This window comes from Onychomys torridus, chromosome 18, assembly GCF_903995425.1.
Source record: "Onychomys torridus chromosome 18, mOncTor1.1, whole genome shotgun sequence".
In the NCBI taxonomy this organism is placed as follows: domain Eukaryota; kingdom Metazoa; phylum Chordata; class Mammalia; order Rodentia; family Cricetidae; genus Onychomys; species Onychomys torridus.
This window is the reverse complement of record NC_050460.1, coordinates 7859202-8113303: the sequence shown is the minus strand read 5'-3', so window position 1 is coordinate 8113303 and position 254102 is coordinate 7859202. Positions and strand designations below refer to the sequence as shown.

At 47.6% G+C, this 254102-nt stretch overlaps 12 protein-coding genes, 1 non-coding gene and 3 pseudogenes across 31 annotated transcripts; 7 read left to right on the top strand and 9 right to left on the bottom strand.

Annotated features, from left to right (window-relative positions):
- Positions 1–10554: 10554 nt before the first annotated feature.
- Positions 10555–20993, top strand: Mrps18a (mitochondrial ribosomal protein S18A; the record flags this gene model as incomplete). Its single annotated transcript, XM_036168076.1, has 5 exons — positions 10555–10605; positions 14308–14415; positions 17513–17636; positions 17837–17906; positions 20594–20993. Coding segments are annotated over 5 exons (498 nt in total), but the record flags the coding sequence as incomplete, so codon positions are not given.
- Positions 20994–21311: 318 nt separating this feature from the next.
- On the bottom strand, positions 21312–38205 carry Rsph9 (radial spoke head component 9). Of its 3 annotated transcripts, none has more exons than XM_036167319.1 (5): positions 37916–38205; positions 33104–33269; positions 28254–28383; positions 26446–26592; positions 21312–21525 (listed from the first exon to the last, which is right to left on the bottom strand). In XM_036167319.1, the coding sequence occupies exons 1-5, from the start codon at positions 38140–38142 to the stop codon at positions 21365–21367; spliced, it is 831 nt and encodes a 276-aa protein (XP_036023212.1). In that variant the 5' UTR covers positions 38143–38205; the 3' UTR covers positions 21312–21364. The 3 variants fall into 3 exon arrangements, with proteins under 3 accessions (XP_036023212.1, XP_036023215.1, XP_036023214.1); XM_036167322.1 differs by lacking the exon at positions 21312–21525 and adding an exon at positions 25625–25924; XM_036167321.1 differs by lacking the exon at positions 21312–21525 and adding an exon at positions 26112–26357.
- Positions 38206–42917: 4712 nt separating this feature from the next.
- Positions 42918–47628, bottom strand: LOC118569499 (MAD2L1 binding protein). Its single transcript, XM_036167318.1, has 3 exons — positions 47380–47628; positions 46703–46968; positions 42918–43801 (listed from the first exon to the last, which is right to left on the bottom strand). The coding sequence occupies exons 1-3, from the start codon at positions 47432–47434 to the stop codon at positions 43289–43291; spliced, it is 834 nt and encodes a 277-aa protein (XP_036023211.1). The 5' UTR covers positions 47435–47628; the 3' UTR covers positions 42918–43288.
- Positions 47629–54659: 7031 nt separating this feature from the next.
- Positions 54660–62466, top strand: Gtpbp2 (GTP binding protein 2). Of its 5 annotated transcripts, none has more exons than XM_036168170.1 (12): positions 54660–54946; positions 56764–56790; positions 57255–57439; positions 57775–57883; positions 58054–58251; positions 58516–58690; positions 58839–59058; positions 59358–59493; positions 59631–59689; positions 60247–60418; positions 60839–61003; positions 61233–62466. In XM_036168170.1, the coding sequence occupies exons 1-12, from the start codon at positions 54761–54763 to the stop codon at positions 61407–61409; spliced, it is 1809 nt and encodes a 602-aa protein (XP_036024063.1). In that variant the 5' UTR covers positions 54660–54760; the 3' UTR covers positions 61410–62466. The 5 variants fall into 5 exon arrangements, with proteins under 5 accessions (XP_036024063.1, XP_036024062.1, XP_036024065.1 ...); XM_036168169.1 differs by having other exon boundaries at positions 54738–54946; positions 60839–61132; positions 61233–61479; XM_036168172.1 differs by lacking the exon at positions 60839–61003 and adding an exon at positions 61038–61132 and having other exon boundaries at positions 54738–54946; positions 61233–61298.
- Positions 62467–64502: 2036 nt separating this feature from the next.
- Polh (DNA polymerase eta) lies at positions 64503–98132 on the bottom strand. Of its 4 annotated transcripts, none has more exons than XM_036167354.1 (11): positions 98061–98132; positions 94305–94447; positions 93473–93607; positions 90443–90657; positions 85744–85913; positions 78280–78383; positions 75672–75791; positions 73860–73983; positions 72762–72827; positions 69301–69470; positions 64503–66221 (listed from the first exon to the last, which is right to left on the bottom strand). In XM_036167354.1, exons 2-11 carry the CDS (start codon positions 94439–94441, stop codon positions 65375–65377), a joined length of 2088 nt encoding a protein of 695 aa, XP_036023247.1. In that variant the 5' UTR covers positions 94442–94447; positions 98061–98132; the 3' UTR covers positions 64503–65374. The 4 variants fall into 4 exon arrangements, with proteins under 4 accessions (XP_036023247.1, XP_036023246.1, XP_036023248.1 ...); XM_036167353.1 differs by lacking the exon at positions 98061–98132 and adding an exon at positions 97340–97547; XM_036167355.1 differs by lacking the exon at positions 98061–98132 and adding an exon at positions 96814–96855.
- LOC118569772 lies at positions 78679–81397 on the bottom strand (annotated as a pseudogene).
- LOC118569522 lies at positions 87002–88329 on the bottom strand (annotated as a pseudogene).
- Positions 92542–92931, top strand: LOC118569770 (annotated as a pseudogene).
- Xpo5 (exportin 5) lies at positions 97624–140749 on the top strand. Its single transcript, XM_036167352.1, has 32 exons — positions 97624–97904; positions 99485–99606; positions 100929–101001; positions 103732–103869; positions 104504–104686; positions 108629–108655; positions 108970–109155; positions 109734–109810; positions 112425–112524; positions 113356–113439; positions 114082–114207; positions 115372–115462; positions 116170–116298; positions 117590–117720; positions 120101–120256; positions 121575–121616; positions 122055–122144; positions 122867–123066; positions 124605–124704; positions 125481–125662; positions 132972–133072; positions 134266–134362; positions 134852–134988; positions 135853–135950; positions 137158–137204; positions 137582–137679; positions 138221–138283; positions 138801–138883; positions 139152–139259; positions 139903–140040; positions 140249–140413; positions 140585–140749. Exons 1-32 carry the CDS (start codon positions 97800–97802, stop codon positions 140720–140722), a joined length of 3615 nt encoding a protein of 1204 aa, XP_036023245.1. The 5' UTR covers positions 97624–97799; the 3' UTR covers positions 140723–140749.
- A 1586-nt stretch (positions 140750–142335) lies between these two features.
- Polr1c (RNA polymerase I and III subunit C) lies at positions 142336–146889 on the bottom strand. Of its 2 annotated transcripts, XM_036167359.1 has the most exons (9): positions 146751–146887; positions 146571–146642; positions 144369–144476; positions 143985–144117; positions 143390–143509; positions 143154–143306; positions 142881–143030; positions 142679–142795; positions 142336–142594 (listed from the first exon to the last, which is right to left on the bottom strand). In XM_036167359.1, the coding sequence occupies exons 1-9, from the start codon at positions 146859–146861 to the stop codon at positions 142476–142478; spliced, it is 1083 nt and encodes a 360-aa protein (XP_036023252.1). In that variant the 5' UTR covers positions 146862–146887; the 3' UTR covers positions 142336–142475. The 2 variants fall into 2 exon arrangements, with proteins under 2 accessions (XP_036023252.1, XP_036023250.1); XM_036167357.1 differs by having other exon boundaries at positions 142881–143306; positions 146751–146889.
- Positions 146890–146960: 71 nt separating this feature from the next.
- On the top strand, positions 146961–150924 carry Yipf3 (Yip1 domain family member 3). The gene is made up of 9 exons (XM_036167360.1): positions 146961–147206; positions 147725–147922; positions 148056–148162; positions 149254–149299; positions 149434–149526; positions 149683–149814; positions 149987–150100; positions 150216–150339; positions 150434–150924. The coding sequence occupies exons 1-9, from the start codon at positions 147126–147128 to the stop codon at positions 150580–150582; spliced, it is 1044 nt and encodes a 347-aa protein (XP_036023253.1). The 5' UTR covers positions 146961–147125; the 3' UTR covers positions 150583–150924.
- A 1879-nt stretch (positions 150925–152803) lies between these two features.
- Lrrc73 (leucine rich repeat containing 73) lies at positions 152804–156311 on the top strand. 2 transcript variants are annotated; one of them, XM_036167789.1, is made up of 7 exons: positions 153427–153493; positions 153643–153714; positions 154094–154254; positions 154553–154675; positions 155000–155100; positions 155637–155859; positions 156006–156311. In XM_036167789.1, the coding sequence occupies exons 2-7, from the start codon at positions 153698–153700 to the stop codon at positions 156074–156076; spliced, it is 696 nt and encodes a 231-aa protein (XP_036023682.1). In that variant the 5' UTR covers positions 153427–153493; positions 153643–153697; the 3' UTR covers positions 156077–156311. The 2 variants fall into 2 exon arrangements, with proteins under 2 accessions (XP_036023680.1, XP_036023682.1); XM_036167787.1 differs by lacking the exon at positions 153643–153714 and having other exon boundaries at positions 152804–153493.
- A 404-nt stretch (positions 156312–156715) lies between these two features.
- Positions 156716–184948, bottom strand: Tjap1 (tight junction associated protein 1). Of its 5 annotated transcripts, none has more exons than XM_036167642.1 (12): positions 184868–184948; positions 184297–184388; positions 171881–172010; positions 164859–164956; positions 163087–163209; positions 161389–161417; positions 160423–160584; positions 160178–160244; positions 159926–159955; positions 159178–159285; positions 159018–159101; positions 156716–158390 (listed from the first exon to the last, which is right to left on the bottom strand). In XM_036167642.1, the coding sequence occupies exons 5-12, from the start codon at positions 163183–163185 to the stop codon at positions 157305–157307; spliced, it is 1665 nt and encodes a 554-aa protein (XP_036023535.1). In that variant the 5' UTR covers positions 163186–163209; positions 164859–164956; positions 171881–172010; positions 184297–184388; positions 184868–184948; the 3' UTR covers positions 156716–157304. The 5 variants fall into 5 exon arrangements, with proteins under 5 accessions (XP_036023535.1, XP_036023536.1, XP_036023538.1 ...); XM_036167643.1 differs by having other exon boundaries at positions 184849–184946; XM_036167645.1 differs by having other exon boundaries at positions 184297–184385; positions 184868–184936.
- A 6410-nt stretch (positions 184949–191358) lies between these two features.
- On the bottom strand, positions 191359–191465 carry LOC118570134. The gene has a single exon (XR_004943132.1). It is a non-coding gene; the product is annotated as a U6 spliceosomal RNA (small nuclear RNA).
- Positions 191466–204584: 13119 nt separating this feature from the next.
- Positions 204585–209950, top strand: Dlk2 (delta like non-canonical Notch ligand 2). Of its 4 annotated transcripts, none has more exons than XM_036167326.1 (6): positions 204585–204870; positions 205922–206052; positions 206313–206376; positions 207586–207716; positions 208174–208318; positions 209038–209950. In XM_036167326.1, the coding sequence occupies exons 1-6, from the start codon at positions 204821–204823 to the stop codon at positions 209768–209770; spliced, it is 1254 nt and encodes a 417-aa protein (XP_036023219.1). In that variant the 5' UTR covers positions 204585–204820; the 3' UTR covers positions 209771–209950. The 4 variants fall into 4 exon arrangements, with proteins under 4 accessions (XP_036023219.1, XP_036023222.1, XP_036023220.1 ...); XM_036167329.1 differs by lacking the exon at positions 204585–204870 and adding an exon at positions 205149–205422; XM_036167327.1 differs by lacking the exon at positions 204585–204870 and adding an exon at positions 205358–205422 and having other exon boundaries at positions 205735–206052.
- On the bottom strand, positions 209914–228404 carry Abcc10 (ATP binding cassette subfamily C member 10). The gene is made up of 21 exons (XM_036167325.1): positions 228161–228404; positions 225155–226376; positions 224817–225044; positions 223067–223223; positions 222500–222609; positions 220976–221055; positions 219801–219972; positions 218562–218660; positions 218008–218197; positions 217331–217408; positions 216690–216887; positions 215539–215695; positions 215203–215383; positions 213542–213885; positions 213141–213310; positions 212582–212742; positions 212068–212330; positions 211072–211217; positions 210896–210993; positions 210678–210790; positions 209914–210343 (listed from the first exon to the last, which is right to left on the bottom strand). The coding sequence occupies exons 1-21, from the start codon at positions 228319–228321 to the stop codon at positions 210178–210180; spliced, it is 4494 nt and encodes a 1497-aa protein (XP_036023218.1). The 5' UTR covers positions 228322–228404; the 3' UTR covers positions 209914–210177.
- Positions 228405–254102: the final 25698 nt, after the last annotated feature.

Sequence of the window (254102 nt, the reverse complement as noted above, 5' to 3'; positions counted from 1 at the left end):
TCCATACTTCAGAGTGCTTGCTGTCCATCACAGTGGGAAGGCATGGGAGCAGGTACAGCTGTGACGGTGATGCAGAAGTGGATGGTGGCTGGTCACACGGCAGCATCCACAGTCAGGAAGCAGAGAGCAAGCTGAATGCCTGTACTTAGTTCTCTTCAGTTCAGAACCCCAGCCCAAGGGACAGGGCCCTCACCTCCAGTGTGTGGTCATCTCAGTTAAAATTTCTCTAGAAATGCCCTCACAGACACGCCCAGGGATGTGTCTCCGAGGTGATTTTAGATCTGGTTGAATTGACAATGAAGATTAGCCATCACAGGGACACTCAAACATCCCTAACCCTTTGGGGAAAGTCAGGCTGGAGGAAGAAGCCCTAAGCAGAACTGCCTGCCCAAGCGAAGGAGGTCTGTAGTGGCCTTTGGGTACTCTCTCAAGAAGGGCCAGAATCGAAGCCAAGTGAGAAGTTTATCCTGTGGTTGGGGACAGTGAGGACAGCTCAGCTCAGTTCCCTTGAAGTCTAAACAAGTCTGTTCTGGGCACTTCTGCAGACCTCTGGATGCTCTTTCTGAAAAGGCCACATCCCTTTCGGGCTGGCGACTCACCAAACTCTTCTCTCTTATTGTCCAAATGCTCTTTGAAAAAGATTTGTGAGGATATATGTGCATGTGTGGTGTCAGAAGAGGCTTCGGATGCCCTGGAGCTGGAGGTACAGGTGGCTGTGAGCCGCCTGACATGCGTGCTGGGAACTGAACCCGGCTACTCTAGAGAGCTCTTACATGCTGGGCCTCTCTCCAGCCCCTGAGGCACCTTTGCCCTAACTCATGCAGTTCTTTCAAGAGTTATTTAATTTATTTTTGATTTATGTTATCTTATGTATATGAATATTTTGCTTGCATGTATATACATGTCTGGTCAGAAGAGTGGATTGGATCTTCTGAAACTGGAGTTACCGATGATTGTGAGCCACGTTGTGGGTGCTGGGAATAGAACCTGGATCCTCTGGAAGAGCAACAAGTAAGAGCTCTAAATGACGGAGCCATCTCTCCATCCCCATACCCTATGTAGTTCTTGTATAAGGAAAAAGGTTCTAGCCTTTGACAGCATTTTAGAATTACTGCATTTTTTCTGAATCAGGACAGTGTGGCTCACTAGGGAGATTCTGCCCCTTGTATGCACAAGGGAAAATACAGAAAAGCCAAAGAAAAGAGCTGACCTAATCAACTGGCAAGGAAAGCCAGGTCTGCATGTCCTCTGGGCCTGTTCCTCGGCTGTAAAGAGCCCCATCTGGTTCTAGCCAGATTGTACTACAGCTTCATGTCTTTGTAATCTGGGGTGACAGGATGAGCATATCCCACTTGCAGGAGTTAGACAGTGATGCTTAGCTTCCAGACCCGCAGGGGCTGACTTTGTATTGGACAAGCACACAGAACTGGCAGATCTGAGAGCTCTGGGGTCGCCCCTGACCAGCTGGACCAGTCTAGGCATGTCCGTTTACCTTGCAGCACCACAGTTTCTGTCCCACAAGAAACGCCATCTGGGGAGCTGCCTGGTAGGGTGGACGTGGGTGAGCCCTCCAAGTGAGGTTCTGTGAGAGGCCTGGTCTGACCTCAAGGGGGTCATCATGCCCTCTCATAATTTCCCAGCTTGCTTGGGGCAGAAGGGTACTGTGGGTCTCATCAGAAAGCTTGGAGCTGCCCAGGGGTAGAGGTCAGGAGCCGCCGAGGCCATGTCAGAAGCCTGCTGGCGAAGGCTGCTGTTTGGGATGGTTTGCCTCAGGCTCTTTGAAGGCCTGACAGGAGACAGAAGGCACAGAGTGCTGGCAAGAGGGAGAAGGAGACTGTTGAGGAAGCCTGGGGAGTTGTGCTGCTGAGGCAAGATAAGCTCTCCATACTTCTCCATCATAACTCTGCCTCTGACCGTGGGACCTGGGGCTTCACCTTGACACACCATAGATCCTGTGACCTCATCTTCAGAGAACAATGCTGGGTACCGGTTGTCTCTAATTTTATGGTTCTGTCATCAGTGAACCAAAGTATGATGTACTTCTTCTGTGCTTTCCTCACTGTGTGGGGACAGAGAGGACAGATGGACAGAGAGAGGATGGACTAGGATCTGGGGAGCCCTGCCCTCCTCACCCTGCTCCTGAAGTTACTGCAGAGGCCTCTGTAACCCTAGGGAGATGGATCTTGGTGGGGAGTGGCAGGGGAGTGGGTGCAGGTAGTGTGGAGCTGTAAAAGACCACAGGCCAGGGCCAGACACAACCCTGCTTCAGGGCTGTCCTTCTTGTATGTGGAAATGGACGAGGCCACGACTCTGACAGATTCACAGCAATTTAGTAAAGGTCAAGGTATTAATATTTTTAAATTTGTTTTTATTTGTATGTATATGTGTGAAGCTTCATGAGTATCTGTATACTATGTGTATGCAGTGCCCTTTGGGGCCAGAAGAGGGTGTGGGATCCCTGCAACTAGTTACAGGCAGTTGTTAGGCACCCTGTGGGTGTTGGGAGCTGAACTCCAGTCAGCAAGGGCTCTGATGAGCCATCTCCCCAGCTTCCAAGGGCATTAACAATAAATAAAACCAGGTTTTGTCTGGAATGTGGTGTGTGGGTGTGTGTGTGTGTGTGTGTGTGTGTGTGTGTGTGTGTACGAGAGAGAGAGAGAGAGAGAGAGAGAGAGAGAGAGAGAGAGAGAGAGAGAGAAGGCTGAGAAAGCTGTCATAAGTCTGTATTTGGAAGGATGCCACCTTTCCCCTTTGCTGTGACCCCAGGAAGATTTTGGGTTTTTGTTTTTCAAGACAAGTTTTCTCTGTGTGGCCCAGACTGTCCTGGCGCTCTGTAGATCAGGCTAGCCTGGAACTCAGAGATCCACTTGCCTCTGCTTCTTTGAGTGCTGGGATTAAAGGCGTGCACCATCACCACCACAGGCTTGACTCCAGGAAGATTGTCTGAGGTACTCACTACTAAGAGCTGATGATAGCCATGGATATGGGAACCCAGGGAAGGAAGCGAACCCTGCCTCTTGCTCACTCCTCTTGGGGCATTGGAAAACAGCTGGCCAGGATGAAGGAGAAGGTGGTTACTTCTTGTCCCCCTTGGAGTCCAACTGACTTCTGAGAAACTGTACATGGGTTTGCGTAGAGGTAGACAGGATGACGCTTAGTGGGGACATTTGACTCACTGCTTCCAGGCCGTGTGGGATCCTGGATCTCCAAGGAGATTTGGGCACAGGGATATGTTGAACACCTCTCTGCTGCTTCATCACTGAAGGTCTGTGTATGCCATCTGCCTGAGGCTTCTAACTCTCTGACAGCTGAGGACCCCTGGTAGAAGGACACCTTCTCACAGCAGCCTGGGTAACAGGAGAGGGCAAGCAGAGAGGTGCCTCTTTCTGAGATGGCACCCACTCTCAATTCCACAGAGGAAAAATGACTTTGCCTAAAAAGACCCAGAAAGTGAGCTAGGGATGTCATTTAGCTGGTCGCATGCTTGCCTAGCTTGCACAAAACCATGGGTTCAATCCCTAGCACCAGATTAAAAGCAACACAGAACAAAAACAGGCACAGTGGCACATGCTTGTCCTCCCAGCACTTAGGAACGTGGAGGCAGGAAACAGAAGTTCAAGGCCATCCCCTGCAGTGTAATGAAGAGGCTGGCATTGGGTACAGGAGACCCTGTCCAAACACCAATAACCTGGAAAGTTCTAGACAGACTTCTGGTCATAAGTGGCCTGGTTTCTAGTAACGGGGAGGTTGAACTTGCTCTTGGGTTGGGAAGTGGGTGCTGAATTCTGGGTCCACAGCAGAGCAGCTTCTGGAACCAGGACTCCTGGGTGTCTTACCCGTGGTCACTTGCTGGGATGGACAGAGGAAGGCCATCTCTGCCCCACAGGCCCAGGGAGCTCCCGTGGGAAAAGAGAAGGGCCAAGATGGGAAATCAGAAAGGGAGGGAAGGGCTGGGGAGAGAGGGAGCTAGAAGGGAACACAGTTCTGGAAAAAACTGTTTCCCTCTCTCTCCAGCCCCTGGACAGCCTGGCCTGCTGGACAGTTATTTAGAGTAACGAGTCAGAATTTGATTATGACTCTTTTCCAGCCTCTCGGAGTAAACAAGGCTTTCCCTTCCTGGGATGGCCCAGGCTTCTGGGGCACGCTTTCCCGGGCCTGCTCAGGAGTCCCCTCCCTAGCTGCCGCTCTGCTCTGCTAAAAGGCCTTTCAGACCCTGGCGCTGCTGCTTCACTTCCCGTTCTTAGTGTCTTCCGGAAGTTAAGGAGGATTGAGAGAAAGTCATTTAGAGATCGAAGACAAGTATCTCAGAGTTCAGAAAAGCTAGAAAGGGCTGAATGCTAATTCTCTCGTATTTTCCGAATCGCCCTCACCTTGATTAAAGCATGCCCCAAAGCGTCTCTTTTCATTCTCTCTTCTGAAAATGTGATTAGGTGGTGGCTCTGTTTGTTTGTTTGTTTGTTTTGGTCTAGGCTACTCATCTGAGAGGCAGCCAAGGTGCAAAGGCAGCCGAACAACTAAGAAGCAAGTGGTTAATGTTAGTTCTGCATTTCACTAATATTAAATCTAGAAAGGTAACCCGATTCTAGCACCAACTGAAAGGTTACTGAAGGCCAAATGCTGTGAGCCAAGCTGCGAAAGGGTTGTAGAAGGAGAAAGCACAGCCTCTCTGTGAAGCTTGGATTCTGATGAGATATGTCTCCATCCCCCAATCAATGAAAGTCGTCCATCTGCGTGAGAAAGTACAGGGAGATTCTGTTGCCAGAAATAACAAAGGCAGTTGGAAATTCACATAAAGAAGATGCTTCTTGAGCAGGCTCCTAAAGGGACATAGTCTGCAGTGTTCTGTGGGAAGCAGGAATGGATGAGTGATGTGCTAGAGAAATGACGGAATAAGGGGCTTGTTTTTAAAATTCTTGCACAGTGTTGGCCAACCAGTGAATATCAGTCAAAGTTGACAAATAACCAACGGGAAAGAGTATTCAGTTTGTTGGAGGGAAAAGAAAAATAAATAAACAAAAGAGCCACAGAATGAAAGAAGAGGTCTCAGCCTCCACAGTTATGTGATTAACAGGCATAAACCGTTATATACAACTTAGAAGAGGTCTCTTTAGTTTCAAACAGTAATTTCATTAAGAGTGGCAGATAAGGGCCTGGTGGTGGTATCACAAACCTTAATCCCAGCACTTGGGAGGCAGAAGCAGGCAGATCTCTGAGTTCAAGGTCAGCTTGGTCTACAGAGAGAGTTCCTGGACAGCCAGAGCTACACAGAGAAACCCTCTGTCTCAGAAAAAACAAGAAACAAAAAAACAAAACAAAAAAAAACCAACTTTTTTTTTGAGACAGAGTCTCACTGTATTGCCTTAGCTGACCTGGAACTTGGTGTGGAGCAGGCTGCCCTTAAACTCATGGAAATCCACCTGCCTCTGTCTCCTGACTGTGGACTTGGAGGCGTGTGCCACCATACAGTTCTTTACTGTGTGTGTGGTTTTTTGTTTGTTTGTTTTTTTACACTACAGTTGTATAGTTTTATCTTTGAAAAGATAAAAAGAAATCAAGAGGGTGTCTTGTATGATTTTTTTTTTGATAGGTAGTTTCTTGTATGATTAGTTTTAAAACAGAAATATTTGAGATTTCACATAAGAAACTTGTTTCTGACAAAGTTTTGCTAATTAGCCTTGGGTGGCCTTTAACTTTCTAGGTAGACCATGCTGGCCTTGAACATCTGGCAGTCTCCCTGCCTCTGCCTTCCAAGGACTAGCATTACAGTCATGTACCACCACACCTAGCGAGAACTGTTTTCAACTGGAGAATCTGTGCATGATGAATTAAATAATCAATGTTTGGTCCTTTCTACAAATACTTGGTTGGAAACTCTCCTGTCTGTTTGCCACTGTTTAGACAGCCTGCTGTCTAGGCTAAATATTAAATTGAATTAATGTGCTTCTATGTGAAAGGCCTGTCGTGTTTTATATTCTTTGGAATCACCCATCTCTAAACCTTTAAGTGAACCTGTGATATTCTGCCTTTTGGTACAGCATTTACAGCTGATTTTCATTGGTCTAGCTAGTATACTTGATGCGCAAATATCATTGTACATGTAAAATTTAAAGTTGTGGCAAACAAGCTGATTCTCTTGCTGAAAATATTCAAGCATATTGCTTTTCAAAGATAAAGCTACATAACTGTAGCAAGAATTCATGAGGCCTGGAATCAAGAAGACAAGGGACTCCTGAGGATCGAGCACCAGTGTCATTGCTATAAACTTTCAGTCTAAGCCTTTATTTCCTCAGTGTGGTCATCCGTTCCCTTTCTCCCACCCCTAAAACCTTGGTAATGTCTGGAAACCTTTTTGGTTGTCTTGACTGGTACCAGCTTCTGGTGAGTGGCTCAGAATACCTTTAAATGTCCTACAACACACATGGCAGCTCCTCAACAAAGACCCAGCTAGCCCAAAATGTCAGTAGTGCTGATGCTGAGACAGCCTGGTCTAAAGTTTGGGGGGGAGGGGCACAAGCAGAGGCAAGGGGGTCTAAGTGCTTTCTTCCAGGAATATGCTACATTTTCCATAAAACGTCTCCCAGTCTTCCCTAAAGGCAGATATTTCAATGGCTGGGGGAATCCAGTTCTAAAGATTCAGTAGCTGACCTGACATCAGCCGGTAAGTCATAGAGTTGAAAGCAGAGGCAGTCTCTTCTGTCTCCAGTGTCACAGCCCTGGCACTCCATGGCAGGTCCCCTCTCTTGTCCTCTCCCTTCCTGAAAGCTCTTACCAGTTAACTTGCCAGAGAACATCCAGTGATTTCATCAATGACACTTTCAGATTTAGCAAGGATTGTGTCAGAAACTTCCTGCCTGACCACCCTTGTGAAGGAGATGCCTTCGTGACGAGAAGCCTCTGAGCACGTGAATTAACAGCCATGACCTTGAGGCAGAACGTATTGAAATGCTACAAGGCCAGAGGGAATTTGTCTCTTTCAGGAAGCTAAGAGAGGCTGTCTGATACTTGAGCAATTCTGTGGCAGAGAGCTTTGAGAGGAAGCTGGGATTTTTCAAGATTTAGTGCCCTGCTAGTGGAGAAAGTTGGTAAGCACCAGTGAGCTCTGAAGCCCAGGACAGCGGGACATTCCATCCGGAATTCCAGGGAAGAGAACCAGGAGGCAGCTGGAGACCCGGAACCTTGAACAGTAAACCGTGAACTGAAGGCGATGGTGCCTGAGACGCGGGCAGTGACCGGAAGCACAAGTACTCGGCCGTGCCTGCTGGGGCAGAAGGCTATCTTCCGGTCATCCCTCATACTCTGCCTTATCTTAGTTTGCAGGGCTCTGAGAGGCCTTGGCTTCGGGCTGCTCACTGCTGCAGTGCCCTGCAGCCCTGCAGCCTCCACCTCCCCTCACCGCCTCCTTTACTAAACGGCTGAGTCTGTCAGCTCCAGTGCGTGTCTGCCTGGGTTCATGTGTCCACCAGGGCTTCTGCGCCCATTACAGTTTCATCACATGGCTGCTTGCTCCAGGCTGTTATAATTCAGTTATCTTGGACTCTGTCCTAGGAGTATTTCCTGAAGTACTCAGAGGTCCTCTTTATGAGACATGGGCTTTATTACAGTGAAGTTCCCATACTTGCAGAGACTGTGCCTTCCTCTTCTGCTGTTGCTCTGCCCAGGAGGGAGAGCGGGGCTGCTACCCCCTTCCTGATTCTCAGTGCGCATGCTGCCCCACTTGAGAAGACCATTCCATGTGTGAGGGTACCTGTCTTGAGAGGTTGCAGTCTTAGCTCTTAGAAAGCGATGTCATGTCTGGTGGCTTTCTTTATGCTGACCTATCTCAGGATGCAGGGGTGGTTGTTGTTTTTTTTCCTAAGTAAGTTTTCTGTTGGTGCCTGAACCTTTGTCCAGCTCTTCTTACCCACCTCTTCTCTTGAATGGAGAGGGGGCCTGAGACAAATGGAGCTCAGGTTTTGTTTGGGTTTGCCATGTTTTTCTATGCACACTGAAAGTCAATACTACTTTTGATTCCTATCTCCTCTTTCCAAAGGCTTAAATCTGCTGAGGGACTCTCCGGGCCGCAGCAGACCTTCTTCCCCTACACTGATCAGTCTGTGTCTCCTGTGAGTTCCTTGGGTCATTCCTCTGGTTTGACAGATTGTCTCTCTTAGATAAGCATCTGCCTATTGTTTTACCCACCAGCTTCTAGAAAGACACTGGCTCGAGATTGCTGTGGGAGAGCTTGTGAACAGTGGGGCTTGCCATGGGCTTTGATCTCTTTTCCAGGGGCCAGTGGGATGACTTCAGGGTTTGGGGCTTTGCCGAGAGTGATGTGTGTTTTGTTAGACTTGTTTACCTCATGGTTAGGGCCCAAGAGCCTGGACCAAGAAGGAAACCACATGTTTATGCTCTTTGTGTTTCAGGCCATTGTCCTGGTACTGACTCTGTGGTAGAGAATGTGTCTCTGCTTTTGTTTCCTGCAACTTCTCAGAAACTGACCCCCCCCACCTGTTGCTGCCCCCACTTGGCTACCCTCTGGCCCTCCCCCAATTTGTTTTGTGTAGTAGCAGAATTTCTAGGGTAGCTGGGGTCTCCTGGGCTAGAGATCTTCCCTCCTGCTCTCCTTGGTCCCCCTGTGTGGGCCATTCTGCAGTGGACATCATGGTGACCCTCCCTCTGCAGCTGTGCTGGTTTCTAGGCTGACAACCAGGTTGAGTCTCACCCACATCCCGTTCATGGGTTGGTCTCCGTTCTGGACAAGTAGAACCGTGTGTGAGGTGACGCAGTTTCTTCTCCACGAGGAACCTAGCTTGCTCTGATTAGTGGCTGCAGTGTTCTCTGAAGAAAGCCTCTGGGTGTTTCTGGTCATTGCCTCACTGTGTATGTCTGGAGTTGGACAGAGAGGACTCTCAGCTTGGTTGTTTTGGAGTAATGATTCTTTATGAATGGTTTGTCCAGAAAACAAGTGAGGAATCATTCCAGGCAGCCTGTGTTCAATTAGGTGTCGGTCACAGAGCTCAGTGGTCACAGATGCTGACATGGGCTCTGGTTGGGTTAGCTTTGCCTTTTTTCCTAAGGCCCTTCCCTTTTTATTGTTTATATTATGTTTTTGCAAAAGCAGTATATGTTTATTTTAGAAAATATGGTACACACAAAAAAAAAAAAAGAAGAAGAAGAAAGAAAGAAAAGAAACACAAGTACACCCCCTTCAACCTCTGAGGAATAGCCAGGTCTCTAACACATACCCTACAGCTGACTGTGAGCCTCCTGAAACCCATGACCAATTGTGTGTTTGCAGGTAGATATTTCTCTTAGGGAGAGATCTTTAGCTCCCACTGAATTCTCAAAGTCAGGGACCTTAGGTGCTTTTCTAATCTACATTACTTTTTGTGTTAGCCAGAGCTAAGTAAAACTAAACTGTGTGGTAGCCAAACTGTTTCAATGGGCTTTTGGTATCTGGAGAGACAGTTTGCAGACTCTGTGGGCTCAAGCTCCTTATTGTAGCACAGGAGACACTGATGATCATCTCACTCCTTAAACATAGCATTACTGAGCATTTGCTGGGTACCAGTTCCTTGCTAGCAGCTGCGACTCTCTCTAAACGAATCAGGAGCATGGGAGGCTCTCCAAGACCAGTTGCTGTGTGTGAGCTGGCAGCAGCTTCAGTTACCATTGGCCTTGTTATTCAGTGTCCTGGTTAGGTGAGATGGGAAATGTGTGTAGCCTGACAGATGTGTGCAGCTCATGGGCTTGCCTCCACTTCTCTCCTGTCCATCTCAAGCGTCCTGGGCTGTCCTCAGTGTAGACTAACAGTGTTCCCTAAAGCCCTGCTGAACCTGATGTCTTCAGGCTCCTGATGCTACCGCTTCCGTCCCTTTCCCCAGTGTGATCACCGAACATAAGCCTTCAGGGGCATGAAGAGGATGGAGCAGAGACTTTCCCTCACGGCCAGTTCCATGCAGCCTTGACACAGGATTCTCAGGATACGTTTGGGGATTGGATTTGTCTCATTGAAAAGCCACCACCAGAACACAGACAGTGCTGTGTTTTAGATTACAAACCCTTGGCAGTCAGAAACCACTGTGGTCTGAGTCAGTCTGTGAAGGGACATGTGTAAGGGTACCTCTGATCCCTTTAGGCCTGCTGCTCCAAAAGCTTTTGGTTATTTTTGCCACATAGACAGGATCTGGTCCCTCTTTGCTTAAAGTCTTTGAAAGAGAGTCTTACTTTGTATTGTAGCCCAGGCTGGCCTCACACACATAGCAGTTTTCCTGCCACAGCTATTCAGTTTGCCAGTTCCTCTGAACAGAATCAAGATGTGTCTCAGCTTCAAATGGCAAAAATCCAGCATGGAGCCCCTTCATCCCAGAGAGATGCTGCAGCCTGAGCACCTCTGGCTAGCCCACAGCCAGCCTCAAGGGCATACAGACTTGGCCTTCGGGGGTGACCCTTGACCGCTTTCTGTCCCAGGCAGGGGCCGTGAGAGAGTGCAGACTGAAGGCTCCTCTCCTCTGCCTCGGTAGAACTTGAGCTGTTATTTGAAACTCCCTGTTCCTTATTAACTGGCTGACCTGATTTCTCCCTTTATCTCTAGTGGTGGAGATCCGAGAGGGGAAGACGACTACAGTGAGTATTGTCGCCGTGGCGCTGGCCACTCACGACCTCCTCAACGCTTGGAGCCGCCCGCTGCTCCTCGGAGGGAGGGAGAGAGAGGAGGCCCTATCTGGACTCCTGGCTCCGGGATCTGCTCCCTCTGAGACCATAAATCCTCAAGTCTGCTATTCTTTGGGCTGTGTGCTGGAGTGTGGTTAATCAAGAACAGTCACTGTGCCTCTACTGAGGTATCTGTTACTTGATTAAAGTGACCTTTTGTATGACAAAGTCCCAGAGGCCTTTGCTAATATGTTCTCTGGCAGATGATAAATCAGTTTCCCAAAGGGGAAACTAAGGCAGCCTTGCAGACCTACAGAACCAGAGTTAGTTGTCTCAGAGCCAGGGCCTGGACATCTAATCCTTACTTTCTGTCTGTAAAGTGTACACTTAAGTGATGCATTAAGAGATGATAGTCCCTAGGCCCTAACCACACTAGCTGGCACCCTGGCTTGTCTCTTGGTAAGAAAACTGGAACGATTTCTTCCACCCATGCCCCCCTTCCCCTCACTGGGCCCATCTTGCCTCCCTTGGGGAGTTAGTCATGGGGCCTAGATTATCCCATAATCCTTAAAAGACAACCTTGTTTTCACATGGTCTTCTGTGCCTCCAAGGAATTCTCAGCCACCTCGAAGAGCTCCCAGAAGGCTCAGGAACTTCCATGTCAACCAGGGGCTTAACCTCTTTGGCAGTCAGCCAAGCATAGGCCTCCCCAAGACAGTCTTATCCCCAGGAGAAATCCAATCATTCTTCTCCCAGAATACCGCCTTGTCCTTTCCACTGGTTAGCTTCTACCTAATTCTTAACTTTTTTTAGGGTACTCCATCCCCTTTGGGCATCTCTCCAGTTTTCTGGTTAAAACCTAAAACAATCTGGGCATGATTGTGCATATCTGTAATCCCAGTACTTGAAGAATCAGGAGTTCAAGGCCATCCTCAGCTAAAGGCAAGCCTGGGCTACACGAGACCCTGTCTCAAATGATAAAAAGCATTCACCCTATAAACCCTGTGCTGGAGAAAAGGGTGACATCAAACTTTTTTGTTTTTGTTTTAAATTTTATTTATTTATGTATTTTTTAGGTATGAGTGCTTTGTCTACATACATGCCAGAGCGAGCTTCAGATCCCATTACAGATGGTTGTGAGGCGCCATGTTGGGAGAGCAACCAGTGCTCTTCTGAGGCATCTCCCTAGCCCCTTGGTTTTGTTTTTTGTTTTTTGTTTGTTTTTTTTTTGAGACAAGGTTTCTCTGTGTAGCCCTGGCTGACCTGAAACTCCCTTTATAGACCAGGCTGGCCGTCAAACTCACAGAGATCTGCCTGCCTCTGCCTCCCGAGTGCTAGAAGGCATACACCACACCCAGCCTGACATCATACTTTTGAAGTGGCATCTTGCTTCCGCTTTTCTGGGTACAGAGTGCTCAGTGCTGAAGAGAGTCCCCCACCCACTGCATCTCCTGTTAATGCCGCTGTTGTCCTGGGTCCAGCCTTTTTTCTAGCTTATCAGAGTGCCCATTATTTTTCTGTTGGCTGTTTCCACTTCCCTTGAAGACCGGCAGAGCATGCCTCGCTGTCATCTGCCGCTTCAGACTTCAGAACCAGCTAGTTCACCACCAATAGCAGCATCTCTAAGAGAAGCTAATGTGTTAGATATTCAGAATCACAGGCTTGCTTCCCAGCTGATGATGCTGTCACAGCTGACTTTTAAGTGTAAAGAGGGTTTTTCATGTGAGGCGTGGATCTGCTGTTTATAGAGGGAACATGGAGACACTGCAGCTCTGTCGGGTGCTGCTGTGACTGACTGTGGGCGTATGTTCTCCAAAATCAGATCTGACGCCTGCCGCACTAAGTTGTGGGAGTTAGATGAACTGGTACGTGTGAACCATTCTTAGCAAAGAACCAGCCAAATGACAGTGAGCCAATGAATGTTGGTTCTCTCCTGGGGCCCTGGAGGCCTCCCATGCACCTGCAGGTTTTCCCTGGCCCTCAGCTTCTCTCTGACGTGTTTGGGGTTGCCATGGTAGAAGTGGGGGTGGGTAATGGAGCCTGACATAACTGAGCAGAACTTCTAGCCTTTCCCAGTGCAGGCGTCGGGGTTGCTTTTGTTCCTGTGCCTCTCAAATCCAACCCAGCCATGCTCTTAGGCTCAGCCTCAGTGAGGCCTGCTAAGCTCCCTCTGCAATTGGAGCTGACTCCAAGGTCATTGCTTTAGTACACATATCCATTCCAAGGCTGGGTCACAGGGTACAGCCATGATGGGAAGGTCATGTCACACATGGCCTCTGCAGGGTATTTGAAAGGTGTTACTCAAAATGATAGAAGGAAAGCAAGCTGTAATCCCAGAACTCAGGCAGCAAGGCAAGAGGTTCCCTGCAAACGTGAGGCAGCCTGGTCTCTAGAACACTGTCCAAGCCAGCTAAGTCTACCTCGTGGGACCCTGGTTTATTTTAGAGGAGGGTGTGTATTGTGTTCATCTGCCCATGTTTTCTGTGTGTTTGCAGAGGAGCAGCAGACACCCGCTTGTCTGGCTAGTCCCAGGGTTTCTCAGCTGCACTGCCTGGAGCTCTTCGTTGTGAGGGCTCCCTGTGCATCCTTGCTAGATGCCCACCATACCTCTGCCCCAGACATGGCCAGATGGGAGAAAACACCCCCTCTTGTTGGAACCTGTTAGCATAGATACGGCTCTGTTCTATAAAGCTGGAAAGAGTGCTGTCTGCAGATAATGTATACAGCTCTATTCTATAAAGCTGGAAAGAGTGCTGTCTGCAGATAACATATAGAATGGGTGGAAGCTGTGAATAGCACATCTCTATGCCATTTGGAACTTCTTTACATGTGTGTGTCTAGTTGTCTGAATGTGTGCATATGCATGCAGGTACCCTTGGAAGCCAGGAGAGGGCATCAGATTTCCCTGGAAACCAAAGCCCAGTCCTCTGCAAGAGCAGACAGTACTCTTAGCTGCTGGGCCATCTCTCCAGCCCCATTTGGAACTTTTAACATGCGCACATGTCACCTTTTCCAGAGTCAGGGAGGAAGCCTAGGGTTCAGGAACTTTATTGTGGTTTGCCGAGTCAATATGGCAAACCCCTCTAGTTCAGCAGTTCTCAAACTGTGGGTCACAATCCCCAAAGACCATGGGAAATGCATATTTACATTACAATTCATAGCAGTAGCAAAATTAGTTATGAAGTAACCACGAAAATCATTTTATGGTTGGGGGTCACCACAACATGAAGAACTGTATTAAAGGGTCGCAGTGTTAGGAAGGTTGAGAACTACTACTCTAGTTACCAGTTTGTATGTTTGTCTAATGTCATCATTGCTGTTTGTCTAGTTTTTGAGGCAAGAGTCTTACCATATAACCCCTGCTGGCCTAGAACTTAATACTGCATAGCCCAGGCTAGCCTTGAACAGAATTCTGGTTATCCTGCCTCTGCCACCCACTGTTGGGATTACAGGATGCAGCAGCACTGGTCTGGTTGCCAAACTACGTGCCTGTGGCCAATGCCCAGCACATAGCAGCTATAGAAAATCTCCTTTATACAAGCAGACCTGTGAGTTGCTGGCGTGAGATCCCCAAAAGTAAGCTTTGGCTAGCGTTCCTGCAGGGTATGGTCAGAGTTAAAGACCTGCATGCCTGACCCAGGCTCTCACACTGGCTTTTTTTTCCCTCCCCCTTAGATTGAAGGCCGAATCACAGAAACTCCCAAGGCAACTCCAGACCCCCCTAACCCCTCAGGCCAGTGCCCCATCTGCCGTTGGAATCTGAAGCACAGGTATAACTACGAGGTGAGTGTGAGTGCTGAGACCACCACCCTGTGTCCACTGGGGCCAGAGTCCTCTCACCTGGAGCACTGTCCTCCTCATGTGCTGACAGCTGCATTTCACATGGCCACCAAAGACAATGGAGCCTTGTCCAGTGCCTGTCAACCCTGACTGTGTGGTAAATGCTAAGGAGCTTTGAGCAGACTGGGCTGAGGGTCGGAGAAAAAGCTCAGTGGTTAAGAGCACTGGCTGCTCTTCTAGAGGGGTTCAGCTCCCAGCACCCATATGGTGGGTAAAAGCTGTTCAAGTTCTAGAGGATCCAACACCCTCTTCTGGCCTTCACAGGCACTGCATGCACATGGTTTATGTGCATACATGCAGCCAAAATACCTATATGCATAAAATAATCTCAAAAAACAAGAATTTAAAGAAAAAAATAGTATGGGACTGGAGCGACAGCTCAGCAGTTAAGAGCAGTTGCTGTTCTTACATCGGACCTTAGTTCAGCTCCTAGCACCTACATGGTAGTTCACAACCACCCATAACTCCAAGGATACTGAGCAAGCATGCAGTACATATACATACATGCAGGCAAACCACTTATGCACATCAATTTTTTTTTTTTTTTAAGGTAAATCATTGCTCCTACAACTCAGCCTCAAACAGACCCACTCAGCTTGGGCATTTTTAAAGTTCGTACAGACTGTGGAGCAGGAAGCCACTGAGTTCATGGCCTGGTACAGAAGGGCAGGGGTAGTTCTCACAGGCTGGAATCAGGTCTGGATTTGGCTCTCCCCTAGGTGATGAGGTGGTTCACAGTGGGATCTGCAGACACATCGTAGTCTCCACAGTGCAGCTCCAGACCACCCAGTTGCTGTACCTTTCCCAGAGCAGCTGTTTCTGGGAAAGGAGACAATCATGAACATAGCCAGCAGCAGTCGGCATGAATGGGGCCTGCTCCAGGAGGCCGTGTCCTGAGCAGTCACAGGCTTTTTTTTTTAACTCACTTTGTTTGTTTGTTTGGTTTTTCAAGACAGGGTTTCTCTGTGTAGCCCTGGCTGTCCTGGAACTCACTCTGTAGACCAGGATGGCCTTGAGATCCTCTTACTTCTGCCTCCTGAATGCTGGGATTAAAGGTGTGCGCCGCCGCCACCACCACTGCCTGGCATCACTTAGTCTTTTTTTTCTTCTTCTTTTTTGAGCAATGTGTGTATATGTGAAGGAGCAGATACCACAGCATACACATGGAGGTCAGCTTTCTCCTTCCTGCATGTGGATCCTGGGGCTCAATCTCAGATAGTCAGGCATAGCAAATACCTTTACTGGTGGAACCATCTTACTGGCCCTTAGATTTCTAACTAACCCCATGAAGTAGGGACTTTATCCTTGCTTTGCAGTAAGGGAATCTTGGGCATGGAGAAGTTAATAATCTTGCCGCCGCAATCCTCCCACACTAAGTATCAGCCAGGATCCAGATCCGAGAAGCCAGGCAGAGCCCATGTGCTACCTACTACCCTGCAGAGAAGACAGGACCCAGCCTGGCTACCACACTTGTTCTTCAGAGCGCTCACTGTGACAGGAGCACTCTGGGGGTTTCAGGCAATTCGGGCTCTAGGCCAGTTTGACCTGTATGTTGTCCCAGTTCCCCTCTGAGGCACAGGTTGGCTAAGAGATCCTGGTCAGATGATAAGTGCAGGAAGATCTGAACAGAGTGACCCAACTAATCTCCTGGGCTGGGAACCTTGGCTTTAGTCCACCCCCAGGCATGGGGGCAGGGCAGGGCTCTCAGCCTGCCCTGGGTCCTCTGAAAATAAGTGCTCAAGAATACAGCAGAAGGCTGAGTCCAGAGCTTCCTGTCTCGTGGATGTCAGTGAATAGACAGGCATGCTCGTAATTCCAGCTGCAGAGAGGGAGGCAAACCCCACACCTGCCCATGCACTCAGGGCAGTGTTCTGCTGGCCATTTCCAGGAAATTGATTTGGCTGTTTTTCCAGGAGAAGAAATCTAATCCTCTCCAAGGTAAAGGCTAAAGTTGTTTTTCCTTTTTCCTCTTTCCATGTGGAGCACTGTTGGCCCAAGCTGTGTGTTGCTGTCCCTTGCTTGGCAGCCTGCAGTGAAGGGTGCTGAGGATACAAGCCAGCATCTTACCTATGGATTAGTCCAAATCTGTTACCTGCTTCTGTAGAGTGCTGAGCTGGGAGTTTGGGGCCTGGGGTGCCCAGGAGCTGTCCAGTGACTAAAACAGAATTTGCAGTCACACAGCAAGGTAGCAGTTTAGTGAGCGGACAAAGGCTGGCATTGGGCCTGGTAGGGACAAGTGTTACTTAACCCTTGAGCCATTTATTGTGGGGGAGAGGATTCCCTACCAGTTTGTCCTTTTTGCTAGACTTAATCCCACATAGCTTGTTAGGTGTGCGACAGAAGGCCCAAGGACCCATTCCCATCTGGGGTTATGAAATATGGACTGAACTTCACAGTCCGGTGCCTTCCTTTCAGCTTGGTGCCTGCCTAGCACCTGAGCAGAACAGCAGGCGGAGCAGCTGTCTGTGTGAACTTGACCTGGGCCACCGGGTCTGCGGCTGAGGTGGAACAGGCATTGCCTCTCATGGAAATGCTTTACATGTCCTATCCCAGCAGATGGGAAGGACCAGTAACCACTGGATACATTTTTTTTTTTTTTTTTTGGTTGCTTGGTTGTTGTTGTTTTTTATTTTTTGTTTGTGTTTTTGTTTTGTTTTGTTTTTGAGACAGGGTTTCTCTATGTAAGGTTTCTCTGGCTATTCTAGTACTCGTTCTATAGACCAGGCTGGCCTCGAACTCAAAGATCCACCTGCCTCTGCCTCCCAAGTGCTGGGATTAAAGATGTGCACCGCAACTCCCTGGCAGACTACCAAACATTTTACTACTAAGAAAGACTGATGGTAAAATGCTTCCTAGAGCACTTCTGGTCTCACCTAATGTGTCAGAAAGTTTTGGGGAGCTTTTGGGGGCCCTTTTGGCAATGAGAAATAGAAAAGTCCTAATGAGTTGTCCTGCTGGGACCCCTGTAGAGCCTACAGTCTGGTTCCCAGCATACAAGGAAACCCAGCTGACCTGTATTCCAATTTTTGCTTTTCACTAGGATGTGCTGCTGCTCAGTCAGTTCATCCGGCCTCATGGAGGCATGCTGCCCCGGAGTGTCACAGGCTTGTGCAAGGAAGAACACCGAAAGATCGAGGAGTGTGTAAAGATGGCTCACCGAGCAGGTCAGAGTCCACAGGGCTAAGGGGTGGCAGGACTGCAGGCTCCGCACCCCAGCCAGCTGTCACAGCTGGAGAGAGTCGATAAGCAGGATATTGTCTGCCCCCACCCCCACCCGTGTCCCCCTGCTCCCCACTGCCATGGTCTTTACCCCTGGCCCTTTCAGAACTGTGGAGACAGACTGACTATATGTTCTTCCACTCAGGTCTGTTCCCAGATCACAGGCCACGGCTTCCAGAAGGGACATTACCAAAGAATAAACCCAAGCTCAACCGGTAAGGAGACATGGGCACAATTGACCCAAGTACTCAAGGCCCGTGGATCTCACTGCATCCCAGAGCACTTGGCCCATGGCTGTCACACAGCCCAGGAGAGCTCCATTCCCAGCTGGCCCAAGTCCATCTTTCCTACCGTGGCTGTACTGTGTGCTATCTGCCACCCACCTCCCTGGCCCACATCTCTTTTCTGTCCTAGAGGGCCTTGACACAGTTGGGCATTAGAATATGTTCGTCCCTGTTGATGACATCACACCACATTGCTGTGGGGATGTTGGGGCACTGCTACAGACTTGCTGTATCCCAGCTCTCTCCAGCACTGGGGTATTACAGGGCAGAGCAAGCCTTCACCGTGGGGGCTGTCTGAGATAGGACCACTGTACACAGCGTTGCATCAAGGCAGCCTGCACAGAGGCTCCATCACCACCACTGCTCCCTGGAGTCCTACGCTTAACGGCCTTCACTTCTTGGCGTCCTGAGCTCTCCTGGGGTCTTAGGAGGAAGAGACGCAAGGCAGCCCTCCAGCAGCAGCAGGGTAGGCAGGCCCTCTGGAGTGAGAGCAGAGTCTCGCCTAACATTCAGACGGCTCTCCTGTTGCAGGCTCCCTCTCCATGACGTCACCCTCACAGGCAATTAGATCTGTAGTACCCCCTTGCTGAGAGAAGAGTGTGCAGTTCTCAGGCCCCCCAGTGGCTCCTCCCTCCTCCAGTGTGTCAGACTACCTCTCCTGATAGTGAGAACAGCATACTCTGCAGGGTGACTGAGGCAGAGCCAGACTCCAAAGCCCCCACAGGTCTTTGCAGAGATCCTACCATATCCCAGGTGCATGCTGGAAGGCCAGGTTGCTAGGTGGAGGGTGTGAGGTGGGTAACTAGGCTTGCTTCTTTGTGCCTTGCCTCCCCATTCCTAATGCTAAGCAGAGCTGGACTGGGCTCTCTGCCAGCAGCCCCAAGGAGCAGGGCATGCTCTGGTCTGTTTGGGGGTTGAGCCCACCCCCACCCTGGCTCTTCAGAGACAGCAACAAGCCTGAGGACACAATCCATCCTGCCCTCGGGCCTTTGAAGCTAGGCCAGGCTCCCTCCCTTACATCCGGTGTCCTTTAGCGTGACACAGGATTGATGATGTGTGGGGGCTCTTGAGTTGCAAAAGGCCATCCCTGGGGGAGGGAAGTCCCGGCTCCGGAGGTGCTGATCCCTGTACAAGGGATGCTGAGATTGCACCCAAGGCTCCCTGGTCTGCACTCAGGGGCTTAGGCCCTGCTCACTCCCTTGTGTCCTCAGCACCCGGGTGCAACAGTGTCTTCACCAGCAGAGGGGATGGTCTCCCCTTCCCTGCTCTTCTGTGCATGGGGATACAGGCCAGTCCTCCTTGCCCAGAAGAGGTAGAAGGGGAATGATTTAGGAAACCTGAGTTCTAACTAGAGCTGAGGGGTTCACAGAGGGCTGACTGGATGCCAGCCAGCCTACCTGTCAGCTGGCTGCTCCATATGGCACAGGCGTCAGGCCCCAAGCTAGCTGAAGGACAGCTGAGGAGGGCAGCTCTTGAGAGTCTGGATAGCTGGGGTCTTCTGAAGTCCTTGAGTCCTGGTGAACACCCTGTTTCATGGGTCTGTACCCAGGCCCCCTTCCCCACCCTCTCAGGACTTGGAAAAGCCAATATAAGGGCCAGCTGGTGGTGAGGGAGCCTTTGTTGGACCAACCTGTTGTCCTAGAACCACTGACTATAGAGACAGCAGTATCCCAGCCAACTGGGGACACCTTGTCTTCCACCTCCTGAGCCCTGCACACACCAGGGCTGGACCTCCGGGAGCTTCCCCTCCACATAAGGCTATCAGCCAAAGACCAAGGTCCAGAGGAGTGTGGAGGAAAGGCATGCGTGAGTCAGCAACCCTTTTTTCAGCCAAAGATTTCAGCCAAAAAATAGATTTTAATTTCTGCCAGGAATACTAGTTTTTAAATTAAGAAGCTTTTACTTGAGGGTCTCTGGAGGCGGCCAGAGCAGGCCTCAACCTTATAGAACACGGGAGGACCCCTGGCCTTTGTGGCTGAACTTTGAGGGTAAAGGATGGGCCTTTCTGGTCAGGAGCCAGGTTTCATTATGAAGAGAGCAAACCCCGGTCTCAGTGCTGTCAGCCACTTTTCCAGGAACAATCTGGGCTCAGGCTATCCCCAAAGGAGGCCAGAGGACCATGGGTGGCCGCCATCTTTTCCTCTCCCACTTACAGGAACCTGCTGGACTGCACCCACTGTGTTTAGCCCTTGCTTCCCATCGGGTTGGGTGAGGGGCAGGGTCCTGCACCAGTGCGGTCCCCTGAGGAGTTTCCTGGAGGCGAGAGTGGATAAAGCAGCCCAGTGGGAAGAGTGCCGGGTTCCCCCACCTTTATCCTTCCCTGGGTCAGGCTGGAGAGCTGCTGTCCAAGTGCCCTCTTTCCCGGCCTTCTCCCTGAGTGCGGATGACACTGGCATCTTAGAAAGGTCAAGGGAACGGCCTGGGCTGCCTGACCCTGACCACACACTTGTAACAGCAAGAGTTCATCCATCCGTTTCCAGAAGAGCGGTTTCTCCCAGGAAAATTCTTTGCCCTTCGAGAGGAAAACTGGTGGACAAGATGATGCAGCCACTACGGCCTGGCCCCCGGGACAGTGCCTTACTGTCCTGCATGCCAACCTTCTTGTGTTCCCTCTACAGCTACCTGACTCGCTGGGCTCCCAGCTCTGTCAAGCCCATCTACAAAAAAGGCCACCGTTGGGACAAGGTGGGTATGGCCGTGGGGTCACCACTCCTGAAAGATAATGTCTGCTACTCCAAAAGGCCTTGGAAGCTGTTTCATTAGTGGGAGCCGTGCTGTTGAAGATCTGACTAGAACCTTCCAGATGATACGCTTGCCCCCCCCACCCCCACCAGAAGAACCCACTGCCCTCCGCACACAGCATGGGGACTTCGGGACTAACTTCTGTTCCCTGGATCTCCCCGGCCACAGTGTTAGGAGCAGGGCAGGCAGGAGCTGGATCTCCTGCCCTGTGGTCTTCTGTTTGGCTTGGGCAGGAGTCTGACCCAAAGAAATGTAATAAAGTGGGCTCCAGGCTTCCCTGTGTGGTCACTGCTTGGAAGTGCTCATCTCTGAGTGGGCCCTGTCTGACTGGAGTGGGTCCGTGAGCCACACGACAGGCTCACACTCTTATCTAGTTGGGGACCTAGCCCACAAGTGGCTTTCAGTTGAGTCCCAGAATTTGAGCAGGCCCCTGACCCTCCCTCCCCACCCATTTCCACCTGGTGGAGATACTTGGTGTCTCCTTCATTAGCACATCCCTGGTCTCTGCCTTTTGGTTGAGAATTAGGTTTCCTGGCTCAGTGGACCTTTCAGAGCCATGTCACTAGATGGGGACAAAGACGAAGAGGCCAGAGGTGAGCTTTGTGAAAACAGTGTTTGGACTCCACATAGACATCCAGACCGCCCTCCTACAGCATGAAGGGCAGGTCCATGTTCTTCTCACCCGTGCCCACGTAAATGTAGCCATAGTTCTTGGTGCGGGGAGCATGGTAGAAGGTGAGGCCTGGCCAGAGCAGGCTGCGGAGCACCACCAGCGCGTTGCCTCTCTCCATCTGGATGCTCCAAGACCCTGGAGGGACAGACGGGGCTGCCTGGGCTGAGGTGCCACTGTGAAAGCTGCCATGCTCAGGGCCATTTTGTGGCTCCTCATGACCGGGAAGATAATGGAGAAGGGACCCTCCAAGTTAGGGCTTGGGGTGGGGCAGACAGAGTGGCTCCTTCCCCTTACACTAGAGTAAATCACCGTGACCTTGAGCCTCTGTGCTGAGGTGGATGGGACGACCGGAGCCCAAGCTGAAGCTGGCCACTTCAGGCCTCCCTCCTCAGTGTCTTCCCAACTGCTGGGAGGTGGAGCCATGCTTGGTGGGAGGGGACATGGGCTGCTGAGTCTGCCCTGTGCTACTCTAGACACAGCAGCGCAGACCAGGCCGAGCTGTGCAGCCAGGACTTGGCTGGAAGGGCCTGATCCAGCTCCAAGGGAGGGAGCCACTGTGTGGGAGGAAGGAGCCTGGGAAAATCGCCTCTGGATGTAGATCTGGGGTTTCTATTCCCCTGCGCACCAAGGCCTCTCCCCCAGACCAGCCACAGCCCTGCTCAGGGCCCTGCCAGGAAGGCAAATACTTTTAAAGGTTTTGGTGTGGGACCAACCATTTATGCTCTAAGGGCTGTTCTAGGGCCTTCATCAGCTGCCAACTCAGCCCCGTTGCTGGCTCCCGCCTCTTGAGCTTCCCGCAGCCTACCTCCAACCATGGCCCACCCTGGTCACTCCACACCCAACAGCCTCACAACTCAATCCCCACCCTCTGGGGGCCACCCTGCATCCAAAAAGCTGGCCCCTGTGTAGCTAGCTGTCTGCCCTGGTCAAAACCAGAGCTTTCTGGAAGCATGGAGGTCTGCTGCTCCGGGTCCTGACTCAGCCATGAATGGGACAATGAGGTGGAGGCTACACCATGGTTTGTCATTGCCCCATGGTCAGGAAGGAATCAGAACATGTGTAACAGACCCTGACTGGAGCAGCACCCGGCCAACAGCTGTCCTCTGGGGACCTGAGACCCTTGGTGGCTTTCTTGGTCACAGTCTCTAGAAAACAGTGTTTGGTGGGAGAAGAGGATTATCAACGAAGTGTTCAGGTCCACTGTGCCTGGTCCTTGACAACAGGCCCAGGAGTATACTATTCTCTAGCCTTAGTCACCCTACCAGGGCCCAGAGCATCCGCAGAGACCAGGTCCCTCCTTGCCCTTGGAGCCCACAGCTCCACAGCCTCCTTGAGATAAGCAGGACCAGACTCTGATTGCCCTGCCCACCCAGGGAGGCTGGCCTGCAGTTTCCCTTGCTCCAGTGCTAGGCTAGCCTGGAGAAAACAGCCCAGGGCCCACCCCACCCCCACTGCAGCCAGATAGCCAACAGCATGGTGGCATGGGGCCCCTCACACCAGCATGTCTGGTCACCTCTGGCTTCCAGTAGATGGGGAACAGAGGCTGGGGTGAGTGGCCCAGGCCCAGTGAGTGATACAGGAAAACTGAGGAGGACAGGGCCAAGCAGGCCGAAGGGTGCCAGCCGAGCTGCAGCATGCCAGGGGCCAGTCAAGCTGCCTTGCCTACATTCCTGTCATCCTTTCTGGCTCAGCTCATCATCCAGATCTCTCTGTCTGTCTGTCTGTCTGTCTGTCTCTCATGTGTGTGCATGTGTTGACAGACACATAGCATGTATCTGAGGAGCCAGGCACTCACTATCACTTTCACCACTGTCTCAAGTGCAAACATGGAAAAACTAGGCCCAGCTAGCTACAGTTGCCCTTTGAAGGTAGGAAGTAGCCTGGTGGGACAATTCACAGCCCCAGCTCACTCCCAAGTCTCCTCAGACCTGGCTTCCTGCCTTCAGGTGGCTCTCCAAAACACCTGTGCTCTGAAGCTGGGAAGAGGATCGACACTCAAACTCAGCAGCGAGCCCTGTACACTTGGCAGGAAGTCCCCTGGGTTTCCTGATCCCGGGGGCTAACCCACCTCCCCAGGGTGGAGCCCCAGGCTAAGGTAGACGGACCTTTACATTCTCCTGCTACCCAGGAAGAAAGGGTGACATAAGGGAGTGTGAGGGCCAGCCTCCGATCAAGCTGCCCAGGGCAGCAGATGGCCTAAACCTCAAAAACTTCATCACACTAAGAAATGGCCAGGAAGGACTGGAGAGGTGGCTCAACAGCTAAGAGCCCTGCTACTCTTACAGAGGACCTGGGTCCGATTCCCAGAACTCACATGATGGCTTACAACCATCTGTAACTCTAGTTTTAAGGAATCCGGTGCCCACTTCTGGCTTCGATGGACACCGGGCATGCATGTGGTACATACATGCAAGCAAAATACCCATACACACAAAATGAAATAAAAAATGACCACGGGCTCCTGATGGGAGAAGCCACCACACCTTACCACAATGTAGAGTCAACCCTCCTAGAGGCTGGAGGACAGAGGAAAAAGGTGCCCCTGGTGTCAGCCACCAATGTAAGTAAGCAGTGGGTAGTAGGGCCCCTGGTCAGCCAAGCTTATAAAAGACTTAGGCAGGCAGAGCCATCTGCACACTCACCTGTAAGACTGCTACCACGTTACCCATTCTCTTCACACTTCCTGTCTCACCCTGTACCGTAGAGTCCCACCCTAATCACCATCTCTACCCCAGTATTTAAAGGCCACTGTCCAGGCTACAGGACTCTTGCTGCCCCCTGCTGTCCAAACTGGGCATTGCCACTGAGTGTTCACTATTGGGACTTCAACCTGTATTTCGCCCTTCCTGCCAGCTCTGCACCTCCACTCCCTGACACCTGCTGCCCCTTCTGCCCACTCCTCTGTGCTCCTGACACCTTCCAGCCCGTCTCAGTCACTCTCCTCAAACCTTCCTGACACAGGAGAGCTGTCTTTCTCATTCCAAGGGCACCAGAGGACTTGGCAGCTGCTCCATGCTCCGCTGACAGAGTGGAAGGTTAATGGGTATTGAATGGCAGAATACCAGTGAGGAATCTGGCTGCCTGACCCACTGCCCCGCCTGCCTTCCTATGCAAGCCAAGGTTAGAGAAGTCCTAGCCAGTGCCCTGCACCCATCAGGAAGATGAGCCTGTCAGAAATCTATCCCCCCAAAAATGTCCATCCCAGGGCATTACATGGCAGCTCATTGCCAAGATATTGGCCTCAGGCAACATCCCTCCCCTTATCTCTCCCGAGGCTGGTCCAGAGAGAAGCTGTGAGCTCCAGGCCTGTCTCTGGGCACAGAGGGCAGGAGGCCCCAGGACAAGGCCCACTTCAACCACACCTGCTCCGAGGTGGCAGGCTTTCCTGAATGCTTGCTTCAGACTCAGAAAACAGTTCTCCTCCCTAGGCAGAAAGAGCTAAGGAGCTACAAGCCCCACTCCTTTAGCCAGACATGGTGCTCCAGGGAATCCTCCAAGGATTCTTTTCCCCACTCTGCAGCCCAGGGCATCACTATTGCCATCTGCCAGGCAGGAGAGCCACCCAGCAGTTCATTCAGCTAGAGAGAGTCTGGGAGGAAGCCAGAGTTGTGTCCGATAAGTGAGATCCATCCTGCCCTGTTCACTTTCCTGCTGGTCCCAGAAGCCACCTACCCTTTGCTCTAAGCCCTCACACAAGGCGACTTGGCTCTGGTGCCCCCACGTGGCGGAATCCAGCTGCTCAGGGCCATCATCGGCCGCTGGCACTGTGCTGAGACAACCTGAGGGCTCTCTTGCCCCTTCTCTGTCCTCCTGTGCACATTGCCTTATTATGTGCATAAGATGTGCGTATGATGTGCACACGGACCTATCTTCAAGCCTCCACTGCTTCTCCCACCAAAGCTTCCCAGGAACTCCTGGGCCTGCCTCAAATCATTTCTATGGCTTTTTTTTTTTTTTTTTTTTTTTTTTTAACCACTAGAAATACTTTTTTTAATTGTGGTTTTTGGCTGAGTGTGGTGGCACATGCCTTTAATCTCAGTACTCAGGAGGCAGATGTAGGCAGATTTCTGTGAGTTTGAGGGCAACCTGGTCTATAGAATGAGTTCCAGAACTACACAGAGGAAACCCTATCTTGAAAAAATAATAAGATAAAATCAGGGTTTCATGTAGCTCTGGCTGGCCTAGAATTTACTATGTAGCCAAGGATTACAATGAACTTCTGATCCTCCTACTACATAATGACACCTTGTCTCAAAGAAGAAGAGAAGGAGGAGAATGGTTGTTACCAGAGGTGGGTTGGCTAAAAGAAAGTATGGGGTTAGGTCTTCAAAGGACACAGGAAGTAGAATGATGGTAGATAGGAAAAATAAATTTAAAAGGTCTGTTGTAAAACATGGTAACTATAGTTAATAACGAACATATATGGATGAAGATATACATCGAGACAGATATATAAATACAGATACATTTGAGATAGGGCTGTGCATTGAAGTCCAGATGTCTGTACCACCACAGCTGGCTTTATATTATACTCCTAGGAAACACAATGATAGCAGACATGTGTGCTCCTTGCAAACAACAAAAACTATCTGGCCGGGTGTGATGGTGCATGCGTTTGATCCCAGCACTCAGAAGGCATAGGCAGGAGGATTTCTGTTTGACGCCAGTGAGGTTTACAGAGAGAGTTCCAGGACAGCCAGGCTATACAGGGAAACCCTGTCTCAAAAAAAAACCAAAACCAACCAAACAAAAACCCAAGACACATTAAAAATTGGTTGGAGTAAAGTTTAGAAGTACATTAGAAATAACAACAAATCTGCTCAAATACTCAAGACCCTGAGCCACTTTACTTCCTACCTCCCCGCTGGATAACACAAGTGGAATGTCTCAGACCAGACTCTGGAGAAGCCCCACTCTCAAGAGGTCACAGTGAGCCACCAATGCCCGCCCAGGTTCTCAGTCCCAGCCTTGAAGAAAGGGGAAAGGTAGAGAGGGGTTGGCCTACTGCTCTGACCTGAAGGCCAGTCCCACATCCTGAAGATAATGGCCTCTTACCTTTGGGGATGTCATACTCCAGGGAGTCCATGAAATCCAGAGAGGGGTCCAAGTCTGCCTTCTCAAGCAAGGTCTTGTTCTTCAGATCAACAGCCTCCCTGAAGTGGAAGTACGAGCTGAGCTTCCTGATCTCAGACAAGGGCAGGCCTGGGAGGAGGAGGAGGTGGGCAGGAGAACAGTTAACCCAAAGCCCGGGCTCCTTTCTCCTGGTGCTGCCACCAAGGGGGATGGCCACCACCAAGGGGGATGGCTGCACAGGCCTCTGCCCACTAGACAGATAACCCAAGCCAGAAAATGGAACTCATCCCCTCTGCCCATGCTTGACCCTGACCACTCCCCACCAAAAAAAAAAAAAAAAGGAGCAAGGAGGGCCAGTGGCAAGAAGCAGGTAACTCTGACCCAGGAAAACCCAGGTCACCATACACACTTCTACATCTCAGGGTCCAATGACCGAGAACCCATTTCAACTGTACTGGCTAGTTCTAACTGCCAACTTGGCACAACTTAGAATCACCTGGAGAAAGAGTGTGGTTTTTTTTTAATTAATTACATATATATATATATAGATAACACGATTTTTTTTTAAAGATTTATTTATTCTGTATACAGTGTTCTGTCTGCATGCATGTATCCCTGCAGGCCAGAAGAGGGCACCAGATCTCATTAAGGATGGTTGTGAGCTACCATGTGGTTGCTGGGAATTGAACTCAGGACCTCTGGAAAAGCAGTAGGTGCTCTTAACCTCTGAGCCATCTCTCCAGCCCCTAGCCCCCATTTTTTTAAATATTTTTGAGACAAAGTATTATTATGTAGCTCTGGCTGGCTTTGAACTCACAAAGAGTTCCTCTTATTTTCTGTTTTTGTGTCTTCTCTGAGCCAAAGTATGTAGTCACTAAGAAAAAATACATGTTTTTGTCTCTAGTCCTAGAAAAAAAAAATGTAAAAATTGTCTCTGCCTCTGCCTTCAGAGTGCTGGGATTAAAGGTGTGTGCCAACACCACCCAGCTCTGGGAAAGTCTTAATGAAGAATTATCTAAAGAAGTGGTTCTCACCAGGTGGTGGTGGTGGTGGTGCATGCCTTTAATTCCAGCACTTGGGAGGCAGAGGTTCGAGGCCAGCCTGGGCTACAGAGTGAGATCTAGGAAAAGGCACCAAAGCTACATAGAGAAACCCTGTCTCGGGGGAAAAAAAAAAAAAAGAGGTTCTCAACCTGTGGGTTGACCGTCAAATGACCCTTTCACAGAGGTCACATATCAGATATTTACATTATGATTCACAGCAAAATTACAGTCACGAAGTAGCAACAAAAATAATTTTTTGTTGGGGATCACACAACATGAGGATTGTATTAAAGGGTCGCAGCATCAGGAAGGTTGAGAACCACTGATCTAGATCAAGTTGGCCAATGGGCTTGTCTGGGGGATTATCTTCCTTGTTAATTGATGTGAACAGACTCAGCCCACTGTGGCAGTACTGCCCCCTAGGCAGGGAGCCCTGGACTGCGTAAGAATACAGCAAGCTAGCCGAGCTTAAGCAAGCAAGCAGGTGTGCTCGTATGTGCTCATTTCTCTCTGCTTTTAACCGCGATGTGAGCAGCTGTTTCAAGCTCCTGCTGAGATGGACTGTACCCCTCCTTCATGACGCTGCTTTCTGTCAGGGTACTGTTGACAGCAGCAGACCAGGAGACCCATCCTCCCAGGCGCTGGGACACAGCCACTCTCCTCCAAGGAGGGCAGATGCCCTGGTCCCCCAGACATGTTCAACAGAACCCTAGCATCTCCTGCTCTGAGAGGACCCACAGAACTCACCTTCAAAGGTCCGATTGACGTGGGTGACTCCAAAAGGAGTCTTGAAGAGGGCACCTCGGGGGATGACAGCTACAGCTTTGTCAATCTGGTCAATAATAGACACCAACCGGGTCTCTTCCTTGATTTGGACCTGAGAAGACAGGAGAGAGCACCCTGCCAGGGTATTGTGCCTGCTCACTTCAGATGCGAGGACAGAGCTCTGCATGGTCAATTCTTTCCCTACCAGTTGGGCCTGAGACCTGGGTAATGCTGAGTAAGCATTTGTGTGTGTGTGTGTGTGTGTGTGTGTGTGTGTGTGTGTGTATATGTGTGTCCCCGTCCTTCTCCTTTCCTTTCCTGAGTTGGTACTACATATAGGTAATAAAATATTCAAACCACAAGAAATTCCAGTCCCCAAGTAGCTACCATGATGAGTTTGTATATCCCCTTCCAGAGACAGGCCATTAAGTCATCATGCTTAAAGGCTTTTTATTCTGCCGTTGAAAACATGGAACAATAAAAACAAAAAAGAGCCAGGCAGTGGTGCACATACCTTTAATCCCAGCACTCAGGAGGCAAAGGCAGGCATGTCTCTGAATTCCAGGCCAGCCTGGTCTATACAGAGTGAGTTCCAGGGTAGCCAGGGCTACACAGAGAAATCCTGCCTATAAATAAATAAATAAATAGATAGATAGATAGATAAATAAATAAATAATGAAAGCAAGCCCAAGGATATAATTCAGTTTGTAGAGTTCTTGCTTATTGTGTGCAATGCTCTGGGTTCAAATAAACCAGATGTGTTGGCATATACCTGTAACCCTAGCACAGGGTTAGTGGAGGCAGAAGGACCAGGAGTTCAAGGCCATCCTTAACTACATAAAGAGTTTCAGGCCACTGTGGACTACATGAGATCCTATCTTAAAAAAAAAAAAAAAAAAACGTTAAGAAATCAGGGGCTGGGTTGGGGATTTAGCTCAGTGGTAGAGTGCTTGCCTAGCAAGCACAAGGCCCTGGGTTCGATCCTCAGCTCAAAAAAAAAGAAATCAGGGGCTGGACTTAGTGCAGTTAGAAAGACACTTGATGCTAGCCTAACTTCTACAAGGCCTAGGAACCAATCCCCCATACCCCTTAAACCAGGCACTATACTTGGGAAGTAAAGGCAGGAGGACCGGAAGTTCAAAGTCATCCTTAGTTACATAAGCAAATTGGAGGCCAGCTTAAGATACACAAGACTGCTCCCAAGTTGTGTGTGTGTGTGTGTGTGTGTGTGTGTGTGTGTGTGTGTGTAGAAATGGCTCAGTGAAGCATTTGCAAGCCTGATTATCTGAGCCTGGAACACATTAAAAAGCTGGACACTTGGATACAGTGGCGCACATCTGTAACCCCAGCATTCCTATGGTGAGAAGGGAGGCAAATAAAACTGCCCAGAGGCTCACAGGACAGCTAGTCTAGTGTAAACAATACAGCAACAGAAACTATAGAGACTTCGCCTAAAAGAAGAAAAAAAAAAAGTGGAAAGGTGCTGGAGAGGTTACTCGGAGGTTGAGAGCACTGGCTGCTCTTCTGGAAGATCTGGGTTCAGTTCCCAGCACCCACATGTCCACTCACGACCGTGTGTAACTTCAGTCCCAGGGAGTCTACAGCCTGCTCACAGAGTACACAGACCTTACATTGAGGCAAAGCACTCGTACACATAAAAAAAATATATTTTCTTTTTTAAAGTGCAAAGAGAGAGCTGACTCCTCAAAGTTGTCCTCTGACCTCCATACTTACACCACGGCTCATACTTGCCCAAACACACACACACAGACACACAGACACACATACACACCAACAGAGGCACACACACACACACACTGACACAGACACACACACATACACCAACACAGACACACACACACCAACACAGACAAACACACACACACACACACCAACACAGACAAACACACACACACACACCAACACAGACACACACACACACCAACACAGACACACACACACCAACACAGACACATACACACCAACACACACCAATACAGCACACACACACTGACAGAGACACACATGCACACACACACACAGGCACACTAATAATAATAATAATATTTTTATATATATGAAAAATTATGCTCACTGTACATTATTTGGATAATCTAGAAAAGCATATCGCCGGGCGGTGGTGGTGCACGCCTTTAATCCCAGCACTCAGGAGGCAGAGGCAGGTGGATTTCTGTGAGTTCGAGGCCAGCCTGGTCTACAGAGTGAGATCCAGGACAGGCACCAAAACTACAGAGAAACCTTGTCTCGAAAAACTAAAAAAAAAAAAAAGAAAAGAAAAGGAAAGGAAAGCATATCAAAGGGGATTAAAACTACTCATTATCTTTCCTCCCAATCATTAACACACTGACTGATACACTTCCTTCTATTATTTATGCAAATTTATGCATATTTTATGCATCTACTTAAGTACGATTGGGATCACAGTTCAGGTAACATCCTTCTTCAGGCTTGCCTTCACCAAGCGTTTCCCTATAGGTTACTAAACCTTACACAGAGGATAGTCCACTGCAGTTCACATCAGGGCCAGCAGGAAGGAAAAGGAGCAAGCTGTGCTCAACACAGAAGCCTGCGGACAGAGGCAACGGAACTCACAGAGCCACCGATTATGGGGCAACAAGGGAAGGCAGAAACTAACATTCAGAACATCCTGGCCCAGTGGCTGTGAACATCACCTGAGTGATGGAACAAGCTTGCAAGAGCAAATACAGTCAGCCTAGCTGACAAAGAGAACCTGAGGTCAGGAAAGCGCTTTTATCAGCTGAGAGGTGTGGCTGCCACTGCCGATCAGCCTACCACAGACTTATCACGTCACCCAAAAGGTAAGGCTGGGTTCTGAGTCCGGGTTTGGTTTAGCCAAATGTGGGCTCCCTACTTGTCGACCCAGTGGCATTTCTAGGAACTGGCCCTTTAGATAAAGTGCAAACGTTGGACATGACGTCGGTCCAAGGCCACTTGGCATGACATGCTTGTCAGAGCTGAAACCTGGAAGCTACTTTCCATTAATCAGACTCTGTTTAAACACGGGTCCTTTCACAGGCTGGCACAAAAAGCAGGGTGGCTGGTTGGGGTGCTGATGGTCTCTGAAAAACATGGCTTCATGAAAAGAGCATTGTACAGGGCTGTGGACACACCACACAGCTATTCTATGTTTCCAATTTACTCTGTTTTATTACTTTGCACATACGAACGTTTTGCCTGCATATATGTCTGTACATCATGTGCATGTCTGGTATCCACAGAAGTCAGAAGAGTGTGTCTCGTCGGATCCTCTGGAATTAGAACTAGAGCAGTTATGAGCCACCATGTGGGCCTGTGAAGCAGGTCATCTGCAAGAGCAGCAGGTGCTTTTACCAATGGAGCAACTCTCCAGCCCCACACTGCCACCTTTTAATTTTATTAAGGAAAAAAAAAACGAACAAACACATGGAGAGCAAGGGTTTCCTTGGCACTGGTGTCTGGAGTCAGACCCCCGAGGATCATGGGAAAATGCAGGTTTGGGATGCTGAGCCTTGGATTGTACGCTTTGAGCTCCTGGAGGGCAGTGAGGCTGCTGATGAGGGAGAAGGGTCTGGACTGGACAGGGACACACATGCTAAACAGTTACATAATGTCCTCTAGAAAAAGGGTTTCCCTGCCCAGCAGGCAGGAATCAAAGGAAACTTTATTACATTCCTTTTAGTGCCTATGACTCAGGAACCATGTGCTGTATTATCTAGTAAAATTAAGATTAGTTCAAAGGGCTGGCCAGATGGCTTGGGTAATGTTCTTGCCATCAAGCCTAATGCTCTAAGTTCAGACTTTAGAACTTCTATGGAGAAGGAGGGAATTGACTCCCACAAGTTGTCCTCTGACCTCCATGGGAGAGCCCAACCCCACACACAAAATAAACAAATGTACTTCAATGGCAGAGTGGTTGCCCGGAATGCATAAGACCAAGTTTTGATTCCTAGCACTGTAAAATAATAATAATAATAACAACAACAATACTCGGTGGGGCAGTGTTAAAACTCGCCTTTACTCTGCACTTGGGAGGCAGAGGCAGGTACAGTCTACTGAGTGAGTTCCAGGAGAGCCAAGGCTACACAAAGAAACCCTGTCTCAAAAAGACAAAATAATAATAATAATAAAACAAAATCTGCATGTATACACACACATTCCTGATCCTCAAGATGCAGCACAGACCCCTCTCCCCCGTCCTCATGTGGAGCCAGGCTTTACAAGAGCTGCCTATCCACTCTGCTTGCACTGCCCTGCAGGTCTTAGCTCCCGAGTCCTTTTCTCCACCTCCTGCATGGTAATGAACCACTTTTGCAGCGCTGGCAGAATTGGCAGTAGCAAAGCCCCTACTGCCCCCAGGGACTCAGTGCACACCCAGGCAGTAGTGACGGTGGTGACAACAAATCACAGTGGGACTTGTTCTTTCTACCAGGCCGGGATCTGTTAGCTTCTTATGTGTATGAATGTCTTGCCTGCATGTATGTCTGTCTGTACACCACTTGTGCACCTTGTGCCCATAGAGGTCAGAAGAAGGCATTGCATCCCCTGGAACTGGAGTTACAGTTGTAAACTTCCATATGGGTGCTGGGAATGGAACCCAGATCCTCGGGAAGAGCAGCCAGTGCTCTTAGCCACTGAGCATCTCTCCAGCCCTGGCCCGCTGTTCTTGTATTGAGTTAGTTGGGTGTGGCTTGTGAGGCTGGGAATGCTAGGGCTTTGCCTGTGGCGCTCACACATTCGCCCATTGTGCTGACCCTCAGACTTGATGAGCATTTGCTCAGACCCTTCCAGCACCCCCACACCCGTGCACTTACCACCACTTCTTCATCGAAGACCTTCTCACCCTCATTCACCTTCTGGAGCTCAGTGTGTTCATACTCGTGTGAGGGGTCCCCCATGAAGCGGCCACTCACCACAGCTGTCTGCGTTGCCATCTCCTCCGTGGCAGGGGGCAAGAGGCTCCACTCTGTGCAGTTCAGGCTGCCAACAACATCCACATCACCTTGGACTCCGATTCTCCTCACTCCCCCACTTTCCCTTACCGCGGGCTCAGGCAGCCAAAAGCTTTGCCAACACCTTCATCCCAGAACCTTTCAAAGCGATTGTGTACAGTCCACCCTTACATTTGATGCACATTTCCTTTTGTGTACTTTTCACTTGCTTTAAAATATTTATTTGGGAGGCTGCAGATATGGCAGTTAGACACACTTGCTGCTCTTCCAGAGGACCCAGCACCCAAATGGTGGCTGTTCATTCACTGTTCATTCACTGTTTATCCTTGAAGGAAGTCAGGAAGGAACTCAAACAGGGCAGGAACCTGGAGGCAGGAGCTGACACAGAGGCCACGGAGACTGTGGAGGGGTGCTGCTCATCCACGGCTTGCTCAGCTTGTTTTTTGTTTGTTTTTAAGATTTATTTATTTTATGTATGAATGCTCTATCTGCATGTACACCTTTATGCCAGAAGAGGGCATCAGATCCCACAATAGATGGTTGTGAGCCACCATGTGGTTGCCAGGAATTGAACTCTGAAAGAGCAGCCATAACCACTGAGCAATCTCTCCAGCCCACTCAGCTTTCTTATAGAACCCAGAACCACCATCCAAAGGATGGTGCCACCCACAATGTGCTGGGCCCTTCCCATCAATCACTAATTAAGAAAATGCCCTACAGGTTTGCCTATAGCCTGATTTTATGGAGGCATTTTCTTTTCTTTCTTTTTTTAGAGCTGAGGATCGAACCCAGGGCCTTGTGCTTGCTAGGCAAGCGCTCTACCACTGAGCTAAATCCCCACCCCCACATTTTGTTTTTTTTTATTTATTATTTTTAATAACTTTTTCCATTTATTTTATATACTGACCATAATTTCCTCTCCCTCTCCTCCCAGTCCCTCTACTTCCCATCTACCCACTCCCCTTCCACTCCTTCTCTTCCTCCTCCATTCAGAAAGGGGCAGGCTTCCCATGGGTTTGAACAAAGCATGGCACATCAAGTTGAGGTAGGACTGAGCTCCTCCCCTTGCATCAAGACTGGGCCAGGTAATCCAGCATTGGGAACAGGCTCTCAAAAGCCAGCTAAGCATCAGGGACAGCTCCTGACCCCACCGCTAGGAGCCTTACAAAGAGACCAAGCTGCACAACTGTCACACACATACAGAGGGCCTAGGTCAGTCCCATGGAGGCTCCCCAACTGTTGGTCCAGAGTCCATGAGCTTCCATAAGCCCAGGTCAGCTATCTCTTTGGGTTCTGCAGTCATGACCCCCTGGTTTGTATAATCCCTCCTCCCTTTCTTCAGCAGGACTCCAGGAGCTCAGAGCAGTGCTTGGCTGTGGGTCTCTGCATCTGCTTCCATCAGTTACAGGGTAGAGTATCACCAATCTGGAGGCCAGTTCAGGCATGCTCTGCACTATTGCTGAGAGTCTTAGCTGGGGTCTTCCTTGTGGGTTCCCTGCACCAGCTTCTCCCTAACCCCAAAATGCTGCCCCCATCAAAAAACGCTTCTTTCATTGCTCTGCCTGTCCCACCTCCAACCCACCTCCTGCACACCGCCCACACAACCTGCTCCCTCAAGTTCCCATGCCTCCATGCCCCCTCCTCAAAGTGGATATTAGGAGTAAAGTATAGGATAGCCAACCTACAACCCACCGCCCCAGAGAGGCTAGATAATGAGGAGGGCCCAAAGAGGGATGCGTGGATTTTCCTGGGAGGCACTTTCTTAATTGAGGTTCCCTCCTCTTAGATGACTCCGTTTATGTCAGCACTCGGGAGGCAGAGGCAGGTGGATCTATGTGAGTTCAAGGCCAGCCTGGTCTACAAATCGAGTTCAAGGACAGCCAGAGCTACACAAAGAAACCCTGTCTGGAAACAAACAAACAAACAAACAAACAAACAAACAAACAAAAATCTAACCAGCTACCCAGCACAGTAAGTTTAAAGTGTTCCTAAGTCTAAAATGTGTTAAATGCCCCTGAGCTGGCTAACACCACAGCTTAGAGACATAGCCAGGAACTACTGCTTGCTAACACGGCTCAGGATTGTATGAGGAATTAAATCACACATCACTAGCCCTGGGCAAGATCCAGGGACAGGTACGAGGCATGCTGAACACTGCTGTAAAGCCATCGCTCTGTAAGTGGAGCCAGTCCGGATCCTGGCTGTGTGGATGCTGACATTGAAGACATCTGGACTGTGACATCCAGAAGAGTCTCTTGAAGCTGAATTTTGTTCAATTATGGGTTTGTTCCCCATTCCCCCCCCACACACAAACAGTAACAACCAAACAAAAAACAGTGTTTTGTTGTTGTTTGTTTTTGCTTGTTTGTTTCTATAACACACTTGTGATCCCAAGCATTTGGGAAGCAAAAAATGGAGAATCTGAAGTTCAAGGTCATCCTTGACTATGTACTAAGTTCAAGGCCACCCTAAGCTACATGAGCCCCTGTGCTCACAGTGAATGTATGGGGGGGTACGCAGGGGTGGGGCGGATGTTTCTTTTCTCACTACACCATGATTTCTGCTCCCATCACTCAGGAACCTTCAGGGAGCTGAGCAGTGGTAGCTCACACCTTTAATCCCAGCACTCGGGAGGCAGAGGTAGGTGAGTTCCAGGACAACAAAAGCTACATAATAGAGAGACTGGGTCTCAAACAAACAAAAATAAAGACAGGTGGTGGTGGCTCACACTTTTAATCCCAGCACTCGGGAGGCAAAGGCAGATGGATTTCTGAATTCGAGGCCAGCTTGATCAACAGAGCAATTTCCAGATCAGCCAGGGCTATACGGAGAAACCCTGTCTTGAAAAAACAAGAAAATAAAAATAAGAGAAAATGCTGCTCCACCCTGTCTCCCTTTGTACCTGGCACCCGTCCATCACGCAGCCTATGTGGTGTTTAGTCTGACCCTGTCATGTGGCTCCTAAGTAGACACTGTAACAGAAGCTCCATAAGACAAAGAGTTTGTGTTACCTACTTCCCCAGGCAGACTGACTTCCTGGTGCCGAAATCAATACATAGCATATGGTAGGGAAGGAGCTCAACAGAGGCTTGTACTATGGCCAAATGAGCCTCACTCCTCTTTATCTTTAGCTCAAATGTGGATTCCCAATCTGTATTGAATGTGCCTTTTCACGCTTTGCTCCCCAACACCCCGTACCACTCTGCCCTCCCACTGACTTTTGTTAGGTTTGGTTTGTTTGCTTGTGGGGGGTTGTTATTTAAGGTAGGGTCTCTCACTGTAGCCCAGGCTGGCCTTGAACTTCTTCTGCCTCAGTTTCCGGAGTGCTGGGATTACAGACCTGAGCCTGATCCTGATCCCTGGATTTTCAATAGTAAGCAGGGCTGACACTTAGCTGTATCCATGGGATGGGCCAACAGTGAACTCTCCACCTTCATCCAAGCCACAGTCTCCCTCTTTAATTGTTTCGACTGCCTCCATCCCTCAACTATTTTCCCTTTAAATCCTCACCTCTAGGCACTGCAAAGATCCATAAATGCTCATGCCCCCACACTTCCAGACAACTGCCCACTTGGCTCTGAGCAGGCTCTTCTAGCTTATAGCCCCTTTGGTGTCCCTTGGTGGCTTGACTTGTCCAAACTCGCTACCTCTGTCAAGTTCACTCCCTGTCTCTCCCCCAGACACTCAAAGCCTTCTCTACTCACAGTGCAGGAGGATTATGGGTTTAGAGCTGGTGCTCCCTGATCAAGCTTATTTAGCTGTTCTCCAGAAGCTCAGGATTCCTGGTATCTCTATATATACACCTCAATTCTAGCTTTTCTTTTTGAGACAAGGTCTTTAAACTTCTTTAAAATTACTTTGTGTGTATGAGTGATTTGCCTGCATGTCTGTACATGCACCTCATGTGTGCAGTATCCCCAGAGGCCAGAAGAGGGTGTTAGGTCCCCTGAGACTGGAGGTATAGATGGTTCTAGGGATTGAACCCCAGGTGTTTAGAAGAGTAACCAGTGCTCTTAAGTTCTGCACTGTCTCTCCAGCCCCAACACAGGGTCTTATGTAGCCCAGACTGGCTTCAAACTCTGAACCTCTGAATCTCCTTCAGTGTTGGTTTGAGGCATGAGTAGGTAAATGAAGGCCCCAGATAACTGCAGCTTGGATGCTTTATACAGTGGTAGGCTCCCTCACTGTCCTGGGTAACGCAGGAAAGGAATCTCCCCCAGAGCTTTCCCCATCCCACGAGTCTTCCAAGAGCACCTCCCGCTGCAGAGCCCACACCCCATGGGAAACGCTTCTACACAGCTCCAGCACAATTGCCAGAGCATCTGACTTCGCCAAACCAAATCCGGTCCACAGCTGGAACCTGAATTCTACACTGAGTGCCTTCTCCAGGAACTCTCCCTCTACTACGAATCCATCTACACCAGTTTCTCTTATTCCTGACAATCCTCGAACTTCCCCACCCCCCAGCCACTTTCCAACCCCATCAGGGTCCACAAGACCCTCACAGTCCCCAAGCTCTTCAAATGTCCTTTTCCTCCGGCCCCGCCCATAGGCCACTTACTTTTCAGTGCTTCTAGGGAAGGCAGTCCTGCCCACCCATCTCTCCCAGCCATAGCAGCACCCACCACCCTACGGTGTTGTCCTGCAGCCTCGCCTGCCACAGGGTTGCCTCACCTGTACAGCGTCTTGCGTGGTGCGAGCTGGTCCTCACTCAGGCCCTGTGCGATGTAATAATCCGCAACAAGACCGAGGATGCGGCCCCAGAAAAGGACCCGAGCAAAGCGGTAATCGCGCTTAACCAGCAGAAGGGATGTGAGCAGGGAGGCGCGACGATCTGGGCTGAGGCCTTGCCCACTGCCAGACGCCAGCTCCAGCGACAACAAGAGGCTGTCCGCATCCATCAGGCTAGCAGTTCCCCTCCACGTTAGTCCGACGGGTAGAAGCCGTCTCCATGGAGACCCTGAGCCCCGCCCCTCTCAGTCTAGCAGGAAACAAAATCCCACCCACCGGACCGCCCATCTCTCCAAACCCGCCCTTTCCAGGAGCCGGGGAACACTCCAGCCCTTCCCTCTTCTGCTGCGCGGTCCAGATGGCTTTCTGGCGCCTCGGCTTCGCCATAGGAAGTGCCAGACCAGCTCCATACACATTCTCCACATTAAGTCCTATGCTCCACCTATGCCCGACAGCGATTTGGGAAGAAAATCAATACAAAGCCCCGCCAAGGGCATTAGTTGTATTATTCAGCCCGGGCATATCACTTCTTGGCCTGAGAATTTTATGAAGAAATCTGACACCTCTTTGCTCTAGAAGCAGGAGTTTCTGACACCCTCTAAGCTCACCCAAAGCCAGGTTTCACCAAGTATGCTCTATCCACTCTGTCCTTTCCAGTTTTCACCTGAGAGCTTTTATTCCCTGGACTAGAGTAAAAAACAAACAAACAAACAAACAAAAAAAAACCAAAAACCAAAAACCAAAAAACCAACTAGACAATGAAGTAAGATATAGGACCACTCCTTGGAAAAGGATGGTGTGTAAAGGATGGAAAGGTGACATTTTCCAGGGGTGGTAGCCCACACTTTTAGTTCCAGCACTCAGGAAGCAGAGACAGGCAGATCTACCTAACAAGTTCAGAGACAGCCGTGGCTCATAGTGAGATGCTGTCTCAAAAGAAGCCGCTACGCGTGTATATCATCTACAGCCTACATGTACATGACCTTGGGCCCCACGACTGTTTAGACTCAGATGGAAAGCAAGTACCCCACTATTGGTGGAGCTCTGTGTTCCCCAGGCTAACCCACTGCTGTTTAACTTCCACTCTGGAGTCCCCAGGCAAAATCAACAGGTTCCTCCGAAAGCTTGTTTCAGGGAAGTTAGACTTGGTTTGTAGCGACTGAGCTTTTTATTTCTGGATTCCTTTGGGGAAGACTCATGAAGTCAAAATGCCTCCACGCCAAGCCCATGGAGAAGCATGTCTAAATCACTCAGCTAATTGCTTGGTTTTGATTGCCTGAGCATTGCTCACCATGGCATTTTAAATGAGCACTTGCGGACAGCTGACCTGGCTGGTAGGTCTTTCATTTCAAAACAATTTATGGCCCCCATTCTCCATGTCCCCACTCTCTGCCCCCCATTCACAACTTCCCTGCTCTCTGCCCCCCCCATTCACAACTTCCCTGCTCTCTCCCCCCCCATTCACAACTTCCCTGCTCTCTCCCCCCCATTCACAACTTCCCTGCTCTCTGGCCCCCCCATTCACAACTTCCCTGCTCTCTCCCCCCCCATTCACAACTTCCCTGCTCTCTGGCCCCCCCATTCACAACTTCCCTGCTCTCTCCCCCCCATTCACAACTTCCCTGCTCTCTCCCCCCCCATTCACAACTTCCCAACTTCCCTGCTCTCTGCCCCCCCATTCACAACTTCCCTGCTCTCTGCCCCCCCATTCACAACTTCCCTGCTCTCTCCCCCCCCATTCACAACTTCCCTGCTCTCTGGCCCCCCCATTCACAACTTCCCTGCTCTCTGCCCCCCTATTCACAACTTCCCTGCTCTCTGCCCCCCCATTCACAACTTCCCTGCTCTCTGCCAGCCCATTCACAACTTCCCTGCTCTCTGGCCCCCCCATTCACAACTTCCCTGCTCTCTGCCCCCCCATTCACAACTTCCCTGCTCTCTGCCCCCATTCACAACATCCCTGCTCTCTGCCTCACCCCCCATTTACAACTTCCCTGCTCTCTGGCCCCCATTCCCAGCCCTACTTTGGCAATATAGCCCTATTCTTCTGTAAAGAAATACTATCAAAAAAAACCATAACCAACAGTCTGACTGCTGGGATACACATCAGGTGATTTCAACATAGAATACAGCTCAAACACTTTGTTTTCACCGGTTCTGGATTTACCCCAGAAACCCGAATTGGAAGGAAGGAGGAGTCTCAAAGCTTTGTAATGTGCTCATTTGGAGAAAGAATAAACCATGGCTGTTCAGGAGAAAAAGCACACTAACGTCACACACGGGAAGCAGCTGGCCGCGGTGAACAGGTTTGAATCCATGCTTCACCCTGTAGGCGGACTCACTTCCCCAAACTTCATCCATAATGGAGCAGTTGTGAGACAGAAACAGAAACAATCCACTTTGCAAGTGTGAGACCGAAACAGGAAAAGAGACCTTCCAGGTTAAGCTTTCTGTTTGCAGTTAAAGACATTCAAGAAGTTTGCTTGTCCTGGGTTAAAGCCTTGCAAGTTAAGGTTTCTATTTCTAATAAAGAATAAGTTCCTGTTTGTCCTGGGTTAAATATTTGCAAAGTAAAATTTCTACTTGTAATTAAGTTCCTGTTTCTTAGATCTGATGTAAACTGCAAACCGTGGTTTTTTATCTACACTAAGATTGTGACCCCTGCACACAATGTATGTCCTTACCCTTGTTCCTCCCCTTTCTAACAATGGATAAGAGCTGACTCACTCACCCTGCTGAACACTCTCTCCTAGAAAAGGGCCTTCAAGAGGCCCACAGGGGCTGCTCTCTGAAATCCTGACCTAGGGAAAGGCAGCCAGACTGGCCAGTCCCGGCAAACCCCAAAATACAGCTTGCTTTAACCAGATCCCCCTGGACTTGGTTTTCTCCTCACAGTTCTCAGGTTTAACATAGTAACATATACATGTAAGTTAACATTAAATAATGTGTATAAGTACCTTTTTTCCTTTTTGGTTTTTTGAGACAGGTTTCCTTTATATAGTCCTGGCTATCCTGGAACTTATTTTGTGGGCCAGGCAGGCCTTGAACTCACAGAGATCTGCCTGTCTCTGCCTCTCAAGTACTGGGATTAAAGGCGTGCACCACCCCACCCAGCCTTGTGTGTAAGTGCTTAACATAGTATATAAACAGACACAAGGAACACGGGGCGGGTGTACGAACAAGATCGTGGGAATGGCCCCCACTGTGGGCATTGCAGAGGGGCATACCGAAGTATGTAGAATTGAAATGCCATCATGCCTGCATGTGGAATTCACATACTTAGGACATGAAGGTGGGAGTGGTCATGTTGAGTGGATGGGGAAAACAGAAGGGTGAGTTTGGGATGAATATGTTCAAAAAGTGGGGTGGGGGGCCTTGCCACAGGTTCCCCAAGACTGTACTTTCAGCTTCCAAAACATTTGAAAAGAAACAAAGTAAAAACTTGGCCTGGTAGCCGATAACCCTAGTAGACAGAGGCAGGAGGGTCAGAAGCTCAAGTTCTCTGCTACATATCAAGTTCAAGTAACATGAAACTGTTTCAAAAACAATTTTTTTTTTAAAAGAAACAAAAATAAAGCTTAGTATATGTGTTACTGTGTCTCAAGCACTTTACCCACATCACCCTAACAACTTGGCACATGCACCTCCCTCAGCAGGGTGGATTTCCGTCCTGACTTGATGCCGGGAGTGAGGAAAGGGCCATTTTGCCCAGAGCAATGGCAGCAGCTGTCAGGCAGTAGAGACAGGCTGGACAGAAGCTCCAGAAGGACAGGGACACAGGGAGAAAACCCCTCAGAATTCTGGCGCAATCTGGGGAGCATGAGCCCACAGTTCCATCTGGCTCTGGGGAGAGTCTCTTGGCTTTCTGTTTTCAGCCTATTCTCTTTGTCCCTTCCTCTGAATTGTTTCTCAGATCTGAAAAGCAGAATTGACCTGGCTACCCGGAACCACTGAGACTTCAGAACAGCTGGAGAGAGGTTGCAGGACCTCACCCCACTCAACTCCCGGTGCTGGGCACATGACACACACTAAGCTAATCAACAGGTGACTTCATTAGCCTGAATACTACTACTACAATACCCTCTGCTCCCAACTGACCACCACCACAAGCTGACACTTAGCTCCAGGGACCAGTTTTTTTAATAGGACTGTGGTTCCTGCTCTCTGAGCTGGAACCATCTTTGTGGGGGTCCTCTGCACACTCCTGCAGCACATCTGTTTAGAGTCCACCACAGACCAGGCCCAGGCCAGACTGTTCCCTATGTCCTTGGGCTCTCAGTGAGTGGCCTGCCAAGCCAAGTTCCTTACCAGGATTTTGCCTCTAGTAAAAGGGACCTTTGCTTTGAGCATAAAGAATTTAAGGGTCAAAGATCAGTTAGTATGTGCCAAGAAAGAACGTTGGTTAGAAGTTAATGGATGAGAACTCTAGGCCAAGCTCTGTTATCAACTCCCTCCTAGAACCTTAACCAAGTCACTTAAACTCCACAGACCAGGACTATTAAAGAGGAAAATGTCACAGGTAAAAATCTTGGATCCTGAAGTAGAAAAGCCCAGGCCAAAACAAACGCTTGCAATTGCAGAGATGCACACCAGCAAGCAAATTCTGAAGAGGATGAAGATCACAAGTATGAGGGTAACCTGGGCTATGCTAACCTGGGCTATGCTAACCTGGGCTCCTCCTTGAGTGCCAGGAGTGCAGCTCAGTTGACAGCATCTGCCTACCCTGCATTCCAACCCCAGCACCAAGTAAACCTGGTATGGTATGGCAGCATATGTCCAGGATCCCAACATTAGGAGGTAGAGGAAGGAGAATTAGACAGTCATGGTCATCCTCTCCTACACTCAGCACATTCACAGCCCACCTAGGAACATAAGACTTTCTCAAAAACAAAAAGCAAAACAACAACAAACCCCCTGAGCCTCAAAGCCAAAAAGTCTAAGTCAAAAGTGTTGGGAAATTTAATACAACTCTATTCATTTTGTATTTAAATTCATGAGTCACACCCACATTATGACCCTGGTAACAGTTCTGAAGTCACACACAAAACAGAGAAGGGCCATCTCCATGCTTTCTAATCTCAAACAGAACTACCGGGCCCAGAGGCCTCTGGGAGTCAATCGTTGATTCGGGGACTTTGCTTGATGATGATTATCACAGTCTTGGTCACATAACATCAGTCACCAGGCAGTCTGGGGAGAGGAAGCATACTGCCAGGAAAGAGCCTTCCTCCCTTCACCAGGAAGCAGCTTCAACTCCAAACAAAAGATGGGTGCCTTGGCAGCACAGGAGAGAATTCCGCCACTGTCCTCATTCAGTCACTCATGGAAACCTTTAAGTGTCACGGGTGCCTGGAACCAAATGTAATCCTCGGAAGCCAGGGCTGGGATGGAAGGTCTGCCACAGGACAGCGTCACAGTGAGTTTGTGGCCCCGGCTGGGCACTCGGTAGTTGAGCTTGGGTCGAAACCAATCTTCTCCACAGTCACGGTGCCCCTGTACCATGACAATGGTACCCATGAGTGGAGGAGCCTGCAGCTCACTAAAGGCATCAGCCATGAAGATGGCTCGGAAGAGACGACGCAGGCAAGCGGCTGTGCTCAGGCTCTGCTCCACACTAAAGGGGGCCAGCCGGGACAAGTCAAGTTCATAGAACTCTTTGGGGCTGTGGGCATTGCCTCCAAGAAGGATCAACACCCGTGGTACTAGCGTTCGAGCAAAGAAGTCCTCTAGGTGACTGAGGACACTCTCCAGTTCTGCCAGGGCCTGTTGACATTTCCTGCTGCTCACCTCAGTGGTGATCCGAGGTCTCTTCCTTGTGGTGTCCTCTGACTGTAGACAATGACAGGAGTTAAGGACATGGTAGAATGAAGGGAATGGCCTTTGGAGGAACCCATGGAGCTGGTAGACAAACAGGGTTTCTGATGCTGGGTTCTATCAGAAAGCATTACATTAAGGAAAATGCATACACTGTACCAACTACAATTCTCTGCCTTGAATAGGTAAGGTGGTATTGAAAGCCGGAGGGCATCACAATATAAGCAAGGAAATAGTTGTGGGGGAGTGAGATGGCTCAGCAACTAAAGGGGCTTGCCACACAAGCCTGGCAGCCTGAGTTCAATCCCCAGAACGCAAGTAAAGACAGGAAAGAATGACTCCCTTTGACCTCCACTGTGGTACACACACACAATAAAAAATTTAGAAAAAAAAATAGTAAAAGATGCCAGGCGGTGGTGGCGCACGCCTGTAATCCCAGTACTTGGGAAGCAGAGGCAGGTGGATCTCTGTGAGTTCGAGGCCAGCCTGGTCTACAGAGCTAGTCCAGGACAGGCTCAAAAAAAAAAAAAAAAAAAAAAAAAGAGTAAAAGACTTTGTGGCTTAGATGAGGGTAGCAACTTTTTGTCACACAGGAGTGCAGGAATGAAGGAGGGTTACTGGTTAGTCAAGACAATTCTAGAGTAGGCCTTCCGACTAAGCACATGGTTACTGAGGCCAGAGAGATGGTTCAGTGTGTAAATCACCTGTTCTGCAAGCATGAGGGTCTGAGTTCAGATCCTTAAGACCCAGGTAAAAAGCAGCATCCAGCTTTGCGTGGCAGAGACAAGAAAGTCCTGAGACTTTGTTGGTCAGCCAGGCAGCTAGGCTAAATGTTCATCTTATGTCTTAAGGCAGTAAGGCAGGGTGCAACACACGCGCGCGCACACACACACACACACGCGCGCGCACACACACACACACACACACACACACACACACACACACGCACACACACACACAGCTATTAATACATGCTTCCCCCTAAAATACAGAGTAAATAAATTCAGCAAGGGAAGGAGAAAAAAGAGTGAGTTAGAAAGAACTCCCTGTAGAGAAAGAACTAAAGAATATACAACATTGGCCAAAGGCAAGAAGCTTCAGAAGATAAAAGTGTTGGATTAAGAATTAAGAGGAAAAAAAGAAGAAGAAAAAGAGTCAGGAGACCTGATTATAAACCGCGATCATCAACCGCTAGTAAAGGGGACAAGAAGTAGACCCACATTACAGGGCCAGACAGGACAGGCACGGCAGAAGGCATGGCAGTGCAGCTGGACACAGACCTGTCTCTGGGGAGAATTTGTAATTCTATAGTTTGTCTTTTTTCTTTGCTTTTTTTTTTTCTTTTTTTGTTTTTTATCATTTTTTAAGACAGGCTTGGGCTGGAGAGATGGCTCAGCGGTTAAGAGCACCGACTGCTCTTCCAGGGGTCCTGAGTTCAATTCTCAGCAACCATATGATGGCTCACAGCCATCTGTAATGAGATCTGGTGCCCTCTTCTGGCCTGCAGGGACACATGCAGGCAGAACACTGTATATATGATAAATAAATAAATCTTTAAAAACGAACAAAAACAACTAAGAGAATCATAAGGTCCTAAAGGACATGGTGGCTACAATCCCAGGGGTCCTGAAGGACATGGTGGCTATAATCCCAGGGGTCCTGAAGGACATGGTGGCTATAATCCCAGGGGTCCTGAAGGACATGGTGGCTATAATCCCAGGGGTCCTGAAGGACATGGTGGCTATAATCCCAGGGGTCCTGAAGGACATGGTGGCTATAATCCCAGGGGTCCTGAAGGACATGGTGGCTATAATCCCAGGGGTCCTGAAGGACATGGTGACTATAATCCCAGGGGTCCTGAAAGACATGGTGGCTATAATCCCAGGGGTCCTGAAGGTCATGGTGGCTATAATCCCAGGGCCCACACTGAAGTGGGAGCAGCATTGAAACTCATAAGCTCGGGGCTGGAGAGATGGCTCAGCGGTTAAGAGCACCGACTGCTCTTCCAGAGGTCCTGAGTTCAATTCCCAGCAACCACATGGTGGCTCACAGCCATCTATAATGAGATCTGGTGCCAACTGTATACATAATAAATCTAAAGAGAAAGGAAGGAAGGAAGGAATTCACAAGGTCATTGGCCCTGGCTGCCAAGCCTGACCGAGGTGGCCCCTGGGACCCACATGGCAGAAGAGAACTGACCCCCCGCAGGCTGTCCTCTGCCCTCCGTGTCTGCACGGTGATGCTTGCCCACCCCACACTAAATAAACGAAGAACACTTAAAGTTCACACATCCAAACCACACTGGACAACATAGCAAGACTGTTCAAAATAAAAATAAAAAAACACCACCAACTGCCCCCCCAAAAAAGCCCCAACTGACAAGAATAAAAAAATGTTAGACTCTAACATCTAGAAATTCTTCCAAGAAAATAAAACAAGACCAGAAACAGAGGTGCAAATGTGGTGGGAAGAAGAAATTCAAATGTAAACAGCCAGTTCAGGTTGGGATATAGTCTAGTAATACGGCACTTGTCTTGCATGGGAGAGGCCTTGGGTTCCCAAGAGGGGAGGGGAGAGGGAGGGGAGGAGAGGGAAAGAGAGAGACCATTAAGGAAAGGCAGGCAGTTCTCTGGCCTGAACTACATAGTGAAATACTGTTTCCCAAAAAATAAAAAATTTAGAGAACAAATTCACGATGTCCTCATACAACACATAATAGGTAGAGTCTCAGAAACAGAACAAGAGAAAAGGAGAGACCACCAAGACCCAAGTGGGGAGGAAACGAGGAAAGGGCGCCTTTGCAAAGGCCTAGGCTTCCACAGAAGCTGAGGATGTCTTAGCTCACTTTGCTACTTGGCCACCATCTATGAACCACGAAGCCTTCCCACCAATTTTCTTCCAAAGCCCGTTGCCCACCTGGGGAGAAGATTTCCGGTAGAAGTACTTAAGCTGTTCATAGGGTAGTGGGAGCTGTTGGCGTTGGTACATGACATGCTTTAGAAGTTCACAAGTAAACTGACAGCAGCCTTCCTGGCTCACAGGCCCAGGGAACACCACCGGTACCAAGTCTCTTGGGCAAAAGGGCTCCGAAGAATTGGAAGGTTCCTGGGCTGACGTGATGACGATCTCAGGATCTACCTGGGGAGCGTGAGTTTCTCCCGACTTCTCATACCAATCCAAATCTAGTCCGTGAATGAAAAAGTAAAGGGAGAGGGGGCATCAAAATCAACATCAGTCTCCTAGTTCCCAGGGTTCCCATCAGCAGACACCCCCATAAACCCTGGGCAGTGACAGGAGACTTGATGCTGGCTGGGGGCGACCTAAGTGAGATCGGGACGGGCGGAGGCTTCCGGAGGCAGAGACTAAGGCTTCACTATGAAGTGTGGAGTGAGGGCCAGCACACCCAAAAGGACACGACAGGAGAAGCAACTCCACCCAAAGCGAGGAAGCGACCCACAGAGCCTGCTCGGCCGGGACTCAGGGAACCGAGGAGACAGGGAGGACTGGCGGAGAAAGCGCCAGCCGCTAAAGGCCTCCGGGGAGGTAGCAGCAGGAAGGAAACAGGCCCCCGAGTTCCGGACCCCGCGCCTTACCGGGGGCGGCCGCAGGAGACAGCTTGGAGAGAACCTCTGGCCCGGGCGCAGCCATAGTTCCTGCCCGCTTAGTCGCCCTGCGGTTAAAATAGACGCCGCGCGGAGCATCAAGGGAAGTTTAAGCTCCACTTCCGGCTCCTACGGGCCGGAAGGGACTCTGCGCGGCCTCTGGGTGGCGGAGGTTGCAGTTGGCTCAGTTGAACCACACCCTGGGAAGGGCACGCTTGGCCCTCCCACCCTGGCGACCCCCGGGTCCTCTGGGGCGGGCTTCCGGAGGGCGCCCCCTCTCACGCCCGTTCACTGCGCACCTCCCCGCGCGCGCCTGCGTCGTGCCAGGCCCTGTCCTAGGTGCTGGAGGCGCAGCCGCGGTCAAGGCCATCTCCGGCCCTGTTGGACAGTGGCCGTGTGCAAGGGCGGTGAAGAACAGGGACACCCGCCCCAGAGCCAGTTGGGGCAGGGTTAGGGTGGTCCCGGAATGTATGCCCTGTGACCTGTAGGTAAAGTTAGCTAGGTAAAAAGGATGAGCCTATTGTTTGGGGGCTTGAGAGACAATGTTTTCTGTTCAAGGACTAGAAGAAATTCATATTACGGAGTTAAGGTTTTGCCCGGCGGTGGCAGCACACGCCTTTAATCCTAGCACTCAGGAGGCAGAGGTAGGAGCGAGTTCCAGGACTGCCAAGGCTAACAGGGAAACTGTTTCAAAAACAGCAACAAAGACAAAAGAAAAAAAAGTTAAGGTTGGTTTTTTGTTTGTTTGTTTGTTTGTTTTTTGGAGGTGAGTTTGGTTTTCTGAGACAGGGTTTCTCTGTATAATGGCCCTAGCTGTCCTGGAACCCACTAAGTAGACCAGGCTGGCCTCAAACTCACAAAGCTCAGCCTGCCTCTGAGTGCTGGGATTAAAGGCGTGCGCCACCACTACCAACCTAAGAGTTAAGGTTTTAAGGCTGTAGATAAACAGTAGCCAGACCATGGCAAGACTCCTCAAGTGATGCTGAAGTTTGAACTTGATCTCCTGTAGGGTGATGGGTAAAGTTTTTCTGGTTAGGACTGTGAGGAACCCTGGGAAGTTTGCCACCAAGCTCGATGACCTCAGTTCAAACAGGACCCACAGGTGAAAAGAAAGAAGGGATTCCCTCCACACCACTCTGTGGCAGGCTCACACACAGACACAAAGCACAGGAGCGCCTGTCTTGGGGCCTGCAAGCAAGATGGTAAAGGCACTTGCAGCCAGAACTGATGACCTGAATACCATCCTCCTGACACACACACATAATGGGAGAAGAGAATAGACTCTCAAAAGTTGTCCTCTCCTCTCCACACCAGCAACACACACACACACACACACACACACACACACACACACACAATCATTTTAATTTACACTTTGTAAACACAACTTTTACACTTACTACAGTGTAGAAACTGACTTTCAGGGAAGATGAGGCAGGCTTATCAGTTAGAGGGGGTGACTACAGTGGTCCAGGGCTTGGTAAAAGAGGCTGGAACTAGGGAAATTTTGTTTGTTTGATACAAAGTCTCACTATGTAGCTATGACTGGCCTGGAACTCACAGAGATCTGCCTGCCTCAGCCTTCCAAGTGCTGGGATTGCACCCTACATCCATCCCACCTAATATTTATTTGACATTGGGTAGATAGCTAGAAAAAAAAAATGAGCATACAGCTGGGAAGTGGTGGCACACACCTTTAATCCCAGCAGGCAGATCTCTTGAGTTCAAAATATAGAGAAATCCTGTCTTGAAAAAACAAAACAAGAAACCCAACAAAAAATGGGCATACAAATCAAACATTTGATGATAATAAATCAAAGAAGTTTGTTTTAAACTTGGCTGGGGATATGGTTCAATTTGTAGAATGCATAAACCCTGGGTTTGATTCCCAGAACTACAAAAGATGCCACCCATCCCAACCTAAGTGGCTAAGAAACATGTAAATAGATTCCTAGAACAGTTCTTTGGTATACATATAATTTTACGATTTATTAGAGACAAAAGAAAATTTGCATACTAATAAAACAGACGTTCTTGTTCCTCTAATACAAAGATAAACTGAGGAAGTCGGATTTTTCTTTGGATCGCCAGCTCACAAATAGCGACACAAAGGCTTATTATTAATTATGAAATCTCAGCCTTAGCTTGGGCTTGTCCCACTAGCTCTTATAACTTAAATTAATCCATTTATTTTAACCTATGTTCTGTCCCATGGCTCATTACCTGGTTGAGGCCAGCCTGGTCTACAGAACTAGTTCCAGGACAGCCAGGTTGACACAAAGAATCTGTCTTGTTGTGGAATATTAATTTAAGATGGGTTACATTTGTTTATGCTGTGGGACATTTGTTTAATGATGCAAAGATGTGTTGCATTCTTTTATGTTGCATTTGTTTAACTCTGTGAAGCTGTGTTACTTTGCCTGTCTAAATCACCTGATGGTCTAATAAAGAGCTGAATGGCCAATAGTGAGGCAGGAGAAAGGGTAGGCGGGGCTGGCGGGCAGAGAATGAATAGAAGGAGGAGGAAAGAGTGAGAGGAGGAGGAGGACTCCAGGGCCAGCCACCCAGCTACACAGCAAGCCACAGAGTAAGAAGTAAAGAAAGAGATACAGAAATAGAGAAAGGTAAAATCCCAGAGGCGAAAGGTAGGTGGGATAATTTAAGAAAAGCTGGCAAGAAACAAGCCAAGCTAAGGCCAGGCATTTATAAGAAATAATAAGACTCCATGTGATTTATTTGGGAGCTGGGTGGCAGTCTCCCTAAAAAAGTAAAGAGCCAAAAGAGTAAGAGTAAAAAATATCCAACAACACTGTCTCATGAATATAATTTAATGCAATGTTGGTTTGAAGAAGAGAAGAACCAGAAAGTCACCCTCAGGAAGGCAAGCGCAGCCTCGCAGTGGCTAGCACCTGAGATCTCAGCACTTAGAGGCAGAAACAGTAGGGTGGAGACTTTGAGGCAAGCCTGGAATACATAGACTCTGTCTTATGTGGGTCCCAGGAATGGAATTCTGGTCACTAGACTTGAACAGGAAGTGCTTTACCCACTGAATCTTCTCAGTGCCCCTCAAGACCCTTGATTAAAAAAAAAAAATGAAAAAGAAAAAGACCAGCAGGTTTCTGACTTTAGCATCCATAGGACCAGCTGTATAATGAATGACAAAATATGAGATGTAGGTATATTAGAAAGGAAGGAGAAAAGATAAGCTGAGCTTCTCATAGGGAGAGTTCAATCTCTCTTGGATACAGTAGGAGTATATTTAGAATATACTCTATTTAGAATATTAGCAGGTATGAGGGAGTCCTCGATATGAACTCAGATTTTATGACCCAGAGAAGATATACAAAACAGAGGGTAAACTGGGTCCTGAAGACATTAGTGTTTATAGGATCATGAGAGAGAAAAGAACCAGTGGAAGGCACTGAGGAATGCTGAGAAAATTTGAAGAGACAAGAGCAAGGTCACAGAAATCAAAACTAGAGTTTGTTTCAGGCAGTAGGGACCAGAGGTCAAAATATACTGTAATAGCACAATGATTAATATATTGTAGTGGGGCTGGAGAGATGGATCAGTGGTTAAGAGTACATACTGCGCTTGCAAAGGGCTCAGGTTCCATTCCCATCAACCACTCAAAGTGGGTCACAAGCAGCCTCAGGAGATTGGACACCCTCTGATAGTGTCTAAGGGCATCTCACTCATTTGAACTAACCAACTCACACACTTACAACAACAAAAAATACTGTGAAGTTGGGCATAGTGGTGTGCATCATTAATTCTAGCAGTTGGGAGGCAGAGGCAGCTGGACTTCTGAGTTTGAGGCAAGCTTGTTCTACAGAGTGAATTCTAAGACAACCAGACTACACAGAGAAACCCAATCTCTTAAAAAAGGAAGAAAGAAAGAAAGAAAAGAAAAGAAAAAAACAGTGTGGTGTTGAGCTGGAGGTGTAGCTTAGTGGTAGAATGGCTGCATAGCACACGAGACTCTTGGCGCAGGCACTGTGTAGAAAATTGATAATAGAATAAAAGAAATTGGGGTTGAGGATTTAGCTCAGTGGTAGAGTGCTTGCCTAGGCGCAGGCCCTAGCTGTGGTCCTCAGCTCAAAAAAAAAAAAAGAAATTAAATGTTAGGAACCCAAATCAGATAGGTGTATATGTAGATCTTAGTATACAATGGTGGCAACTTTTTCTTTTTTGGTTTTTTGAGACAGGGTTTCTCTGTAGCTTTTGAGCCTGTCCTGGACTAGCTCTGTAGACTAGGCTGGCCACCTGCCTCTGCCTCCCGAGTGCTAGGATTACAGGCGTGCGCCACCACCGCCCGGCACAACTTTTTCAAGTAAAGAACACAAGACAAAGCCAGGTCTAGTGCTGAAGGCCTGTAATCCCAGCTAGTGAGGCAGGTGGGTCACAAGTTCAAGGCTAGCCTGGATAACTTAGCAGGACTCTTTCTCAAAATAAAAAGTAAAAAATAGGGTTGGGGATATAGGTGTACAGTAGAATGCTTGAGAAATAGGAATGGGAGAGATCCATTAAAAAATAAAATTAGGCCAGGCAGTGGTGGTGTACGCCTTTAATCCCAGGGAGGCAGAGGCAGGTGGATTTCTGTGAGTTAGAGGCCAGCCTGGTCTACAGAGTGAGTTCCAGGACAGCCAGGGCTACACAGAGAAACTCTTGTCCCAGAACACACACACACACACACACACACACCCCAAAAACAAAAAATACCTGAAAATCACTGCAGGAAGCTAGCAGAATAGCACAGTGGAACAGTCTGTGCCTATCAAGCCCTGAGGCTCTGGGTTCAGTTGTTAGTATAAATAAAAAACAAGCAAGATGGCTTAGTGGGTAAAGCCACTTGCTGCCAAGTCTGAATTCAAGTCCCAGAACTCATTGGATAGGGCAGGAGATTCCTGCAAGTTGTCCTCTGATCTCCACACATACATCATCATGTACACACATGCACTAAGTAGAATTTAATACATTTAAGTTTTAGCTATGTGTATGTCTGTAATTGGGATTGTAAGTGTGGTGTTCTTGGAGGGCAGAAGTGGGTGCCAGGTCCACTGGAGTTGGAGTTAAAGGCAGTGCTAAGTCACCTAACATTGGTGATGGGAACTGAACTCTGGGCCTCTGGAAGAGCAGCAAGAGCTCTTAACCACCAATCCATCTCTCCAGCCCCAAGTGTAAACAAATTTTAAATCTCCTCAAAGATATATTGGGTAATAATTTATAATGTAAGAGGCTGACTTAAGAATGACTGGAAACCAAGAAAGCAGAGAAAAAGGGTTGCTGTAAGTCAGAACATACAAAGGTGCCATTCACAAAATGCATATGCATACAAAGGTACTACATATAAAAGCAAATGACTCATTACCAGCCAGGAAAAATATTTGCATGTGATGTGTATATAACCACAGTATGTATATATATAAACACGCATCCTATAGCCAACCACCTCATAAGCAACCCATGCAGGAAACTTATCTCTTATATTCCCTCCATTCCCTAGGACCCTGATCTCCTTCTCGTAGACATCCTGTTGGCCTGCTCCTCTGTCAGCCTTCACTTCTGTGGGTAGGTCAGTGGTTCAAGAATGAGTTATCCTCTAACACCTCTTAAAAGGTCTCCACTAAGGGGATATGGGAATTGGAGTGGATGGAATGAAATTGTGTGTTAAAAGTGGACTGCTGGAAGAGCCATGGATCTTTAAAAACAACATTATCCATTCAGTGCAGCAGGTTCCGGCCCAGGACTGCTAGTAGTGATAAGGTGTGGCTGTGGGTGGGGTATATCTCTACGTTTCAATTCCCATCCTTTGAGATCTCTTGAGTTCTTTAGTCTCAGTCTCTAAAAACAGCTTTCCTGATCTTCCTGGGCTCCCCATACAGGATAGCATACAGAGAAGACACCTGCTTTCGTCCCTGAAGACCCATGCAATTGGCTAGACCTGCAAGGCCTTTTTTCAGATTTTGGTTCTTCTGCTCTAGCAGGTGTGGAAGTTATCTTATGTGGACAGCAACTGCATGCTCAATAGACCCATCTTCTTCCATGTGGACCCATGAAGACACACACTCGACTGGGTCTGAACTCCTGCAGAGCGGACCAGAGGTAAGACTCTGTTTCTATTCCTAGTTTACTGAGGAAACTTCAGAATTCTGGAGGCAAAAGCTGTTTAATTTCTTGGCTATGTATGAACACCTGGTTGTTTGTGCAGAGAGGTGACTGGACACACTGAGTCATGAGATAACTACGGAGCTAGGATTTGAACCCTGGCGTCCTGACTCTTGGCCATGCAATTCTGTTTCTCCTTCTGCCCCTTTGGTGCCTTTTGTACACTGGTTTATGTCGCTTCCAGAGTTCTAAAGGACAGGAGAGACGACTTGGCTAGAAAGGCAAGTCAACAATTCCCTGGGGCCCTCGGACAAGTTTCTATTCTTGGCCACTTCCCCCGCCCCCTGGCGGTTGACGTGTCTGGAACCCCAGCCCCGCCCTTCAAGTAGGGGCCAGGCCCCTCCTCCTGACCAGTTTTAAACTAAACTCGGTTTTCCCGGATTGGTTCAACATCAAAACAAAGGGGAGGAGAGATACTTGCTGTAGGCGTCCTCAAACCCCTAAAGCAGCAGGCTGGTTTATGGGTTCTGGACACGTGTCTGGCCACCGCGCTGCCTGGGGCTGTTAAAACCATCCCCCGGACTGTGCCAGCCAAGCAATAAAGCAGTGACTACGGTGTAAGGGTGGCATAATCATCGTCACAATAACAGCTCTAATTATGCTATAACTACCATCTGCCTCCGCCCTGGCTTTTGCCCTGACTCACTCGACAGCACGCCAGCTGTCGGGGAAGAAACTGAGGCAGAAGTGGAGCCAGCAGCCTGTCAGGTCCAACTGTCCTGAATTTTAACTTGTTGTCTGGAAACCGCGCTGAGCAGTCAAACCCAGCTCGATTCTGATATGAGCCTTTGCCTCCGGTGACTGTCTTCAATATCAGGCCGCAGGACTTTCCTATTGCCTCCAGAAAGCAGGCCAGGGAATGGGATGCGGACTACAACTCCCTTAGGCTTTTGCGCTCAAGGCGCGCTTGCTACCCACGCCCCCAAAACCACCTGCGGCCCTCGTGTAGTGATGCTTCCTGGGAATTGTAGTTCGAGCAGTTCGAGCTCACATTCTTTAGTACGAAATCTCAGGCCCGCGGACTCGGTATCCCTTGATGCTCTGCGACTTTTTCTGACGCGACTGGGAGGCCAGGGAGGCAGGGGCGTGGCCTGCGCTGGGCCACACCCCGCTCTCCTCCGGCTGGCCCGACGCGGCGGCGGCAGTAGGGGCGGCGGCAGTGGCGGGGGGGAGGGGTCGGGCGGGGGGCTGGCGGCAGCGGCGGATGGACTCGCGGGTATCGGAGCTGTTCGGCGGCTGCTGCCGGCCCGGAGGAGGCCCGGCCATGGGCGGGAACCTCAAAGCTCGGGGGGCCGGTGGTAGCAGCAGTTGCGGGGGCCCAAAGGGGAAGAAGAAGAACGGAAGGAACAGAGGAGGTAAAGCCAACAACCCTCCGTACCTGCCCCCAGAGGTGAGCACCTGAAAAGTGGCGGGGCAGTAGGAAACTACTCCTTCCGGTCCCGAGACTCCAGGGAGGTGGGACAGAGATAATTAATCCCCCTTTCCGGTGTCAAGACCCCTGGGAGGAAGGACTGGGGAGGAGAACCCCTCCTCCTGTCTCAGGACCCTTTAGAAAAAGGTGCGTCAAGACTAGACGATCCTCTTCTGTGTCAGGACCTCGGGAAGGGGACTGCCCTTTCACTAATGTAACCTTTGGAGAGGTGGGGACGGGAATCCTATCCCCTTGAGAAGAGCAGAGGGTATCTGATCCCCTACCTAAACCAGGAGTGGGGCAGGAACTCTGTACTGGCATAAGAAGGCAGGCAGAGTAACCACCGCTGTTCTAAACTTGGTCCACAGGGAGAAGGGAGTAGCCAGGACGAGAGCAATGTATTCTCTCTCTACCTCTCGGTACTCACACACACAAAACCAGAGAACAGTTAGACATAGCCCTCTGCCTTTCCCTTGTCCTGTTGGGGGGTGGAGACAGAGAAGAGCCCCCATATACCCACTCCATGAGTCCTTAAGGCAGAGAAGATTACCTTCCTTCCTCTTTAGATAGGAGAACCCAGCTGATCAGTGGTGGCTCACACCTTTAATCTCAGCACTCAAGAGGCAGAGGCAGGAGGATCTCTCTGAGTTCCATGCTATCCTGGTCTACACAGAGAAACCTTGTTTTGAAAACAAAACAAACAAAAGATAGGAGAACCCAAGGTGGGAAGGGTTACCAGACTTTTAAGTATATACCAGAGTTAACCAGATTGCAGTTCTGGTCATAGAATTTCTGATCCTCTTGGTAAGCAACAGCCCAGTGAATTTGGCATTTCTTACAAGCTAATGATGTTGGTCTCAGAACCACACTCTGAGAACTATTGGCATAGATTATCTTTATTTCATCTGTAAAGTCAACTATCCTAATTGTTAATCTTTAGCAGAAGAGTAAAAAGTTTCTTTGTTGCTGGGAAAAGAGCTTCTGCACACTCTATGGGGTTAGATTATGGGTAAAGACTCCTCCAGGGACTGTAAAGATGGCATAACAGAAAGGGAACCAGAAAATGAAATGGCCAGAGAGGAGGAATGCAGAAATGCAGAAGTTCAATATGAGCAGATCTCATAACCTTTTGTACAGGGGGTGGAGGGTGGGGGGAGGCAGGTGTGTGCAGCACACAGCCCAAAAGGTGGCTGCTGTGAGAGCTTGTGATATGGGTTCAGAGTTTCACCTCAACTGAGGTAAAAGGTACAGTCAGTTCAGTTTATGGGGTCTGTCCCTTTAATACATTTCTTGTTTCTTTTGTCTATCTATGTAAGTCCCAACTTTGGAGTTCTGCTCCTCTCTTCGGGCCTCCTATCTCAGTGAGTCTGTAGTGACTGACCCATGCTGAGCTCACACTTGGGCTCTGGTCCAGAGTCACTTGTAGCCTCTTACACTGGATGGCATCAGCTGAGAGGATGGGCAAGAAGGAAGTGGTGTCAGTCAACAACCTGAACACAGAAAGAAACCAAAACCAAAACAGCCAGAGGGAACAGCAGTGTTAGACTGTGGAGGGTAGGGGAGGGAGAGGTGATCTTACATCTAGAACGAACATGCTGAGGATCTGGGATTCTGTCCTTGCATAAATGGGTGCTTTGCAGTGCCCTTAGAGGCCACATTAGAGCTTGGCAGATTCAAGCATGGGCAGGTGCCACTGTGGCTTGCTTCCTGCCTTAGATGCCCGAGGTCACCAGGAATTGAGGAAGTAGGGACTGGGTCTGAACGGGGTGTGCTAACTTCTTCCTGTTTCTTTTCAGGCTGAAGATGGAAACATCGAATATAAAGTGAGTCTTAGGTTGGGGAGGAGAAGGGAGGGAATGCCGTAGATACCCTTGTCAGTGTGAGGTGATTTCTTTGATATCCCTCCAACTTCATGCTGCATGGTATCATGCTGAGCTCTGAACCACACTGTGTTGGGAGAGACACGCTCACTGCTAGTGTGGTCAGGGGTAAGGGTTTTTGGTTTTTGGTTTTTGAAAGATTCTTAACTGGTGTGTGTGTGTGTGTGTGTGTGTGTGTGTGTGTGTGTGTGTATAACGTACATGCTTCTGAGAACGAGTATCTCAGGGGCCGGAATAAGGTGTCATTTCAGTCATTTGTCAGCCCCCTGACCTGAGTATTCTGAACCACTGACGCATGTCTCCACCCCTGGGGGCAAGGGTTTTAAGTGGAAAGGAAAGGTGCTGGTTGTTGTAGGACGAGAAGGACCACCTTTGGAATCTTCTCACGACTCCACATCTGTCCCCAGCTGAAGCTGGTGAACCCATCCCAGTACCGCTTTGAGCATCTGGTGACGCAGATGAAGTGGCGGCTGCAGGAGGGACGTGGTGAGGCCGTCTACCAGATTGGGGTGGAGGACAATGGGCTGCTGGTGGGGCTGGCTGAGGAGGAGATGCGGGCTTCCCTCAAGACCCTGCACCGGATGGCAGAGAAGTATGCTTCCTCCTCCCTCTCTCCCCCAACTTTTGGGAGGACCTATTCGTACCCAGCCAGCCAGGTCCAGAGGGGCTGGGGTCAGGCCGGGCCCTCCTGGAACAGTCTCCTGACAGAAGGTCAGAGGGAGACAAGGTGGTGCTCTCACTTCCTCCCTGTGCCCGGCTCCCCATTCCTTCCCATTTAAGATGCTTGTTTCAAAAGAGGTGTCCGGGGATGGATTGTAAGGTGGCAGGAAGTACAGTGAGGTGGTATCAGGAGCTCTGTGGTCCAGAGCCTGGCTGGATTAGGGGGGATACATGTGAAATATGGCAGCTGTGGCTTTTCTGTGACAGGGTTGGGGCAGACATCACTGTTCTTCGGGAGCGAGAAGTGGATTATGATAGTGACATGCCCCGGAAGATCACGGAGGTGCTGGTACGGAAGGTTCCTGACAACCAACAGGTGAGCACATGCGAAGTCCCATGTTCTCCCTCCCAGTGAAGGCTCTGTGGTGTTAGGCTTTTTTTCACTGGCTTAGGATCCTGAGGGTGTGCTCCAGAGACCATCAGCACCTTTAACCTTCAGTGTGAGGTGAAGGATTGGAGAATTTACCTCTGCCAATTTCTTCACAGTTCCTAGATCTCCGCGTGGCAGTCCTAGGGAACGTGGACTCGGGGAAGTCAACCTTGCTTGGAGTCCTGACCCAAGGAGAGCTGGACAATGGGCGGGGCCGGGCCCGGCTCAACCTTTTCCGCCACCTGCATGAGATTCAGTCTGGCCGAACCTCCAGCATCAGCTTTGAGATCCTGGGCTTTAACAGCAAGGGAGAGGTGCATGGGATCAGCGGGACCCAGTGGGGCCAGACTCTGAGGATGGGCTGGTAGAGGTGAAGGACAGAGGCTGGGGGCAGGGTGTGGAGACCTTTTGGAGAAGTCTGAGGGCACTGTGAACAGCTCTCTCCCTCTTAAAAACCAAGTGAGAATCCACGGAATGAAATAGAAAATGGGCTCAAGGTTATGAGACAGGGCTACCTAGGGACTGCTGAAGGGTTGGGGAGGCGCACAGGGACACTGAGAGCCCTGGCCCCGGGCTAGGTGGTGAATTACAGTGACTCACGGACCGCAGAAGAGATCTGTGAAAGCAGCTCCAAGATGATCACCTTCATTGACCTGGCGGGCCACCACAAATACCTGCACACCACCATCTTCGGCCTCACCTCCTACTGCCCCGACTGTGCCCTGCTCCTCGTCAGTGCCAACACTGGAATCGGTACGAGACAGTGAGCAAAGGGGCAGGGCAAAGGGAGGAGCTGACTCTCTTCTGCCCTGAGCCCCCCAGAGCTGGGAGCAACACCAACTCTTCTTTTCCTTCCTCCCAAATTCTCTCTCCTGCCACCTGCCTCCTTTCTGTGAGGTAGCCGGCACCACACGGGAACATCTGGGGCTGGCCTTGGCCCTGAAAGTGCCCTTCTTCATCGTGGTCAGTAAAGTGGACCTGTGTGCTAAGTCCACGGTGGAGAGGACAGTACGCCAGCTGGAGCGGGTCCTCAAGCAGCCTGGCTGCCACAAGGTCCCCATGCTGGTCACCTCTGAGGATGATGCTGTCACTGCTGCCCAGCAGTTTGCCCAGTCACCCAAGTGAGCCTGCCTCTCACCCTAAAGCCTTGACGGACAGGGAAGGCTGCCACAGGGTCCAGGAGCATGGTGTCCCACCTCTAGGGCCAGATCCATTCTAGTTCATTTCTTCAGCTTTTTCAGTTTGGGATTATGGGAGGGAGTTAACCTGGAGCTTTGCTGATGCCAGGGACCTTGACATTAACTGTCCATATTCCCTGGCTTGCTGAGTCAGAAAGGGGCTGTCTGCTCACTTTTTAACGGGGGGCCTCTGGCCACTGCTCCTGTTAGGACAGTTCTTACGTAGGCATTTGTCTCCACAGTGTCACCCCCATATTCACACTGTCCAGTGTGTCTGGAGAGAGTCTGGACCTTCTCAAAGTCTTCCTGAATATCCTGCCTCCACTCACCAACAGCAAAGAACAGGAAGAGCTCATGCAGCAGCTGACAGAATTCCAGGTGGTTGGCCTATCAAACAGAAGGCGGGGGATGGAGGCAGGGCAGGCCCAGTTCTGACAGAGCCTGAGCGTGTTTACGAAGGTTGAGCCTACAGGCCCTGGTGGCAGGACACTGACTTGAGTTTTCTTTGACTCTAGGTGGATGAAATCTACACAGTCCCAGAGGTGGGGACTGTGGTTGGAGGAACACTTTCCAGGTGACTGTCTTGTAGCTACTCAGCTTGCTCAGCCCTGTGCACCCCTGTACTTGACTTCTGGCCTGGAGGAGGCCCTGGTTGAGCTGAGCTCGTGGGCAGGGCATGCTCGTTTGCAGACTAGCTTTCACTCACAGACCTAGAGGAAGCTTAGACCTCTTGGCTTATGCGAGAGAAATGGCATGGCTACTTTAGGGAACTCTCCAGGCCCTAGAGCATGCTATGGGCTCCAGGAAGAAATGGTGCATCCACCTAACATCCCAGAGCAGGGAAACCAGGATGAGACTCTTAATGAAGCACAGCATGAAACCGAAGGATGTAACTTGTTCTTTAGTGAGCTGGTGCTAGCCAAGCCACAGGTGTGCCTCTGCCAGCCATTACTGTTGGCCTTCAGACTCTGAATGCTAAGCTGGACAAGGCAGTCATCTCTCTACTTCCAGGCTGGAATATAGGGTTCTTTGGCCCCAATTCAAGGGCAAGGGTATTCTGAGTGACCCTAACAGAAGCATCAGAGGGACGGACCTATGCTGATACTGTACTCCCTGCTGTCTGGGCCACAGTGGGATCTGCCGTGAGGGAGACCAGCTGGTGGTAGGCCCCACAGACGATGGCTGCTTCCTGGAGCTGAGAGTATGTAGCATCCAGCGCAACCGCTCTGCCTGCCGTGTGCTGCGAGCTGGTCAGGCTGCTACGCTCGCCCTCGGAGACTTTGACCGTGCATTGCTTCGCAAGGTGAGGTGGACAAGTGGGTTGGAGAGGGAATGCAAGTGTCCGGAAGACTGGATGCTGAATGAGAAGCATGTGGAGAAACCCGAGGAAACATGGCCTCTAACTCAGGAGTGCAGGCCTGGTTATATAGACTTCTCTCTCTCTCTCTCTCTCTCTCTCTCCTCTCTCTCTCTCTCTCTCTCTCTCTCTCTCTCTCTCTCTCTATATATATATATATATATATATATATATATATATATATATATATATATATATATATAAAGGGTTGGGATACTCAAAACACAGGTCCCTAAATTTAGGTACCATGGTCTTTTGAGGCCTTTCTTTGGAGGTATATAGAAGAAAAGGGGATTCAGGAGTTCTGAAGGGTAATAGTCTAATGCCAGACCTGCCCTTCTTGGGTCTGGGGCTATGCCTCCTCAGGGCATGGTGATGGTGAGCCCCGAGATGAATCCCACCATCTGCTCAGTGTTTGAAGCAGAGATAGTCCTACTGTTCCATGCCACCACCTTCCGGCGGGGATTCCAGGTGACGGTACATGTGGGCAACGTACGGCAGACAGCAGTGGTGGAAAAGATCCATGCGAAGGTGAGAGGACCCAGCCATGTCTCCATTTCTACAGGGAAGTCGGTATCTGCCTCCATACAGGAGGGAGCCCTACCATCACACTTGCTTGAGAGTTACCTGAGCCCGGAAAGGGAGCAAAGCCCCTACAGGGTGGGTAGCAGCCCACCTAGGGGCCTTTGGGTGGAGCCAAGGCTAACAGAGAACAGAATGGGAGGTACTGGCCAGGGCTGTGACCACTTTTCTCCTGAAGGACAAGCTGCGGACAGGGGAGAAGGCAGTGGTACGTTTCCGTTTCCTGAAACATCCAGAATACCTGAAGGTGGGCGCCAAACTGCTGTTCCGAGAGGGTGTTACCAAGGGCATCGGTCATGTCACGGATGTGCAAGCCATCACAGCAGGAGAAGCCCAGGCCAGCATGGGCTTCTGAGTCCTCAAAACAGCTCTGCTGCTGCTGTCCCTACAATACATAAGGTGACTTCCAGCCACGCTGCCCACCGTTGGCGGCTCTGTGTGTTAATAGGCTAGACAGAGTGTCTGCTGCCACTTGCTTTGTGCCACCTTTCTGGAGAGGTGACAAACTTGGTGTGGCCAGGGAGAGGCAGTCCTGAGGGAGAAGACAATTCAGGGCAGTTCTCAGCTGTGCCCCCTGGTTGGCTCATTAACCCTGGCAGCTTCACGGTTTTGTCTACTGGAGGGAGTGGTGCATAGCCATCTTGGGGCCACTGTCAGGACTGGGCATGCCCCACTGCACTTCAGGAATTGTCATAACTGGGGTGGCCCTTGAAAGCACCTCTTTTTTATACTTCCTCTCAAGGCCACGTAAGTTGCCCATCTCTACCTGACTGTGGATAAAAGACAGTGCTCCTGGCCATCTAGGGGACCCAGGGACTGAAGAAATGGCACAGAGACCGTGAAAGACTGTGTTCCTACCCTGTGTTGAGTCCTGCTGCATATCCCTGGCTTTATTTTGTCCTCCTTAAGGGCCATTTCCCCAGATCTTCCTGTTAGAGGCCCCACTTGGTGCTATTTGTGGTGCTGGCCCAGGTGTGGGGCTGCCAAGCTAAGGCTTGGCACACCAAAGGCCAGCTGCATGTCAATCAGTTTCTTTTTCTCTGCGGGTCATCTGTTGGTTTTCATGCTAGATCAAATAGTATGCTTTCCTTTCCCAACCCGGGAGCTGCAGAACCTGACCCACAGTTGTGCATCCTGGCATCCTCATCCCCATTCCTGCTCCCACATAAATTTTCTCTGGTTTTAGTAATTTGTAGTGACCACCCCCTTCCCTCTGTTGCCGGGAACCAGGAGGAAAGGGAAAGATATCATTCTAGGCATGGACAACCTCCTTTCCCTTTGCTAGCATCCTGGGTTCCCATGAACTCAGGGATTTGTTGGTTGAAGATTCTCTCTGCACATGTGTATATATATATATGTACATATATTTAAATACACATATATATTGTACAGAATAAAAATGTTTTATTGGATACTCTGTGCTTCTGCTTAAGACCCAGGTTCAGCCTCCAAAACTAGATTCATCTCTAGGATTAGAGACAAGTGATACCCCGCCATGGTTGAACTGTAAATTGGGAAAGAAGCCATCTTATCTCTGGCCATTCTTTCCTTCTCCCCCACAGATCAGCATTGTGTGTTCTGGCTTGTTTGCTTCATTCAAGTGAGCAGAGTATAAAGTGGAAAGGCCTTTTCAGCCCAAATAGCTAGCTCCATTGTAGTTAAGTTGTATACCTGTCAGTGGTCACAAAGGGAGGAGCCCTCTCCTGAGAGCACCAGCCCTTTAGGGATGAAGACTTAGAGATGGTTATGCACTCCTCACACTTCACTTTAGGCTGTATTCTTGGAATGTTGAGGGCACGTAAGCTAAACCTCAGTCCTTCCTGTTTCTGTGTTCCATGCTAACCAGATATACCACTGAGCTCTATTCCCAGCCTTCCTGACTACCCCATGTTAAGTAGGGTCTAAGGCAAAGGCAGGAGCTCTTGGATACTAACCCTGGGAAAGCAAATGACACATGTGCTCCAAAGCCTTGCGCAGCGTTCTGCCTCTAGAGGTTCATTTTTTCAGTCTCTAGCCCAGGCTGGCCTTGAACTATGTAATTGAGGGTGATCTTTTGACCCTTCTACCTCTCAACTGCTGGGGTTACAGGCATGGCTCATGACTGCTTTTATCCCATGCTAAGGTTCAAATCTAGGTCTTCCTGAATTTTAGGCACCAACTGAGCTGTATCTACTTCTACTGTTTTAGACAGGCTCTTGGTTATGTGGCCTTAATGCACAGTGGTTCTACTCCAGCCTTCTCCCTCAACTAGGATTATGTGCTACCACATCTGACAGGGTCTTAAAAAATGCCACTTGGGAGGCAGACACAGGCAGATCTTCTGTGAGTTTGAGGAAAGCCTGATCTACAAAGCGAGTTCCAGGACAGCCTGGGCTACACAGAGAAACCCTGTCTGGAAAAACAAAAAACAAAAAATGCCATTGGCTTAACATACTACTAAGAAGCCCCCTGTATTAGAAGCTGCGAGCAGCAAGGAAGGCAAGGTCATCTTGCAGCACAATGGTACTTTCCCAACACTGACAAAGACGTGCCTGTCTGCTCTCCTATAGACTATGTAAGGTAGGGCAGGGCTGCCCAAGAAAACAAGGTATACTGCTGGCTTGGCCTGCCATTGGTCCACTCACCACCCTCCACATGACTCAACTTATCTCTAGAAATTCAAGTGACACCTAAGTTTCTTCTAGGTGTCTCTTCGGAGACAAGGTCTCATTGAATTATCCAAGCTGGCCTGGAACTTAACTCCAGGTCCTCCTGCCTCCACCTCCAGAATTCTAGGATTACCATATTGTCACATCTATCTTGTTACTTCTCTTTTAAAAAGTCATGCTAGGCAAGTACTCTACTCTACCACACTAGGTTACATCCCAATTCCCCTTTTTTACTCCCCCCCCCCCTTAAAAATAAAGGTTTAAGATTTATTTTATGTATATGGTGTTCTATCTGCATGTATACCTGCATACCAGAAGAGGGCATCAGATCCCATTACAGATGGTTGTGAACCACCATGTGGTTGCTGGGAATTGAACTCAGGACCTCTGGAAGAGCTGCCAATACTCTTAACTGCTGAGTTATCTTTCTAGCCCCCCAACCCCCTACCCTTTTCATGTAGCCCAGGTTGCCTCAGACTTGTTATCTAGCCAGGGATGATTTTAACTCCAGATTGATTCTCCTTCCTCTGCCCTCTATAAAGTGTTGAGATTATAAGCATGTAAAAAAACACTTGGCCACACATGACTTTTCTCTACAACTCCTCCTTCCCAGTCACCCCAACTTTCAGAACCAAAAAGAGGTGATAGTTGCTAGGCATGCTGGTGTACACCTATGATCCTAGCCACAGAAAATGGAAGTAGGATCACAGTTGTGAGGACAGTCTAACCGAGCCTACCCACTCCAATGTCAAAATCACCAGTAACTGAACATTTAGAGGAATAAAAGCATGCCGGGCAGGTCCTCAAAGAGTACATTTTTATTGTCCTAGTTTGGGCAATCAGATGTAAAATTTTTTACTACACACATTCAACCAATCAATCTGAAGAACATACTGTGTGCAAGGCACTGCAAGAATTCTTGCCTTCCTTTAAGAAGCTACTAACTGAGCTAGGGAAAAGGCAGAGTAAATTCAAAGGAAGGGTCATTTCTCGCTAAACACAGTGAATTTCAAATCTTCCCGTGAAGGAAAATACAAAGGCCCAATTTATAAGTAAAATGAAGTTGCATTTATGTATGGAAAGAGAGATGTGTACGCTGTCTTCCTACTCATTGAAGCTACTTCCTGGTTTCATATATAATTCAAGGTCATATCAGAAAAGCCTAAACGATTTAATCCCAACATTTAGGTGGCTGAAGAAGACTACATGTCTCACTGAGAAAATTACTTATTAATCCATTACTTTAGCCCGTGTTTACAGTGCTGTTGTGTGTGTTTATCCTCTCCAGGACGGGGAATCAACTGTTCTCCCAGGCCAGCACTCCACCCATTCCCCCTCTTCTGTTCCAGTTTAAAGTTAGGACTTCATTTTTTCTTTTTTGAGGAGCTGTATCTCTTTAGTTACATCTCTAAATATATCAAACTATATATAAAATGGTCTTCAATTTTATAGATAACGAAGTGAGATAGCTTAAAGCTGAAGGAGTTTGCTAAGGCTCCTTACACCTTTTATGACAGTGTCTCCCTAAAGCTTAAAAACATTTTGACCAGCAACAGGATCAGAATCCCATTGGAAGAGAGAAACTTAGCCTAATTTTGTATTAAAAATTTCATAGATTCCCTTGAGAAATCAACATGATTCCATCTCAAGTTACAAATAAGATAGTAAAGCATTAATGTGTTAATGGCTTAAAAAATGATTCCAGTGTCTGCATGCCATGGGGCCTAAGGCGTTTACTACTGGAAGCCAAAGGACTCTTGGGATTTCTTTTGCCTTGAGGAGACACGACAGGAACAGCCTGGGGTTTTGAAGTACAAGGCTGTAAAAAAGACTTCTGCAGCTCTAATGCAAAATGGTAGTCAATGTGTTCTGGCATGTCCCACACTGGAACTAGGGAGTCACACTTCTCACAGATCACTTGGTCCTCAGTTGCCCTTTGGGCCACCTCCTCAGAGTTGTAAACTGAAGAATCAAGCATGATTGGACTGTTCCCAGCCACATTCATTTCTGTAGAAATTGCTTTAGAGGATACTGGCTTCAACACTCTTTCACAAAGAGGACCACCATCTGCACACTCTGTTGGAAAACAGCTTGATGCCCCTTCAGAGTCCTTGTGTGGAAGGTAAGGAGCTGAAGAACTCTTCAGCTGTGGCTGCTGTGACAGCAGCCTTTCCGGCTTAAAGAAGGGCTCAATTCCTGCAGTCTGGCTGGTCTGGAATGGTAGCGAGGACTTGGCTGGTGACTTGTCTGTGGGTGTGTTAAGAGGTACAAGGGAAGTCTCTTTCATTTTCTGCTTTTCGGCAGCCTTTTGAAAAAAAGACACCAGAGATGTGGCTGCCTTTTTAGAGGTGGGCAAAGCTGGACCAGTGCCCTGGGCCTTAGTTCCAGAGCTGGCGGTTGGCGACTTTGGTGGACAACTCGAGTCGCTGCTCAAGAAGGCGGTGATGTCTGTGCAAGCTGAAGGGGCCGAGGCCGAGAATTTGGTAGCACAGAGGAAGAGCATTGTGAGGGGAGGGGACCTGTGTACAAAGTAATGGAACAAAGAAGTTACCAAGTCACTGTTTTAAGAGCCCAGATTCAATTAATAAATGACTAGTTCTGGTTCTCTCACAAAAGGAAATCATTCTCTCTCTCTCTTTTTTTTTTCCCAGTTTTTTTTGAGACAGGGTTTCTCTGTGTAACCACTCTGTCTGTCCTGAAACTCTCTCTGTAGACCAGGCTGGCCTTGAACTCAGAGATCAGCCTGCCTCTGCCTCCTGAGTGCTGGTGTGCACCACAACAGGTGGCTTGGGGCTACACAAATTTTATTCAAGGCAACAACAGGAAAAGTAAGCACATCAGAGCTCAGGGTCATCCCAGCTCCAAAAAAAAGCTCGATAGCCAGTTGGCTCAGTGGGTAAAGGCACTTGCCACCAAGCTGGATGGCCTGAGTTTAGTTTGTAGAACCAACTCAGAGAATCACAGAGAGTACCATGAATTATGCCACACATACACTCAAAATAAGTGGTGAACAAATTACAACTCTAATCCATAACTCTAGAATTTTTCAAGATGAAATTCTCTATCAAGCTTTTGGTTTCTAATGTCAGTCTCAGCCTAGTCTACAAAGCAAGTTCCAGGACAGCCAGACCAGTTACACAGAGAAACACTGTCTTGAAAAATAAAGCCCGCCCCACCCCGGAAAAAAAGGGAAACATTTCAAGAAATTTGCTGTAAAATACCTTATTATATTCTCATAAAGCTCTTCATTATGAAAAATCTGAAGGTGAAGCTCAGTATCAGAGTACTAGCATGTTCAAGGACCTAGTATAATCTTCAGGATCCAAACTATCGCCAGGCAGGGGTGGCCCACACTTTTAATTCCAGTACTTAGGAGGCAGATGGCGGCATACCTCAAGTTTCAAGACAGTTAAGGCTACATAGAGAAACCTTGTCTTGGAAAAAAAAAAAAAAGTTCTTCATATGTCTAGTTGCCCAAATATATTTTCTTTTTCTTTTCTTTCTTTCTTTCTTTCTTTTTTTTTTTTTTTTTTAAAGTTTTATTATGTATACAGTGTTTTGCCTGCAGGTATGCCTGCATGCCAGGAGAGGGCACCAGATCTAATTGTAGATGGTTGTGAGCCACCATGTGGTTGCTGGGAATTGAACTCAGGACCTCTGGGAGAGCAGTCAGTGCTTTTAAACTCTGAGCCATCTCTCCTACCCCTAAATATATTTTCATATGACTGAGTTTCAGAATATAAAACATGCTTTTACATACTGGCTAGCAATTCAATCAGCTAAAGAGCAAATGCTGTTTTTAAGTTACTGTGACTTAAATATGGTAACACATGCCTGAAATCCAGTACTAAGTCAAGGTAGAGAAAAATGATGAGTTCAAGGACAGCCTAAACTCCACAGCAAGACACTGTCTCAAAGAGCAAAATAAATGTGACACTATTCTCAAGTTTTATACTTTGGGACCATATTATAATCAGGGAATGTTAGTGGTTCTGTAATGGTTTCCAAATAAGGCTTCCACAGTTATCATTTGGTTCTGTGTAACTTTAATATTTGTGGATAAGCAATTATACCAGAAAGTAAAAGTTACAGTTTTGTGCACATATCAATATATTTAGATAAGCAGTACCTTAGGTGAACTTTTATATTTTATAATCTTCAAAGATGAATTTATATTTCTTTTTTTGTTTGTTTGTTTGTTTTTAAGATTTATTTATTTATTATGTATACAGCATGTATGACTGCAGGCCAGAAGAGGGCACCAGATCTCATTACAGATGGTTGTGAGCCAACATGTGGTTGCTGGGAATTGAACTCAGGACCTCTGGAAGAGCAGTCAGTGTTCTTAACCTCTGAGCCATCTCTCCAGCCCGAATTTATATTTCTGCCATAATGAATTTGGAATATCTTTTTTTTTTTTTTTTTGGTTTTCTGAGACAAAATCTTACTATGTAGCCAAGGATGACCCTTAAGTACTGAGATTATAAGCATGTGCCATTAAGACTGGCTGGAAAATGCCTTGTTTTTCTTAGGGACAGAGGCTGGAAGATGAGGGTGAGGAACTGGAGATAGAACTCAGGACCTTGTCTCAGGGATGAGGCTGTAACTCAGTTGAGGTGGAGTGCTTTGCCCCTATGCTGAAGCTTTGGGTTCCCTCTCAAACACCTCACCAGCCAGGCCTGTGATAGTCCCAGCCTGTCATCTCAGCTCTTGGGAGATGGAGGCAAGATCAGGAGTACAAAGTCCAGTTGGGCGTGTTGGCACACTTCTTTATCCCCAGCACTTGGGGAAGGGACAGAGGCAGGTGGATCTCTCTGAGTTCGAGGCCAGCCTGGTCTAGAGTGAGTTCTAGGAAAGCCAGGGCTACACAGGGAAACCCTATCTCTAAAACAAAACAAACAAAGAAAAAAGTACAAAGTCATCTTAAGTCATCTCTGACTACATTGCCTGGAATACAGGAGTCCCTATCTTAAAATTCCTGATAATCAATCTCAGGACAGAAAAATAAACATGGTTCAAACAATGGTTTTATGTCTTTGCTACATTTATGCACAATAGAGGTGAAATTTACTAATGAACACGACATTATAACACCAGAAGAACTTATATAACAGGTCACTTTTGAAGAGCTGGAGCTCAGTGGTAGACTGCTTGCCTATGCACAAGAGACCCTGGGTTCCGTCAGGAGGGGAGGGAGAAATCATGAAAGATGTTTTAAAGATACAGTCAAGTAGTTGAGCAACAAGTTCCCAAGTATATTAACAGGTTAGACCCCAGGTGCAGGCAGTCATTTCCCTGATGGTATGCCGGGACAGGCAGGAATGGTACTGGTTTACGTTATCTTCTAGCTACCAATATACCCCTGGGGACCAGAAGGGACCAAATGTAGGAAAAACAAACAAAACCCTACAACTGAACGTACTCATTTTTATCACCTTCCTTAGACCTTGATCACCTCTCTAAGAGGTGTTGTTAGTCTGAGTCACAAAGAAACTACCCCACATCAAAGTTCAGATGCTCACTCATTTTATAGCTATACCACAAAATGGCTTTTTTCTTTTCTTTCTTAAGAAGATAAACTGAGAAAAGGAGACTCACCACTCTGTCTGGACTCCCGAAGTATTACAGTTCCTGATGGCAGCAAAAGCATCCTGGCTCATCTTATGAGCGTCGTATCGAGTGAGGGTGCAGCAACGGCGCAGGCTGCTGAGACGTCTGTCTCCTTGTAGGCGAATACTGACAGCCAACTGAGTGGCCACCCTGTCATTCTGTGGATGGGAAAGGATTGAGACCAGAAACAGTTACTGGGAGCATCTGTAGGGTAATAGAAAGACTTGGAAATTCAATTTAAAAGTCAAGAATAGGGCTGAGCATGGTGTTGTACTCCTTTAATCCCAGAATTGGGGAGGCAGAGGCAGATGGATCTCTGCGAGTTCAAAGTCATCCTGGTCTACATAGCAAATTCCAGGTAAGCCAATATTTACTGCATAGTAAGATCTTTTCTTTAAAAAAAAAATTTTTTTTTTTTTTTTTTTTAGTAAGCAAAAAAGAGGCTATTCTAGTACCTATTTATATAAAATATAAATGCATACCAAATACCTACTAAGCATATAGGTCCAGTACTAGACTATGGTAACATTTCTGAATAAAAATCTGACTACAGGATTTCACAAGAAAATTCTGTGCTATTTTTAGACATAAGAAGCATATACCAGGGGCTGGAGAGATGGCTCAGTGGTTGAGAGCACTGGCTGCTCTTCCAGAGGACCCGAGTTCATTCCCAGCACCTACATGGCAGTTCACAACTTGTGGGCTGCAGAAATATGAAGTAGGAATTCAGCTGACTATGTCAAAGCTTTACCTGCAAGAAGCTAAGGGCATTTCCATAGGATAAAGGATAAAGGATATTTGCTTTTGAACATTAGCCATTTCCTATGATTTCTTGTGTGGTGTTTGACCATCTATTGGGTACAATTTCCCCTATACAATTAAAGTATTTGGATCTACATCTCCCAACTGTGCTAAAAGCAGTCACACAGTCAGACCCCTAATTTCAGGCCTTTCTGTAATTATTTGTCATTGGCAATGCCCGGCTAGGGCCATCTCTGGACAAAAGCATTTTATTTGAGATATTTCTCAGTTTCAAGGACAGACTGAAGACAAACATTCCAGACCACCTGCTAGTCTCCTGAAATAAGGCAACTATCCATATGCCAGGAGGATGTTAGGTACAAGGTTTTGTTTCTTGTACAAATTAAGCTTAACCCTTTCTCTCATAGCCTTATTGTTATCTCCAGACATCCCCCTTTAACAATTAACTCGGAACAAAAGGGCTTTCACAAACCAGGTGCATCAAGCTATGATGTAGGCTTCCTAGCTACCCAGCAGACTTGCCCTGCCTGAGCAGAAAGTGGGGGGAGCCAGAGATTTGCAGTTTGTGTGTGGATTTAAACTGGACTGGGGAGAGAGGAGGGGATGAAGACGGAAGGAACTTAGAACAATGAGAGAACAGTAGAAGAAGGGACAGAGAGAAGCTAAGTGTGAGAACAGAATTGAAGCTGTGTATAGAGAGAACTGACTCCGAAGAATGAAGTGAACAGACTAAAGAGTTCCGTATATATAGATTTATCAAGAATCCCTCCAACTAATTGATCACCACTGGTAGTGTCTCTTCTGGAACTCTGGGAGAATACTATAGAGGGGCTGGACCCCAATAGTCTTCGTAAATAACTAACTTCCAGTTCCAGGGGATCTGAAACCCTCACACCAATGTACATTAAATAAATAAATTATATAAAGCCTTGAGTTAGAAGGTATAAGCCAGGCATGGTGGTACATGGGGAGAAGAAGCTGAGGTTCAGTCATCAGCTATATATATAAGTGAGTTCAGGCTAGCCAGAGATACTCTCTTACTCTTCTGCCCAGATGTTCTTACCCAGCAGACTTGTCCCTAGCACTTCCTTCTCACTGCCGTATGTAGAAAACAACACAGAATACCTCTAGAGACAACAAGCATTGCCTCTTCAGTCAAGTGTGAGCATCTGAATGCTACACTCAGCAAGCAGAAATAAAGATCACTATGTAGAGTATGTAATGAAAAGTTTATGTAAGGCTCCTTTTCAAAGTTAAAAGATGCTAGTGAGAATATCCAAAAACTCCATGAGTTAAGAGCACAATTTGGGAGGTGGTTTATAAAACACATTTATAGAAATTTGCATCTTGAAAGAATATAAATTACAAAGGAATTTTGGTTGAGAAAAGTTCTGTAATTACAACTGGATGTAATATACATATACCTAAAGATACAAGAGAAAACTGAAGTTCAGAACCTCGTGGTCTTCTTTTTTTAAAGGTGTGTGTGTGTGTGGGGGGGGGGGGGGTTGGGGATTTAGCTCAGTGGTAGAACGCTTGCCTAGCAAGCACAAGGCCCTGGGTTTGATCCTCAGCTCCAAAAAAAAGGTGTATGTGTGTGCTGTGTAGAAGTGTCTATGCATAGGTATGGACTCACGTGGCTGCCAGAGGAGGACATAAGTGTCTTCCCCTATGCTCTCAGCCTCACTCCCTATGGCAGGGTCTCTCACTGAACTGCAGCTCACTGTTTATCTTTCTAACCTGGCAGCTTCCAAGCTTCAGTGATCTTTCAGTCTCTGCCACTCACAGTACTAGGGTTATAAGGGCAAAACCTAACATTTCTCTAAGGAAGATGTACAAATGGCCAATACACCACATGAAAATAGCTGGGCAGTGGTGGTGCATGCCTTTAGTCCCAGCACTCAGGAGATGGAGGCAGACAGATCTCTCTGTCAGTTCAAGGACAGCCTAGTCTATATAATGTTACATTCAGGCCAACCAGGTATATACAGGGAGAGCCTGTCTCAAAAATTATATATATATATATATATATAAATTTTATATATATAAAACTGTTCACAGTTACCCAGGGTCAAACTCAGAAATTTAAGCATAATAAGCAAACACTCTACCAACTAAGTTGTATCCTCAGCCCCAGGATGTTCTGTTTTATGGGCCTGTATTAGAAGAGGATAAAAAAAATTCTCGGCCAAGTTTGGCAACTCATGTCTCTCTCTCTATATATATATATAGAAATTGGGAGCCTGGAGCTAGGAGGACTGGCAAGTTAAAGGCTAAGCCTGTACTACTATCCCCACCCCCCACCCCCCAGACAGGGTTTCTCTATGCAGCCCTGGCTGTCCTGGATTTCACTCTGTAGACCAGACTAGCCTCGAACTCACAGAGATCCACCTCCCTCTGTTTCCCTACCTGGACTGCTATTTTAACAAACTTTTTTTTCTTGGAAATGGTCTTTCTATGTAGCTTTGGATTCCTGGAACTCATTTTGTACATCAGGCTGTCCTCTAACATAGAGATCCATCTGCCTCTGCCTCCCTAGTGCTGGGATTAAAAGCATGCACTACCATGTCTGGCCAAACAAACTTCCTTAAACTTCTCTAGGCTGATGCTATTTTCTCTGTGTTCCTTCTCCAGAAGGAGCATGTAGCATTTAAACCCCAAAGACTAATAGAAAAAGAAAGTCTTACATCATTTCGGTCTTTGGTCAGTCTCTCCTCAAGTTCCAGGGCTAACTGTAAGAGCCACCATTGTACCTAAAAGAACAAACAAACAAACAGCAAAACCTCTGAAATTCATCTTCCATTTAAGTAGACATATAGAACCAGACAGTGATTTGTCCACTGTTGGAGCTCTATAACTAGATATGAAGCTCTCAGAACTCTGTCTTCCTCTAGTTGTAGATTTTCAGTCAGGCACAGTGTACTCCCAGACTCTAGAGGCTGAGGCAGAAGGATCATGAGTTCAAGGCTGGGCTATATAGCAAAAACCTATCTAAACAACAAGAATATTGTTAATTCAAATTATTGGGAAAGGGAAATGATTCAGTAGGTAAGAGCACTTGCTATGCAAGAATAAGATGATAACATGAATTCTCAGCACCCACACACAGTACAAAGTTGGGGATAGCTGCATATGGACCTAACAACCCAAGTCTAGTGGGACAGAGACAAAGTCACTAGGATTGGCTAGCTGCCAGCATAGTTTCAGGTTCAACAAGAGAATAAGGCAGGGTGATAGAGCAGGACATCTGATAGCGTCCTCTGGTGTCTACACATGCATATAAAGGCACATACACCCACTCACATGTGCAGCACACAATTTGTTTAGTCGGGATATTACAGCCCAGGTTGGCCTCCAATCTCAGCGTAGCTGATTCAGCTTCCTGTGTGCTAGGATCACAGGTGTGCTCTACTATGCTCAGGCTCCAGGCCTTTCTCCTCACTCCTCTTCTGGTGCCATGGGGTAAATTCTATCACGGTCCAATTCTAAGGAAGAACTCAAACTGAGTGAGGCACAATGTTTTAGGTTTTTCAAGTTCCTACCTACAAAATAGACAAGAAACTCCATTTCTATTTCAGCCAGTTCCATTTTATACCTTTTTAGATTGGGGGAGGGGGCAAATAAACAACAAACTAAACTAGTTATTTCAACATAAAAAAGCAGTTCCTGTTCCTTTTGATATCATAAAGTAAAGGCAGTCATCTAACCCAGTAAACTTCGCACAGCTATCAAGACCCACTATCTCCTTTAAGAGAGGCAATGTTCTGTTGAGAAGGCCTGCTTACCTGCTCCCGAGTAGCCAGAGCTGTTTTCCCGGGGAAGTTCTTGCTACAGCCAATAGTTTTAGGTAACTGCCTGGGTTTAACTGGATCATGTTCAACCCCTCGGCACATGGCATATAGCCAAGATCTATAAAGCCAGCAAAAAACACAAAGATGAAAGCATGGTTATTCTCCTTGTTGTTTTTTGTGTGCTTCCTAGAGGGGATCTCACTGTCTGGTCAACTGGCCTCCAATTGTGATCCTGCTGGGTTATAGCTCAGAGCCACTATGCCTGCTTTCTTTCCTATTTATAAACAGCATTTAACTATGCAACCCAGGCTGGCCTCCAGCTCATTATCCTCCTGCCCTGGCTTCCTGGTTAAAACGTCTTTTATCCTCTTCATGGAAACGGCTGAGGCTGGGGAATGGTAAACCACGTATCTAGCATGTACAAGGCCCTAGGTTCAATCCCCAGCACTAGGAACAAAAAGAGAAAATGAATATCTAGGTGTGTCCCAGCACCTATGAGGTGGAGGTAAAAGGACCAAGGAGTTCAAGGCCTGTGTCACTTGAGACCCTGTCTCAAATAAAATAAATAAGAAAGAAGCAACTATATCTAAAGTGAAGCATTCCTAAGTCTGACAGAGCTCCTGCCCTTCTTTAAACAGTTCTAACATAACACATTGGTAAAGGAGAACTAATCCTACTTACTTTAAAAAAAAAAAAAAAAAAACAGGCTTTATTCCCAAGTAATAAGGTTAGTTCATTTTTATTTATTTATTTTTACGATTTTATTTATTTATTATGTATACAGAAGAGTGTGCAGGATCTCATTACAGATGGCTATGAGCCACCATGTGGTTGCTGGGAATCAAACTCAGGACCTCTGGAAGAGCAGTCGGTGCTCTTAACCTCTGAGCCATCTCTCCAGGCCCTAATTCTACTTTCTAAAGCTAAGTCACTGTTTATATTTCTGCAAAGTACCAACAAGCAAGCCACCAATTCATCTTTTTGTGCTTACTAGGGCCGACACACAAGGATTTGCATGTAACACCAGCAAAAGAGCATAACATAATTTAATAGGATTAGCCTGGTTGTGTAGTTCTCATATTCATGGGACTTGAGCATCTGAGGCAGAAGAATTACATGTTCGAATACTGCCTGGACAACTTAGTAAGACTTGAATAAAAAGTAAAGGAAAAAAAGCTGGTAATCTATCTTTATAGTAGAGAGCTTGTCTAGCATGTGCAAGGGCTTGGGCTCAATTCCCAGTACTGCAAAAATAAACATGGTAAGAGTACATATTCGGGGGCTGGAGAGATGGCTCAGAGGTTGAGAGCATTGGCTGAGAGCACTAGCTGCTCTTCCAGAGGTCCAGAGTTCAGTTCCCAGCACCCACATGGCAGCTCAAGACTTTCTGTAACTCCAGTTCCAGGGGTTCTGGTACCCTCTCACAGACATACATACAGCCAAGACACCTACACACATGGAAAAAAAAATCAAAAAATCAAAAAAATAAAGAAAGAAAAATAATATAAACCACTTACAGGCAAGCGTGGTAGCACATGCCTTTAATCCCAGCACTTGGGAGGCAGATGCAGGTGATCTCTGAGTTCTAGGACAGGCAGGGCTGCACAGAGAAATCCTGTCTTGAAAAACCAAAACAATTAAAAAAAAAAAAAAAAAAAAACAGCCGGGCAGTGGCAGTGCACGCCTTTAATCCCAGCACTCGGGAGGCAGAGCCAGGCGGATCTCTGTGAGTTGGAGGCCAGCCTGGTCTACAAAGCGAGAAACCTTGTCTCAAAAAAAGAAAGAAAAATATTATAAACTACTTACCCATTCTTCTCTCCAAAATGATTCTGTAGCTGGGATTCAGTGAACTGGGTCAGTTCGCCCATGTATTCTACACCAAGGATTTCAATGACAGAAGCTCCGAGCTTTCCTCCAAGACTGCGGCTAAACAAAGGAGAGAAGGAATTTATAGTTTACATTTAAATATACAGTTAACCAAAACAAAAATTCTGCTGCTCCAAGTAGCTCTCCCAAAGATTCAGAGAAAAGCAGAGAATGTTCTAGTCCTGCAAACTCTGAACTGTCCTGCACAAAGCTGAGGGGGGGCTTCAGAGCTCAGCAAGTAAAGGTGCTGGTGGTTAAAGTCTGCCCCTGGAGCCCTCTGAAAGGGTTCATGAGTGCACTGCACACTCATACACATGTACACACTCTGCCTCTGGAGCCCTCTGAAAGAGTTCATGAGTGCACTGCATACTCATACACATGTACACAGTCTGCCCCTGGAGCCCTCTGAAAGGGTTCATGAGTGCACTGCACACTCATACACATGCACACAGAAAAACAAAGAAAACTAGCTGACTCTTCCAGCGGGGAGCTGGGAAGATTAACAGGAACATAAATAAAATATTCATCATTGATTTGTTATCAAGTCAATTGTATGTAAAAACTTCATTTTTCATGTTCTTGTATATTAAATTTGCAGTGTTGTAAAAACCTACTGTCCCATTTGCAGATTAAAATTTCAAAACCAGCCAGGTGTGGTGGCACACACCTTTAATCCCAGCACTTGGGAGGCAGAGACAGGTGGGTCTCTGTGAGTTTTTGTGAGTTTGAGGTCAGCCTGGGCTAAAGAATGAGACCCTGTCTTGAAACTCTCAAAGCAAACAAACAAGCCAGGAAGAAGTGGGGCACGCCTTAATCCCAGCATTGGTCCAGGACAGCCAGGGCCACACAGAGAGACCTCGCCTTGAAAAACAACAAAAAACAAACACCCCATAAACCTTTTCATGGCCAGTATTCCTCAGCTGGTTTTGAAGTGATCTGCAGTATGTCCTTACTCTACCTCAGTGTCTCTGTCTCAGCGTCTCCATCTCCATGGACTATCTCACATCTCCCTAGGTTCAGAGAGTGTCTTCTACTTTCCCTTCTTTCTGCTGAACATCTCTGTGCCGTTTTGTCCTTGGCAGCCTCTCTACCACCTCCAGTCCATAAAACTTTCTCAGATCAGCTTTGCTTCCATGCCTCACTGGGGAGCAATTTAGCAGATCTGAAAACTTTTTGACTGAGCCAGGTATGGTGGCTTCCATCTGTAATCACACGCATTCAGTGAGCTGAAACGGGATTAGTTTCAAGTGATCCTGGGTAGCACAATGAATTCCAAGTTCACTTGGACTATAGAGACCCTGTCTCAATAGCAAACAAACAAAACCCCTTGATTTAATAGTAAAGAAAAGGAAAATTCCAGATATAGTTGCTTGTACCCACAATCCTAGCATTTAGGAGGCTGAGGCATAAGGAACACCCCCAGTATGAGGCCAGCCTAGAATGTTTAGTGAGACCTTGTCTCAATACCCTCCCAAGAGAAGTAAAATTTTAGTTGTTACTTATTTAATAGACTTGAATTAAAAAGTAAGAAAGGGCCGGGCAGTGGTGGCACACATCTTTAATCCCAGCACTCGGGAGGCAGAGCAAGGAGGATCTCTGTGAGTTCGAGGCCAGCCTGGGCTACCAAGTGAGTTCCAGGAAAGGCACAAAGCTACACAGAGAAACCCTGTCTCAAAAAACCAAAACCAAAAAAAAACAAAACAAAACAAAAAGCCAGAAGGAAGTTAGGTACAGAGCTAAAACTCAGGTGTATGTTTGGTATATGTGGTGTATGTGACATGTGCAGGCTTCAGGATGTTAGGTGTTCTATCATTCTCAGAATTATTTCCTTGAGGCAGGGTTTTTCACTGTACTTGGAGCTGGGTGCAGCCATCGAAGTCCTGGGAATCCCCATCTCTATCCCCCACAGTTTAGGGGCTATAGGGCACTCTCCTCCCTCCATAGTACTGAGGTTACAGGGAAGTACACAAGCAACCACATCTGGCTTTTTAGGGGTACTGGGGATTTTGAACTCTGGTCCTCATACTTGGGCAACAAGTGCTCTTACCCAGTGAGCTATCTTCCCAGCAGCCCTGGGTGAGCAGGCATTCATTACAAGGCCTTAAGTTCATGAGTGCTGCTGCTCCTGTCCCTTTCTCCGCCTCTCCAGTGCTGGGATTACAGGCATCGATCACCATGCCACTTTTAGTTCTTCTGTTGTTGGAGACAGGGTCTGGGGACACAGCCCTGGCTGTTCTGGAACTTGATATGTAAACCAGGCTGATCTCAAACCCAGAGATGCTCCTGCATCTGCCTCTTAGGTGCTAGGATTGAAGGTATGCACCTGGCAGTTTTGTTTTGTTTTTTAATTAAGGATTAGGTCTATACCACAGATTACACTGAATTGAAAATTCATTTAGAAAAAAAAAAGCCGAAATGTAGTTTGTAAGTTTTTCTGACTGGTACCTATTTTCTCTGAGTCTAAACCTTTATGAGGCACAAAAGACACTATAAGCAAAGACCATTCACATGGACCTGATGAAACTGCAGGCCCTCCCTGAATCCTTACATTTTACGAATCGGCATCTGGCTGAAGAGCTGTGGGACTGACCCATGGGAGACCAGAGTTTGGCGGTTGGGCTTGTTTAGTCCACAGGCAAGTTTTGCCAGGACCTGGAAGCACAGAGACCGATAAAATCATTAATATTAGTAAGGTAACTATGTACAATTGGTAAATACTAAAGCATGCATACACATATACAGAGGCACAGCTTAATGGCTATCCTAATAATTTCCACATGAAAATCAAAATATAACCAAAACTCAAAACCTCTGTGTTCCACAGAGTCCTTCGGTAAACATTCCTCATTGTTCTCCTACACTCTTCTCTTCTGTTTTCCTAAAGTCATTTTTCCTTTACCATCTATTTGAGATTCTTCTCACAATAGGTTTAAAAAACAGAAGAAACTCAAGTATGATTCACTTCTTATTCATGTAAAAGTGAAAATAGGCCAAGAATGATGGTGCAATCCTGTAATCCCAACATTTGGAAGTAAATGTGGGAAGACCACCTACACACAGACATACATATACATGTAATTGAAAGCTAAAAAATAAATGGCTATCTACCTCCACAGAAATACATAAACATACATTTATAGATAATCATTTCTTAATTTCACTAGTAAGATTCTTTTTTCTTTTTTCCTTTGAGATATGGTCTATGAGGGCTGATGTTGGTTGTCAACTTGACTGTATCTGGATTAACTAAAACTTAAGTGGCTGGATATACCTGTGAAGAATTTTTTTTTTTTTTTTTGTATGTGGAGCTGAGGATCGAACCCAGGGCCTTGCACTTGCTAGGCAAGCGCTCTACCACTGAGCTAAATCCCCAACTCTGAAATTTTTTTTTTTTTTTTACTTAATTAAATCATTTGAAGTGTTTTTCTTTTCTTTTCTTTTTTCTCACATAAAAAGGCTTTATTTTCAGGGGAGCAGGAATTTAATCCTATGTCATCATCTGACTCCTCGGCCTCCTCCTTTTCCTTTGCTGCAGCAGGGGCAGAACCAGCAGCAGGAGCTGCAGAGCCAGGGGCAGCAGAAACAGCCACGGCCCCACCAGCAGGCACACTGGCAAGTTTGCCAACACCCTGGGCGATGACATCCTCAATGTTTTTTCCCTTCAGCTCACGGATGGCCTTGCTGAGCCAGTCATCGCCACCTTGATGCCCATGCTGTCTAGTATCTTCTTAATATCTTTGGCACTAGGAGAGGAGTTGCCCCCGAAGGCGGCAAGCAAATAAGAGGCAACACAGCACGTGTTGGCTGATGCAGACAGGCCTCACGTGTGCGACCTCAGCAGCATCAGGCAGCGAAAGCCCCCCTCCCCTTTTCTAAGACAGGGTTTCTCTGTGCAATCCTGGCAGCCCTGAAACTAGTTCTGTAGACCAGGCTGGCCTTGAACTCACAGAGATCCACCTGCCTCTACCTCCTGAATGCTGGGATTAAAGGCATGCGACACTACCACCTAGCGAGACCAACTTGTAATCAGTTGAGGTGGGAAGAGCCACCTTTCCTCTGGGACACACCTTTTGCCTGTGGCCTATACAAAGGACATGGAAGGAAGCTTCCTAGTCTATATTTGCCCACTTGCTGTTGCTGGCAACTCCACTCCTTCACTGGCATTAGAGCCTACTTCTTTGGGATTCTAGTATATACTGAAGAACAGCTGAGAGAGACATCCAGCCTCATAGACTGAACAACTACTGGATTCTTGGACCTTTCATTGGTAGACAGCTATTGTTGGACAAGCTGGTCCACAGCCCGTAAGCCATTAATAAATCTAATAAATATATATATATTCATTCTATAAGTTCTGTTCCTCTAGAGCAGTGATTCTCAACCTTCCTTTCAATGACGTAACCATTTAATAATACAGTTCCTCATGTTGTGGTGACTCCCCCATAAAATTATTTCCACTGCTACTTCATAACTAATTTTGCTAGTTATGAGTCATTATGTAAATATTTGATATGTAGGATATCTAATTTTCGACCCCTGTGAAAAGATCTTTCACCCTAAGGGGTTGATACACACAGATTCAGAACCACTGCTCTAGAGAAACCTGACTAATATGCAGTCTCTTTATTATGAGGCTCTGGCTGTCCTGGAACTCACTAGACTGGCTGGCCTAGAATGCACCTAGAGGCACCTGCCTCTGTCTCCTAAATGGAAAAAAAAAAAAAAGCAAACTAAAAAATTAAAATTAAAAGCATACACCAGCTGGGGACCACTCCTCCATTGCTGGTGAGAGTGCAAACTTGTACAGGCACTGTGGAAGTCAGTGTGGCGGTTCCTCAGAAAACTGGGAGCCAACCTATCTCAAGACCCAGCTATCCCGCTCTTGGACGTATACCCAAAGGATGTTCCATCATACCACAAGGACACCTGCTCAACTATGTTCATAGCACCTTTATTTGTAATAGCCACTGAAAACCACCTAGATGTCTCTCAACCGAGGACTGGATAAAGAAAATGTGGTTCACTTACAAAATGGAGTATTACTCAGTTGTTAAAAACAAGGACCCCAGGAATTTTGAAAGCAAATGGATAGAACTAGAAAAAACCATCCTGAGTGAGGGAACCCAGACTGAGAAAGACAAACATGGTGTGTCCTCACTCACAGTGGACAGTAGCTGTAAAGTAAAGGATGACTGTGCTAGCCACAGACCTAGAGAGACTAGGTAACAAGGAGGGTCATGAAGGGACACTCAGATCTCCCTGGGAAGGGGAAATAGTAGAGATTTTGTGAGTGGACTGAGAGCAGGTGAGGATGGGAACATGAGTGATCAGGTTAGGGGAATGCTGTGGATGATTGATGGATAAATAAAACACTGATTGGCCAGTAGCCAGGCAGGAAGTAGAGGCAGGACTAACAGAGAGGAGAATTGAGAGAACAGGAAGGCTGAGAGACACTGCCAGCCGCCACCATGACAAGTGAGATGATAGATATTGGTAAGCCACAAGCCCTGTGGCAATTTATAGATTACTAGAAATGGGTTGATTTAAGAATATAAGTCTGTGTGTTTACTTGGTTGGGTCAGAGCTGCTGCAGGACCAGGAAACTCTAGCATCGGGAAGGCATGGAGAGGGAGAGCACTGAAAAGAACTGCTGGGGGAGTGGGCATTTCGGGGGTTGGGGGGAGCCTGGCATAGGGGCATCTCCCAGGAGTCTATGGGGGAGGATCCCAATTTAGACTTCTAGCAACAGTGGTTAAGTAGCCTGAACTGGCCATCTCCTGTGACCAGATTGGCGCCTGGCCCAATTGTCATAGAGAGGTACGATCTAGTAACTGATGAAGGTAGCTGCAGAGACCCACAGTCAAACATGAGGCATAGTTTGGGAATCCTGAAGAGGGTGAGGAGGACATGGAGGGTGAGAAGGGGGGAGGAGGAGTGGAAACAGGAGGGGAGGGAGAGGAAGAGGGAGGGAAGGACGGGGAGAGGGGGAAGGAGTGTAGGAGCCCGAAGGGTTAAGGACACCACAGGAAGGCTCACACAATCAACTAATCTGGGCTCATAGGGGCTCACAGGGACTGAATGGACAACCAGGGAGCCTGCATGGGGCTGACCTAGGCCTCTGCATATTTATTACAGTTGTGTAGATTGGTCCTCCTGTGAAACTTCTGAAAATGGGAACAAGGACTGTCTCCCACTCTTGCTGACTCTTGGGACCCTATTCCTACTAGGTCGCCTTGCCTAGCCTTAACACATGCAAGGCTGCTTAGCCTTACTGCAAAGTGACATGCCATGTTTTATTGATACCCATGGGAGACCTGCTCTGTCCTGGAGAGAGATGGAAGAGGAGGGGGTGGGAGGTGGAGGGGGTGGGAGGTGGGTGAGAAGGGACTAGGAGGTGGGGGCAGGCTTCGGCTGGGATGTAAAATAAATAGATAAATTAAAACAACACCACAGACACACACACAGACATACACACACAAAATGTGCACCACCATGACCAGCTATTGGTAAAATTTTTTAGTAACTTTAGGCAATACTTAGCATGATCTATATTACATTACATTAGGAATAGTTTCATTTCCTTTCATATAGTCAAAAAACCCCAAAATTCTTCTGGATGGCTTAGCAACTTTCCTTCTGTTAGAGCAGAAGCAGGTGGCAGCGACCTGGTCAGCTCCTGCTCATTACTGAGCCTTGGTTAGAGTTGATGAAGTCTTTTTTGTTGTTTTTTGTTTGTTTGTTTGTTTGTTTGTTTTTTGAAACAGGGTTTCTCTGTGTAACAGTCTGGCCTTGAACGTATAGAGATCCACCTGTCTGCCTCCTGATTGCTGGGGTTAAAGGTTTGTACAACCATCACCTGGTTCTTATATTTTCACTGTACTTTATTCACAGTGAGTTAGCAAAGCAGTTATTCTGCTTTTGTACTATTGAGAATTGTCTGTGCTCCCCATTTTAAAAATAGTGGTCCAAATTAAAAAAATTTTTTTTCTGATTTTTTTTTTTTCCCAGAAGCTGAGAATCGAACCCAGGGCCTTGCGCTTGCTAGGCAAGCGCTCTACCACTGAGCTAAATCCCCAAACCAGTCCAAATTAAAGTTTTACTGCAGCAGCCACCTTTCTCTCATTGCCCCAATGCTCAGGCCTGAGGACTGGAGTTTGAATGCCAGCATCTGTGAAACAAGCTGTGAATAACCCTGCACACACTGGCAAGCCCAGCACTGGAGCAGAAGAGACAGGAAGACCTCTGGGACTTGTTGGCTGCTACGATAGCCCACTCTCCTCCAAAGAAATACTAGTTCTAGGTTCAGAGAGACCCTGCCTAAAAGGAGTACAGTAGAGGAGGGACGGATTATGACACACATACGCACACGTCACAAACATGCAAAACTCACATCTGTATATATATACACGCACAAGGAATAGGCAAAAACATAAAATATCCAGGCAATTCCATATAAGGAAACAATAAAACTAAGTGTAGTAGCAGATGCCTGTAATCCCAGGACTTTGGAGGTAGAGAAAGGAAGATCAGGTTGTCTTTGGTACACAGGCTAGCCTGAGCTACATGAGAACTTGCCTCAAAAAGCCAAAACATATAAGACAAAACAACAAAAATATACAGCAAGTGACAATAAATGAAATAGGCTAATTTATAAAAGTTCAAAGCCCCAGCTTTTTTTTTTTTTCCCCCGAGACAGTTTTTCTGTGTAACAGTTTTTGACTGTCCTGGAATTCACTTTGTAGACCAGACTGGCCTTGAACTCAAAGAGATCCACCAGCCTGACCTTTTAAAATTTTTAATAATAAAACTTTTGCTGGGCGGTGGTGGCGCACGCCTTTAATCCCAGTACTTGGGAGGCAGAGGCAGGTGGATCTCTGTGAGTTTGAGGCCAGCCTGGTCTCCAAAGCGAGTTCCAGGAAAGACTCAAATCTATACAGAGTAACCCTATCTCAAAAAACAAAAAACAAAAAACAAAAAACAAAACAAAACAAAAAAACTTCAATTAAGAAATGGGCTATAGAACTAAACAGAGAATTCTCAACAGAGGAAGCTCAAATGGCTGAAAGACATTTAAGGAATTGCTCAACATCCCTAATTATCCAGGAAATGCAAATCAAAACAACTCTGAGATACCACCTTACACCTGTCAGAATGGCTAAGATCAAAAACACAGAAGACAGCTTATGCTGGAGAGGATGTGGAGCAAGGGGAACTATCCTCCACTGCTGGTGGGAATGCAAGCTTGTACAGCCACTTTGGAAATCAATATGGCACTTCCTTAGAAAATTGGGAATCCATCTCCCCCAAGACCCAGCTGTAGCACTCTTGGGCATATACCCATGGAATGCTCAATCATACCACAAGGGCATTTGCTCAGCTATGTTCATATCAGATTGTTTGTAATAGCCAGAACCTGGAAACAACCTAGATGCCCTTCAACTGAAGAATGGATAAAGAATATGTGGTACATATACACAATGGAGTGCAACTCAGCAGAGAAAAACAATGACATCATAAGCTTTGCAGGCAAATGGATGGATCTAGAAAAAAAATCATTCTGAGTGAGGTAACCCAGACTCAGAAAGACAAACATGGTACGTACTCACTCATAGTAGGATACTAGATGTAAAACAAAGATGACTAGACTGCTACACAACTCCAGGGAGGCTACCTAGAAAACGGGACCCTAGGAAAGACACAGGGATCGCCCAATGACAGAGAAATGGATGAGATCTACATGAACAACCTGGACGACAGTGGGAGTAATGAAGGGCAAGTTTGAGGGAAAGAGAGCTTAGGGGAGCAAGAGATCCCAGCTGGATCAAGAACAGAAAGGGAGAATAAGGAATAATAGACCATGATAAATGAAGACCACTTGAGAACAGGAAGAAGCAAAGATTTATTTTTATGTGCACTGGACCTGCCATGTGTGTCTGTGTGAGGGTTGTTGGCTCAATTAGAACTGAAGGTACAGATAGTTGTGAGCTGCCATGTGGGTCCTCTGGGAGAATAGCCGGTGCTCTTTACTGCTGACCCATCTTTGCAGCTCCAGGCTTCAGCTTTTCTATACAGATGGTTCAATCATTAAAAAAAAAAAATATATATATATATAATTTGTGCCAGCTTTCAGGCTGCTCCTTAGGAAAGTTACTTATGCATGTTAAATAATGTTATTACTTAAGCTTTTATTTGAGTCTCAATATGAATTTTATTTTAGCTAAGTTTTTTTTTGTTGTTGTTGTTTTGTTTTTTTCGAGACAGGGTTTCTCTGTGTAATTTTGGTGCCTGTCCTGGATCTCACTCACTCTGTAGCCTAGGCTGGCTTCAAACTCACAGAGATCCGCCTGCCTCTGCCTCCCGAGTGCTGGGATTAAAGGTGTGTGCCACCATTGCCCGGCTAGCTACGTTTTTTAAAAAATGACATTTATGGGGGGCATTGCACATATGGAGGTCAAAGGACAATTTGGTTCTCTACTTCCATCATTAGGGTTCTAGGTAGAACTCAGGTCATTAAGCTTGGTGGCAAGTGCCTTTACCCACTGAATCATCTCACCAGCCCCAAAATGTTAAACAATTAAAAAACATGATTTTATGTGTATGAGTGTTTTACCAGCATTTATGTCTGTATAGTATGTGCATGCAATGCCCTCAGAGACCAGAAGTGTTGGGTCCCCTGGAACTGTATTTACAGACAGTTGAGAGCTACCATGTGGGTGGTGGGAATTGAGCCCAGGTCTTCTGGAAGAATAGCCAGTGCTTTTAACTGATGAGTCCCCTCTCCAGTCCCCCTACTCCCCCCCCTCCATTTTTTTTTTTAAAGTTTTTTGAGACAAGGTCTCATATAGAGTAAACTGGCCTGGAATTCTAGAACTCTCAAGTGGTGGAAGTACAGACACGCACTACCACACCAGGCTCTCAACATGAACTTTAAATATCCACTAACATCCATCCGTCCCTGCTGTACTTACTAAAGTACCAATGCTTCTCTCTGAAGTCTACAGTAAGCCTTCACCTTATTGTGTGAGATTCCAGCTGAACACTGAAAACCAGTCTTCCTCTCTATGGCTGCTCTCATCTCTTCCACAATCACTGCCCCCACAGTCAACCGTAGGTCTGCAGAGGTGGGCTCATCAATCTGAAGAGAACCAAGCCACTGAAGCAAGCCTTCTTTTCGAATTTCCTCTGAAAAAAGTTGAGAAGATCACACTTAGACATTTTTTTTTCAGTCTTTTGAGACAGAGTTTCTCTGTGTAGCTTTGTGCCTTTCCTGGAACTCACTTGGTAGCACAGGCTGGCCTCAAACTCACAGAGATCCGCCTGCCTCTGCCTCCTGAGTGCTGGGATTAAAGGCGTGCGCCACCACCGCCAGACTTACTTAGACATTTTTTTAAATTAGTTATTTTCAGTCATGAATCACATTAATATTTGCTCAAGGGTAGACTACATACATGATGGTATTAGAACTTAATGTATAGTAGGCTATATGATCTAGCTTTCTCTAAATCCATGATATTTGCACAGTGATAAAATCACCCAGTGACACATTTCCTAGAGCATATGCCTGACATTAAGCAGCACAGGACTATATTTACCATTCAGTGCAGAAATGGTTTGATTTCAGATGTTTTAGACACATAGGTTTACTTTAAACTTTCTTTTTATTTATGTGTGTGTCTGTGTATATGGCATGTGTGTAGGTACCCCTGGGGGCCAGAGAGGGTTTTGGATCCTTTGGAGCTGGAGTTGAAGGTGGTCTCACAATGTCAATGCTGGGAACCAAATTTGGGTCCTCTAGAGGAACAGCAAGTGCTTTTAACCACTAAGCCATCTCTCCTGCCCCATTTTATTTACAATTACATTTTATTTGCTTTGTCTGCATGGGCATATGCACATGTGGGTCAAAGGGATCAAACCTGGTCATTAGGTTTGGTGGCAGGCCCTTTTACCTGCTGAGACATCTCACCAGCCCTAGATACATAGGTTTAGAAAACCAATCACATTTGAATATACCAATTCCAGAAGCCTTAGTTTCAGCTTAGGTTAAAACTTATAGTGATAATGTATAAAAAATTTTTATGTTAACAATCATTCATGAATAATGATCTATTGATTTTTGCAGTACTGAACCCATGGTTCAAACATACTATCATTGATCTCTACTCCCAGCACAGGAGCAATGTTTTTTGGGTTTTCTTTTGTGTTTTTTTTTATTCAAATAAATTTTAATAATTTCAATTCAATATAACTGAAAATTTAGTGTCGTTAAATAACATTTTCTGCTATATTTGAGAGTACACATTTGGAGGCCATTTCTAGGCAGAAGTAGCACATCCTAAGCATTCAGCTTATTAAGTAAGATGACAGCAGTGTCATGGCAGGACAATGATGAGCTCATAGAATTTGGCTAAGACAGGAGAAAACCAAAAACCAATGCAACTAACAAAATAGCTACAGATATTAGTAAAGTAAAACCACAACCCCATGTCCGTGTCTTAAATGACTAGAAAAATACAGGTAAAGTCACAGCAAATAAAGTCTTCACAGAGCTGAGTAACTTTATTTGCATTTCATAGTGAATTGTTAAGGCCTATATCCAATGAAACCATGTAAAAAGCTCTATGAGGAATGGAAGTTTATGTGTTGATGACACTTTCTTTAAAAAAGCTTAGATTTCTGAATGAGCAAGATTCACCTTGGTGTGCAGAGGCCCTGCTTCCTCATGATCTTCAGTTTGAGACCTAACAACCACAAGAGAAGAAGCTGGGTATCTGCTCAGCTTTTGCTCATTCATAAACTCCAAGTCACCATAGATGCTCAGCCTCTCAGGAGGAACGTACTGCTCCACAGCTGCTAGCAACAGCTGCACAGCAGATCCAGAGCAGCAACATCACCGAGAGGACCAGCGTCACCGAGAGGACCAGCATCGTGGTTAAGATCCACCCAGAGTTAAGAGATAGGCATCTTGTGAGTTTCTCATTTGCAGATAGGACATTTTGCTTAAAGATGATTCTCTCAAGTTTGTAGGCTCTTGCTCCAATTGCGGTGCATACTGAATTTCTGGTTTAGACAGGAAGATAACTATTTTTCCATCATCAACTTGAAGATAAAAAGTCCATAAGAGATTACGAAGCTTTGTGCAGAGTCCATCATGTCACTCCAGAACGACCTCACCAGAGTTAGAGGGAAAAGGAGAAGCATTCTTGGCACTGGGGACATGAGTTGTTCTTGTCTCAATTTAGCAAATGGCAACTGATCCTGACAGCCAAGATGGCAAGCATATTGCTCATCAGGTTGGTAATATACTTCTGTGCACACAGATTCACAATTTGGTCCAATTTAAATCAATTCCATCATCCACAAACTGGCAAATTGAAAACAGCCTGCAACCTCTCTGACATGCATTCCTTGGGGTAGGTGTGCAAGGGGTAGGTCAGCTGACAGGCCCGGTGACAGGATGCCATGTCCCCCAGGACCGAGTCAAATGCTTCAGCCACTGCAGTCCCGAGCCTCCGGCCAGCGCCATGGTCAACAGCAGCAGTGGCGTCGGGAGCCCGAGCTGGGCCTGGGCCCAAAGCTTCTTCCCCTTTGGCGCCGCCATCTTGTTCCCTCTGTCACAGCGGCTCGGCTTGTTGCTCTTTTCTTTCAGGAGCAATGGTTTAAAAATGTGTTCCCTCAAATTTTCTTCTTTACATTTCTTCAGTGTTTAGAGACAGGGTTTCTCTGTGTATCCCTGGCAGTCCTAGAACTCACTCTGTAGAAAAGGCTGACCTTGAACTCAGAGGTCTACCTACCTGGATTAAAAGCATGCTGGGCTACCCTCTGTTCTCAATAAAAACTCAGAATTGAAATAACATTAGCTGCCCCACCCCATTTCCCACTGTGTAGCCAGTCAACAGAGCACACTTCAAAATCATTTCTGTATCACTAAACTCATCCTGCTTCACTCACCTTTTCTTTCTTTCTTTTTTTTCTTTTTTTGGTTTATTTCTTAAACTACCTTAACTCTTTAAAAAAAAGTATTTGTTTTAAATTATGTGTATACTTATGTGTCTGTGTACAAGACTGTGCATGTGAGTGCAGGTGTTCTCAAGAGGCCAGAAGAGAGTGTCAAATTCCTTGGAGCTATTGTTACAGGTGGTAGTAAGCTGCCTCATGTGGGTGTTGGAAGCCAAATGTGGCTCTTTTGCAAGAACAGTGTGTGCTCCTCACTACTGAGCCATCTCTCTAGTACCCTTTCAATTTAAAAACAAATTGAGATGTATTTATTTTATAGGTTGAGGAAAGGAGTATGCACCAAAACACATGTGGAGATCAAAGAACAACTTCCAGGGGTCAGTTCTTCCCTTTCCCAATGCAGGTCCTGGGACTGAACTCAGTCATCAGCCAGTAAATGTCTTCACTTGCTGTGGTGGTTTGAAGATTAGGAGGTATAGCCTTGTTGGAAGAGGTGTGTCCCCTGGGGTAGGCTTTGTTTCAAAGGTCCATGACATTCCTCGTTAGCTCTCTCTCTGCCTTGTGGTTGTTGTCTAACATGTGAGCTCTCAGCTACTGCTCCAGCACCAGGTCTGCTCGACTGCTGCCATGCTCCCATGACAGTCAAGGACTCAACCACTGAAACTATAAGCCCAATAAACTCTTCTATAAGCTGCCTTGATCATACATCTGCACAGCAATGGAGAGGTAAGACACCTGTAGAACAAGAACAGTATCACAGGCCCAACCACCTCACCTCTTCCCACTTGGTTTGAGGGTCCACTCAGAGGACAAGCACTTGCTAGTACAATGGAGACCCAGGGTTTGTCTTCAGTGCAAAACAAAAGGCTCAAACCCAAAACTCACTGTATACCCCTACAATTCAAATACTCTTAACTACTAGTATACCAATCCATCAACCTTATCTTCCTGTTCAAAACTGCTATTGCTGCTCACAAAACTTGCAACTTACAGGGCATGTGTAAGAACTAAAGTACATAAATATATATCTATGACTGCTTGTGGTAGCACATGCCTGTAATCCTAGTAACTCCAACAGCTGGGGTGGGGGAAGGGTAGAGAACCACCTGAAGCCAGCCTGGGCTACACAGAAAGACCCTTTCTCTTGAGGAAAAATTTTAAATTATTTAACTCCTACACCTTGGGTCTCCATTTAAAAAACTCATTCTGGTGCTGGAGAGATGGCTCAGCAGTTAAGAGCACTGACTGCTCTTCAGAGGACCTGGGTTCAATTCCTAGCACCCACATAGCAGCTCACAATTGTCTGTAACTCCAGCCCTAGGAGATCTAATACCCTCTTCTGGCCTCCTCAGGCATTGCACACATGTGGTATGAAGACATACATGCAGGCAAAACACAAAAAAATAAGTAAAAAGTAAAAAGCTCATTCTGTTTGCTATTGAATAAATCAAGAAACTAAATGACAATAATCTGAATTAATCGACAAATGAAGGGAGCAGTCAGCCTTCTACCTTCCCTTGCTAACACTAAGCTGAAGTGGTTACATATCTAAAGAGATATTTACTTTTATACAAATTTCACAGCTTCTCATCATGGATATACCCAGAAAGATAACGAGAATTTGTATATCCTTTCATGTGAGTTTCTATGATACATGCAGGCGATAATTTAAGTATCATTCTAAAAAGAATCAGTGTAACAAAGCAAAGCAGGTTCCAAAAGCAGGAAGCAGAAGTAATGTTATGCTATACAAGTACCTTTCTGAATAGTCTCTTCTGTTGTAGGGCCTCGGGGCAGCCCTTCAATGTAAGTGCTTGGTAACAAGTCTGCTGAGATGGGGTGACCTTCTAACCTTTGAAGTCTGTCCTGCACAGCACTGGTCAGATCTATATAAGCCTCATCGATGCTGGCACGTTCAATCACAGCAAACTGAGACATTATCTCCATGACTTCAACACTAGCTTCCCGGTACCTGAGTATAAGGATCATACAAGTAGGCCATAAATGGACACAACCTTGAGACTGTCAGCCCCATGTTGTTCTTCCTATAATGAACAAGAATATCCATAAGTGCCGGGCCATGGTGGTGCACACCTTTAATCCCAGCACGCAGGAGGCAGAGGCAGGCAGATCTCTGTAAGTTCAAGGCCAGCCTGGTCTATAGAGCTAGTTCCAGGACAGCCAGGGCTACATAGAAAAATCCTGTCTCAAAAAACAACAAAGAAAATCCATAAGCAAGTGACAAGTGGCTTAATAAAGACGTAATAATTACCCAACTGAAGGGAACAATGGATAGGTAGATAAACAATAGAAAAAGGAAAAGAAAGAATCCTAGGAAAGCCTTTTCATGCAGTGCTAGCATTATACCAAGTTAAAAGGCATACAGACCCTGAGTATACCTATGTGACAAGGATGTCTCTAAAAAGAAAAGAAATGCCTAGCACAATGAAATATTCCACTACGTTCACTTATCCCTTTGCTATGTACATACAACTAAGAAACCTTTTGCTTCAGAGTCTATCTTCAAACAAGACACAACTTAGGGAGAACATGACACTCAGCAGAACAGATTTTTCTTATGACAGCAACTCTTACTACGAATCAATAAACTGACCATGGACTTCAATTTCAGTCAATGGTGTTTGGCTAGTGCAAGCCAATTGCTCTGGACATACTGTCATTCAAATTATGAAGGCAAATGCCTAGGATTTAGGGATACATTTGGGCAGGTAGGCTATCTTTTTTAGGGGAATATCATCTCATCATAGATCTATTTATGACTTGGGACAGTCTTTTGTCAACTTGACACAAGCTAGGGTCATCTGGGAAAAGAAACCTCAATTGAGAAAATGCCCCATCAGATAGGCCTGTAGGCAAGTCTGGGAGGCATTTTCTTGATTAATGATTGCTGTGGAAAGGCCCAGTTCACCAAGGGCAGTGGTCCTCCTGGGCAAGTATCTTAGTCTGTATACAAACTGTATACAGACTGAGTATATCCATACATGTATGGATACATGAATATATGTATGTAACAACAATTAAAGAAAAAGAGGTCATGAATTTGAAAGTGGGTGTGTATGTACAAGGGAGATTTGGAGGGAGAAAAAGAAGGGGAAATGATGTAATTATAATCTCAAAAACTTACTTAAAAAAACAAGTAAATTGAGTGAGTCATGGGGAGCAAGTCATGGTCTTGCATTCTTCCATGGTCTCTACTTCAATTCCTGCCTTCAGGTTCCTGCTCTGACTTTCATCTCTGTGATGGACTGTGACCTGAGATATAAGTTAAACAAACCCTCTCCTCCCCAAGTTACTTTTGGTCAGTGCTTTATCACAGTAATAGAAAGCAAACTAAGATAAACCATAAATGGTTCTTCTAGCCAAATAGCTAGTTTTCTACAATCTGGATGTTTTCTTTACTTTGGTTTGGATTTGCTATATAATTTAAAGTTATTTGATCTTGTTATATTTTCCATAAAATGGAAACATTTGCATGTCTTCACTAAGATGCCCCAAAAAACTATTATGATTACTATTCCAAAATGTCATTAAATGAGAATTACAGATTATTTGACTTTTCTCTTACAACCTTTATTTGCACTAGGAAAACACCTCAAAGGACAAAAACCAAACTAATGTCAGTTAAGAGCACCTGCTGCTCTCCAGAAGACCCAGGGTCAATTCCCACAACCCACACGGCAGCTCACAACTGTCTGTAACTCCAGCTCCAGGGGATCTGACACCCTCACACAGACATACATGCAGGCAAAACACCAATGCACATGAAATAAAAATAAATTTAAAAAATATAAGGAAAATAAAGTGGCCCCGTCCTTTCCAACTTGGGCTCGGCAAAATGGCTCCCGCAAAGAAGGGGGGTAATAAGAAGGGCCATTCTGCCACCAACGAGGATGTGACCCAAGAATACATCATCAACACTCACAAGCGCATTCATGGAGTGGGCTTCAAGAAACATGCCCCTCAGGCACTTAAAAATTTCAGAGATTTGCCATGAAGGGGATGGGGGACTCCAGATGTGCACACTGACACCAGGCTTAATAAATAACGCTGTCTGGGCCAAGGGAATGCCCCATATCATATTCGTGTACGTTTGTCCAAAAAAAAATGTGATGAGGATGAGGACTCACCAAATAAGCTCCACACATTAATGACTTATGTGCCTGTTACCACATTCAAAAATCTACAGTCAATGTGGATGAGAATGAACCCACTGAATGTCAAATAAAGTTGCAGAACCTCCTCTTAACTATTGAGCTAACTTTCATTTCCCCATAACAAGTGACTTTTAAACAAGCAAGATAATAAGTGGTTCCTTAAAGCAAGAACTTAAAAGTAATAATAAAACTGCCACTGAAGCACACATACAATATTTAACTCATAGACACAGGATGCTGATAGAAAAACATTTTGGCCAGGCAGCAATGGTGCACGCCTTTAATCTCAGCACTTGGGAGGCAGAGCCAGGTGGATCTGTGAGTTCAAGGCCAGCCTGGGTGAGATCCAGGACAGGCATCAAAACTACACAGAGAAACCCTATCTCGAAAAACCAAAAATATTTCATATTTGTTTCAACAAGTTTATTGAGTACATTGCAAGAAGCAACAAGCCACAGTAACGAGTATCACCTGTAGCTTTTTTTTAAAGTGGCTCTTGATATTAAAACTAGATCTAATGAGTGCTAGGCAACCACTCTACCACTGGCCATACCCCACCCCACAAAACACTTCCTAAGTCCTCTATGTTCCTTTACAACGGTTTCTGCTTACTTGGTGAGGTTGGCTTTCCCGCGGGACTCACGAACTTGTGCCAGCAGAAGATCTGGACATAGCTTCTTAGCATCATCTGCCCACATGTTTCTGGTGACCCCAAATGCACGAGCTTCATAACTCACTGCGATAATTCTAAAGTTGCGGGGAGAAAAGGAGACAAAATCAAAAGTATTACATGATCTCAAACAATAATAAACTTTTAACAGAAGTAGGCTACAAACACATAAAATTAGAAAATTGTGATGACAAATGCTATTTTTCAATCCCAGACACAGAAGTTCAGAAATTTCAGAAAAGACCTAGAACAGAACCATTGAGTTTTCATAGACTAGAGTCTCAGTGGGGTCTGGGGTGATGGTTAAGGGTTAAGAGCACCAGCTGCTCTTTTCACCTGGGTTTGATTACCAGCACCCACATGGTGGCTTATAACCACGGATCAGTAACTCCAGTCCTAGGGGATCTGATACCTTATTTTGGCCTCTGTGGGTACTGTACAAAGCACTCAAACACAAGAACATTTTGTTAAATACTAGGAGAGGTTGGGGAGATGGCTCAGTTAGTAAAGTGCCTGTCATCCAGCAAGCAGACCTGAGTCGGGAGTTGCCAGGCCCATAGAAAAAGCTGGGTGCAGCAGTACATGGTCTGTGTTGGTGGAAACTGGAGCTTGCTGGCCATTGGGCCTAAGCTGAATCAGTGAGCTTGGGGTTCAATGAGAGGCTCTCAAAACAGAGAGAGCAACTGAAGAAGACCCTCAATATCCCTACTACGAGACAGACAGACAGACAGACAGACACACACACACATACATGACACTCTCAATGATACATACCCACCACCTTTCCATGTTTTGTACTGTACAACTGCACAAGGCTTATTCCTCAAATGAGGGTTTTGCCGTTGTTCCACTTGGACAAAGAAACAATCCATATCTACAAGAGCAACCACTCGATCTTGTCCAGCAGCCATTTATTCCTGGAAGACATTTTATGAACAGAAAAATACTTAATCTAAAACACAAAACCAAAAGGCCCCCATTGTAATTTGCATGTGTGGTGGCTACACATCTTTGACCTTAGCACTTAGACAGCAGAGGCAGGCAGATCTTTCAGGTCTACACAGTGAGACCCTGTCTCAAAAGAACAATAACAACAATATTTCTACGTCTAATTGATGAGCCACAACAAGAATGGGAGCATGAAAACTAAGAACAAAAGGCATTTTCATCTACTGTTGACACAAGAATAAACTAGTACAATTTTATGAAGGTAAGTCATATTTAAAACTTTAGAGGTGGTGGTGGCTCACGCCTTTAATCCCAGCACTCGGGAGGCAGAGCCAGGTGGATCTCTTTGAGTTCGAGGCCAGCCTGGTCTAAAGAGTGAGATCCAGGAAACGCGCAAAGCTACACAGATAAACCCTCTCGAAAAACAAAAAACAAAAACCACACACCAAAAAACCTTTAGAAATTTGAACTCCTGATCCTCCTGCCTCTACTTCCCAAGTGGTGGGATTACAAGCATGCATCAGTATACCTCACCACTCATTCTCAGAAAGAGACATTTCATAAAAGATACACAAATAGCCAAAAGTTGCCCGTCACTGTCCTGTTACTGTGAAGGACACGGTGATCCAAGCAGCTCTTATAAAAGAGAGCATTGAGTTGGGTGCTTGGTTACAGTTTAGAGTTAGTCCATGATCATCACTGTGGGATCACACAGGCATGGGGCTGAGGCAGTAGCTGAGAGCTTTACATCCTAGTCTGCAAGCAGAGAGAAGAGACCGGGCCTAGTGTGGGCCTTTGAAAGCTCAAAGCCCACCCCCAGTGACTCAGCTCCACTAACAAGGCCACACCTCTAATTCTTTCCAAACAGTTCCACTAAGGACCCAGCATTCAAACATATGGGGGCGGGGCTGTCACTGTCACTCAAATCACCACAGTGCCTAACAATGGACTCAGCAGCATCATTCATGGGAAAATGAAAATTTAAACTACACAGACCACAAACCGATGACATACAGTAAGGGAAGAGAACCAAAGGATAATCTAGTTGATCGACAGATCCCAATTGTAAGTTTAGGGGAAAAAGAAGAAAATGTTGCACATCAATCAACCTCAGATTGAAAACATGCAGGAAAAAAAGTATACAGTATATCTATTTATATAATACTAATATTGTGCTAGGAATTATGATTAGAGTATCTGGGAGAGGCTGGGGTGTATTACTCAATGTTAGAGCTCTTTCCTAGCATTCTCAAGACGGTAACTTTGAACCTTAGCAAGTGCCTGTGTGTGTGTGTGTGTGTGTGTACAATGGCATAGGTCATATGCAAATACTACATATGACATTTTATGTAAGAGTCCCAAGCATCTGTAGACTGGGTATCCTGCAGACTGCAGGAAGAATATCCTGGGCAATCTTTCTGTGAATTTGGAAGGACTGTATATATATTCAAAGCATTCCTGTGAATTGGAGGTGGTGGTGAGACAGGATACTCTGGCTGCTTCAGAGTCACAGAGATCCACCTGCCTCTGCTGGGACTAAAGAACAGCTGCCACCACACCTGTCATGCAAACTGTTTACTTTGAAATACTTTTTTAAAAAGTTTGCATATAGAAAATGGTGGCACATTTCTGTAATTCCAGCACTCAACAGGCTAAGGCAAGAAGATTTTAAGTTCAAGGCCAGCTTGAGCTACATAGAAAGAATTTTGTTTAAAGAAGAACACACAAATGAAGAGAATAATCAAATACTACGTAAATGCCCTGTTTCTCTGAAAATTTTCAATAACTAAGCAACTTTCAATAGATCCTACCTGCAACAACTACTTTGTGATGTTTAGTGATGTTTCTATTTGTAGAATTTCTTTTTTGTTTTGAGGAATGGTTCTTTTATTTATTTATTTCCCCCTTTATTTATTTATTCTTAAAAAACAGAATGTCATGTAGCCCAAATTGTCCTAAAATCTTGCTCTGTAGCCACAAATGACCTAGAACTCTTGATCCTCCTGCTAAATGCTGAGATTACAAGTACATACCACCGTTGTCAGGCATCATGACTTTTAAAGGTTCTCAAGACATTTCCAATATGCAGCAACTTTGCATACCTGGCCTATCACAAATAATACTTTCACAGAAACACAGGATATCCATGATTTGAATATAAGAAACAGGTTATACAGATGAGTGAGCACCTAACTGTAACTTAAATTTTTTTAAATGAACATTCACCTTGAAAACAGTGCCAAGCAACAACTACAAAGTTTCAGTACTAGTGTAAAGAAAATAAATAATTAAAAATCTGAACGCTCAAGGCATTAACTCCTTACAAATCACTCACCTAAAACAAAGTGATCTTAGGTTAAAAAGCCATAAGTCAGGCATCCCTTTGTTTTGAAGAGGCTTTTCTGTAATACTGGAACAGATAAATCCAGAAAATGGCAACCATCTCCCCCCCCTCCTCTCTCTTTCCTCTCTCTCCCCTCCCCTCCCCTCCTTTTCTTCTCTGCCTCTCTGTCTCTGTCTCTCTCAACCCGAAGCAATCCGACTGCCTCAGTCTGCCAAAGGCGTAGTTGGATGCATTTTAAAAATATTTTGGTTTATCCCACTCGGTACAACACACATCTGGAGCGGGTCTGTAGTAACACGCACAAGAAAATATGTGCAGGTGAAGAGGAAAGTTTAAGTTACAAGAAAATGACCCTACAAGGAAACTCTCCTTAGAGGCAGCTTCGGGGCCTTCTCTCCCCGGAAGCGTGTTTCCATGTCGGCCCCGTGTACCCCCAGTTACTCCAAGTCAAACCAACAGCCAAGGCAACCGAAGCAACCCGACACAGCGATTCCGAACGACGTCTCGATGTTCTTACCACAGCGACAAACACCTGTCAAAACTGCCAAGCGCGAGGCTGCGGGCTCCGGGCTCGGTGCCCTGGCAGGAAAAGGAGACCGACTGCCGTGACGACGGGGAACCGGGCCGGTGTCCCTAGGATCCCGGCCAACAGTCCTCCCAGCAAGCCCCGAGTTCAGAAAGGCGCCCAGCGAGGGACGGTTGACGCGCCTGCGCATCGCGGAACTTCCGTCCTCCGCCCCGCCCGGCCAGGCGCGGCCCGCTCCTTGAGCCGCCACTTCCGTGCGCGCACGCGCAGTGCCGGGCTCAGCGCGTGCGCAGCGCTGGGTTCTTCCCAGCTCCAGCCCCTTGGTGCTCACGCTCCACCTCCCGTTCCCCACCCCCAGCCCGCCGCGGCCTGGTATCAACGTGTGGTCCCGCCAGGGGTGCCGTGTGTGCCTCGTGCTCCCGGGACGGCGGTGGTGTTCTCGGCTCTAGCCATGGAGATGGAGCAAGTGAACGCGCTGTGCGAGGAGCTAGTGAAAGCGGTGACGGTCATGATGGACCCCAGCTCCACCCAGCGCTACCGGCTGGAAGCCCTCAAGGTAGCTGGGGTCCTGGCGCCAGGGCCTGCCCCCGAGACCCCTATCCCAGGCTTCCCCTTCGGCCTTTCCAAATTCATTTTGTCTCCCGCCTCTGCGGCCCTTGGGCCTCCCACTCCCAGTGGCGACACTGGCTTCTGGTCGTGCGGCCCTCCTCACCTCTTCCCACTTGGGTCTTCTCTTGCTTGCGCGTCTGTCTTTGCCTCGAACTCGAGGGTCCCTAACTGCTGCGCATTCTCTAGCCACTTCTCAGTGGCCTTTCTGCCCACTCCTCACTTCTTTTCACTCTAGACCACACCACGATCACCGCAGGCGGCGCTCCTTCTGACGCCCGGGATTGCCTGGCGATCTGGAAGCGCACGTGCAAATTCTGCCCCCAGTGCCCCTCATTCTTCCCTGCTGATCCACTCCAGACTTGTGCGGATTTCCGATCCCCGAGTATCCCTTTTCTTACATCCTTACATGTCTCTCTTTTGAGTCTTGGGCATCTCTGGCTGATTTGTAACACCCCTCCCATGTTTATAGGAGTGAGATGTTCTTTGGCTATTTTTGCGCTAAGGTGCGCTTTACCACTGGCTTTGCATTTTCACAAAGGCACTTTGGTTTCCTGGAAGTAGTTCTCTTGAGTTCCCACAGCGGTAGTGCTCTGCCTCAAGGTCTAGCTCAAGTTTTGCTATATGGGAACGCTAATACCTACAACAGAGCGTCTTTCCCATTAGAGTGAGCACCAACATATAGATGTACACGGTTTTGAATCAAACAACTGTGGTTTTTTGTTTTGTTTTGTTTTTTATTGTGAAGAGTTTTACATAGGCACGGAAATAGAATACTACAGTGATCCTGAATAGGCCTGTGACAGGAACTCAGATGATACACAGATTTGCTTGTTTACTGGCTCTCCCTGTCACCCGTAGTTTTTAAAGCTAATTTTAAGCCGCCTCTGTGGGTATATCTCTTTCTTTTCACACTTTTAGGTCCACTTTCTTTTTAGTATTAACATGACTACTGTCAAAGTGGATCATATCAGTAGCACTAATCTAGATTTTGCAGCTTAAAAACTCAGCTAAAAAGACAGGCCTAGTGGCACAGTCTCCTGCTACTCAAGAGACTAAGGCAGGAAATTCAAAAGTTAAAGACCCACCTGAACAACTTAGGGAGACCCTTTCCCAGTAAGTAAACAGATGGCTTAGTGGGTGAAGTGCTTGTTTATTGCTGGGTGCTATCATCCAGGCATGGCTGTGGAAGAGACTAGCAGATCCCTGAGTTGAATGGCCAGCCAGTCTAGCCAAATCATGAGTTCCAGGTTCTCAAAACAACCTGGAGAAAGGCATTCAGCTTCAGTTTCTGGCATTCATTTGCTTGCCCAGCTACAAGCATGTGCGCATACATGAATACATTGCATACATACATCAAAAAGAGAGAAAGCTGGGGATATAGTTTAGTGGTAGTGTGTTTGCCTAGTACATGAAAGGTTCAGTTCCCAGTAACATGGACACCATCAGCTAGGGCTGAAATTTTCTTAGGATTTTTAGTCTCCATTTTCTCATGTTTCCCCATGGAAATATTAACTTTTCTTCTTTCAGTTTTGTGAAGAGTTTAAAGAGAAGTGCCCTATCTGTGTCCCGTGTGGCTTGAGGTTGGCTGAAATAACACAGATTGCCGTCGTCAGACATTTTGGCCTTCAGATCCTGGAACATGTTGTCAAGTAAGGAGCTCTTGGCCACTGCAGTTTGCTGAAGAGAACAAGTCTTTAATCCTTTCATGACCTACACAGGTGCTTTTCCAGTGCCTAGGAGAGACCAGAACTCACACGTTTTACTTTTTGTCCATCCAGTTAAGTCATCTATGTAAAGAGTGTTGCACATGCTAAGCACTCAACAGGCCAGGCACAGTGGCGCTCATTACAATGCTTAGAGCGCTGAGAGACCGAGGCAGGAAGAGTGCCACAGTCAGGCCCACATAGGCTACATAGTTTCAGTACAGAGGGCTACAGAGTGAAACTTTGTATCAAGAAACCAAAGTTTCCTTTTCCTTTTTTTTTTTTTTTTTTTTTTAGTTTTTGGAGACAGGATTTCTCTGTGTAGCTTTGCGCCTTTTCTGAATCTCACGCTGTAGACAGGCTGGCCTCAAAACTCACAAAGATCCGCTTGCCTCTGCCTCCTAAGTGCTGGGATTAAAGGTGTGTGCCACCATCGCCTGGCTGAAACCAAATTTTAAAAAGAGACAGAAAAGCTTTTTTTTTCCTCTTTGAAAAGCATCAATATTGTTGATGGCTAGATGAACATTTGCCTTTGGGCTATCAACAAAATCAAGGAGGAAAGCTGATTTGGGACAATAATACTGTATAAGTGTTAATTAATGCACAAAGGCATATATGAAGCTTCTTAAGAATGTCTGTTGTCAGCCGGGCGGTGGTGGCGCACGCCTTTAATCCCAGCACTCGGGAGGCAGAGGCAGGCGGATCTTTATAAGTTTGAGGCCAGCCTGGTCTACAGCGTGAGATCCAGGAAAGGCACAAAGCTACACAGAGAAACCCTGTCTCGAAAAACAAAAACAAAACAAAACAAAAAAAAAGAATGTCTGGTTTAATGTGGATTTTTTTTTTCTCCATTCTCTGAAGAGTAAGTACAGAATCAAAAGTAGAAATTTTTTGTTGTTGTTTCTTTCTTTTTTTTTTTTTTTTTTTTTTTGAACTGAGGATTGAACGCAGGGCCTTGCGCTTGCTAGGCAAGTGCTCTACCACTGAACTAAATCACCAACCCATTGTTGTTGTTTCTTAAGATAGAGTTTCTCTGTGTAGCCCTGTTTGTCCTGGAACTTACTCTGTAGATCAGGCTGGCCTTGAACTCAAAGAGATAAGCCTATCTGCCTCAAGTGCGGGGATTAAAAGCATGCTCTACCACCACCTGGCAGCAGGTATACTTTCTTAATGAAAGAAAATGTAAAAATGTAAAGCTGGAAACAGATATTCTCTTATGAAGAAGAAAATTCTGATATCGTTTTGTTGATTTTTGTTTTGGTGGTCAGGTTTCGATGGAACAGCATGTCTCGACTGGAGAAGGTTTATCTGAAGAACAGTGTCATGGAGCTGATGGCAAATGTGAGCAAAGGGTCATTGGGAGATTTGTGTTCCTAGACATCTGTGTAATGGTCATGGCTTCCATGTAAACTGACGCACCTGTCCTGACCACCTGGTCCTGGTCCCAAATAACCAACTCAGAGGCTAAATATGAATTATAAATGCTTGGCTGATAGCTTAGGCTTGTTACTAACTAGGTCTTACATTTTTAAGTTAACCCGTATTCCTTATTTATGCTCTGCCATGTGGCAGCACATTCATCTGCTGCCTCTGTGTCTGGGTGGTGACCCTCTGACACTGCCCTTCTCCTTCCCATCATCTTTAGTTTGGTTGCCCCGCCTATACTTCTTGCCAGGCTACTGGCCAATCAGCGTTTTGTTTGTTTGTTTGTTTTAACTGGAGCTAAGGACTGAACCCAGGGCCTTCGCTTGCTAGGCAAGCGCTCTAACACTGAGCTAAATCCCCAACTCCAAATGTCTGTTTGTTTGTTTGTTTGTTTGTTTGTTTGTGACAGGGTTTCTCTGTATCTTTGGAGCCTGTCCTGGAACTCACTTTGTAGACCAGGTTGGCCTCGAACTCACGGAGATCCACCTGCCTCTGCCTCCTGAGTGCTGGGATTACAGGCATGCACCACCACCGCCTGCCAATCAGCATTTTATTAAACCAGTTTGAGTAACAAATCTTTAATGTCTTCAGGAGAATTATTCCACAGCACTTCCACATAAGTCAGATAGTATGACATTAAAGACAAACCAGAGGAGATTTAAGATTCTCAGCAAATGAATGAATATGATTCTTTTATGTTTGTTTGTTTGTTTGTTTTCAAGATAGTTTCTCTGTGTAGGTTTAGAGCCTGTACTAGACCTCACTCTCTAGACCAGGCTGGCCTCGAACTCTCAGAGATCTGCCTGCCTCTACCTCCCAAGGGCTGGGATTAAAGGTGTGTGCCACCACCGCCTGGCGTGAATATGATTCTTAGATGTAGCTTAAAGTCCTGTCACACACTTTTTATCCCAGCATGTGGGAGGCAGAAGTGGGCATATCTGAGTTCAAGGCCAGACTGGTGTACATTCATAGTGAGTGCCAGGTCAGTGAAGGCTACATAGAGAGACCCTGCCTCAAAATAAGTAAGTAAGATTCTTAGATGTAAATTAGATGATTGCAACATTTTGAACCTTTTTTCTTTTTTATTTAACCTTAACTACTGTGATATGTGTGATGAAAATCATACAGAGTAGATTTGTTTCACTCATGAAGCATGCTATAAGTTGATGGCCTTTTTAGTTATTTAATTTAGTCAGTCTCACTATGTAGTTCTGAGTGGTCTCCTGAGTGCTGAGATTCAAGGTACACTCCCCCGTGTCTGGCCAGCCTTCCTTTTTTTGAGCTAGGCCTGACTTCATTGTGAATCCCATCGTGGCCTCCACATCACAGCAGTCATCCTGCCTTCAGCTTCCTGTATGCAGGGACTATAGGCATCAGCCACTATGCCTGTCTTTTTTTTTTCCCCATAACAATATGAAAAGGAGGATACCCACATATTTGGTGGGGGTGTCTTTTGAGACAGATTCTCATGAAGCCCAGAGCAGCTTCAGTCTTGCTATGCAGCTGAGAATAAACTTGAATTTCTGATGCTTCTGTGTACTGGAATTACAGGCAAGCACTACCAACCTGGCCTTTTAAATAGGAAAATAGATTGCAAAATTATGATTAGTCCTATAGAGATTGGCAGGGATGGATTATCAGTTTTAAAGTTTAAATTCTTGGGAGACAGATAGTTTATCTTTCTTTTTTAATATTAGAACTACTGGAGCGATAGTGCTCCTTGATGGCCTCCCAGGCTACCAGTTTCCCAGTGCATACCTTATTTCTGTATTCCACTATGGTCTTCACAAACCTGAAGTAATATGAAAGCCTCTTCAGTTTGTGAATACGAGCAGCAGTGTTTTCCTGGCTCTGTGACTGCCATTTATTAGCTGTTGAAACCTTCATTTATGTTTTCAGTGGGAACAATGATCGGTGAGAATGCAGGACAAGTGATTCATACATGGAGAACAGGTTTAGGTTCAAAGAGGCCTGCTGATTAGTGTTGTCTGCAACATTTTTCCTATTCCATTCATTTATGGAGGGTTGCGGCATGTGTTGGAAGAGCAGAGGATAACTTGAGGGATTCGGTTCTCTGCTTCCACCACATGGTTTCTGGGATTGGAACTGAGATGGTCCGTCTTAGAGACAAGAACCTGTACTCACTGAGCCATTTCCAGAAACCCACCTCACCCCTTTTCTTGAGGCATGGTTTCATGTGGCTCAGGCTGGGCACAAACTTGATACGTAGCAGAGAATGACATTTAGTTTTTCTGTCATTGTGTGCACACACTCAAGCATAGACAGGGCACAAACATTGATGAAGGTCAGACTTTCAGAAGTCAGCTCTCTCCTCCTACCATGAGTTACTTGAGTTGAACCCAAGACACCAGGCTTACACAGGAAGTACTTTGTACCTCTTGACCATGTCACTGGCTCCGAGGATGAATCAAAAGTTGTCTTCTAATTCTCCAACCCTCTACTTCCCGTGTATGAGATTATAGGTGTGTACCTCCACACTCAGTTTATGTCCTGTTGGGATCAAAGCCAGGACCCCAGACAACTGGGTTACATTCCAAGGCCAAGGGTTCTGTGTTTTTATAGCCCAGTTTTTATGCGTAGAATTCAGTCTTACAGTCCAGAATCCCTCTCTCTCTCTTCCCTCAGGGAACACTGAGTATTCTGGAGGAGGAGAACCACATTAAAGATGTTCTGTCTAGGATTGTGGTGGAGATGATCAAGCGAGAGTGGCCGCAGCACTGGCCTGACCTGCTAATGGAGCTGGACGCCCTCTCCAGACAAGGGGTATGAAGTGCATGCATGCTGGCTGTGTGTGCACTGGCATGACCTGCTAATGGAGCTGGACGCCCTCTCCAGACAAGGGGTATGAAGTGCATGCATGCTGGCTGTGTGTGCACTGGCATGACCTGCTAATGGAGCTGGACACCCTCTCCAGACAAGGGGTATGAAGTGCATGCATGCTGACTGTGTGTGCACTGGCATGACCTGCTAATGGAGCTGGACACCCTCTCCAGACAAGGGGTATGAAGTGCATGCATGCTGACTGTGTGTGCACTGGCATGACCTGCTAATGGAGCTGGACGCCCTCTCCAGACAAGGGGTATGAAGTGCATGCATGCTGGCTGTGTGTGCACTGGCCTGACCTGCTAATGGAGCTGGACACCCTCTCCAGACAAGGGGTATGAAGTGCATGCATGCTGACTGTGTGTGCACTGGCATGACCTGCTAATGGAGCTGGACGCTCTCTCCAGACAAGGGGTATGAAGTGCATGCATGCTGGCTGTGTGTGCTCATGGGTAGAGCGGAGGAAAAGGGTCACTTTGCAGTACTGTTCACAGTCTATCAATAGCGGGTCATCTGTTGGCATATGTACATAATAAAGTATTGTTGTTTAACTAGCTTATTTCTGTTGGCCTAGGAAACGCAGAGGGAATTAGTGATGTTCATCCTTTTGCGATTGGCAGAGGATGTAGTGACCTTTCAGACACTCCCCACTCAAAGAAGAAGGGATATTCAGCAAACATTAACGCAGAACATGGAAAGAATCTTCAGTTTTCTGCTCCTTACACTTCAGGAAAATGTAAACAAGTACCAGCAAGTGGTATGTATTTCCTCCTCGCAAAGTCCTGTCTTTCCAAGCTGGAAATTGTACTCTGCTTATATTCTAAGCATGCACTTTGCTATGAAGCTATACCTTCAGCATACTCTTGCTTTTTGTTTTGAGTGAAATTCTTGCTAAGTTGCCAGGGATGTCCTTAACCCACTCAGCATCCAAGCAGGCTATGACCTCATGGTCCTTCTTGTCTTAGCCTCCAGAGTAGCTGGGATTGAAGACCTATGCACTGGGTACAGCAAAGGGCCTATATTTGACCTGAATATTTTTTGTTTTGGAATGTTTTGTTTGTTGTTTTTGTGAAAATGACTTTCCAGGGGGAAATGAGCAGGTCTGGTTTAGCAGAAGGTAATGCCATCTTTAGAGCAACATTTCTGGGAAATGTCAGGAGAGAAATTACACTTTTCTCAGATATTCAGCTCAATGAGTTTATATGTAAATTCCTTCCAAAATAAAATCATTCCATTCCTTTAAAAACAGCATAAGAGCCAGGGATGGTGGCACACTCCTTTATTCCATCACAGAGAAGTCAGAGGCAAGCAGATCTCCCAAGTTCCAAGGCAGCCTGGTATACTAATGAGTTTCAGGTTAGCTAGGTTACATACATATTGAGAGTTTTGTCTACAAAAACTAAGAAGCATAAAACTGCAGGTTAATATTTGTTATTAAAACTCTAGATGGGATTTGGTTCCTAGCACCCACAGGGCATCTCATAATCATCTATAAATCTAGTCCCAGAAGCTCTGATACCCTCTTGGCTTCCTCAAGAACCAGACACATACTTGGTGCACAAGTACATTGGGGGCAAAATCCTCACACCCATCAATTAGTGAGACAACAAAACCCTTCCAGGCCGCCGATGGTCAGTCAGTCCAGATAAGTCATGGGGTGCTTTTGGGCCTGGTTCCTTTTGCAGTGGGTCAGTTGCAGTGTGTATTAATTGTCACTGCGTGATGTGGTATTCTGTTCTTAGAGGGTTTTTCTTCTACAGAAAACAGACACTGTGTTTCCCACCTTTATCATTTTTAGAAGCCATTTTTCAGAAGAAGGTATTTGAAAGGTAATCCTGGAGTTTGAGAGCTGGCTCATCTGTAAAGAGTGTTGAGGACCTGTGTTTGGTTTCTAGAACCCACATGGCAGTTCATAACTATAATTCCATCTCCAGAGGACCAGACACTATCTTTTGGCCCCCACTGACACCTTTAGACACATGGCATATACTCATACAGGCACACTTATTTACATGAATGAAAATAAAAATCTTTTAAAAAGAAAAAGTTAGCTGGGCACGGTAGTGTTCATGCTTTTAATCCCAGCACTTTGGGGGCAGAGACAAGAAGATCTCTGTGAGGTTGAGCCAGCCTGGTCTCCATAGTGAGTTCCAGAAGAAGACAGCCAGAACTATATAGTGAGACCCTGTCTCAGAAAAACAAATAATAATATTAATAAAATAAAAACCCAATGGGTGGAAAGAACTGGGGAGATGGTTCAGTGAGTAAAGTTCTTGCCATACAAGCATGTGGACCTGAGTTAGGCGGTGTCTGTAATCCCAGGACTGATCAATGGACACAACTGGATCCTCGGAACTTGCTACATGACCAGGCTAGCCAGCTGGTGAGCTCTGGCTTTAGTGAGAAACCCTGCCTCAGAAACAGTAGGGAGGAGAACAATAGAAGACACATGATATTGACCTTGTACAGCCTCTACGTCACTCAAACACACATGCACGTGTATCTGTATATACATGCACACACGCACACATGCATATACCACATGTGCCCTACAAAAAAAGATGTTCAAATTCACTCCCAGCTACATATTTGAGGAGACTATCTTAAAACAAAACAAATATCAGAATCTGTTTTCCTTAGGAAATGCAATCCCATTCTTTAAGATGGATTAGCTTCATGGAGGAAATAGAAGCAGGTTTGCCAGATTAGGTTAGGACACATATTTTTATAGTCTAATAACAGTAAATTAATGATGATGTTCCTTAATTCTTGAAAGAATTATAGATCAAAGTTTTTGAACCTCAGCAGTATTTACATGTTTTGGGGGGAGGCAGGGTATCAAGATAGAGTTTCTCTATGCATCCCTGTCTGCCCTGGAACTCACTCTGTGGACCAGGCTGGCCTTGAACTCCGAGATCTGCCTGCCTCTGCCTCCCAAGAGCTGGGACTGAAGGCATGCACTACCATGCCTAGCTACTTTTAAATGCTGGGTGTGGTGGTTCACACCTGTCATCCCAACATTTAAGTGGTCAGGGTAAAAAAGTCAGTATATAATATTCTCTTCTGCTAGACAGAGTTCAAGGCCAGAATCCAGTAAATGAGAATAGTTTCAAACTCAGAATAGTTAGCACCTGGAAAGCTGCACTTCATACAGTAGGGTCTGTGAAAAGCTACACAACACTATGTGGCGAAAAATTATTTTCTAAGCCAGCAAACTACAACAGTGGGTAAAGGGTACTTGCTGCCAAGCCTCACAGCCTGAGTCTCATCCTGAGACCCAATTTGTAGAGGGAGAAAACTAAACATTTTCTTTTTCGCCTTTGATCTCCACATCAGTTCTGTGCCTGGACACATACCATAAATTATAAGTGAGTAGATTTTAGAAAATGTGCCACATGTCTTTATGTGTCTTTATCCCAGCACTTAGGATGCAGAGGCAGACAGATCTCTGTGTTTGAGGCTAGCCTGGTCCATATAGTTGCTGGCCAGTCAGAGCTACATAGAGAGACCCTATCTCAAAAAACAACAATAAGAAAGAAAAAATTTCTGGGTATTAATTCCTTGTATCCTCTCATCCTTTTGGGATTCTTTCTCAATTTTCTTTTTAAAAAATTATATTTTCGCTGCTTAGAGAGCTTTTTCCTTGTTGATAGTTATCATTAATGCAGTCTGTTGGTTTCTACATATTAATTGCACTCAAAGCAGCTCTGTTTGGAGATGGCTTGCACATAAATCAGAAATAAATCCTGGAGGGTCTCCTCCTTTCCCTCTGTGCCCCATTTCTGTCTTTTAACCAGGCTGCCCTCTCAAGAGTTAGAACACACCAAGAAGTCACCTTTGGTCTTTTTATTTTATTACTGTTGTTTGAGATATGGTCTCATGTATTCCAGGGTTGGCTTCAAACATGTCACCCTACTGCTCCCACCTTCCAGATCCTGAGATCTGACAGGCACCACCTACCTGGCACTACATTTTGCATTTCTGTGTCACTCATAGTTCCTGCTCTATTTGTGTCCCTTCACAATGCCAATTAAGGAGAGTATTAAATTGTACACAGATGATGAAAAAAGAGGCTTGCTCCTTGGATCCCATCCGCTGGCTGCGGGGCTTGTGGAGGGTTGTTGTGAAAGGTAGAAACTGACCTAGCTGCCATTGCTTACGTCCTTTAGGACTCTCGTAACAATGGCCTTCGAGTACTGCAGAGCGTCATGACTTTGGCTTGTTTTTATTTCTCCTTTGTCTTCGGGAGTTGTAGGTGTTTGAAACAGTCTCACTATGTCAGCTGGCTGTCCTAGAACTTGATACATAGGATAAAAATCAGCTGTATTTGTACACATTTATGCAGAGCAGCCAACTTTGGTGTTGGGCATTTACTACTATGGCATGCATGATTTACTGTAGTTATACATAGGTGGTCCCAAACTTAGTTTCTTTCTTTACCCTGTTCTTTGGTCAGTCTCTTGATTGCCAGTGTTAAAAGTTGATCACACATCTCATCTCAGAATGAGGCAGGAGATACCTGGGGTACATAGTGAGTTCCATGCATACCAAAGCTGTATAGCAAGACCTTGTCTGAAAACAAACCGAAAAAGTTGGATCTGTGTAAAACCTCATCCTTCCAGGCCCTTTATTAGAGAGTAGGAAGTGATCGTGTCCTTTTCCTCATTAATCCCTTGGGTTCTTTATACTTTTCTTCCAGAAGGCTGATGCTTCTAAGGAGGTGGAGGTAAGAGCACTGTGTGGAGTTGGAAGGACACTTCTTAAAGCCTCAGGTATGGGTAGGTGTGCCTGATGGCCCCAGCCAGGGGTGGCTCTTGTTTGGTTCCCTGCTTATCGATAGTGGGAGGTACAGTGACATATGGGACTTTCTGCTGAGAATGCTAGGAAATGGTTGTTACCAGGAAAGAAATTTGAGCTCCCTGTCAGTAACTATTATGGGAAAACAGTTTTGTTTTGTTTTGTTTTTTTTAAATCATTTTTCTTTCAGAACTTGAAAATAAATTGTAATTCAGTGCCTCATAGTTAAGTGTTTTCACACAGGCTAAAGCCAACTGTCGAGTAAGCATCGCAGCACTGAATACTTTAGCAGGCTACATCGACTGGGTGACTCTGAATCATATCGTGGCGGAAAACTGCAAACTGCTGGAGACACTGTGCCTGCTTCTTAATGAACAGGAACTGCAGTTGGGAGCCGCCGAGTGTCTGCTCATTGCAGTCAGCAGGAAAGTAAGTGAACACTTGGTATTAGTGAACAAAATGGTTTATTTTGGCTTATGGTTCCACCAGAATGAGAGTCCATCATGTCAGCAGGTGTGGTGACAGGGCCAGGAAGCTGAGACCACTAGAAAAGAGGAGGGCTAAATGCTCTGAAAGACCCCCACTTCATACTCCTTTCTACAGCAAGACTGCACCTCCTAAGGGTCCCCCCAGCTGGGACCAAGTGTTCATATACCCCAGCTGACAGAGTACGTGCTCATTTAAACCACCATGTATTAAAGCCAGTTCAGCTGTGTGTCTCACTGTGTTTAAAGGGTTGGGGATTTCATCCTTTGAGCATTTAGTCTAGTGGGTCCATGAAATAGCTATGATTCTTATCACTTTATATTTAACAAATTTATATTTATTTAATTATATTAAATTAATAGCATTTAAGTTTAAAGCTTACTATGATGTCATTTAGTGGTATAGAAGATATCAGTACTATGAAGGTTTTTTGTTCTTGTTTTTGTTTTTTTGTTGTTTGGGATTTTTTTTTTGTACTATAGTTAGTATGTATGACCATGTTTTTCTAAAATTGGGTCCAGGGCAAGTTGGATGACCGGAAACCCTTGATGATCTTATTTGGAGATGTTGCTATGCATTATATTCTCTCTGCTGCACAGTGAGTCTCTGCCTTTCAATATGTTATGGGGTTTCGATGTTTTTTTGTTATTTTGTTTTCATTTTATTTATATATAGTGTGTGTATAGATGTTAATTTGTGTGGAGGTCAGAGGTCGATATCGGTGTCTTCCTTTATTGCTGTGCTCTTTGTGTTTTTGAGCCAGCATTTCACTGAACCTGGATCACACTCACTGGCTAGACTAGCTGGCCACTGTGCTCCAAAGGCTGCTTGTTTTCATTCCCCTGCACTAGAGTTACAGGCACACATCCAGCTTTTACAGAGGTACTGGAGAGCGAACTCTGGTCCTCATACAAAGACAGAATCTGTTGGTGCTGTCCCCAGCCCTTACTTTAGGTGGTTTTTGCTTTCTTTTGTTTTGTTTTTTGCTCATTTTGGTGCAAAAGATTGAATGGCAAGCTTTGTACATGCTGAGGAAACACCAAAGTATCATTGATAGCCCACCTAGCCCTACAGTAGTTTTATTTTTTAATAATTTCGATTTTTATTGACAATAGGTTTTTTAGAGAATATATTCTGACCACAGTTTACTCTCCTCCCAGTCCTCCCCAATCCTCCCAGTCCTCCCCAATCCTCCCCAATCCTCCTCCTACAGTATGTTTTTTCTGGCCTTCAGTTTTGGTTTTTGGTTTTTGTTTTGTTTTGTTTTTTGTGGAGCTGAGGACCAAACCCAGGGCCTTGCGCTTGCTAGGCAAGCACTCTACCACTGAGCTAAATCCCCAACCCCTGTTTTTTGTTTTTACATTTGTGTGTGTGTGTGTGTGTGTGTGTGTGTGTGTGTGTGTGTGTGTGTGAGAGAAAGAGAGACAGACAGACAGACAGACAGACAGAATATGAATGAATGAGAATATGAATCATCCTTGCTAATTTCAATAACTACCAGGTAAATAAGTCAAAGAATGATACAGTCTTAACCATGGGAACAAAGGAAGCTACTTTGGTTTGTGATATCTGTACATGGCCTTGGCTGTCTTGGAACTCACTGTATCTTTGGTTATCACTGTGGTTACTGCTCCTAAGGTCCATCTCTTAAATCTGTAGCAACTTTGATATACTCACAGAGGTGTCCTATATGCATTTCCTCAGTTGGTACCTACCACACCTACCCACAATTAGGAAAGCTTTATGATTCAAAATATGCAGGAAGGCTACAGAGAGCCTGCTGTCTTTCTGCAGCCTTCCAGATTCTGGTTTTCCCTCAGACTCCTATTTTCTCATCCTGTCCTGCCTCCAGGTCTCAGTTACTTCTGTAACTCACATGAGTTGTTACTCACTGCTGTTAGTGTGAATAATCTTATTTGTCTCAGGCTAATTTTCATCACCAAAAAAAGATGAAGATGTAGTTTGTTTTGTTGTTGTTGTTGTTGTTATTGTTACTGTTTTTGAAGAGCTATTGGATTCTGGTGAATTATAGACCTAAACTCAGTAATTTAGGAAAGTGAGACAATTTTTGTTTTGCTTTGGTGTTTTTTTGTTTTTTGTTTGTTTGGTTGTTTGTTTGAGACAGGATCTCATTGTATAGACCAGGCTGGCCTTGAACCCTGAGACATGCCTATCTTTACTAAGGTTAGAGGTGTGCACCACCATGCTTGACCAAAATATTTTTAATTTGATTTATCTATTTTTATTTGCTTGAAAGTATACACAGGCACATATCGCAGTATGTACGTGGTTAGAGGACAATTTGTGGGAGCCAATTTTGTCCTATCCCCCCCATAGGTTCCTGGAATTGAGCTCAAATCTTTGGTCTTGGCGGCAAGTGCCACTACCTGCTAAGCCATCTGGCTGACTGAAGACAAAATATTTTTATTCTATCCTTTTTTGGTCCCTGATATAAGAAATTGTTACATCAATACCCTGTTTTCCAATGCGGAGAATCTCTCATGACCTCCTGGGTCTCAGCCAGTGTTTCTGTGATGCTGCTTCCGGGTGTGCCCTGTCCCTTTAAGTCTCACACTCAAGCTGCCCTAAAGTGGTAAGGACTTTTCTCATGTCCAGAATCCAGTGTTTAATGATGAGGCAAGAGATTGCGTTGAAACCATATCCTACATCAATCTTTTTTCTTTTTCTTTTTTTTTTAAGATTTATTTATTTATTATGTACACAGAAGAGGGTGTCATCTCATTACAGATGGCTGTGAGCCATCATGTGGGTGCTGGGAATTGAACTCAGGACCCCTGGAAGAGCAGTCAGTCGGTGCTCTTAACCTCTGAGCCATCTCTCCATCTTTCATTGTTGGGTTTTGTCATTTTGGTTTATTGTTTGTTTGAAACAGAGTCTCACTGTATCTCCCTAGCTGGTCTGGAACTAGCGATGTAGATCAAGCCAGGCTCTCAGTGGGCTGGGATCAAAGGCAGGTGCCACCATGCCAGAGTGTTTGTTTGTTTGCTTGTTTTTTGAGACAGTCTCTCTTTATAGGCTTGGCTGTCTGCTCAGTATGTAAGCCAGGCTGGCCTTGAATTCACAAAGGTCCGCCTCTGTCCCCGAGGTTGGCCTGTAGTTGTCTTTGACATTGGTAGACACTGAGGCTGTGTTGGTGAGACACGACAGTATCTGCCTGTGGGACTCACCACACAATTCTCCTCCTCCAACAGGACTGCTGACGGAGGAGGCTTGGTGGAAAAGCACTACCTCTTCCTGAAGAGACTTTGTCAGGTGTTATGCGCACTGGGCAATCTGCTGTGTGCACTGCTGGTGAGCAAGTGTGCTCTGAAGAGCACGGGGCTGCCTGGGGATTCCTTGACTTAGAAATCATGGAGGCACTTTTCCACTTCACTGGTGTTAGTTGATGAGCATTGCTCTGCCAGTGTTTTCACAGGATTCATAGAGCAAATCATCTTCAGTGAAAAGGTGGGCATGGTGCATGGATTGGTGGTCTTGGGTCTTTTGATGTTGTTGGTTTTTGGTGGTGGTGGTGGTTTGCTTTTTTGTTGACATAGAATCTCACTATGTAGCCCTGGCTGGCCTGGGACTCACTATGTAACCAGACTTGCCTCAGACTTATAGTGATCCACCTGCCTCTGTTTCCCAGAGCTGGGACTAAAGGTGACTACAACCACACCTGGATTAAATGAGTATTTAACAGTTGAGTCACAGAAATATAAGTAGAACAGGTTTGATGAAATATTATTCTTTTTTTGTTGTTTTTTGTTTTGTTTTTGTTTTATGAGACAGTGTTTCTCTGTGTAACAGTTCTGGCTGTCCTGGATCTTGCTCTGTAGACTAGGCTGGCCTCAAGCTCATAGAGATCCTCCTGCCTCTGCTTCCTGAATGCTGGGGCTAAAGGTGTGTACCACCACCACCCGACTAATGCTGTTTTCTTATAACCTTTGTTTTTAATTTCTGAGACAGCTTAGTCTTATTTTTAAACTTGGCCTGTTTCTGCCTCAGCTTTCCTAGTGTTAAGATAACAGACAATGTTGTTTCTGTTGTCTGTTTATTACTCACTCTCCCCGCCTTCCCTGAGCCATCTCCTTTCAGCTGCTCTTTACTCAGTCTTATTAATGTGGTCTTTTTCTTCTGTAGGGCTTAGATGCTAATATACAAACACCAGCAAACTTTGCAAAGTACCTGGAGTCTTTTCTTGCTTTCACAACCCATCCGAGTCAGGTAAACATTATACGAATAACTTGACAAAGTTAGTATGGTCAACCCACATCAAGTGTTGTGTCCTGAAGTATCTCCTACCTATGTGCAAATGTCCGTCGGACCTAAGGAATACCTCCTGAGGGCCTGATGGAGGGTCAGTGCTACACAAGCTCCATCCCTGGGACGTGCAGTGACCGGGGGGGGGGGGGGGGGGGGGGGGAACCAACTTCTGACCTCTGCCTGTAACACACAGAGCCACACAATATAATAAGTAAACATTCAAAAGGGAATTACTGGGTCTGTTCCTCCAGCTGTCACTGTCTTGGTCACAGGTTTCCCTGCAGGTGGCTTTCTGCTTGTGCTCCATGAGGTGGGTTTGTGGCCCAGGTGATTTAAACAAGAAAAATTTTAAATTCAAGGTTTTTCTTCTGTGGCTCTGTGATCCTAGTACCCTCTGAAGAGAGAAAGGGTTAAGTGACATCCTGCTCATGCTCCAGGACTCGCACCTGACCCACTGTGTCATCATCCAGTCATCCGTTGTGATGCACTGCATAAGTGATTGCAAAATGCAGAGCTTCCTCCTGTGGACAGTTTGAGTAATGATCTTGCTCAGCTAATATCCAACCCCTTCAGCTGAACTGTAGGGTTTTTGTTTTGGTTTAGTTTCTACGCTCTTCGACCCATATGACCTGGGGAGCCCTCTTTAGGCATGAGATTCTATCCCGTGATCCATCGCTGTTAGCAATAATACCAAAATATCTTCGTGCATCTATGACCAACTTAGTCAAGGTAAGTAATGGGAATCCTAAATTGTAGAGTGTTGCTGACTAGACATAAGATTTTGATTGACATCACTGACTCTCTAAATCCTCTAAGAAGATTTTCTTATTGGGGAAGAAAGCAGTTCAGAATGGTCATTATACCTGTTCCTCCTTTATTTAGAACACTTAAATATGAAGTATGGAATGAAGTGCTAAGAAAACAACAGAGCCATAAGTTAATTGCTGCTTAGGAATTAAAAGCAGATTTAGCAGAATGTTCTGGAAATACATGAGGGGGAATCAGGTGGATTCTCAGATGGAGTAATATCTAAGGATTGTTTCTGAAGGTCATGTACAAGTTGGGAATGCATGTGAGCAGTGAGGGTAGCAGCTCTGAGTGAGTGCTCTCCCTCCAGAGACTGTCCCTCCTTCCAGCCTCCTGCTTTCCTTCCCTCCCTCCCTCCCTTCCTTCTTATCTTCCTTCCAGGACTTGTGCATTCTAGGAAAGATGCACATGCAGATGCAGAATACAAACAAACCCCAACCCTCATCGGGAAGGTGTAAAGTCAGAGACTTGGACTCTGTCTCCTCAAGAATTTATTTAACACATACTGTGTTCTAGTTTTGCTATGGTTTTATGGTACTTTTTCATTTATTTGAGTTTTTAATGTTTTGATTTTTTTTTTTGTTTTTGTTTTTGTTTTTTGAGACAAACTCTCACTGTAACACACTTTGGCCTACAAGTACTATGTAGACAAGGCTAGCCTTGAACTTGCAGAGAGATGAGATCATCTTGCCTCTTCTCTCAAATGCTGGGATTGTAGATGTGTGCCATCATATACAGCTTGCTTGATTAGTATATGGTGAAACCAGCCATTGCTGATCCTTCAACTCTATTGCATATGGAATTAGTACTTCTTCTTGAGCTGTGTTCATACTTGAGCCTTAAATGAACCCCAGAAGTTTTTGTCCCTGAGGAATCTCGAGGAGCATACCAGCTGGCTGTGTTTTCTCTAGAGTGTTGGAGCTGGGGAGTGGCTGGATTCAGGGGGACAGAGTAGTTACTGTCGTGCAAACCCGTGGCTCCTCTTAGGTGGATCAGGAAGGGCTTTGGCTGCTGAAGGCTACATAGTCTTCAGTAGGTCCATTCTTACCCCCTCCCTCCCCCCACCGATTGTCTTTCTCATTCTAGATGGGCTTTCCTTCTAAGACAGACAGCCCCAGCTGTGAATATTCTCGATTTGATTTTGATAGTGATGAGGACTTCAATGCTTTCTTCAACTGTAAGTGCCTGAAACTTCCTACCAGCACTCTCAGAATGGCATCTCCTACTGTAATCATGGGTGTGACACATCCTCAGACCTGGAAAGCAATCCTCTAAGTTCCAGATTCTTACTGTGGATGATGCTGGTGCCACATTTCAGCACTATGTATTCTGTGCCGTGTGTTGTATTACTATCAATGCCACATTTCAGCATGGTGTACTCGTGTTGAACATTTGAGAAATAAGGCGCTTCTCCAAGCAGCCAGACCATCTTACATCCTGTCCAGGTGCTCCTTCTACTTTCAGTGAAAATGCTGGGTACAGGAGCTAGCTGGCAAGACATTTTCAGGAGTAATTTTGTTCTTTTTTAAGTTTTTGGGATCATTAATTCAAGAAATCTAGAAAAACAACAGAACAAAAAAGCTGGGCAGTGGTGGCACACACCTTTAATCCCAGCACTTGGGAAGCAGAGGCAGGTGATCTCTGTGAGCCTGGTCTACAGAGCGAGACCCTGTCTCAACTGAAAAAGAGAGGGGGGGAGGGGAAGGGAAAGGAAGAGAGAAAGAGAGAGAGAGAAAGAAAGAAAGAAAGACAGACAGACAGAAAGAAACCTAGAATGAGCCTCTGTTGGATCTAGAACATAAGTGTGCAAACCAGTGACCACAGATAAATGGATAGCTGTTGAGTACTGTGTGCCAGTGCTGATTCACGTCCTTTCTTTGTCAGCCTCCCGAGCCCAGCAAGGAGAGGTGCTGAGATGGGTGTGCCGCTTGGACCCTAAGACCAGCTTCCAGATGGCCACAGAGTGGCTCAAGTACCAGCTGTCGGCGCCCATTGACGCGGGACCTGCGAACTGTTAGTTTCTGCCCTTGTCCTTTATTGTTAAATGTTAATGCTCTATGAAAACTGTACATACATGTTAGAGCCGTATGCTAATACTGTTAAAAAGTCACTTGGCCCACTGCCCACTCCCTTCCTCCTAGGTAGTACTTTGCTTTGCTCACCGAGGAAGAGCAGATAGTACCAGGAATGGGCTGTCACAGCGAAGCCGCCATGCCTCTCTCAGCGTTGTCTTTGTTCTGCTCTTCTGGCAGAACCCACGGTTGTTGGCTTTACTCTTTTTCTCAGGGATACCATTAATCAGACTGTCTACCCCCGACGTTTCGCTTCAGCCAAGTGCCAACGTAGAGCACGGGCTTACTTTCAGAAAGAATCTCTGGTTAGGCATAGGGACATGCAAGTGTACGACACGGCACGGTGATGGCACTAAGGGTGTGAATTGTGGGCTCTAGCCTTCACTTGTGAGGGTTTTGATTGCACTCTGAAGGTGGGGTGACTTGACTGTGTGAGGCAACACTCTATGGAGGTTGACTGTCAACCTACTGATCTCTGTCTGTGACTTCTCCCTGGCTCATCTGTTTGGGTGATGTTTATGAACTTGGACCCTAGCGCATTTCTCTAGATGTAACCCTGAGAATTGCTATGAGACTATTGGATGGGTAGCAGCATTTTATAGCTTAAGTAATTTCCTTATTGGAAGAATTGTTCTTTTATTTCTGCTGTTGGTGTTGGGGGTCTGGGACTGTGCATGCTTACATATATGTGTTTGAAACAGGGTCTTTTTGTGTAACTTAGGGTGGCCTAGAACTTGCTGTGTAGCCTAAGCTGCCGCAGACTCAACTGTCCTCAGCCCTTGAGAGCTAGGATTTCAATGCCTACTCACACTCTCACCTCTCCTAAGCCTCAGGGGATGCACCCAGGACCTTGTAAATAAATGTTAAAAGCAAGAATGCTACTGCTGAGCAACAGCCCTAACTTGAAATAATTCTTTATAAGCTCAAATATTTTAATTATTTGGAGTCTCCTAGATTGCCATCTAACAAGGGTAGCAATTAATAATTTTCAAATGCTGTGCAAGCCACACATTTGCTTACATGCATGTTCTCAACTGTGTTCATGAAGGGAGGTGGAAGGAGATAGCAGCCTTCTCAGGCCTCACATGTGCCAGGTTGTTTTGTTTTGTTCCAAAATTGGGACTGCTCTTTTACCTCTGAAATTACCAAGTGTTCTTTGAGGCCCTGGTTGTGACTCTTTGTGCTCTGCTATCCTACCACACTGAACAGTGTTTGCATGTGTCTTTCAAAAGTGTGTTCTCCAGCTGGAACCGGAGAGGGAGGCTTTTGCTCTATCTTCTCATCATCCTATGCACAATGGGAAGCCATGACCTTTTTTTTGGAAAGTGTGATCAACCAGATGTTTCGAACAATAGACAAAGACGTAAGTAACTTTCCCATGCTGACTGAATAATTTTTGACTCTTGTAAACTGGTAGATAGATAGGGAAACCTATGGATGCGCATCTTACAAAAGAGAAAACAGATTTAGAGATGTTTAAATACATATTCACAGGCAATAAATGCTATAAGTGAGACTAACACTCAGGTCTGTGACTTTAAGCCCTTCAACATCAGTGTGCATTTGGTGGGATGGTTGGTTGAGCCTGGTAGTACATGGGAGCCACATGGAAGCCGTAGCTAGGACAGTGACAGAAGCTTTCTCTCCATAAAGCAGCTTTCTCGGCTATGGCACGTGAAGCATAATACTTGTGCTGGGGTGCCTTTGTCCTCCCAGAATAATAACTGATAGTGGCTTGTCCTGCTGTCCTTCTTGTAGCCTGTTTACCTTCAGTTAGAACATTCCCTGAGCTGTAATTAACTGGATAGCGGCATATGCTATATTGTCCATATTCATTCAATCCAGATTCATTCAGTCACAGCTAGTTTGGGAGTATTTGCACCATGGTGTGTTCTGGGTTAGCTGTGTAAACAAGTCCTTCCAAATTAGATCTCAGGGTGACTAATGTCACCTGCTTTTCAGTTTGAAATGAAGACATTCTGAGCTTGGTCTACAATGTCACAAAACCTTGGATTCTGCATTTTCCCCCCAAGTTGTGTTTTTTTACAGGTTAGGTTATACTTAAAAGAGTAAGTGCGTTGCTAGGTGGTAGTGGCACATGCTTTTAATCCCTGTGCTCGGGAAGCGGAGGCAGGCAGGTCTCTGAGTTCAAGGCCAGCCTGGTCTACAGTGCAAGTTCCAGGACAGTCAGGACAGTTATACAGAGAAACCCTGTCTTAAGAGTAAGTGTGATACGTATGTCAAGAAAACCGCTTCTCAATCAAGGAAACAGTCCTACTTTCTCCCTTTCTGTTCAGCATATAAGCATGAGCCTGACTTGCTTGGAAACAGGAGATAGACTTCTCAGCATTTGTCTGTGTCTAGCTTAAGTCCAGAAAGTGTTTGAGGGCAGGTGCCTGTGGGTTGTGGCTAGATTTTGTAACAGCCTTTCATTTGTCTTCTCACTGTATTGCTGACGATTTAACCTCGGGCCTTGCACATGACCTCTTAGCTTTAGCCTTAACCCTGGGTTAAAGTAGTCTTGAAAGAGAAGTGTTGATGGATATGTGTGTGATAAAGTTATCTTCTTCATGAAGCCTTCAGTGTTTGTCTCCATGGCTGTACAAGTGACAGGCTTCAAGCTGCCTCTGTTGCTAGTCAGACAGTTTGTAGGCTTCCCAGTTTGCACCTTCACTATAAGCAGAAGCAGCTTAGCACATGCACACAGATAATAAAAATAAATTTTAAAAGAAAAAATATAACTTACACAGCAGATTTAGGCATTCCCCTAAAATCTTTTATTCAAGTTAACTAATTGGAAATTTAAGCAAAAGGATTTATTTTACTTATTTACTTGGGACAGAGTCTTACTGTGCAGCTTGGCTGGCCTTGAACTTGTAACAATGTGTGCATGTGTTTTACTGGTAGGAAATGATATATCCCTGCTGTGGTACATGTACCGTCATTTATGGTATTTGCTTTGTTTTTCAAGACAAGTTTTTTTTATATATATATATGTATATAATTTTTAAATTTTATATTCATTTTGTGTTTTACCTGTATGTATGTCTGTATGAGGGTCTCAGAAGCCCTGGAACAGAGTTACAGACAAATATGAGCTTCCCTGTGAGTGCTGGGAATTAAACCTGGGTCTGGAAGAGCAGCTTGTGCTCTTAACCACTGAGCCATCCATCTCTCCAGCCCTGACAGTATTTCTTTGTAGCCCTGGCTGTCCTGGAACTCACGCTATAGACCAGGCTATCCTTAAACTCACAGAGATCTGCCTGCCTCTGCCTCCTGAGTGCTGGAATTAAAGGCGTGCAACCACCACCGTCCAGCAGAACTATTTTAATAAAGTTGGACGGTTGTTTAGACTTTAATGGATGAAAAGCAGTGCATAAGCTGGACCTCATAGGACTGCTTAGATTCCTAGCTACAGAGGAAGCTGAGGCAGAAGGATTATGGTTCAAAGTTCCCTTGGACTCCAGACTGAGTTCATGGCCAGCATGGAAAACAAACTGTCTCAAGATACAAAGTGTTGGCTGTGGGGGAAAAGTGAGTTTAGCCAGTGATAAAGCATTGTCCTGGTACACATGAGGCTCTAGGTTCAGTTCCCAGCAACAGACTAACACACTGCTTGTGCATGCGCTTTATTCAGTCACTTATGCTAACTACATTATATATTTATCGCCTAGAGGATAAAGCAGATTGAGGGCTTGTGCTGGTGGCTCCTGAGCTATTGACTTCTCTCCTGTCTGTTACAGGAGGTCCCGGTTAAGGATGGGATAGAGCTACTGCAGATGGTCTTGAACTTTGAGATGAAGGATCCCCTCATCCTGTCCTGTGTCCTCACCAATGTCTCAGCACTTTTCCCATTTGTCACATACAAACCTGAGTTCCTGCCCCATGTTTTCTCTAAGGTATAAGCCTGTCTTCTTTGCAAATTTTATTTTAAAACTTGAGTCACCTTTTGTAACTGTTTGAAAATATATGTTATAAGCTGGTCAAGAGGCAGGCATATGTGTTGATTTATTAGATGATTTACTTGGTACTTCCTGTGGATCAAGCACTATGCTAGCACCTTATGGTTTAGGACCATTGTGGAAAAGGCACATAAACAGACACTGTACCCACCTATATGGTATTGTAATGAACAGACTTCGATGCTAGGAAGCAGAAAGGGGAACTGAGGCAGGTTTCAAAGTGTGCTGTTGGATTGCTGGTAGGAATCGTGAGAGACAGGGACAGCATGAATAATTTTTCAGGTTTCTGGCTTAGTGTTCAGTGCATCTGAAGTTAATATAATACATTAAACTTAAGACAGCTCTCAATATTGGTGATTGGAATTTAAATGTCTAAACTTTAGGGGGTGATGAGATAAAATTAAAGCATTGCCCCAAGACTAGAAGTGTAAGATGGCTGGAGCGATGGTTGAGAACACTTGCTGTTCTTGCAAAAGTCCAGAGTTCAGTTCCCAGCACCCACATGGTAGCTAATAACCACCTGTTATTCAAGTTCCAGGGAATCTTTACACACTTGTACTGGTCTCAGACATCAGGAATGCATGTGATGTAGGCATACACGCAGACAAAACACTCATACACATAAAATGCATAAATAAATATAAAAAGCAAAGAAAAAAGACTAGACATTTAGCCATGGGAAACAGGATTTGCATATTCATCTGGGAGGGGTCCTGCTCTAGCAGGGGATGTAGTATCAGCATCAGTAGAGGAGCAGCAGAGAGGGAAAGAAACCCAACCCTGCCTCTCCTAGAAGGAAGAGCTGGCCAGGGAGAGGAAGACAGTGCTGTGCACATGCCAGCAGCACCTTAAGGAGTGGGCCAGCTGCAGCAGGGGCTCACCAAGAGGTGGAGAGGTCCTGTGGGGTTTCATGCAGAGGGGCAGTTAGAAAGTGGACTCGGGTGGTCATCTCTTCTTGATGAAAAATAGACAAGAGACATGTCCTTGGCTGAGCTGTAGGTGATGACATCAACTGATCAGTCTGAGAATCCCCACCTTCTACTTTATAAATGTTGCAAAGGTAAAGATAGAGCTCTTGAGCCTCCTGTAGAGGCTCCTGAGAGAGTGGACTTCTGAAGTTTCATGACACTAATGAAAAGCTGTCCCCACCATCTCTGCTGCCACCAGATGGATGCCAAGGATATACTTGCAGAGTCTGTGGGGAGCTCATGTCTGTTTAAAAACAGCAGTGGACATTTCTTTTCTTCCCCCTCAGCTATTTTCATCTGTTACTTTTGAAACTGTTGGAGAAAGTAAGGTAAGACCATTTTTTCTCGTTTTATTTTGGGTTACTTTTTGAAGCAGGTTCTTACTGTGCATCTCAGGCTGGCCTTAAACTCTGCTTTCTTGCCTCTGCCTCCCAGTGCTAGGATTACAGGCATGCGTTGCCATGCCCAGCTGAGACCATTCATTAAACTATCAGATTCTAACTCCTTGTAAACTTAGGTATGAATACCTCATACTCATATTTAACCTTGATTTTTGTGTGTATGGAAGGATTAGCAAAACATAATCCTATGATGTTTTTCTGGAGATATCCTAGGGCAAATCTGAACACACAGGTTCACGGAGACTGAATCTCACTTTATTTTACCCTTAGACATGGACTGTGAATCTGCTGACTGTCACATGGCTTTCAGCTTCATTAATGAGTTGTATTTGAAAGTATCTCTGTGTTTGGGGAATGTCTCTCTAGGCCCCCAGGACTCGTGCAGTGAGGAATGTGAGGAGACATGCTTGTTCCTCCATCAACAAGATGTGCCGGGACTACCCTGATCTTGTTCTGGTAAGCTGCTGGACTCGAGCTGTGCCACACTGAGTCCTCTGTGTAGAGAGCTTTCTTGAATTGCTGCGTTCTTCCTTTTACAAAGGTTCTCACCCTTCCTGACGCTGTGTGACCCTTTAATACAGCTCCACATGTTGTGCTGACCCCAACCATGCAATGATTTCATTGCTACTTCAAATACCTGATATGCAGGATATCTGATATGTGACCCCCAAAGGGGTCGTTACCCACAGGTTGAGGACCCCTAACTTAATGATACAGTTTAATATTTAACTGAATCTGCCCCTCAAGATGCACAATTCTTTTCTGTGTGAGTAAGTGAGTTTGCCCTATAAATGACCACTCTCTCATTCTGATGTTCTCAATTCCAAGTAGTTGTCTGATTTTTGAGAGAAGCCAGATGCAGATTTCTGCAATTCTTGTGGGGATTTTTTAAAAAGTTGACATTAGTCCACATAAAAAGATTACTTTGAAATTGCTTCTCTGAATGCATAGTAGCTGTTTCTGTGTGTAAGCAATAGATTGATTTTGATGAAGATCTAGTAATACTAGTGTAGAAAAGCACCAGACACAGCTGCCCTAGCCTGGCTCCTTCCTCTTCAGACATCGACAAACATTAGCACAGAGTACACAGGCCTGATCTAGAGACTGTCTGGGTTTTCTGGCATCCTTGAGTGGCCCATCTCTCTGACAGTCAGGCCTTTTTTCTTTGTGATATGCAGCCCAATTTCGACATGCTTTATAGCCATGTGAAGCAACTCCTGTCCAGTGAGCTGCTCCTGACCCAGATGGAGAAGAGCGCCCTCATGGAAGCCCTGGTTCTCATTAGCAACCAATTTAAGAATTATGAGCGACAGAAGTTATTCCTAGAAGAGCTGATGGCACCAATGGTCAACATCTGGCTTTCTGAAGAAATGTGCAGGTACAGGAGACCTTGGGGACTACTAACCTGACTGTTCTTAGGTAGACCTAGTCTATTTCGAGAGTTGTGCCAGGCTGGGGGAGGGATGTAAGGATTCGGGGCTGTGCCCAAACTATCAGTGATACCTTCAGCTCTCTCAACATTTAATCTCTTCTCTGAAATGTCACCTTGCTCTATGTAGGTGTGGGAGGGAAGGCAATGGGCAGAGATGGCTAGCGTGGTCCTAGGGTGTACAGAGCTGTGTGATGTTTGCAGGGCTGCTTCAACACCATCGGAGAAATAACCACAGGGGGATCTATGGCCCCTGGTGCCTGTGTTGCCCACATAGTAGAGAATCTGTTTATTTTGTTGACTTTTTTAATTTGTAAAATAAGCAATGATTTTGGGAGTGGGAATGTTAAGATAAACTTTCAAATAACAGCTTCATATAATTCATATGATTAAACTCTTCTCACTATAAAAACTGTGTTTGGGGCCAGGTGGTGGTGGCACATGCCTTAAAATCCCAGCACTCGAGAGGCAGAGGCAGACAGATCTCTGTCTGTTTGAGGCCAGCCTGGTCTGCAGAGTGAGTTCCAGGACAGCCAAGGCTATTACACAGAGAAACCCTGTCTCAAAAATCCAAAAACAAAACTATGTTTGGGGTCTGATAATCTGTTAGTTTTTTTATTTGGTTTCTTGAGACAGGGTCACCAGTAGCCTAGTATGACCTTCAACTCCCAATCCTCATTGTCCTCTTCCTCTCAAGTGCTGGGATTCTAAACCTGTGATGATCATGCTTGGTCTATCTACTATTAACTCTTGTGGAGGAAATTGCCCTTCCTTAAAGTCATGATACAGGGAAGCTGTGTTGGTGTATGCCTTTAATTCCAGCAGAAGCATATACCAATGTGAGTTCGAGGCCAGCCTGGTATACATAGGGAATTCCAGGCCAGCTAGACCCTGTCTCGGAGGAAATTTAAAAAAAAATCTGGGGTTGGGGATTTAGCTCAGTGGTAGAGTGCTTGCCTAACAAGCACAAGGCCCTGGGTTCAATCCTCAGCTCCAAAAAAAAAAAAAAAAAAAAAAAAAAAAAAAAAAAATCTGAGGGGCTAGGTAGATGGCTCAAATGTTAAAAGAGCATTTATTGTTCTTGGAGAGGACCCATGTTCATCCATTTCCAAGGACCTACATGGTGTCTCACAACCATCTATAACTCTAGGTCCAAGGAATCCAGTGCCCTTTTCTGACTTTGCAATACCAGACACACTTGTGCACAGACAGGTGCAAGCAAACACTAAAAAAAAAAAAAACTTGTGTAGGGGCTGGAGGGATGTTAGGAGAGCTTACTGCTTTTCCAGACAACTAGAGTTCAGTGCTAAATACCAGGGTGAACTGCTCACAGCTGCCTGTAACTAACTCCAGGGGACCCAATGGCCTCCATTGGCCTTCACCTGCACTCACATACACATGCCCACACACAGGCACACTATACACTTAGCTAAAAGTAACTCTGTGTCTTTAAAGAAATGATGATGTAACTTTTCTTGCCCCTCCAGAGTGCTGACAGATGTTGATGCCTTCATTGCCTATGTGGGCGCTGATCTGAAAACCTGTGATCCAGCTGCGGAGGATCCATGTGGCGCCAACCGTGCGCGAGTAAGACTCTGCTGGGAATGGGGGTTGCGCTGGCCACGGGCAGGAGTTAGGGTGTTGCCGTTGATGAAGTTTCTCAGATGTGTTTTCTGTACTGGTGAGAGACCCAGGACTTCCTCCTGCTCTAAGTTTCTCCTTTCTTTTCTCCTTCAGTCTTGAATTCTTGAGTTAGTTCCCACAGCAGAGCAGATGCTCTTTTCTATGAAGTCATTATTTGGGCTTTAAGGAAGACTGGAGGTGTAATGAGGAAGTAGGTCAGAACTTGGTCGCAGGGTGAGTCCCCCCTGCTATTGCTCTCTGGCATGTGAAGAAGTCCTAAGTGATGGCCAAACCTTGAAACCTTAAAAACCTGAGGCTTTCCAGTGTCAGGTCTCAAATCAGCCACTGTGGTGAAAGCCACATGATCAGCCTGGCATGAGGGGTGGGGGTTAGGATGCAAGCTGTCGAGTCCCAGCCGGAGGGCCAAAGGTAAAAAATGGCAGTTTAAACACATTGGTGGGAGAGCTCATCTAAGCCACCCTTTACCCAAGGTACTATGAAGGGTCGTTAAACCCCTGGAAAGACATCCTAAGGAAAAGGGAGAGCTACCACTGCTCCTGAAAATGGCCGTGAGAAGACCCCTCTTGGACTGGACCATAAAGACAAGGACAGGAATCTTGATGGGGTGGGAGATAGAGGCTTCTTCCTGTCTCTGCCTCAGTCACTGTGCCGTCACCGTGATCACATGTCACAGGGCTTGGCCACTCATTTCCTGCTGTGTTTCTCATTCTTCTCTGTAGATAACCTTTTGTGTGCACAGCATTCTGGGGGTTTTGAGACGAACTAGCTGGCCTTCCGACCTAGAAGAGGCCAGAACTGGGGGGTTTCTGGTGGGTTACACACCCAGTGGAAATCCAATCTTCCGTAACCCTTGCACAGAGCAGATCCTGAGACTTCTTGACAATTTGCTTGCCCTTGTAAGGTGAGTCAGAATATTCTGTATTTTATTTTAACCCCAAGAATGTCAATTATAATCTTTATGTCTGATCATACTGGTGGTATTGAATTAGTTCTGGTTCTTTTGAGAGGGGAGCTTTTTTTTAAAGACAGTGAAGGTGTCTGTGTAAGGTGCACTCTATATATACATGGTTGGAAATTATCCAAGAATGGGGCTTTCTAATTTCTTTTTTGTTGTTGTGTTTGTTTTGTTTTTTAAGACAGGGTCTCTCTGTATAGCCCTGGCTGTCGTGGAACTCAATCTGTAGAGCAGGCTGGCCTCGAACTCACAGAGATCCTCCTGCCTCTGCCTCCTGAGTGCTGGAACTAAAGGCATATGCCACCACCGCCCAGCTTATTTTCTCATTTTTAAATGTGGGTTTTGTTTGTTGATGTTGTTATTTTCTTTTGTTGGCTTGCTGTCATTTTGATGGTACTGCTGGGGACTGAACTGGGCCTTGAGAGTTCAAGGCAACAGCATACCACCAAGGGACCTCCCAACCCTTTTTTCTGCATGCCTACTTTTAAGATTCTTTAACTTAAAGTTTTATCAGTAAAGGAATGGCTTATTGGGGGGCCGTTGCTTTCTGTGGTCTTTCCCCAGATGGTGTCCATGTGCACTAATAGGAATTTCTCACCAATGACTGGACTCATGTAGGCCAAATGTCCACTGGCTCAACAAGTCACCTATGAGCTAGGCTTCCCTATGAGACCAGCAGCCACTGTAGCTTGAAAGGCAGAATTAGGGACCCCCTTCAGTTTCCAAATTTTAACAAGATAGCAGGGCGTTTCATGTATACATTAAAGGGTTAGAGTCATTTTTCTAGGTCACATGCCCTGACATATTCCAATGAAAGCTGGCCAGTACAGGCTTGTTGATTATGAGAAGTATACTTTTGAGCTTTATAAAAGTGAAACTCTAAAAAATGTACTTCTTGGTATCTGGTTTCTTTTTCTCAATAACATGGAGTGGGAGCCATCCAAGTTGCATGTAGCTGTTTCTTCTCACTATCTACATGGTATTCTGCTGTGTGGCTATGCGGTCTTATTGGCCCTGCCGGACTTTTGGACAGTTTTGATAGTATACAGTGCTGCATGTACACTCTTCGGAATGTCATAATGTCTGCGCAATCCCGCTGGTTATACACAGAGGAGAATTCCTGAGTTGTAAGTTACGTATGTTTTCAGTTTTCACAGCTAGGGTGGCTTTCAGATGTGGTGTACTGATTATGCTCCTAGCAGCTGTGTACGGGAATGATGAAAAGTTTTTGGCTCTTTCCTTGTTGCTTTGTAACAGCGTCCTGCCAGCCCTTTGTGTGTGTGTGGGGGGGGGGGGTGCGTGCAGAAGCCAGAGACTGTTGTCTGGATGTCTTTCCACTTTACTTCTCTGCTTTATTCTTTGAGACAGTCTCCAACTTGACCTAAACTTGGAAGTTTGGCAAGACTGGCTGACCAAAGAGCCCCTGGCATCTGCCTGTTTCTACCCACCTCAGTACTGTGTGACAGGCATGGACTACCATGCCTAGCTTGTACATGGGGTTGGGTTGGATCTGACTTATAGCTTGATACTTGTATAGAAAGCACTTTACTCACCAGCCATCTCTGCAGACCCTTTTATGGGTTTTGTTTTGTTCTGTTTTGTTTTTCAAGACAAGGTTTCTTACATAGCCTTGGCTGTCCTGGAACTCACTCTGTAGCCCAGGCTGGCCTCGAACTCACAGAGATCCTTTGTCTCTGCCTCCTAAGTGCTGGGATTAAAGGCATGTGCCACCAATGCCTGGCTATGTTTTTAAATTTTATTTGGGGGTAGTCATTCTTTGGGCTTTGTTTATATTAAAACATGGTTTGTATAACCCAGGCTGGTCTCTAACTCACTGTGACCTTGAACTCTTGGTCCTTCTTCCTCCCAAGTGCTACCATACTCAGCTGTAGTTTTTTGTTTTGTTTTGTGTTGTTTTGTTGTTTTTCGAGACAGGGTTTCTCTGTGTAGCTTTGCAGCTTTCCTGGAACTCACTTTGGAGACCAGGCTGGCCTTGAACTCACAGAGCTCCACCTGCCTCCGCCTCCCAAGTACTGGGATTACCGGCATGCGCCACCACTGCCTGGCAGCTGTAGTTTTTTGATTTGGCTTAGTTTGGTTTTTTATGATCACATTTCATTAATGAATGAAAATAGCAGCCAGGTATACTGATGCAGCTACTAGTATCACATGTAATCACATCACTTGGGAAGCTAAGACAGGAGACTCTTGGGCACAAGATATTGTCCCAAAACACAAAACAGATGCACATGTTCTCACATGACTTTAATACTAGCATTTGGGAGCAGAGTCAGGCAGACATGTGTGGGTTCAATGCCAGCCAAGGCTATATAAGGAGACTTTGCCACCACCACCACCACCACCACCCCTTTTTTTAAACATCAGGCTCATTTGCTCAGAGTCAAGTTTAAATTTATTTCTTCTGAGTAATTGTATCAGATTATTTTATAGTATCAATATTGTCCCAAACAACTGAGAAAATTTTGTTCCCAGAAAGCAAAATACATCAAATTGAGCAAAGCACAATTTTGTTTTGTCTTGTTTTTTTCCTGAGAGAGTCTTGGCTGCCTAGCATGCATCCCTGGAGCTTGCCACTCCACTTACAGGCAGCTTCCACTGAGTAGTGTCCTCTCTTTCAGGGACTGTTTGTTGTTTCTAGAACTTCAGAGAGTTGCCTCATGGGCCTTCTCATGAGTTACCTGAGTTTTTATGAGCCTTTCAGAGGAGAGTTTCTGCCCAAACAGAACAGCTACTAGCCACTTGGTCTCCTGAGTTCAGTCCCTGAGACCCACGTGGTGAAATCAGAGGCTGGATGTGGTCGTGCACAACTGTAATCTCATCTGTACTCCAAAGGGTGAGGCAGGAGGATTGCTGCAAATTCAAGACAAGCTTGGGCTTACATAATGAGATGCTGTCTTAAGAACACACATACACAAATACAGAGTGAATTCAAAGCCAGCTGGGGATATAGCTCAATGGTAGAGTGGTCCATGTGTGAGGTCTGCTCTTCATCCCAGTGTTGTGCAACTGAGAGGCTACAGCAGGTAAGGACTTGCCACCAATCCTAACAGCCTGAGTTCAGTTCCTGGAATCCAGGTAGTGCAAGGAGACAACCAAACACTCCCTCTCTCCCTCTCTCTCTCTCTCCCTCTCCCTCTCTCTCTCTCTCTCATATATATATATATGAGACTCAACACCACTTTTCCCCTCTCTCTCTCTACTTGTTTGTATGTGTGGTTTTCAAGACAGGGTTTTTCTGTTTAGACCTGGCTGTACTGGAAGTCACTCTGAGGCCAGGCCCAACTTGAATTCAGAGATCTGTCTGCCTCTGCCTCCCCAGTGCTGGGATTAAAGGCAATCCCTACCACTGTCTGATGAGAACCAGACTCTTAGGTTGTTCTCTGACCTCTTGACATGTGGTCCATGGTGCACACATGCACACAGCCACATAAATAAGTGTAATAAACATTTAAATAAGCTGAGTATAATGGCAGATGCCTTTAATCCCAGCACTTGGAAGTATAGGCAGATGAATCTCCTTAAGTTTGAAGTTCCAGCTTAGCCAGAGATACTTGGTGAGACCGTAGCTTTAAAAAAAAAAAAATTTAATAAAAAAATAGTAATGATGATGCACTATGTGCCCTCTCCATGAGTAGGGCTTCTAGGAGAGGAAGGTGCTCTGCATGTTGGTGAGGAGTCAGTAGATGTGATAGTCTAAGTACACATATGAGTGTGACCTGCTGTGTGCTCTACACTGCATGCTTGTCCATTCTTGGAAACAGATCTTTTCATTGAAAGTGTTGGCTCCCCAGTAATGACACAGAGGCTTACTAATTATGAAAGCTCAGCCCATAGTTTAGGCTTATTTCTAATTAGCTTTTTTTTTTTTTTGAGCTGAGGGCCTTATGTTTGCTAGGCAAGCGCTCTACCACTGAGCTAAATCCCCAACCCTAATTAGCTCTTAATAACTTAAACTAACTCATTTCTACTAATTTACTCTCTACCTTGTTGCTTTTACCTCTATCCCACTTTGTGTGTCCTATCCGTTCTGTGTCTGTGGCTCCCTGCCTTCTTCCCAGTGTCCTCTTGCCCTGAAAACCCTGCCTCACAATTGGCCACTTAGCTCCAAGTCACACTTTTTCATAGTGTACAAAAAAAGATTATCCCACAACATTTCCCCCTTTTTTGTTTAAAAAGTGAAAGGTTGAACTCTAACATACTAAAACTATATACAATAAAAACAGTTATCAACTAAGGATTACATTTACAATATACAGTCCATTTGTATTTGGCAGATTCATAGAAAATACTTCATTATTTATCCTATCTTGGTGAGTCCAAAGTTTTGAACCTAATTTGCTTTCTATTATAACTAAGGAATAATACATTTCTAATTATCTAGTCTTCAACTTCATCAAAGATCCCAGAAGGATAATCATATTACCTGAGTAAACAGAAAGTATAGTGCAAGCCACTTCCAAACATAGAAATGACAGACATCTGGCTGCCTGGACAGTCACTCAAGGTTCTTTTGCAAATTTGGGGCATCCATCTTCCGCCTGCAGGTCCAGAGTATCTGAGAAACTTTTATGCAGCAGGAATTTTGAAGGACTATCCCGCTTTGTCTTGGCAAAATTTGGCAGTCACTTTCTTTTGTGTCCTGCTTGTCCCATTTGAACAGCATACTGTCTGCAGTCAAGACAAGCGGAGTTTCTTATCCAAATGGCTAGTTTTGCCACATTGAAAGCAAACTCCATATGGAGTTTCTTCAATGCCCATCATCTTTTCTGAAGTAAATTGGTGCTGACAGGAGCAGATGTGTCTCATTTTCATGAAAAGCCCATGTTAATTAAACATTTTAAATGCCATATTCTGTAGGTCTTTGAAGTGTTTTTGAAGACCGTCTATCTAAAATATCTTTGTATGTCCTTGGAAGCATGACTTAGTTTCATTATTATAGATGACTAACTACTAACCTGTATTTCTTTATTATCCTAAATAGCTTTCAAGAACTAAAACTTAAATTTTAGTTCTTAAACTTTACATTTTTAAATGAGCCACATAGGTACAATATCCTAAACAAGAATAGAAATATATACAAAGAACAAAAATAACCTTAAATTTGTATCAGTATACAGAAATATCTTACACAAAAGTAGAAACATGTACAGTCTAACAAAAATAACTTTAAATTTGTATCAATATGCAAAAATCCATACCAATGTAAAATATTTGAGACTAGTTGTTTTTTTGTTTTGAAAGTAGATACAGTAATCTACCCTTTTATTCTATCATTTCTGTACCCCCTTCTTTCTTCTCAGAACGAGATCCCTGAATCTAATTCCCATATCCTCTCTGACCATGACCAATAACAACTGTGACCAAGCCCCCTGAGCAATGACCAAAAAGTTACCCACCCCGTACCTCTTGGGATTGTGGGTGTTGTGTTCTCTAGACTGCTTCTTGTTGTCTTGAGCACTGGCATCTTTCAGGGACTCTGAGAAAATTAGCATAATGGTCAAGTCCTGGCTAGAATAGTCTGGGCCACTTCTGAGATTCTGGATCACCTGAGCCACCCATTTTCATTGGTATATGGTCCCCTTGCTCTGAAAACACATTAATGTTCAACGGTAACCTACATATCTGCATTAACACCAGTATGGAATGTGCAGTGTGCACAAGTCAATTAAAGATGATTTTTTTCTTTTATTCCAAAACACATTCTGAATACTTCAGTCACTTTAAGTAATGACCTTAGCTTACATTCATATTCTTAGTATACTGCCAGACTAAACAAACTTGAATAGATTTTTAAATGCTTAAATGTTTATGCTCAGTTAAAGAGACAAGCAGGCCAGGTGGTGGTGGCGCACACCTTTAATCCCAGCACTCAGGAGGCAGAGCCAGGCGGATCTCTGAGTTCAAGGCCAGCCTGGGCTACAGGGTGAGTTCCAGGCTACAAAGCTACACAGAAACCCTGTCTTGAAAAACCGGATATTGTAAATGTAATCCTTTCTTGATAATCAACGCTCTAGGTTTGTTGACACTACATATACTATAGCATCAATGCAGCTACAAGTGGGAAATTCTGTGAGTTCAAGGCCAGCCTAGTCTAAATAGGGGTTCAAGGCCAGCCAGGGCTATATTGTAAGACCTTGTCTGTCTGTCTGTCTGTCTGCCTTCCTTCCTTCCTTCCTTCCTTTCTTTCTTTCTTTCTTTGTTTCTTTGTTTGTTTGTTTATTTTCTTTTTTGAATCAAAAGAAACCTGAAGGGCCAGAGAGACAACTCATAGATTAAGAGCAGAGCACTTGCTGCTCTTCCAAAGGACTAGAGTTTGGTTCGCAGCACTCCCATTAGGCAGCTCACAACCACCACCTGTAGCTCCAACTCCAGGGGATCTGATCCTTCTGGCCTCCCTGGCCTTGCAAACTCGCGGTCTACAGGAACACATAATAAATAAATAAATGGTTTGGTGGGGTTTTATTTGTTTGTTTGTTCTTTGGTTTTTTTCAAGACAAGGTTTCTCTGTAGTTTTGGTGCCTATCCTGGATCTCGCTCTGTAGACCAGGCTGGCCTTGAACTCACAGAGATCCACCTGGCTCTGCCTCCTGAGTGCTGGGATTAAAGGTGTATGCCACCACCACCCGGCATGAATATATTATTAAGTTGGGGAATCTAGAAGTAATGCTCGCTATTAAGAATGTTTTTCTGCAATACACAAGGTCTTAGATTTGGCCCCAGCACTCCAAAAAGGCTATAGTGGGGAAACTGGCTACTGACTATGAATTAATCATTCAATGAATAATGTATACAGGAGGTGGGTCCTGTCCCTAGTCATTGTCCCTTAGTAACACAGTCATTTTGATGGGGAACATGTCTGGAGTTTGTTCTTCTAGGAAGCTGTGGTGACTATTGCTAGGTCTGTGCTCCAAAAATAGAGGCAGAGAATTGAAAGATGGGTCATATTACTCTGACCTGCGCTTTGCACATACAGTGTTGCTGACATTTCTATCAGTTTATGCATCTCAAGTCTAACAGGATTTGCTTTTGATTCACTCTGTTGTGATGCTGTCCTGCTCTCTCAGGATTTGGTGTGTGTTATTACGCCATGGAGACTGTATGCTCTGTAGTTAACAGCTTCAAAAGCTGCATCTTTCTCTGGGGAATTCTTTTCCCTCTGCTGTGAGTAATGTTGATGGGGGAATCGATCTGAAAGAGTAGCCAGATGTTTCCATAACATCCTTATTTTTTTCAGAACCCACAATACTTTATACACACCGGAAATTCTAGCCAAAATGGCAGAGCCTTTCACCAAGGTTCTGGATATACTTGAATCTGAAAAAACAACAATATTAGGTAAGAAGGTTTTACCTCCTTGCTGAGTTCATCCTAACCTCTATGACTTGTCAGGAAATATGTTTGTGGAGCTCCTAGAGGTGCTAAAGAGCTTCTGTGCCATTGATCTTCCTCATCTGAACTATCAGAGTCTTCTGAATGACTTTTCCCTATTAATCCCTGTAGAGGATTTTTCTTTAGGCTGCTGGCTCACAAAAAACCGACATGGATACTAATCATGAAAGCTTGGCCTGTAGCTTAGGCTTGTCCCACTAGCTCTTAGAACTTAAATTAACCTGTTTCTCGTAATCTGCATTTTGTCTCGTGGCTTTTACCTCTCTTCCATCTGGCATCTCCTGATTCCTCTCTGTCTCCTCTGGTATCTCTCCTGTGCCTAGGTTCTTCTCTCTGCCCAGAAGTCCCACCTAACCTCTTCCTGCCTAGCTATTGGCCATTCAGCTCTTTATTAAACCAATCAGAAGGCACCTTGGCAAAGACACATCTTCACAGTGTACAAAAAGATTATTCCACAAAAAATCCCTCCTTCAAACACATTCCTAGGGTGGGACACCTTGCTCAGCCTTGACACAGCAGGGAGGAGCTTGGTCCTGCGTCAACATAGAATGCTAGGCTTGTTGACTCTCCAAGGGAGGCCTTACCTTCTCTGGGGAGTGGATGAGGGGTGGGATGGGGGGAGTAGGGGAGGGGAGGAAAAGGGGAGGGCGTGGGAACTGGGCCTGGTATGTAAAATGAAAAGAAAAACTTAAAAAAAGAAGATTAAAAAAGTAAATAAATTTTTTAAAAAATCCCTCCTTCAGTTTAGTGTGCAAGTAGTAGTAAGTGGTAGACCCATGTTTCTCCATTATACACACTGGAAATGCTAGCCAATATGGCAAAGCCTTCACCAAGGTGCTAGATATATTCGAATCTGATCTCGGAAGTTGTTTCTTGAAGAACCAGTAAAAGCTAACTATGTCAGATGCAAGAAGAGATACTCGGATGGGATACAGCTTACCTGGCATGTGCTTGTGCCCAGTCAGGAGAGGATGGCAGGGAGGGGAAAGCCGAACGCCTTCCCGAGAACTCTTTGTACTCTACGTCCTAGACTATGCCGCCAACTGCTTTGGAATAGAGCACACATGTTCACAGACAGACATGTGTGCCTGCCTGCATATGCTAGCCTGTTCCCACCCATTTTGTTCGTCTGTTTGTAGGATTACCTCAGCCTCTCTTGGAAGTCAACGAACACCCTGTCTACAAAACGACTTTGGAGAGGATGCAGCGTTTCTTTGGCATCCTCTATGAAAACTGGTAAGGCCCCAGCACTGCTGCCTGCTCCCTTGCCAGAATGTTCAGCTTGTAGGGATGGCAACAGAGACTTCTGACCAAGAACTGTAGTGTGGAGGTGAGCGGCAGCAGGTGGTGGAGCGGAGTTGGTGGGAGTGGTAAGTCCAGGGGAGCAGCTGCTTTCCCGCGGTACGGACTGACTGTTGTATGCACCTCACAGTCCTGCCAAGACTGAAGTTCATACCCGCTGTGTGCTTCTAGTGCGTAATGATGAGGCCCCAGAAGTAGAGAAGCGAACTTGCACTTGTTCTGACTGCTTAATGCTTGTAGTCTGATTCTCATGGGACTGGGTTTTGTTTTTGGGTCCTGGTGTCGGGTTTAGTGATACTTGGCTCCGTGCACACTACACTCAGAGCTGTAGCCTCGGTGAACCAAATATTAGAGAATCTTGACCAACCCGTAGGACTGACACTATTGAGTATTAGTTATCACCGGTGCTTATTTGCCTTACAGTTATCATATCCTAGGGAAGGCAGGCCCTTCCATGCAGCAAGATTTCTACACTGTAGAGGGCCTCTCCACCCAGCTCCTTGGTTCAGCCTTCGTCAACTTGAACAATATTCCTGACTTCCGGCTTAAATCTATGCTTCATATCCTTGAAATGGCTCTAAGTGACCTAGAAGATCAGGAATTGGAGACAGGACAGGGGAAGGGAAGCTTAACTACCAGGAGCAGGTGGGGCTGTAGGCTTATGTGCATTGTGCCCTCTTACAGAGAGAGGAGTTCAAATGAATTAATAAGTAAGTAGGGAAGGGAGGGGAAAACAGGAGGGCAGCTCAGACTAAGGGTTGAGTGTCTAAAAAACCTCCTGAGCTTTTCCCTGGGTGGAAATTATTGTCTTCCTACTGCTTAGAAATATAGAAGTTTTAAATTTATTTCTTTTTCTATATTTTGCTGAGTGCTTCATTTTTTGGTTGGTTTGGTTTTGCCAGGGACTTTTTAAATATGTAGTCTATGCTATCCCTAAACATGCCATTCTCCTTCTCCTTCTTTAACCTCCTGAATGCTGGGGTTTTGGTGTTTGTTTTGAATGATAGTCTCACTGTTCTCCAAGCTGAGCTGGAACTCCTGGGCACACATGACCCTCATGCCTCAGCCTCCTGGGTAGCTGGAACTACAGGTGAATGCTTGTACACCCAGCTGGGTGCTTTCTTTTGAAGGAACACCCAAGATTTCATTATCTTTTGGACCCTTTTATATGAGGGTGTCTTTAATTCTTCTATTCTTTTAGCAACCCAGGGCTATAATATACAGCTAAATAGAAGCTAAAAATACAAAATAATTGAGTACATATGCAGCTTAGGATTCTAGGACAATGAGGGGGTTTTCCTGTTATCGTAGGATGTTCCTTTTATCTTGGATGTTCTGTATAGTGGACTGCCCAGCAGCACAGCCTGTTGGCTGGAAAGTGAAGGGTCTGCTCATTGCTAAGACTTCTTAACCCATGGTCGCACGTGTCTTTGTGAAGCCTCTCGTGCTCTTCTGTCCCCCAGAACACTATGAAACCCTCCTAGCTCCCATCCTTGGACCTCTCTTCACCTACTTCCACATGGTAAGTGGGTCAGGGAACAGGCAGAGCACTCTGAAGTGAATGGTCCATGCTGGGGCGTGGTCTCTAAAGTGACCACAAGCATAAGGGCTTAAGTTTAGAGCCCCTGAACACATGGGAAAGCCAGATGTGGTGGCACACACTGTTAGCTCAGCACTGGGGAGGTAGAGAGATAGATGGAACCCTGGAGCTCTCTGGCCAGACAGACTGTTCGTTGATAAGCTCCAGGTTCAGGGAGAGTCTCACTCAAAAACCAAGGTGGACAGTGATAGAGTAAGACATCTGACATCAATCTCTAGCCTCTTCACATGTGCGGACACGCCATGTAAGGCACAGAGATGAGTGACTGATTCTGAAGGGTTCTGCCCCTGCCGGGCTGGCTGTGAGCAGCCTCCCAGGAGGCCGAGGAGCTCCAAAGAACTGAGCAGCTTCGTTGCTTTGGGTGCCTTCACGTGTAAATTCCACTCCCGTCTTCCTGCCAGAAGAAATGATTAAGGAACTCTTTCCCTTGGGTCTGTCCAGCTCAACAAAGAACAGATGTGCCCAGAGAGACCCAAAATTTCTCCAAGTATCATTAATCTAAGCAGGTACTGGACATGTGCCCTTGTCATTAGTGAAGTAAGGTAACAGAAACTCAATCTTTGTTCTGTTCTTTGCGGTAGTCTGCTAGGGCTAAGGCGGGGACTAAATGGCCTGAGAGGTGACTGACACATCCCTGGCGACCTTGGACTGACACTAAATGACCAATAGTGGATTCTTCAACATTTCTGAATACAGAAAATTGATGTCCGTGACCAAGAATTAAGCTTTTTGCTGTTTTGACAATACTAGAAGTTACTGCCAACATTAATTGAAGTTCCTATATTAAATTCCTTTTTCATATTTGGGCCTTAGTACAATTCAGTTTACAGTACAGAAAATGTCTCTAGGTTAATGTAAGGAGTTAGTTTCTTTTTGGGTAATTAGTTCTGCTTAAAGTAAACTTGAATAGCTATGTGGAGGCGCTTACACCTCTAATCCCAACACTAAAGAAGCTGAGACGGGAGAATCACTCACAAGTTTAAGGCCAGCCTGGGATTTATGGTGAGTTCTAGGCCAGCCTGGGCTAGAGTAAGAGCCTCTTTAGGAAAAAAAAAATTAGAAGTAGACCTTAGATGCCATGTGCTGCAGCCTCTCCCCATCCCAGCACTTCCTCCTCTTGTTTCTTCAGAGGCTTTCCCAGAAGTGGCACGTCATCATCCAGAGGAGCGCGCTGTGGTAAGGAATGACCAACCCTCAGCGCGGGAGCCAACAGCCAGCTTTGGGTTGGGCAGGGTTTGACTAGAGTAGCATTGGTATAGTCATTCCCAGCTTGCATGGCAGGTGCTTTGTCTGGGACAGGCTGATGGTGAGATTAAGCTTTCCTGTGGGGGACCTTCCTCTTACCTACTCTAGGTTTTGATCCTGAGCTCTCCATCCAACCAAGCAGAGTCACAAGAGATAAGGTCTCTCAGTGGACTGCTGTCTATCTCTGATGTACTCTGGGGATACCAGAAGAGGAATGGCCTGGGTGTGGGGGTGCTTGTGAGGGTGATCATTTCCTGGTTCTTGCTTCCTTTGCTCTCCCACGGAACTTGCCCCTTGGTTCTTGGCAGTGGAGAGGATGAGATTGCAGAGGACAACCCTGAGTCTCAAGAGATGCTGGAGGAACAACTGGTGAGGATGTTAACCCGAGAAGTCATGGACCTCATCAGTAAGTGGCGTGTGGGGACCAGGGAAACTACTCAGCAGCCCCACACGGGCTAGGCTGGTGGCAGAGGTTCAGGCCAACAAGTAGAAGCTAATAGTCCTTAAGTCAGTCAGACAAGTTCTGAGTTGTGAACTACATTGTACCAAAAAAGAAGACAGGGATCCCAAATAGGAACCTGAATTAATGTTGGCAATAACTTTCTTATTTGATCAAGATAGGAAAAGTTCAGTTCTTAGACATGAACATCAATTTTGTATTTTCAGAAGTGTTGAAGAATTCAGTATTGGTTTTTTTATTCCCAAAGTAGTTAAGGACATGTCAGTCACCTTCCCTGGTCCTTTGTAATGTCCCCCTAGCTGGCTGACTGGAAGATCGACCCACAGTCTGGTTGGGATCCTCAGAATACCTCCTTCTAATGGTGAAGCTGATTTAGTCATTGGACAGTATCTACCCACCAGCTTTCATCTGGCCAGAACTAACCTGGAATCAGTTGGCGAGGTGACTGTTGTGCCGTGGGTTGATACTACCTTCTGCTCTCTTCTAGCAACCTGCTGCGTATCAAAAAAGACTGCTGACCACAGTGCTGTTCCTGCTGTGGATGGGGATGGTACGTGATCTGTAGCTCTACCCCTGGAGACAGAGCCAGGGTAGATCTAGCTGTCTGTCGTCTTGTGCCGGACTACTTGCTGTCCTCTGTCCAAAGTGGTTTTCTTCCTGGGATGGACATGACCCTAACCTCTTGCTCATTCAGTCTCTTCTCAAATGATATCTCCTCCAAGGCCTTCATGTCTAATCTGCCAAACATCACAGGCCCGCACTGTGTAATCTCTTCTGCTTTTGTTTTTTTTTTTTTGCATTTTTAATTTTATTAAATTCATTTATTGCCCATCTCCCTTACTGTGTAGGTTGTCAGGGAAAGGACCGTGCTGTTCCTTTTATACTCCAGTACCTGACCCCGTGCCTGTTAGCATGGGCACTCACATCTGAACTGTCCTAGTGTCTGCAGCCTGCCTGGGGGAGAGGGTGGTGTAGCACTGCTTAATCCCAGGCAGCTGAGGACATTCCATTTGGGTATCCCTCTTTGCTGTGAAAGAATGGAGCTTAGTGTTCTGCATTGCTTACAGATGAAGAGATGATGGCCACTGAAGTCACCCCTCCGCCTGTGGCAGAGCTCACAGAGTTGGGGAAGTGCCTGATGCAGCAGGAGGTGGGTAGAGGGCACTGGGGGTACCTTTTCTCCTTGCTCTGGGCAGATGTTCTCAGGAACATGCAGGTACACTGCTGCAGCTTGCTGGTATTTGCTCTCTGGGACTCAGCTTTTATCTGCCCTCCCATACACAGCTTTCCCTCCCCCAACCACTACTACCACCTTTCTGTTTTTAGAGACAGAGTCTCATTGCATAGCCCTGGCTGGCCTGGACTAAAGGCCTGACTGTTAATTTCCCAATGTTCCCTTTTGTTCCTTCCCTGTTCAGGACATCTGCACAGCACTATTAATTACCGCCTTCAGCTCTCTGACCTGGAAGGATACTCTGTCTTGCCAGAGGGCAACTTCACAGCTCTGCTGGCCTCTCCTCAAACAAGTATGCTTCATTCATTGTTTTAGGGGTGGGGGTGGACCCAGGGTTACAAGCATGCTAGGCAAGCACTTTACCACTGACTATACCCCCAAATCTCTTTTTCTTTTTTATTTTGAGACAAGGGTCTGACTAAATTTCCCAAGCTGTTCTTGAACTCCAGAAACCCTGAAGTCTTGCTGCCTCCTTGCCACTCCTGAATAGCTGAGACTGCAGGCCTATAGCCCGTTAGTTAACTCTTGTATTGCTGTGGCCAAATTCACCCAAGATAGACTGATTGATCTCTGGGGGTTAATCTACAGTGGGTAAAGCATGGCTAAGTTCACTATGGCAAGAGCATATTGTGATAGCTCCTCTTATCTCAGCAGACAGGAAGCCAAGAGCACAGGTTTTGACCAGGGGCGGGCCTAACAATTAACCTGTGACCTGCTTCTGCCAGTCAGGCCCCAACTGCTAAAGGCTCCACAGCCCTCAAAATAGCCATATTGGTTGAGTATGCAGAACATGACAGAGGCTGTGTCAGAGTCCTTGCCACCTTTTCCTTTCCTGTCTGGAAGTTGAAGTCAGCCTCGTAGACTGAGTCAGTTCGAAGAACTGGGATGTGGGCCCTTCAGAGGCTCGTGGCTCCTGAGCACAGCTGTCTTCCCAGGTGATGTCTGGGACCCTGCTCGCAGATGCTGTCACATGGCTTTTCACCAGTGTGCTGAAAGGGTTGCAGATACATGGGCAGCATGATGGGTGCATGGCTTCCCTGGTCCACCTGGCCTTCCAGATATACGAGACACTGGTAAGTGGAGCGTCAGGGCAAGATGGCTGGCAGTCTAGCCGCTTCACTCAACCTGCCTCCCATGATCTTGAGCTGTGCCCCAAACCCAGGCATCTGCCATATTGCTTATGCTGCCCCTGGGTGGCGGGGGGGGGGGGGGGGTTGCCATGGAATGGGGAAGGTGGCAGGCCAAACCTTCATCCATTGAGTTCATTCCCTGCTTAACTAGCGCCCCAGGTATCTAGAGATAAGAGCAATAATGGAGCAGGTCCCTGAAATACACAAGGAGTCTCTGGACCAATTTGACTGCAAGCTTTTAAACCCCTCCCTTCAAAAAGCAGCTGATAAGCGCCGGAAGGACCATTTCAAACGCCTCATCGCCGGCTGCATCGGGGTAAGTCTTCCATCCCTGTAACGGCTCCCAGCCCCACGCTTGCTTGCTTGCTGTCTTAGACTGTTGTGGGTAAATTCAAAACCAACGAGTCACAGACTGTTCTGAGTGTGTGTGTGTAAGGTAGGGGTCCACAGCTCAGACCCACCATCAGTTTTCTCTTGTTCTCTACAGAAACCCTTGGGAGAACAGTTTCGAAAAGAAGTTCACATTAAGAACCTTCCCACGCTTTTCAAAAAACCAAAACCAATGCTGGGGACAGAAGTGTTGGACAGTGAGGGGGGTGGACTGGCCACCATCTTTGAACCGTGAATCAAGCTTTTGGGCATCCTTCTCTGGCCTTCGTTGTCATCTCTTCTACCCCTTGTAGCTCATCTCTAGGCCCTTGTACTGCCACCTCCCTTTCCACCCCATCAGCCTGGAGATGCTCAGATCCGGGACCAGCTGGACAAGAGTGGCCCTGTGTGGGGCCAGTCACTCTACTCAAGTGCTGAGAGAAGGGAGTTAGGACTGACACCGTCCCACAGAGACACCCTCTGGAGATGGTGGCATTCCCTAGGGAGATGGTGGCATTCAACTTGCAATTTGGGCTTTTCCAAGAAAAGTGGGAGCACAATGGCCTTCCCCCAGAGCAGCTACACCAGCATGGACAGGATGGGGTGCTGTGCCCAACATCACTGACCACACTTGCAAGGGCTCAGCCAGTTCCTCTTGGACTGCAAGGGACCCACTTGAGCCCCTTGCTGCTGGGCTGACAGGGGCCCTTCTCCACTCCCAGGGGCATGTCTGGCCTAGGTGCTACATGCTGAACCATACTAAGCCTGTTCTCATCCTTATCTTAAGCAAGAATCTGGTCACTTGGTGGGATCCATGGTACAGGCTTTTGCTAAAGTCTGAGCACAGTATCCAGGGACAAGGGCTGGGCAGAGTTTAATTCTTTAAAATGCACATCCTGCCCTTCTGAGTGACCCTTAAGGGCTTCCCCAGCCTCAGGGCCTACTCAGTATCACATGACACCAATTGCATCCAGACCAATTAATCTCATATCTGGCAAGCTAGCAAAGCCACTGTCCTTTTGGGACTAGCTGAGTCCAGGTGCCTTTGAAAGTTTCTCTTGACTCCAGTTGCTTCATCCCTAGAGGGGACACAAGCAAAGCAAGATGAGTGTGAGACCTGGCCCTGCCTTTCCAAAAGGCAGATCTAGCCTGTGTGTCTGCTCTGACAGGCCCACTCGGACCTGGTACAAGCTGCAGGCACACACAGCTAGGTTGGCAAGTAAACGCTGGGAAATGGGAACCAGAGTGCCAGGTCACTGTCTACAGCTGCACAAGGCCATCCCACTCTGCGTGGTGCTTGGAGTCTACAGGTTGTCAAGGTGATTCCAGTGTTTCCCTCCAAACTTGATAGCTGCCTACTCCTGTCTGGTTTGGGCTGTGGAGGATGTAGTTGTATTTATTATGTTGTAATATTTTTAACATCCTATGACTTCATGCTAGAAATTTTCTATTGTTTATAGAACCTTTTGTAGAAACGCTAACTCTAAAGGACATCTGCATGTCAGTAAAAATCTTTCCTACACAAAGGGCCCAATCCTCCTTTTTCAAATGAGTCACTCCTCCAAGGTTACTCAGGAGCATCCTGTTGGATGGACTAACAGAACCTGTTGATGGCCAGCCAAGCTATTGGGCAGTCAGGTTTCTATCTGTGGCCAGCAGAAGGAAATGGCTGTCTTCTGTGGAGCAGGCAGTGGCAGCATGGCTGAAACTAAGGACAGCCTTTCCATTGGAAGCCCAGGAGACAGGTGCCCCTATAGCTAGTGTAATCGGCCTTTCTCAGACAGCTTTAGGACCTGGACACCTTTGCTTGGTCCTTAGTTGTTAGTGTTAACCTCTCTGAGGCAAGGCTCCTTATTTTTAGACAAGTAATTCTGAGAAAAAGTTTTTGCTAGCATATCAATTTATTTACATCAAAGGCCTTACAAAGGCATAAGTCTTAGTCTGTGGCACATTTAATAAAATGTATTGACTGAAGAAAATTAGACCATCCCAGAAGTGCTATGGAAGCCTCAGTCCATCTGCACCGCGTCTAGTTCATCCAAGAACCGCTGGCACTTCCCCATCAGTATCTTGACAGCTTCACTCACCAACACATCTGGCGGCAAAACTCCAGTTGACTCAACAGAAACTAGGGACCAAAAAGACACTTTAGCCTTGGCAGGATTTACCTAGTTCAAAATCCAGAGAGCACCACAATCCCACCCCCACTTACAGATATAATGGTCCCGAACACGGGCGAGCCGCACAAGCTTCTTCAGCTTCTCACTCCGGAAGATTTCTCTGCTGAAGGTGTCCAGCCGAGCATTGGCAACCCTGGCCACCTTTTTACCTGAGGAAAACAATGTTACATCTTAGCTTAGTCAAGTCTAAGGTCTTTTCTGCTGCCTTCAAAAAGACACTCAAGTCTTGATTACCTTGTACTTCCTGAACCTCGATCACACCCGGTGAGAAGCACCGGCTCAATTCCTCAGCGGCTTCCCCTTCCACAGGTTCAAGCAGAGTGATGTCTGGCAGGAGCCTATAGCTGGCTGTTGCCACTGGTGAGAACTTGGCATGATCTTTGCCTATGAGAAACTCTGTTATTCTCCAGTGCCAGGGACAACAACCCCAGTTGAGCTCCTTGGTTGCCCCATGCACTGAGGCAATCAGACTGGCCCCCACCCAGGGCAGACTCGCTGGGCTCTCACCAATGCCCTTGACGCAGTGCATAATCAAGTCAATCTCCTGGCCAGGCCGAAGCTGGGCAATGAGGATATCGTCGTGCACTGGGCGAATTGTGCCCTCAGGGAAGACGTCAGCCTGGTTTCCCAAGGGCACCCATGTCATATGCCTGGTATATACTAGAGGGAAATATGTCAGAAGATCCCAGATCCTAAAATTAGCACCCATCAGCCTGTGGGCCCTCTTCCTTGCCACTGCTCACCTTTGTGGTTCACATAGAGTTCATTGGGGTCAGAGGAATCCTTAGCAGCATTGGGGTTCCTGGTACACCTGACCTGCAGCCGAAACTGCAGAGTGTCTATCTCTGTTCCTTCCTCCTCCCCTGTACAAGTGAGGAAGCAGGTTTTTGTTGTGTTTGGAACAGGGTTTTGACAGCCCGGGCAGCCTGCAGCCACCAGTGCAAGGAGTAGCCGTGTGCCATGCCTGGCCTGAGCGCTTAACTAGTGATGGGGCTGGTATGGTAAGAAGGCTCTGAGTAAAGATGTCAGGCAAACTCGAAGACCTGAGTCCAGTCCCTGGAATCCACGCAAAGACCTACTCCAAAGCTGTCCTCTGACCTTCACAGCCATGTGTACGTGCACACAGAGCTTTTAAAGAATTAAAGTACATCCAAGTGCTGAAAGCCTTTATGTACAGACAAAGTTACAGCAAGGGCAAGTGTTCTCCCAGAAGAAAGCCAACGTACAAAATGCTAACTACCTTGACTAAGGCCATAGAGTAGTAAACCTGGGATCTGAGGCCACAATCAACTTCAGAACAGTTCCTCCACTTAAATCAGAATCTCATCTCAGCCTCACCTTGGTTCCGGTATTCAAACAGACGAGGATCAGCAAGAATAGGGATGAGCCCCAGGCGGTGAGCAAGGATCTCATCCTGGACAATGGATGTGTTATTGTACACCAGAACCTTTTCCACGGCCATTGTTGGCACCTGCCCAAGAAAGCAGAATCAACCAACTGCAAAACCCAACTGATCTCCACCTCCCTCCCTGCCTGGGAAAATAAGAGACAGTTTATTTTGTTCTTCAGATTTCTGAGCCAGGGTTTCACTATGTAGTCATTGCACGCTCATCTTAGAGCTGTGACCCGTCCCATCTGCCTGGGAGGGACGGCTTCAGGGTTATTTCTACAAATGAGGTGATGACGACAGTTTCCCCACTCCAGCCCTCTCACATCTACTACCTCAGCTAACAGAATTCTCCGGAAAGCATTAGCAATGGCAGCATCGATCCCCACCATGTCGAACTCCAATGTATTTTCATCCATATGTACTATGTCCACACGGAAATTCTAGAGATCGAGAAAAAACTGTGAGCACCTGTTTCCTTGTGTACTTCATACCTCCCTCTGTGATCACTCCCACCTTGGTAATGTCTCTCAACGTTTCCACCCTCTCTCATCCTAAGCACTCCTCTACCCACATGATCACTAGACCTTTGTCTCCAGCCCATTATTGAGTTTCATAAGAAGCTTGTCTGCTTTTGTCTTTTTCTGCTGCTTTTTTTTTAAAGTCACGGTTTCCCTGTGTAGCCCTGGCTGTCCTGGAACTCTCTATGTAGACCAGGCTTGCCTCAAACTCACAGAAATACATACCCCTTCTTCTGTGTGCTAGAATTAAATGTGTACACCACTATGTCTGGCTTCCCAGTTTTGTTTTAAGTTGAAGAATCTAAGCAATATGGCTCCACACAAACAACCCACAAAGGCTACTGTACTAAAGAGCAGAACTTCCCACACTACTTAGGCCAGTTTCTTTTTAAATACTTTATTTAAGTAATTTATTTATCTTATATGCATTTATGCAATGGTGTGAAAGTGTCAGATCCCCTGGAATTTGAGTTATAGACAGTTGTAACCTGCCATGTTGGGTGCTGGGAATTGAACTCAGGTCCTCTGGATGAGCAGCCAGTGTTCTTAACCTCTGAGCCATCTCTCTAGCCCCTATACCAGTTTTTTTCTTTTTTTTCTTTTTTTTTTTTTTTTCGAGACAGGGTTTCTCTGTAGCTTTGGAGCCTGTCCTGGACTAGCTCTGTAGACGAGGCTGGCCTCGAACTCACAGAGATCCACCTGCCTCTGCCTCCTGAGTGCTGGGATCAGACTATTCCCTTGGTTCTAAACACCAGTTTAGTTCTCTCACCTGACATTCCTTCTAAACCCTCTCTTCCACTCACCAGGTACACAGTACTTTCTTCCAGGTTCTAATATCCTGGGTGACTTCAACCACACTCTTGGTTTAAATGACTACTAGCAACTCCCAAAACTTGGTCTCACTTGATCTCACTTCAAACCTCATCCATTTGACCTGTACACTTCACATACAGGAATTTAAATGTATTACTGCTCTTGTTCTCCTGTTTACCAAATGACACAATCAGCCATCATCAATATAGGTCTCCCCAGTTAAGAGCAGTTCACTGCTCTTGCAGAACTTGGTTTAGTTCCCAGCACCCACATGGTGGCTCACAACCATCCCTAACACCAGTTCCTGGGGACCTAACTTCCTCCTCAGATTTCCCAGGTCACCAGCCAAACACATGGTGCACAAATACACATGCAGGTAAACACATAAGCCCCCCCCCCCAAAAGTGTTTACGTCCTGAAAGTCACAAGGTCCTTTTTTCCACACACAGCCCTCACCAAAGCAATGACACATATTGGTTAGTTCTCACTGTCTGTGCTCCATTCCCACTGTCAGTGGAATCCATCGTGCCCTCCATCTCAGCTCACATACACTTATCTAGCAGACTTGCCAGAATTCATTCCCTCTCAGCTATTAATGTAGCAAAATTTGGTCTGAAAAATTCTCTTTAAGCCGGACGTGGTAGTGCACGCCTTTAAGCTCAGCGCTCGGGAGGCAGAAGCGTGTTTCAGGGCAGCCAGGGATACACATAGAAACCTGTCTCGAAAAACAAACAAAAAAGCTATTAACCTGCAGAGCTTAAGATACACCCCAATCTTGCCTGCCACTCACGCCGACGTACTGACATCTGACAATTTACTGCTGGAACAGGCTCAGGGCAAACTTTACACAAGCGTTTATAATAACGCTCCAATTACGCCTTCATAGCTCAGCTTTTATTCAAAGTTAAATGCTTAATTGAGAAGTCAATTCCTTCACTGACCCTTAACTATGTCCCTCCAACTGGATGGATTAAGTGCGTCTACGTGATTCCCCACCCTATCCCAGCCGTCCTCACCGCTATTTCATTATACTGTTATCATTTGTTCACGTGGTCAATTACCCCACCGACAGTGAATACTGACGGCCCGTCCATGGAACGCGTAGCACATGGCTCGTTTCATGAAAGCAGCAACCCCCAACCCCAAAACCAACTTGTGAGGTCTGGCCCCTCAAGCCGTCTGGACACCTCCGGCGCCACCCACCTTCTCGAAGCGGTCCTGGTCCCAAGCATCATCATAACCCGAATAGTTACCCGGGAAGTCAGTGGTATGGACCTAGAACAAACAGATCTGTTCACGGAAGGGCAGTGAGGTCCAGCCCCAGACCAGACCTTCTCCTCCCTGCGCCGCCCTCATTCCTCCTGAGTCCAGATCAGAGCTTACATTGCGAACCCCGAACTCTCCTAGAACCACGCGAGTCCGCATTTCCTCCACTGCCTGAGCCGCCGCCATTTCCCACCGTTCGCCGCAAGTGAAGGCTCCGAATCCGCACATGCGTACAAGAGGCCCGTCGCCGTCTCCGAGGCAACGCTCCGCCTCCTGAACTCTTAAATGTCGCGATATCATGCCCCGCCTCCGTCCACGTCCTTCACTTCCGGACGTCAATAGAGGCCAAACATCCGGGTTTCTCCTTTTTTGCATTCCGGCTGGGATTACCTCGCCCTCTCTCTTCTCCGGACGTCTTTCTTCTTCACTCGGGCTCAGGTCTCACGCTAGTCCCAGGCGCGCGAGTTTCAGCGACGGAAAGCCTCGAGGGACATGGCGGCTACGGCGGCGCCGGCCAGCGGCGTCCGGAATGGAGCTGGCCCCGAGTGGGGCGGCTTCGAAGAAAACATCCAGGTATTGAGAACTCAGGCTACCAGCAGCCCCCGGGCTGCTGGCCGTCCCAAGTGTGGTTGCTGTTCTCTCGCGCGGCCTGGTGGTCGGCTCCATTGCAACACCTTCTGCGCTCTCTGAGCGAAAGTCGGTGGGGCTTGTGCTACGTGAAAGGGCCAGGCCAAGGCTCCAGCGGGCCTCGGGTCTCTGTGCCTGCCCGGAGCTTTGTGGACAGGTTGGAAGGTCTGTCTGGGTCATACAAAGTGTACGGCTAGAGGGTAGGATTCACTGGCACTCCCCAAGGATATACTGTGAGCATAGGCTTGAAAACAACGTGAATTGCAGGTAAGTAGTAGGTTTTCTGAACTACAAAAGTGTGGCAACCAAGAGCTGTGTCAGCAGTGAAAGGAAGGAGTATGGCCGACGAGTAGCAGTCCCAGTATCCTCATCAGTGCAAGAGCAAAGGCTCAAACCACAAGATGAGCAGAGGACAGAAGGATGCGACAGAAGGGTTCCTCACTCTAGGAATAATGTCTTCACAGGGTGGGGGTTCTGCTGTGATCGATATGGAGAACATGGATGATACCTCAGGCTCCAGCTTCGAGGATATGGGTGAGCTGCATCAGCGCCTGCGTGAGGAAGAAGTAGATGCTGATGCAGCTGCTGCCGAGGAAGAGGATGGCGAGTTCCTTGGCATGAAAGGCTTTAAGGGACAACTGAGCCGGCAGGTGGCTGATCAGGTAAGCAGATGGGAAAGCGGACCCATGTATGTCCCAAGTTGATGTAGGTTTCCAGTTAGAATTACACAGAAATCTAACCGAGACTGGGTAACAGTCTAGAGCCAAGAGTTTCATAATACCCATCTTCCTTCAGATGTGGCAGGCAGGGAAGAGACAAGCGTCCAGGGCCTTCAGCTTGTATGCCAACATCGACATCCTGAGACCCTACTTTGATGTGGAGCCTGCCCAGGTCCGAAGCAGGTGAGGAACCTTCCCAGAGAGTCTGACCTTCATCCAGACTGCAGCCAGATACTGGCCGTGTCTTCTGTTTAGTGTGGTACCATCTTCCCGCCACACCTCGCTCAAACAGCACTTGCTGTGTTCTCACGTCCCAGTTGGTCCTCTGCCAGGACAGCTCCACTTTCTTCTCCCAGGTGGCTCTTGAAACTGCTGTACGTTCTCATTCCTGGGTCGGACTCCTCAAGAGCAAGCTCAGCTGCCTTTATCCCTTTTTTTTTTGACTCTTTTCTCTCTGGCATCAAAACAGCCCGTCCATCTGAGTATCAGAGCATAGTCATTGGCAGACTTCTCAAGAACTGGATTCAATCCTGGCTTGGTTCTTTGTTCTTCCTTTAAATAGTGGTGATACAAAACCTGGGGCCACTATAAATTGAGTTTTTATTCTGTGATATCTGATTCATTGGTGAAGATAGGCGGGAGCCTTGACATTGAGTGCAGTCACAACAGAGTACTCTAGTGTGACTATGGGACACACTTGAGCCCAGAAAGGCTGCAAGGTCCAAAAAGGGAGGCTTCCCAGAGGAAATAATATCTTAATTCAAAAGAACAATTCAAGAAACCTTGCTAAAAAACAAGAATAACTGAGGTGTAGTGGCCATAGACAAAGAAATGATCTCTTTTTATTGTGTGTGGATTTTCATACCACTTCAAGTATATATTTCAAGAAAAATGCTCACTGCCTAGAAGAATAGTCATCAGAAAGCGTCACGCAGTGTCGTGCTTCCTCAGTAGTTGTGCTGTTCCCAGCGCTTCTGCATTTTGGGTGCCCTCTGCAGATGTCTGCCTGCCTTCTATAGGCCATATAGGTCAGCGTCCGACCCTCTGGTCTCCAGGGTCTCTGAACAGCTGCTGCCCCACTCACCTCAGAGGGCTGTCCTTCCTCAAAGTGATTGTTTCATTCCCTGTCTTTCCCCTCCCGCTCCCCTCTTATCCAGTATGTCCTCTGGGCCAGCCCTGTTCCCTGGTGGTAGACATATGAGTAAGAGTCAGACCCTGCCCTCCAGAGCCTCAGCATAGCTGCCTCTGCCCTCATCTCTCCTCTCCTCTCCCAGGCTCCTGGAGTCCATGATCCCTGTCAAGATGGTCAACTTCCCCCAGGTGACTAGAGAAAGGCATGTCTGCAGAGGAGGGGGAGGCATCAGGGTAGAGGGTGGGCTACCAGGCCAAGCCTGCGAAGGTGTGAGGAGAAGAGACATTGCAGCCTCCAGTCTGAATGTGTTATGTGTTGTCAGAAAGTCGCAGGTGAGCTCTATGGACCTCTCATGCTGGTCTTCACACTGGTGGCCATCCTCCTCCATGGGATGAAGACGTCTGATACCATTATCGTAAGCAGGACACAGGCCTTGGGGAGGGGCGTGGCTGGTGGAGGCTGCAAACTGCCTGAGAATATGATGGTGGAGTGAGACAGGAGCAGCCCCCTGCAGAAAGCCCTGGGTGAGGCTGAGATCAGAGGTGCCCTAAGCAGAGCCTTCACCCCACAGCGTGAGGGCACCCTGATGGGCACAGCCATTGGCACCTGCTTCGGATACTGGCTGGGTGTTTCATCGTTCATTTATTTCCTTGCATACCTGTGCAATGCCCAAATCACCATGCTCCAGATGCTGGCACTGCTGGTAAGGAGCTGAGCCTGGGAGTGGGCAGGGAGAGCCTAAGATAAGGAAGGTCTTGGTCTGCTGCTCTCCAGAAGTCTGTGGACCTGGGGTGGGAGGAGCAGGCCAAAAGACCCCACCAAGGGGCGGAAGGCCACTCCAGCCCAAGTGATGACCCTCTCATCTCTCTCCCCAGGGCTATGGCCTCTTCGGGCACTGTATTGTCCTGTCCATCACCTATATCATTCACCTTCATTCCCTCTTCTACCTCTTCTGGCTGCTGGTGGGTGGGCTCTCCACCCTGCGCATGGTAAGCTGAGCAGGTTTGCTGTCCACTCCACAAAGGGCTCTCCAGCTTCTGCCCTGGGTATCCTCATCCAACCCTTTGGAAACAGGCCTTCTGAAATGTATACCTGTGGCCCTAGGTGGCAGTGTTGGTGTCCCGGACTGTAGGCCCCACCCAGCGGCTGCTCCTCTGTGGCACACTGGCCGCTCTACACATGCTCTTCCTGCTCTATCTGCATTTTGCCTACCACAAGGTGGTGGAGGGTAAGTGGCCGGGGGGTCTGTGTGGGGGACTGGGCTGGATGAGCTGACCTGGGGCATGCTCAGCCGGTTCTCACTCATCCTCCTCCTTCTTTAGGGATCCTGGACACTCTGGAAGGCCCCAATGTCCCGCCCATGCAGAGGGTCCCTAGAGACATCCCTGCTGTGCTCCCTGCTGCGAGGCTTCCTGTCACTGTGGTCAATGCCACCGCCAAGGCAATAGCAGTGACCCTGCAGTCACGCTGACCCTGCCTGAGACCCTTGGCCAGCCCTGTCCCCCGCTCTGGGGCAGAGGGAGATCAAAGGACGGTACTGAGGACCTGTGTGTCTCTCTGATGAGGTCTGCGGCAACCACTGAGCTCTTGATGCCTAAACACCTCCTGGGCACAGGTCTTGGCTTCTAAAAGGCACAAGGCCAGGAACTCCTGGCCAGGACTGCAAGCCTTTGCAGCCAGGTGCAGAATATGGGTCAGCTCTTCTGAGGCCCTCACCACCCACCCCTTCTTCTCTCCCTCCCCCTCTTGTCTTGCTAAATATAGACTTGGTAATTAAACTATTGATTGGAGTCTGGAACTCAGCTCCTGTTCAGGCATTCTCCTGTCGCCCTGCTTCTGATCCCCATTGCTGTTCTGTCGGTGGTAATGGTCTGTCTGTACCTTCTGTGCCCTCACTCAGGCAGGATGGAGGAAGGACAGGCAGCCTATTTAGAAGGCAGTAGCTAATTGTAGAAACTGTCCCTAAGGGCTGGAGATGCTTGACCGACAGAGCAGCAGGCAGGCCCCAAGCAGGAGAGCTGACATGTGAGCCAAACGTGGTTTTACTGAAGCTTTAGCTTCCTGTCCTCCCTCCAAGTGTTATATTTAAACAACACCCCCCTCCCCAACCTCCACTGAAGAACTAAATTCAGGCTGAGCGTGTATTCCTTTAATCCCAGCACTCATGAGGGATCTCTGACTTCAAGGCCAGCCTAGTCTACAGAGTGAGTTCCAGACCAGTCAGGGCCACACAGTGAGACCCTGTTTCAATAAAAAGTAAATTCAAGGTGCTGGTAAGAAGCAGACACTGCTTTTTGAGAGGATTTAAGTTCCATTCCCAGCACCCTTTGTGGGTGGCTCACAACTGCTTGTAACTCCGGCTCCAGAAGCTCCAGCGGTCTCTGAGGGTACCTGCATTCACAGCATAGACACATGCATACACATAATTAAAAAGCTCTCCAGCTACAGTGTAGAGAGATGGCTCAGTGGTTAAGAGTACAGTGCTCTTGCAGAGGACCTGGATTCAGTAGTTCAGTTCCCAGCTTCCACAGTTGGGTGGCTCAGATTTTCCTGTAACTCTACCACCCTCTTTTGGCTTCTGCAGGCACCTACACTCCTGTAGTAAACACAATTTTAAAAAAAAAAAAAATTAAATTCAAAGAGAGGGCTTTTGACAGTAAAGTTTTTGTTTGTTTGTTTGTTTGTTTTTTGTTTTTGTCTTTTGTTTGGTTTTTGTGGGGCAGGGGAGGTTCCAGACTAAGTTTCATCTGTCTATCCTGGAACTGACTCTGTAGACCAGGTTGGCCTTGAACTCACTGAGATCCGCCTGCCTGTGCATCCCAAGTGCTGGGATTAAAGGCATATGCCACCACCACTTCTAGCTCACTTTTTAATTAAAAGGAAAAAGAAAGTGACGCTTCCTCTTCCTATTACACCGCCCTGTTACACAGATGAAGCCCCCATGGGGATAGCAAGCATAGAGATAAAATCCAGCTTCACTGTACACGAGCCGTTTTACAAGCTCCCCACCCCACCCCATTCCTACAGCTTTGGGTTGATCTGACGCCCTTTGATTTTGGCAGTCCCTTTCACCTGGATGTTAAAACGTCTTCCATGCTGGTTCACCTGCCCTACCCTAGGGTTCTGTCAGGTGCACCCGTATTGACCACGAACTCCCCGTGGACCGGAATCCCCACGCATGCTACGCCTCGCGTCACTGGGACATGGGGGCGGGGCGCGGCACAGATTAAAGGGCCTAGGGACTGCCAAGCAGAACTGATGGTCCAGGATCTTGGCGATGGCTCCTAATCTCTAGATTTAGACCTTAAGAATGAGAAGCACCAGCCAGGCGGTGGTGCACGCCTTTAATCCGAGCACTCAGGAGGCAGAGCCAGGCGGATCTTTGTGAGTTCGAGGCCAGCCTGGGCTACCAAGTGAGTTCCAGGAAAGGCGCAAAGCTACACAGAGAAACCCTGCCTCGAAAAACCAAAAAAAAAAAAAAAGAGAGAGAGAGAGAGAGAGAAGCTGAAATGGCATCAAAGGTCTCAACGTGACTTGCCTCCACCCTCCCCACGTGATGCTGTATCCCTCTACCTTCTTTTCACGCTGTCACCTAGTTCTTCACCCTAAGACACGTATCGCGCACTGGCCGCGTGGTCCTTGCCGGGCGGAGGGGCGGGGCGAGAGCCAGTGACGCAACCGTTGCCATAGGAACTCGCCGCCTGCTCGGGCGCTGCAGCTGAAGCCGAGGTGCATCCCGCCCCGGCTGTCCCCGCGAGCCCTGCTGCGGGCCCGGGGACCGGCAGAGCGGGCGCGGCCTCCAAAGCCGCGAGGGAGAGGACCAGCGCGGGGCGGCTGCAGCTCGGTCGTCGGGCCGCCCCCGCCCCCGCGCCGCTCCCTCCTCGGCGCCTGCATCCCGGCCCTGCGCCTGCTTTCGCGCGGCCGCGGCCCGGGCTCGCTTCATCGCCGCCACAGCCGCGGTTGCCTCGCCTCCGCCGCAACCTCCGCTCCGGCTGCGACCCCATCCGAGACCGTGACCTCAGTGCCCGCCCCGCCCCTGCCCGCAGCCGGGTCAACTTGTGCCCAGGCCGGGACACCGGCGCCAGCCCCCAAGGCCCAGTCGTGGGGACCATGCTGCCCAGCTCCATCCAGATTTCGGGGGAGCCGCTGTCAGGCGCCGAGGTGCGGGACATCTGCCGCGGCCTGCGCGACAACGCCGTGCGCCTGCTCTCGCTGCGCGGCTGTCGCCTGTGCGACCGCGACTTCGGCCGCATCTGCCGGGCCCTAGCTGGAGCCACGTCCCTGGCGCAGCTCAACCTTAACCTGGGCGTCGTGTCCAGCCCCAGCCGCATCAAGCAGCTGGCGGAAGCGCTACGGACCAACCGCTCCATCCAGTCCCTCTTGTGAGTGTGTACCCTCGCAAGGGGGTCCCGGCTCCTGCACCCCCTACCACCTCCTGTATCTCCACATTACCTTCCAATACCTGTTTTCCCACCGTCCCAACCTCTAATGCACACCTCATCTTTCTTCTGGGTCCACCACACCCTCCCAGAAACATGGATCGTTTCTAGACTTTGCTCCACATTCAGACCCGCAGGAGAGCTGGGATGCCTAGCCCTTCCTGGTAGGGAATGTCGTTCCTCCCCAGCCCACCCCCAGTTACTTCATTGTGAAGACCCTCATTTCTGAGGAAGGGTCACCTCCCATGGAGACTACAGCCCAGCCCTTCCAGCCCTACCCAGTGAAGGATCTCAAAGGCCCCAGGAGCATGTGTGCGGGCTAGCATGTGTGCGGGCTCACCAGTCCTCTATCCACACACCCCTCCTTGTACAATGTTCTCATTATCAGTTCCTACCCCAGAAAAGAAACCAAATTCCCTTCCCATCGTACTCCTTCAAATCTAGAATTTCCTTTTTTCCCCTTCCCATCCTTGTCTCGGGAGGGGCAGCTTTCCCAAACAGATAAGGCTGGTGATTCATAATTAATCTCGGCTCAACTTTCAGCCTGCATGGGAGCCCACTGACAGATGCAGGACTTGCCTTGCTGAACCCAGCCCTGGCTCTCCACCCTGCCCTTGTGGCTCTTGACTTGGGGGACTGCATGCTGGGTGATGAAGCCATCAACCTTATCTGTGGTCTCCTCCCTCCAGATGGGGCCAAGTCTGGTGAGCAGCCCTACTGAGTGCATGGGCTAGTGTGACTGATGAAGGATGAATGCAGAGGAGGGGTGTGGCCAGTGCTGAGAGCTGGGAGGGTGCATTCTCGGGAAGGGAGACACTTAGGGACAGAGCCAAGTGGGAACACAGTGACCAGACAGGGGAGGAGTGAGTAGGACCCTAATTGCTCCAGACTACTGTGGTTGGGGGCAAGGTGACTCCCAGCCATTAGGCTAACCCCATAGATGCAGGGTAGAGAAGGGACTGACTCTAACCATCCTGGGTTCTCACTAATGCTGCTGCCTAGGTTTGAAGGAGCTAACACTGAGTGCCAACCCTGGCATCACTCCTAAGGGCTGGAGCCGCCTCGCCATTGCTGTGGCCCACAGCTCCCAAGTCCGTGTCCTCAACCTGGACTACAACCCCCTGGGTGAGCTTAAGATCATGCCCCTCAATTCTCACAGCTCCCACCCTATCCAAAACCCTCAGACCACCAGTTGCCATGGTAACCCCCACTCAAGGGGGGGGAAGATCAGTGAGTGCCCCCAAGGGGTCTCATAAAGGAGTACCAGATGACCAACAGGTAGGTTAAAGCCTCAATCAGAACCCATGGATCTGACTTGCTTCATCTCCAAATGCTCACTTCCTGGCTACTCACCTGTGTCTCCTGGCCAGGCATTGTGGTCCTGACCAGGACTAAGGATTAACAGACCTGTTTTCTCAGATGTTTGAGAATTTTGTGCTCTCTCCCTAGGTGACCATGTGGCAGGGATGCTGGCTGTAGCTGTGGCCTCAAGCCGTACCCTAGAAGTCCTAGACTTGGAGGGCACAGGACTTACCAACCAGTCAGCTCAGGTGAGAAGCCATCATGTTCTGGAGACGAGTCAGGGGAAAGGATAAAATAATCAGTGTGTCTGGGAACAGACCCAAGGGCTGGCCTGTTGGACCCAAGGGGGCTACCTAAATTGTTTTGTTTTGTTTTGGGGGGGGCGGTTCCAAGACAGGATTTCTCTGTGTAGCTTTGGTGCCTGTCCTGCATCTCGCTCTGTAGATCAGGCTGGCCTCGAACTCACAGAGATCTGCCTGGCTCTGCCTCCCAAGTGCTGGGATTAAAGGCGTGTGCCACCACATTTTATTTATTTATCATTGTTTTAATTTTATAATTTAATATTCATTATTTTATGTGATGAATGTTTTACCTATGTCTGTGGTGCCCATGGAGGCCAGAAGATGGTGTCAGATCTCCTGCAACTGGAGTTATGGATGGTGATGGACAGCCATGTTGGTGCTGGGAATTGAAACCTGGTCCTTAGGAAAAGCAGCCATTGTCCTTAACCACTGAGCCACACCCTTCCTGTGTTTATTCTTTCCTGTGCTCTTCCATTCCTCAGACCCTGCTGGACATGGTAGAAAATTACCCAACAGCTTTGCGGAGCCTGGTATTAGCGGAGAACAGCATTAGCCCAGAGCTGCAGCAGCAGATCTGTGACCTCCTCTCTGAGGGGGAAGAAGAGGAAGAGGTGGCAGGAGGGGCTGCCGACACACAGGAATGGGGGAGAGGGCGGGAGCCTGCTGCCCACCAGCGGGGTGGCAGCTCCTGGATATGCCCCAGTGGTAAGAACCTGGAGAATGGATGAGAGCTAAGTCTGGAAGACTTGGAACAAGGGGGTGAGGCTGGGAAACCAGGCCATGGCTTTCATTTATTTGTGATGCTCACTAAGGCATGACTGGTGGCTGAACACCCTTCTGCCCTTCCACAGATCCCAGCTCTCAGATGGTGCTAATGACATCAGGACTAGGGGACAGTCTGCTGGCTGAGACGGAGATGTGACCCTCCACTTGGGCTTCTGTACATCATTACATTTGTCTGTGTCCTCACTACCTTCCTCCACATGTCAGGGAAAGGCCCTGGCTGGGGCTCTGGCAGCTCTGTAGTTGTGGGAGGCTCTGGAAGGTGTCACTGGGCAACAGCCTTGAGGGGCGGGGGGACTTGAACTTGAAACTTGTTGGCAGCTCTGGCTGCAACCCGCTGGCTCGGAACAGATTTTATAAACGCTACAACCTGGCTTGCGGCTGTAGTCACTGGGGATGACCAATGGGAGGGACTGGCAATACCACTGACCAGAAATTAGGGGTATCACCCTACAGCTCAGACTCTAGTGTGCCTAGGTCTAGGACCTAGGGGTCCTGGGAGTTCAGATGACACCTGAAGATAGTTCAGTGAGTGAGCTGGACTGAACTCCACCCTCCTTCTGCAGGGAAGCTTATCATTACCCCTTCTGTTATCTCTCTCAAAAAATGTTAGCTAGACATGGTACATGGTGGCACATACCTTTAATCCCAGTACTCTGGAGGCAGAGGCAAGTAGTTCTGCGAGTTCCAGGCCAGCCTGGTCTACACGAGATGCCATCTTAAAAATAAAAACAATGGGATTACAGTGGGAAGGAGAAAGTCAATTAAGGCAAATTAATCCATACCTGTAAAATAAGTTTTATTTGATTTTAAAACAGTCATTAATGTGAAAATTTCCCCAATCTGGGAGTAACAGTCTAGAGCCAAGGTTAAGAGGGGCCAGGCCTCACCTGGAGCCTAGCTTGAGGCCCCCAAAGCCCCACCCTCTCTCTGGAAGGGACGGTGGGAACAACTGAGGGAGCCTGAGTGAGTCCACCCTTGTCCCTAGGTCCAGCTGGACCAGGCCAAAGAGCAGCTCATGCAGAGGAAGAGAGTACTCGGAGGTCAGTGGCATCAATGTTGCCACCCCTAACAACCCAAGCTCCTGGATAGGAAGGAGAATGGAAAATGAACACTGGAAGCCGGACGCCTCCCATGACAACACCTGGGCTGACTTGGGATTCAGATGACTTATTACCTTTGGGGAATAAGTATTCCAAGAGGAAAAGAAAGTTTCAGGAGGCAAGCTGGCACCAATCAGTGCCAATGCAGCTACAAGATTTGGTGTGGGCCCCATTCACATAGGACACAGAGCTACCCAGGTCTGAGGAGAGTTCAGGAGCCAGCCACATGCTGCCCCAAGAGGTGGTGGCAGGGAGGCAGTGGCCTTAGCTGAGCAGGGGGCCCTGTTCCTGTGCCTGCGTCAGGCTGTCCTTGCGGTGCAGGTGGTGCACCCCCATTCTCTTGGGGCTGCGCTGAGGGCGGCCGGAACTGGGGAGTGGCCAGGCCCTGCCATCAATGTGGGAAGTGTGAGGTCCATCCTCTGCACCCTCATTGCCATGCAGCAGGCTTTGGCGCTCTTCCTCAGGGCTGACAGGCAGATTCAGCATTTCCTCTCCCTCCTCCCTGGGAGAGCCAGAGCCAGGCTCTGTTGGTAGCAGAAGTCCACTGTCATGGGGTGGGGAAGGTGCTGAGGCCTCTGCGTGGCTTGGGGAGAAATGCAGCTGTAGCTCAGGGAGCGCATCTCGGCCAAAGGCTGTACGCTGGACCACAGCCGCGGGAGGCGGGGTGCGGTCCACAAACGCACGCTGCCAGCTGGCCAGCAGGTCCTCCTCAGAGCTGGCAGAGCTGGCTGGGGCACTGAGTGCTGAGGGGGCTGGACTAGGTTGGTGATGGGGTGAGCCTTGGGCTGAGGCAGGATGGCTAGGCACTGGGCTGCAGTGGACCCGCTCACTCCCCTCCTCCACCAGGCTCAGGGAGATGGCCTGTCGAGTAGCGTAAGTACAGTTAGGCAGGGGGCTGTGGCGTGGGATTCGAATCTTATCCTCGGAAAACTCTATTACCTTCCGGCCAGGATACAATGGGTGTGGTGGAGATGGGGTGGGGTAGGGACTCAACTTCTCAAAGGCTGGCAGGGGCAGCTCCTCCTCTGGGGAGCCTCCTGTAGTACTCACAGAGCAGCGATCCCCATTGGGTTGTGGAGAGGGACTGCCAGGGGCTGGGGGACTGGCTGAGTCACCTGGAGCGTCTCCACTCATGTCCACATGCACGAATACATCCTCAGCCAAGGGGCGTCCAGCACTGCCTGACTGGGCTGAATTGAGCAGGAGAGACTCCGGTTTCTCCAACACCCGGGCAATGACTGAGGTAGGCACCACAGCCCCTGCGGCCAGGCTGGAAGAAGGGCTGGGGTTGGCAGCCTCTTGACCACTACGCAGATGTTTCCTAACCATGTCCTGTAGCTCATAGGGTAGCTAGGGTAAGAGAAAAGGAGTGAGACATGAATGAGCCCCACTGAAGATAGCTTGACCCATAGCGAAAACAAGAGCCACCATGTCCTGGTTAATCCTGTGCACTCAGCTGTTAGGCTTCTACACAACCTCACATCACAGAGGAAAAAGAACTGGTACTGTATTTAACATGAAGTTAACCAGCTCGACTGCTAAGACCTATGTACACCAAAACACCTCTCTCCTCTGTCTCAGGCGGCTTGCGCCAAAACCAGACTTGGAGAGCTCCAGCTACTCCAGACCTGCAAGCACCTCCAGGCTGTCGGCCAGCTCAGCCTTGGCCTGGAGGCCTGGAGGCAGAGGCTGTGACTCGGACAGGGACAGGGTCAGATGGGCTGTCCTAGTGTCAAGGCTAATAGCTCCAGCCACTCCTTCTTCCTGCACAGGCTCCTAGGGCTGCAGAGTCCCTGATGGAGACACGAACAGAGCCAGCTCCAACACTAGTCGCGGCCCTCAGTGGCACCCAGGAAGTGCAACCCAGGGGCAAGGGAAGGAAGTGGAAAGGGAAGTCAGAGGAAGCAGAAGGCAGAGCTACAGAAAATGGAGAGTCCCAAAAAGGCAGGAGGGTGCCGGGCAGCAGGCATCACTCACCTCAGCAAGCCTGTGGTTCCGGAAGTGGGACTTGTTACACTTGAGGAGCTGCACAGCCAGGTTGCAGTCCAGCCGGTACCGCTCCTGCAGACAGAGACCTGCTTAGAGCCCAGGCCGCCCAAGGGTGCAAGACGTAACCACACCGAGGATGGGCACACACATTGAGCTCCTCCAGCTTATTGATGGTATTCTTGGCATCCAATAGCTTGTTAGTCAGCTCCACAATCTCCCAGTCCAGTGTCTTTCTATCCATCTCAGCCTTCTTGATCTGCAGTACAGACTTGTGGTAAAGCCAGCCCGGACCCCAGCCAGCCCTCTCCCTCCACCACCTCCAGCCCAGAGACACAGGCCACGTGCTGGGCAGCCAAGGCAGACAGCAGACAAAGGCGACAGACAGGAGCGGACTTGGTGTTTCTCCTGCTCTGCAGGCTGCTCATGAGAACCGTCTGAGAAGGGAGCCCAGGACAGAGGCAGGCTAAGAAACTACCCATCCTTTGCGGGGGCCTAGGGGACTCTAGGCCCCAGGCAAGGCACTAACATCTCAGAGGCAGTAACTGCAGCCAGGGACTAAAGCCTGTGTGAGCAGCTGTCTCCAAGATCAGCTAGGAGTGGGTGTCTATGAGATTCGCTGGGCGGGCACAAAGTAGATTTCTGAGCTGCAGCTCCTTTAACGTGTACCTACAGCCTGGGCTTGCTGCCACTGCAGCTGGGAAGCCGGGAAAGCACTGAGGGCTGCTGTCAACCAGTACTAGAGGCAGGGGGTGGAGGCACTGACTACTAATGGGCCTCACAGTCACAGGGGAAGAGTGGATGTGCTCAAGGGCAGAGGGAACGGCCAAGGCCCCACAATCCCTGATATGGAACCAAGGAGGCCAGGACCAGGGGAAAAAAACAAACTCAGACGCAACTGCAAAAATCCAGCTGTGGCTAAGAGAGGCCTGAGAGGAGAATGCAGCAGCAGCAGCAGCAGCAATGGCGGCATGAGGGGGAGACGAAGAGAGAAGAGAAACAGTGTGAGCATTAACAGTCCCGACTGGCACAGCACACTGTAGTCTCCTCCCCAACACTGCCATGCCCTCCCCTCCCCAAGCCCCAGGGCGAAGGACATCCCTCTGGCAAGTCCTAGACCACTGCGATGCTAGCCTCTGCCGGCACAGTACCAGTGTGTGCAGCTTGTCCTCGAGGTCCTGGTTGGCCCGCTGGGAAGCCGTGTAGCTGTTCTGCAGTCTACAGAGGGTACAAGGTGGGGAGCCCTGGTCAAGATCCCGATCTTCAGGGCTACAAGCCTCCTCTACATGGGACTCTGGGCAAGTCCCCGGGTTTCTAAACAGACTCAGGTGGGAGCTGAGGCTCCTACGGCTAACTTCCCACGAACTGGGAGACACCTGGCCCTGGATTCCCACACCTGCGGAATTTGTCTTTAAGCTTGTCCAGCTCCTCTCGGCTCTGGCCTAACTCCAGTTCCAGGCAGTCTTGTCCGATTTCCAGCTCCCGCTCCAAGGCCTCAGTGCGTCTGGTGGCCGAGGCCAGGCGTCGGCGAAGCTCTTCATTCTCCTGCTGCAAAAGTCTGAGGTGTGGGGACAGGGAGCCATCAGATAGCTAACCCTGGAGCACCGGACAGGACAGACAAGTGTCCTTCAGTTTCGGTCTAGCTAGGGGGACTCTATACACAGGCCCTTTGGCCTCAAGAGAGGCCTAGGCTGGAGACGGGATGGGGCGGGTGTATGGTGTAAAACATTCTACTTTGCCCCTCACCGGTACAGAAGACTAGGTCAGAACAAAAGGTCACCACCCCAGCCAGCAGGCCACCAAGCCTTGCAGCTCCAGTTTCCCTGCTTAACAACCAGGCTGCTCCATTATTAATCTCTTGGGGATCCAGGCTGGCGCTGCTGCTCTCCAGGAGGCCTCAAATGCTGACAGAAAGGCAGCAGCTGGCACAGGTGGGCCACTCTCTAGAGCCGGGAGCTGGGCAAGGGCTCTCTGCAAGGGCAGGTCCTCGGCCCACAGATGGAGGAAAACCCTTTTCCCAGGGAGAACATGTCTAACAATGAGGCCTAAAACACCCCATCCAACCTTTACCTCTGCCGAGCATGAGTGGTCCATGGTCTGCATGTGGCAAGGAAGGCATGGATACACCCCAACACAAAAAACTTCCTTAGAACTAACATTTTTTTCTGTAATTTTTGTTTGTTTTGTAGTTCGAGTCTACGGTTCTTGAGCATGACAACTGTAGGTCACAACATTGTGCCACAATGTCACAAGTTGGAATGTCAGAAGGCCAGCTATAAGGAGAAACCTAGTAGTACCCAAAGGTAGTAGGAAGCAAAAAGGGGCACAGTGAACAGGAGAGTGATGGACAGCCAGTACTCACTTCATCCTCTCTGCATCAGTCAGGGGCTCCTGGACAAAAAAAACAGGAAAAGCCTGAGACTCAGATCCAGCCACTGGTCTCCTGGCTGGCTCACACTTCAAACAGCCCTGGAGAGGGCTGTGTCACAGAAGAGACTGATGGTGCTCAGTCATGTCTGGATGAGCTTACAGGGCCCTTGCCCATGCCAACCAGAACATTCTAGAACCCCTTTCAACATCTACCCTTAATCCTGAAGCCATCTTCACAGGTAACCAGGTACCCATGCCATCTCTTCCCCAAGAAGAGAGCACCTCTCAGGTGTCCACCCAGCTCCTCACAAGCATGGCACATGCTTTCTAGAGAAGCGAGTAAGTCAAGGCACACTATAGAAGTTGTGAGTTGAGAGCCCTCTCAGCCCCTACAGAGGAAGATGGACAGAATCAAGACCTTGGCAGATGAGGTGAAATAACTGAAGAGTCTCTGGGGAACAAAACGCTATGGAGCTTTTGGTTGGTCAGTGTTTGTTGTTCAACCTAGGCTGAACTCAAACTCACTATGTAACTGAAGGTGACCATGGACTCCTAACCTCACTGCCTCCGTCTTCCAATGCACATATGCACCACCAAACCACTCTGTGTCTTACTCTGAAACCCTGCCCCAACTTTCCTAAACTCTTACAATGGTCATGACCCAAGTGCCAGAGCCCCAGCCAACCAGAGCAAGCCCAAGCTATGCAGAAGGGACACCTTGGAACTGCAGGCCATGAGTAAGCCAGTGAAGCAAACAGCTCAGATCATGGACTCCAGCCTGACAACTGGATTGGACCCTACTCAGCAATACACCGGTGAAGGCTTTACCTCAATTAATCTTAGGTCCCTCTTTTTTTTTTTTTTTTTTTTGGTTTTTCAAGACAGGGTTTCTCTGTGTAGCTTTGCCCCTTTCCTGGAACTCACTTTGTAGCCCAGGCTGGCCTCGAACTCACAGAGATCCACCTGCCTCTGCCTCCCGAGTGCTGGGATTACAGGCGTGCACCACCACTGCCCAGCCTAGTTCCCTCTTTATACACCTGAAAGTATTATCTAATGTTCCCTGAACTGCAATGAACAAATGGTGGCACTTTCTCCCTAGACTGTCCCAGGAGGCCATGGCACAGCTGGCGCTCAGCACCTGAGACTGTACTGTGTGCACTGTGGGGTGGGAGGTGGCCGACAGCAAGCTTCCGGAACCACCCATACTCACTAGACTGCAGTGTCTGGCAGCTGACCACAGGCCTCCTAAGAGCAAGCCTAACATGGTTCCCGGCAGAGAGCACGAAGTTATCAAGTTAGCTGGGTGAAGGGAAGGACTTCCGAGGGACAATGGAGATGAGCTGCTGTGGTGGGAAGCAGCTGGAGTGCCACTACCTCCTTAGGCCCCCTACAGAGGCCGCAGCTGAATGACTTCCCTCCACCAGAAGCCTAGAGTCCAGCTTCCCATAGCCAGGGCCTGGACAGCCCAATGGGCTGGCTGTTACAGGGAGAACTCTGCTGAGCTCAGAGACGAAGGCTCCCTGGGACAGGAACACATCCAGACAGCCCCACGGGTACTGCCACAGCCCTATCAGCAAGGTCATTCTCTTGCCCTAACACACGACTAGCATCTTAGGCCTGAGAAGCCAGCTGACAGTTGGCTTCAGAGGCCTGCCTCTGCCAGCCAGGGCCAGATACCAGTCTTGCTGACCTCTTGCTTGAGCTGGGACACAGGGATTTCCAGACGCAGCTCTCGATGCTCTGGAGGTGCCTTCCGATAAGGTTTCTTAGCAGGGGCAGCACTGGTCATTCTGGAAGGTGCAGGCTCGTCTACCTGCCAAGAGAAGTCATGAAGAGAAAGGCTCAAAGATGTGGGTAAGAGGCTTTGAAAGGCCACCAAGATGGCTCAGTGGGTAAAGGCACTTACTGCTCCTGACAATCTGACGCTTGTCCTCAGAACCCACATGATGGAAGGAGAGAATTGACTCCCACAAACTGTCCCTGACCTCTATAGCTGGTAATGTGGCACACACACACTTGTGCCAAGCATTCTCTCTCTCTCTCTCTCACACACACACACACACACACACACACACACACAATGAATGGAAAACAAATTCTAAGCAGCCCCTGGACCGAGAATTTTTTTTTTTTTTTTTTAAGATTATTATGTATACAGCATGTACGCCTACATACCAGAAAGAAGAGGGCACCAAATCTCATTACAAATGGGGGTGAGCCACCATGTGGTTGCTGGGAATTGAACTCAGGACCTCTGGAAGAGCAGCCAGTGCTCTTAACCTCTGAGCCCTCTCTCCAGCCCTGGACCGAGAATTTTGAGAAGATAATCAGAGGATGTATGTAGACAGCAGTGTCCAGGCAGGCAGGCCTGAGCCACAGCTGGGTCATTCGAAGAGCGGGGCTTCGGTGTGTCTGTCCTGATGGATCAGAGCAGTGCTGGAGATGAGGGCTAGGGTCCAATGGAGAACAGGCAGGTGGGAAAGGCAGGCCCAGGGTGAGCGGGCCTGGCTCTAAGAGTGGGGCAAGGAACCTCAAGAACAGCCTATACTTGTGGCCACAGAGAGCTGCAAGAGCATTGATTCTCTTCAACTCTAAACTGAGGCTAAAAGCAGCACCAGTTTCACAGGGCTCTTCTGAAGACTCTATCTGTCCGTAAGAACAGTGCCTGAGCCGGGCAGTGGCAGCACATGCCTTTAACCCTATCAATCAGAAGGCAGATGCAGGCGGATCTCTGTGAGTTCAAGGGCAGCCTGGTCTACAGAGGGAGATCCAAGACAGCCATGAAAAAACAACAACAACAACAACAACAACAAAAAAAAAAAAAAAAAAAAAACAGTGCCAGATTTAGATTAGGCTGCATAGTGGCCCATGCTTTTGATCAAAGCACTCAGGAGGCAGAGGCAGGTGAACCTCTATGAGCTCAAGGCCTGGTCTACAGATAGTGAGTTTCAGGCAAGTCAGAACTGCATACCGGAACCCTGCCTCAATACGCACGCACACACGCACACACACACGCACGCACGCACGCAGAGAGAGAGAGAGAGAGAGAGAGAGAGAGAGAGAGAGAGAGAGAGAGGCAGTAATACACATTTGTAATTCCAAGTACTAGGGAGGCAGAGGAAAGAGAGTCCTAAATTGATGCCAGTCTGGGCTACATCATCAGACTGTTTACAAGAACAGAAACAGTACCCAGCACTTCGGTAAAGTTAAATACAGGTTTGCTTTCCATAAACGGTGAACAAACCTTACAAGCCTGAGGATACTGACCCAAGCCAGGCTCCTGGATAAGTGTCTCCAAACTGAGAGCATTCTCTGGACACTGCTAACAAAGGCCAAGCCCCTCTGGCCCCAAACACACTCTTGTTTGACTAGCTCCCACTGAAAGAGCGCACCCACCCAGCACCTCACCTGCCGGCCTCCCAGAAGAGAGCCAGCAGGGACAAGGGCCTCATCAAGACATACCGTCTGTTTGCTGGCAGCTCTCTGTGTCCTGCTGTCCTGGAGTTAGCTTTCGGCTCTCCACATCCCACGGCCCCTCTACTTCCTCTAGCCAAGAGCTCCTGAAACCAGAGAAGGGAAGAAAGTGGACACCAGGTGTCAGCCGCCTGCCTGCCCAGTTTGCGACCTGGAAGGCTCCGGGAAAGCAGCCAGCAGGGAGACCACAGGACGGGGGTTTAGGAGAATGTGGCAGAGGCAGGGTAGTGGCCTGGGTTACATAGTGAAGCCAACTCAAAAAAGTAACAACTGAAGTACCGAGCACCTGCCTTTCTCCAGACAATGCCTGTGTCCACGCACGCATTCACGGTCTGGACTTCCACACGGTACCGAGCACCTGCCTTTCTCCAGACAAGGCCTGTGTCCACGCACGCATTCACGGTCTGGACTTCCACACACCCGTTCTGGAAGAGGACTGCTACCACTCTTTTTTGTTGTTTGGAGACAGGGTTTCTTTGTGTAGCCCTAGCTGTCCCGAACTTACTCTGTAGATCTGCCTACCTCTGCCTCCTGAATTCTGGGATTGAAAGTGTGCACCAGCAATGCCCTGCAGATCTGGTACTAGTCTTGTTTTTTTCCTTTTGGCTTTTCGAGACAGGGTTTCTCTGTGTAGCAGCCCTGGCTGTCTTGGAATTCGCTCTGTAGCCCAGGCTGGCCTTGAACTCACGGAGATCCCGAGTGCTGGATTAAAGGTGCGCCAGCACCGCCAGCATCTGGTACGATTCTTATTTCTACCCCCTATCTGTCCTGTTCACCTCCTAGGCGTCCTAGAGTCTTAACAGCTAGGGAATTTGGGGAACAGAGGTTGCAAATGAGACTACCAAGGGTCTAGCAGAGGAGCAAGAGGACAGACAATGGTGCTGGAGAGTGCCCCAATAAAGGTTCCACGAGAAGCCCAGAGACCACTTTCGTGTACAATGGAGGTCATTAAACTAAGCAATGAGCAAAGGTAGGTCCAAGAAAGCAAACCCGGAACTCAGCAATTAGGAGCAGTGGTTCTCAATCAGGTTGAGTCTGCCCCTGCTTCTCTCAGAGACAATGGGCAGATGTCTGGAGACATTTTCAAATCTGCAGAGGAGGAGGTACCACTGGTACGTCAAGGCCAGGACACCGATGAATCATCCTACCATGAGCAGGACAGTGACCACACAAAGAGCTGGTAAGGCCGAAGGTCAACAGTGCTGAGGCTGAGAGCTGCCGGTATACACAGCACAACTGTGGGCTGGCAGGATGGCTGCAAAGGCAAAGGTGCTTACTGCCAGCCTGCTGACCCAAGTTTGATCTCTGGGTCTTTGGTGGTGGAAGGAGAGAACTGACTTCCATAGGTGCTCCTCTGACCTCCATATGTTCACTGCAGCAAGCATGTGCCTACACACATAAACTCAAAATAAATGTAATAGAAAAAATTGAAGGCCAAGTCTGGGGAGCCAAGACCCATGTTTCCAGGCCCAGGCTGCTGTGGCACACTGAAGTAAGTGCCTGAGTAACATGCTTCCCCACTGCCAAAGCCTGCTCTACACCTCTGCACATGGTCCCCTCAGCTCCTTGGGATTCTGAGAAGCGCCTGTAATAAACTGGGCGACAGCACGGGGGCAGCAGGCACCACAGGGAGCAGTGGAGACAGGAACCCTAGGCAGCTTTCTGAGACAAGAAACAATCTCTTCCACCCCATCAACCCAAACAGAGCTGGGGCTGAAGGAGGCCTGACAGGCTAAAGCATGTGTTCCTACTGTTGGGACATGCCCTGGCCAAGACTCCTGTCACATTCCAGCAGGGCCTGGGGCATCAGGGTGGGGGCAAAGGAGGGCGGGCAAGTAGGAGTAGTCTCTCTCCTCTCTGAGGTCCCTGGCCTGGGTTTGGGGGAAAGCTCAGCATAATAGCAAAAGCGTGGCCGCCAACCTCCGCCCCTTTGACAGGAGGCAGAACGTGTCCCCACAGGGCACAAGCAGCATGCTGTCAAGCTGACTCCCTGCACAGGAATCTGGGAGGGCCAGAAAGGACACCACATTCCTGGGGTAGGGGAACAAACAAGATAAACCTCAGGTCCTCTGTGGCTGTCCTCCAGAGGGCCCTGCAGTAGGGACTCCTATGGCCTGAGGGAGGGGCCTAGAAAAGTCCCAAACCAACGCAGGTACCCAGGCCCTAACACTCAGCCTGGGTGTGTGTGCCTGAAGACAAGGTAGGAGCAGAGCCATGGACTAAAGAGGAGACAGGCAGCTTCTAGAAAGTGACAGGAAAGCTCCCAGAGCTAGCCGCTACCTCCTCCCTTCTCTTCCCGACCTGCCCCAGGGCTGAGGAACCCTTCACTCTGCAAGTTCCTTGTGTGCCTTTTCCTCCAATCTTAGCCTCTTCGTACTTACCTGCTTTAATTCCTGCCAAGGCACACACTCTCTTCTAGGCACCAGGGCGCTTAGGAGAACAGTGGGCAGGCAGGGTGGGCAGACACCTTCAGGCACTTGGTAATTCTCTCTGAGGGTACAGCTGCCTCACTGAGGCACCACATCCTATAGCTTGCCCTGCCTTGCCCTGACAGAAAGTCCTGGCTGCAGCTATGAGAATGTTTTTATTTTCAAGTTTCTCAGAGGCTCGAGGCCATCGGGTTTGCTGGGTTAGGGGATGATGTGGGTATGACAAGGACAGAGACAGTAAAGGCAGACAGGTACTCTAAGGGTGGAGGTGGGGTGAAAGGTGACTTCTCTATCATACCCCTCAGCATATCAGGGTCAGGAGGAGGGAAACACTTCTGACTAGGGAAGTAGGACAATGTACCAGGGAACCTTCCGGGTTCCCCAACCCTACTCCCCAAGGCAGATCTGTGCCACACCCTGCCCCGTGTCCATAAATACCAGGGCATGTTGGGACACCTGGGCCTTCATTTCAATTCCCCAAATCTACCGAGTGCCTGGATCCAACCTGTAAGGGACAGCACTGGAGAGCCCACTGTCCTGGACTAGAGAACAGATCAGGGAGAGTGAAGAACAGCTGGATTGGAGCCCCCAAGCTGGGAGAAGATAGAAAGGTTAGTTAGAAGACATCAAAGCAGCTTCACCGGGAAGTCTGAACTCCCAGCTGGAGCCTCCACTGACCACAACTCCTTCACCTAAAGGTTTTCCAAGTTCAGCCCAAGGAAGACGCCTAACCCTGTGCTGACAGGATGCCCTGGGCCACCATGGGCAAGCCACAGCCAAGGTCAGCCCGTGGGGCTGCATGGCCTCTGGCTGCCAAGTTGACTCTTTGGGAGGGAGATCTGGCAATGAGCAGGAAGAACTCTACTCCCAACTACCTGGGCCTTAGGAGGCAGGATCAGATGGCTCAGGATGGGGGATACCAGCTTGTATGCTGGGTCTGTACCAAGAGCTGTGCCCAGGTGGAACCCTGGCTGACCCAGCATGGGCTGTGCTCTTCAGATGAACCTGCTGGCCTGCAGTGGGAGACGCCCAAACACCCTGAAGCAGGAGAAGAAGGGGCCCTCCTCACCCCCACCCCATTCCATCCTAGCTCACCTTCCTGTCTTCTTCCTTTGCTACACAGCATTCACTCTTCACTAGAAAAGTCAGTTCAGAGGACAAACTACTCATATCTGCTGGGGAGAAGGGTGATACCTTGCTAATTGCCATGTTGCAATCTGCCAGGCAATGCGGCCGCCTGTTGCCACCTGCCCTGTATTAAATACCTTCTCCTGATTACAGCCCATGGGGCACGATTAGCTGCCTTCAGAGAACAAAGTCTACTTTCATTAGAAATGGGACTCGGCATGCACAGAGGACCTGCACTGCGAAGCCACTGAGCAGAGTGCAGGTAGATAAGAGCAAGGCACCTGACCGCAAGCAGCTAGCTAGTGTCAATGACTCAAAGGACCCCACTCCAGCCAGGAGGTGGGACTCATGTCTACCCCTTTTGTGGGTGGGTATGGCCATCTGCCACTGATGCCGTCTCTGGGAGACAGACGGACAAGAGAAACTTCTCCAGACCCGACTCACTCTAACCACTATCCCTGTTCTTCTTCCAGCAAATGTTCCCAAGGGACGGCAGCAACAGAAGGAGCCCACGGGCCTTGTCTCACGTCAGCCTCCCGCCATTAGGAGCTTCCTCCAGCTCCTCCGATTCTGTTCTATCAGGTGTGAACAAGTTCACTGACCCTGATCAGCAGCCAACCCAACTAGACCCTCTCCCTACTATGCACCAAGACCTTCTTTAGGAAAGGACATCACTTATCTGGTCTCAGATTGTTGTGAAACCTACTGATAAGTCCGCTCACGGCTGCAAATGAACTATGTTAGTGGGGAACCTTGAGGGCCAATGAACCCGACCTTTTGAATCAGGGTGGGGCCCACACTACAAGAATCTTTGAAGTTTTTCCTTGTAATGCTTCCAAGAGAAGTTAGTAACTGCTACTTCTTTCTAAAGGAAAGGAAAATCCAGCCCTACTCAGAAGACAGCTGAGCTATGTGTATAGCCTGAATTCCCTGGGAACCTAGCAGGATATAAATAGGTAATAAAACAAACACCAGCCCTTCTGAAAACCCCCACCAGCCCAAATCACAGCATCCTGATCACACAGAAAACAAGGTATCGCTTTAACTTTCCTGAGCCATATGCTATGGATATCGAGTTTCTGACCTCTGCAACCTGGGGAAGTTGCACATCACAGGGGTAGGCAACATGCTTGCCATATAATCCTAAATGGTTCTGAAGCCTCTGAAATCTAGGCTCTGCCTCCATCGAAAGCCTCCAAACATAAACCACTGTGTTGCAAGGGTCACCCTATGGCAAATGATCCAGCAATACAGCCCTGAGAACTGCCCATGAAGATCCCATCTCTGCAATACAGCCCTCCACTCTGCCTGCTGTAAAGAGAGCAGTCCTCAGTACAAGGCTGGATTTAGCCTTCCCCACTGCACCCCCACCCCCAGTTTCCGGCATGCAGCTGTTTCTGAGGTACATGAGCAAAGCCCTCAGCAATCTTGGGCGCGTGGCAGGCAGGCAGGCAGCCAGCAGCTCATAGGGTGGGGCTTGGGCAAAGCTGCTGCTCTGGGCTGATGACTAGGGTAGGAGATGCCAGTCTGTGCCCAGACCAGCCCTGCCGCCCCTCCAATAGCGATACATGCCTCTGGGCAAGTACAACCTCACCTTCTTGGGATAAGCTGTCACTAGCTTTCACCTGCCCCCTACACTAAGCTGAAGGCCCAAAAGGGAGAGAACCGTTCTAACCCCAGTCATCATGAAGCCTCAGAACCAGCACTGGTGACCTGTGAGAACTCACCTGGCTCCCCACCTTGTCTATCCACTTGGCCTCTCACCCAGCAAACACTTGACAGGAACAAAGGGTTTGAAAAGCAAACCTAACCCTCCCCAACCAAAGGAGTGCCAGAATGTCCAAGCCCATGGCCTGCACTTAACAGTAGACTCTACACCCTCTCCTACACAAAGAAAAGCAGCAACCCTAGCCAGCCTTCTTTTTCGCTTTCCTAGTCAGAGCCAAGCCCAAACCACCTTCAGCTTGCTAACTCCCTCCTTTTCTTAGGGAGCCTGGTACATCTATGTCCCTCATATTCACCCCCCCACACTGTAGTCAGGTCCCTGCCTTCTCCCTCTCAGCCAACAGGAACAGAAATGGCCTGGAGGCTCCATGTCAGCCTCACCCTCAGACCCTGGAGACACAGTTTATGTAAAGAGCTACTTGTTAGACCACCAGAGAACAAGGCAACTGATCCTTTTGGGATTGTCAGATGTCCCTTCTCTGTTCCAAAGACAGAGGAAAGGGCCTAGGGTAGCATGCCAGGCTCTACTCACCAATCGCCGCCGGGAAAGGCCAGGACCTTTCCTGCGCCTAAGGAATCCAAGGCCCTGCCTCATCTCGCTGAGACTCCCTTCCCAGTTCTCGGTTAAAGTCCACTTGACACCGAGTGGAAACAGTAAGAGACCAAACTCCACCTCCCAGAGCCATGGCCACCAGTGAGAACAACATCATTACACAGATCCCTGAATCTGCCATTCAGTTTACTCCTCTCTCTGACCAAGAAGGCTCCAGAGCCAGGCCAAGGTAAGTCTCATTCTCCCAACCAAGAAGAGACCCTAGCTGGGCAGTGATGGCGCACGCCTTTAATCCCAGAACTCAGGAGGCAGAGGCAGAGGCAGAGGCAGAGGCAGGTGGATCTCAGCCTAGTCTACAGAGCGAGTTCCAGGACAGCCAGGGCTACACAGAGAAACCCTGTCTCGAAACAAAAAACAAAACCAAACAACAAAAAGATGATAACCTAACTTGCTATTCTGAGTGAGAATAATGGTGGAACCATCCACATTCACCCTCTTGACAGAGGGAGGAAAACCATCTAGGGTCTGGAAGGCAAATTCCTATCCTCCTCTACCTGTCTCTGAGCAGAGAAGTGGGAACAGCTTGGGAACTGAGGGAGAGTCTCCAACTCCTTGACGCTAAAAGCACAGGAATCAATTTGTTTTGTGGGGACTGAGGTGTCACTATGGAAGAAGGGGAGAGGCAGAGGAGTCCTGTAGCAGGTCACCTCTCTTCTGGCCACAAAGGGGTGGTGGTTTGAATGACACCAGCCCCTGGAATGCTTAGTCCCCAGTTGGGAAGGAGTAGGAGGTGTGGCCTTGTCCACTGGGGTAGGCTTTGTGGTTTCATGTGACTGCCACCATTCCTAGTGTCTGTCTCTGTGGGTCTGTCTGTCTTTCTCCCTCTCAGCTTCTCTTCCACTCTGTGATCAGAGTCTAACCCTCCGCAACTCTAAACCAAGTTCAACGCTTTCTTTTCTAGGTTGTCTTGGTGTTTCACACAGCAACAGACAAGTAACTAAGACAAAGGAGGTGTATCCCGCCCACATCATGGAGAAGAGGAAAGGAAGGGACCCAGAAGGCGGAGGAGGGAGCAAGGATGAGGGAAAGGGGCAGGCAGCCTGGCAGAGAACACAAGACGATGCATACTTCTGGTGTCACCCCGGGGCAGGTTAGCTAGCCAGAGTTAGACTCACAGGGTTAGTGTCTTCTCGCCAGCCAGCCAGCTCTCCTGGTTAGTGGTGTTAGCAACAGACTCATGGTAGACGCCCTCCAGGCACTCCATATAAACAGACAGCTGGGTGTGTGAGCAGCCCAGCTCTGGAGCTGCAGAGAGAGAGAGAGCACAGAAGACCAAGCTGCAGGACCCCTCAGGACTACACTGTACTCTCATCCAGGAGAGCACCTCCAACTTACTGTGGGACTCAGGGGCTTCCCACTGCCAGAGAGCACCCCCAGAGACCAACACCCCACCTTGCCAACAGCAAGTCCAGCTTACTGACCCATACAACAAGGCTCTCTGGTTGGCCAAGAGAAGACAGCTATTGTGGAAGCCTCCCTGTCCCCCTAGTTCCCAAACACTGCTGCCAGGCTGCACCAGGACTCTCAACACTGGCTTGGAAGAACAGACTCTCTCACAGCTGCAGCTACCACCCGGCCAGGGCTGTGCCAACACCGTGTACTCCACCACCTCCCACAGACGCCAAGGGAAAGGAGGGCTCTAAGAGACTGTGGGGTCAAAGGCTGTGTGTGACAGGAGCTGCTTCCGAATACACAGTACAAAGGAGCAGTGTGCGACCTTGCCCAGAGCTGGACCGCTCAGGGAAAAGTGGCACACTGCCACCTCAGTTCCCACAAGGCCAGACAGACGGCTTCCCAGGGGGCCCTCAGAGGACCCCAGAAAGTGCCGATGAATGCCCAGCCAGGCTCCCCAGCCTCCAACAGGGGCTTTTCCACCCTCTCACAATCTTAGTCCTCCCAATACAGCAAGCCAGGAGAAGCACCAACACCTTTTCCAAGGCCTGCAGAAACATCCTGGGGGACGTGCTATATTCCAGCTTGGACTGGGACGTCAGTGCCAGCCACAGCAGAGGAGTCTGACAAGATGTGTCCCCTGGGCAGCAGGACCGGATATTCGCTTCCAACACATCAGGAAAGAGCAGAAGGCTCCTCAACCCTACTTGAGAAGCCCTGCAGGCAGAGCAGTGATGAGCCAAATGGGAAGTACTGTCTCCACACTGCCCCCACGAGGGTCTGGCAGTCAGCCCAGTTGCCTAGGACACTGAAGCAGGAGGATGACGAGTTCAAGACCAGCCTGGGCAACTGAGACTCTGCCTCAAAATTAAGAAAGGGGGGAAGGCATGTGTGCTGAGGATATGGCTCAGTAGTAGAGTACTTACTTAGCATGTGTAAGACCCTGGATTTATTCCCCAGCATGGCACCACAAGGAAGTGCCAACAGACTCCTGAACGGCCCATTTACTGAGATCCCCATATTACTCTGCTTACTTTCCCCAGGCTTAAAAACTCCAGCACCTGACTGGAGAAAAGACATGGTCTAGAGCAGCGGTTCTCACCCCTCCTGACGCTGCAACCCTTTAACACAGTCCCTCATGTCGCGGTGACCCCCAACCATAAAATGATTTCTGTTGCTACTTCAGAACTGTAAATTTGCTACTGTCATGAATTGTAATGTAGTATCTGTCTCTTCCAGTGGTCTTAGATGACACCCATGAAAGGGTTGTTTGACCCCCAAGAGTCTCAACTCACAGATTGAGAACCGATGGACTAGACAATCACTAACTTCCTAATGATGAGGAAGGAAGCCTGCCCACTGACACACAGCCTTCAGAACCCTCAAGTACTCCAAGACAACAGCTAGGTCTGGTTTGCCTTGTAAAGGTAAACCAGCAGGTGTGGTGTGGTGGCACTCGCCTTACCCCAGCGCTCAGGAGGCAGAGGTGGTTGGATCTCTGTGAGTTCAAGGCCAGCCTGGTCTACGCAGTGGGTTCCGGGACAGCCAGGGCTACACAGAGAAGCCCTGTCTCAGACAAGCAAGGGAAAGAGTAGAACCCCGGGAGTGATGGTGGGTACCCCAAATCCCAGCATAGTCTGAGGAAGGAGGATTGAAAGCTGGAGGCTAGCCTGAACTAACCTTGTCTCAAAAAAGTCAATAACAATAATGAAAAAAAAAATTTAAAAAGTAGATCCAATCTAGCCTGGGCTTCAGGGTGAGATTTTATCTGAAAAGGAAAAAAAAAAGTCCTAAGTGAAAAGTTTTCTGGACCCCAATAAGCCTCTCCGCCAACGAAGCAATCCCATCAGACCAAACCAGACCAAATTAGAAAAAGCCCCAGTTTAATGGGTAAAGTGTTCCCGGGTGATTCTCCAGAAAGGAACTGGACGAGAGACTGAAAAACCACATGTCTGTTTTCTGGGGCGCAGTTTAAATACCCTGTGGGAGTGGTCTTGAGCATCTCTGGGAGAGGAGCTGTGTTTGGCAGGACTTTCTGAGGGGCGGGGTCTGGGCAGAGAGGTGGGGCTTCCACCAGAACATTCCAGACTCTTTGGGTATAGGATGCCAGGGGGCCAGCGGCTGAAGTGGAGCTCCCACCAGAACACTAAGAACTGGAAAAGCCTTACCAGAGAGCTCTCATCTGCTTTAGCCTGCTCAGGAAGGATGGGCTGGATCACACGGCAACCAGAGTTGCTTAGCACTTTCTCACAGGACTTAATGTTTGCCTTCAGCTAAGGACCTTGCTCCTAAGTAGCCTCAGACTCAGATTTTCCCTCTAACAGAGGGAAGACAGGTTAACAGTGACTCAGTGTGGTACATGCTTTGAGATCACTGAGGACAAGAAACTCAGGCAGAGATTTATGGCCAGACAAAATTGCTCTCCGAGAACTGGGATTTGACTGCAGATTCATGCTGGCATCCCTGCATGGCTGAAGAGATCCTAACTTCTAGAAACAAAGTCCTGTGGTATTTGTTGAGAACTGGCATCTTAAAGACTATTCCCATCAACTAGAGTGGAAAATGCAAACAATAGATGGTGACTCAGCCACCAGCCCATTTAGGAAGAGCATCAGGAGTTAGCCTGTGGCACAAGACCAAAGGCCTAAGACCACAAGAGGGGCCTGAAGTCTGGCTTCCTCAGTGCCTGCACACATTCCTCTGAGTTCCCTAAGACACTTGGGAACATGGGTCCCAAAGCACTCTGTGCTGACTGGCTGTCAACTTGACACAAGCTGGAGCCATCAGGGAGGAGGGGCCTCAACTGAGAAAACGCCTCCATAAGATTGAGGTGCAGGTAAGCCTGTAGGGCATTTTCTTTATTAGTGATTGATGGGAGAGAGCCAAAGATATGTGGGTGGTTCCACCCCTGGGCTAGCTATCCTTGGTTCTGTAAGAAAGCAGGCTGAGCAAGCCATGGGAAGCAACCCAGTGAGTAGCACCCCTTTGTGGCCCCCACATCAGCTCTTGACTCCAGGTTCCTGCCCTGTTTGAGTTCCTGTCCTGACTTCCTTTGATGATGGACAGTGATGTGGAAGAGTGAGCCAAATAAACCCGTTCCTCCCCAAGTAGCTCTGGTCATGGTGTTTCTTCACAACATAGTAAACCCAACTAAGACACATTCCATCTGGTCACTGGCTGTATGAAACCTTCTCTCTAGTGATTACAACCCGCTGTCCACTGGTCACACACTGGGGAGGCTGGCAGTCAGACTGTGGTCTACCAAGGGTCTCTGCAGCCCACGACAGGAGCAGCGCTGCAATCTGACTTCCACAGCTGACCTCTGACGGTGCTTCACTTCTCATGCTGGAGTCCTCATTATTGCTTCTTCCTAAGAGAGGAGACGCTCTCCATTGTACTCCCTCCTCAAAAATGTTCCTGGCTTCTTGACAGAAATCAAGAAGCTTATTCTAGCTTGAATTAAAAAAAAAAAAAAAAAAAGTCCTTATCCAGAGTCTCAAAACTGAGATTCGACAAATATTTAAGGACTGTCTTTCACATGCCAAGCACCATGCTGTGTTGGGATCTCAATGTCTCTAAAGTTCAATACTCCTGGAAAATCAAAACAAAAACCCACAGCACTCCCATTACTAGAGAATGAGACCAAGACTCGGACAGAAGAAACTTGTCAACACTGCACAGCTGACAAGCCTGGCTAGCACCAAAAGCACAGCCCCCAGCACTCACACACACACACACACACTCACACACAGCCCCCAGCACACTCTCTCTCTCTCTCTCTCTCTCTCTCTCACACACACACACACACACACACACACACACACAGCCCCCAGTACTCACTCACACACACACAGCCCCTAGCACTAACACACACACACACAGCCCCCAGCACTCACACACACAGCCCCCAGCACACACACACACACACTCACACACAGCCCCCAGCACTCTCTCTCTCTCTCTCTCTCTCACACACACACACACACACACACACACACACACAGCCCCCAGTACTCACTCACACACACAGCCCCTAGCACTCACTCACTCACTCACTTACACAGCCCCCAGCACTAACACACACACACACACACACACACACACACAGCCCCCAGCACTCACACACACACACACACACACAGCCCCCAGCACTCACACACACAGCCCCCAGCACACACACACACACACACACACACACACACACACACAGCCCCCAGCACTCCCGCATGGAATGAATCCTTCCAACTGGGCTGAGGTGTCACCACACATGGTCAACAGAGAGCACTCACTACAAACATACTGAGCACTGGAAAAGAGGTTCCAACAAAGATCCAGAGGCTTACAGTTTGGAAAGGAGAGAAGGGAAGGCATGCACCAGGCATCCAGGCGTTCAGAAGAAAGATGACAAGGGTGAAGTCACTCTGGGCTGCACAGCAAGACCCTGTGTTGCTGCTGTTGTTTTTTAAAGGGGTGGGGAGAAAGCTTCCTCTAGAAGTGCCAAAGAAGTTAGGTCCTGGTGTGGAGACACTACAGACTAAGTGCAGTGGACAGGTCAGAGGAGCTAAGGGAGTGGGCGACTACAGCGGGGAGGGGGCAGGGAGGACCATGGAGCCATGAACAGGACAGATGGAGTGTTCTGGCAGTGACGCAGTCTAAAGGGCTGTACTGGCTAGTCTGTCTGTGCCAACTTTACACAAGCTAGTGTCCTTGGCAAAGAGGGACCCTCAATTAAGAAAAATGCCTTCATCAGACTGGCCTATAAGCAAGTCCATGGGACCACTTTCTTGATTAATGACCCAGCCCACTGTGGACAGCAGACTGACCAAGCTGTGGGTCAAACCACAGTATGAATGGGCTCCTCCACGACCTCTGCTTTGGTTCTTGCTCTGGCTTCCTCAATGATGGATTGTAACATGAAGTGTAAGGGAAAAAACTCTTTCCTTCCCAAGTCACTTTTGGAGAGTGTGGGGCTTGTCTGTCTGTCTGTTGGTTTTTTGAGGCAGGGTTTATCTGTTTAACAGCCCTGGCTGTTCTGGAACTCACTCTATAGACCAGGTTGGCCTTGAACTCCACCTGCCTCTACCCCTCTACCATCCAGTGCTGGGATTAAAGGTGCTCGCCACCACCACTCAGCATTTTTTTTTTAATGTGCATTGGTGTTTTGCCTGTGTGCATGCCTGTCAGGTCCCCTGACACTGGAGTTACAGACAGTTGTGAGCTGCCATGTGGGTGCTGGGAATTGAACCCAGGTCCTCTGGAAGAGCAGTGTTTATCACAGCAACAGAAAAGAAACCAGGGCGAGGGCCAGAATGCAAGGTGCTCTTCTGCATGCTAAGCTGGAAAGGATACACTTGAAATCAAATGAGGGAGAAGAACCACAGTATTTCCAAAGGCATAGGTTGAGTTTGGTGTTGTTGGGGACGGGGCCCCAGTATATAGACCAGGCTGTCCTGGAACTCAAGTGTGCCGTGGTACCTGAGTGCTTAGGTATAGGTTTGCGGTCCTGCAGCTAGGGCAGAGTCTGACCTGAAGCAGGGATCTCCTTCATTCTAATGCACCTCAGCATTTAAATACTTACACTACCCGAAGGGCTGGAGATACGAAAGTAAATGAGACAAGTCCTTGATCTCAGGACACTTCAAGTCCTGTGAGAGCCAGACAAAACAAAACAGGCAAACACAGTATCAGACTCAAGCCCAAAGAAAGGGGTTAATTTAAGACAAGACCTGGGGCGGTGGTGGCGCAGGCCTTTATCCCAGCACTTGGGAGGCAGAGACAGGAGAATCTTTGTGAGTTCGAGGCCAGCAAAGATGCACTGTCTCAAAAGAACAAAACAAAAGACAAAATCTGAAGGACAAAAAGGAAGTTGAAGGCAGTGAGGAGAGGTGTCCAGGAATAGAAGCCTAGAAGCTAGAAAACTGAGCTAAGTGCAGATGGCTGCTGAGAAACTGATCTCCCAGGTGTTGTGACACATGCCTCAATACCAACACACGGGGGCAGGACTGGCAGATATCTCTGAGTTTCAGGCAAGACAATGCTGCATAAGGAGATCTTGCCTCAAAAATAAAGAAATAAAATAAAATAAAAAAGCATGATGCCCTCTTCTGGTCTCTGTGGGTATCTACATTCAGGTGCACATAACCACACATACACATAACTGAAAAAAAAAAAAAAAACTCTTTAATCAGGAGGTGGAGGCATATAACTTTAATCTTAGCACTCAGGAGGCAGAGGCAGGCAGATCTCTGAGTTCAAGGCCAGCCTGGTCTATAGAGCAAGTGCCAGGACTACACAGAGAAACCCTGTCTCAAAAAACAAAACAAAACAAAACTCTTTAGAAAAATTAAAAGTCTATCAACCACACAGAAAAAATAAAAGCACACAGACTCAGCTTATCAGGGGGTTCTTGAAATCTGGTGAGAAGGCAATGAAGGGATGAGATTTCAATGCAATGCTCAAATGTGGGTATTTCAAGAGAAAACTAATTTATACAATGATAAGACAGGAGAACTGGTTCAAAACCCTCCTACCTTCACCCGTAACTGGTTACTTGCTAGGATGTAACCTGAAGGCAGCAGGTCTGCAGTCTCCCTACTACAACACAAAGGTGCACTGTATTAAGAGGACAAGTTGCAGCATGTTTGACTCCTGCACAAATCAAATCAAGACCAAGTACGCTACCCTGGGACCTGTGGCTTCTAAGACCATGGGGAGGGGCACAAGACTGCCAGGAACCTCAACAGATAGGAAAGTTCATGATGCGGCCAGGACAGATGTCTCGGGAAGTCCACAGACCTGGGCCTCCAAGTCCCCTCAAATCTGGTTATATACCAGGCACACGCCCACTGGCAGGGTGGAGTCAATGAAGAAAAAGATGGCCCTGAGGATGTGTTAAACAGACAGGACATGACTCAGAGAAGAGCCAGGTAGTCAAACCTGAAGCTGGCCTCTGCCCTCAGGCTGCAGGCTGCCCCTGCCTGGGAATAGGAGACTCACTTACACCTGCACCAGGGCCTGCACCAGGCAGCACAGCTTCAGGGTAGGAACATCTGTTTTCTACTTTCACCAAATGTGAGAGGAAGAAGCTATTTTAAATGCCACCTATCTTTTCCTCTGCGTAGGCTGCTACTTTGAAAAGAATGAGTACATACAGACTAAGAATTTAATACTGTGACTACTTTATCTCCTCATGTCAATGATCAAAACCAAATGACAGCCTTAATGTTTATGTCTACATTGACACAAAGGAACACATGCCTCTTAGAGCATGCTTCGAGTGCCGTGCTGTTTTGAAAATAGGTTTGGTCTGTAGCCCTGACTAGCCTGGACTCCCAAGGTCTTCCTTGTGTCTGTCTCTGGCTGGGGGCACTGCCATGCCTGAGTTATAATAGGTCCCAATGTCACTTTGCAGCAGGTAGTCACCAAACTGAATCCTGAAAGGGGAGAACAGGTCTAGTGAACACAGCCCAGTGGCTTCCTCAGCACTCCCTCTGCCTTATGTATTACTTCTAAGAGTAAACAGAGGCCTGAGATGAAGTGCTCATGTTTCCCATGGGTGTACCTCTAGCCAACCAGACAAACAAGCAAGGGCTATAGATCGCCTCTGGGTCTACTTAAAAGTTAACTGCACCACACAGCACACCGAAGTCCCACCACTCTGGAAGCTGTGGCAGAAGGATCATCTAAAGCCCGGAGTGTTGTGGACTCAGTTCAGTGGTAGACACATGCACAGCTATATGAAGTCCAAGGTTCCAGAACCACAGAACAACAAGGCGTTCAGAACATGGTGGCAAGCTGGGCCACAAAAAAAGGTAACTTCACATTAATACACATATTTGGGTGGGGAGGAGGCTAGAGAGCTATCTCAGCAGTTAGGAGCATGTACTCAGAGGACCCAAGTTCAATTCTGGGAACCCACATCAGGTGGTTCACAGCATGTATAACTCTAATCCTGGGGGATCCTATACTTCTACCTTCCAAGGGCACATGCACATACATACCCATACCTATATATACATACACACACATACATACACACACACACACACACACACACACACGCACGCACACACGCACGCACGCACGCGCACACGCAATTAAAATAAAGTAAGTATATTTTTAAGTAGTAATGGTAACTTTTTTTTTTCAGTCAGAGTCTCACTATACAGCCCTGGCTGGTCTGGAACTTGCTAAGTAGACCAACTGGCCTCAAAATCAGAGATCCAACTGCCTCTCCCTCTTGAGTACTAAGATAAAGGTGTACACCACTATGCCTAGCCCCAAAATAAATTTTTTTTAAAAATTAATTAAATTTTCTGAGTGGTGGTGGAGCACACCTTCAATCCCAGCACTTGGGAGGCAGAGGCAGGAGGATCTCCGTGAGTTCAAAGCCAGCCTGGTCTGCAGAGCGAGTTCCAGGACAACCTAGGCTACACAGAGAAACCCTACTTTAAAAAAAAAAAAAATTATTAAATTTAAAAAGCAAATCAGCTCATTTAATTGCTGAAGCCAGGTATCCTGAGTTCACACTCTATAAGGCTCTGCTGCTTACTAACCGGGGGCCTTTGAATAAACAACAACCACTCTACTTCATTTCTTCATCTGTAAAATAGGATGGTGTCTTCTTCATATAGCTGTCACCAGAACAGGTAGCTGGTGCATACAGAGTGCTTCCAACAACATCAAACACCCCAATATTCACTATTATTACTGCTCAAAGCAAATACAAAACTTCCAGCTTCATAGCATCTTTTATTTTTCCTTCCCTTTTTCGGGTTTTTCAAGACAGGGATTCTTTGTGTAGACAGGGTTTTCTGAATAGCTCTAGCTGTCCTGAAACTCTCTACGTAGACTAGGCTGGCTTTGAACTCACAGATTTACCTGCCTCTGCCTCCCAAGTGCTGGATTAAAGGTGTGCTCTATCACTGCTCACCTCATAGCATCTTAGCATCACTTTACACAGCTTAATTTAGACAGCCCATTATCAAAAGGCTGCATTGCATTTTTGTAGAATCAGGCTAGCAGCCCACCAGTATAAATCCTCCAGAAATCACAGGGTCAATCATTGGGCATAGGGCAGTAACTGAGATCTGATGGGCATAACAATACTTATCAAGTATCAGATAGAATCGAAGCACATTAATGTATGAACTTTTGCAAGAACCCTGTGAGATAGGTGCCCTTACTGTCCCCACTGAGCAATGAGAAACAGAGGTGCACAGAACTATGCAATTAAAAATAAGGTCAAATAACTACAGTCAGATCCAACTAGCAACCTGGCTCTCTGCATTAGTTTTAATTCTTTTGTTTTGTTTCTGAAACAGGTAAAATATGTTATGTAACTTGAGGATGCTCCTGAACTCCTGATCCTCTTGCCTCATTTCTCAAATGCTAAAGTTACTAGTGTATACCAGCTTCAATTCTTTTAGCTACTCAACAATTGTTCTTTTTTTTCATTCCCCCCCCCACCCCTTGAAAACAGAGTCTATGTGGACAAGGCTGGCCTCAAGCTACCAATCCTCTTTCCTTAGCCTTCTGAGTGCTAAGATTACAGGAGTGTGTAGTTCTACAGTTCCAGCTGATTACAATTCCCAAAGACTCACATACACAAATTCTCCTGTGGGGGGGGGGGGGGGGGGGAGTTCCCAAACTTCCAGAAATGAATTTACAGCTAAATCTCATCAGATCTTCAGGTTCCTGGAAACACTGAGGCCAGACTAGTGACACTGATTGAAGGGTCCCATCTGGAGTAAACTTCTGGTCGTAAGAGGGCATGTGCAATGAGCAAGACACGATTTGTGAGTTTCTAGATCATGCCAGACCTTCCAGTCCAATCACCACACAGATGCAGGTCCCTAAATAGACTTCAGTATGAAACCGATCCCATTAGGTATGGAGCTGCACTCCTGTACATTCCACTACTTGAGAAGCTGAGATGGCAGGGTCACTTGAGCCCAGAAGTCTAAGTCTAGCCTATTAGCAACACTACCTTAAAAAGAAAAGGAAAAAGAGAGGGGAATAAAAAACTACAAGCTGGTCACAGTCATTCATGTCTATAATCCCAGTAACTGGGAGCAACATGAGTTAGGAAAAGAGCTGTCACAAGTTCAAGACCAGCCTGAGTCACACAGTGGGTTCCAGGCCAGACAGAACCAGAGACTATCTTCAAAAAACAAACTAACTGGGGACTGGAGAGATGGCTCAGCAGTTCAGCGTATATACTGCTCTTGTAGAAGACCCAGGTTCAATTCCCAGCACCCACAGAGCAGCTCACATCTGCTTGTAAATCCAGGGGATCTGATGCCCCCTTCTGACCTCTGAGAGCTCCTGCACACACATGGTGCACATACACTCAGGTAAACATAAACCTATAAAAAACAAATAAATAGGGGCTGGAAAAAACGACTTAGCAGTTAAGGGCACTGGTTGTTCTTCTAGAAGGCGTGATTCTCAGCACCTACATGGCATCTTACAACCATCTGTAACTCCTGTTCCAAGGGATTTGACACCTTCTTCTGGCCTCCAAGGGCACCAGGCACACATGTGGTACATAAACATATGTGCAGGCAAAGTGCTCATAAACTTAAAATAGAAATAAATAGTTAATTAATTAAAATAAATATTTAAAATTAACTACTTAAGCCAGGCATAATGCTCCACACCTTTAAACCCAGCACTTAAGAGGCAGAGACCCATGTATCTATGAGTTCAAGGTCAGCCTGTCTACATAAAGAGTTCCAAGCCAGCCAGGGATACATAGTGACTCAAAAACAAATCCCAGCACTCAGGAGGCAGAGGCAGGTGGATCTCTGTGAGTTCCAGGCCAGCCTGGTCTACAAAGCAAGTTCCAGGACAGCCAGGGTTACACAGTAAAACCCTGTCTCAAAAAAACAAAAACAAGGGGCTGGAGAGATGGCTCAGAGGTTAAGAGCACCGACTGCTCTTCCAGAGGTTCTGAGTTCAATTCCCAGCAACCACATAGTGGCTCACAACCATCTGTAATGAGACCTGGCGCCCTCTTCCGTATACATAATAAATAAATAAATCTAAAAAAAACAAAAAAACAAAAAAAAAAACAGGGGTTGGGGATTTAGCTCAGTGGTAGAGCGCTTGCCAAGCACAAGGCCCTGGGTTTGATCCTCGGCGCCACATAAAAACAAAAAACAAAAAACAAAAACAAAACCCCACTAACAACAACTCTGTGTCTTCCCAGGACAGCAGCAGTGAGGACTGTACTCTGCCTTCAGTTCTTTCTCTCCAGCAGCGGGTCCACTGTGTGCAAGGCCATGACACTAAAATGATTATTTTTTTCTTTTTAAATGTCATTTGACGGATGAAGAGAAAGTTAACAGAAGAGGGTAAGTTCCATAATTTTTCCTGCCTTTATCTCACTGGTCCAACCGCAAAGTAACATTTTATCAGGGATCTCAAGGATACAGAGTGACCTAAGCTTTCCCCAAGTTACACTGACTGACCCCTTACTACATAAGCTCATCAGGGTTTCTTCCTATTCCTATTCCTCTTCCTCTCACCTGGGGACACAGCTCCCCCAGGCCACACCCAAGGAACACTAGTGAACTTTGCTTACCAAAAAAAAACCGCAAAAACAGACAAGCAGCTTTTGGGACATTCTGAAGTTTGCCCATAGAAAAGACTTCAACCTCAGTGAACCTCATCAGAAATTTTCTTTCTTATAACTCTATCCTATCACCCACAAAAGGTCATTCCAGGCAGAATGTCAAACTGATGGTGTGAGGGGGAAATGGAAGAAGATATGATGCACAAGTGGGAAACTGCTTTGTGACAGGAATGTGTTAAAATACTTCTAGCCTGGTCTATATAGCGAGCTCCAGGCCAGGCAGGGCTACAGTGAGTCCTTATCTCAAAAAAAAAAAAAAAAAAATTAGTTTAGTCTCCACTTGCCCAGAGCTGCTTATACAGATGGCGGCAAACAAAACTCAATTCTACACCAACTCCCAAAAGGCAGCTAGCAATCTAACCCAAACACCAACTTAAGGATCACAGTCAACAGACAAACTCTCTAGAAAAGCAACTTTCTCATATTAACTGACCCTCCAAGCCCATGGATCCTCTCCCAGGGAGCATGCCACTCAGAAACTGTCTTTGGAGACCATCTTACCCGCTCTGGGGTTGGGCTGGGGCAAGCTGCTACCTCTTCTTTCCGGGCAGGCAGTGTGGTTTCTTCCAGACCCTGGGGCCCTGGGTCTTCTGCTGAAATGGGACAGATGTTGCTACAGGAGCTATGGAAAGGCTGATCTAAGCGTGGCAGAGGGTCATTTGAGCTTTGGTCGGCTCCTTGGGAGACGCGCCCTGCAAACTCCAACTCTCTCTCCCAATCTCCCTTCCCGACTGGCCCGAGGGAGTCAGGCCTCTGTCCCAAACTCCAGGTTTTTACTCTCAAAGAAGTAATTCTTTCTCACTTCGGGAGTGACGGCTTCTCCAGGCTGCGAGCCACACCCACTTCTGGCTCCCCTCCCGTCGCCCCGTCTCCTCCCCTAGGGCAGCCTCGGGATTACAGGCCCCCTCCCCTCCGCCCCCGGCCGCGTTGGTTTTTTTTCTTTTCGCCTCCGACCCTCCTCCATCCTCCACCTCGGAGCCGGTCCCTCCCTCCATCCCTACTCCATGCAAGGGTCCCGCAATCCCCCCACGTTTCGCCTCCCAGCTCGCCTACTCAAAATCCCACAACAAACTTTCCACCGGGGCCGAGTCTTCAGGCCGCCATCTTGCCGCGGGGCAGGCCGGGTAGGGCCCGGGGCCGCGGGAATCCCCACGCACCAGGCGCCGCGCGTCATCGGGGGCGGGGCGGGGCGGGGCTAGGGGCGGGGCCTGGGCAGAGGAACTGGGACTGCTGAAGGTGGAGGGTGCGGGTGGGAATTTCCTCCAACCCAGCGTCGGAGACCTGGCCGGAGGAAGAGAGAAGGTGACGTCAGGAATAGGGCACAACCGCGGGAAAGGGGGAAAGACTGCTCAAAAATACAGTAGGAGATGCCCCTCATCCGAAGAAAAAGACCTACACTCCGCCAGCCTCCCCACCTCCCACCCCCGTCCAGCAGGCTCTCAATGGCTGGCCTGGAACTTGCCTTGTAGAAGAGGCTGTCCTTGAATTCACAGAGATTCGCTGGCCTCTGCCCCCAGAGTGCCACGCACGGCAAAGAAAAATGCCAGTTTTCATCCTGACAGAAGACAACACATGACCCAGTTTCCATCACCTTCACCAAGCCTATTTCACACCTCTTCCAAAGTTTTCAGGGTCCTGAATTGTCCTTTGTTATCAGAAAATGGAGCCTTTTGATCCAAAATGTGGTTCCTCCCACCAGAAGGTCAATTTTTACTGTTTGGGAATGGGAGGAGGGTGATCTTCACACTGTAGCCCAGGCAAGCCTCTTGCCTCACCTGGGATTACAGCTGTAAGCCTCCCAGTTTTCAGCCCTCACCTTTAACTGTCACCTCTTCTAGAAACTCTGCTGCTCCTTTTCCTGGGCAGCTCTAACAGATCACACAGACCTTCGTTATGAATATCCTGTGCCACAACTATTTATTTACTTATTTTATGTGTATGTACACTAAGTGCATGCAGGAGCCTGCAGGGGTCAGAAAAGGATATTGGATCCTTGGGAACTGGAGTGATAGGCAGTTCTGAGCCACCATGTGGGTTCTAGGAGCTGAACTCAGGTCCCCTGGAAGGGCAGCAAGTGCTCTTAATTGCTGTACCATCTCTCCAGTTCCATAATTATCGCTTACTTACTGTACCCATTTGTACTCAAAGGCATGTCTGAGTGTATCTTTATTCCACAGCAGGTGCGTGGCGCACAATGCTTAGTGACTAGGTAGCTGGTTTTCCTGTGATGTGCTAAGCATATTTGTGCCTCAGAGTTTCCCAGTTTTCTGTTCCCTTGACTGGAATGTTCTCCTTCCAGGTAGTCTCGGACAGTGTGTCCTTGCTCAAATGTCATTACATCAGAGAAATCCCTGGTCACCTCCATCACTCCCCTCCACTGTGCTCCATTTAAGATTTTTTTTCATGGAGAGTATCATTACCTGACATCATAGTAAATTTTTTTTTTTTTTCAAGACAGGGTTTCTCTGTAGCTTTGCGCCTTTCCTGGAACTCACTTTGGAGACCAGGCTGGCCTCGAACTCACAGAGATCCTCCTGGCTCTGCCTCCCGAGTGCTGGGATTAAAGGCGTGCGCCATCACCGCCCGGCCATAGTAAATGTTTTTGTGTGTTGACCATCTGTCCTACTACGATGAAAACTCCAGCAGTTTTTCTTTCCTCATTCAACACTGTCCTCAGCATCCAAAGTAGGTACTCAGTAAATATTTGTCATTCAATAAGTGCTCTGGAAGTGAGTGACTGAAAGATTCTGGAATATGGTAGTGGGGAAGAAGAACTGAAAATGCAGTAAAATGAGAAAAGTCACACACATACACACACACACATACATACACACACACACACACACCACATACACACATATACACACATACACATACACATACACACATACACATATACACATACACACACACACATACACACACCACATACACACATACACACACATACACATACACATACACACACATACACACATATACACACACATACCTACACACACACACACACACACACACACATACACACACACACACACACACACACACTACATACACACACACATACACACATACACACACACATACCTACACACACACACATACACACACACACACACACACACACACACACACACACACCACACCACACTGGGTCCTGACAGAAAAAGGCAGCAAAGACGAGCCCCAGTTTCTACGAATGAAAGCGTGGGATGAGAGCCAGCTAGAGTTCTGCATCTGGGTCTTCGGGAACACAGCTCTTCTGAAAAGATTCCAGGACAAGAAGAAGCCACATAACGGAGATAGGGAGGCTAGTGGCCAAGGAGTTCACTCAGATCTAAAGACAACATCTACCCCAAGCCCAGGACCCTCTTGAGCAGATGGTTCCGGAGAAGCCTTAGCATCTGTCCCTCCATAAATTATCCAGTGCTCCTGCCTTCCAGTCTTCTCTGGTGGCAGCCGGAACAATTGTCCCGGAATTCCATCTGCTGCTCCTGTGCTGATCCCCTGTGCAGTTCATCAACATTTCATTGCACAGAAGTATCCCATTTCCCTGGCTCAAGATGGAAGTTGGGTCTGTTCCTGGGTAAGCTGATCTCCAGTACCCTCCCCCATCAACACAAACAAACAAAACCTCTGCAGAGGATCCCAGATCTCTAGAGGAAGAGTCCCACATCTTTTACTTTCATTCGATTTCTCTTTCTATCTATCTATCCTGGAACTCACTCTGTAGACCTGGCTGGCCTCAAACTCAAGAGATCCACCTGACTCTGCCTCCCAAGTGCTGGGATTAAAGGTGTGCACAACAACGCCCAGCTAGAGTCCCACATTTTATTTCCCATCCTTCCATGCTCTTCTAACACATACATTTTCTAAAAACAAATAAGATCACACTGAATAAATTAATCATATAGTTTTTTTTAATGAAGCTCAAAATAAAGGCTTGGAGGTGCAGTGTGCGGCAGCTAGCTTATTTTGTGTAAGTAAGGCCCTATTTTGATCCTTCCCACCCAAAACAAAACAAAATGACTCCTGATCATTACACATCTTCACTTAGTTCCCCTTAATTCGCTCATTCAGAACTTTCAAAATGAGACATTTGTTGTGAGAGGATATCACAAACTCAAAATAAAGATAAATTAACTTGAAAGAAAAGAGTTTAAAAATAAAACTTTTAGCTGGGCAGTGGTAGCAAAAACACAGTTTTCAAAGGGAATAAGAATGTTTTGTTTTGTTTTTTTTTAACTCTGGCCTAGTGGTGGTGGCACATGCCTTTAATCCCAACAACGAGAAAGCGGAAGATCTCTGAGTTCAGGCCAGCCTGGTTTACAGAGCGAGTTCCAGGACATCCAGAGAAACCATGTCTCTAAATAAATAAATAAAATAAAAATTCTAAAGGAAAAAAAGACCACACACAAGCTCAGCTTTTGAAGCCAGGAGGCTGCTATACCCTTCTTTGTGACCTTGGTTGGACACAGAGAGGACCAGAATTAATTCAGTTCCCTGTCTACGTAGCAGTTATGAAGATTATTTCAGAAACTATCACCATACTACTGGGGAGGGAGGGAGAGACAGGACATGGAGTTCAAGATCATCCTAGGCTACATAGGGATTTTAAGACAAGCTTGAACTACATGAGCCCCTGTCTAAAAAACAAACAACAAAAAGAGAATTTCAAAACTTCAAAAGGTTGATTTCCATATTTCCTAACTCTTCTATTAGTGAAATCCAATAGGTCATGGGTGGAGCAAATACCACTACACACACACACAGACACACACACACACACACTTAAACTGAAAAGGTAGGAAGCTAGACATGTTATCTCATGTCAATAATCTCAACACTCGGGAGACTGAAGCAGAAAGATTGCAATGATCTCAAGGCCAGCCTGGTTTCCATAATGAGCTTCAGCCTGAGCTACAGTGTGAGACCCTGACATGTGTGCCAGCATGTACAGGCTTTGAGGACATTATAATAAATGGAATAAACTAGTTAAGAAGGACAACAGGGGCCCAGCCTGGAGCCCAGCTGGTGGCACAGGTCTGTAATTCTTGCTACTAGGGATGCTTAAACACAGGATCACAAGTTCAGAGCAGCTTGGACAACTTAGAGAGACCACGTCTAAAACAGAAAACACAAAAAAGGGTTGGGGCTGTAGCTCAGCAATATCATACTTGCTTAGCTTGTAGGAGGCCCCCAGCACTGTAGAAAATAAAAATTAAAAATAAAAATATGGGATGGCTATTATTTTAGTGACTTAAAGTAGTCACGTTTATAGAGATAGAAAACGGGTCCTATTTGGCTATGTAGCCAGCAGTGGGGCTGGGTGATTCTACAGTCCCCATCTCTGCCAAATCAGCAAGGCTTCCCTTCACTCCAGGCCAGTGTGTGGGACTTGGCCTTGGAAGTTCTGCTGTCTTGTAAACTAAGCAGCTATGTTTACAGGAAAGGCAGAAAAGGGAGCTCCAGATTCTAGAAGCGTCCAGGAATGACACCTGAAGCAGTTGCCAGGGAGGCTTAGCTAGACTCACCCGGGGTCTCGGCCATCCCTATCTGCCCTGGCAGTGCAGGTGGCAGAGGCGCCATGGCATGGGAACACTTGGTACTACTGTGCCTTACACTCACTGTCCTCTCAGGTCTGTGTGCTCCCCGGTCTAAATGGCGCTGTTCCCTCTCCAGGCATTTCAAAAAGGAGCATACTCCACCCACCTTAGGCATGACCAATCCCCTATGACCTCTCAACACTCAGATGCCCACACTCTGTATCCACCCTAGCCTAGGTTTCTCCTTTGCCCTGGGCAGGAAATTCCAGGTATCCCAAGCATGCCATCCAGTCCCTGAGGCACACAATGGGCTCAACTAGGACACACACACACGCACACGCACACGCACACGCACACGCACACGCCCTGAGTGGGGAACAATAGCTTAACTTGGACTTCAGCTCCTGAACAGCTGGCTCTGCTGTTGGCTGTGAGGTAGGATGGAGGTGGATGGAGAACAGGAAGCAGCCAGAGGGAGGGACCATTTGTTGCAGGACCCCAGGGCCCCTGTGCTGGCAAAATGCCCTGTGAAACATGTACTCCTTCCATCCTCCTGCCAGCACCGGCTCAGCCCTACACTAGGACAGTGGTTCTCAACCGTGGGTTGAAACCTTTGGGGTGGGGGTGTCCAGGGACCCTTTCATAGGGATCACATATCAAATATCCTACATGTCAGATATTTACATTATGATTCATAACAGTACCAAAATTACAGTTATGAAGCAGCAATGAAAATAATTTCATACATGAAGAACTGTATTAAAGGGTCGATGAATTAGGAAGGTTAAGAATCACTGCTGGGGGGGGGCTCCACTGGACTGGCTAGAACTGGCTTAGAGAAAAACAGGGCAGCATGAGTGGGTGATTGCCCTAACTTGGTGAGAACAAGGGTCCTATCTGCATGCCCTCAGCATTCTATGAGGTCCAGAGCCCACAGGTGCATCTGGAATCTGTGGGTGCAAGTAAGGGCTAGAGGTGTGGTTCACTCAGTAGAGAGCTTGCCTAGCAGGCACAAGGCACTGGGCTCAATCCCCAGACTGCAAAAGCAAGCCAGACATAGTGTCAAATGCTTGTAATCCCAGTACTCAGGAGGTAGAGGCAGGAGGATCACAAGTTCAGTTATCCTCAACTACATGGCCAGTTTGGACAATCTTGCTTTATGAGACTCAGCCTCAGAAAACACAAGTGACTAATACTCACTGGGCATCTGACACTGTGCTGGGGTTCCCTCACTGCTCCCACCCATGGTGTCTACTAGTATGTAAGACTCTGACAGCAAAAGAGGAGAAATGTTCATGGGTAGGTCAATGCATGCAAGAAAAAAATGAGTGACCCCTTTCTTATTGTCTTGTATCTGCAGCTCATTTGGTAACTAATGTACAAGACGTTGTGAAAAGGAGCCTAAGAAGAGAGGCAGGGACCTCGAGAACCCTCTCCTCAGATGGGAGTGAGGAGACCTGAGGGCCCCCGAAAGAGAGATACTCAGAAAATATATGCTTAGGGGAGTATGTAGTAGGTGGTTGTTTGTGCCATGCCCTGAAGCATCACCCCTAGTGAGGCACAGGTACCTGCTAAGTACCTGCCCCTTAGGCGAGGCCGCCAGGGACCCTTCAGACGTGGGATGCAGGTATGTGGGCTCTCTTGTTTCTTTGGTACCTTTGGTCTTGGATGCTGGGGCAGATCAAGGCAGAGCTCTCGTAAGAACCACGTTGGACTGTACCCGACTCCTCCAGGGTTCTGAGATCAACTCCTCTGGTTGTGAGTTAACCCTTGAATAAATTCCTTTGATCATCAAATAGACTCTATGGATCTATCCTGTTATCTGGTGCTCACATGGGGCAAATTCCAAACGACTGGGCATCCTGAAGGCTGGGAGTTCTAGAGAAGTACAGATATTGTCCAGGTCTGGGATCTAAGCCAGGAATGAGCCTGCTTTGACTATTAGTCAGCACTACGAAAGAAGAACTTAGCATCCCAAATCATCTGGGTGTCAGCAAAATCCATTCCCAGGTCCTCCAAGAACAGCCACCACATCATAGATTTGCATGTCATCCTTGAGCAGGGGCCAAGCACATCTTCTCTGTATCATTCCAATTTTAGTGTGTGAGATGTGGAAGTGAGCAGATTAAGTCATCTACTGAACAGTGGAAATTCAAGCCAAGAGTCGACAGGCCTCAGCCAGGGTGCTCCCACCATCAGCTGAACCTGTCACTTTTCCCCAAGCGTAGGTCAGTGGTAAAGCGGTCTCCACAGCACACTGCCTGAGTTCATATGCCAGCTGTGGCCTCCATCTAGCTGCAAGAGCATAGACAAATGACTGAAGCTTCCTATGTTCATTGCCACATCTGTAAAAGCAGACGACCAAGCATGGCATGTGCCCCACAGAGTTGTGGGTAAAACGAACTCATGCACTGCCTCAGCTTTCCCCATTGCTGTGATGAATGGCCCTGGCAAAGGCGACCTGAGGAGAATGGGATTGTTTTGGTTCACAGTTGCAGCTTAGCGTCCATGATGGCAGGGAAGTCACAGCAGTAGGAGCTTCAGTCACATCGCAGCCACACTCGGGAAGTGGAGAGCTTGTGTTCATCTAGCTTTCTCATTTTTGTACAATTCAGGCCCCCAAACTGAGGAATGGTGCTGCCTTTTTTTGGTTTTTTTTTGTTTTTTTGTTTTTTGTTTTTTGTTTTTGTTTTTGGAGACAGGGTTTCTCTGTGTAGATTTGCGCCTTTCCTGGAACTCACTTGGTAGCCCAGGCTGGCCTCAAACTCACAGAGATCCACCTGGCTCTGCCTCCTGAGTGCTGGGATTAAAGGCGTGCACCACCGCCACCTGGCAATGCCACCCATTTTTAATGAGGGTCTTCCCAAGTCACCTAATCAATATAATCCTTCATCCACATGACCAGAGGCTATAATCTCTCTCATCTCTTTTGGAGGCTTGTGTCTAGGTGACTGCAGATTATGTCTAGTGACAATGCTAATCATTACATACACACAAAGCACTCAGGCTAGTACCTGGTACATAGGATGGTCTCTCACCAGCAAGGACCCTAAAGCTCAGAGAAGTAAGGTGTCTCTGGAGGGTCACTTTATTACCTTCTGAGTCTGTGACAAAATATGTGACTAAGCCAGGTGGTGGCGGCACATGCCTGTAATCCCAGCACTCGGAGGCAGAGGCAGGTGGATCTCTGTGAGTTCGAGGCCAGCCTGGTCTACAGAGCTAGTCCAGGACAGGCTCCAAAGCTACACAGAAACCCTGTCTCGAAAAAACAAAACAAACAAACAAAAAAAGCTGACTAAAGCTATGGAAGAATGGAAGGGCTGAGTTCTGACTCACCGCGTTTGAGGGGAGACAGTCCGTGATGGCAGAGAAGGCATGGAGGTGGGGGCTTGAGGCAGCTGCTCACATCGAATGCATGGTCAGTGTGCGAGGGTTCTCTAGAGTGACAGAACATATAGAATGAGGAACTCTCTCTAATATATAGATGAGATTCATTAGAATGACTGATAGGCTGTGGTCCAGCTAATCCAACAATGGCTGCCTGTGAACAGGAGGTCCAAGAATCTAGTAGTTGTTTAGTCCGCAAGGCTGGATGTCTCAGCTGGTCCTCCCAAAGAAGCAGGCTCTAATGCCAGTGAAGGGGTGGACTTGCTACCAGGTGAGAGCAAGCAGGGGAAGAGAGCAGCTTCCTTCTTACAGGCTTCTAGCAAGCTGCGCCCCGTTAGAGGTGTGCCTTCTCACCTCAAAGATCCAGATTAAAAGTGGACCTTTCCACTTCAAATAATTAAGCAAAAATCCCTCACAGGTGTGCCAGGCATTTGGGCTTTAGTTCATTCTAGATGTAGTCAAGTTGACAACCAAGAATAGCCCTCACAAGTCTAGCCCTTGTCAACTTGACACACAGTTCTCTTCACGGCATGGTTAATTTCCAAATAAAAACAATAACAAGGTCATAGTTATTCCTAACATGATATATCTGTCCCGCATACAATTGCAAATGCATTATATATTTAACCAGGTCATAATTATGCCTAACATGCCATAACTATCCCTTGACTAATCGCAAATGCTTTATAAATTTAGAATAGGAAGTAATATCCTTTGAAGGACATTCTTTTAGTATCTCAAACTTAAATATATATGATACACATTAATATTCTCTTAATTGATACATCACATGATAAAGAAATTGAGGAAAGGAAACACAAGTATCTATACAAACGCATTCCTAACAAAATACAGCAGAGACACTCATGTCAAGAATAAACCTCATTTTTTTGCAACTAGTCACATGACCTTGGCTGGTATTTATAAATACCTTCCTCTACTACCATTCTGTATTTCCTCCACCCTTGGCAAGCAAGTCTTGGCTCTTTCCTGGAGGAGTGACCCACACCTTCATTCCTGATGTGTCTGTATCCTGTCATCCTGCCTGGGTTAGGCTGATGTAGTTTCCCATTGACTTTAATCACAGGACATGGTAGCACCAAGAGCTGCCCTAAAGGATCTCCTGCACTCCAGACAGAATCTTTCTTATCTCCACTGTGGAGAAGCAATCCATTTTCCCTTTGGTAATCTGGATTAATCATCCTTCCTAACACTGTCATTCCTTTCTTAATCTGTTGGCTTAAAGACATCAGAAGGACAAAGTGGCCAGAGGGAAGCTGAGCTTCCAGTTCAATGGAATGTTTGCTGTGGTTCTTTTTTTTTTTTGAGCTGAGGATTGAACCCAGGGCCTTGCGCTTGCTAGGCAAGTGCTCTACCACTGAGCTAAATCCCCAACCCTGCTGTGGTTCTTGGTAGGAACACACACACACACACACACACACACACACACATTCCCTGATCCCCACCCCACTCCCCTGCCACCTCCCCCCCACCCCCAGTAGAAACCAAAACTTCTAGGCCAGCAGAACTTAAGGTCATGGGAACAGGAAGCAGAATTTTTCCTAGTGAGTCCCTAAGGGTAATAGTGAGAGGAACAATTCCCTTTTCCACCTCTTGATTCCTGGCCCCATGGATCCTTGCTATGGGAGAAACTGTACCACATATTGGACGCCTATTCAAAGCATATACTTGTGGTGATATTTTGTTTGTAATCTAACAAATAAAATTTGCCTGAAGATCAGAGGACAGAGCCAGCTACTAGATTAAACATAGAGGCCAGGCAGTGGTGTTATACACCTTTAATTTTAGCACTCAGGAGGCAGAGATCCATCTGGATCTCTGTGAGTTCAAAGCCACCCTGGACTACATGAGATTAATCCAGTTTAAAAGAGAAACAAAGCCAGGCAGTGGTGGCACACACCTTTAATCCCAGCACTTGGAATCTCATGCCTTTTCTCCCAGCATTTGGGAAGCACACACACTATTAATCCCAGCACTAGGAAGGTTGAGACAGGAAGTATTATGGCTGGGCAGAGAAAGACATTAAGGCAGGAGGAGACAGGAACTCAGTCTTTTTCAAGTGAGGACTCAGGGACATTCAGTCTGAGGATTCCTGGAGACAGGATCTTCCTTTCTCAGCTGAGGAGCTGGTGAGGTGAGAAGTGGCTGTGGTTTGTTTCCTCTGATCTTTCAGCTTTCACCCCAATATCTGGCTCTGGGTTTTTACTATAAGACCAATTAGGATTCGTGCAACATACACTGCCTTTCGGAGAACCCTGCCCCAGCCCTCCAGGCTGCTGCCACCTAATTGGCCCTGTAACTGTGTCTTCAAAAGGCCATTCCATCCATCAGGCCGGCTGCTTCAGGATGGTGGGGAACATGGTAAGACCAGTGGATTCCATGATCGTGGGCCCACTGTTGCATTTACCTGGCTGTGAAGTGAGTTCCCTGGTGAAGCAACACTTTACGGAATACCATGTTGGTGGATCAGGCATTCTTTTTTAAGTCCACGGTGGTGGTTTTGACAGAAGCACTATGTGTAGGAAAGACAAATCCATAACATAAGTATCTACTCCAGTAAGGACAAAGCGTTGCCCTTCCCACAGAGGAAGTGGTCCAATGTCGTCAACCTGCCAACACTGATCTCCCTGTTTCCTGGCTGACCTGGCTACAGCTGCTGTTGAGTGCAGATCTGGCCTTAGTGAGTAGCAGCCCGTGTTGTAGAGCCCATATACACGCCCCATCTCTGCCACTATGGCCACTTTGTTCATGGGCCCAGTGGGCAATGGCAGGGATGTGTGTGCACATAGAGGTCAGAGGGCAATTTACAGGAGTCAGTTCTCTCTTTCCACCATGCAGATACCCCTGTTCAAATTCAAGTCACCCAGCTTGGTAGCATGAACCCACCGAGCCATTTTGCAGACCCAAATGTTTATTACTCTTGGTTTTTTTTTTTTGTTGTTGTTTTATTTTGTTTGTTTGTTTGCGTTTTGGGAGTTGAGGATCCAACCCAGGGCCTTGCACTTGCTAGGCAAGTGCTCTACCACTGACTTAAATCCCCAACCCCGTTTAGTACTCTTTTTTAATTTTAACTTTATTTATTTTACATCCCAACCACAGTTTCCCTTCCCACCTCCCCTCCCAACCCACTCCTCCTTAGTTTCTGTTCAGAAAAGGGCAGGCCTCCCACGAGTATCAACAAAACACAGCACATCAAGTTGCAGTGAGACTAAGCCCTTCCCCTTGTATTAAGGCTGGGCAAGGTGACCCAGTATGAGGAGTGGGGACCCAAAAGCCAGCAAAAGAGTCAGAGACAGCTCCTGCTCCTGCTGTTAGGAGTCCCACAAGAAGACCAAGCTACACAACTGTCACATATATGCAGAGCACTAGGTCAGCCCCATGCAGGCTCACTGGTTGCCAGTTCAGACTTTGAGCGCCTATGAGCCCAGCCTGGTTGATTCTGTGGGTTTTCTTGTGATGTTCTTGACCACTCTGGCTCCTACAATCCTTCCTCCCCTCTCTTCTGCTGGATTCTCCAAGCTTGGCCTAATGTTTGGCTGTGGGTCTCTGCATCTGTTTCCATCAGTTACTGGATGAAGCCTCTCTGATGACAGTGGGCTAGGCACTGATCCATGAGAACAGCAGAATATTGCTAGGCATCATTACATTGACATTTGTCTTGACATCACAATAGGAGTGATATGTGAGAGGATAACTTAGATATGGCCAAGGCATACTGCAAAATGCATGATGGGAGAAAGGGGTGGGCCAGAAAGGCCACCACAAAAATGCTAGTGGTGAGGAAGAGGTAGACAAGGCAGAGGTAGAGGGATACAGGGGTTCCTGGGCTGTGGTAAAAGGAGGACTGGACAAATCAAAGGATAAAGGGACAGAGAGAGAAGACTCAGTTACCTAGAGGATAGAGAGGCTCTGCCAAAGACAGGAAACCCAAGATGTGAGACTAGCCAGTATTCCTGGGGAGTTTTAAATGAAGGAGGGTGTGTATTAGCAAAAGTCTTGCAGAGCCAGAAGTCTCAGCTGAAGTAAAGGGGTTGAAAGTGGACAGATTCCCAAATATACTGCAACAGAGACATTTGGAGAGACAAGTCCCAGCGCAGCCCAGAACAGCCCATCTCCACCTCCTGTCCTGGCTCTTCTTACCAAACCCTGGTCCTACTCCAGGGCAAGAAAATGACTTTGACTCTACAAGGGGCCCTCCACAGCCTCACCTGGGCCCCCGTTCCCCTGCTTCCTATATATACAAGTTCATTTCATCACAGGCTCCTTCCGCCCTCACAGCCAGTGAGGGAGAGAGGGAAGGAAGGACGATGGGGGTGAGGGGTAGGAGGGGGGAGGTGGGAGGGAGAGGTAGGAAGCAGTCAATGAGAACTTGGGATGTCTCTGTTTTACATACATAGAAACAGACACAAGAATGTCTCCAGCCTCAGGACCCCACAGCCAGATTCTAAGTCCTGGTCACTTTACTTTCAGGGACCACACTCTACTTCAGGAGACCCTGGACAGATGGAGCCAGGGCTGCCCACCACCTGTTCTCTAGACAGCCATTGGTGTCCACACACATTTGTTATCTCCATAGGATTAAGAAATTAAGGTAAGACAGTTGCCAGATGTCAAAGATGAGGTGAAATAGACCGTGAGTGATGTGGCAATGTTATCAAGCATCGACGCTAGAAGCATCCTTAGAGGCCATTGAATGAACTCCTTTTTTCATGGGAAACTTGGGCTCAGAAATAAGAGACTTGGCTCCCATGGGACACTTCTTACGTTCCACCTGTCTTAGTCAGTGTTCTATCGCTGTAAAGAGACGCCATGACCATGGCAGCTCCCATGAAGGAAAGCATTTAATTGGAGCTGGCTTACAGTTTCAGAGGTTTCGTCCACTGTCATCACAGTAGGGGGCATGGCAGCACACAGGCAGACATGGTGCCTGAGGAATAGCTGAGGGTCCTACATCAGGATCCACACACACTAGGAAGAGAGACAGACTCTGGGACTGGCTTGGGCTTTTGAAACCCCAAAACCCACGCCCCAGTGACACACTTCCTCCAACAAGGCCACACCTCTAGTCCCTTCAAATAGCGCCACGCCCTAAGCAATCCAATATATGAGCCTATGGAGGACATTTGTATTCAAACCACCACACCGCTGCTCCTTTTCTCACAGTTATCTATCACTGCCCACAACAAATAGCCCACTGATTTAGTGGCCTAAGACTATTCTATTACCGTTAGGATGCCTGCGTGTGGGGCTTGAGGCAGGGCTCAGCTGGTGGCTCTGACTGTCTTGGATGCAGATGCAGGCAGTTGGAGAGCTGGAGCAAAGCGGCACTGTCTGCCTGGGTGGCTCTCTGTGTGCAGACAGTCTCAGGGCTTCTCTATGTGGCCTCTCACTGGGGATGGTTCGGGCTTCCTCCTACAACAGCGATCTCAGGACACTCAGACTGATTACGTGACAATTCATCATATCTCCAAATGCAACATCCGGAGAGAATCAGGTGAACCTGTGCCCTGTTTTGCCACTTGACTTAGAAGTCACATGGTATCTCTTCTACTTTTGTTACTTTTGGCAGTCTAGATACCACCTCTCAATGAGAAGAGTGTCAAAGTCACAGGATAAGAACACGTCAGGAGCAGCAGGGGGTGGTGGCCCACGCCTTTAGTCCTAGCACTCTAGAGACAGAAGCAGCAGATCTCTCTGGGTTCGAGGCCAGCCTGGTCTACAAAGCAAGTTCTAGGACAGCCAGGGCTACACAAAGAAACCCTGTCTGGAGAAACAAACAAACAAACAAAAAAGAACAAAAGGGGGCTGGAGAGATGACTCAGTGGTTTAGAGCCCTGAACTCAGAAGACCCGAGTTTAGTTCCCAGCACAAAAGCTAGATGATTTACAAGCTTCTATAACTCTAGCTCCAGGGAATCTGATGCCCTCTTCTGGCCTCCAAGGGTACCTACACACATGTGAACATAAACTCATACACACATACACATAAATAATAAAAATAAATCTTAAAAATAAAACAAAAATAAGAACAACCGAAAAGAGTTACAAAGGCATATATATCTTTGTCCATTTTTATTTAGTGCTAACATTATGTCACGGTACATTTGTCAAAGCTGAGAAACCACTACTAGTACCTTGGGATAAACTCTAGATTTTATTCATATTTTTCCAGATTCCCACTATTTATTTATTTATTTATTTATTTATTTATTTATTTATTTATTTATAGTTTTATTTGCATTGATGTTTTGCCTGAATATATGTCTATATGAGGGTGTCATGAGCTGCCATGTGGGTGCTGGGAATTGAACCTGGGTTCTCTGAAAGAACAGTTAGTGCTCCCAACCACTGAGCCATCTCTCCAGCCCCTCCACTGATCATTTTGATGGGAGTTTATCTCTTTATTTTTTATTATTACATTTATTTTGTATATACATGTGTGTGGGTGCACATGCCTCAGCCCACGTGCGAAGGTCAGAGTGTAACGTGTAGGAGTCAGTTCTCTCCTTTCACCCAGTGGATCTCCAGGATCTAATTCAGGAAGCACTTGAAAGCAGGTGCCTTCATCTGTGGAGCCACCTCACTGGCCTTCTACCAGCTATTTCTCAGGATTTAATTTCAGAAACCATGTTGTATGTAGCTGACCTCACTTTTGTCAAGATCACTTTGACTGACACATGGTAATAGAGCAGCATCCTGGGAGGCTGCAATATTTCAATGAAAAGGCAATGGTAGTGGGCCAGGGAGCTGGCTCAGCAGGTAAAGGTGTCTGCTGACAAGGCTGAGTTCGATCCTTAGAACCTACATAGTAGAAGGAGAGAACTGACTCCCAAAAGTTCCCCCTTGACCTCCACATGCCCTGTGGTGCATGTGCGTCCATAAACACTCACAGTAAATAATAAATAAGGAAAGCTGGAGGAAACATGGGCCCAGACCAGGCTATTGGATGTCAAATTGTGAGAAGTAGTCAGAAGCCAAATTCTCCTTGTTGTTGTTGTTTGGTTTTGAGACAGGGTTTCTCTGTGTAGCTCTGAATGTCCTGGAACTCACTCTGTAGACCAGGCTGTTCTCGAACTCACAGAGATCCGCTTGCCTCTGCCTCCTGAGTTCTGGGATTAAAGGCATACACCACCATGTCTGGCTAAGTTATTGTCAGATTTGTGGCAGAATTTGCAGAATGTGGATTGTAAGAGAAAGAAAAGAGGCTGAGGAGAGAGTGGTGGGCACAGTGCTTGCTGAACAATCCTGAAGACTTGCGTCTGAATCTCCAGAACCTACAAAAAGCTGGGTGTGCTGCAGCTTCGTGTGGTTCCAGTGTTTCCAGAACTCTCTCTCTGAAGCTTGTGGACCAGCTAGCCTGGCATACTTAGCGCACTAGTAAACACCAAAGATGTCCTGCTTTAAACAAGGTGTCCTCTTGACCTCCATATGCAGGTATGTGCCCCCACACATGTGCACACCATAAATATACATGCACGCACACACACACCATGCATACATGTACATACACATACATGTACACATACAGGAACATATATCATACATAATGCGTGGGCACACACACACACACCATACATACACATGCATGCACACACATACTATACATACATACACACACCATACATGCACATGCACACATACATCATACATATATGTGCATGCACACATCATACACACACAAAGAGAAAAGAGAAAGAGGAAGAAGGCTGGAGAGATGGTTCAGCAGTAAAGTACTTGCTAGGCAACATGAGGACCTGAGTTTAATTTCAGAACTCATATAAAAAAGCCAAATTTTGTGGCACATGTTTATAATCCCTGGGCTCACTGGCCAGCAGGCAGCTTTGCCTACTCCATGAACTCTAGGCCAGTTGAGTGACTGTCTCAAAAAACAAGGTGGATAGCTGGGCAGTGGTGGCGCACGCCTTTAATCCGTCACGTGGAGGCAGCGGCAGATGGATCTCTGTGAGTTCAAGGCCAACCTGGTCTAAATACCCTGTCTTGGAAAAAAGAAAAAAAGACAAGTGGATGGATTGTGCCCAAGGGTGGTGGGGGGGGGGAGAGGGAGAAGAGAGAGAGAGAGAGAGAGAGAGAGAGAGAGAGAGAGAGAGAGAACATGACATGATTTTGATGACTTTGGTTTAATATCCGACAGGTGGACTACCCCTGATTGAGATGGGTAGCCCTGACAGAGGAAGGCTGTTTGGAGTGGAAATCGGAGCTTTGTATTTGGGAATGCCAAGTCTGTTAATCCATGTGGAGGGTTTAGGCAGACAGGCCCTGAGTCTGAATTTCAGGAGAAAGCTTAGCAGGGAACATAGAAGTGAGAATCTGTATCTTATAAAGCTGGATGTTCAACTGGGCTGAATGACATCGGGAAGAGAAGGCAGGAAAGATGACTGGGGTGGAGTCCCGGGGGTGCAGAGAGCTGGGGAGGATGGGGGGATGCCTAGGGGAGTGAGGAAGTGGCCATAGCAGTAGGCAGAGAAGCTGAGAGTGACCCTAGATGTTGGGGAAGAATAATGTCAAGTGACTTGCGGAGATTTCGTCATTGGATTGGCGCTGCTGGGGCGCTGGGGACCGTGGCTAGCGGAATCTTTCCACCTGGAGCTTATTATGCAGCCTAGGCTGATCTGAAATATGTAGAGATCTTACCTTAGTGCCCCCCACCCAGTGCTTGGATTAAAAGGGTGAGCCACCATAGCCAATCTAAACAAATACCTTTGAAGCATTTTTAATAAAGGGGAGCAGGAAAAAATGTAGCTGGAATCTGTAGAGAACCAGTGGTTATTCTGTTTGCTTTTTCTCTTAATTTTCTTTCTTTCTTTCTCTCTTTCTTTCTTTCTTTCCTTCTTTCTTTCTTTCTTTCTTTCTTTCTTTCTTCCTTCCTTTCTTCCTTTCTTTCCTTCCTTTCTTTCTTTCTTTCTTCTTTTGGCTTTTCAAGACAGGGTTTCTCTGTGTAGCCCTCACTGTCCTGGATCTCTCTCTGTAGACCAGGCTGGCCTCAAACTCACAGAGATCTGTCTGCCTCTGCTGCCCAAGCGTTCAGATTAAAGGTGTGTGTCACCACTGAATGGCATTTTTGTTTTTTTCTAAATAAAAGACAGGCTTTCACTGTGTATCCCTGGCTGATCTGAAACTGGAGAGGTAGACCAGGTTGGCCTCAGGAACTCCCAGAGATCTGCCTGCCTCTGCCTCCCAAATGTTGGGATTAAAGGCGTGCGCCACCATATCCAGTTCTTAGCATGGATTTCTTTAATTGACGTTGGATGTGTTGTGGGAGGACCAAGGGCTGCTCAAGATCTCTGGGGACCCCAATGGGGTCATTTCTACTACATTCTGCTAGTCAAAGCAAGTCATAAAGTAGGCCCAAGTTCAAGGACTCACCTCCTACTGAGGAACAGCCAAGCCCCAGGAGTGAGTCCTCTGAGACAGAGGCTGTATAGTGGCCATCCTCATGAGCAACCTGCCAGCCAGGCTGGGGGAATTGTCTCTGTGGCATTGAGTCATTGAGAGCCCAGAACAATCCCCAGCCCCCGAAAAGAAGAAAAACGTCATCAAGATTAGAAAGAAGTGGGAGGGAAGAGAACAAGAGAAGGCAAGGAGCTGACATCCCCACAGAAGGAGGGGGAGGCAAGTGACTCCATCGGCTGCAAAAGCTCCCACTAGCTTTTCAGTTTGTCAGTGAATTGTAATAGATTTCATCAATGAAAAGGAGTTGTTCCTTCTTCACAGCCCTTTGGCTCAGTCACGAATCAGTGAAAATGATGTTGCTCCACAGCGGAGTGTCTGCCTACCGTACATGAATGAGGATCTGGGATCAATCTCCAGCACTGGAAGAAAAATAGAGCTGCTTCTTCTCAGGAATCTGTATTTCCACGGCCTAGGGTGACTGACATCTGTTGCCTGGTACCGCACATAGACACTCAATATGTACTGAATGAATTTTTTTATTTTTGTATGCTTTTAAAATTTTTATTTATTTTTTAGGTGTACTGGTGTTTTGCCTGTATGTATGTTTGGGTGAGGATGCCAGATCCCCTGGAACTGGAGTTATAGATAGTTGTGAGCTGCCATGTGGGTGCTGGGAATGGAACCAGGGTCCTCCGGAAGAGCAGCCATTTCTCTTAACTGCTGAGCCATCTCTCCAGTCCTTGTTGAATGAATTTATAATGACACAAAAAAGGTTTAAAAAGTACGTGCTGCCAATACTCAGGACTAGGTTAAGTTATAGTGTGCCTCTTTAATGGATTACTATACAACCACTAAAAATACACTTCTAACATAAGCAGAATAGAGCATTGTAAGTACATCACAATTATACCTATGCACAAATCCCTGGGTAGCAAAGGTGGGGGTCCAATACTGACAACAGCTCTGGAGATCAGGGGTCACAGATGACTCTCATTTTACCTCAGTCTTTAAGACGTTATACATAGTCACTGTTATTGGTTAAATTATTAAGGCCACTCCACGTAGTTAAAAGGGAGGTTTATTTTGTGGGGTAACTTACAAATGAAGGGGTAGGTTGCAGGGTCTGGCAAGGGTATAGCACAGTCCGGCGGTGTTCTCTGGAGAACTCTGCTCGGTCTACCTCCTGCGTCCAGAGTCCGGGAACCAAGAGACAGAGCTCTTCCCGATCCTTCGTCTTCCGCTTCCTCCTCTGCCCCGCCTTGTGGGCGTGACCATTACCGAAGCCTCAGTGGGGATTGGAACTTCCAGGCCAATGCTGGGATGGCTACCCACTACACACTGTCAGGAAAATAGAGACAAGGAAAAGTTTAATAGGAAAGAAAGACTCAGAGCCAGGTGTGGTAAATGCATGCTTGTAATTCTGACATGAAGGAGGGTCAGGAATTCAAGGTTATCCTTAGCTACATAGTAAGTTCCAGGCCAGCCTGGGCTACTTGAGACCTTGTTGAAAGAAAGGGAAGGGAGGAATCAATTAATAAGAAGGCAAGCAGAGATTCTATCATCTCATTACAGAGAGAACCATTGCCAATATTGAAGTCCACTCTGTGTCTCTCCCCCACCTCCCCACTGTGTATCTGTCAGAGAGAGAAAGAGAGAGAGAGAGGGAGGGAGGGAGGGAGGGAGGGAGAGAGAGAGAGAGAGAGAGAGAGGGAGAGAGAGAGAAGAGAGAATCTTCTCACATAGCTAAGGCTGCCTTCATCTTGAAATCCTCATTTTTGGGAATCCATAGACTTCAGAAAGTTAAATAGTCACATAGTATTGGCATGCCAGGCTTATATTTCCTACACTAGTTGTTGATGCTATGGGTTTGCAATGCTTGCTAAAACAATCAACAAAACTTAGAACAAAATAAATGATCGAAGCCATATTGTGACTCAAGTCTAGAGCACCTCCTGCAAAAGTCAGGATGGAGAGGAAGTCAGCTATCGAGCTGGGATGGGCGTGGGTTCTGTCAGGTGTGGACCAAGTGGCATTGCTCTGCCCCTGTAGTCACGTCAGTAGGCAGCCCCGTACAGCTAGGGACATCACCTGCCAATGTTTTCAACTACAGATAGGGAAGTTCCGTTGGAAGACCTAGAGACTGTGTGTGGGCAGCCTTCCTCTTCTCTGCACTGTTACCCAACCAAACAACAATAAAAATACATGTGGGGTCTTTGTCTTGCTCGCGTTTTTGAGTCATTGCCTCTGAGGCCTACAAGGTCAGTTCTCCCCCACCCTCCTACAAAACTCAGTTCTAGATCTGGGACAGTGAACAGATGTGGGGATGTTCAGAGGTAGGGACTTGAGGGGGAACACCGACAGGCAGGGGCAGTCTAGTCCGGGCAGGCTTCCCAGGGGTGGGCTTGGAGGGGAACGGGCTGAGAAGACCTAGAGCAGACCGGAGGAAAGAGTGGAGGAACACTGGGGTGATATTTATGTAGGTATGGTTCATCCTGGAAGAGGTAACGAGGAAAGAAAGAAGCCAACAGAGAGCAGGCGCTGACCAAGCCAGTGACGAAGGCTCTGCAAGCCTGGGAGGCGTGGGCTGGTGACGGGAGGAGAGTGTCGAGCAAGCATGTCTTTAGTGTGTTCAGGCTAAAACCTAAGAACCGTGAAGGGCTAATGAGAAGCACGAGGAGCAGCAGACAGGGACGCGCGGAGGCGGGGCCTGGGTGAGGGGCAGAGTGGGGCAAGCGGCGGGGGTGGGGTAGGAGGTGGGAAAACAGCGGGGCGCTCACCTCCGGCCGGCACTTTACAGTGTGTGCCCATTTCAGCCCCTTTGATAGTCTGATTTCGGGGGGAAGAAAGCGAGGCTGGTGGGCTGGTGGGCTGGTGGGCTGGGGAGCTGGGGAGCCGCGAAGTGGGGGGCCAGGAGGGCAGGGGGCGCCAGGGCCCAGTGGCAGCGCGAGGTGTGGCCGTGCGAGGTGTGGCCGTGCGCGGCGGGGGTGGGCGCGGGGCGCAGTCGGTGCGGGGCGGGCCGCGGCGGCGGGAGGGGAGAGGCGGGCTCCGCCGGCACACGCCGCCTCTGGCAGGGGGCCGAGCGCGCGCGAGGAGCCGCCGCCGCCGCTCGGGGTCGCCTGCAGCCCCAGATTCCCGAGCGCTCGGCTGGCATGGCAGCCACCTCGGCGCCGAGCCCCGCGGCCAGCTAGGGGCGGCCCCCCGGCCCAGCACGTCGGATCCCGCTTGACTCTGCGCCCTGGGGACGCGTCGCCTCCCAGCCGGAGGTGAGAAACCAGGAGGACACGGACGCGTGGAGGGGACCCCAGGCCCAAGCGCGGCCGATCGAGCGGCGGTGGGGGTGGGGGTGAGAGCCAGGCCTGGGTGGGTGGGTGTCCGGGACCCGGGTGGAGACCGCTTGCGGCCGGGAACTGGGAGCCGTTCCTCCTTCCCCGAGCCCTCAGGTCCTGTCGCGCTTGCTTCTCAGCGCTGTCCCCATCCCTGTGGACTCCTCCACCTAGACCGTGATCCCAGCCCTGGGCATTCCCGCGCCGTGGCCACGCTCGCCGCTACTCACATCCTTGGCCTCTTTCCCGCAGACCTGGCTAGTGGGTTCCTGTCTCCAGTCCCTTCGCCTGCTCATCCCTTCCTCGCCTCCACCCTTTCGCTCCCCACCCTGGTCTTCAGTCGTTGAGTCCCCTCCTTCTCCGGCTCCTGTCACTTGGAACCAGTATCAGTGCCGCTATCTCAGCGTCCGGCCGCCTCCTAGCTAGTGCCATCCCACAGGTGTCTACACGTCTGGCCGTTCATCCGTCCGTCCCTCCTGGGGCCGGAACTGACCATGCCCAGCGGCTGCCGCTGCCTACATCTCATGTGCCTGCTGTGCATCCTGGGGGCAACCAGCCAGCCTGCCAGAGGTGAGCGCGCCCCGGGGATCGGGTCGCGGCCCTGTTCAGCGGTCCTCGCTGGCACGTTGACCTCTGCCGGCTAGAGACGGCACTGCAGCCGCCCCATTGCATCCGGCCGGCGAGTCCTAGGTGATCCCTAGGAACAGGACTCTCGTCGGTATTGCCATGCCCAAAGCTTGAGTCTAACTACGGGAACTTCTGCCAAGTCCCGAGTCCCAGGAAGCCAGACCTTGACCCAGACTCACGCCTACTACACCAATCTCTTTCAGCGGATGACTGCAGCTCCCACTGTGACCTGGCCCACGGCTGCTGTGCTCCTGACGGTTCCTGCAGGTACTTCCGCAGCACACGTGCGTCAGATCCTTTGCTCCCCACTTTTCCACCCGTGAACAGGTCAAAAACCCAAAACAGTGTCTAGGAGCTTAAGATCCTATTGTTTGTTTTCACACAACAGGATGGCCAGTTCCCCGTTCCCCCTCCCCCCTTCCCTCATCTCCTTTTGCCTCTTTCTGGAGAGCTTGGATATCTGAGGTTTTATTCTCTCGAGGGCTTCTGTGACATCTGCAGCCTGAGAGTTCAGAGGCTGAGAGCCACGGGAAAGAGGAGAATAAAGAGAAGTGTTGCTTGGGAAGAAAGGCTGCTGGGAGCGTGGGTGTTTTCCTTAGTGAATCCTACAAAGGATTCACCAGGGCAGACTGGGCAAATTCTGTGGCAGAAAAGAGTTTGGACACAAGAAGTGAGCCGACAAAGGCAGGTTGTTACATGGGGCTCAAGTGCTGGAGTATTCGAAACTAGACAACCTTGGAGGGCTTATAAAAAAAAAAAGTCACCTGGCAGTGGTGGTGTATGCCTTTAATCCCAGCAAAGGCAGGTGAATCTCTGAGTTCAAGGCCAACCTGGCCAGTTCCAGGACAGCCAGGGCTACACAGAGAAACCCTGTCTTGAAAAAACAAAAACAAAACAAAACAACAGAAGTCTAGTGACTGACGTGAGGCCAGGAAGACCAGGACTCCAGGCTAGCCTTATCGACTTGAGACCCTGATAAAAGCAGGGCAAAACCAACACCAGCCACTTGCTCCGGTGTCTGGAGAGACGATGAACCTGGTGACCTCAGGTCACTCACTTTCAAATGTGTGTAACCAGACACTCCAGATGGCACCAGAGGCCTTTATGGACAGTGTTTTGTTTCTTTAACAACCTTCAAGGTAGGTCTTTTCTCAGCTTCAGTGTGAGAAAACAGATAAAAAGCTAGATAAAACATAGATGCTGAGCTTGAATGCTGTTGTCTGTCTGTCTGCACAGCCCTCCTCCTGCCTGGGGCTAGTTTGCTTTCCCTTTGGGGCTGTTGTCTTAGAAGCTCTGGTTCTAACACACGCTTACGCGCGTGCACACGTCCTGATCCTGTTTTTTTTTTTTTTTGTTTTTTGTTTTTGTTTTTGTTTTTTGAGCTGAGGATCGAACCCAGGGCCTTGCGCTTGCTAGGTGAGCACTCTACCACTGAGCTAAATCCCCAACCCCTGATCCTGTGTTTTGTCTCACCAGGTGTGACCCAGGCTGGGAGGGCCCGCACTGTGAGCGCTGTGTGAGGATGCCTGGCTGCCAGCATGGTACCTGCCACCAGCCCTGGCAGTGCATCTGCCACAGTGGCTGGGCAGGAAAGTTCTGTGAGAAAGGTAGGGTAGAGCAGCTATTGGCTACAGAGCCCACGAGTTCTAGAATGTTCTAGAAATCCATTCCTATTTACTATTTACTGAACGCCTGCTGTGTCTTGTTCAAATCCCCAAATACATCCCTACTGATCTCATTTCTACTTGATGTCTGAAAGGATCCTCAACATCACCTCATGATGTTGGAAAGACAGCTGCTAAAAAATTGTACCCATTTTAAACATAACAAAACTGCAGTTCACAGAAGAGCTGTGGCTTGTCTAAAGTCGGTGTGACCCAGACTGCCAGAGCTGAGGCCAGGAACTTCCAGAACTCTACTTCAGTACAGCTTTCCCCAGCAGACCATACTGGCCAGGGGTGGATCTGAAGTATGAGCCACATTCACAGAGCTTTGGATCTGGTCCACATGGGTCCTGGGAACCGAATACGAGGTGCTATCCCACCCTTTTTATCTCCTCTCTAGATGAGCACATCTGTACCTCACAGTCACCCTGCCAGAATGGAGGCCAGTGTGTGTATGATGGGGGTGGTGAGTACCACTGTGTGTGCCTGCCAGGCTTCCATGGACGTGGCTGTGAGCGCAAGGCTGGACCCTGTGAGCAGGCAGGGTGAGTGCCGGAATCCTGGGGTAGACCAGAACTTGGCTGTCAGTGAGGGGGATGGAGAGAGTCAGACCCACACAAGGACACTTCAGGATAAAAGCCCTACTGTGGTAGTGTGCTGCCATCAGATTCTGAACCATTTTTTTTTCTATTTTATGTGTATGAGCATTTTGCCTGCAAATACATCTGTGCACCACATTTATGCTTGGTGCCCAAGGAGGTGGTGAGCCTCCGTGTGGGTGCTGGGAATCGAACCCAGGTCCACTGCAACAAGAAGTGCTCTTAACCATTGAGCCAGCTCTCTAGCCCCCCAGATTATAAACCTTCACCCCAAATGATGCTTTGGTAAGGAGGGTGGTGTGGGGAGGGATTCCCTTTCCTTCCTCACAAAAGCAGACGTGCAGCCTTAAGAGCTGGCTCTTCCTGTGCCTATTATGAAAGGGCCACACGGCTGGACTTGCCCCATTTCCGCTACAGGCCGAAGAGCCTGTGGGGATAATATCGAGCACTTCTCTGAGCCTTGACTTTGGGCCTGACCGTGTGCTAACTGCTCAGGTTCTCTCATTTAGCCCACATGATGTGGCTATTTTTATTCTCATTTTAAAAATAAGGTTATTTGAACCCCAGAAGGAGCAGCCTAAGGTGACGCAGCACGAAGGGGGGGGGGGCCTCAGTGGTCAGGACACCGACTGGTGGGTTGACACCCATGCTCTCTCCCAACCTAGTTCTCCATGCCGGAATGGCGGGCAGTGCCAGGACAACCAGGGCTTTGCCCTCAACTTCACATGCCGCTGCTTGGCAGGATTCATGGGTTCCCACTGTGAGGTGGATGTGGACGACTGCCTGATGCGACCTTGTGCTAACGGCGCCACCTGTATTGATGGCATAAACCGCTTTTCCTGCCTCTGTCCTGAGGGCTTTGCTGGACGATTCTGCACTATCAACCTAGATGACTGTGCCAGCCGCCCATGCCAGAGAGGAGCCCGCTGTCGGGACCGCATCCATGACTTCCACTGCCTCTGCCCCAGTGGCTATGGCGGCAAGACTTGTGAACTTGTCTTACGTGCCCCAGACCCTGCCACGGTGGGAACCCCACAAACACCCACCTCAGCAGTAGTTGTACCTGCTACAGGGGCAGCCCCCCACAGTGCAGGGGCAGGCCTCCTGAGGATCTCAGTGAAGGAGGTGGTCCGGAGGCAAGAGGCTGGGCTAGGTGAGTCTAGCCTGGTGGCCCTGGTGGTGTTTGGGTCCCTCACTGCTGCCCTGGTCCTGGCCACTGTGTTGCTGATCCTGAGGGCATGGCGCCGGGGCATATGCCCCACCGGACCCTGTTGCTTCCCAGCTCCACACTATGTCCCGGCTCGGCAGGATCAGGAGTGCCAGGTTAGCATGTTGCCAGCAGGGTTCCCTCTGCCGCCAGACTTGCCCCCTGAGCCTGGCAAGACCACAGCACTGTGATGGTGGCAGGGCTCTCTGGCCCCCTTCCTCATCTCCTCCGCACCTCAGACTGGAGGTCCGTCCTCACCAGCCCTCGGCTTTGGTCTACCCTTCCAGGGGATTTCAGCCTCACACCAGAAATACTATTTTTTTAAAACACAGAATGTAAGATAGGAATTTTATCAAATAAAATTATGAAAACAAAAGTGGGCTTCTATGGAAGAAAAACTGGCCCAGAATTCTGGGCAAAGAGGCCCACAGTGAGCCGGTTCTGAGGAAGCCTCAGCCTTCAACACACCGTGTGTGGTTTACATGGGGAATCCAGGGTGCCCTTTTCCATCTGGGGTAGTGGAGGAGAGGTAGAACCTCAGAGGAGAAATGTAAACAAGCAGCCCTGGTGGGAAGGAGCACAGACCCCCGTGGGAGGCTCAGCATCCTGCAGGGAGGGAGTGGGGGGCTCCCTGCTGGCTGCTCTGCAGTAGCTGTTGGAACAGTGACTGGGGCTGGCTGCGCAGGACAGAGGGGGAGTCCAGTTCTGCCACCCTCCCAGCTTGGAGCACCAGCACTCGGTCAGAGTTTAGGATTGTGTTGAGCCTGTGTGGGAGAAGATTGGCAGAGATGGGAGATGGGGTACAATGCCCTAAAGAGAAAGCTGACCCGATTTCCCTCCAGATCCTCCAGACTGCACAGATCTGTCCTCCACAGGTTGGACTCCCTGGGTCTGTGCTATGGGAAGAACGGTGTTTTTTCCAGATAATGTGCTGCCGAGGGCCTGGGGCTGTCCCTGAAGGAAGTGGAGCTGAGGTCCCCAGGCCTTGATCCCCTGCCCACCCAATGCTGTCTCTGGGGTCTGATCTCCTTCTGGAAGGAGAGGGTCCTGGCAAGGGTCAGAGGCCTGTGCCTCCACTGTCCCTGAGTATTCTCACACCTGTGGGCGATGGTCAGCACTGTCTTGTTGGCAAAGCGTTTGCCGATGGTCTGCTGGAGCAGCTGGTCTGTCTTCTGGTCCACACTTGCAGTGGCCTCATCGATGCACAAGATCTGGACCGTTTGGAGCGGGGAGGAGGGGAAGGGAGAGAAGACTGTAAGTCCCTACAGTTCCCCACTTCAGCTTCTCCCTCTTGGGTGCCCTTCCTCTTGTCTTACCTTGGCATCTGTAAGAAGAGCCCTGGCCAGACACAGCAGCTGCCTCTGTCCCAGCGACAGGTTCCGGCCCCTCTCTCCCAACTCTCCATCCAGACCACCTGGAAGCAGAGCATCTCCACTGCCGAGGGCTGCCCTTTGCTTCTCGCCTGCTCTTCAGGCCAGGGCCGGGCACTCACCCACAGCGACGATCACCTCACTCAGGTGGCATTGCTCCAGGGCTTGCCACAGGGCCCCATCCTCATGGAGGCCCTGGGGGTCCAGGTTCTCCCGAACAGTCCCGCTGAACAAAAAAGGTTCCTGGGGGATGACAGCTAGCTGGGATCTGGGGAACAAGGGCATGGGGGCCAGGCTGGAGATGTGTCCATCTTCTTATGGTACAGGTTTGCCTGTGGGGCCTGGCACGTCTAAGGAATCTGAGGGTGAGATCCAAACATCACTCCCTCTGCTTCCTACCTTTTATCCACACACCTCGGACAGCACCGGTACTGTGAGAAGTACCAAAGAGATAAAGGCCTGGACCTGGCCTTAAGGAATTACACTTTATTGAGGTGTTCAAGCCAGAACCAACGAGCTAACCTGTGGTACTGACCCCAGAGATGGCAGTGGTGAGGCAGGAAATGAAGGGGGTGGGAACAGTGTGCAGGCATTTATAAGTGGGAGGAGGTCAAGGGCGAGAAGGTCAAGCCGTAAGATAAACTATCACAACCTGAGACAGGGCAGAAGAGGCAGGGCAGGGAGCTCTGGGCTTAGGATGAGACTTCCTTACCCTTCCTTGTTGTGGAACTGGGAGAAAATGATGCTAAGTTAAATGGCAAACGGACATCTATAGCTTCAGATGAGATCACTTGTGGCCAAGTACACTTGACCCAGGCCCCAAGCTGCACCGTGTACTGCCTACCAAACCTGAGGCCCGAGGGCTCATGGCATCTTGGAATACAGCTCCTGAGAGGCTGATTTAGAAGGCAATGGCTAGTGCTTGGGGTAGAAGTTATGTTCTGGGAAGTATAAGGAAGATGGAGATGGGATGCACCCAAGCCGGGGTTGCAGCCGACCTGTCCTCAGCTATCCACATCATCTTCCTTGTCTGCTGACTGACTCCCCGAGTCTACCTATACTCCCCAGAGTAGTCCCACTGCCCTCCTCCCTCCTCCCCAGTCACCTGTCCCCCAGACCTGAGCTCGGCCAGCTCCAGCTGCCTGGTGTCCACGCCGTCCAGCAGCACCCGCCCTGCGCTAGGCTCCAGCAGCCGGAAGAGCACCAAGAACAGGGAAGACTTGCCGGAGCCTGTGCGGCCTACAATGCCCAGCTTCTCTCCAGGCTCCACTCGAAAGGTCACCCTGTCCAGGGCATTTGGCAGCCCTGGCCGATATACCAACACCACGTCCTGGAACTCCACGCTTCCCTGGGTCAGCCACCTGATGCCCTGCTGGGGTGTCTGTGGGTCAGAGGTGAAGGGAGAATGATGTTGAGGACAGAGTGGAAGGATGGAAACAGGAGATGAGTGGAGAATGGCGGGTGTGACCACAGAGGTGCAGGGGGAGAGGAGAGGATGGACACGGAAGGAGGGACCGTGGAAAGAGGTGGCAGTCAGATGAAGAGGCTCAGGGATGTGAAAAGACGCCTAGGAGCTGAAGGCCAGGGACGGGAAGGCTGGCCTGGGGTGGCAGGACAGCAGGGCAGACCCACCTGCAGTGGCTGGCCTCGGGCCTCCTGAGGAATGTTGCAGGAATACTCCTCCAGACGCTCGACACTCACCATCATGCCTTCTGTCTGTGTGAAGCTGCTCACCAGGCCCGAGAGCAGGCCCGTCAAGGACAGGGCATAGGACAGCACCAGGCCCACCAGCCCTGGGGAGGGGACAGCTTCTGCTAGGGGATGTGTGTGGAGAGTGTGCAGAACAAGAGAATTCCAGCCCTGGACTGCAGCCCGTCAAGGGCAGACAAGGCTGGCTGGAAGGACTGCAGTCCCCTGGAGAAGGAAGCTAGGAGGGTGGCGGGCAGAGACCAAGGAGGAACGAGGCAGAGCAGAAGGGCCAGGGGTGGGAGCGAGGAAAGGGTGACCACAGAAGCCTTGGTCTGGTCCCAGCTCCACCACTGCCTGCGGATTTCTTAGCATCCTCACAGGGACCACTGGGCAGGAGGTGACTATGGTGGGGATGGGGGGAGGGAGACACACCAGGGGGTCTGGGTCAAGGACCTGGGATGACTTGCTCCTAAAGTAAGGGTGATGGGTCCCTGGGTGGCACCTGGGTTGGCAAGGCCCTGCTGGTGCTGTACCAGGGCGATGCCGGCGATGGCGCTGACCACGGCTGCCCCCATGAGCTGCAGTCGAATGTCCAGCCACTGCATCGTGGCACAGGAAGCAAACTGGCACCGCTGGTTTAGCTCCAGGAGTCGCTGGTTCTCCTCCTCAAACCTGGAGGAGGCCAGGAAGGAAGAGAAGCAAGCCACTCACTCCACTGCAGCATTGATCGCAGCCTTCCTGGAAGCCGGCCTACCTACATCCTGCCCACCTTACCCTCTGGTTTTCACACTTCCCAAGTCCTCTCCCCGCTGTCTATCCAAGGAGGACAGGCTCCTTTACTGCTAAGCCCTGTGCTGTGTGCTCCCTATTACCGCACCCTGCCCCCGGCTCTGGGAGCTGCACCTGTAAGAGGCCCCTGCAGCACGGAGCACCGGGAGGCCTGCCAACGTGTCAGCCAGGTGGGTGTAGAGCGGAGACAGGGTGAGGCTGCCCAGGCGCCGCAGCTCCCGGAAGGACGCCCTGTAGTGGCGCTGCACTCGGTAGTAGATGAAGCCCAGAGGCGGCAGCAGCAGCAGCAACCAGGGCAGACCGGAACCTAGCACAATCAGGAGGCCCAGCAGGCCTACAGAATTGGCCAGCAGGATGTTGAGGAGGAAGGGTAGGCTGTCATCCACACAGGCTACATCTGAGGAGAAGCGGTTCAAGACCCGGCCCGAGGGCGTGGAGTCAAAGAAAGTCACGGGTGCCTGGAAGAGGGACAAGGTCAAGGTTGGACAAGGTCAAGGGCTGAAGATAAAGAGCTGGGGGGAAGGTTGGTGAGGGGTGAGGTAGGAAAGATGGCCTTCAGTAGAGGAAAGAGCAATGTATCCCCAAGGTGTGGGAAGAGAGGCATCGTTGGAACTTGGTGGGAACTGCCCCAAGGTGAAAGACTCCGGTTCCTCAGGCCAGTGGCAGCCCTACAAGGCCGTGCCAAGCATCCATCACCCTCGGGGCTGGAGCCGCCTACCTCTCTTTCAAGAGCAGAGAGCTAATCTTTCTCTACAAGATGGGCACGTTAGGTCAACAAGTGAGCTTAGACGTCAGGAGGAAAACCCTGCCCATGGCAGGCTGGAGTGTGGTACTGCCAGTTAAGGGTGTGGGCAAGGGCTGGCTTCAAACTCAAGAGACTCCTGCCTCAACCTCCAAAGTCTGGGCTTATAGGTGTGCACCACCAGGCCTGGGAGGAGTGGATCTCTGAAATAGCTCTAGATAAAATTTGTCAATAACTAGGAATAAAAATACATGCACAGAGCAGGGCGTAGTAGTGAAAGCTTTAATCCCAGCCCCCAGAAGGCAAAGATAGGTGGGTCTTTGTGAGTTTGACGCCAGCCTGGTCTACAGTGAGTTCCAGGACAATCAGGGCTGCATAATGAGACACTCTCAAAAATAACAACAGGGCTGGAGAAATGGCTCAGTGGTTAAGAGCACTGGCTGCTCTTCCAGAGGTCCTGAGTTCAATTCCCAGCATCCACATGGTGGCTCACAGCCATCTGTTAATGGGATCTGATTCCCTCTTCAGTGTGCATGAAGACAGGTCACTCATATACATAAAATAAGTAAATATAAAAAACAACAATACATGTACAAGAAATAAAAATTTAAAAACATGCATGCACATGAAACACAGGCATTCTGTACTGAACAAGCGAAAAAGATAACATATTAAACCCCTTAGTAAGGAGTGTGTGTACCGAGGAAGGGGAGGAAGTGGAAAGAGTATAGACATGAAGGGAGACAAAGAGACAAAAGAGAAAACAGGCCTTGTATAAACTACAAAGGCAAGCTTAGCACCTCACGTCCAAGAAGAAACTCTGAGGAATGTTCTCTTGTTTGCCCTCTTTATGGATGAAAACAGGCTGAAACGTTAGACTCAAACCCAACCATACTTGACTCCGGGGTTTCTGGTCTGAGATTGTTATACACTGCCCCCTCAGTCAGAGGCTGCAGTATGAACTGGGAATGTGACGTGGTCCACGCACTGTGGGATACAAGCCCGGAGCCCTCCCACCTTCCCATCACCTCACCTTGAGGAGCTGATGCAGCAGGCGGTGGTGTAATGTAGCAGCTGCTTGAAGGGCGCCTGCCGCAAAGAGCACTGCCCGGAGGAGGGTGCAGAGAGAGTTGACGCCAGCAATGGTGGCGTACACGGTGAGGTACAAGTGGACGTCCGCGGAGCCATTGGAAGCAGCTCTGAGCAGTGGGGTGCTGAGTGGTGGGGAGGAGGCTGGAGGCCACCCAAAGAAGGCCCACTCACGGGTCCCTTCCCTCTCTCCCCACCCTCTAAACGACAGTTCCAAGCCTGCCCTCCCTCCCTAGAGGTTACTAGAGCACCAGGCCTCCTCCCAGCCCCGGCCACTCACTGGAAGAAGTTTCTGGAGGAGAAGAGAAGCAGCGGAGGGGAGAAGAGCCCTGTGGACCCTGGGCTGGAGGAAGATGGGCCTTCCGGAGAGCTATTCCTGGCTGCCTTCAGCTGAGAGAGCCAGTGAGACAGCCACCAGTCAGCACCGTTGCGTGTGGCTGGACGTGAACGGGAGGAAAAGCTGCAACACTCATCTGCTGGCTCTGCTCAGACACCCACACTCTCAGCCCAGTCTCCCTCTTCTGCACTTTGCCCTGGGCCTCCCATCTTACCACTACCCTTGCTTCTTCCTATGGTCCACTCTTCCTAGACCTATCACCCCTCAGCTCTGTGGACAACTTGACCAGTTTCACAGAATGGAAAATGCCTGGATGGCAGATCAAAAGAGAGCTGTAGAAACCCAGTGTGGTGCTGCACACCTATACTTTCCATACTCAAAAGCTGAGGCTAGGGGATTGCAAATTCAACGCCAGCCGAAGCAGCCCGAGCTGCACAGTGAGACCCTGTCTCAAAAAACCATAATAGTGGGCTGGAGAGATGGCTCAGTGGTCAAGAACACTGACTGCTCTTCCAGAGGTCCTGAGTTCAATTCCCAGCACCCACATGGTGGCTCACAGCCATCTGTAATGAGATCTGGTGCCCTCTTCCAGCGTGTAGGCACACATGCAGGCAGAACACTGTGTACATAATAAATCATTTTTAAAAAACCCATAATAGTACATTTTTAAAAAAGAATGACTATGATGGCCTGGGGAGATGGCTCAGCAGTTAAGAGCACTTGCGGCGAGTGCAGAGATCCCAGGTTCAATTCTCAAAACCCACATGCTCATTCACAACTATCTGTAACTCCAGTTCCAGAGGATCCAATGTCTTCTGACCCATGTGCACCAGGCACACATTGTGCATGACACATATGCAGGCAAACACTCATACAGAAAATGAATATTTAATTAAAAAGGAGGACTATGATGGAGTACTAATCTAGCTGACCACTGGAATCTTAAAAATTGGGGTACACTTTTTGTACAACTGTTGTCTATGTGTGATAAGGTTCTGAGCTTGGGGTGATTCCCAGGTGAATACAGTCATGAGCACCTGGACAGCACGGCTGGAGATGCAGTGGAGGGGGGCAGGTAAGGACAGTAGTCTCACCTTGCATGAGAAGCAGAGAGACGAGGATGGCTATGGCCAGGCCGCTGCCCATGGCCCTCCAGTACGCTTGGTACACATGCAGGGCCACAGCTCCCTCATTTTTGGTTTCCTCCTGCACTAGGCGACCAGATGTGCTCTGCTCCACCTCCAGCCCCTCTGCTGTTTTCTCTGGGTTCTTCTGTACTGACAGGGACTTGCCTGTGAGAATCAGGAAGGCCTCAGAGGAATTATGCTTGACATGGGAATGTTTTACAGGAGCAGGCAGGCTTTAAAAATCATTTCCATTGTGTGCTGATAAAAAGCAGAGTTCCAGGACAGCCAGGACCAAACAGAGAAACCCTGTCTCAAAAAACAAAACAAAACAACAACAACAACAACAACAAAAGCGGCCCGGAACTTGCAAGGGCCTCTGACGAGCATGACAGGTCCCAGAGCTTGACCCCTAGGTCTTGGATGAAAAACAAAAGAAAAACCAACTTTTTCATGTGGTGACACACGTCTATGATCTCTTAAGGCCGGTCTAGGCTGCTCAGGAAGTTAAGGCCAGCCTGGGCTATATAGTGAGATCCTGTTTCATCTCTTCCATGACACACATATAAACACAAAGTGTGTGTGGGGGGATCCCAGCCCCCTCTTCCCACCTGAGTCAGTCACTTGTTCCTCCTCAGCCCAGGCTGTGGGGGCAGCTTGAACCAATGGCAGAACCTCAGAGGGAGGCCCTGGAAGGCAGAAGGGGCGGAGGCTGTTATGGGTCTACACTATGCCTTTCTAAATGCGTGTGTAACCCCACCTTCCCCCTCTCTGGCCATTCTCCCCAGCCTGCCCGAGTAGGACTCATTAGGTCCATTGCTGTGTGCCTGGAGTGTAGCCCACAGACGTTCCATAGCCATGAGTAACTCCCCCCCACACACACACCTGCACCCCTATCATCTGTCAATACTGTGGAGCCTTTTTTTCTCAGGCTCTGCCTCAATTCCTGATATTCCGGCTGGACCTCACTTCTTCCTGCTGCTTTCCCAATGAGCTCTGCAGGTGGCCATGCCCCTCTGGACAATAACCCATCAGAGCTCTGTTGTTCTTTCTTTACAAGAAGGTTGTTATTTCAGGTCAGGTCACTCCTCACTTCATGGCTGCTTTCAAAGCTCCCAGGCAGCTAAGTTCTAAGAGCTCAGGCACAATGCCATACACGCCCCCGCCCCCGCCCCCATCCCCCCCCATTCTCCTGTTTCCTCAGGCTGGTTCTGTGGAAGGGTGGCAGGATCTGCAACACTCCACCTGTCATTCCATATCAGGGCAAGTGTTTTCCTCACCACGTTACCTGTTCGGACCAGGTGCCCGGCCTCCATCAACAGCACCACATCAGCCCTTTCCAGGTACTCAGTGCGGTGGGTGCACAGCAGCCGGGTAGTGTGGCTCAGCACTCCCAGAATGCACCTGTGTAGCAGGTGGTTGGCCACATCTGCATCCACAGCAGCCAGGGGGTCGTCAAGGAGATAGAATGCTTTCTCCTAGACAGAATGAACATGGCAGGCACCATGGCCGGAGCCCTCCAGCGGGGCTCAAAGGCTCTCCTAGACCCAGGCAATGAGAAGGACTCTACAATAGCAGGGAAGACTGAGACATGACAGACTCCCTCCAACTGAACGTAAAGTCAGAGATGTGAGCCTAGTGCTCTGCTGAGCTCTAGTGCCTCAGGCCTTTAGTTTTGCCTTGAATCTGGAAATGGGGGTAGGACAGCCAATAACTAGGAACATGGAGGGAGGGAGGAAGACACCAACAAAAATATTCCTAGCCCTACTTGGCCATGCTCCCACAGTACTAGATCACTTCCCCTGACCCAACTACCCATGCACCCGCCCAACCTTAGTTTACCTGGTAGACAGCACGAGCAAGTGCAATACGGGCCCGCTGTCCCCCACTGAGGGTCACACCCTTCTCTCCCACCTCTGTCTGGTCTCCGGAGGGCAGGATCTGAAGGGACAGGCACTCAGCAGTTAGCAAACTTCTTGCACCTTCTACCATGTCTCTTTTCCCTTTGTAGGAAAGATCAGTTTGGGACGAGTGATTTAGAGGAGATAAGCCCAAATTCCAACACCTGGCGACTACTGAACACTTACTATGTACTTAACACATTCTAGGCTGTGGTGGTTTAAACGAGAATGGCCCCCATAGGCTCTCATTTGTTGGAATACTTGGTCCCCAGCTGGTGGAACTGTTTAGGAAGGACTAAGAGGTGTGGCCTTGCTGTAGGAGGTGTGTCACTGCAGTCAGTCTTTGAGGTACAAAAGCCAATGTTATTCCCAGTTAGCCCTCTTTGCTTTGTGACTACCGTCTCAAGGTGTGAGCTGTTCACTACTGCTCCAGCACCAGGCCTGTCTGCCTGCTGGCATGCTCCCTGCCATGATGGTCAAGGATACTCCTTTGTAACTGTAAACCCTGATTAACTCTTCCATAAGTTGCCTTGGTCATGGTACTTTATCAGGGCAACAGAAAAGTAGCCTAGACAGGAATTGCATCATTGGAAGCCAGAAAGATCTGATAAAGTTGGCATTATTTCCTCTCCACAGATGGGACCAAAGCATGGGTAGGTAAACCATCTTGCCTGTAGGATGCAAAATAAATGATAAAGGGACACAAGATGACTCGATCAAAATCAAAGGCCTCCTGTCCAGGGAAGTTCCATATTTATCTGAGCAGGCCAGTGGTGACCACAGTCCTGGAGGAGACATGGGGATTGGCTGGAGAACTCAGGAAAAATCTGGTTTCTCTCTTATGCTTTTAAGTACTTGGCTTGTGGGTATGGGGCAATGTAATGGGCTCGGCAGCTTTCCCAAGGATTCTAAAGAACTTGACTCTTCCAAACCTTCCTATTGAGCAGGCCAAGCCTCACAGAGAACCCTAGCCTGGTTTTGGAGGCCTTGGGGCTCTTCTAGCTGCTGTATGCAACATCCTCCCCATCCTCCTTGGGCCTTACAGGGAAGTGGGGACCAATCAGCAGAACACTCTAGGAGGCCCAGGAGCTGAAGCCCTTCCCAGAGAAGTAAGTCTAGTCTGGAGGGTTTGGGACACATGGGGAAGCAGGCAGGGGAGGGTGTCGAGACAGGTACTCACGCTGAGATCATCGTTGAGGGCGCAGGCCTCCAGCACCTCCGTGTACAGCCGGGCATCAAATGCCTTCCCAAAGAGGATATTGTCTCGGATGGTGGCACACTGGATCCAGGGCTCCTGGGTAGCCAGTCCAAAGCCTTTGGACAGTCCTGACACTGCCACTGACCCACAGAGCCTGCAGAGAGCCAGGGCAGCATGGGGACCAGCTCCTTACTGAGCCCTTGCATGCTCAGGCCCTGTCTCCCAGATGCTTCCTCCAATGTAGCTGGCAGCCTCTGAGGTCAAGGGGTCCTAGCTGTGGGCTCACTACGGACTGGAGAAAGCAGCTCTTTGGCTCCAGCCCAGCAGCGTCCTATAGATGTGGAACCCAGGTGTGGCTCATCCTCACCTGCAAGCATGCCTCCCTCAAATCTTCACCCTCTCTGGACCTCTTCCCTATGTAGCCACATCTATGACAGCAGACGTGACCTCTCTTCTCGTCTAACCCTATGACTGCAGCGGTTCTCAACCTGTGGGTCTCGACCCCTAAGCCCACCAGAAAACACAGATATTTACATTATATTTATAGCAGTAGCAAAATTACAGTTATGAAGTAACAACAAAAATAATGTATGGTTGAGGGTCACCATAACATGAGAAACTGTATTAAAGGGTCCCAGCATTAGGAAGGTTGAGGACCACTGCTCTAGTGTTAACAATGATCTCCCCTGCTTCTTTTATTTGTTGAGTTTTGTCAGATTTTTTGAGATAGGATCTCATGTATCCCAGGCTAGCCTTGAACTTGCTGTGTAGCCAAGGATGACTTAAACTTCTTATCTTCCTGCCTCCACCTCCTGAGAGCTGAGATTGTAGAATTGTAGTACTACACCCAGTTTTATGTGGTACAAGTTAGGCAAGCACTTTACCAGTTGAGCAAATCCTAGCCCAGATTTACTTTGACGACTTCCGCATCTCCAGACTGCTGAAACCACCACCCTAGAAAGGGGCTGAATTTTACCCATTTTGGTATATGTGTACCCCCCCACTCTTACACACACACACACACACACACACACACACACACACACACACATTCACACTCACTCACTCACTCACAACATTCCCACATACAGCAGGGGCCTAGGAAACCGCTGCTGAGGGGTGAAGCCAGAGTCAGGGGCACACGGACCATTTGTTACCTGTGGAGCTCCCCAGTGATGGCGGCCAGCAACGAACTCTTCCCACAGCCCACCTTGCCCACGATGCCCACCAGCATGCCCTGCAGGGCAGCCACACAGTTAGCACTGCCTGACCGCAGAGGAAGGGGTTAAAACAACAGTCTCCCTCATGATGTTCTTGACCGACAAACCCCCAACTGATGCCTCTCTGGGCCTTAGGTAAGTCTTCAAGGAAAGATGTCTCTCCACCCCTCGGACAGTGGGGGCCTCAGTGACTGCCTGCGTCTGCCCCAGAGAAGGTGCATGCCTCTGAGGGAGAGAAGGGGAGAGGGAAGAGGAAGGTATCTAGGACTGCTGAGGCAGGCATGGGAGGAGGGATTCCTGTCTCTGGGGCCATGAGGCTGGGTTACATTGCCTGTCACATTGGGCAAAGGCAGAGCTCTGTGACATGCCCTTTCTTGTGATCTGAAATTTAAACCATCCTGTTCTTCCTTCAGGTCTTAGTTACAATGTACAGTCACAGAGCTGTCTCCTGGCTCATGAAGGAAATCCAGGAATGTGCAGGGGCCTTTGCAGCTTTGTCCACGAGGCCCACACTACATAAGCCTGGGCTGACCTATCTGTAGGCGGGCATCTTTCTAGAGGGGAGGGATCCAGGCTCAGGCCACTTCCTCCTTGGTTAGAGCCTACACGTTGGAAGACTGGCTACAGTCACACTTCTGCTCATGGAGAGTCCGCAGACAGCACAAGGCAAACACACAAGCAGGCCAAGAGCGCTGCAAGTTGAGGCCTGGTCCTGGCTGCTTCTAAGATCTGTGTTCTTGTCTTGGACTCTGTGATTCATCTATGTATTCTTATTACAAATTCTTGTTTGCTTAGGCTAGCTCCAGTGGGTTTCTATGACTTCCATCTATCTATACGTAAAAAAAACCCCAACACATTAGTAAAATTCCTTTGAAAAATTCCAGCCCTGTCTTGCCTGAACTAAGAAGAAAAACAAAACATTCAACAAAAGCCAGAAACGTGAGCCAAATGTGGTAGAGGCCATTCAGGCACTGCTGGAGAACTCTGGGTTGAGACATGGGGCAAAAGGTTAGACAAAGGTCAGGAGAGCAGAAACTCAGGACCAGAGTGAAGAAGTCACCTTCCTGTAGGAATGTCCCATTACAAGCTCTTTGACTATATGTGCCATGTCAGGAGTCACAAGGCTTGACTTTTGTCATGAGACCACATGTGGATCACCTAAGTTGTTTGCAAACGTCCCCGGGGTCTGTTCCAGCTGCGGCTGGAAAGGGACACTGGAGGGAACAAATGCACCTGTGGACCAGGTGAGTGTGAGCTGCCCATACTGGGAGGTGTGAGCAGTGTGAGAAGATGGTAGGGAGGAGTGGGATGCACACATTAAGGGGTGGTCTCCCCTTGGATCGGAGCCTGCACACCAAGCCCCACCTTTCCTTCCCTCCCAGTAGAGCTGCATCGGTCCGTGGGTACCCATCTGGGCTTCCTGCTTTTTGGGAGCTCTCCCAGGGTATCTGCCCCACAAACCTTTTTCACTTTGAGGTGACTGATGAAGGTCTTCTGGCTCGTGCCAATTGGGTCCCAGGAGAACAGGGCTTCATGCAGCTCCAGTGCCATGGATGGCTCTGTGGGGGGATCTAAACAGGGAAGAGGCCACTCACCCCATGCTCCTCCTCCACTCATCTGCTGGGATGTAGTGGGGAAAGCAGTGGGTCACTGAGTCACCTGTCTCTTATCGACCTGTCCAGAGCTAATTCAGTTGAGTCTGTTGAGTCTAGCTTTTGTTCCTGACTCTCTAGAAACATCTATGCACACAGTCCAAGAGGCTAAGGCTGGAGAGACAACTCAGTGGTTGTAAGCACTTTTCTAGAGGACCCCAGTTTGGGTCCCAGGATCCACATTATAAGGCTCACGCCTGTTAACTTTAGTTTTAAAGGAACTTCTGGCTTCCATGGGCATCTGCACACATGTGGTACACATATACACACTCAGGTATATGTACATACACAGAAAATAAAATAAGTCTTAAAACAAAAGGATTATGTCACCCCCCTCACCATGTACTGGGTTCTTCCCTTAACCCCACCCCCTTACCGGGGCTGTAGTAGGCCTCAGGTTTGTAGTTTGGAAGGTCGAGGAACCGCTGGATCCGGTCCAAGGATACTTTGGCCTCCAAGAGGCCATTGATCACCCAGGGGAAGTTGTTGAGAGGAAGAATGAGCAGCCTTACCAGCGCCAGTGCCGTAAACACCTAAGTGGGGGAGAGGGTGAGGCGCTAGTCCCTGAGTCTTGCTCTAAGGGTGGCCCTGTGGACTGATCTCCAGAGGCAAGAACAGGACAGAAGCAGACCTGAGGAGCTGGCTGGGCTACCCTGGTATTAGAAATGGCAGAAATCTGGTCTCAATCTTCCCCCACCCCTCCAAAAAAGACGGAGGTGGCCATCCTAAGAATTCTAGAAATTCTGAATGTTCCTTAAGAATGCAGGCTATTGTTTTGTTTTGTTTTGTTTTGTTTTTTGCCAGAGCCGAGGACTGAACCCAGGGCCTTGTGCTTGCTAGGCAAGTGCTCTACCACTGAGCTAAATCCCCAACCCCTTTTGTTTGTTTTTGGAGACAGGGTTTCTCTGTGTACCTTGGCTGTTCTGGAACTCGCTTTGTAGACCAGGCTGGCCTCTAATTCACAGAGATCGCCTGCCTCTGCCTCCTAAGTGCTGGGATTAAAGGCATGCCCCAACATACTTGGCTGCAGGTTACTATTTTTGATGCTGGAGACAGATCCAAAGTGGTAAACTACACACAAACCCCAAGCTTCTCTTAATAAACACATAACCTAGGTCACTTTGAGACTTCCTTATAATCTGAGTGACAGCAAAGGTCACTAGCCTTGGCCAGACCTAACACTAGATTATTGACCCCTTTCCCCAAAAGCCACATCAGTAGAAATAAAGTGGCCCAACTCCAGTTAGATGGCAGCCTGGGCTACACAGGGAGACCTTGTCTTTATATATTAAAAAAAAAAAAAAAAAAAAAAAAAAAAAGCACTTCTCCACAAAAGGACTTAACCCTAATGGAAGTTGAAGAGGAAGAAAGTAATCCCTTTACACACACAAAGAGCTATATATCCGTGGCTGGGCAGTGGTGGCGCATGCCTTTAATCCCAGCACTCGGGAGGCAGAGGCAGGCGGATCTCTGTGAGTCTGAGGCCAGCCTGGTCTACAGAGTGAGTTTCAGGAAAAGCGCAAAGCTACACAGAGAAACCCTGTCTCAAAAAACAAAAAACAAACAAACAAACAAAAAAGAGCTATATATCCAAGATCACAGAAAAATTCCTTCAGAGAGCACCCCCTTCACCAGGAAAGGACAAGGCAGCCAGGGTCCTTTCTTCCCTGCCCCCAGTTAACACTAAGGGCCATCCTTTCCCTGAGTCATCAGAGAGGAGGACTTGAGAAACTGTCTCCAGAAAATCTTTCTCAACTGAGAGAATGCCTCCATAAGATCAGGCTGCAGGCAAGCCCGTGGGGTATTTCCTTAATTAGTGATTGATGGGGGAGGGTCCAGCCCATGGTGAGTGGAGCCATCCCTGGACAGGTGGTCCTGGGTTCCATACGAAAGCAGGCTGAGCAAGCCAGGAGGAGGAAGCTAGTAACCGGTACCCCTGCATGGCCTCTGCATCAGCTCCTGCCTCCAGTTCCTGCCCTCATTGCTTTTGATGATGAACTATTACATAGAACAGTGAGTGAAATTAACCCTTTCCTCTCTGAGTCGCTTTTGTCATGGCGTTCTATCACAGCAATAGCAGTCTTGGCACAGTCTTAGTAACCCGAAGACCCCTCCCCAGCTCTCACCTTGGTGGCAGTGAGCTGGTGCCCCATGAGGACATAGGTGACGAAGATGATGATGCAGGTGACAACAGGCAGAGCAGCCCACAGGTACACGCAGGCTGCGTCCAGGTATTTGATGACCCGGAGTCGTCCCAACTCTTGAGACCGGAAGGCCTTTACTCGGTCCCCCAGAGCCTGCTCCCACCCGAAGAACTTGATGACTCGAATGCCACTCAGCAGCTCTGTCATGAGCTGGAGACGGGGACAAGAGAGCGGTGTGAAGCTGAGACATGGCTCTCACACCTCCGCTTAGCTGCTGGGTGGGCTCTCCATCTGGCTGAAGGACCCCAGAAGCCCCTCACCTTAACCCGGGCATCCTTGAGATGCAGCATCTCCTGATTGCTGGCCATGATGCGGGTGGCAATCACTTTGTTGATGGGTACCAGCAGCAGTGCCAAGACCAACCCAGCCACGAAGGCCATGCCCACCTGCTGGTACAGCAGGTAGAGGGTGATGGCCAGTTGCAGAGGCAGGCCCCAGGCCTCATGGAAGCTGCCAGCAAAGTTAAGCAGCCTCTCGGAGTCGGTGCCCAGTAGGTTCAGGGCCTCCCCAGTGGGAGGGCGGCTAGGCCCAAGCTGCAAGACCTTCCGGTAGAGGATGCTCAGCACAGCCCCCCGCGCCTGAAGCGTCACTTTCCGGAGCTCATACCCATACTGATTCTGCAGCACCGCACTTATCACAGCCCCACTGGCCAACCCCAGGACATAGAGCAGCCCGTGGCTTAGGGGCTCTTGCCCTTCCTCCAGGAAGCCCACCAGTAGGGAGAGCAGCAGAGGCCCAGAGAATGCCAGCATGGTTCCCACCAGCTTCAACAGTCCAAGGGCTAGGTAGCAACATCCAAAGGCCCCATACAGGGCCCTCCACAGTTGGGCCCCCTCCTTCCAGTGTGCTTGGAAGGCACGGGCCAGGTAAGCAGGATGCAGCCTTCGGGGGAGTCGGCAAATGTCCTGGGGCTGCCGGAGCTCTCCACGGACTCCGCGAGCAAGCAAGGGTGCCAGCCAGGCATAGGAAAAACGTGACAACCAACTCTCTCCATCTTCAGCCACCTCTGTTTCCTGACTCTCAGAGGTCAGGAAGTGTTCCTGAGTCCAGGGCTCTCGTGGCCCCCCAGGGGCTGCCCAGCCCAGTCCATAGGCCAAGACTGCTGCCAGCTGCAGAATAAGAAGACAGACGCGGCCCAGAGGTCCTGGGAGAAGCGGGGGCAGGAACGTGCCTCGCTGGCAATGCCACAACAGAGTCAGCACCAGGGCTGGAGCTGGTAGGAAGGCTGCCAGGGCCAAGGCCAAGGGTCCACGGGAGCGGCCATGATGGGAATGAACCAATGCCCACAGGGCCAGGCTGTGGGTGAACCAGGCCACAGCTGCCACGCATCCTGCCAGCACCTCTAGCCCTCTGGGCCCTGGGCGGGACCCTGGGGGCAGAGCAACTGGAAGGAGGTCTAGCAACGGGAAGACAGACAGAAGGAAGGAAGCTGTGAGTCGGAGGCGCCAGCCAGGACTGAAAGGTGGGATGTAATCAGAAGTCCTATGAAAAAGAAAAGGAGGCACATTATGGCTGACTCTAGGCTCAGACATGCCCATAACCTCCAACAAGCTAGATGAAATAAATTCCCTTTCTGGCCTGTGCATGGCCTCCCTGCCCTACTTTACCCTGGAACCCAAAGCCTTCCCTTACGGGAAGCCTTCCCAGATTGCCCAATCAATTTTCTCATCTACCCACGGGCTTTCTGATGCATTCTTTTGCTACAGGTACTAACAAGTCCAAGTTAATGTTAAATGTGCCATGAAGATTCTAATTAGAAAAAAAAAACTACAAATTTTACACAAAGATAAACTTTTTATAAAAAGGATCCACATGAGAGTACCCTAAATTCATCTGAAGCATCCTGGGGTGACATGTACTTATAAGCAGCTCTTGTCCTCTAACAGGAGAGCCTACATTTACACCACCTCAGAATACTTTGCTCCAGTCTTCCCCAGGTGTGGGTTATGTGTGACCTCTCAGATCAAGAGCAACATCTTTCACTTCATCTATATCTTCTTAACATCAAAAATGGTTTTCACAAACAAAAGGTTTACATTAAGAATCAAATACAGGAGCTGGAAAGATGTCTCAGTGGTTAAGAGCACTTGCTGCTCTTCCCAAGGACCTGAGTTCAGTTCCCAGCAGCCATATCAGGCAGTTCACAACTGCCTATAACTTCAGCTCCAGAGGATCCTATACTATCTTCTGGACTCCACAGGCTCAAGAGCATAAACACACATGCAATACACACACACACACACACACACACACACACACACACACACATACAGCATACACTTGAACACACACATATACAAATATTTAAAAAAAAAAGTATCAAATACAGGCTGGAACCAAGTATGGAAATATACACCTTTAATCCCAGCGCCAGGAAGGCAGAGGCAGGTGGTCAGTTTGAACTCTGAGTTCAAGGCCAGCCTGGTCTACTTAGCAAGTTCCAGACCAGCCAGGGAATTACATAGTAAAATCCTGAAAAAACAAAAACCAAAAACTCTCAAATACAGGCTTGGTAGGGTGGAGCACACCTGGTAACCCAGAAGTTGGGAAGTAAGTCAGGAAGACCATTAGCTCCAGGCAAAATTGGGCTATTTGACACTCCATCTCAACACCTCTTTCCCCATAAATGGAATCAAACACAAGGCCAGGCATGATGGTACACCCTTGTAATCCCAGTACCAGACAGGGTGGAGATGCAAAGATCTCCATGAGTTGGAGGTCAGCCTGGTCTACACAGAAAGTTCCAGCCCAGCTTAGGGTACATAGCAAAGCTTTGTCAAAAAAAAAAAAAAATTAAATATAGCATCAACATCTTATGACACTGAGCCAAGTTAGTTCTACGGTTTTGATGTTCTTCTTCTCCTTACTGCTTCCCTTCAGCTGAGTCTGCATCTGCTTTTAGACTAGGGATAGCATGGATCGAGGTGGTGTGCCACTGCCCTATAACTTAAACACAAGTCATCTCTCTTAGCTAAAACGTTTACCCATGTTTGCCTCCAATCCATGGCAGCTGTGTTTGGACATTTAGAATTCTGCAAGAGAAATGCATTGGCAACTGTAAGGATACGCCAGGGCACTATCTGTTTAAACGCCTTGTTTCATTTAACCCTCTCAACATTGCAGGGAAGGTAGGTGACTTGCTCAACTAAGGGCGAACAGTCAGCTTTTTTTTTTTTTTTTTCTGCTTCTTCCCTACTCCAGAGACTTCGCAATTCCAGGGACACCTGGAAGAGATGTGAGTTGGCGTCTGGCTGCAGTCTACCCACCTTGGAGTGCCCAAGTGGCAGGCACTGAGGACGGCGAGGAGCGCATGGGGAAGGACGCTGAGCACCAGCTGGGTAAAGCAGTGGCCCGTGGTGTCGCCTTCCCACAGCGGGAGCGGTCGCGCCGCATCGGTGCCACACAGCTGGGCCAGGAGCTGCTCCATAGACCCCTCACCCGGGTGAAAGCCGAGAGTGACAGGGCTCCCTACACTGTCCCAGCCAAACTCCGCCCCCTCGCCCGGACCGCCCCGCACTTCCGCCTCGCGCTAGGGCCCGCCCATTCTTGCGGTACTTCCGGAGCTACATAGGAAGTCTCGGTACCCAGAGCAGGCCAGTTTCTAGATCCTTGTGCTTACTCTGCTGCTTCTGTCTGCAGCTCCCCCGGAATCCAGAACTGCAACCCTAAAGACGTTTGTGCCAATCTTTAATATCCCGAGTGTGGAGAAAGAACGCGCGGGCAGGTCAGGGCGCTGGGCCAAGGCCGCGAGCGCCCCCTAGAGGCAGGAAGACCTGTCAGCGGATGCTGTTGGTCCCGCCCGCACAGCCTCTGCGGTGCTCACCGCTCTCTGCAGCAAGCGCCTCTGAGCTGCTCCGTGAGCATGGTTGTGTTTCTGCCATTTTGCTTGCGCAGGGACCCAGCCCTGTCCTAGTGCAAATTCATTTTTAGTATCCTGTCACGTGGAGTGATTGCTCCAACTTATCTACTGCCTAGTAGCTGGCACATGCACACTTCTAATGTTTAAAGAGGTGGAAAGCCTTTAAACATGCCTGCCATACTGAGGAATGCTTAAGGACACGTATCCTAAGGCTGCATGATCTTGTCGGAAATTATCTAATTTATTTGAACCTAGATTTTTTTTTTACGATGGAAATAGTAATACCCAATTACTGTTGAATTTGTATATGTAATACATAATGCTTATGTCAAGAGCTGAAGTGGTGGCTCAGAGGTTAAGAGTGCTTCCTGCTCTTTCAGAGGACGTGAATTTGATTTCCAGTACCCATGTTAGGAGGCTCACAACTGCCTATGACTCCAGTTCCAGGATCTAAGGCCTTCTTGGTCTCTGTAAGCACTTGCACAGTACATATACACATAATTTGTTTGTTTGTTTTTGATTTTTTGAGACAGGGTTTCTCTGTGTAGCCCTGTCTGTCCTGGAACTCACTCCATAGACCAGGCTGGCCTCAAATTCAAAGATCTGCCTGCCTCTGCCTCCCGAGTGCTGGGATTAAAGGTGGGCACCACCACCATCCGGCCCATACATACATAATTTTTTAAAAAGAATGCTCAGGTCAAGTGCTTTGCTTAGTTATTCCTAAATATTTCATAGTAATGAGAAGAAAAAAAGTTTGGACATGCAGATAGATGGATGTGGGTTTGAATACTGACCCACCAATTTTAACAGGTTGATGACATTTAGGCAAGTTACATTTTAGCTTTATGTTTATAAGGCGTATACTGGTATCTACTTCATAGGAGTGTACAGTGTTGTGGAAATAGTTTGTTGTTTTTTTTGTTTGTTTGTTTTTGTTGTTTCAAAAATAACTCTTGCCTTCTGAAACGGAAGACCTTGCAACTAAGTTAATAAATGATATACCTTGAGACATTTCAAACTATGTACCCATTCTGTTTCCCTATTGTGTATTCAGTTTGTTTAACTTGCCTTTAAGAAAACAATGTAGCCACCTTTACTAAGCCGTGGACTTCTCTGGTAATCAGCGTTTACAACAAACCCATAGTTTCATCTTACATTAGGTATTTTTCCATGTCTCTGATTCAGACAGAATAGTGTGTGTGTGTGTGTGTGTGTGTGTGTGTGTGTGTGTGTGTGTGTGTGTGTGAACATTTGCTAAAAGCAGCCAATAGGTTGAATGCAACCTTAAGGAAAGCATATATCTACCATAAATGTTGGAAGCAACATATGGCTATAGGTTGATTACGCCTGTTTTCAGGTTGGGGTGCTATACTGGGTTGGTTGGTTGGCAAGTAAAGTAACTTTTTCCTTTGTAAAACCCTGTTAAATTTTTCTGTAAAAGCCAGGAGTGGTGGCACACACCTTTATTCCCAGTCTGGGGTGGGGGTGGGGTACAGAAGCAGACAGATCTTTGTGAGTTTAAATCCAGACTGTTTTACATGGCAAATTCCAGGCCAGTCAGTGCTGCAGAGTGAAACCTTGTCTCAAAAATATTTCTGGAGCATATGTGTGTGTGTGTGTGTGTGTGTGTGTGTGTGCGCGTGTGTGTACCTTCATATATATATTGTTTTCATATATATGTATTTTCATAGACATATTTCATATATATGAAAGAAGTAAGTCCTCATCCCTTTTCAATACCATGTTTTCTGTTCTATAAATATATAGCAAAGAACTTTGTCAGGGATGGATGTCACCACACAAGCAGTGTTAATAGACCGAGGAGACAAGAGAGACAGAAGTGACAGCAGAGAAATGGGGAATTCACATTTGGGCTCACTCCTGGCTTAAACCACCCAGAGAAAGAGCCTTTTCTCTCCTCAGTGTGGCATGGGCACACAGTGTCTACTTCACATGAGGGTCTCCCTGAGGAAAAGTGCTTTAACAGGTAATTGTGATGTCCCCTTTGGGTCACCATAAGAAGCCCTATATTTATTTTATTTTTACTTATTTATTTTTATTTTTTGCATGTGCGTGTATTGCTTGCATGTATATCTGTGCACCACATTCTGCATTACCTGCAGAGGCCAGAAGAGAGAGACTCTGATCCTCTGGGGAGTTACAGACAATAGTGAGCTGCCATATGGGTTCTAGGAACTGAACCCAGGTCCTCTGCAAGAGCAGTGTTCTCAACCACTGAGCCATCTCTGCAGCCCAAGCCTGGGTTTGCTTTTTGTTTTGTTTTGCTTTAGTTTTTTTGTTTGTTTGTTTGTTTGCTTGTAATGGAACAGAAATTTAGAATATTTAGTATAGTGAATAAAGTCACCTGTCCTCAAGCCCGAGGACCTGAGCTTAACCTCCGGGCCAACCTTAGCTGAAAGAGTGAGGCGGCTCTGAGAGGTTGTTCTCTGACCTCTACTCATGCTGTGGCACATGTTGCCTGCACACACACGTACACAAACACAAAATAAACCCATAAGAACATAAGGTGACTAGTATGATTTTAGGTGGTATAGAGAAAGAGGATTTCAAATTGCAAGAAGCTTAGGAAATGCTGCATCTGCCATAATGAAAGTAAATGAATACTGTTAGCTGTTAAATAGTTGCCAGAATCACCAGGGAAGCTGGAGAGTCAAGTTCAGAACAACTGCTTCCTGAACAGTGTCTGTCTGTAAGGGCACCTTAGCTACTAGACACCACCTTGGACGTCGCTAACTCCATAAAATGTGGCTGCTGTGGACACCGGAAGGTGCTGCTGTCTGGATCCCATTGCCTTCCATGCTTTTCATGGGTAACAGAGTCAAAGTGCAGGAGAGGTGCGCGACATTGGTTCAGCCTGGTGAGAGCCGGCCACTTACTGCAAAGGAGGCTGGAAAAGCACAAACAGGGCATTTTTAGTGTCTCCACTGACAGGTTTTCTTGGTGGTTGGGGGTCTAGGCTGGATGTTTCCTGGTTCTTGGCTTCTTATTCAAAGGGCTGAAATGAGAGATCACACAGATTTACAACAGTAGAAAGGTATCTTTTACATATACAATATAAAATATACAAAATAATTCATATAAGAGTCATGTATCATGTGCACATTGATACTGACCAGAGGTGAAGGCACTCAAGAGTCCTGTCTATGGACTGATTTATTTTTTCGTTTTTTATTTTATGTGTGTTGGTGTTTTGCCTTCATGTATGTCTGTGTGAGGGTGTTGGATCCCCTGGAGCTGGAGTTATAAGAGGAATAAGAGTTATAAGGAATAAGAGGAAAGGTGGATATGAGAGGGGATGAGATTTTATTTCTTGAGGATTATTAAACCAAATCGTCCAAAATTCCAAGAGAATATGTATTTTCACAAACTCACTGAACACGTAGCTCACTGATTGCCTAGACCGGCTGGCCAGAGAGCTCCTGGGGCCTGTGTGTCTCTATACCTCCCCCAGTGCCAGGGTCCAGTCACACTCAGCTTCTACATGGATGCTGGGGGTCGGAACTCAGGTCCTGCTTGTGAGACAAGCACTAGTAACTGAACCATCACCCTGGTCCCCCAGACTCGAGCTTTTCAGCCAGAATGGAGCAGCCAATTTTCAACCTATCAGACATTGTCCCTTCATTGGTAACCCTACCTGTTCTCAGCTCACAGATTTGGGTAGAATTGCAAATTGGATGTAGAACAGGCTCAACAGAAGCATTCCTTTCTCTTGACTACAAGGACTGGCTGAGGGAGACTATGGTAAAAGAGGGGCTGGGGGGGATGACTCAGAGGTTAAGACCACTTGCTTGTATAGGGTCAAGTTCAGTTCCCAGCACCCACATGCAGGCAGTTTGTAACCCTCTGTAACTCCAATTTCAAGAGAACCCAACATCCTTTTTTGAACCCTTGGATTCCTGAAGGTACCTGGTGCACATACATGCACTCTGGCGCGCGTGCGTGTGTGTGCGTGTGCGTGCGTGTGTGTGTGTGTGTGCGTGTGCGTGCGTGCGTGCGTGTGTGTGTGTGTGTGTGTGTGTGTATATAGCTTTCATACTTTTTTCTTGGGACATCATCTTCCCTGAACATTGGTGTCTTCACCAACCTAGAAATGCATCAAATGTCCTTGTTCAAGAATTGTAGTGTGGGGCATATAACTCAGTAGGCATCCATGCTTGCTAGCATACATGAAGTCTTGGGCTTTATCCCCAGCACTGCAAACAAGATGTGGTGGCACAGACCTATTCTAGCTCTCAGGGTGGAAACAGAAGTGTCGAAAGTTTCAGGTCATTCTTAGCTACCAAGTAAGCTTAAGGCCTGCCTGGAATACACGCAACCTTGACAAAGGAAGAAGGAAGGAGGGAGGGAGGAAGAGAGGGAGGAAAAAGAGGAAGGTGCGGCAGAGGGAGTTATTGTAGAGCCAGGCAAGTGTAGATAAGTACAGGTCTATAATCCCACACTTCAGAATCTGAGGCAAGAGGATTCAATTTGAGGCCAGCATGGGTTCCATAAGACCCTTTCTCAATAAGTAAGTAAGTAAGTAAGTAAGTAAGTAAGTAAGTAAGCAAATAAACAAACAAACAAACAAACAAACAAATAAATGAGCGAATGGATGAATGAATGAATGAATGGATGGATGGATGGATGATGGATGGATGGATGATGGATGATGGATGGATGATGGATGGATGGATGATGGATGGGTGGCTGATGGATGATGGATGGATGATGGATGGATGGATGATGGATGATGGATGGATGGATGATGGATGGATGGATGATGGATGATGGATGGATGGATGATGGATGATGGATGGATGATGGATGGATGGGTGGATGGATAGATGGATGATGGATGGATGGATGATGGATGATGGATGGATGGATGATGGATGATGGATGGATGGATGGATGGATGGATGGATGGATGGATGATGGATGGATAAATAATAGCTCAGCAGATAGAGCACTTGTGCAAACCTAACAACCCGAATTTGACTCCTGGAACCCACATACAGGCAGAAGGAGAGAACCAAGTCCACCAAGTCGTCAGCTGGCCTCTGAGTGAACGCACATTACATGCACATCATATACCAGTCGTCAGCTGGCCTCAGAGTGAACGCACGTTACATGCACATCATATACCAGTCGTCAGCTGGCCTTGGAGTGAACGCACGTTACATGCACATCATATACCAGAGAAAAAGTAAGACCTAGAAAGAAAGGAAGAAAGTAAAACCACAGAGCTCAATCTCCAGCACTTTTCTTTTTTAAAAGAAGACATTGCGGCTCAGCAGTGGTGGCGCACACCTTTAGTCCCAGCACTCAGGAGGCAGAGCCAGGCAGATCTCTGAGTTTGAGGCCAGCCTGGTCTACAGAGCGAGATCCAGGACAGGCACCAAAACTACACAGAGAAACCCTGTCTCAAAAACAAACAAACAAACAAACAAAATAAAAAGATATTGCACCAGGTGTGGTGGTACACACCTTTGATCCCAGCACTTGGGAGGTAGAGGCAGGCGAATCTCACTGAGTTCAAGACCAGCCTGGTCTACATAGTGAGTTCCAGGACAGCCAGGACTACACAGAGAAACCCTGTCTCGAAAAGCTACAATAAAGAAGAGGAGGAGTGGGAAGAAGAAGAAAATAAGAAGAGGAGGAGGAGGGGGAGGAGAAGGAGGAGGAGGAGAAGGAGGACAGGGAGAAGGAGGATATTGATGTGTAACCCAGGCTGGTCTCAAGCTCATGATTCCCCTGACCTGGTCTTCTGAGCATGAGTGCTAGTTGGTATGTGAGACTAAAAGTTCTAACACCTAACCACATATTTAGTTTCTGGATGTAATTCTGTATTCAACATTTGATCACAATGCCAAACAATTTTCCAAAGTGGTAGTCACATACTGGTCAATGCTTATTACCGACTTTTAAAAATTTTGGCCAACATAATGGAGTCATCTAAGTGTCCTTTGATGTTAATTTGTATTTCCTTAATGTCTAATGATATTGAACAGCTTTCATGATTGCTGCCAAAATGTACATCTTCTCTGGAGAAGTGTCTCTTCAAGTCCCTAGGATAGATTTATTTCTTTTAAAAAATATTTATTTTATTTTAGAGGTCAGAAGAAGACAATGTATCCTTGGAACTGGAATTATATGCAGTTTCAAGGTGCCATGTGGGTGCTAAGGACCAAACCTAGGTCCTCTGCATGAGCCCAATACTCTTAACTGCTGAGCCATCTCTTCAGTCCCAGAATAAGTTTATTTCTAATTAACTCATAGTCCATGATTGCAGTCCTTTAGGATTCTTTTTAAATAATTTTTTTTATTAAGAGATTTTTCTATTCACTTTACACATCAACCACAGATTCCCCTGTCCTCCCTCCTCCCGCCCTCCAGCCTTCCCCCCCAACCCACCCCCATTCCCACCTCCTCCAAGGCCCTCCACCCTTCCCCCCCAATGCATCCTCCATTCCCACCTCCTTCAAGGCAAGGTCTCCCATGGGGAGTCAGCAGAGCCTGGTACATTCAGTTGAGGCAAGTCCAAGCCCCTCCTTCCTGCACCAAGGCTGTGCAAAGTGTCTCAGCATAGGCCCTAGGTTCCAAAATGCTGACTCACGTACTAGTGACAGGTCCTGATCCCACTGCCTGGGGGCCCCCTAAACAGTTCAAGCTAAACAACTGTCTCGCTCATCCAGCAGACCTAGTCAAGTACCATGAGGGCTCCTCAGCTATTGGTCCACAGTTCATGTGTTTCCATTAGTTTGGTAGTTGTCTCTGTACTTTTTCCAGTCATGGTCTCGATGTCCCTTGCTCATAGAATCCCTCCTCTCTCTCATTGATTGGACTCAGGGGGCTCTGCCTGGGACCAGGCCGTGGATCGCTGCGTCTGCTTCCATCAGTCACTGGATGAGTGCTCTATGATGACAGTTAGGGTATTCAGCCATCCAGTCACCAGAGTAGGCCAGCTCAGGCACCCTCTCGACCATTGCCAGTAGTCTAAGGTGGGGTCATACTTGTGGATTCCTGGGAACCTCTCTAGCACTCTGTTTCTCCCTATTCCCATAGTGTCTTCATTTATCATGGTATCTCTTTCCTTGTTCTCCCATTCTGTTCCCATTCCAGTTTAAACCTCTGCTCCCCTAAGCTCTCATCTCCTGTCCCTTGCCTTCCATTCCCCTCCTTACCCTCAGTTTGCTCATGTAGATCTCATCCATCATAGCTTCTGTTAGGTCCCTTATTTCTCGTTAAGTTTCAGTCTGGTAGATCTAGTGGTGAGAGTGGTGTGTTGAAATCTCCCACTACTAGTGTGTAGGGGTTTGATGTGAGATTTAAGGGTTAGTAATGTTTCTTTTACAAATGTGGGTTCCCTTGTATTTGGGGTATAAATGGTCAGAACTGAGACTTCATCTTGGTGGATTTTCCCTATAATAATTATGTAACATCCTTCCCATCTCTTTTCACTGATTTTAGTTTGAAGTCTATTTTATTAGATATTAGGATAGCTACACCAGCTTGCTTCTTAAGTCCATTTGGTTGGAAAGTCTTTTCTCAGCCTTTTACTCTGAAGTACTGTCTGTCTTTGAAGTTGAGGTGTGTTTCTTGTGTGCAGCAGAAGGATGGATCCTGTTTTCTTATCCATTCTGTTAGCCTGTGTCTTTTTATATGTAAATTGAGACCATTGATATTAATGGATATTAATTAACCAGTGGTTGTTAACTCCTGTTATGTTTTGTTGGTAGTGTTATGTGTTTCTCTTCTTTGGTATTAGTTGGTGTGGGATTATCTATTGCCTGTATTTTCATGGGTGTGTCTGACTTCCTTAGGTTGGATTTTTCCTTCTAGTGCTTTCTGTAGGGCTAGATTTGTGGATAGGTGTTTAAATCTGGTTTTATCATGAAATATTTTGTTTACTCCGTCTATGTTGCTTGAGAGTTTTGCTGTGTATAATAGTCTGGGTTGGCATCCATGGTTTCTTAGTGTCTGCATAAAGTTTGCCCAGGACCTTCTGGCTTTCAGAGTCTCCATTGAGAAGTCAGGTGTTATTCTGATGGGTCTGCCTTTATATGTTACTTGGCCTTTTTCTTTGCAGCTCTTAATATTTTTTCTTTATTCTATATGTTTAGTGGTTTGATTATTATGTGGCAAGGGGTCTTTCTTTTTGCATCTAGTCTATTTGGTGTTCTGTAAGCTTCTTGTATCTTCATAGACATTTCCTTCTTTAAGTTGGGAAAGTTTTGTTGAATATATTTTCTGTGCCTTTGAGTTGGTATTCTTTTCCTTCTTCTATCCCTATTATTCTTAGGTTTGGTCTTTTCATAGTGTCCCAAATTTCCTGGACGTTTTGTGTTATGACTTTATTGGCTTTAGTGTTTTCTTTGACTGATGAATCTCTTTCCTCTATTGTGTCTTCAGTGTCAGAGATTCTCTGTTACATCTCTTGCATTTGGTTGGTTATGTTTGCATCTGTAGTTCCTGTTCGTTTATTCAGATTTTCCATTTCCAGCCTTCCCTCAGTCTTTGTCTTCTTTATTGCCTCTATTTCAGTTTTCAAATCTTGGACTTTTTCATTCACCTGTTTAATTGCTTTTTTTTTTTTTTAACTTTCTTTAAGGGATTTATTGATTTCTTCCAATTTTTGTTTGTCTTTTCTTCGAATTCTTTTTTGTTGTTGTTGTTTGGTTTTGGTTTTTTTTTTGTTTGTTTTTGTTTTTGTTTTTGTTTTGTTTTTTGTTTTTCGAGACAGGATTTCCCTGAGTAGCTTTGCGCCTTTCCTGGAACTCACTTGGTAGCCCAGGCTGGCCTCGAACTCACAGAGATCCGCCTGCCTCTGTCTCCCGAGTGCTGGGATTAAAGGCGTGTGCCACCACCGCCCGGCTTCTTCGAATTCTTTAAGGGTAGTTTTCATTTCCTCTTTAAAGGCTTCTATCATCTTCTTAAAGTCATTTTTTAAGGTCTGTTTCTTCTGCTTCTTCTGTTTTGGGATGTTCAAGTCTTGCTGATGTAGGTTCTGATGGAGCCATATTGGTCTTTACATTGTTGACTGTATTTTTGCACTGGCATCTACCCATCTCTTCCTCCACTCTGTGCAGGTGCTGTCTGTGGCTGAGGGAGCCTCCTTTGGTCTGGTTGATAATCTTGGTCTAATGGGAGCTCTAGGTCTAATCTGGGCTCTTAGTGCATTTGATGCTGATGGGTTCTGTGTCTCAGGGAGCAAATCTTAGTCCAATGGATACCAGTGGGCTCTGCCTCAGAGAGCAGCTATTTCCAATCGGTGCAGGGTAGGACCTGTTTTCTGTTCCCAATCAGTGCAGGATAGGCTTATGTTTTCACTGGTGTCACAGGGGGCTGCTTTCTTGGCAAGAAGGCAGGGGAAGGGGCAGCTAGCTGGTCCCTGGGAGCTCCAATGGCTTGGGGGAGGAGCACAGGGTATGCCCCTCAGCCCTAGGGGCTAGGAACCTGGTCTGCCCAGTCCAGAGATGGGGCCTTTCCTGTTCCCAAATGGTCTTCTTCACAGAACTTTAAAGGACAATTTACAGTATGCCTTCGTAGCTTCCCCGAGAGAACCTACCTTGTCCTTTAGGGTTTTTTTTTTTTTCTTTTTTTTTTTTTCTGGTGCCAAGGACTGAACCCAGGGCCTTGCACTTGTTAGGCAAGTGCTCTACCACTGAGCTAAATCTCCACGTCCTTTAGGATTTTGTTGTGAATATCTAAGCACTATTGGGGGTGACTTTAGAATTTCTACTTTTTTGGATTAGGAAAAATTATGTGTCTGTGTCTGTGGGGCTATTGCATATGAGTGCATGTGCCCAGAATGACCCTGGAACTGGGTTACGTGCAGCTATGAGCTGCCAGTGTGGGTTCTGGGAACCCAACCTGGGTCCCCTGCAAGAGCAATGTGTACACCCAACCACTGAGCCATCTCTCCAGCCCGTGAATTTGAAAGACATTGTATTCTGTACAGTATAGAGAGTGATCTAGAATGGCCTTACTTTTTGTTTTGAGTTAGTGAGTTTATTAAGTATATAGCAAACCTAAGAAAGATAATAAATAATGTTGGGCATGGTGGTACATACCTTTAATCCCAGCACTTGGGAGGTAGAGGCAGGCCAACCAGGGCTACATAGTGAGACCCTGTTGATGATGATGATGACAATGACGATGATGACAACGATGATGATGGTGATGATGATGGTGATGATGATGATGGTGATGATGATAATGGTGATGATGTTGATGATGATGGTGATGATGATGATGATGATGATGATGATGGTGATGATGGTGATGATGATGATGGTGATGATGATGTGATGTTGATGATGATGGTGATGATGATGATGGTGATGATGATGATGGTGATGATGATGGTGATGATGATGATGGTGATGATGATGTGATGATGATGGTGATGGTGATGATGATGATGATGTGATGATGATGATGGTGATGGTGATGATGATGATGATGATGATGATGATGTGATGATGATGATGATGATGATGATGATGATGATGATGGTGATGATGATGGTGATGGTGATGATGATGATGATGATGATGTGATGATGATGATGGTGATGGTGATGATGATGATGATGATGATGATGATGATGTGATGATGATGATGATGAAGATGATGATGATGATGATGATGATGATGGTGATGATGATGATGATGGTGATGATGGTGATGATGATGTGATGATGATGATGATGATGTGATGATGATGTGATGATGTGATGATGATGATGATGATGATGATGATGATGATGATGATGATGATGATGTGATGATGATGATGATGTGATGATGATGGCGATGATGATGATGATGATGATGATGATGATGATGATGATGATGATGATGATGATGATGATGATGGTGATGATGATGATGGTGATGATGATGATGATGATGATGATGATGATGATGATGATGAGTAGCAAGAGATAGTTAGAAAGACAGACATTGAATTGAGTGCTGAAAACACCCAGCAGAAATCAGCTGGGGAAGTCCCATTGAGGCAGTGGGCTAGAGTTTACAATAGAGAGAATTCCAGGCAGAGTGTACACTCAGGTGAGGCTTTCAGCTAAAAGAACAAATAGCCACAGGTAGAGACATCAGCAAATCCAGCAGACATTGACTATGGAAGTTGAGGTGTTCAGCTGGAGTTCAGGAGTTGAGCTTTCTCTGTGGATGAGCTTGTCATGGCAGAACTTCTGGCTTCTTCTCCTGATGGCTAACACTTTATATTGTGGGATAGACAAGATCAACATCCCTTGGAAATGATCTACCTGCTAAACTTTCTCAAGGATGCAGTGTTTTTACTCCAGCTGCCTTGCTGTTTTCTTCCTTTTTTGTCACCGAGTGGGGATGGGGACAGCTCATACTCAGACAAGGGGTCCTGGGGGACACTTTGAGACAAATATGCTTGGATCAAGAATGGGGGAGGGGCACTTCACTTCCAGGGCAGATTCTCAGTGAGCTCAAGAACACACAACCATATGACGTGCACTACACCCTGGATTTCAGCCACAAGTCTCTAAACCGAGGGCTTTGGTTCACTTGACATAGCAATGCTCACAAGGTGCCCAGCTAACTCAGTGTTCGATTCTTCTTATCCCACTACCCGGGTTTCTGTTTGCTGTCGTCCATGCATGCATTCAGGGCATTTTATGATTCCGAGTAGGTAGTTTGGACATACAGACCTACTTTACCATGCTGCCAGAAGTTGAGTTCGTTACTATTTTTATCTCTTCTATTTTTAAATAATTAAATCTATTGAGGTGTAGTCTATATACCAATGTTTGCTGATTAAATGAGTAGTTCCACAAATCGACAAATGTATGCGTCCAGGTAAACCCCACCACCACCACCCGGCAGGTCTCCATCACCTAACAAACTCTCTGCACGCTCTGTGGTCATTCTCTCACTTTACCCGGGTTCCAGGCAGCCATCGCCCACTACTGTTGTTTATGTCTTTAGCCTTGCCAAGAATTTGTAGTGTTTTCTTTAACATTTCTTCTTAATTTTCATTTTATTGCATGCGTATGAGTGCTTTGCCTGCCTGCATGCATCACTTGCATGCCTAGTACCTGCAGAGGCCTGAAGAGAACATTAGATCCCTTGGAATTAGCATTACAGAAGTTTATGGGCTTACAGTGTGTCCCAGAATGGTGAGAATCAACTCAGATCCTGTGGAAGAGCAGCCAGTCGTCCTAACTCCAGAGCTAGCTCTCCAGCCCCATACAGATAATTTTTGTTTTGCTTTGTATGTATGTATGTATTTATTTATTTATGTTTTTTTTTCGAGACAGGGTTTCTCTGTAGCTTTGGAGCCTGTCCTGGATCTCGCTCTGTAGCCCAGGCTGGCCTCGAACTTACAGAGATCCGCCTGCCTCTGCCTCCCGAGTGCTGGGATTATAGGCGTGTGCCACCACTGCCCGGCTTGCTTTGTATTTTTAAGACAGGATCTCACTTTGTAGCCCTGGCTATTCTGGAACTTACAATGTAGACCAGGCTAGTCTAGAACTCACTGAGATTTGTCTATGGAGTGCTGGAATTGATTAATTACCAGCCATGCAGGTAACTTTTTGAGAGAGGGTTTCTGTGTCTTTCAGAACAGAAAAAAAAAAAAAAAAAAAGAGTCAGTACTTATGAGGTGAGGTGCTACTATAGATGTTTGATCTGGAAAATTCCTGCAATATATTCCATGTCAAATAAATACTGTCTGTCTCTTTTCTCAAATCTAAAAGCCTAAATTCCCTATTTAATATAAACTAATAAAATTTCAGAGCCTGGCCTTATGAGTCAATTGTCAAAAATTAATTTAAAAAGCATGGTGGCACTCACCTTTAATCCCAGAACTCAGCTCCAGGCCAGCCAGGTCTACAAAGTGAGATGCTATCTCAAAAGAAAAAAAATTAACAAACATGTCTCTGAAAACAAATGATGTTCCCTTTCATTGAAACTACACAAAGACAGGTGGTGGCTCACACCTTTAATCCCCACACTCGGTGGGAGGCAGAGGCAGGCGGATCTCTGTGAGTTCGAGGCCAGCCTGGGCTACAGAGCGAGATCCAGGACAGACACCAAAGCTACACAGAGAAACCCTGTGTTGAAAAAACCAAATAAATAAATAAGTAATAAAAAAAATTAAAAAAAAGAAACTACACAAAGAAAAGTATCCTTCTGCATTATAAAGCTAGTTCAGAGTTGATGGTACACCCTCCTTGTTAGAGCCCTTACCCTAGTACATTCAAGACTGAATTTGACTCCACCATGGTTGGGGGGGGGGTGAGTTCAAAGACTCAGATTCGACTGAGGATGTAGCTCTGTTGTTACAGTGCTTGTCCAGCTTCCAGGAAGCCCTGCGTTTGCTCTCCAGCACTACATAAACCAGGTGAGGCAGTGTAATCCTGCAAGCCTAGCCTTGGGGAGATGGAGCAGAAGGTTCAGAAGTCCAAGGTCATCATCAGGTGATACCGTGAGCTGTTGGTTATCTAGAAATACACAGAAACCTGCCTTTAAAACAATCAGGGCCTGGAGAGATGTCTCAGCAGAGATGTCTCTGGCTGTTCTTGCCGAGGACCAGGTTCAGTTACCAGCACCAACATGGTGGCTCACAACCATCTGTAATTCAAGTTCCAGGGGATCCAGTGCTCTCTTCTGGCCTCTGCAGGCACTGGGCACTCACATGGTGCGCATGCATACATGCAGGCAAAACATACACAAAAATAAGACACGTAGACCTTCAAAAAAATTAACATCAGAGAGAGCAAACACTTGTGGAAGAAGCTCCCCCTAGAGGTGAGAAGGCATGACAGCCATTTCCATCAGGAACCATAGCAACCGGAGTCATAGTGTGATACAAGTGTTTGCAGTGCCAAGAACAGCATTTGTCTTCTATAGCTGACCAAACCGTCGGCACACCCTGAGCACCACACTTGTTTGCTAACTTACCTCGCTCTCTCCATTTCTTTTGGTTCAAACTGACTGTTCTGGGAAAAACAACTGCTAGACTACTCTCTGGTAAGTAGACGGCCTTCTCATCTCCTTGCCTCTCTCTAATTTTGTTTCCTGGGAATGTAACTAGGTTATGGAGGGTCTCACTATGTAGCCCTGGCCAGACTGGAACTCCTTTTTATTCATTCATTTATTTAAAAAAATATCTTTAATTTACTCGTTGGCAATTTCATACAAGCATACAATTATCTTGCTGCTACGTCCTACTGACTCATGCCTTCTTTACCTTCATGTCTTCTTGTCTGTCTGTTTCTGTTGCTGTTATTTTGTAAACCATTGAGTTCAGTCACTGCCGCCTACGGGAAGGTTAGCCAGTCTTGTTGGTCTGATCTTGTGTGGTAACCACAGCGGAATGAGTATGTAAGTGCAATGGCTGAGGTGTGTGAAGACAGCACACCTCACAGACTTCTTCCCCGTCCTCCAGTTCTTACATCCTTTCTGCCCACTCTTCCGCAAGGGAGCACCCCTGAGCCTCTGGCAGTGTGTGTGCGTGTGTGTGTGTGTGTGTGTGTGTGTGTGTGTGTGTGTGTGTGATGTAGATGTTATACTTAAGGCTGAGCACTCAGCTGTCACTTAGTCTCAGCAGTTAAACAAGTTATGAGTCCTTTGTATTCACCGCTGCCCGCCACAGAAAGACTCTGGCCAAGGTTGAGAGCAGCACTAACCTATGTGTATAAACAAACATTTAGAGGGCCATTTGACCTCCTGAGCCACATGCTTCTGACCAGGCCCACAGTTTATCAAGGATCAAGAGGAAAGCATGGGCCACAGCCTTTACTGGGGTTTCAGAAGAAAATACAGTGCAGGACAGTAGATAGCTGAGGATTAGCTGTTTTGATAACGTTGATGGCTCTGGAGCATAGTAGTTTCTACTGTTGGGTGCCTGGCCCTGGGATTCTGGGCAGAGGAGACATTATCCTGGAATGTGTGAGTTAGATAGGGAAATAGTGGTATGGGCTCAAGATTAATGTGGGAATTTGTCACATTTTTGCTGCCTGAAAAAGCTAGGTCCAATGATGAGTTATACATTGGTTTGGCCCCATGATTAAAGAATGCCAAACAGACAAACCCGGAGTGTGAGGTGACATAGAACAGCACTTCTACTGGAAAGACTAGGAGAAGGAGAAAAGTGGCTATGGACGTGTGACTGGGACACAGAGCAACTGTGATTCCCGGCACTCGGTGAACATCAGCCAAGAGAAGGGAAAAAACAAAAGCCCCAAATAGCAATTAAGGATTAGAGAGCCAAGTGAGGCAGCATAGGCCTGCAATCCCAATACTCGGGAGTCAGAGGCAGGAGAATCACAGTGAGTTCCAGGCCAGCCAGGGCTGCGAAGTGAGAGCCTGTTTCAAATTCAGGGTGTCAAGCTTGGTGGCTGGCATTGTAAGCCATCCCATGTGCCTCTTGTTTACAAAAAGATTCCTTTTGGGGGAATTAAAAGTTTTCACTGTAGAGGTCTTTCACCTCCTTGGTTAAGTTTATTCCAAGTTTTTGTGTGTTTTGTGTTCTTTATTTTTATTTTTATTTGTTACTGCGCTCTTGCCCCTTTTAACAGGGTCTCATTATATGTAGTCATGGCTAGCCTGGAACTTGCTATGTAGACCAAGCTGGCCTCAAACTCAGAGATTCACCTACCTCTCTCTCCCAAATGCTGGGATCAAGAGTGAACACCACCACACTTGGGTTTGGATTCTTTTTTTTTTTTCCTTCCTTCCTCCCTCCCTTCCTCCTTCCCTCCCTCCCTTTCTTCTTTCCTTTCTTTCTTTTTCTGAGACAGGGTTTCTCTGTGTAGTCCTGACTGTCCTGGAACTTACAGACAAGGTTGGCCATGAACTAATGTGCATCACCTGCCTCTGCCTTCAAGTGCTGGGACTAAAGGCGTGCGCCATCCGTCCCGGGGGTTTGTGTTTCTTTTTGTTGCTGTTTCTTTGTTTGTTGAGACTATTCTGGAAGGGATTGATTCCCTGATTTCTTTCTCATTGTGTTTGTTTTTCATATATAAAAAGATGACTGACTTCTAGATGTGTATTTTGTGTCTCAATACTTTACTGAAAGTATTGACCAATTCCAGGAGTTTTTGGTGGAGTCTTTGGGACTTCTTAAGTATTGTATCATATAATAAGCAAACAAGAATAATTTAATTTCTTTTCTTCTCTGTATCCTTTCAATTTCCTTCTTTTGTCTTATTGCTCTAGTTAGGGCCTCAAGCAATGTAATGAAAACGAGTTAGGATAAGTGTCATTTTATCAACTGAGCTATGACTACATTCCCAGACATCACTCTCTTCTCTCCCTCCCTTTCCCCCTACATTTATTTATTTTGTGTTGGGGAGGGATGTGTGGAAGCCAGGGAGTAACTTGCAGGCGTCAGTAATTTCTCCAGAGTTGGGTTCCTAGCACAAGACTCAGGTATGACCAGGCTGAGTAGCGAGTGTCTTTACCTGCTGGGCCCCCATGCCAGCCCAAGCCCTCTACCCTTCCTTCTCTCCTCCACTCCTCTCTTCTCTTTTGAGATGAGGGTCTCATGTAGTGCAGGATGGCCTCTAACTTCCTATGTAGCTGAGGATAACCTCCAGATTCTGAATGCGCTATCGCATGAGTACACCAGGACACACAGCCACAGTCACTTAGTTTTCTGCTGAAGTCAGCTGGCGTCAGTTCTTCCTCATGGCTAACCTGCCCCACCTCCACACCTAGTAGTTCCTTCTTCCTAAAGCACAGAAAGGGTAGATCTCTTCATTCTCTGATGTCTGCAGGGTGATTAGCGTGGGGAGCCCTGAAACCCAAGCCTCCACCAGGCTGATGCCAACCTGTCTTTCCAAATATGTCTTTGCCTTCTCTTCCCTAAAAATCAGCTCTGGATGGCTTAGGTATCACCAAAATCATAATGGGATTTTCCCTTAGGATAGCCTGATCTCTAAGTGGTCTCCATACACTGAGCTCTTGACTACATCTGGATACAAGGACTCAATATCTGTTTTGTTTGGTTTTGGGCTAAAACATTTTAAGGAAAAATACAATATGTTCAGGTTGTATTTTCTTGTCCACATGTAAAATTATAAAGTTTATACTTCTCTTATTTTATTCTTTTCTTTCTTTCTTCTCTTTTCTCTCTCTCTCTCTCTCTCTCTCTCTCTCTCTCTCTTTCTTCCTTTTTTTCAGAGCTAAGGACTGAATCCAGGGCCTTGCGCTTGCTAGGCAAGTGCTCTACCACTGAGCTAAATCCCCAACCCCTATCTTTCTTTTTTGAATGATTTATTTATTTGTATTTTATATGCATTGGTGTTTTGTCTGCATGTATGTCTGTGTGAGGGTGTCAGATCCCCTGGAACTGGAGTTACAGACAGTTGTGAGCTGCCATGTGGATGCTGGGAATTGAACCCGAGTCCTCTGGGAGAGCAGCCAGTGCTCTTAACCACTGAGCCATCTCTCCAGCCCCTCTCCCAGTTTATTTTATTCTCCATACAATATATTTTGATCATGGTTTCCCCTTCCCGGACTCCTTCTAGATCTTTTCCACCCTCCTGACCCAAGTTCACACCCTTTCTTTCTGTCACTCTTTAGGAAGCAAACAAACAGTTATAACAAAACAATTTAAAAATAAAATAAAACAAAAACCAATCTGGAATTTTAAAAAAAAGGAAAGAAAAACAGAACAACAAGAAAGAAAAATAAAGAAAGAAAAGCAAACACAAGAAACACACAAGGCCGGGCTGGTGTTGGCGCATGCCTGTAAGCCCAGCACTCGGAAGGCAGAGGCAGGCGGATCTCTGTGAGTTCGAGGCCAGCCTGGTCTGGAGAGTGAGTTCCAGGATAGGCACCAAAACTACACAGAGAAACTCTGTCTCAAAAAACCAAAAACAAAACCAAAACAAATGAACAAAAAAACCCCCACAAAATCCACAAAAACACAAAACCAGAAAACATGATACATAAGCGAAAGACCAGAAAAACAAGAAATGTCTGAGCGAAGCAGCATGAGACAGTCTACAGAACACCGCTGCGTCCACTTTGTAATGACCATCGACTGCTCAGCTCAGGGTCCACACTGAAGTGTGTTTAATGTACGCAGTGAGACTCATTGGAGAAAATGTTTCCTGTGCAAGCAGGAGTCAATGGCAGATGGCTTCTTCGATAGGAGTGGAAGGGGGTGTCCACTCCTGCCTCTCAGCGCTGGAACCCTGTCTGGCTGAACCTGTGCAGGCCCTGTGGCATGCTGCCACAAGTCTCTGGGAGTTCACGTGTTCATCAATCTTTTTGTTTCTGGAAGACTGTAGTTAGATTTTTCCTGCCTGGCCCAGTCAGGACAAATCTCTCTTACCCGCCAGTCTCACAGTCGCTCAGACCCAACCAAGTAAACACACAGAAACTTATATTGCTTACAAACAGTATGGCCGTGGCAGGCTTCTTTTTATCTACTTCTTCTATCTTAAATTAACCCATTTCTGTTAGTCTCTACTTTGCCACATGGCTTGTGGTTTACCAGTGTCTTTCCATGTTGCTTTTCATGGCGGCGGCTGGCGGTGTCTCTTCCCAGCCTTTCTCTTCCCAGCCTTCTCCTCCTCCTTGTCCCGCCTACACTATCCTTCCTGCCTGGCCACTGGCCAATCAGAATTTTACTTACACAGAGCGACATCCACAGCAGAAGACACGGGTTTTTTGGAGTCATTCATACCCTTTGGCTTTTGTTTATTTTATTTTCCAAAACTGGGTTTCTCTGTGTGGTCCTGGCTGTCCTTGAACTCTCTGTAGATTAGGCTGGCTCTGCCCCCCGAGTGCTGGGATTAAAGCCTCCCCTCTGGCTCTTACAGTCTTCCTGCCTCCTCTTCTGCACAGCTCCGACACCGCAAAAGGAGGGTGTGATGAAGACTTCCTATAGCTGGAGACCTTCTCTCCAGCCCCTGCCAAGCCTGTTAGTCCAACAACCCATTTATAAAATAAACATACAGACATTTATATTATTTAAACTGCTTGGCCATTAGCTCAGGCCTACCATTGTCTAGCTCTTACTCTTATATTTAGCCCATTTCTATTAATCTATACTTTGCCACGTGGCTCGTGGCTCACCAATACCTTACATCTTGCTTTTCATGGCGGCAGCTGGCAGCATCTCCCCCTCTGCCTTCCCCGAATTCTGTTCTCTGCTTCTCCTGCCCATACTTCCTGTCTGGCTACTGGCCAATCAGCATTTTATTTACACTGAGCGATATCCACAGCACTTCCCATTTAGGACTGGGTCCAGTTGTGGGTCTCTGTGCTAGTCCCATCCACTGCAAGCAGAAGTGTCTGCTTTGGTCTCCTCCCGTTGTGGCCACTGGGGTCCCTGGTAGAAAGTGTTTCTAGGCATCTGTGGCTGACATAAGGAATAGAGATGGGCTAGAAAGGAAGCTGGGGAGTCCCCACTATGAGACAGTCTGCAGGGGTGGGGGTAGGATGGGAGGAGGACCACCTGCAAGCAGAATGTTGCAGGGCTGGAGGTGAGACTGGAGAAATCAGAATGGAGGACCAGAAGGACAGTGAAAATCACCTGGCAGAGGCCTGTAGACTGAAGTTTCTCAGTCCCGCCCAGTCCCGCCTGAGCAGCAGCTGTTTTTATAAAGTTATCACTCAGAAGCTTAATATTAATTACAAACTGTTTGGTCTATGGCTCAGGCTTATTGCTAGCTACCTATTAAATCTTTTTAAAAATAGTTTATTTATTTTTATTTTTTATATGCATATATGTCTCCCTGTATATATTTCTGTGTGAGGGTGTCAGATCTTGGAGATACAGACAGGTGTGAGCTGCCATGTAGGTGCTGGGAACTGAACCTGGGTCCTCTGGAAGAGCAGTCAGTTCTTTTAACCACTGAGCCATCTCTCCAGCCCCTACCTATTAAATATTAAATGAACCCATTTCTATTAATCTATACATTGCCATGTGGTCATGGTGTTACCTGTCTGCAGGCACATTGCTCCTTGGGTGGCAGGCTGGCTTCTGCTCTGACTCCACCTTTCCTCTCCCTATATCTCTGCTTGGATTTCCCAGCTGGCTATAACCTGTCTTGCCATAGGCCAAAGCAGCTTCGTTATAACCAATGGTAGCAACACATTCATAGCATATAGAAAGACCATCCACAGCACTTCCCCTTTTTGTCTAATCAAAATGGAAAGTTTTCATTTTAACATATAGCAAAAACAGTTATCAAGGAAGAATTACACTTACAATATCTAGTCTATTTGTATTTGGCAAAATTAAAGAAAATACTTTATCATCTATCCTATTTTTGTAAGTCTAAAGTTTTATATCTAATTTACCTTTTATTATAACTGAGGAAAACTATAATTATAACTATCTAATCTTCAACTCCATTAAAGACCCCAGAAAGATTTAATATTACCTAAGTAAACAGTAAGTGCATTGTAAGCAACTTCCAAAATTCTAGAAATGACAGAGACATCTGGCTGCCTAGACAGTCATACAAAGTTCTTCTGTAACATTGGGGCACCTATCTTCAGCCTATAGGCCTAGAGTATCTGGCATATTTTTCAGTGAAACAGGAAAGTCCATCAGTTGCTTTCCTCTATGTCCTGCAGAATATCTGGCAATTTCTTCTTCAAAGCAGGAACCTGAGGGACCATCCTATCTTGTTTTGGCAAAGTTCAGTAGTCACTTTCCTATGGGTCCTGCATGTTCAGTTTATACAACATACTGTCAAGCAGCCCATGCAAGAGGAGTTTCTTGCCCAAATGACTAGCCTTTTCTATATTGTCAGCAAACTCCATAATGATTTCCTTTAATGCCCATCATCCTCTTTGAAGTAATTGGTGCTGCCAGGAGTAGACATGTCTCAATGTCCAGAAAAGTCTAAGTTCTTAAAACATTTTAAATGCCATATTTTGTAGGTCTTTGAAGTGTTTGAAGATAACCTATCTATCTGAAATATATCTCTGCATATATATAAAACCTAACTAACATAAGTTTGACTATTATAGATGACTATTAATTTGTATTTCTTTTTTTTTTTTTAAGATTTATTTATTTAATGTGTGTACAGTGCTCTGCCTGCTTATATCCCTGCAGGCCAGAAGAGGGCACCAGATCTCATTACAGATAGTTGTGAGCCACCATGTGGTTTCTGGGAATTGAACTCAGGACCTCTGGAAGAGCAGCCAGTGCTCTTAACCTCTGAGACATCTCTCCAGCCCTAATTTGTATTTCTTAACTATACACTACATTTTTTTTTTTTTTTTTGCCGGAGCTGAGAACCGAACCCAGGGCCTTGCGCTTGCTAGGCAAGCTCTCTACCACTGAGCTAAATCCCCAACCCCAATATACACTACATTTTTAAATGAGCTGCATAAACATAAAGCCCTAAACAAGAGTAGAAATATACATATATTATGATAAAATTGACTTAAATTTGTATCGATAAACCAAATCCAAAGTAATGTAAAGTATTTTGAGATTAACAGTTGTTTTTTGGATGAAAGTAGATTCAACAATCTATCTTTTTTTTATTATTTCTATATGATATCCCCCTTTTTCTTTAGAAAGACATTGCATTTATAACCAATCCCCTTTAAATAAAAACAAACATTCACAAACAATATTTGGGGAATTTAGACATAGCTTTTCATACTAATTATTGCTGACTGGGGGCACTGGCAATCTTATGGGGCTCCTGAGAAAATTCAGAATTATTGTTAAATCTTGGCTGTAGTAGTCTGTGAGGCTACATCATCTCAGCCAGTTGCCTTGAAACTGTTCTGGATGTTGGATTATCTGGGCCATAGAGCTCATTGGAGACCTCTCAGGGGGTCTTCCTTGATGGAACCATATTAACCTGAAAGCAATCCAAACTTTCTTATCTTCTGTGGAAACAAAAGCAGAACCTCTTTTCCAAAGCAGCATATCCTTAGACTCAAATTTGGATGTCAAGATACCTTTTAAGATATATATGTGGGGCTGGAGAGATGGCTCAGAGGTTAAGAGCACTGCCTGCTCTTCCAGAGGTCCTGAGTTCAATTCCTAGCAACCACATGGTGGCTCACAATCATCTATAATGGGATTTGGTGCCCTCTTCCGGTGTATAGGCATATATGTCAGAACACTGTATACATAATAAATAAATAAATCTTTAAAAAAATTAATAAGAGGCTGGGCAGTGGTGGCTACAGAGCTAGTCCAGGACAGGCTCCAAAGCTACAAAGATACCCTGTCTCAAAAAACAAACAAAAAAAATTAATAAGATATATATGTTGGTTTAACTTGGCAGCCCCCAAAATCAAATGTCTCTGCAGTTAAAAAAATTCCCAAAGACAACACAATATTATACAGTATCCAGACTCTCTGTGTATTTTCCATCTTTATGTGGCTTTTTAAAATTCTATATTTTTTTTCTTTTCTTTTCTTTTTTCTTTTTCTTTTTTTCTTTTCTTTTCTTTTCTTTTTCTTTTTCTTTTTTTTTTTTTTTTTTTGAGACAGTGTTTCTCTGTGTAGCTTTGCACCATTCCTGGATCTCGCTCTGTAGACCAGGCTGGGCTTGAACTCACAGAGATCCACCTGCCTCTGCCTCTGCCTCCGGAGTGCTGGGATTAAAGGCATGCGCCACCACCGCCCGGCCTCTATTTCTTTCTTAAGGACTATCCTTTTTCTTTTCTCTCTCAAGCCTACATATATTTTTAAACATTTTAACCTGTTTAGAGAGGTTTTTCCCCCCATCTGAATCTGTTTTATTGTGTATCTGTAATTCTTTTTTTGACCAGGAGAGGTTGTTGTTGTTAGATTTATTTATTTATTATGTATACAGTGTTCTGCCTGCATATATGCCTGCAGGCCAGAAGAGGGCACCAGATCTCATTATAGATGGTTGTGAGTCACCATGTGGTTGCTGGGAATTAAACTCAGAATCTCTGGAAGAGAAGCCAGTGCTCTTAACTCCTGAGCCATCTCTCTAGCCCCCAGGAGAGTTTTTAAACTGCTAAGCTATGCGGTAGGACAGAAGCAGCAGCGCTGGCTGCTGGCTCTGCCACACTTGGCTTTTCAACATGGCTCAGGTACTAATGAGTCCCCAATTCTGTGAAGCAGTATTAAGTAGCTTGTAGTTGTGCTTTTAAGCCCATGGCTGTGTTCTCAATCCCACAGTCAGTGGCTGGGAGAAGCAGCCTGTGGGAGAGACTGTGCAAATCCACCATGATGCTTAGCTCATGGCAGCTGCACGGCCAGCTCCATCTTGAAGGCAGTTGTGAGGAGACACATCTCTGTGCTGCTGTTGACATGAGACTGCAAGACTAGGAAGCCCAGTGTGGCTCTGTTTCTGTGTGTTCAGAATCTATTTTAAGCTTTTTAGGTCTATGTTGGATCCATGACAGATGGTGGGCGCCAACTGTAGACCGAAGTTTCTCAGTCCAACCCAGTCCCACCTGGGCAGCAGCTGTTTTTATAAAATTATCACTCAGAGGCTTAGTGTTAATTACAAACTGGTTCGTCTATGACTCAGGCTTATTACTAGCTAGCTATTACATCTTAAATTAACCCATTTCTATTAATGTATACATTGCCGTGTGGCCATGGCGTTATTGGTCTGCCATTGCGTTGCTCCTTGGGCAGCAGGCTGGTGTCTGCTCTGACTCTGCCTTTCCTCTCCCGTATCTTTGCTTGGATTTTCCACCTGGTTATGACCTGTCTTGCCATAGGCCAAAGCAGCTTCTTTGTTAACCAATGGTAGCAACACATATTCACAACACACAGAAAGACCATCCCGCAGCAGAGTCTCGGCTTGGTGTGGCCACTGGCCTCCTAGGTACACAGTGTTTTTTAGGTGTTGGAGGCTGACATGAAGGAATGGAGATGGGCTAGAAGGGAAGGCAAAGAGGGGCTGCAGAATGGGGCTAAGTTGGGTTAGTAGGAGAGCATGTAGAATCTCCAGGGAGCGGAGGTAGGCTGGGAGTTATGATGTGTTTTTCAAACTGTCATGAGCTGCTATAGGAAATGGAATTAACAAAACAAAATTGTAATGGCTGATCTTGGCTATTAACTTTTGACACACCCAAGAAGAGAGAGCCTCAATGGAAGGATCACTTCCATCGGATTGATTTGTGGAGTGTTTTCTTGACTGTTAAATGACGTAGAGGGCCCAGCCCACTGTAGTTGATCTCTTCCCTGGGCAGGTGAACTGGGCTGCATAAGAAAGCAAGCTAAGCAGGCCAAGCAAGCCTGAAGGAGCAAGCCAGAAAACAGAATTCCTCCATGGTTTCTGCTTCCAAGCTCCTGCCTTGAGTTCCTGCTGTGGCTTGCTTCGATAATGGACTGTAACTTGTAAGATGTAGTAAACTTACTCCTCTCCAAGTTCCTGTAGGTCATGGGGTTTATCACAGCAACAGAACAGAACCTCTGTGAGCATCTCAAAGATACAGATCATGCTTTATTCATCTCTATAGACAAGATCCAGAAATGGTCCTTGAGAACTGCTGTTAAGAGGTTTTGGGTTTTTGTTGAGTTTGGTTTTTCTGTCTGTCTGTTAGTTTGTTTCTTGAGACAGGGTTTCTCTGTGTAACAGCTCTGGCTGTCCTGGAACTCACTCTGTAGACCAAGCTGGCCTCAAACTCACTGAGATCCACCTGCCTCTGCCTCTGCCTCCTGAGTGCTGGGATTGAAGGCATGCGACACTACACCTGACTTTGTTTTGTTTTTTGAGACAGGGTTTCTCTGTGTAGCCTTGGCTGTCCTGGAACTTGCTCTGTAGACCAGGCTGGCATTGAATTCACAGAGATCTGCCTGCCTCTGCCCCTGCATGTTGTAGTAAAGGCATGTGCCACCACCACAGATTATTGTTAAGAGTTTTACTGAGAGCCGGGGAGATTGCTCAATGGTTAAAAACACCCTCTGCTCTTTCAGGGGACCTGGGTTCAGTTTCTAGCATCCATATGGTGGCAACCACCAGCTATTCCTGTTTCCAAGGATTCAACATCTCTTCTGGCCTCAGTGTACAAATATACATATAGGCAAAAACATCCATACACACACGCTAAAAATAAATCTTTTAAAAACAGAGTTCAGCTCAGGTTCTTTTGTCAGGAACTGTACTTCTGTACAGTGTCAACAATGACAGTTTTAATTTTTACAAGGACAATATAAAACACAAACAAGGGCAGGCATTAAAGGAAAACTCACAAGAAAAATAAAGACATGCTGGAGTCTTTTTTCCAGAGTTGATTATAAATCTTTGAGAAATGGGGCAAAACTGTGGCTAGCAAAGGACTTAGAAGCTCTGATTGCACACACTGGGCACTGGTGGTGCACACCTTTAATCGCAGGACTTGGGAGGCAGAGGCAGATGGGT

Coding starts and splice junctions, on each gene's coding strand:
- Rsph9 (XM_036167319.1), bottom strand. CDS start 38,142: ATGGATGCGGACAGCCTCTTGTTGTCGCTGGAGCTGGCGTCTGGCAGT. Junction 33,270..37,915: donor CCACGCAAGACGCTGTACAG/GTGAGGCAACCC, acceptor TGTTGTTGGCAG/CCTGAACTGCACAGAGTGGA. Junction 26,593..28,253: donor CGTCAATCGGACCTTTGAAG/GTGAGTTCTGTG, acceptor TCCTCCTCCCAG/GCCTGCCCTTGTCTGAGATC.
- LOC118569499 (XM_036167318.1), bottom strand. CDS start 47,434: ATGGCTGCGCCCGGGCCAGAGGTTCTCTCCAAGCTGTCTCCTGCGGCC. Junction 46,969..47,379: donor GTCTCCTGCGGCCGCCCCCG/GTAAGGCGCGGG, acceptor TTCACGGACTAG/ATTTGGATTGGTATGAGAAG. Junction 43,802..46,702: donor ACCGGAAATCTTCTCCCCAG/GTGGGCAACGGG, acceptor CATTGTCTACAG/TCAGAGGACACCACAAGGAA.
- Gtpbp2 (XM_036168168.1), top strand. CDS start 54,761: ATGGACTCGCGGGTATCGGAGCTGTTCGGCGGCTGCTGCCGGCCCGGA. Junction 57,440..57,774: donor CTGCACCGGATGGCAGAGAA/GTATGCTTCCTC, acceptor TTTCTGTGACAG/GGTTGGGGCAGACATCACTG. Junction 58,252..58,515: donor GCTTTAACAGCAAGGGAGAG/GTGCATGGGATC, acceptor GCCCCGGGCTAG/GTGGTGAATTACAGTGACTC.
- Polh (XM_036167354.1), bottom strand. CDS start 94,441: ATGGCTGCTGGACAAGATCGAGTGGTTGCTCTTGTAGATATGGATTGT. Junction 93,608..94,304: donor AAAACATGGAAAGGTGGTGG/GTATGTATCATT, acceptor CCGCAACTTTAG/AATTATCGCAGTGAGTTATG. Junction 73,984..75,671: donor CATTTTGGAGAGAAGAATGG/GTAAGTAGTTTA, acceptor CTGGCTTTATAG/ATCTTGGCTATATGCCATGT.
- Xpo5 (XM_036167352.1), top strand. CDS start 97,800: ATGGAGATGGAGCAAGTGAACGCGCTGTGCGAGGAGCTAGTGAAAGCG. Junction 112,525..113,355: donor ATCTGCTGTGTGCACTGCTG/GTGAGCAAGTGT, acceptor TTTCTTCTGTAG/GGCTTAGATGCTAATATACA. Junction 138,284..138,800: donor TCCTGCTGTGGATGGGGATG/GTACGTGATCTG, acceptor CATTGCTTACAG/ATGAAGAGATGATGGCCACT.
- Polr1c (XM_036167357.1), bottom strand. CDS start 146,861: ATGTGCGGATTCGGAGCCTTCACTTGCGGCGAACGGTGGGAAATGGCG. Junction 143,510..143,984: donor GTTTGAATACCGGAACCAAG/GTGAGGCTGAGA, acceptor TCACTTGTACAG/GGGAGGAGGAAGGAACAGAG. Junction 143,307..143,389: donor ACTCTATGTGAACCACAAAG/GTGAGCAGTGGC, acceptor ATTTCCCTCTAG/TATATACCAGGCATATGACA.
- Yipf3 (XM_036167360.1), top strand. CDS start 147,126: ATGGCGGCTACGGCGGCGCCGGCCAGCGGCGTCCGGAATGGAGCTGGC. Junction 150,101..150,215: donor GGCTCTCCACCCTGCGCATG/GTAAGCTGAGCA, acceptor CTGTGGCCCTAG/GTGGCAGTGTTGGTGTCCCG. Junction 150,340..150,433: donor CTACCACAAGGTGGTGGAGG/GTAAGTGGCCGG, acceptor CTCCTTCTTTAG/GGATCCTGGACACTCTGGAA.
- Lrrc73 (XM_036167787.1), top strand. CDS start 153,222: ATGCTGCCCAGCTCCATCCAGATTTCGGGGGAGCCGCTGTCAGGCGCC. Junction 153,494..154,093: donor CGCTCCATCCAGTCCCTCTT/GTGAGTGTGTAC, acceptor CTCAACTTTCAG/CCTGCATGGGAGCCCACTGA. Junction 155,860..156,005: donor CTCCTGGATATGCCCCAGTG/GTAAGAACCTGG, acceptor GCCCTTCCACAG/ATCCCAGCTCTCAGATGGTG.
- Tjap1 (XM_036167642.1), bottom strand. CDS start 163,185: ATGACCAGTGCTGCCCCTGCTAAGAAACCTTATCGGAAGGCACCTCCA. Junction 159,956..160,177: donor AGGACAAGCTGCACACACTG/GTACTGTGCCGG, acceptor TTCTCCTCTCAG/GCCTCTCTTAGCCACAGCTG. Junction 158,391..159,017: donor GGAACCACAGGCTTGCTGAG/GTGAGTGATGCC, acceptor CTCTTACCCTAG/CTACCCTATGAGCTACAGGA.
- Dlk2 (XM_036167326.1), top strand. CDS start 204,821: ATGAGAAGCACGAGGAGCAGCAGACAGGGACGCGCGGAGGCGGGGCCT. Junction 204,871..205,921: donor CGCGCGGAGGCGGGGCCTGG/GTGAGGGGCAGA, acceptor GCCATCCCACAG/GTGTCTACACGTCTGGCCGT. Junction 208,319..209,037: donor GGACCCTGTGAGCAGGCAGG/GTGAGTGCCGGA, acceptor CTCCCAACCTAG/TTCTCCATGCCGGAATGGCG.
- Abcc10 (XM_036167325.1), bottom strand. CDS start 228,321: ATGGAGCAGCTCCTGGCCCAGCTGTGTGGCACCGATGCGGCGCGACCG. Junction 217,409..218,007: donor CGGGCACCTGGTCCGAACAG/GTAACGTGGTGA, acceptor TCTGCCTTCCAG/GGCCTCCCTCTGAGGTTCTG. Junction 210,791..210,895: donor CTCTTCTTACAGATGCCAAG/GTAAGACAAGAG, acceptor CAAACGGTCCAG/ATCTTGTGCATCGATGAGGC.